The following is a 288,358-nucleotide window of genomic DNA, read 5'->3' as shown; positions in this document are numbered from 1 at the left end:
GGAGGCAGCAGGAGGTGGGACCACATATGAGCTGAGGGTCAGCCTTGGGTCCAAGCTTCATTGTCCCTTGTACCCATGTGCTTCACTTACAGAGCACAAGTTCAAAGGTCAATTATTACGAATTTCAAGACAGCAACCACAGAGCATTAAACCCCAAGTGTGGGACCCTTCTAAATGCAGGGCCCTGTGTGACTGCACTGGCTGTGCACCCATGAAGTTGGCCCTGGGCTAGATGGAGGGTCAGTAGCCATGGGGTCTGCAGAGTCAAGAAAAGAAGAGCAGGGGGGAAATGGGTTATCAGAATGAACACCAGGAGGAGGTGAAACCTGGCCTCACCATGAAGCCTGGGGAGACATGACCAGGCAGAGGGGAGGAGGGAGGCTGTCACAGCCCATCCCATGCTGGATACAGGAGAGGAAGACCCCGGCCTTTGTTCTGTGCCCATGGTTCTCAAAGTGTGGTCCCCAGCCAAGCAGTATCAGCATCACCTGGGAACTTGTTAGAAATGGACACGCTCAGGTCTCACCCCAGGTTCAGTGATGAACTCTCACAGTGATCCCAGAGAACAGGAAACCCACAACAGAAGCAGCGAGCCCCATCTCTGCTACTTGCCTAGCTGTGTGACCTTGGGTGACTCAGTTAACCTCTCTGTACCTCCATTCCCGTCTGTAAGATGATAAGGATCCCACCTCATAGGGTTGTCCTGATGACGGAATGACTTGAGACATGTAAGAGTACCTAGCACATAATAAGTGCTTGTTAAATAAAATAATGATGGGAGTTCGTATTGATCAAACATGTATTATATACCTGGCACTGGGCTCTGCTTACGGGGATGATTTTATTTGATTCTTACACAGGTTGTTGCTTTTCTTCTCATCCTATTTTGCAGTAAAGGAAGCTTGGGGAGTGAGTCCCCTAGACCAACAGAAACTGCATTCTGGGTCTACTGCTTACTGGCCACACGGTATTGAGCCTTACTTCGGCCCTCTCTGAAGAGGAAATGAAAGCATCTGCCTAATTTGGTTGCAATGAGGATGAAATAAAGCTCTGAAATGAACCTGGTACACAGTAGGCCCTTATCACATGCTGGCTCTTTCACAGTAACGTGTATTCTGTGACATTCTGTGGGTCCTGCTCACCCCCAGCTGCGATGTTCTTTGCCAGATGAGGTTTCTCTACCGTTTCTCCCTGGCTCTTAATTGCCACATCTCTCTTGAAGCCCCGCTAACAAGAGAAAAAACTCCCTCCCATCATTTCCAAACCTTGCCATTTGAAGCAGCTGGGGATGGCAGCTTGGGCTTTCCCTTTGTCTTGGCCATTTCTTCTGTTTTTCTCTTCGAAGAAGGTATATAAATATTCAGAGAACACTGGCATTTAGATGCCCTACAATTTAGGGATCTACTTAAAATTAAGCATGCTGAATAGAAGTCCTTTATGAGTTGTTCTAAACCCCTATAAAATACCATCGCCAACACCCCGGAGAGCGGGTTATTTGCAACTTCATAAACAGGGTGAGTTGTGGGTGTCTCAGATGCACTTGGCTCTACCTCGGTTCCTTCTCGTAAATGTGGATCGGATCCTTGAAACGCTGTGTGTATGAGCCTTGGCAGAAGGCACCAAGCCCAGCCTAGGACTGAGGATCCATTAAAGAATTATGTCCCGGTGCACGGGTAATCTCCGAAGGGAGGTGAAGAGAAAACTGAGAGAGGGTTTAGGAAAACCAGCACATAAATCTCAAGGTCTGAAATGTCCTTCCTCCTTTTACACCTGCATATCTGCTTGTCTGGACGATCTGGAGGCTTCCTCACACTCCCCCTGCAGGGGCCTCCTGTGGATGTGAGGGGCTGAGGCACCTTACCCCAGCGCCTATGACGGGGCCTTTGGACTATCTCCAATGAAGCCTTTCCCCCTCCTTTCTCAGGTAAAATAAACCTACAGTTCAAAGGAAGAACTACACACACACACACACACACACACACACACACACACGTTGTACCAATGTCCTTTTCTTGGTTTTTATATTATGCAACTATGACATAAAATGTAGCTATTGGGAGAAATTGAGTGAACGGGACACAGGACCTCTCTGGACTGCTTTTCTGTCAATCTGTGATTATTTTATTTAAGTTAAAAAAAATTCAAAGGGAGACACTAGGTTTTGAAGAGTGCATTCTAGGCTGCTTGGTGAATGGCCCGTGATGTGAAGGGGCTGTCACCACTTGCCCTAGGGAACAGTTTCCTGAAAGGGTTTGAGTGATTTAGGATTTTTTGTAAACTGATCCTTTTGATTTAAACCCCAGGAAGGAAATTTGATTCACTAGACATTTGCAAAAATACCTACTAAGTATCCTGCTCTATGCTAGACTGTTGAGTTTGGAATTTATTAATTATAATTATAGTAAACACCAATATTACGTTATACAGAGTGCTATGTTTTATACTGTACTGAGACCAATAAATCTTCACACAGGCTAGTCCCTTAGTCAGCACATAAAATTTTCATTGATTGGTTGGCTGATTCAATGCTGTTTTTCCTGTATAAGTCTTGACTAATTTCAATTCAATAAACGATTCCACAAATGCCTATTGAGCACCTATTATGTAAAGTCTGGGGCTCAACAAATGCCAATTAAACCAATTATGTGCTCAATGCAGTGGGATTCAAGTAGGTGATGCTAATCCTGGCCAAACTGTACTAACCTTAGCAATGGCAATCACAGGGCACTCTGCGTGCTGTTTGTTGCAACCACTCTGTGTGGTAGGTAGTATCGTCATCAACATCCTCCTCATCATCATTGTTCCCATTTCATAAACGAAGTAGAGAAGTGAAATAACTCACCCAAGTTCACACAGCTAGTGAGTAGTAGAGTTGGAATTCAAACCTATAGTATGATTGGAGAGTCTAAGATTTTGACCTTGCACTACACTGCCTCTTTCTAAGAGACAGAACCAAAAAGTGTACAAAGGGCTATGGGATCACCTAGGCAGGAGTGATTCACTGTAGGATAAAGGATGAAAGAGCTCCCAGAGGAGATGACATCAGAGCTGGGTTCTGAAGAGTAAAAGTTCGGTCAGCAGAGCTGGAGGTCAGAGAAAGTGAATCACCTGACTGAACAGTCACTCTGGTATCCTCCTCAGCTCTGTGCACCAAGCCCTGTTTCCCTTATCACTGCCTGGTGATGCCTGTATTTCAAAGCCCTAGGAACTCGAGTCCTGTGGGACCAGATATGTCCACCATCCATGCAACCTGGCCCTTGCTTTGTGAGCTCTCCAGGAGAACTCGCTCTCACCATCTGAAAGTGCAGGTTTGTCTTCTGTAGCTAGCTTAGTTGTCTGTCCTGGTTCTCTGGGTTGCAATGGCTTTGTGGTACCCAAATGTGGCAAGGATATCTTTAAGTGCTCAGATAAGAATTTTTTACTGTGGAAAAAAACCCCACATAACATGAAATCTACCTTCTTAATCAATTTTTAAGTGTACAATACAGTATTGGTCACTATAGGCACATTGTACAGCAGATCTTTAGAAATTTTTCATCTGCCATGACTGAAATTCATGTATGAATTTGAAGACAGGGACTTGAAACCCAAGCAGTGGTTTGGGCACTGTCCAAGGTCCTAAAATACTAACACCAGAGCAGTAGTGTCTCTGTGAGTCATCAGAAAATGCTAGAACAGACAAAGACCCTTAGCCACTATTTTATTCAACTATCTTATCAGTGCTGAAGATGAGATGGAAATCAAAGAGATAAAGGCAGAAAGTGAAAGATTTTCCTTAAATAAAATAAGCTAGAAAAAAACATACACGAGACCGCTTTGGAAATTGCAGAGTTCAAAAGGCAGGTCATTTTTCCTAAGAGGACACTGTGGCCCCAGTCGAAAGAGCACTGGATGGGAAGTTCACTGAACTCTAGTCCAAATCCAAGTTCTGCTCCTCAGATAGTAATACCTTCCATTCCAACCTCACAACGATCAAAAATAAAAATGAGATACTGCAGGAGAAAGCACTTTGGTATCACGGAAGCATTAACACATAAGATATTGTTATTACTAGTAGAGTAATAAATAGTGAAGCAAGCATTGCCATGTTAGACAGATTTACTCCCACCAAATAAAAATCTCTTAGGGTTCTGATTCTCTCACAAATGCTATAGAGTAAAGCTCTAAGTCCTCTTTTTATGGAATCAGCCAAGCCTGTTAATAAAAAGAAGGCAGCTCCCTTTGGAAGAACACTCATCCCTGATGTATCTCAGGTGATAAGGCAGGACATTTGACAATGACCTAATGACAGGACAGGAAATTCACCTTCTCTGGGACAGATAATGAGGGGTCAGAACAAGCAGAGAGGTTGTAGTTCTGAGCCTGTTAATCTGAACAACAGGGCCCAGAGGTGAAGCTGGGCAGGAGGTTATGCTACCCAACCCCAAGCTAAAAACACACTCACATCACATGCAAGAGAGTCAAAACATGTTTATTCATTCCACAAACACTGTGGACTCCCTGCATTCCGTGGTCTCTACCATCCTGTAACTCGCTGGAAAGGGTGGCAGAAGTAAGGTTATGAAGTATCTTGAGCTTTCAACTAAGGACTTTAAATATCATCCCTAAAATTTGCCTGAAAAAGTTAAATAGAAGAAAAGAAAGATCAGTCTTGGTTTTTAGAAAGATAGTGGGGCTCCCATGGAGACAGAAAGAGCAATTAAGGGCAGGTATCTCAGCAAAAGGGAATGAATTCTAAACTAATAGGGAAAAGAAATGGAGAGGAAGGTGCAGTTTCCAGAAGTAATTTGATGGGAGACTCCTGTCTGATAGGCTTAGGGAAGGAAGGGGAATTCTAGAATGTTATCTAGATTCCTGGATTGGCATCTTGAGCTGACACTGGTGCCATTATAAGACTATTGAATACAGAAGGAGAAGGAGCAAGCTTGGGGAGGTGGGATGGTGAGGATGATGAATTCTATTGGGCATATGGTAAGTTTGGAGGCCCTGGGGGCAGGAGCGGTCCTTGGTGGAGATAGGTTTGGGATGCAGGCAGAGTTCTTGGCTGGACTGAGAGTTGTCAGCAAGTGGATGGTAGTTAAAATCAAGGGGTGGGAGCTTGGCTGGGCAGCAGGTTGACAGTGAAGACGCCACAGATCCAAGGCCAGAAACTTGGGGAAGCCAGCCTACACTGAAGCAGAGAAGGTCTCATGGGAGACCAAGAAAGACCAACCAAAGAAGTGGGAGGAAACCCAGGACAGAGTGATGTCAGGTGATGTGCCAGAATCCCCAGAAGTAGGATTTCGGTCAAATTTGCCCAGAATGGGCAACACCAGCTCTTCAAGTTCTAAACTTCCAAAAGAAGTATATAGTGGAACGTTCCCTGAGTACCAGCCTTTTCTGAAAAGTCTGCTGAGGAACCAGAGAATCAAAAGACACAACTCCTGCCCTCAAAGTACCTCAATCTAGGGTATGAACCCTGAGAGCTGTGAGGAGTCAGAGAAGGTTCAGGGAACATGGCAGTGCTTAGGAAGGCTTTGTGGAGAGGGGACTTGACACTAGCAAGGTGGAAAAGTGTTGGAACGTAGACTGGGGAACCACAAAATAGAAACAAAGAACAGAATGGAAAGGAACAAGGTCCCTGTGGAGTGCACCTTGCCTGGAATTCACACTGTGTTTTTACCTATACTCTGCCTTGCAGCCAAATTAAACGACATGAATTCCTCTAAAACTCTAAGCTCTATCTGCTTGCAGGTCTTTGCATGTGCTGTGTCCGCTACCTGGGCTGCCTTACACTCCTTCTACAAATGCACATGCTGCCCCAGACTGATCAACAGACTGTGAACTCCCTGAGGGCAGAAACTGTATCTAATCTATATATCCCTAGCTCAAACTTAATGCTATTAAATTCACACTATCACATTTGTTAAACTAAATAACTGAATGCTAAAAGCAGCATGAAGTAGGCTGGAAGAGGCAGGGAAGATGCTTTGAGAAGCAATGTGGTTTTTAACTGATTCACCAGGTGCTTGAGTTTATTAATTTCCTTTACATTATTCCAGTGTGAGACCAACTGACAGATCAATAGATTTTATAGTGGCAGTGTGAGGCTTAAATTAGATTTGGGGTGAAACAAACATCATCTCCAGATTTAGAAGTTTTTTGGTTTTTTTGTTTTAGCCTATCAACATTTTAACCACAAAAAGCATTTTAATCCAAAGCAGGCTGGGTAATCACTCCTGAAATATTGCAACATACCAGTAACAGATCCCTGGGAGCCTGGGAGCTCAGCTTTATGGACAGATAAATGTTTCTCTCTTTGACTTTTTAATATTCAGAGAGTTCTTGGCTTGGGAGAATTGCGGTTGACCAGTTACCACTTCGTACTGTGCTGGGCTGAGCCCGTCCAGCTATCCAGCCCCATTCCAAGAGCGCTGATAAGGAATGACTTCCTGGAGGCACCAGGCTCAGCACCATTTCTCCAGTTTCATATTTGTTAAGCCGAATTTGCTCATTAAACATTTTATTGTATTAAAAAAAAATTTCTCCTAGCTGGAATCACTCCTCTATCCCCCTCTCATCCCACCTCACTGCAGTGAATGCAGGTTCTGCAGCCAGACTGCTTGGGTTCAAAACCTGTTTTCTACCCTTTCTAGCTGAAGGATCCTGGAAAAGTCACTTAACTTTCCTGAGACTCAGTTTCCTCACTTATAAAGTGGAGATTATAATTAACCTACCTCATAGGGCAATTGTTCTCAGCTGGGAGCAATTTTGCCTCCAGGGGACATTTGAGAGTGTCTGGAGACATTTTTGATTGTCATGATTGGTGGCGAGTGCTATTGGCATCTAGCAGATAGAGGCCAGATGCTCCTAAACATCCTACAGGACGTCCCACAGGACAGCTTCCATAACAGAGAATTATCCAGCCCAAACTGTCGACAGCACAGAGATTGAGAAACCCTGCTCACAGGGTTATTATGAAGCACTTGATACATGTGACCCTCTCCCCACCTCATCCTCAAAATCCCGCCAATTCCCTGGTCTCGAGCTCCTTTGTTCAAAATCCTCCCCTCATCTGTTCTTCACCCCATAACTGCCACAAAGATCCTGATGAAAACTCACATCTCTTCACAGCTGAGACCTTCATCTATCCCTAATTTATTTTCCTCGGTTCCCACCGCAGAGCAAATGGTGGGCTCCTCACTGCCAGGGCTTGGTATTTTCCTCTATGAGTCTTCAGCACAGCACCAATTGCAATGTCTGGCACATGGTGGGTGCCAAGTGAATGTTTGCTGGACCAGCTTGAAATCCACGCCTTCCTGAACTATCAGATCATCCATTCCAATACTCTCACAGGCACTAAGCCCCAAAAGATTGCTCAAAGGTAAAATCTCAGCCATCTCTCCCAAAGTCCCACCCTCCACTTGTAACTTAATTTCCCACCACCCTGCATGAACTTTTCTTTCAAACCACCTGTCATGTTCATTGTCTACAAAGCACATCTTAGCTAGTCTCGTTTCTGTACATTTGCTCAATCCTTGTCCCCTACCTTGGTTCCTCCTCCCTTCTTTTCACATAACCAAATTCTCTCCACCCTTCAAACCCAAACCCAAACCCACCTCCTCCCAAAAGCTTTCCTGAGGACCCCAATCCATCAGCCACTGCCTCTTTCTCTTTCTCTGCACATGGTCACTTTGGGCAGGATGCGTCTCTTTCTGAGACTCAATTTCCTCATCTGTGAAGCAGGAATTGATGGAGTCGTTTATGCAGCCCCAAATCCACCAACTTTCTCCAATCGAGTATTAAAACTATGGAGAAATAGGGCAAAGTTTGAGAAATAACTCTACAGTCTATATCCATAGACGTTCTTAATATTATTTGAGTATATCTCCTAGCTTTTTCTTGATTTAAATTGCCCAATCCTTCCTATTAATGTAAGAAGGAGAGATCATTTTCTTTAATTATTTGGGGGAGGGGAGATCAGGAAAAACCAAATAGTTATTAAAATCTCAGTCCCTTGTCTCCCTGTGCTCCTTAGCCCCAGGTTCTCAGAGTGGAAGGTTGACCATATGTTCCAATGAGCTTCACCCTCAGAAGTTTTAGCTTCCATTAATAAATGTAATTGAGAGCAATGAAACGTTTGGATCTCACTTTAATAAGTCAACACAACGTAAATGAAGACAGTGGTTGACAGGAGCCTTTTGTCCTCGAAAAGGAGACATCTCTTCCCACTGCAGCCTGCTGTTTGGGGCAGGGGCTCAGGATAGAGGATGAGACTGCTGGGCGTATGTATAGAGAGCCACCTGCAGATGAGGTTTGAGGGGTCCTGAGAAGCCCCCATCCCCCTTGCATCTCTGCCGTCCATCTGATACAGCTCCTGCAATCCCACTAGTAGGGGCTCAATTCATGCCTACCCACATCTGGCTCCTCCCTCAAGGTTCACTCCTAACCCTACCTTTTTGAAACTAATCCTATTCTTACTCTGGGAGAATTTAAAAAGGTTGAGTGGGGAGTAGAAAAAGTTCCAGGAACTTTTGCATTCTTTGGAGAACCTGATGAATTGGTCTGTTTTAGGTGGTAATAATTCAACAATTAATTTACAGTCACACATTCATTCAGAAAGCCTAGCCTCAAACTGTCACAGCTGAAATGTAATGGATGAAGCTGAAAAAGAGGTTCCTGCCCTTGGATCTTCTTATCTAATCTGGGAAGCAACCCCACAAGGGCAAAGCCATCAGAGAGAAGTGAAGGAACAGCCTTGGTGCCTGATGGCTGACAGCTGCCACAACAACCTATCCAACGTCTGAACAAGGGGAGTGGTTCTTTCACTCACACATTTGGCAAACACGGTGTGCCAAGATGTCCCCTAAATTCTCTGGGGTTAGTCCACCGGTTTTGTATTATGAAGGGCAGATGCATACACCCTTGACCCAACGATCCCACTTCTAGATATTTATCATACAGATACACTTACACATGTGCAAGGTGGTACATAGGCAGGCATATTTGTGCAACATTGTGGTAGCAAAAAATTGGAAACAACCTACATGTCCATCAAAAGAGGATGGTTTAATAGATTATAGTACAGCTGCGAAAAAAAAGGCATGATGGATACCTAAATCAAAAGCAATCCAGCATGTTTTGTTAAATTAAGGAAGCAAGATGCACGGCAAAGTGGGGGGAGGGGAGAATATTATTCAGAATATCTGTCTGTGTTTGTAAATGTGCAGTCCCCAGAAGAACACACAAGGAGCTGGTAATAGGGATCAGATCTGGGACAAAAACTAGGTGGAAGAGGAGGTAGAAGGATGGCTTACTCTTTTTTGTGTTTCCTATTTGTATCCTTCTGAATGTGTGCCAAATGCATATTTGCAAAGAATAAGTAACTTTACAAAAGGAAAGAGAAGCAAGGGTTTTGTATGAGGGTGTGAGTCTCAGCCCTTCTACCTACAAGCTGTATACCTGGGGTGGGCTGTCTAACCTTGCTGAGCTTTGGTTTCCTCAGTTTCTAGGCATGGATAATGTTATCTTCCACATCAGGTTATCATGAGGACTAGAGGAGACAGTGGTCCGTGCTAGAGGCTCAGTAAGTGGTACTCACAGCCACCAGCATCCCAGTCACCGACATCACAGCAAGTGAAGGGCACCGAGTGTCAAAAAGGCAAGTGTCAGCCTAAAGGCTGGCTAGTGCCTGCATCAGAAGATGGTCTTTCTCTCTCCTTGGTCACAGGCTGATCCCTAACACTGACCAAGACTGACCCTGACCTTGAACTCACTGTACTCCTAAATCCTGTCCAGGTAACTCCCTAGTTATGGCTCTAGTCATGAGTAGGGCAGGGTGTTGGCCTAAGTGTAGATTGCAGGAGAAACAGAAAAACAGTAGAGAGTCAGGCTAGAGGTGTGGCCGTAACAATCTTGGTTTAAAAGCTCTCCAGTAAAACTGCACTCACTGCTGGCAAGAGGGTGAATTGGTCCAACACTTTACAAAACCGTTAGGCAGTATTGACTGAAGATAAATATAAACCTACCCTATAATCAGCAATTCCATTTCTCAATATATACCCAACAGAAATGAGTGCATATGTCCACACAAAGACTTGCACATGAATGTATGTTCATAGCAGCTTTATTTATGTCAAAAAAATGATAACCACAAAAATGTCTATCATTAGAAGAATGGGTAAACAAATCATGGTATATTCATGCAACGGAATGCCACCCGGAATTAAGAAAGAAGAAACTACTTGTTCCCAACACAACATGGGCAAATCACACAGACATCAGTCATATTGGGTTTTTAAAAAATCCAGACACAAAAGTAATACACTGTATGTATTCAGCAACTGGCAAAATTTATCAATAGTGACAGATGTCAAAGTAGTCCTTATCGTGGGAGGGTAGGTACTGAGTGGGAAGGGGCACAAAGGAAACTTCTTGGGTGTTTGAAGTGTTCAATACCCTGATCTGGATGGTGTCACGTGGGCGTCTACATAGGTAACAAATCAAGCTGTGCCCTCAAGATTTGTGCATTCAATCCATTTTATGATGTGTATATTATAATACAATACATCTCAACTAAAAAAGAAAAAAATGTAATAATAAAATAAATAAACCTCTCTCATAAAGTTTTCCCAACTTGCCCCTGCGCTGACCCACCCTCGTTGGCCGGGAAGTCCATCCCGTTACCTAAGTTGTCATCCTTCCCACGCAGGGCTGAGCCTCCCCCTCCTGGCTCTGTTCAAATTGGTCCAGGAAAACATATCTACTGGGATGGCCGCCTTCCTAAGAGGCCACCTTGTCACTTGCTGTCTGGTCATGGCAGCCATGTCCCTCCACTGTGGGGACCACGGGTCCCACTCCTCACGATTCCACGCACGCGCGCTTGGGCGGGACTCGCTAGCGTGGAGCAAGGGAGCGGCTGCTCTCCTTCGGGCCGCCCAGCTCCCTCCCGGGAAGCCGGTGCCCAAAGTGGGATGGCGCCTCTGGTCAGCAGAGGAGCAGAAATCCAGCTGCAACTTCAAGGAGGGGTCCTTTGTTATGTGTTCGGTGTCAAAACAAGAGAGAAACAGATGGAAATCAGAAGTGCTGATGCTCTGGTCTAAGGCCTTTGGAGGCTGCTGGCTTCCTGTCTAAGCTCCCTCTGCTGGTTCTTTGGAAAATACATCTGCTTGGCTAGGATCTATGCTCAGGACTGAACTGGCCGCAGCCAGGGTACTCCATGCTAGAAAGCTCCTTTCACGTGTCATGCTCCTTTCCCATCTTTTCCCTGGAGTCCCCGGAGAGCCTATCACGGATCTCCCGACCAGCCTCACGGCAGGAAAGCCAGGCAGCCAAGGGAAGCGGGACTGTGGCCTTCAGCCAGGTGATCATTTTGGCATCCTCTGTGTCCCCCAACACACACACACACACACACACATGCACACACACACACACGCACACACGCACACACACACACACACGTGTTTCTGATGACTCTGGTTCCTCAGGGAGAGACTGGGAATTTCACTCACAGAATAGTTTTCCCCAAGAGTATGGAAAACCATCCAAATTCCACTGTCTTCCAAGCCCTAATTTACCCAGACTTGAAGGGTAGAGAAGAGGTGGTCTTGGAGGCCAAGATTATAAGCTGCTTAAAATAAATGCATCTATTTCTATCTCTGGGGCCCCTCCAGGGAATCTTGCCCCTCAGGAATTCTGAGGACCTAGGGCTTCAGAATTCCCTCCGGTGTCATTAAAACCACTTGAGGTGTAATTATAGCTCTTTTGACCACTGACCCCTGGGAGCGGGGGGTGCAGAGGCGAGAAACAGAATGCACTCGTTTTAGACTCTTCAGCTCTATTCCAGTAACAGCTATTTAAAGCCCTGTCAAGCTAACCAATTGCTGCAATCTTGTCAGAAGGATGTCTGTCTTTTTATTTTCATCTTTCCAATTCCAGGATTGGATTTAGGTAAAACTTCGCTTTAAAGTCCTAAACGGATGTTTGGAATGATGAAGAACATAGGAGCATCAATATACAGTGCAGAGCCTTCCTCTGCTCTGGTTTCTGTCTGGGTCAGCTTTTCCAGCACTTTCAGTATTAAAGAACCTATTTGTTCAGATCCGCAGAACCTGGTAGGACAAAGTGTAAACATCATAATAGCCTGGACTCTGAGGCAATAGATTTGGAAACATCTGGTTGATTGTTTACAGTGTTATCCGAGTAATAATCCCTATCATTTGCTAAAGCAGCTGGGCTTCCTATTGTATGCACTTGGGCCACATGATGGCTGAGAGTCACGTGAGTGCCACATTCCCAGGGGCTTCCCTGGGCCTTGCATGATTCCCTTCCAGACTCCACTCCAAGCCATTGCCATCGTCACCACTCAAGGAAGCATCTTGCTGTGCAAGGGCGTGAGCATGATGCTGTTAGGAGGATTAGCAAGAAATCTGCTCAAAAGTGAGTCTATCACAAATAATGATTTTTAGGGACAGACTGTTGAATCTTGGGCAGCCAGGAACCCACCAGCCAAGTTCCTCCAGGGTCCCTTCCCACACGTCATCCACCAGGTCTGCCCTTCAGCTTGAGGTTAGTACTGCTCAGCTCTGGCCCATTCAGCATGCTGGTGGTAGCTGGGAAAAGAGCATGGTAGGCTCAACATTTGGGGTAGAAGCTATGGCCCCAGGGCAGGTCAGGAACTGGCAAGAGGAGGCAGAGGAGGAAGTAACAGCTGTCCGGGAGGTGGGCACGCCAGGAAGGGGACTGAGCAGGAGAGTGGATATTGACACCAGGTTGTCAATAGTTGCTATGCCCAGGAGAAAGAAGGTTTCAGTGACCAAAGAAGTTTGGGAAATGTTTGATCAAAATTAAATGGGTTTCTTTTCAGTGAGACTTCTAAGAAGACCCTTTAATGTGCAAATGATGAGGGTTATACTTTGTGGTGCTTCTACAGCCTGTTAGATCTCAGATTCCCTTTCTTTTATTTCCAGAGCATCTCAAAGGGTAATTCTTTGGTCAACTGGGTCAAGTTGGAAGCTATGTTTCCCAGAACCTCCTCCTCTCTAGGGTCCCAAGTTCAAGTTGGCTAAAAGTAGAACTTGAATAAGATCTGAAAAGTAGAAATGAAGCAGTACCCATTTCCTTCTGAAGGTTTCTGAGGTCAGAGGAGGTGACAGACAGACACAGAGGAGCCTGATGGATTCCGACGTGCTGTTTTCTATCACTCTGAGCCTAGCTCTTCTTCCCAGTTTCTAGTCCTAACCACCAAGAGTGGTCACTGGTTTACCACTAGATTCTTGGTAACCACAGAGATGGCAGCTGTGCAACGGCTTCCCATAGACCTCTCCATGGGTTCCTCCTTCACATTTCCATGTCTGCAGCCCCGACCTGCCTGGATTCTTAGATTTTCCCTGAGAGATCCAACTTTCCATCCGCATCAGATCTATAGGAAGATGCGTAGTGATTATTTATGATCCTCTAGCTTCCCCTTCCAGAGTGTATTAGTTTGCTTGGGCTGCTGTAACCAAGTACCACAGGCTGGATGACTTCTCAGGAATTTATCACCTCACAGTTCTAGAAATTGGAAATCTGAGTTCAACATGTCAGCCAGTCTGGTTTCTTCTGAGGCCTCTCTCCTTGGCTTGTAGATGGTGACTTTTCTCTTTGTCCTCACATGGTCTTCCCCTGTGTATGTCTGTATCCTAATCTCCTCTTCTTATAAGGACACCAGTCATATTGGATCAGGGCCCACTCTAGTGGCCTCATTTAATTTTAATCATCTCTTTAAAGACCCTATCTCCAAACCCAGTCATATTTTGAGGTGGTAGGGGTAAGGCTTCAACATATGCATTTGGGGCAGAGGACATAAGTTCAGCCCATAACATAGACCATCTCTTCCCAGCTCCTCTCACAATTGTGGGAAGTCTATCTCTTGTCATAAACCCCTTATTCTATGGCACAGTGGCTCCACTTCCCTAAGTCCTAATACAGAAATTGGTAGTAGAAGTGGGATGATACTGTAAAAGAAAATGGAAACAAGAGGTATTGGCTTTGGAACTGGATGGCAGTAGCTAAAGAAGTAGTGGGATCAAGGGGTGCCCCAACCTGCAACCTGCCTCCAGCCTGTAGAAAGAAAGCAGAGACCTCTAGATGGGGGTGGGCTGGAGTCCCTCAGAGTCAGGGATTCAAGGATTACACCGGACCAAGACTTCCGGAGCCTCCCTGCCAGCCCAGCCGTGACTCACTGTGCCAGTGGCTGAACCCAGAATCTGAAGAGGCAGCCTGTGTCAGTGATGTCCAGCCTGGTCCTGCTGCCAAACAGAGCACCAGACGGGAGCCCCCAACCGCAAGGAAACAGTCCTCTTCTCCAGATGACCAGACACACATGCAAAGCAATTAGAGAATCACGGAAGAACAGCTATAATTAAGTGTCTATGTGTATGTTACAGACAAGCACGTCCCTCCTCTCCCCTACATTATGCTCCAGCCAAACCAAACCACTTACAGCTTCCTGAAATGTCAGGCTATTTCACGCCTCGGGGCCTTTGTTCTAACGCTCTCTCCCAGCCAGAAGCCCTGCCAGCGTAGCTGCCCAGCAAACATCTATTCATCTTTCAAGCATCACCTTTTCTATGAAGCTTTTTCTCTTGGTCCCACTGGGTGGCTGTCATTTATTAAGACTTGCCATGTACCAGTAAATATGCAAGGTAGCTCAGTTCATCTTCTGTGAACTACCTATGAAATAGGTATTCTTAGCACCCCCCCTTGACAGGTGATAAAACTAAGGTTCAGAGAAATTAAGTGATTTGCCAAGTTCACCCAGCTTACAGGAGATGCAACTGGGCTTCAAACTCAGACCATTGTGATCTAAGTCCGGCTCTACACATACTCATACATGCAGTATAGATTGCTCCTCTGAGGCCAGGTTTGACCCAGAGACTGAGGCCATCCTGGGATCCTTATTAGCATCCTGCTGTGTATTACAACAGTCTGGAGGTCAACAATCCCATCTGAGAGCAACCCTTTCTAAGCATGGCATCCATCAGTGTCCAGATCCCTCCTGAACCCCCTGGACGGGACACAAAAAGGCCTGTCAGCATCAGGAAGGGCACTCTCCACCAAGGGAAAGCTCCTGCCATGTATATATCAGAACTTTACAGATGATCTAGGTGGTACCACAGACAATGGGAGAAGGAAAGATTGTTTAGTCAGTGGTGTTTGGAAACTGGCTTGTCATGAGGAAAAAAAGAAAGCCACGTTGTCACTTTATGCCAAAGATTCTGGGTAGAAGAAACACATAAGCATCGAAAGTAGAACTATAAACTTCACAGAAGAAAATATAGATGGATATCTATTATCAAATACCCCAAAGCACAAACCATAAGGCTAAAAAAACAAAAATAGGTAGATATCAAAACTTGTAGTCATGGGGTTTAACAAGAGCACCATAGACAAAATTAACAGATCAATGACAGACTGGAAGAAGCTATTGGAATATCTAATGCCAATAATGTATTAGTATCTACTCTAGACTCTACCGGGAACTCCAAGTCATCAAGAAAAAAGACAAGAAATCCAATTATTTTTTAAGGGGCAAGGATAAGAATCAAGGATGTAAATAGATGAATTTAACAGAAAATGAATAACAAGTTGATGTTCTCACTCCCTAGTAATCAAAGATATGCAAATTAAATCACAAATGAAACAGTGTTTCACAGCCATCAGAGTAGCAGAAATTAGAAAAGTGGGTAATTCAAGTCCAGGCGAAGAAGTGAGGAGATAGGAACACTTGTGCCCTGCTTGCTGGGAGTTTTAAGTTGGTACAGCTGTTTTGGAAAGCAATTTAACAGAATTTAGTACAATTATGGGTATTTATGTCCTATGAACTGGCAATTCCACTCTTGTTTGTACAACCCAGAGATTTTTCCACAGATCTAATATGAGAACCAGTATGAGGATGTCTGTCAATAGTGTTATTATTCCTGAGAGCAAGAAGTTAAACTTGGGCCATCACTAGAGGGATAATTAAGTGAAATGTGCTGGAGAATAAAATACCAGGCAGCCGTGAGGAGCTGTGGCCTAGAAGCACATAAATCAACATGGATAGATCTTAAAAGCATAGATTTGAGTGGGAAAAGTCAGAACCAGAATGGTTTTAAGGCACAATACTCTTTAAATCAATTAAAGCTAAGCACGCATAAAACAACTTCAGATATTTTACAAGGTGACATGCATCTTTAAGATTTTTACATAATACGCGTTAGAGTAAGAGCTTGTGGGGAGTTAGGGGGAGATGGGTGTGGATATCAGAGATGGGGGAAATAAACGAATAGATAGTAAACAAACAAATAGCTCTGGAGAGGGGCCCTGCAAGGATAGATGGTGATGGTGAGGCGTGAGCCAAAGGGTATGAGGACCTGCCGAGGCCAGAGCAGAGGAAGAAAGAAAATGGGAGAGAAAGCACGGGAGCAAGAGAACTGTTTCCCCAGCGATGGCCCTGGAGTAAACTGCCTGGCTTTTCATCCACTACTTGATAGATTTGGCCTGGAGCTGGTTATTTCACCGGACTCGGCCTCTGTCTCTTCAGCTGTAAGATGGAAATGCTTTCAGTACGTATATCAAAGGATCTTTTGAACAAATGGTTAGGCAACATCCATGCCCAGCACCCATAAGTAGTGCGGGCTGTGTGGACAGTAGCCATGTTTGTTTCTATATCACTTCTGCCGTGTACTTTAAAAGCCTACAGTGACATGACAGTGAGGACGTGTACGGGGTCTTTTAATCAGCCATTGCACGGATGATTTCGTTGTACCGGCAGGCTATTCGTTCTCCCCTGGAGATTGTCACAACTACCTTCTCCCTAGAAACCTCAGTGAGCTCCCCTATGTCTTTTGTATCAGACAAGACCTGGGCAATGCTGCTGAGAGCTGGACGGGAGAACGGGAAGGGAATGGCTCTGGGGTCAGAGACCTACCTGGTTTCCTGTCCCGGATCTGCACTCACTACATTCCTTAAGCTCTCTGTCTTATTGTCTTCATCCACAAATACAGATAAAAAGAGCATCCCCACAAAGTTGTTGTGAGCGTGCAATGTGCTCATGAGCAGAAAGCTCCTAGCACATAGCAAGTGCTTTGTAAATAATTGGTACTATTACTTGTGCCGGGGGAGAGAGGAGACCTTCTGTATTAGGTGAGAACGCCCTAGCAAAGACCAAAAGAGGAGGGAATAGTGTGTGTAACGCCAACAAGGAGCCCTTAGTTCCACTCTAGTTACTAGCTATGGGCGTGTGGTGGGCTTCCAGTGCTGAAAGACCCCAGAACTTAAAGGAGGGGGTCTGTTAGCAAAGCAGATCGCTGGGAATCAGCACCCGCTTCATAGCAGAGCATGCTGGAAAGTAGGCACTGTCAGATCTCAAAAATGATTTTATTATTCTTATAAATGACTATTTTACTTCCCTTGGGAACTCAAGAGGAGCTTATAAGAGAGAAACTCAGCTTCCCAATGACGGGGCTGTTTTCAAACCAGAGTTGGCATTTGCATCAGTTTTGCTGAGGGGGAGAGATTCTTTTTTCCCACTCCAGTACGATGGAGTGGGATAAAAGAGTTTGGTTTCTTGCACGAGAGGAAACTATGTCTGAAACTTCAGCCTTGGAGAAAAGATGAAGGGTTGCTTCCTCCGCCAGTGTGCTGGGAATGATGGCTGGGATGAGAAACACGGTATGGGGCTGATGGGGTCCAGCAGGACACAGTCAGCTGGTGACTTTCACAACAGGGCAAGTTCCCATCCATTTTGGCTTTTAATTGATTTAGAGTTTGCTCTGATTCTGCTGATTTGTCCTGCCGGTGCCCCCTCCAACACCCCCCCCCCCCATTACAGATATGAGAAATCTTCCCAGGGCTCTTGTCCTGCATCTGATGGTCCCTGGCTTAGACACCTGCAGTGTCCCCCAGGGTCACTTTAGATTTCCAAAACTCTTCCCTGCCTGCAGCCTACTTGTCCAAGAGTAACTCTTCGGTTGAACGTTATTCCTACCTTGCTTTCAAGACCCTCCACGATCTTGCCTTTTTGACCAGGACCCCCTCCGCACCATGGAGGCGTGGACCCTCTGCAGACCTCCCCTTCATCCCCATAGACACACTTTTGCCCATCCTGAGATGCCCTCTCACTCCTTCCCCCCTCTCATCAGCGACTCCATTCAGCCCTAGTTCATTAAGCTCCTGCCCCGGGGCCAGGCCAGAGAAGACAAAGGCAGAGCTTCTGCTCTCACAGAGCTAGTGAGGGGAGAGACGAGTCACAGAGACTAGGAACTAACTCAGAGTGGTCGGCAAAATAGTAAGAGAGAGCACATGGCTCAGTGGGGACCCCAATGGGGGACTGGTCAGAGGAGGCCCAGGAGGCCCCCTTTCAAGTGCCAAACCTGACTCCATCTACCACCTCCAGGAAGCCTCCCCTGACCCTGCTAGCATCATCTGAGCATCAGAGAGGCAGTCAGTACAGGGGTTAAGAGCCCAGACTTTGAAGCCTGGCTGCCTGAGTTTTGAATCCCAGCACTATCACGTACTAGCTGTGTGACCTTGGGCTAGTTACTTAACCTCTCTGAGACTTTGTTTCCTTATCTGTAAAAGGGAGGTAATATAGTGTGATTAAATGATATAAATATGTAAAGCACTACTTAAAACAGTGTCTGGCTCAGTATTAATGCTGCAGAATGTTTGCTGTTATTGTCTGGGGTCTTCATACTACACTGCCTGCAGGGACTTCTCTCTCACACCAGAGCTGCCCTAGAAACACTGTTGCAAGGTGGCATTCAGCAAGAGATTGACTTTCCTCTACATAGATACGTATATATTACCAGAACACTCTGCCTTTATCTCCATAATGACAATTCTTCTGTTGATCATAATCTACCTCATTGGCTCACACAGTGTCCATGGGCTCCCAAAGAGTGTTAATAACATTACATTTTGATTGGCGTTTTTAAGAATAATAGCAATAAAAGAAACTTCTGTCTTGAATGTCCAAGAATAGATTCTGCATAAGTCTTGCAGCTTCAGGCCTGGGACAGAATTGGAAGAGGAAGTGATCATTTGTCATCTTTCTTTATAGGCTGCATTTCTGGCATCACTTCAACGCTAAATGGGACTTTTTAAAAATAGTCTGAACAAGCATTTTGACAGACTCCATTCTGGATACCACAGAATGTAGCCATGGAGAGTCAGCATGTGTGAAATCTGACCCGGCCTCGGCCAAATGGCCAGAGACTACAGTCCCCTTCCGGGGTGGGGAGGGGGGATGTGTCTGGTGGCAGCAGGGACCCTGACTTAAGAGGACCACTTGGGAATACGGTACTGGTTGGGCACTAAAGCCCTAGATGTCTCCCTCCTGAAGCTGACACTTATTCCCAGGAGCTCAAGGCAGATTCAGTCAGATGAGAGGTTCCTCCCGCAAAGGCCACCCCTCTGCTGGAAGCAGTGAAGGAGACCCTGGGTATGACCCATCGGGGACACAACCCAGGCCCATTCTTTCTGGAGCCTTGTCACTTCAGAATCAAGTCCAGGTCAAGCCTAAAATGTCAGTGGATACAGGCTGAGAGCCTTCGTACACAAGTGGTGGGTCTGGTGGGAGGAGGGGTTGTGCAAAGAGGGAAGCGCCCAGACCCTGTCACTGCAGCGCAGCTTCGCGGGGTGGAAGCATCGGGTTCTGCAGAGGCAGAGGCTCCTGGGCGCTGTCTTGGTCTCTGTGCGCTTTGGTTCCCCATCTGTAAAGTAGAGATCATAATAATTACCTCTCGGGGAGATGGTAAGGAATTGCAGGGCTTGAGGCGGAAAATATGGTAGTGATTGCTATTATTATGATATCAGCGGGAGATGAGGCCCTGTAGAGGCAGGGTAAGTGGGTGCACACAAAGCTGTTCTGGGGAGAATGACAGGGACCTGCTGCCAGCCAGGATCCCAAAGTAGTCACTGCCTGCTGCCGTGACATCCACCCAAAGTAGCTCCAAGGATAGCTGACTGAGGTCCACAACTTTATGCTTGCTATTGCCCCTTACTCCCCTCGAATCCCTCATCAGATGTTGCTGCAAATTCCAGACACTCTGCTCTACACCTCTCTTCCCCTGGCCACTGGGGCTTTCTCCTCCCCCTCCTCCTTTTCCTCCCCATCACCCTTCTCATCTCCCTCGCATCCCCTTCCCCCGACTCCTCTGTATGCTCTAATCACGCTGCCCTGTCTTTTTGTCTTTTCTTCTTTTGTCCAGAGAGAAAGGGAAAACTCAAGTTGGGATCGGGGAGACAGAAAGGAGCCACCCCTCAGCATCCTCGACTCAAACAAATGTGACCACCCACAGAACAAGTGCCCAAAGCTGTGACCTGGGGGCTCCCATGTGGAAGCGCACTGATGGAAGAAGACAGTGAGTCCTCAGAACCCAACCCAAATTAGTACACGTGGGAAACTGATAGCCCAGAGAGGGAATGAGACTTAAACCCTTGAAACCTTGTGGCAGAGCTAATATTCCAGACCCCAGTCAGGATCTTTCCTCTAGACTTAGTCACATGGTGTTCAGGCTCCAAGGCATCTCTGAGACCTAAACTGCAGCCCCTTCTTTCACAGGTGGGCAGCTGAGTCCCAGAACCCAAGCCGCAGGTCAGGTATTAGCTGAGCTGGAATGAAAAGGCAGGTCCCTCCATTCTTCACAGCCCACTTCTCCCTCCCCATCCACTCGCCTATCAGCTTTACAAGGACTGGAGGGGTATGAACAACTCCCACCCAAACACCCAAACATTCTCTCTCTCTCTCTCTCTCTCTCTCTCAGACTGTGGCCCCAGTCAGGCACCCACCCACCTATTCCCTAACCCCACACAGTCACCCAGCTAGCCTGAAGGAGGTCAGTGATATACCCAAGCACAGATCACAGACTGTGTCCTGTTCACCGTGACACACATCCTCTGAGCATGTACCATGTGCCCGGTTCTGGACCGGGCACCACAGTCTTCAGCAAAGCATTCCCTGAACTTATTTAATCACAGTCTGGTGGGGAAAGAGGCAGTTTCTGTGCCACATGATCCACACTTTTATTGAGTGAGGTTTAGGAACACAGTGGGAGGGCTTGGCTCAACCTGGATGTCCTGGGAGACTTCCTCGAAGAGGAAGCCCAGGCTGGCTCTTAATGATTCAATAGAAGTCATTCAGGCATCCCTGGCTCAGGACACAGACAGTCTATACCCCAGAAGGAGGGAAAATTGCTATGATTACAAGTTCAAGCTTATTTGATCGATAATGCTCAGAGTAAGTGAATGTCTGTACTCTTGATATTTTTTCTTCATTTGTTTGTAAATTTAATAAATCTTGGTCAAAGAAAAAGGACAAAACCCCTATCTACAAGAAATCCTCCAATTATCATCACTTTCTTTGACTTCTCTGAATTCCATTGCATCCGACTCCAAATTTCAACAGATGTGCTTTATGTTCGCAGATGGACTACAGCTTTCTCAGAAGCAGGGACCATTTAGGAGGAACAAGACAGAAACCTCCCGGAGGTCAGACGCTGCATCTTTTCTATCTGTGTCTGAATCCCCTGCTCTGAGAGCAGAGCGTGGCACAAAGAAAGGGAACAATTAATCCTGGAAGCTGCAGGACAGCTTCTAGGCTGAGCTGAGCAGGGCAAGCCTGGGCCCAGGGTCATGGATTCTTTAAGGGCAGGGCCAGGTGTTACTCATTTGGGGGTCCCTCCAATACTCATTTTAGGGTCCCACCCACACAGAGCCTTGCACAGTGCCCTGTATACAATTGACATTCAATGCATGGCTATTGAATGCAGCTGAAATACTTTGAAAAATCAAATACAACCATACCATTTTGACAGAATGATGACCTTCTTTTTAGATGATTTTGGGGGAGAAAATAAGAATGCTCTGGAGAGGCTCTGTCTCTCCAAAATAGGCAGCCATCTGAAGCCTCCTTCCTGCCCCTACCCTGAGTTCTGGGCTGAGCTCTGCCAACTGAGAGGGGGCATCTAAGGTGCCAATTGAGCTCTCCCCTGAAACGAGGGTTTCCGCTCATCAGGGGTACTGGCCCAACAGCTGTAACGGTTGTCTGGGCTTAGGGAGCTGTCCTTCTGTCAAGGTGCCTTGCAGGACTGAAACTTAGGCACAGGGGCAGGTGAGAGAAGGGGGACAGTTTTTTTTTTTTTTTAACATATTAGCACTAGGGCTCTTGGTCAAACAAGCACAAAGCTTTGTGAGAAAATTCACTTTAAAACTTTTCAAATGGAAGAGGGAGCACAAAGCAATTCAAGGAGGTGAGCAAGTATCAATGGGCACAAATTGGTTCGGTCTCCATAGCACCAGGTAGAGCCAAGTATAAATGGTTTAAGTCAAGTGACATCATTAGTTGGGTTTTAGCAACGTGTTCGTTCTTTTTCTTTTTTAATGCATATAAAATAATACAATGCCTGGAATCAAGCAATAAACGATGCTGTAAAGTTTACGATGACAAATAGCATCATCTCCTGACTTCAGAGGTCACTGCACCCTGAAGCGATTGAGGCTCGATCTCCAGAGTCCCTCGTTTTGACAAACCCCTCCTAAATCTTTGCCCCTAATTACGTATTTGTTATTCTTTGTCTGAGAGGTTCCCCAAATCGTGTAAGTTTCAGGCACCACAACACCTGGATCTGTCCCCTGTCTGACCTCCTCGACATCCTTTATACCTCAGTCTTGCTCCTAGGAGGAAACACATTCCAACTCATCTGCATGTTTTTCTCTGGTATGTGTCCTCATCTTGCTAAGTAAGACACTTATGGGGCCGGTCCTTGCTCTGTTTTAGGCATTGTCCATCATCTTCTCTTATAAAAGGTAAGGAGGGAGCCCTCTCCCCCTCTCACCATCCCTCCCTTTCCCCCGCCATCCCACAACCTTTCCTCCCCATCCGTCCAATTGCATCACATCACAATTTTCGGAAGGATTACTGCAGAGTGTATATTTCTAGAACCATATAAATATGGTTCACGACTGAGCCAAATAGTGTACTGTAACTACAGTTATTTTCTTCTACTTGTTTTCATGTTTCCTGGAGTTGAAATTGCCTTACATTTTCGCTTGCTCATTTTCTGGTCATCAGTTACTAATTCATGCTAAACTTGGACCCAGTTGTAAAACAACTCTCATGACAGTTAAATATATGAGATATGAGATAATCTCTACATTCCGCTTTTTGTTTCTCTGGTGACACCACTCCTGGGCCCCTCCATCCGCTTGCTCCAGTCTGAAGAGTCGTTGTCTGGAGCTGCCGCACAGCTGTCATCCTTTGTCATCAGCTGGCAAATCCCTTCACCTCTCCCTGTACTGGTTCCTCCATCTCCTAGATTCCGTGGTTTTTGTTTTGTTCTGTTTTTGTTGACTCCTTTTTTGTGGAGCACATCCTTCTAAAAACTGGGTGCACGAGAGGTTATTGTTTTATTCTTGACAGTTTGGCCATGCAGAGAATTCTAGACTAGAAAACATTTCCCCTAAGAATTTTGAAGAATTGCTCTTTATCTGCCAGCATCCTGGGTTGCTGTTAAGAAGTCTGATGCCGTTCTGATTCCCACTTATTTTTGTATGATTCTTTCTCTCGCTCTCTCTCTCTCTCTCTCTCTCCCTCCCTCACTCCCTTCCTCTCTCTCTCTGAACATTTTTAGGATCTTTGCTCCATCTCTGGTACTCTGGCCTTGGTGCGAGTCATTTTTCACCCACTGTGCTGGGCATGTGACAGGACTTTTGTCTCTGAAACTCAAGTCCTTCAGTCTGAGAAATGTATTTTTATGATGTCTTTGATAATTTCCTCCACCAGACTCTTCTGCTCTCCCTTTATAGAATGCCTATTAGTTAGATTTAGGTCTTGTAGATTGAATCCAAAATTTTCTTTTTCTTTCTTTTCTTTATTTTTCTTTCTTTCTTTCTTTCTTCCCTCCTTCCTTCCTTCCTTCCTTTCTTTCTTTCTTCCTTCCTTCCTTCCTTTCTTTCTTTCTTTCTTTCTTTCTTTCTTTCTTTCTTTCTTTCTTTCTTTCTTTCTTTCTTTCTTTCTTTCTTTCTTTCTTTCTTTCTTTCTTTCTTCCTTTCCTCCATCCTGGAATATTTTTCCTGACTTCTGCATGTGGATGATAAGACTCCCCATCCCCCATCGCCAGCTAAAGAAGAGGCGGTCTGGGGGTCTACCCGCTCCTTCCACAGACTCGTGTCTGCCTGTCTCGAGTCTCACCCTTGTGCTCGGAGCTACGCGGGCCTCCCCATCCCCGCACCTTCCGGCTCTGGGTGGGAATCATCAGGTCTTCAGAGGCGTCCCTGCTGCAGCCGCACGCATTGCAGTATCACCACCACCAGCACCCCATCTTCCCAGCCTCGTTGCTCTCTCTTCCCCACTGTCTTCTTTGCTCCTAATCTCTTCGTCTTGGCAGATTTATACCATTTTCTTTCCTTTTTTCTACCAGTGTATTAGTGTCTCAAGAGGGAGTAGGGATAAATGCATGTGTGCAAACTATCCTGTTTAACTCCAAGTCTCTACTTTTATTTCTTCTTCTGTTTCAAACATCACAATTTTATATTGTTTCATACCAAACAGAATTGTGATTTGTGTTTCACAATTTAAATTGCAAAATTTCTTAATTTTGACAGTTCTAACATATTTTCAAGAGCCTTAAAAACTTCTGGGAATTTCAAGAAATGCTATATCCACCCCAGTTCGAACTCTGTATGCTCTACTTAGGATCCAGTCATCAAGTAGGCAGTGGGAGTTGACTGAATTATTATTCCATTATTAAATTAGAGACTCAGGTCCCTGCAAGATCTAGGGGTGGTGGCAGTGAGCACAGAAGGACAGGTTCCAGACAGGAGGGGAAGGAAGACATCTTGGGGCAGCCTGGACAGGAGGTGGGAGAGAGAAAGGAGAGGGAAGGTCCAGAGGGACATAAGGATTCCATCCTTCTGTTGACACCCTAATTTCACTGTGCCGTTGGACCATTGGGTGGTCCAGCCACACCTATGGGACACAAGTGAGGCATCGAGTGGTGTTGAACTTGGCCTCTCCGCCTGGACAGTGAAGGGAGGAAGTGGGCCTTCACTTTTCAGAAAGATATTGAAGGAATGAAATGAGATGATAAATTTGAAAGCTCTTGGAAAATAAAAGGACTATATAAATGCACAGTGTCATTACTGGATCTAGTGTGGTTCAGACAAGTCTGGCCCTAATTCATTGTAACGTTATGAGGCAAGTACATTACAATAATCTACGGTGCAGATAGAAATGTCCTTTGCCCATAACAAATGTCTAGAGTGCCTGTGAAGAAATGCAGCATTCAACAAGGAAATTAAAGCCCAGGGCATCCAAGGTTGATGCAGGAAGAGATCTCCCTTCCTGAGATCTCAGGACATGCGTTAACATGGTGGCATCCCAAAATGGTGGGAGTCTGGGGCCTGAGACACCAGGTCTAGGCTAGCCCTGACTGACCCGTATCAGACTTTATCTAAGTGAGAAATGAACTCCTGTGCTAAGCCACTGAGATTTGGGGATTTATTTGTTACCACACTATAGCCTAGCCTGCCCTGACTAAGAAGCTTGAACTAAGAAGGGCTGCGGCTCCTACCTGGGTGTCCAGGGAGGTATACGGTGATGAGGTGATGAGAAGAGAGACGGCTACGCAGATACAAAGGCCCTTCCCTTGAGCCTGGAGGGAGAGCTGAGACCAGAAATGGGCCGCTGGGTCAGGCTTCACCAAGCATTCTGGGGAGAGTCAACAAGTGGCAGGACTGGAAATATTGATATTTCACCTCACCAGGTGTTCCTGTCTTATCTTCCATGTGGAGTCAGCCACAGGATGTCTTCCTCTGTCTCCTGTACCTCCCATGAGGACGCCCCACGGTGCATCTCTCAGCCTGCCGTCCGTCGGACCCAGTCTCATGGAGGCACATTCCCGCCTCACCTGTCTCAAGGGGACACATTAGCCACGGTCTCCCTGACTACACAGACCCCACCCCTCCTCAGAGGCATGGGTCTCCCCTTCACGTGGGACCTCCTTTTAGAACTTCCCTAGAGAACCGCACATCACCCAACCTCATCCAGCCTTTGGTCTCTGCCACTGGAGCAGGTGCAGGAAGGGTGGCCTCATCGTACCAACCTTCCCAATCTGTGTTGAAACACAAGCATACCTCAGTTACAACTAGAAGCACAGACTTTGAGAATGAGAAGTCCCTTGGACATCCTATATTTCAATAGCTCTTAATATTGGGGAGGGGGTCATGTGATCCTGTTGAGGATCTGATGCAATCAGAAGAACACACATAGTAGTAACAAAATGTTGAGTGTGGATTTTCCAAGTGGATTCAGGATTGTCTGTAAAGCCCCACACTGGGGGAAGAGAGTCACGTGTACACTACATGCTAAGGTGAGCCCAAAGCAATTAGAGCCAGATGCCCCCTCCCCAGGGCTTGGGGGAAATGGCAGAACAAGGCCTGCTACCTCTGGCCCCTGGCCACCCTGCCCTTTGCCAGTCTATCTATATTTTTTTTCGAATTGAGTTTTATTAATAACATCACAGGCCTGAGTCTGATGAGTGGGGAGAGTCTGCCGGGCAGGCCCACCCTGCAGATACAGGGACACCATTGATCTTAAGACCCCTTGGCCGCAGGGGCTCCTTGGTGTGCCCTAAGAAAAGGGGGATACACCCTTATGCAGGTTGCAGGGATCGGGGGCAGGGCAGACTCGGGCCAGCACCAGCTTGACTCTGGAGGCCAGTTGCCCAGGAGGAGTATCCCAAGGAGAATGGAGGTCAGCAGAGAAGAGGGTCACATGCCATTGCAGAAGGCAGGCACATGAGGCCCCAAGAGATGACTGAGGACCCTGCAAGAGAGCTCCTCGGGAGAGCTGGCTTCACGCACCCCTGAGTGGCTTGGTAGGCGTGGTCCTCACAGGCCCCTCTAGTGCTGATGCTGGATGGAGGGAAGGTTGGTGATGAATTTGGCAGAAAGCTTGACATGTGTTCCCTGTAGTTTAAGGTATATATTTAAACAGAGGTTACAGCCTGCTTCTCTGCTAGAAATTTCTGAAGGCGGGAGGCTGGCTGTAGCAACCCACACCAGCAGAGTAAGTCAGGATTATGGTGTCAATAGCCCACCACCACCATCTATGAACGGGAGACCTGTGGCTGGTGCAGGAGACGACCTCTCCTCCTCTTGAACCCCAAGAGGAGCGCTGAGGTTAGAGGAGCACACAGAAGCTTTAGGCTCTCCAGGTGGCCTAAGTGAGATCATGACCCATGCCTCAGCTGGAAAGTGGCATTAGAAAAACGGACTATGGCTAAAATAAAGGAAATACTGTTTTTCCCTTTCTGGAGAAGTCCTCAGCTATGGGGAAGCTGAGCACTGCCCCCGAAGCCCATGATCACCATTGATATGGGGACCCTCCACCTCAGCCTCCAGACAGAGCTGGCTCCGCACCAAACCTCAGTGAGGCCAGCAACACCTGCCTCCCTCCACTGGCCAGTTATCAGGGGTGAGGGAAGACTTCTGCTCCCTCTTTTTCTCCTCCTTGCCCTGGACCCTGGATCCAAGGATGGAGAAGAGCAGGTGTCTACATGGCAAACTCCACAACCCCCAACTCTAAGGTGCCAGGCAGGGGAGCAAACCATACCTCCCTCCTTTCTCCAAGTCCTAGAGCCCCAGTGTCTTTGTCTGTCTAGGCTGCTACAACAAAGTACCACTGACTGGGTAGCTTATACACAACAGGAGTTTATTTCTCACAGCTCTGGAGGCCAGAAGTCTGAAATCACAGGGCTGGTCGGGTGAGGGCTCTCTTCTGGGTTGCAGACTTGTTGTATCCTCACATGGTGGAAGGGGTGAGAGAGCTCTGTGGGGTCTCTTTTATAAGGAACTAATTCCATCCATGAAAGCTTCACCCTCATGACGTCAGCACCTGCCAAAGCCCAACCTCCTAATACCATCACTTTTGGGGGTTAGGATTTCAGCATATGAGCTGGGGGGTGGGGCACGAGCATTCAAACCATAGCACATAGTCTTCCCTGGGGGAGGAGAGGAGAGATTGAAACTTTAAACTGAACTCAACTTCTGGTAGTGGAAAATGACAGAAAAGTGACAGAATCTGCCCACAATGTTGCTAAAGAGAGAAAAGAGTCAACATACCCAGTTGAAGGCAATGATTAGAGAAAGATGAAGTCATCTCATGTTTCTATCCCAAGTTAGTTAAGACTGTTCAGTGAACCATCCATGCATCCAAAATTTGGCATCTGATTTCAATGTGTATATGAGCCACCAAAGATTTTTTTAAGTCATCCCACCCATTTTACAGATGAGTAAATCCAGAGAGGGGAGGTGGTTTGTTCAAAGACATATAGTTTGCAGCAGAACCTAGAGAAACTGGCAGCACTGACTCCTGACCATGTTAAAGGAAGTGCCTGTGTCTGGTTTTGTCCTTAATCATCCAGCTTGGGCTACAAGGGCAGCGCTCTGCATCCAAACCACTGAATAGCCTCTCGTGTCCCAGGATGGCCTGAGGTAGTGTGGAAGGCAGCCTAGATGGAAGAGAACTCTTAGATGGTGCTTCGCATCCATTTGAGAATTTGAGATCCAGAATGCAGGGTAGGAAGGCAAACTGCACAATGCACTATTTTGCTTGAAGCCCTATGCATTTCATTATACACACATCCATATTCACTCATAAGTTGAATAAAGGACAAAACAAACCCAAAATGCAAAGACTGTTGGATGGTATACCACTTCGGAATACCCACCCTTATTCATCCCCTCCAGAACTGCTGACTGTTGAGCTTTAACAGTTAACTGCCATGAGGTCTAATTAAAGGGAGAAATGGAAGAAAATGTGAATAATAAACACAAATCTCACACACACCTCTGAGGAAAGATATGTGTTCTCAATTTTACCTTAAGTAACACTGAACTGTTTCATTTTTCAAAAACTAGAAGTCAGTCTTCCTTTCCTGTTAGAAATTGTGCAAACATGGCACATCTTCAGCATGCCTTGCTAACCACAGATTCCATTATGTGTTGAATAATTGACTATTCAATAGAGCATTGATGCATTTTTGTCTGGAACTAATTCACCTTTGTCTGTGCCTTGTCACGAATGTTCGGTGAATCACAGATGGGATCGTAGAAGTGCTTCGGGTGCCGCTGCTCATCACAGAGCCACATCCTTGGGATTATTCCTGTCAGGCCCTGTGCTCACAAATGTTCTAGCGTGCTGAAGCCACCTGAAAATGTGATTCATGAAAGCCACCGAGTGCGGGACTGCACCTCTTCCCTTCTAATGAGGACTAACAAATTACAGTCTGCAGGCGGCTTAAACCAGGGAAGAAAGTGTCGTCTGCGAAATTAACAAAAATGAACGCCCTTACAGCCCATTAAGGCCAGGGAGCTACCCAGTTGGAAATCGGGCTGAGACGTGTTTGTTGTGGAAGCAAAGTATTAGCAAATGCATACGTCTGGACTTGTCTGTAGTGGAAAGAAAATCCCTGCTCTCTCCTAAAGAATTTCCGCCTTGCTTTTATGGGTTGGGATTTATGAATTTCAGCAGCATCACAGACAGCACAGTGTGTAATTTTGTGATGAAATGGGCACACCATCCTGCAGGGCTCTTTCCCGGGAAGGACCAGCTCTGTGTCTGGGCTCAGACACTGATCGGGGTTGGCAGGGCATGAATGCCACAGATTTAAAAGGAGGAGGGGAAGACCTTATCCCAAAACTGTTCTTATCCATTGCAATGATCTTGGTTATTTTTGTACCAGAAGCAGAGCACTGGCTGAAGTGCAAGTGCCCTCCAGCAAGAGAAGGCCCGGTTGCTTCTACTCAGCCGTGAAATAGTATTCTGGTACAGGAGAAATATTTCTTTTTAGTCTTTTGTGAAAGCTGGGTATATGACGTGATAGCTAGCATACTGTTTCATAAAATTATCCATTTATTTAAAAAACCCATCCACAGCATTTGATGTTAAGATTGCCATCTTGTTGTAGCTTGCTTTTATCAATGGAATTTCCATTGCTTGGGGATGTGAGATCTATTTTTTTTTAGTGGTTGTCCTAAAGTAATGGATGGTTAAATTCATATATTCCATTAAGGGACTCTACTCTTCTGTTAATCTCAGGGGAGGAAAAATATTGCCTGACTTTCCCTACCATCCTCATTGCTTCAACTTGTCCTATTTTGTTGACTTCAGTGCAGACCTGTGCATCAGCATGGCCCAGGGTTCTGACGACCACCTGGGCTCCCTGAGGCAACCAAAGCCTGTGATTTAAGCTGCAGTTATAGTCAAGTCTGAACCTGGGCCAAGATTGGAAAAGTTTGGCCTGCTGATCAATTCTTTTTTTCATTAATCAGCAGAGTTGTTAAAATACCCTCAAAACCATTGCCCAGACCTCGAAGCCTCCTGAATGAACAGGACCCAGCTACTGTTTTCCCTTTATTATCCTTTTCCAGAATAGTCTAGCTAGAGAATGAGCCCCTAATATTTTTAGCTATAGTAACAACTTAAACTTATAGAGCCCTTACTCAAATGCAGGCTCTGTTGTGTTTGTACCTTTTAACTTATTTAATTACAATAATCATATAAGGTAATTATCTCAAAATTACAAATATGGAAACTGAGGCACAGAGAGGTTAACAATTTGCTGACAGTCACACAGCCAGTAGTGGAACCAAGCTCAGAACACAGGCCATCTGGTGCCATAGTCTATGCACTAAATCACTGTGTTTACTGCCTCGCATGAAATAAAAATGCAACATGTGATTGTATCATTAATGACCAAAGTCTTTTGATCTTTCTTGCCATGAATTCCTTCATTCAGACTCTAGAATGTGCATAGCATTGTGATCAAACTTAAAGAAATAATAAAATATAACTATAGAGTCCTTTCCTCCCACAATCCAAATGGAATAGAAAGCTGAGTATTATATTATGGTGCAGAGAGGAGGCGTGGAGGAGCAGGATTGCCAGCTGTGTCTCTTGGTGGCTCTGTGAACTTGGCAGTTTAACTTAACCTCTCAGAGGCCGTTTGCCCACGTGTATAATGGAGCCAGCAAGCACTGCCTCATGGCACCCCACCACCTTGCAGGAAGGGTGTGCTCACACAGGTGACTTAGGTGGTTGAGGTGGGATGATGGAGGGCCAAGGTTTGGGGCAGGGACATACTCTGATATAGCTTTGGTCTGCAGTTCTGACTTCTAGATTACACAAAGTCCCAGTGTAAGTGTGGTCCGGAAAACATGCTGTAAAAAGTGGGAAAGAAGACAGTATGGTACTGGCACAAAAACACAAATATAGATCAATGGAACAGGATAGAAAGCCCAGAGATAAACCCTCCCACCTATGGTCACCTAATTTATGACAAAGGAGGCAAAAATATAAAATAGAGAAAAGACAACCTCTTCAATAAGTGGTGCTGGGAAAACAGGACAGCTACATGTAAAAAGATGAAATTAGAACACTCCCTAACACCATACACAAAATTAAACTCAAAATGGATTAAAGACCTAAATGTAAGACCAGAAACTATAAAACTCTTAGAGGAAAACGTAGGCAGAACACTCTATGACATAAATCACAGCAACATCTTTTTTGACCCACCTCTTAGAGTAATGGAAATTAAAACAAAAATAAATGAATGGGACCTAATTAAACTTAAAAGCTTTTGCACAGCAAAGGAGACCATAAACAAGATGAAAAGACAACTCTTAGAATGGGAGAAAATATTTGCAAATGAAGCAACTGACAAAGGATTAATCTCCAAAATATACAAGAAGCTCACGCAGCTCAATATCAAAAAAACAAACAACCCAATCCAAAAATGGGCAGAAGACCTAAATAGACATTTCTCCAAAAAAGACATACAGATGGCCAACAAACACATGAAAAGATGCCCAACATCACTAATTATTAGAGAAATGCAAATCAAAACTGCAATGAGGTATCACCTCATACCGGTCAGAATGGCCACCATCAAAAAATCTACAAGCGATAAATGCTGGAGAGGGCATGGAGAAAAGGGAACCTTCCTGCACTGTCAGTGGGAATGTAAAATGATACAGCCACTATGGAGAACAGTATGGAGGTTCCTTACAAAACTACAAATAGAACTACCATACGACCCAGCAGTCCCACTCCTGGGCATATACCCAGAGGAAAACCATGATTCAAAAAGAGTCATGTACCACAATGTTCACTGCAGCACTATTTACAGTAGCCAGGACATGGAAGCAACCTAAGTGTCCATCAACAGACGAGTGGATAAAGAAGATGTTGTACATATATACAATGGAATATTACTCACCCATAAAAAGGAATGAAATTGTGTCATTTGTAGAGACATGGATGGACCTAGAGATTGTCACACAGACTGAAGTACGTCAGAAAGAGAAAAGCAAATATCGTATAATAATGCATATATGTGGAATCTAGAAAGAAGGTATAGATGATCTTATTTGCAAAGCAGAAATAGAGACATAGAGGTAGAGAACAAATGTATGGATACCAAGGGGGAAAAGGGTGGGGAGGGAGGAATTAGGACACTGGGATTGACACATATACATTATTGATACTATGAATAAAACAGACAACTGATGGGAACATACTGTATAGCACAGGGAGCTCTACCTAATGCACTGTGGTAACCTAAATGGGAGGGAAGACCAAAAGGGAGGGGATATGTGTATGGCTGATTCATTTTGTTGTACACTGGAGGCTAACACAACATTGTAAAGCAACCATACTCCAATAAAAATTAACGAAAAAAAAAAAAAAGTGGGAAAGAGGCCCAGGCAGTCTTCCTGAAGAGGAAGTGGAACTGGTTGGAAGCGTGAAAGTAAAGATGGTTTTCAGACATTAGGAGCCATAGCTGTATGATGTGACCTCTGATGGCTCTAGGAAGCCCCATCCTACCACCTGTCTGTCCCCGGTCTCAGTGGTATAACAAGATGCTACCCAGAGCATGGAAAGGGGCCCTTCCCAGAAGATGGAACAACTCCTACACACTTGGCCAAGCCTATCATCTTCTCTGGGTGCAGATGGAAGTAGGGCATTGAAGGGCAAGGGGAAACCTCCTTCCCAGGATAACTTCCCTGGATCCCGTGACCTGGGGCTTCCTGCAGTACTGAGCGGGGCAGGCATGACTCGGGGGCGGAGGGAGAGTAAAGGAGGTGAAGCAGAGAGCTTGTGCATTCGTTCAACAAACATGTACTGGGCTTTGTGCCAGGTCCTGCAGGATGCTGTAGTGCACCCCCATTTGCCTCTTCAAAGATCTTCTGCTCTAGTAAGAGGATACAAAGAAAACCCACATACATTCACTCAGCCTGTAAGTGTCCATTCTACCTAAGGCAAGGGCCTCAACCACGTGGCACACACACCCCACTGGCTGATGACTGTCACTGCCTCCAGGCTGCACGAACACAGAGGGGCTACCCTGCAACCTCACACCCCAACAGAGAGGCTAGAACCTGGAGCCCACCAGCAGACTCTGGGTTCTAGGGTTCTGGCTACAGTATGAGTTTCAAGGGGCTTGGTAATAAGTGATTCTACCAGAGAGGAAAGGGTTACTGGCCAGACCCTGGCCTGCCTGGTTTCCTGCCACACATTCTCTCCAATCCCCACACCTGGGGAAAAGAATGAGGCACCATTTGCTGACTGTCCAAATGGGGCAGACACTGACTTGGAGATTTACCCCATGAGGTAGGTGTTAGAATTCCCATTTACATAGATGAGAAACAGCCCTGAGCATGAGAAACTGGCCCATAGCTATACCAGTTGCTAAATGGCAGAATTAGGATTTGAGACCATCAAACATACCATGGGCCTGTCTGATTCACTCTTCTCACTGCAGCCTGGTTTATAGGATGCTTCATGCCCAGTCTGCCTCTCCAGCCTCACCTCCATTCTTGCTCTCCCTGAATTATTTGTGTCCCTCAAGTGCCCCTGGGCCAGTGCCAGGCTCTTCTAAGTTCCACCTTTGCCTATCCAACACTCCTCAAAGCTCAGTTCAGATGCTGTTTCTTCTGGAAGAATACACCCTGGATACCCCCAATCCGCCTACCCCACCACCAAGGCTGAGCTCCCTCTGGAGTCCCATGGCACCTGTGGTTACCTCTTTCATGGCTGACCAATCAGTGTCATTGTCCTGGACTTCTGCGTCCTTGAGGCCAAAGCTGGGTCAGATTCATTCTCTAGCTCAGAGGCTAGACCATGACCTGGCTCAATTAGGAGTCAAGAATTATTTGTGGGAGGGAAGGAAGGAAGGAAGGAAGGAAGGAAGGAAGGAAGGAAGGAAGGAAGGAAGGAAGGAAGGAAGGAAGGAAGGAAGGGAGGGAGGAAGTAAGGAAGGAAGAAAGGGAGAGAGCGAGGGAGGAAGGAAGGGAGGGAGGGAGGAAGGTAGGAAGGAAGGAAAGAAGGAAGGAAGGAAGGAAGGAAGGAAGGAAGGAAGGAAGGAAGGAAGGAAGGAAGGAAGGAAGGGAGGGAGGAAGGAAGGAATCCTGGCCCCCACAGGTCTGTCATACCTCCCTTCCAGCCCTACCTGGTCTGACCTCCCAATACCACCTGACTCTCAGATCCAACAAAGTCACTGATTTCTCTGTCCCCAGATCAGGGGACATATTCCCAGCCTGGGGCAGTAAATTGACCCTTCAGTCAATTTTTAGTCTTCCCAAAGGGCACGATTTGTTGGTTGGTGATCCGCAGTGAATTTTTAATCACAGATCAGCCGCTCCCCCTCCCCCTCCCCCTCCCCCTGCCCCTGACAAGTCTCAGTGCTGCGTGTGCTGAGCACCGGGGACTCTGTTTGCCAAGGATCTGCAGTGAAACTAATCAGGAAGGAGGATTGTCGCTTAAGCCTCTGCACTGGCTGCTGAGCCTCCTGCAAACATTTTTATATGGCAACTGTTCCCTCAGTTCCAGGGATGGTTCAAAGCTGAGAGCACTGAGTTGTAGGCATAGTTTTCTCGTACTGGGTTATCAGGGCCATTATTACCAGGAAGGGCACGGAAGTTAGTGAAATAAAATTTATAACAGGGGCCAGTGTGGATCTAGGCTTCCCAAGTTATAAAGTCTTTCATGTGTGTGTGACCTCATTGAACCTTTACAACAACATAGGAGGAGAGATCATTAAAGCTATTATTTTACTGGATGCTTACAAGATGTGTAAGCCAGGCCCTGCACACACTTGCTTTACAAACACTGTCTCATTTATGTCCTCAGCATTATGAGCCAGGTTCTGTTAGGGTTCTTATTTTACAGATGGAACCCAGGAATGTTAAGTTTCTTTCCTAAAGTCATGCAGCTGGGGGATGGGAGGTCTGGAGCTTGAATTCAGGTCCGTCTGATAACAAAGGCCATGCTTGACCGCTTTCACAAGCAACATGCCCATTTTGCAGATGAAAAATTAGTACACAGTAGAACCAGGACAGGATCTGAGCAAAGCTTCAGAGAAATGAGCCTAGGCTCTGGAGTCAGCGAGAATGGGACGGATGTCTTGGCTCTGCCACTTACAAGATGTGTGGCCTCGGGCAAGTTGCTGAGTCTCCGTCTTCTCAAGTGTATAAACGGCACCTGTCTTGCAAGATTGCTTGCTGCAAAACTCCTCAAAAGGCTGCTTTGAGAAAATCAAAAGATTTTCACTTGGGCCATCTTCGAACCTTCCAGAGCAGTCAGTCTTCTAAAGGCGATGAGTCATCACTGGCTCGGGCTCTCTCTGTGTTAGATGTTCATTCACTCAATGGCCACAGGCTAAAAGGAATCATTACTATTGTTGGGCCCTGACTGTGATTCAGGCACTGTGCTAGGCACTTTCACATGCTCCCCACAGGCCTGCAAGGCGGGGAGTTTTAAGCATCTTACAGGTGATGAAATTGAGGCACAGAGATGCGAGGCGAGGGTCTCAAGGTCTGGTCTGGGGCAGAGGCCGGGTCGCCTGGCCCCAGCACCCTCGCTGGCCCATCCTGCCTCTGATTTGTCACAGCTGTCAGTCACCTCCGGGAAACCACCTTTCTTTGTTCGGGACACCTGCCCTTGGATGAGGAAATGAGACTAAGTCTTAGACAGCACAGCTCTGCTAGGTTAAGAACTTAATTATTCGGCCTTTATATTTTTTACCCTTCAAAATAAAACGCATTCATCATGTGGGGGAAGCGCTTCTTCCTCCTGTTTGCAAATAATATTATTTAGTCTTCTTGGTACCAAAGGGAATTCATTTAGAAGGAAAAAAAAAAAAAAGAGGGAAGAGAGAGAAAAAGAAAGGAAGAAATTACTGTGAATAGAAGACCTAGGGGACAGAATTACAGAAATACTGCAGGTTCTGCATTAGCTGGAAAATTGCAGCCATTTCATTGTGGGAGTAAAGCTATTTTCTTTTATTTTAAACTGGATCCTTCACCTTCCAAAGGGCTAATTATGGTGCTGCCTACGTTGTGCTCATAGGCTCCAATATCATCTTTTCAGTAACCACAATGGCAAATAACAAAACTGTGTGTGCGCTCTGGAAGCATCTTCGTGACAGCTCCCATAACAGGCGGGAGGGACACGGCAATCACTCATCTCGTGACTCAGGCCATGGTTTCCATAACTGAGCCCACCACGGACCCTGTCAGAGGCACCTCGTCTAGCTCAGCCAACAAGAATTCACAAAACAAAGCAGGTGGGCGGCAGGAGCCGGGAGGAGGTCCAGGGAGAGTGAGCAAAAGGGAGGGCAACACAATAGCTGTTAAAAAGTGAATGCCCTAAAATGATGTTTATGGAGAGTTTTTAATGATGTGGGAGACTGAAATATGATGCTTAGGAGAAAAAGCAGGATATACAATATGTGGACAGTACGATTTCAACTATGTGAAACATCTATATCTCAATATATAGCTATCTTTATGATATTTGACAATATTTGATATTTAATACATATCAATCACCAGATTCTTTTAATATCCAAATATAACTCAATCCCACAGAAAGGCAGCAATCCAAAGCCTCCTCCTTGAGATGTCAAGGATCTCCTGAGAAAGGGGGGTTTCATTTTTTTAGGGGTTGCCCTTCACCCCCTATTCCAAACCCTCCTCTGGCTCCGTTGTCAATCCCCTCGAGGGATCCCAGCGCTGTTCCACTGGACCCTGCTCCTCTCCCTAAGCCACTTCATCCCTCTCAGGACAAGGACCCATCGTCTGTGTTCCCCAAGACACCAGCAGCATCACGCTGTTTTGTGAAACGGACTTTTACTCTAAAAGTTTGAGGATGGGGCAGTGGCGGGTACAGGCTGAGGGGTGGAATGTTTTACAGCAGAGGGCGGGAAGATGCTGAGAGCTAAAAAAGGCTTTAGTCTCTGAAGTTCACTGGATGTGCTGGGCCCCGACCAAACAAAATCAGCTTGGCTTCTTGTCTGACAAAGCAGGCTGACGCTGGTGTCACTGGGTTTCACGTTCTGCCAGTGTGTGTGTGTTCCAGTTCCTCTCTGGTTTTCTGTGTGTCCCTCTCTGTGTCTTTCTGTGTCCCCTGTTCTCCATTCCATCCCTCATTGTCTTTCTCTCTCTCTGGGTGTCCCTCACTTTCTCCCTACGTGTATGTCTGTCTCAGATAACCTCATAGGTTTCCACTCTGTTCACATCCTTCCTTTCCAGAGTGCCCCAAATGGAACCCCTTCCTCTCTGCTTTCAACAGAGGACTAAAAGACTTCTGTCTGATTAGCATGCAGAGCATTCAGAAAACTTTTCTTTCAATGTTTCCCATCCAGACTAGCCAGGAAGAACAAGGGAGGGAAGTGAAAAAGCCCATTAAGGTGTATTCCCAAACAAATGTCTTCCTTGTCCTTCTGCCCAAACGCAGAAACAGCTTCAGCTTTAAAAATACCTTGCTTTCATCTTTTGAAGGAAATATGCCAAAACTTTAACACTGGCTGTCTTTGAGTGGCAAGAAATGCTTTAGTGTTATTTATTTCTTCCTATTTTTCTGAGTTTTCCAACTTGTCCAAGACAAGCCTGAACTACTTTATCATAATAAAATCTCCCATGTATTATGCACCTGCCAGATACCTGATTTAATCTTCACAACAGCCTTAATAGGTAAATGTTAATATGCCCATTTAGAGGTTCAGAAAGGTCAGGCAATTTGCTCAAGGTCACACAAGCAGAGGTGGAGATTCAACTAGATGTTAGGCCCTCAACCACTAAATCATGCTGCTTGGAGAGACCCATCCTCTGCTTCACCTGCAGGTGCAGAGGCTTTCCCACACCTGAAATCTCACTAGATCATCTGAGCTGCCTTGCTCGAGTCCTCACTGTAAATGCAAGTGGTTCTGTATGTTATGATTCAAAATATTAGCCTTCTCCGGGGGGAGGATTCTACTTTCCCACATCAGGCCTGCGACCTGTGGGAGGACTATACATCCTGAGCCTGTTGAACTTGAAAGTGGCATATGACCTGCTCAGGTTATTAAAACATGAATGGAAAGGCCATGTCACTTCTGCACCAAAGCAGTAAGAGCCAGAGTATGGTTCTCTGTGTCTTTCTCCCCTCTGCCCCAAGGCAACATCCCCAGGAACGTCCATGTGTAAACACAGAGCAGAGCTGTAGTTGACCCATGATGGACATGTAGCCTGAGCAAGAAATAGATGGTTGTTTTTATAAGCCATTGAGATGTGGGTGTTTGTTACCACAGCACAGCTTAGCCTAAAGCTGACTAACTCCGTATATGCAAAATTTCAAATGCATAGGGGGTCACTAATAGGTTTCATACTTCCTCCTCTTGGAAGCTATAAATAGGGGGAGTCTTGCCCAAAGCATTAGTGTAAAGTTCCACTTGTCCTTTTCAAAAATGATCTTGGGAAAATAATCTCCTCCCCTAGGGTGTATTTCTTCAGCACATTCTCCTGATGGGTCCAGACTGTCAGAATCAGTCCCAATTACAGGCTCTGGAACTGCCCAAGCAGACACAGGCCGATTAGTGCATGGCTCTAAGTCTTAGAGGACCACGTGGAAGGGAGCATTCTGCCCACTCTTCTCCCCTCGAGGAGAACTGAGTCCCCACTGACTGCGGCCACAACTGGAGGCTTGAGGCTCAGGTGCCATCTGGGCAAACAGGGAGCAATAAAGATGGACAGAGGGAAGGCTCGGGGTGGTGCAATCAATTATCACTTTTGGTCTGAGATACGAGAGCACACAGCCTTCACCGGCAATCTGTTCTCCCTGCCTTTAGCAAAGCTGCCTTGGAGGGAAGAATGGAGACTTAATCCAAAAGCTGAAGGTTCAGAGGAAAAAGAATTGCTGTTATTGCTGAGGAATAGGCAGGAGAGAGAGAAAACACTACTGCTGCCCCAGGATGAAGCAGTCAAGTGATTTTTCAAAGAATCCCTGGGGGGATGGAGGTGATCATCTCACCCCTAAGTGACTCAGTTGGTAGTTCTGTGGCTGAAGTATCTTTATTCAATTTGTTCTTCTCTCTGGCTGTTTCATCATTCCTGCATTCTTTCACCTGAACCGTCATTCCTTCCTTCCTCATGTCATAGTTCATGCACTCTTTCATTCATTCGTTCAGCCAGTGAGACCTCTGAACACGGCACTGCTCCAGACGTTAGCAGGCTGACCGGCGGACGGAGGAGGTGTGGGCAGGGTCCAGCAGGGGAGGGAAGGACGCAGAGCCAAGATTCACAGCTGAGCTTTTGTGCCTCAGGTACAAGAACTCAGGGGTGAGGATTTCAGTTTGAGCTATTATTTCAGAGTCTGAGATAGGAATAAAATCTCTCTCTCGCTGCAGACACAGCCCTAACCCCTGCCTCACTGTGCCACAGAGCCGTGAACTGTGTGGAGACCCAGACCAGTCCATGAGCTCCCGTAGACAAAGACTGGTTGGTGGAAGGTGTGACAGACACGGAGATCCACTGCCCAGATCCGCCTTCAGAAAAGACTGGCTTCCCTAGTGGGAGGGGCGTGGCTTCCTGACAGCCTTCCGCTGGTGGCCCCAGTTTTCAACCCAAGGTCGAGTTACTCTCAGGGCAAACCCTAGCCAATGACTAAGCAAAGGGGGTACAGGGGTCTGTACCCAACACAGGTCACCTCTAGTGGGTGATCTGAGCTCCAGAGCTCCACCAGCTGGCAAAGATTGTTGGGTCTGCATCGTGGTCTGCTGGCTGCCCCTGCCAATCCAACTCCTGCCTCTTCTCTTTCACAGGTGTCATTCTCCTGTAAAACTTTTGCACCTTTAACTCCATCTCAGTGTCTGCTTTGTGGAAAACCACACTGGCACAGAAGAGGAAACATGGAAGGGAGGAAAGAAAGCACAGGTTCCTCTCACACCAGGAGCTCTATGGTCTGAGACTGTGCAGCGTTTCTTGCCAGCTCCTTCTCAGAAGACAGATCAAAGTTGAGAGTTGACACTCCATAAGGAGCCCTGTCATCTCTTTCTAAAGCTGTTGCCATTTAGGAGACACTAGGTTAGTGGGGAAGGCCAGGACTTAGCCCTGTGGCCCTACAGACCAGCTGGGCAGACTGGCACTGGACAGACTACTCTGAATGTGAGTGTTAGTGTTGACTGTGAAAGGACCACAGAGCACTCCAGGCTCTCGGGGACCACTGGAGGTCAGGGCCTTGCTGAGGCAGTGAAGTGGAAAGAGCAACATGGTTTGACTGCCAGGACATGGATCATGGAGGGCTGCATGGAAGAGGAGGAATATTTGATCTGAGCCTTAAAGAGCAAGCTTCCTGAGGACACAGGTACAAACCAGGGCCCATGGCCTGTTCTGCACACATGTGTTTAGAAATCAGAGCAAGAACAGGGTATCACTCAGGCCTCTTTGGCTGCCAGCAACAGAAATTGACACTGGATAATGTAAAGGATTTGCAGGGAGGCCACAGGAGAGCTAAAGAACCAAGCAGGAGGCAGAAAGAAACCTGGCAGCTCTAGGGCCCCATATAGCAGGAGCTCTTCAGCAATTCCACCAGGGCACTGCTCTGAAAATGGAAGAATGCCACCATTTTTAGTTGCCTTAGTTTCTCTGCTCGCTATTTAATTTCTAGGGAGAGGCAGAGTGTCCTCCCTGTAGCTAAGGTATGATCTGATGCCTTGATCAGTAGGCCTGGCAAGGCAGGATGCACCGTCCAAGAGGTAAGAAGAGATCCAGGAGAACGTGAGCTCACAGAGCCAAGGGAGAAGTTTTTATAAAGGCGGTGGTGAACATTATCAAAGGCAGCATACAGGGCCAGTCAAATGAGGACAAAGATTTACCCACAGGAATTAGCACTCAGTAGAATGGTTTTAGTGTGGAGGCAGGGACAGAAGCTGGATGATCTGGGTTGAGGATTCAATGGGAGGAGAGAAGGTGTGAACAGACCACTCTTTTGAGAAGTTTGGATAAGAAGAGAAGGCAAGAGATTGTTTGTTAGAGAGGCCATTGGGTAAACGGTGGATTCTTTTTAGGACAGGAGAGACCTGAGGCTCTTATAAGCTAAGACAAAGGAGCACAGAGGAGGCAAAGGTGAAAAGACAGAAAAGCATGGCAGTAGTCAGAGCCCTGGGGGGCAGAAGGATGGCACGAGGGCATGGGCAGAAGGGCTGGCCTTTGAACTCTGTCTTTGCCATTGTCATCTGTTCCTCACTGCTCAGAGTATATTATACTTCACAGGTCTTGCTGTCTACTTGCTTAAGTGGATTATTTTAATCTCAATTCAGCCATCAGCTTCTTGAATGCAGGAATTGTATCTCTGTAAGTAGAACAGGAAAGGTGCTGCATAAGGAATGGAGAGGCCAGAGTTCTAGGACCAATTTTTGTTATCAGATTGGGCAAAGCTGTGTGTTTCTGATACCCAGCTATAGTGGCCTGGCCAAATAGGTTTTTAATTTTCTTACAAAAGAAGAAGTCTGCAGGTAGGCAGTTCAGAGCTGGTATAGCAGCCCCATGGTGTATTTTTACATATCAGACTCCTTCTATTCATCTACTCGGCCAGTGGCTAAATAGTGTTAGCAAGTGACTTTGGAGGTCATGCTTGTCACCTCATAGACTCAAGATGGCTGCTTGGCCTCCAGGCTCATATTCACATTCTAAGACAGAAGAAGGAAGGAGGACAGGGGCGAGGAGCTCCTGTGGTTGGAAAGCAAAACCTTCCTACTAATCCCACGCAAACTCCTGTTTGCTTCTCATGGCCGTTCCTAGCTGCGCTGAAGTCTCCCACTTTAAACTAAATCCATGTTTCATTGTATCCTGGCTTCCCTGCATCCCTGGCTTCCTCCTAACATCATCTTTGGGGGGTCCTTTGAGGGATTTGCCTCTCTCCACCATGAGAGGCTTAGTGGAGAAGTAAATTCAGGTGTCTTCCTCTCAGTGACCAAAGTGGAAGGGCTTTGCCAGCACGAGCTCAGAATGTCAGGCAAGTGTGTCCTAATCTTGGCCAGTGAGAGGTTCCCTCCCAGGACCTTGGCTCCTGCATGAGTGAAATAGAGAAAAAGTGGCTAAAATTTACTCATCTATCCCTTCAATGACATCCTCACTAGACCATTTCTGCTAAGAGATCATTCCTAGGGTTTTCACTTTCTAGGTTTTCAGAACTGCTTTCTTCCTGCCCCTTTCTAAGCCTGGATTTTCAACCTTTCTATAAATTCTGAAGGCCCGATCCTACCAATAAATTCCCTTCTACTCAGCAGAGACTGTTTCTGTTGCTTGTTTAACAACAACAACAAAAAATTCTGACTGATACTCCCACCCCATCTCTGACCAGCTACATGTGATCTTGAAAAAACCACCTAACCTCTTTGGGTCCTCTCTCCTCCTCAAAAAATAATGGGTTAGGGAGCGTCTAGAGGGAGAAGTAGCAGCCATGAATGACGGGTTCCTCACGAGAATGCCATGTTCACGGACGCCAAGGAGTCAAGCACCGTGTTGGAGCTGAAGCACATCGTCGAGGACATCCTCAGGTGGTCGCTGGACGAGCAGCGAGCGGCTGTACAAGGACGACAAGCTTCTGGACGACGCCTTGTTCAGAGACCTAGATTTTATATGGCCAGTGAGGCCTGAAAACCCTCTCCCTGGTCATCTGGAACAAGATGGAATCTGACAGATGCAGCTGCAGTGCATAATATCCTCAACAACACTGAACATCTGGTGGTCGATAACAAAGTTGCAAGGAGCAGAAAGATATGAAGTTTTCTTTTCATGATACGAGTTTTTGATCTGGATTCACATAGAGGAGTCAAGGAAGTGTTGAACAGTCTCAGAAGATACATAATCAGGCCTCATGGAGAACTAGAACTCAGTAAGAATTCAAGCTGCTCTAGTGGTCCAACAATAATCCTAGTAATGAATTATGCCCATCCCAGTTTTATACTTTCTGTAATTCTTTCTCTACTTCTGTTACTGCTATCAATTGGCATCAGGGTACCTTCTTCCATTTACTGATGGTTCCTCCTGTCTCATGGCTCCTGTTTATTGCAGACTCTCCATGTGTCTTTCCTTCTGTGCTACTATACCTTCTGTGTCTCTCTTATTTTTATTCAAGTTTCTCAGGAGAAGGGATCTAATCAGGACAGATAATTATGGTTCAGCATGGAGTACCTACAATGAATAGATGTTTAACTCTAGGACACATCACAGGCTGTGTAAGTCATTGTCAGGTCGAGTGCCTTTGGTTTAGGGGTCCTTCAACTATAACAAAGATGTTGGGGTGACATGGTCCAAAACATGGTGACATATATGCATTGGAATTGAGCATCTTTGGTTATGGAGAAGACACTTGAGCTCTTTTTTAGCTTTTGAAAAAACTTAGGTAATTAATAAAGAAATTGTCAACCAAATTGTTCACCAAAAATACAGCACATAATTGTTAAATTTAGAACTTCATTTGCATGAGATTGAGAATAGCTTCAAAAAAAAAAAAAAAAGCTAATTTGGCTGTCCTGCCACTCTACAGGAAGTCAGGTATAAGTACCCTAGAATTTTATAACTTAATAATTATAAGGGGATATAAGATGGTCTTACCCAAACCTCTTATTTTGCAGTTGAAGAATAGGCTAAGTGAATGGTCCAAGATCACACAGCTGATTAATGTCTAGCTGCTGCATTATGAGGGACAGAAGACATTTTTCCTCTAGATTCTGTGTTTTAGAACACTGTGAGCAACACTTCTGCATGCTTACAGGAGAATCCTATTAGTTTCGAGTGATTACTTTACCACTTAAAACCCTTAATCAAAGAAGGGCCACAGAATTCATTTGAGTTACTGACAAATTGCTGAAATAGCTATTTTTCTCCAGATTAAAAATGCTTAAATTCATATATTCCTCCATGTTGTTTATACACACTAAAGAAACTTTAAATCATAATGCCATTTTACATTTTTCAAAGGATGTGATCTTACTGTGAATCACAGCATCAATACAATTCATAATTACTCTTTCTTTTTGGTTTATTTCACGGGCCACATTGAATCTTTGCAAAGATACATGCAAGGCCTTAGGCCAGGAATCAGTAGCACTGGAGGATTTCACATACTCTGATTACCCTTTATTATAGACATTGTTATTTATTTGCTCCCAATTACCATTCTGTAATTTTACCTTCCATGGAAAATATATCACATTAAGCCAACCTTTTAAAGCACAAGAAATTAAATCAAGCTGGGAAAAAATAATAATAATAATAATAATGGGTTATTACTAAAGTGCTTTCCAACGTGAACGATGCATTATGACTTCGACCTCTTTCAGAAGGCCTGCTTTGTACCAAGTGGGCCCCGATGGACAGCAGGATTAGAGTTTTAGCAACAGGGGTAGAATATAAAAGCTCCATCAGGAAAGATAATTTACAGCACTGCGGTACTGCAACTGGAACATTCCTTAGACAATTAAGCCTAGGTAGGTGCTCACCAAAACCACTCCACTGCTAGTGGCACCAGTGTGCAATGTTCTCATTAGCAAACAGGCACCATTCGGTATCATCTTGCCATGATGTCAAGGACCCACTTACCAATTCTATGGTTTCAACTGTTCTTGATTCCAAGACTGCTTCATTGCACCACTGTAAAACCTGTTTTTCAGGGAGTCTTTGTTTGCACCTTAAAGTCCTTTCTGCAACAGACATGCATCTGCCTTACAAAACTTCAGAATATAGGACAGAGGACTCTGTAAAATCGTAGTCCGTACATTCAAGGAAAATTTACTTTGTTAGAACAGTGGCCCGAGTTTGGCCTTATGTTCTAGCAAAAGCTCATTGCTTAGCTGCATTTAATAATCCATGAACCATTTCTGTGTGAATTGTGTGGCTGCAAAATGGGTAAAAAAAAAAAAAAAGTGGGAAGCAGGAATAAAACATTTGCAGAAAATAAAAATTAGTGAAATCTTAAATATTTGATCAAGGCCTCTATTGCCAGGTAAGCAGTTACCACCTTGGGCCCTCAGATGCCAGCAGAAGCCACAGAACACCATTCTGAATTATTAAAATAACCAGGGGAAACTTTTTTCTTCTTAGTACTTTTAAATGAGCATGTAGCCTTTCAAGCTAACCTTTGCGTAAATATTTAACACAGGATTGGGTCAAATGTAAAAGAGCCAAAGTTCTCAGTCTAATACTCATCTGTAATTATGAATCAGATTATATAATGCATCTCAACCACTTCATTTTATTTTATTTTTTCTCTCTCTGCTCCCACAATTCTTCCCAACTTGAGAGGAATCCAATCTGTATGAGTTGAAAGTCTGCATTCTAAAATATTTTCAAACTGTATGTTTACTGATTTTGTTTCTATTTTTCATTGGTTCAATGCATTCATTCATTCGACAAATATTTCTTGACTACCTACGAAGTGCCAGGCACTGTTCTAAGCGTGGGGATAGGGTATTCCTTGACAGTCCAGTGGTTGGGACTCCGTGCTGTTTCCACTGCAGGGGGTACGGGTTCCATCCCTGGTCGGGTAACTAAGATCCTGCATACCACGTGGTACAGCCAAAAGGAAAAAAAAAATGTGGGGATATATCAAGGAACAAAATATATAAAGACTCAGCCCTTTGGGGACCTTGCACTTAAGTGAGGGAGACAAATAAGAAAGAGATAATGATTCCAATGACAGATAATAAGTGCTATGAAGAGGGTGGTATGGGAGTGCTGGTTGTTTATGTCTGAGGTAGGTGGCCTGTTAGAAAGCTAAGGAATTGGGCAAATTACCTTGGGAGTTGGGGGGCTATACCATTTCGGTCAGCGAGAACAGCAGTGCAGGGGCTCTGTGGTGCAAACAGGTCCAGTGTGTTCAAGAGACAGCAGCAAAGCCAAGGAGACTGGGGGTGAGGAGTGGGCGCTGTCAGGAGACAATGTCAGGGAGAGCTTGTCAGAGCAGATCTTGTGAGGGCCTTGGAGGCCATTGGGGAGAACTTGGTGTTTTATGCTAATTGTGGTGGAAGAGGCTGAGGACGTCTGAGCAGGGGAGTGCTGTGGACTGATTCATATTTCAAAAGGATCACTTTAACTCAGTAGTAACTATGGCCAGTGGAGCCAGGTTGACCAAATGGTGGCTTCTCGTGGAGGCTTGCTTCAATGGCCAAGTAAGAAAGACTTCACATTGGCATTATCTGTTCATTGCCTATGAGAAAACATCCACCTTTTGAAGTCCTTAAAGGGATTGGAAATGTTGCCCTCTCTGATCGTTTTAAAAGTCCACCAGTCTCCTTTTTTTACATTTTACTTTCACCAGTCAAAACTTGACCTTTCTGAGAGCTCAGAAGGCAAGGTTATAGTCTCATCCAACCACAGAGGCTGACCCAGCCTGCAGTCCCATCATGATCCGTCCAAAAACAAGTCTTCCAGAATGTCCTCAGGTCACACCTGTAGGCCTTAGACAGTATGCAGAAAGTGCTTCATCAGGACACCATTAGGTGACAGAAGGAAGCTGCAGAATAGTTATAGCTTGATCTCATTTGGTAACCACATTCATATGCCTAGAACTAATTTGTAAAATGTTCAAAATGAGCTAATCTGTCAGTTCCAGTTTTTTCCCTTTAGAGACCTCCCACCTTCAGCTCTTTCTTGGGTTGGATAAATATGAGCCACTTTCTTTACATGTTCTTTGCTTTCTAGAATTTTCCTGCAGGATCAAGCTCCAATTATCTGTAACAGTAGCTGCCTTAGTAATGCATCTTTTATTGGACTCCCAAATAAAACACTTGCACTTGAATCCTTGTCTCAGGTTCTGCTTGTAAGGGACCCAAACTGAGATGTAAAATCCTCCTCCTTCCTGAGGTGGCATTACCTGGCCACTTCCTTGACTCTAATGGCAGATAGGATTCAGGAGAAATAAAACTTACCCATATAAAAAAGGTAAAAAAAATATTATCCCTGTTATACCCATGATCCAGTAGCCCTGTGTCCCCTCAAGCAAAGGACATGACTCTCATGTAGATATTCCCTTATCTAGAGTATTAGGAGCTAGTTGTCTCCCGCAAATGGATTTCTCAACCACAGCCTTTTGCCCCTCCTTGATTTGGGGTAAGTGAAGTTATTATGGTTATTATGTGAGGTTCTTACCTCCCACCACTAGGAGGCACTACTTCATACCTGGAAAGCTAGGCTTCCTCCTAAACCAAGCCTTTATCTTCACTACCCCAGGGAAAGAAGCATCCCTTGCATGGAGAAGTCATTGCTCATCCCCCTCTTGCTCTCTGTGTCCAGCCTCTCCTTCCCTGGGTCAGGGCCCTGACTCAGAATGATTTAGCCCTTGATTTGAACCCAGCCTGTGGTACCAATGCTACACACAGATTTTAAGTCCCTAACCTTTCTCACAAGCCTCCCACCCTGCTGGGAGACAAACCGTGTTATCAATAAGAGACCATCCAAAGATCATTATCCTTGAATTTTTTAAAATCTCAGAGTCGGAATGGCCTTTCTAAGTATGATACAAAATCCAGAAGCAATAATAAGAAAAGAGCAATAAATTTGACCACTATTTAAAATTTCTGAGATATTAAAAAAAAATAGGGCTGTAAAAAAGGAAAAAAAAAAATCCTCATGCGTATACCTATGAAGCCACTTAATCCTCCCCAAAAAGTTGTTCCCTCCAATTTCACAGAAGGATCCTGAGGCTTTGGAGAGGTAAGGTGACTTTGCCCAAGGTCACCTTGTTGAGGCACATTTCACACTGTAAGGGAGTCACTTCTGATTCTTGGGAGCTGGACGAGGGAGGAAGGAGAGGAAGCAGGAGAGACGCGAGGCAGAGCAGAGGAAGGGGAAGGACTGAACTCTCAGGAGAGAAGGGGTGTCAGGGAGGGCGTGGACACCGCTTCTTCAGTCTGCGTAAGCAGAGGTGGACCAGCCCCTTCACCTGTGCACTTATTGGGTGCTAGCTGTGTGTCCCCTGTGCTGATTCGGGAGGGGACAAGTAAGGCCCCTCCTAAAAGTAGAGACAGTATGCCTGTCCAGCCAACATCATGAGAGCACTGTGAGAATCTGGTGATCCTGCAGGGGCCCAGAGCCAGCTTTACAAAACACTCCGTACTAAGAACCTGTCACAGATGCTAGGGAAAGCTGGGAACGAGGTGTGCAGCAGTCACAAAACCTTGACATCACCCTTGATATCTCTTTTTTTTTGCACACTTCAGTTTACTCCATTAGGAAATCCTATTGGCAGAAACTGATGCATCTTGACCTTCACCGCCCCTGTAAGGACTGGGAGTTATGGAGGGTTCTGGGTGGGCAGAGGAGGCCAGGCCACACTGGGGAAGCAAATTCAAGAAATAAATTACCTGCGAAGATCTCAGAGGATATGGACCTGAATGTCCAAGGTCCCAGCATTTTGTTGTGATTGCTTTTTCCCATTCTAAATAAATTTTCATTTGCAAGGCTTGATTCTGTAGGGCTTTCTAAAACAGCCCTCCTACTCCCCTCCCCCCACAATTGTGTACGCTTCAGGCCCCAGAAAGCCTTCATCCACTCCTGGTTTGAGGTGTCAGAGCTCACCAGGGCAGGACTTGAGAACAGAGGGGTAAACTTGTCAGGAGAGGGAAGGCAGGGGCGCAGGAAGAGAGTAAATCCTCATCGAACATGGCAGAAAGTCAACAGATAACTCAAGAAACCTCTGTGTAAGCTTATTTTTTAGCGACAAGGGGGTAAGCACTAGCAGAACTCAACGCAGTAAGTGCTATAAAGGACTGCGTGGTGGGGCGCAAGGGAGAGGGCTCTGTTGCTTCCATTATAAGAACATGCAGGTAATTTTATTTTGTAAAAAGTGCTCATGCATTACTTAGATATATTTTTAAATTCGATCTTTAAAAAAAGAAAGTAAAAAATAAAAATAAGTAATAAAACGGAACGCAAAACATAGAAAAATAAAATGCAAAGGTGCACACAAGCCAGGGAGTGGGAGCAGAGGCGGGGCGCTGGGGGCGTGGCTTGGCACGAAGGGGCGGGGCGCTGGGCGGGGTCTCTTAGGGCCCGCCCCCATGGAGGAAGTTGGGCGCCGCGGTTTCTCTCTGACTCCGCCCACCTCGGGAAGCCCTTGCAGCGCAGGGTCAAGCTCGCCTTAGGCCCTCTCCCCAGCGCGGGGGTGGGAAGGGCAGGTGACTGGCTGCCCAACCGTAAAGGGCGGTGCGTGCGGAGGCCTGGAGCGGTCTTCACCGGGCCTTGGGTGCGGGGCCGCGCGCGGGCGAAGAGCCCCAGTTCGGCGCCGCCGGGCCTCCAGTCCCCTGCAGTCCACAGAGGCTCACCGAGTGCCTCTGCGGAGCCCCGCGACGCGCAGGTAAGCGCAGCCAAGGCCGGGCCTGTTCAGCCCGCCTTTGCCCTGGCGGGCGCCCGCCGAAACCTGGCCCGCGCCGGGGCGACAGGTGGCGGCGGAGTGCGGAGCCCGGTAGCCCGTCTGGGTCGGATGAACCCCAGAACGCCTCCTGTGTACAGCCGGCGCCGCCCATTCTCGCCACAGCGTTATCGACCTAACCCCAGCACCCCTGTGGCTCAGACCCGAGCCCATCTTCAGCACTCGCGCACTCAACAAATGCAAATAAGGATCCACCAAATCCTGCATGCCATATGAGTGCCCGCCACTGGGCTCAGTGCTGGGGGGTACAGTGCGGGCCAACGAACGTAGTGCCCACCCCCCGTGGAGCTCGCGGTCTGGTAAGAGAGACCCACAGCAAATAGGTAATCTCCACACGTGAGTGTAAAAGTTAAAACTGAAAGATGTGTGAAGATAGGAAGTGCAGGGTGCTGGGAGAGCATTTAGCCGGTGGTCCCCATCTATAAAGGATGCTGGAGCTCACACTTCAGTATGAATGGCAGGGTCCCAAGGTGGAGAACGATGGAGCAAACACACTTGCTGGGAGAGAGTGTGGCTTGTTTGAGAAAAGGAAGGTCAGTGGGACCTGCCCACTGAAAGTGGGAAGCAAAGCAAGTTCCCTAACTTCCTCCTCTGTAAAATGGGACTGTTCCTCCCCATTGACGATTGAGACTTTGCATGTAAATGACTTAGTGGTGTTCCAAGCGTGCAGTAAGTGAAGTGAAGGTGAATATCCTGTGGGTGGAGCAGGGTGTTGATCTGGGCTGAACGCAGTGTGCTACCTCTGGGCACTCACTTCCCCTCTCCTGGAGTGCGTCTCCTTGTCTGAGTAGAATCTCTCAAACAGCTTGTTCTCTAAAATGAGGACTGCTTTAGTCATTCATTCTTAAAATATTTAACTGGTGCCCACTTTACATTGGCCTTGCCCTCCTGGAGCTCATGCAGGGCGGGCCAGGTGAAGTACACTGGTAGTCTCAGCCGTGGTGCTCTGGAGCCCAGAGGAGAGAGCCTGATCCAATCGCCTTGCCGGGGAAAGCCTCCTGCTTCCGTCAGGGCCAGGGATACATTTCCCAGAAAGGCGCACCTGTTAGTGCCAACACCAGGAACCCCCTGAGAACATAAGGCTCACACTCCTCTGCTGAGCATGTTACTTCCTTATTTTCGTTGGTGGCATCTCCCCCCAAAACGGGCCAGAAAACTCCCAAGAGGCAGCAACCCTACTGGTCCCTCGCTGAGGACCCCCAGGGATTTAGGAGAGGTTTGGAAGCTTCAGAAAACACCTGGCTGGTGACTGCTTGGTATATTTTATTGGCTTGGATGATGCCAATTCCTTCTTTGGCTCGGTTTATACTGTTGGTGGAGACTGCGGATTTGCTCTATGAAAACGGGCCGGGAGGCCCAGAGAGTGGAGAACACAGTTGAGAGAAGAGTCTGGCACCATTTGTGAGTAGGGGTAAAAAAAAAAAAAAAAGCAGAGGACAGGTGTTAACAGAAGGGTGCTGGGGGAAGAGGGGGAGAGGGCAGGCTTTGTGCAGCCACTCTGTTTCCCCTCGCAGACCGTGGCAGTGCCACCTGCGGAGAGCAAAAGGAGACCGCTGGGTTAGGCAGTCACAGACCTGGGTTCAGGTTCTTATTTGTTACTTCCCAGCTCTGTGCCTGACCCTGGGCAGGTCACTTATTATCTGACTGTGCAAGCTTAAGACAGCGCTTGGCATCTAGTTGGCCCTGAAGAAATGTAACCTCCCTCCCTCTTCCCCTAAGTGAACTAAAATGGGAGTAATAATAGTGCCCGCCTAAGAGGGTTATTATGGGGCTTTAATGAGTTAATGTACCTAAAATACATAGAGCAGTGCCTGACATGTAGAAGTTACTGCTGCTGCTGCTGCTATTGTTATTATTCCTTATTCTGGGTAAAAATTGGTGAAACAAGGCAGGCAGAAGATAGGAGGTGGGGGTGAGAGGTTGGTTCTGAGGAACTGTGCAGGGTGATTAGTGGGGGAGTTGTGTTATCTGTTGCAGTGGTTTTACCGGAAAGCATCAGCCCTGGCAGGAAAAAGCGGTGTTCTGGGTGATAAAGGGCCTCTTGGGCAGCCAGGCTGTCAGAAGGCCTGAAGACTCAGGCCAAAGAAAACACAGCAAAAGCATGGGGGGAAAACTAGGGCTGAAAAACATCCAACGTTGTCTTGTCTGAGACCGGTCCAGGAGCTGTGGAATCCAATTCTGTAAGCCCTGTACCCAGCAGAATACTGGGCCCATAATGAAGGTATGAATGAATGAATGAATGAACGAATGAACAAAGGAACCTAAACCCACAGATCAAATTTCTCAGTGTGCAAGTGTGCTGTTAAAAGAAGGGAGTATGAAGATAGGGAGAGATAACTAATGTTTTTAGGCCCTTGCTAAGGGCCGAGCATTTTCATGTATGTTGCAGCTTAGTGGTGAACACTGCAGCTTTGGAGTCAGATGAAATTGCCTGTGTGACCTCACATGCGTGACAGAAGCTCTCTGAAGTACAATTTTGCATCTGTAACATGGGACTCATTGCCCCTCATTTGTAGGGCCGTTATGAGCAGTCAGTAATGCTCATATATAAGTGTGTGGTGTGCCATCCTCAATGCACAGCACAGGGTTTGGGAAGTACTCAGTCAATAATAGCTGCTGTTATTATTATTATATTGATTAGTCCTCTCAGTGCTGTCCACTGTGATGAGGAAACGGAAGGCCACAGACACAGATGGGTGGCGTTGATTCTGAACTCTGTCCCGTCTGGAAGCAGAGGTTCTCTGCAGATGCTAACCAGACAGCTTTATGTGCATTTCATGCATTACTTAAAGCACTTGACTATGTGAAATCTTAAAAGGAAAAAAAACTGCAAAATTATAATTTATGTGTCTTTCAAGTTCAGGTATTTTATCATCTAGATAAATCTTGCATGCATCTATGTTAAACCACTTTGGGCTGTCGAAGCTTTTAAATAAAGTGGCTCATCCTGACCAGTGTCTGTCTTTGCTCGTTTATCACAGTTCCCTGGTAAAGACAGACAGATCCCATTTGGCAGGGCAGGCCTCAGGACGGCAGCTCCTGCCCCACCGTTTTAGCCGTGTGGTTCTGCATGGTGTGTTTAACAAACCACAGTGGACTCGTGATTCCCTCATCATTGTCTCTCTCATGTACACATAGACCCACAGCACCAATCTTGGAACTAGGAATAGAAAGGCGTTCTGTGGCTAGTGTGAATCTGGGGAAATCACAGGTTCTCAGTGATGGGTTTGGGGGGTGAAAACGCCTTGGATGAATGTGGCGGTGTCTTCTAGAAGTCAGGGCTGTCTGCCCTTTCCACCCAGGAGTGCCGTCTCTGGGTCTGGCCTCCCGCCCAGTAAAGGTCTGATCTGCGTCCCCATGCCTTCCTGCTGTCCCTGTCTCTGGCCGGATCTGCCCCGAAAGCTGGAACCCCTGCAGCACCTGCAGGGGCACAGCCTATTGCAGGGAAGCCTTTCCGAAACAACCCTGCATTCCCATGGTCCCACTGGGCACCTCTGCTGGGCATCACTTTTCCTGCTGCCCTGGCATTACCTCCTCTGTGGGCAGTGAGCGCTTCCACAGCTATTGGATTGAGCACCCCTGGTGCCCAGCACCATGTCTTGCTCATTTTCCTCCCTCCTTCTCTCCCTTTCTTCCTTCTATACATGCTCAGGCAGGGTCCTGGGGATGAGAATGCTGAGACAAAGTGACACAGTCTCCACACTCATGCAGCCCAAAGACATCATGGGACAGATTAGTGATAAAGACAGAATTAAGCACATGACCACACACACAACGTCAAGTTATAAACCAGATTAACTGCCATGAATGAGAAGCCTGGCATGCCAGGAGAACGCATAAAGGTGGGATAGATATAGAGATTTAGTCAGTATTGATATAGATAGAGGGGGCCCGGAAATGTTGGTTGGAGGCTTATACTGAATTATTTATAAACCTTTGAAGACTGTTGGATAATATTTTTCTATGAATTCTGGCAAACAATATTTTATGCAGCCAAAGTAATCTTATAAGAATGTGTACTTTAAAAATCACTGAGCTTTGGCTTCCAAATGGGAAAATAATGCTAATGCTCCGGTTTACTTAACCCTTTAGAGTTGCAGAGCCCCTCCTTGGATGTTGTCTCATTGGATGTGCTACTTCTCAGCATCTCTCATACTAGGTGGCGGCAACATACTGGTGTCCAGCTCACCTGGGGTAGATCGGGCGTGGTGGGCCTTGAGGCCCTCTCCCTTCAGAGTGACAGGGACCACCAAGAGCCTATCTTTTTCTCCTTCTTTGATATCTCTGGGCACATCAGGCTGAGGTTCTGGCATAGATTTTATGACATTGCGTCTAGAGACCTGTCATTTGAGGGGAAAGAAGGGCAAAGCTGACTGCTCTTGTCCGGGTGTGTGGAGGACACCTGTCTACATGCAGCTGAGGGACGGCGGGATAGCTGGCAGCGACCTACCCCTCCAAAGCCCCGCCATCCCAGCGTGGTCCCTCGTCAGGAACCAGCGTCCTCCAGAGGCACACCACGCCTACCTTCAAGCCCAGGCAGTTCCTCTGAGAACAAAGAGAAAATCATACTCGAAGTCCAGTTTTAAATAAGACATGATCCAAACAGCCCCAGGAAGCATTCTTTCTCCATGACTAAATATTATTAGAGAGTTATTTTGTTTGGCCAGCGCTGATGACAAAATACATCTTCGATCCCCACCTGTCTCAGAGGTAGACCTTATTACAAGAGATGAGCTGCCATCTTCCCCGAAGCAAAGGAAGGAAAGTCGCATCGCTGTGCAGAAATTGAACAGGCCTCCGCACCAGTCTTGGTGGGGTTGGGCTTGAGCGCTGTATTCTCAGGGTACAGGTCTAATAGGCTTGTAATCGTGTGGCTCTAAGCCATGGAGAAAAGAAGTGGCTCTGGAAATCTGCCTTCCATAAGGCTGACACACAGTGACGGTATTTATTGCCTCTAGGAAGTGCATGTTAAGGGGTAGGTATTTATGAAAAGTGTTCTGAGGAGTAAATGTGCCCATCAGTCAGCCTGGAACTCTTTAGAGCTCCTAAGATGGTTTTAAATTAGAGCCAGTCTTCCTTCCTGCCTTCCGCCTTCCATCAGCACCTCCCTCCCTTGCTTCCTGTTATAAAAATGAACTGTCAAGGCAGGACACAGCCCAGGTAGGAGTGTGGGAACTCTCCTGACTTGCAGAGTTCACGTATTCAAGGCAGATGTGTGAGGGTTCGCGCCTTGATTCCGGTCCTTCCCACCTAGTTACCGCATTGGCAAGACAGGAGTGTGGAGCAAGGCTGAGCAACGAGATCAGCCTAACTGCCCCCTAACCACAGCCACCAGCTGCTCTGCTCTCAGCCAGTCTGCCAGAAAGGGTGGACAGTTGGTGGGGCGGGGGGAAGAATGATGAAAACAAGTGATGCAAACTAAGCTGAATTGGGGCCCAGTAAGTGGCATATGGGAGAGAATGAATGTCAGTGTCAGGGAATCCCACCAGGCCAGGTAAAGAGCAGGCTTTAAAAGGCTAGAAGTTGCTCTGTGAGCAGTTGATCATTAGAACAGAAGGCCTGTTACACGAATTAGTGTGTAGGAGTCTAACTTGAAATTATTATTGACCTTCAAATGTTCATTTTAAAGATCAGAAATTGGTGTTTATTGCACGAACCCTATACTTAGTATCAAAGACTGCTTTGCTTTTTAATTCTCCCATCAGGCCTTCTTCTATGTAACTTTTTTTTTTAATTTCATTTAATTTTTTTAATACAGCAGGTTCTTATTAGTTAACAGTTTTATACATATTAGTGTATATATGTCAATCCCAATCTCCCAGTTCATCCCCCCCATCCCCCCCCCCGCTTTCCCCTCTTGGTGTCCATACGTTTATTCTCTATATCTGTGTCTCTATCTCTGCCTTGCAAACCGGTTCATCTGTACCATTTTTCTAGATACCACATATATGCGTTAATATACGATATTTGTTTTTACCTTTGTGACTTACTTCACTCTGTATGACAATCTCTAGGTCCATTCACGTCTCTACAAATGACCCAATTTCGTTCCTTTTTATGGCTGAGTAATATTCCATTGTATATATGTACCACATCTTCTTTATCCATTCGTCTGTCGATGGACACATAGGTTGCTTCCATGTCCTGGCTATTGTAAATAGTGCTGCAAAGAACATTGGGGTGCATGTGTCTTTTTGAGTTATGGTTTCCTCTGGGTATGTGCCCAGTAGTGGGATTGCTGAGTCATATGGTAGTTCTATTTTTAGTTTTTTAAGGAACCTCCATACTGTTCTCCATAGTGGCTGTATCAATTTACATTCCCACCAACAATCCAAGAGGGTTCCCTTTTCTCCACACCCTCTCCAGCATTTGTTGTTTGTAGATATTTTGATGATGGCCATTCTGACCGGTGTGAGGTCATGCCTCCTTGTAGTTTTGATTTGCATTTCTCTAATAATTAGTGATGTTGGGCATCTTTTCATGTGTTTGTTGGCCATCTGTATGTCTTCTTTGGAGAAATGTTTATTTAGGTCTTCTGCCCATTTTTGGATTGGGTTGTTTGTTTTTTTAATATTGAGCTGCATGAGCTGTTTATATATTTTGGAGATTAATCCTTTGTCTGTTGATTCGTTTACAAATATTTTCTCCCATTCTGAGGGTTGTCTCTTCATCTTGTTTATAGTTTCCTTTGCTGTGCAAAGGATTTTAAGTTTCATTAGGTCCCATTTGTTTATTTTTGTTTTAATTTCCATTACTCTAGGAGGTGGGTCAAAAAAGATCTTGCTGTGATTTATGTGAAAGAGTGTTCTTATCTACAGTTTAAAAAAAAAAAAAAAAAGAGTGTTCTTCCTATGTTTTCCTCTAAGAATTTTATAGTGTCTGGTCTTACATTTAGGTCTTTAATCCATTTTGAGTTTATTTTTGTGTATGGTGTTAGGGAGTGTTCTAATTTCATTCTTTTACATGTAGCTGTCCAGTTTTCCCAGCACCACTTCTATGTAACTTTTATGATGCTATTGGTCGACCTTGTCTTAACATTTTTTGTGTGTGAGAAAGAGGATGCCAGTTTCTGTTACCTGGTTTATATTTTATGACTAATCCAAGGACTGTAGATGATAGAAGTAGGGGGGCTTCCTGTTTCAGATGTCACTGAATTGCTGCCTTTTGGCTTCTGGAATTCTGTCTTAAGAAAATAATTTGAAAATTGGAAAATGCCACTGTATGAAGATGCATCATTATTTATAATGGTGAAAACTTAGAAGTGACTTGAATATCCAGTATAGGAGGGTAGTCAAGTTACAGAACACCAGGTTGGTGGAATATTTAAAAACAGGAAGATTAGTAATGAGAGAAGTCATTACCCGCTCAGTGAACAGAATACTGTTCCATGAAAGATGTATTCAGGAAAATGGTCTATGAGGGGTGCCTCAAGGGGACAAGAATTGCATTTGAACAGTGGAACAATGGCTGACTTTCTTCCATATTTTAAACTTTCTATATTGTTTTATTACTCCTATAAAGTCTTTTTTAAATTCTAAAACGAGCCAAGTTCAATAATGATCTTTATGCTGCTTGCAATTTTAAGGTCACTGCATTCGTGGCCTTATCCTGATTAAATCTCTTACTCAGCAGTTTCTAAGGCCAGGCTTGGCTCCCTGCCTCGGTGTCTCTGGTCGAGGGACATCCACTGGGGCCACTGGTTGAGTGGCCAGGAGATGTGCTCCCTCTGGCTGTGTAGACTTAGATTCTCAGGGTCTTATAAGTTGGAGGCGGCAACTGCCCACCCCTGCCCTGCAGCCTCACACCCCTCTGCCAGTCTCTGTCATCCCTGTTCCCCACCTAGTCCCCAGTGGTGGGGTAGGGATGGGGGGCTTGGGTTTGCAACCTTTGGGGGCTTCATTGGTAAAGTTTCAGCAAACTCTGCCCCCCGGCCCCAAACACACACTCACTCCCTAAGTCAGCAGTTGCCTGGGGCGGCCCTACATCACTCTGGCTTCTTGTCCTGCTTAGGCCTTGGTACGCCCGTACCTCAGGGCCTGGATTTTACATTCTTGACGCCAGCTCTCCCAGTGTCGGCCCTGTCCCCCTCCATCCTCTGCTGCCCAGTGCTGGCCGGGGGCCTAGTGCTTGGCCAATGGTACGTCCTAAAGCAGCAGTTCTCATACTCAGCTGTCCATACGTTGGGAAATCATGGCACGTGTCCTTATTTGAGACAAGGATTTGAGTCTGTGTGGTTTATTTGGAAGGAAATCCCAAATAAAGAAGGGAAATAAGGACGTAGGGAAATGAGCCAGTGAGGCGCACCATCGAGCCCGTCACCATCGTGGACCACTGGAGTTTAAACCTGCTGGGAGTTTCCGGCAGCCAGTGTGTAGAGCACCCATCCCAGAATTGGCCTCTCCTGGGGATGGGCGGCTGGATATATACACACCCTTGCGATCCGTCATTGGTTGAGCAAGGCTCCTTAGGGGAAGGGAATTCTCTGGGACTTCCGGCAGCTTCCAGTCACCAGGTAAAGCACCAGGGCAAAGGGCTGCAGGTGCTGACTCATAGAAGACGCTGGCTTGCTCTGAAACAATGAGTCCTGAGAGCTCAGGGCGTAGCACGGACAGCGTCTGCTGTGCTGTTCCTCCCTAAACACCATGAACGTGATCAGTGCACTAAACTGAAAATAACCAAATCTGTAATTCTGTGCTGAATCTGTTTATACTCAATTGAAGACTACCTTAAGAGTAGCCAACCCTCAAAGTTTATGAAAAATCATGGGAAGAAAACTTTAGATAAGAAGAATATTACCATTTTTTTCCCTGTGAGTTGCGCTAGACTACCAATATTTGATTTAAGTGACAGAACACTAGTATTCTGCAGCCATGTACTTTGAGACCCAACACTTTGAAAGACGGCCTGAGTATATAATAAGAGTTATCTTTATTTTGGCAATGTTTCCCCCTCTCTTGTAGCTCGATTCTTTTCTGTTATTTTTCAAGTGTAATACATTAAGATGACCCTAAAAGAAAAATTCATTGGGAGAAAACATAGAACCTCATTTGTATCAACCCATAATTATGTCTCCAGTGCCGTGTTTTAATATTAATGCTGGATTCACCATACTGACACTGATACCAGAGGATGGGAGAGAATGTCTGTAGTTATGGCTTTAGACACTGTGATAAATGTTTTGTAGTCATTGCCTTTCTATAGAAACACTCCATCTCCAATTAAAGATTTAGTAAGCACTTCATCAAAGTATCTGTTAACAATTGACATACAATATGGTTGTGCTGACATTTCAACTTAATTCACTCTATAGTTTGAGTCCCAATCCATTTTATATGCCTGTTTTTTTTTCTATGCATGGAGGAGGAATAATGGCAGAAATTTGGGGGCATATTGCAGATTCTAGAAACATTTCCATGTATTTATTATTATTGTCTGTTGGCATATTTGTCACTACAAATGAGAAAGCCTTACTCCAAGAGAAGATTTAAAATTGTTCATGTAGCAAGCTCAATAGGATTTAGTGGCTAAATCTCATATGCTTTGAGTTATGGGCATTTTAGTATTTGCATAGAAGGGGCATTCATTCAAGATCCCGGCATTTTAGAGAAATGAGGCCATTTCCCTTTAAGGTATGGTTTAATGTGTGTTCCATAAAGAGCGGGATGGTGGATGCTTGGTGCTAGTGCCCTATTCCTGTGTTCTGTGTGCACAGCAGACGTCACTCCCTGATACCCAAGCCTGCATCCTCCTCTACAAAGCGTTCCCTGCAGCCACTCCAGCTCATCAGTACTGGCTGACTAGATGAAGCCTGTGGACTCCCCATGCTGTTGCACACCTTTGTACTTGGCCTTGACATTACTGTGCATGGCCAGCAAAACAAAGGAATACTTCACAGTCTCTCTCTAAAAAAAAAAGATGAACTCAAGAGGTAGTTTTTCCTCACCTTGTGCTTTTCAGTCGCCTCTTTGTTGTGCAGACGGTATCTACTCAATTTGTTAATGTTTGTCTCCTTTGTTTCGTTCTATTATATGCATTTTGATTTTTCCCTTTCTGCCTTTTCCCCTCTAATGTTGCTCAGAAGATAAAGCAGGGAGCCCCAAATTATTTGCTGTTTGGTCTCATCAAGTTTGGTTGCAGTGATTTGTATTGATGAGAATGCATTGAGAGCTTCCTTTTTTCCCCACCACTTCAGGAAGACTACTCTCCTATAGAGAGGTCACCAGTGACCTCTGCATTGCCAAATCTTCCAGAGCTTTCTCTGTATCTTCGGTGTAACATTTGACACCTCTGACCATGCCCAGCTCTTGAACTCTTCTTTCTTGCATTTTCCTCCTTCTTCCCTGATGATGATTCTTTGACTTCTACCTGCTCCTTTTCCTCTGCTGGCATTTTCAGTGGGGCATCCCCGGGGGTCTTCTTCTCTTGTTTGTGCACTCCACCTGGATGACTTCATTCCCGGCCCTGGATTTTAATGACCACCTTTACCCAGACGCCTCCTGCATCCTCAGCTCCGTCACATCCCCTCTCTGGAGCCCAGACCTTGGTACCCAGCAGCCTGCTGAATGGTGCCCCTTGTGGTCCCCATGGGCATCCAGAGTCATATGTTTCATTTGTTTAGACTATTCCTACTTTCATAGGGCCAACTAAATACTTGCCCCCAGGGTGGTTTCTGCTACCCCCTTGGGCTTATAGGTAAACTGTTCTAAGTGTGTCAGAAAGCTTCCATGTTGGAAAATCAAGAGTAAGACAGAGGCACAAACCAAGAACTGCTCCTCAAAACTTAAGGGATTGAAAGAAAACAGTTATTTGGTTCTTGTCTCTACAGTTCTGGGGGTTGGCTGGACTCAGTGAAGCAGGTCCCACCCTGGGGATCTCATCTAGTGGCAGTTAGTTGGCCATCTCAGTGCCCCCCCTCACTCAGGGCCTAGTGGCTGGGACCTGGGCCGGGCGGGGCTGCTGGCCTCAGTTCCCCCCTGCAGGACAACTGGGTTCTGAGAGCAAGCATCCCAAGAGGACCAGGTGGAAGCTCCGTCACCTCTCTTGGCACACCCTCAGATGTCTCAGGGTGTCATTTCTGCCATATTTACCTGCCTGCCCAGCTACAGAGGGACAGAACGTAGACCTGCTTCTCAACAGAAGGCACGCCAGCATCACGTTGCAGCTGTGTTGGAAATGCACCTAAGCCACAGTCCCCAAACGTGTCTAACTATCCCTTTGAGAACTACCCTAAATGCCACAGAAGCTTTACCTTTTATTTAAAATTTTTTTGGAATAGGTAACATATTTACAGGATTGGAAAGTTAAAAAAAAAAATGTAAATGTATTCAATGAAAATGGTCTTTCTCATCCCATATCCCATACCCTTACCTCCCCATAGACAACCACTGTTACGTTTCTTTATAATTCTTTGAGAGTTTATAGGTCTTTTTTATATTTCACCCTTATACAAAACTCACCATTTTGCATTTTGCTTTTTTTTTTTTTTTTTTTTTGCTTAACAATATGTCTGGGAGAGATTTCCATATCAGTACATAAAGCATTCTCTCCTTCCCTCTCTCCCTTCCTCTCCGTCTCCCTCCCTCACAGATGCACAGTATTCCACTGAGCAGCTTTACCCCAGTTTACTTAACCAGTTCTCTGTGGGTGGGCCCCGGGCTGTTCACAGCCTTTCTCTGTGACAGATGCTACTGCAGTGCGTAACATACATATGCCATCCTTCATGTGAGACAATAAACTAGGAAATCTTCCTCAAGGGCTCCAGCCTGTTATGTGCATCCTCTTCCCATAATGCCTTGCAGCTCCTTCCATCGTGCACTTACCTGCCTCCTCTCACTGGACTGTGGGCTCCCACGGGTCATGGGCTGTCGCCGTTGTAGCTCATTTCCACACTGCCTGGCACAGGGAGCTCGGTGTCCACAGTGTGCAGAGGAGGCCTGTGGCGAGGAGGGGGAAGAAGGAAGAGTAGGGAAAGGTGACTGAGTACAGGTTTCTGGGTGGCCTGTGATCCACCTCCTCTAATGTCATTTGGAGCCTTGTCTCTTAGTGACAGGTACCACTTGAGGCCTAAGTGGGTCCTCCCTCAGTCACTGAAACTGGAACCTGGTCCCACCCTATCCTGCCTAGCTTCATGGCTGTACCCCAGGAGGCTTGGGCCCAAAGCCCAGTTTTTGTGCAGTCTCCCTGTTCAACCCAGGACCACTCTCTGACAGCTTGTCCTTTCCTGCTTGAGGAAGTATCCTTAAATCACATATTTTCACTCTTTCTCTGCTGGGAAATGTATTCCCTAAGGAATATAGATTGTTTGTGTTAAATTAGGGAGGCTAATCTCTAACCCCCACGGGAAAAATGGACAGTTATGCTAGTTGTTTTAAAGAAGGCTTTCTGGGGATGTTCAAGATTCTTTCTGTTACAAGGAATAGAAACCTCACTCAAACTAAGTCAAGCAAAACTAGGAATATGGCTATTAGAATAAAAACGTTTCAGGGTATCAGGCACAGCTGGATCCAGGTGCTCAGATCATGGCACCAGGAAGTACACCTTCTCTATCTTTCAGCAGTTCCACTGTGAACACCACTGTGTTGGCTTCACTCTCTAAGGTAGGGAGAATGGCAGCTCCAGGCTTATGTGGAGTTTACAGCTCCTGATTTCAGAAGAAGATACTCTTTTGTCCAGTGTTCATATTGAAAAGGGGCTCTGCTTTGTCCTATAGTTAAGGTTTTCTGGCCATCTTGATTGACAGACCTTCCAGAATCATAAGGACTGGTAGCAGAGCAGTTTCCAAAACAAAGGGACGCAGGACCAACACATGGAGTGGCCCACTGCAGATGGTGATTCAAAATTCAAATTTCAGACTGTGAGGAGTACCTGAATTGGAGGTGGTAGGCCTAGGAGTGAGTTAAAAAAAATTCACTGTGCTCATCTCTCTATTTTTGTATATGTTTGAAATTTTCTGTAGTAAATAGTGCTTTTTTAAAAAAGTTCATTATAAAAGAGAAAAGAGCAGTTTTTTTCTGCCTTGATTTGGGAACTCTCAACAAAAAAGCCTGCACATCCCTGTATGTTTACTGTCTGATTTTCTCACTCTCTCATATTCTTTTCATTGTGTAAAGAAACCTTAATCTTTACTCTCCTCTAAGCTGGGGATTGGGAGGAAAACACATAATAGTTGACTTAAGATTTGTGTGGTGTGCTGGGAGGGGCACGGGGGTAAGGCAGTCAGGTGTCCGTAAGTCCATATCTCCATGGTTCCCAGGACAAAAGCCTTGGAATATTCCAACCAGGGGAAAGAAGGAAGTCGATGCTGGCTCCCTCTAATGGTCAGTACTGGAGCCTCAGTTAGTGTGGACAAGACTAGGTGAGAGTTTCTTGGGGTCCTGGGCTTTCTCACATGTGTTATTAGGAGAAGGTCAAGGTCCTCAGACTGTCACAGACTGGCTGCTAGGAGATATTTTAGAGAGTGCTTAGATAGCCTTTTCATTTTGTAAGTGAGGAAACTGAGGCCAGAGGGGTTGAGTGACTTGCCCAAGATCACACAGCACAGTAGCAGAAGCAGAGCTAGATTGGAGTCCCCATAATCTGACATCTGAGTCTGGTACCACTTAATAGCTGTGTGACCTTGAGTAAGCCCCATTACCTCTCTGAGTTTCAGTCTCTCTCTGGTGGATGGAATAATGGCCCACATCCCAATCCCTGGAACCTGTGAATAGGTTTGGTTACATGGCGTGAGGGAATTAAGGTTGCAGATGAAATTAAGGTTGCTAATCAGCGCACTCTAAAATTATCTGGATCATCCAGATGGGCTCGATGTAATCACAAGAGTCCTTACAAATGAAAGAGGAAGGCTGGAGAGGCGGTCACAGTGATACAGTGTGAGAAAGACTGGGCCGGCCATCACTGGCTGGGAAGATGGAACGGGGCACGAGCCAAGGAATAGGGCGGCCTCTGGAAGCTGGAAAAGGCAAGAAATGGATTCTCCCTTAGAGCCTCCAGAAAGGAATGCAGCCCTTCGACACCTTGGTTTTAATCGAGTGAGACCTCTTTTGGACTTTTGACCTCCAGAAGTGTGAGAGAATAAAATGTATATTGTTTTAAGTCACTAAGTAAAGGGGGGTAATCATGTCTTTCTTGAAAGATTGGAGTGTGGAGTCGGGGAGATATTGTCCAAAAATTACACAGCAAACTCCTGGAATGTAGCAGATGCTTAATAAACAGTAGTGTTGATGGTGGGCAGCGGTGGTGGTGGACAGTGGTTGTCATGAACACAGAGTAAAGGAGGAGGAGCTGATGGCAGGTGGTTTTGAAGAACCAGGGTTGGTGCCTTGAGGTGAGGTTCGGGGCTAGCGGGAGGCCAGTAGGAGGCACCACATGGCCCAGGTGGGCGGCCAGAGGCCCTGTGCAGGGAACGCTTCCGCTCTGATGGTCCAATGGCCTTCCTCCCCCTACTCCTCAGCACTTCCATCTGGCAGCGCCGTCCCGCATGGAGGACACGGGAGCTGGGAAGGGCCCGCCCTAGGACCTCTTGCATCAGGCAAGCCCTGCCTTAGAGATCTGCAGGGTGCGGGCCTCTCTCTGCCTGGCCCTCGCTCAATCTCATGCCTTCGGCTGCCCTTATGGCCTTAAAGGGGATCACTGCCACCCCCAGTGGCAGCAGCAGAACTTCAGTGAGCTCGTTACTGCCCAAGCAGTGTGCTAGGCGCTCCACGACAGAGCCTGTGTCACTGTCTCCTTCGGTCTTCATGACTGCCCTCTGAGTCAGGCCTTGTCTCCCACATTACAGAGGAACACACGGAGGCTCCCAGAGCCCAGGCGACCTGCTCAAGGCAAGCGTGTCGCTGGCAGAGCTGGGCCTACGGGTGGGTTCGTCTGATCAGATCCAGCCTCCTGGACAAGACTGGTCACCGAGTGGGAGACAGCTGACTGGAGGGGCCTGGGAGCGCTCTGTTTGGATGTGGTGGCACTGTCGGGGCGAGGTCCCCCAAATCTCCAGAAGGGGACACCACTTGAAGGAAGGCCCCTCCACCCTCTCGCGCCTCTGGGAATGATGGAGCCCCCAGGTGGAACAGGGGTGAGCGCATTTGCCTCCTGGAGACCTTGCGGGGGCATTCACATCTGCTCTGTCTCTCCCGGGGTTGCCCAAACTGTATCGATATTTTCTTTCCTCAAAAGATATACGCTGACATTTGGACCTGTCTTATATGATATTGAGGGATTTTTGTTAATTGTTGTTAATTTTGTCAGGTGTGATCATGGTATTATGAATAAGTAAGAAAGTGGCCTTGCTTTAGAAAGTGTCCTTTATTTTCGAAGTATTCAGAGGTGAAATGTCATGGTGTTTATAACGTGCGTAGTTATACTTCCAGCGGAAAAAAGGTGAAGTAAACTTGGAAACACGTTCATGAGCATTTGGAGACGGCTGTGTTGCAGTCCATTACACTATTTCCTCTACTTTTCTGTATGATGTAATTTTTTATAATAAAAAGTTGTTTGGTTGTTTTTTTTTTTTTAAGTCATTTGCTGAGGCCTCAGGACGTACTTTGTCTTGGGCTGAATTAGACACAGCTCTGCACTCTGGAGACCCACAAATAAATGCTGGCAGTGGTGGGCGGAGCTTGGGAGCAGAGGCAGAGGGGTGTAGGGCGTGGGTGGGGCAGCCCTCGCAGGGGCGGGCTCCTAGGCGGAGTCACTTAGTGGGACCAGATTCTGGCTCTCCCAGTTGTGATTGCTCTCCTGGAGCTGTGTGTAGTCAGTGCAGAGTCAGGTAACTACGAGACAGCTGGCCTAGTCTTTTTTGATGCCTGATCACAGAGAGAGTTCCTGCAGTGTTCGACCGTCCTTCCCAAGGCTGCCTGATTTGTCCTTCGTGGTGGCATTCCGCCTTTGCTGTGTTAGGCTAAGAGAAAAGGACCGTGGTGTTTTGTCCAACATCTTCTCACGGTACGTACACTTAAGACAAATTCCACTTGTCGCTGCTGACCCCCCAGCACATTTTCCTTGGCAAATTCTGTAATCTTTTGAGTGGTACATGAAAGTTCATTTTTCAGCCTTAGCATTGGAAGAGATAATCAGATTCCGTGGGCTCCTGTTAGCCTCCTCTTTCTTTGCATTTTTCCTTATCAAAGTAGCCAGCCGGTGAAGAGAAGCAGCCCTCAGAGCGTTTGTTCTTATCTTCTCAGTATTTCCAAGGACTTTGACAAATCTGTAGAACTGTGTTGAGCGTCTTTTAATACAGACGTTACTGCCAGCCAAGAGGCCAAACTCGGCCAAGCACTGGTTTAGCTCTCTAAATACCGTGTTATTCTTCCACTAGCACTCTATTTCTTCCCTATAAGCCTTTGGACATAGGAACACATAATAGGTGACCTCTGAGTGGTAATTTCATATATTCTGGGTGAAATGAATTGTATCAGATCGATACATCCGTAGACTCATCACATTTTCTGGGCTGCGAGGGACTCTGAGATGAATCTGGTACAGCTCTGTTAGTAGAGGAAACATTCATTTTAACTGCATAGTCAATTCTCCATTAACAAGGGTAATGGAGTGGAAGGAGGTCAGTGATAATCAAAAATCATGGTGAAAATAAAATTGTAGTCAACAGTGGATTTTCTGAGGGCTGATTAACTGGTTTGTGAATTCATTGAGGTTAAGACACGGTGGACACCAGGTTGTCATCACCTTGGTAATTCTCACCACCTGGTCTCCACCTACCCTCTCTGTCCCAGGGAGGAGAAGGGCTTCCCAGGGGCTGGCTCAGGCAGAGCCAGCTGACCTTGGCCAGATTGGTACCATGAAGGCTGCTTTTAGGGTTTGTTGCCCATGCCCCTTGAGAAGCGGTTCTCAAACTTGAGCTGCACCAGGCCCACCTGGAGGGCTTGTGAAGCCCCAGATTGCTGGGCCCCATCCCCAATTTCTGATTCAGTAGTTCTGGAGTGGGGGCTAAGAATTTGCACGCCTAAGAAGTGGCCAGGTGATGTGATATGTGCCAGCCCAGAAGCCACACTTGCAGAACCGTGGCTTTCCAAACCATTCTCGTCATCCCAGCTGCACATTAGAATCACCTGGGGAGCTTTTTAAACCTACTGATGCCCTGATACACCTTGGCCAATTATATGAGAGGCTCTGGAGGTAGGACCCAGGCATGGGTGATTTTAAAGCTCCAGGTGATTTGAATGTTCCTCCAGGGTCGATGACCTCTGCTCTACGGAATGTTTCCCAGCACCACAGTCATCTGCATACAATTCTCATGATTTTTTTTCCCTATCTTTACTCCCTGTGTATTTGTTTAATATTTCTTTAAAGTTTTTATGTAAATAAACTTATTTTAAAAGCAAACTAGGGACTTCCCTGGCCGTCCAGTGGTGAAGACCCCGAGCTTCCAATGCAGGGGGCACGGGTTCGATCCCTGGTCGGGGAACTAAGATCCCACATGCTGAGAGATGCAGCCAAAAAAAAACCACAAAAAAGCAAACTATATATCCCTTTCATGTAGGAAAACTAGTTTCACAGGCCAGCTATAGGACATACTTGTAACAATAAACATATTAAAGTTCTGGCCTAGAATCATCTTGCATCCCATCACACTTTGAGAGTCTCTACTCTAGAACTGTGATTTTCATTCTTTTTTCACAAAGGTGACGGAATACACTATGTCTGCCCTTCATCCCCTCCCATGGGTCAGGCAGGTCTATGCTAACTCTGAGCACACCTGGTCTTCTCCCCACAAGAGAGACAGGTTAGAATGTAAGCGTGACTTCATTACAGAACAACCTTGATGAGGCAATAATCTTTACTTTTAAAAAAGGAATTCACCAATGGGAAAATTATCTAGATAAACTGTGGTACAGCCAGAGAATGGAATACTACGTGCCAATGAAAAGGAGGAACTACTGATGGACACACCCCCTGGGAAGCCAGACAGAGACTATACACTGTAACTTAGAACAGTGGTTGCTTGAGGAGGAGGGGGACTGGGAGATTGAGTGGGAAGGGGCGTGAGAGGACTTTCTGGGGCAATAGGATGTTCTGTGTCTTGATAGGGGTTGGAGTTACATGGGTGCCTGCATTTGTCAAAATTCGTTGAATGGTACCCTCAAGATTTGTGCATTTCACTCTATGTTCAGAAAATGGGGAAAAGAATGCTAAACCAATACAGAACTCCAGTCAGTGATATGCTTGCTGAAGTGTTCAGGGAGAAGGGTATTGCTGTCTGCAGCTTACTATGAAAGGCATCCAAAAAATAAGCTGAATTGACAAATGGATGGAGGGATAGATATATTACACAACAAACATAATAAAATATGAATAGTAGAGTCTAGGTGGGGGATAGCCAGGTGTTCATTTTTAAATTCTTTCAACTTGGCAGGATGTTTGAAAATCTTTCCTATTAAAGATTGAGGAAAATTTGACATATACATTCAAAACAACAAACAAGTGCTTTCCCCGCATGCCTGAGCTCTCCGGCATCTGCCACTCCAACAGCTCCCTCGGAAGATGAGCCGGAGGGTCAGAGGGGTGAGCCAGGCGTGGGAGGGCGGGGCCCTTGAAAGAGGCTGCTGCTCTGGGAGAGAAGCCTGTGGCTCCCTGTGCTGGGCCCCCTGCAAGAGGAGAAAGCCAAGAGCACTGCCTTCCTTCACCTACGCTGTGTCCTGGGTGTCCCCTGGGAGGGGCTGTGCAGAGGCGATGTCAGATGTGACCCGCAAAGACCACCTGGACCCTGTCACAGAAAGGCAGGTGTGAGTGGCTGAGGAAGAGAGGGGCTTCCCAGGCCCCTCCAGCCGGCAGAATTCCAGAACATGCCACCCCTGTGTCTCCCTGGGGGAGAGTGAGGGTGCTGAGGCATGAGCTTCCCATCGCGGGTATCAGGCAGGTGCAGTGGGCAAGAGCGGCCTTTTCAGGCCTGGTAGTAGAGGGCGGTCCGGGGTGCCCCCCGGCTGTGACGGGGACCTGAGGCACCTCTCTGGGCTGCAGGGTCCTCCCCGCCCTCCACGCACCCCCACTGCACACCCCCGTGATACACCACAGCAGACCGGTAACCCACCTCCACAGCACAACCCCGCAAGACACCTGCCAGCTTACAACAAAGCGCACAACATAAGAGCTGTGAGTTGAGTTCACTCAGTGTCCTACTGAGGACCGTAGCCCGGGGGACATTCTCTCAGTAGCTCTGAGGGTCTGTTCCAAAGAGGTAAGGGAGGAGGTCAGCATATGTGTGATCTTGGTGAAAGGTAGGTGTAATCAAGCACACATCTCAGGGGAAGGTTGCTGCCAGTCACGAGGATCGGGCACCTTAGTTAATGGTTTTAGTGCCTTTTTATGTATGGAAAGATGTGAGAATTGGGGTGGTATGGTCAGGCCACTCAAGATGGCTGTTCTCTTGCTCTCCGGACATCCCCTGCTCGACTAGAGCCTGCCTCACCTACACCCTACGCACACGACTGCCCTTCCTACGTACTGGTCCCCGCCCCAGCTAGTGACTGTTCTCATCAAGAGGGGTGGTGAGGCGTGTGCCCCTCTGCTGGTTTCCCTGGTAACCGATGAGCCGACCTGAAGTACTTTCCCCTATCACTGGCAACCTCCCCCTGCCCCCAGGAGCGAAGACGGCCTCCACGTCCTGCCCGCAGGTGCGGTGTCGCCCCAGGACTCTGCTCCAGACGTGTAAGCTCCCCCATCCTTTGAACCATTGACGTCTCTGTCGCCGACTCCGGGCTCTTCCTTGGTCTTGAGGCTGAGCAAGCCCAGGGCTTGTAGGCCTGCGGGGTGCAGCCCAGCAGGGGTTCATAAAAATTTCTCCTGCAGATATCTAACTCTCTGAAGGCCTGTTCTGCAAGCTTTTCCCAGAGCACAGAGCGCCTTATTCCTGATCTCCACCCTGACCTCCTCCCCGGGTGTGCTGAAGGTCAGCGACTACGGTGGCTAAGGACTTCATTCTCGTAGAACCAGGTGGCGAGCGACATTCTTTAGCTGGCACGTCCCAGCTGCAACCCTGCAGCACCCTCCATGTCACCCCCCGACAGCAAAGCCCCCAGGGGGCCCACCCCCATGATGCACCCCACGGCACACCCCTCGTGAGATGTCCCCCGCATCGTGATTTCTACCACACGCAGCACAGCACAGCCCCCATCACCTGCCCTTGACCTCCCCACATCCACCGCACGCCTCCCCATGAGACAGCCCCTAGACCCACCCTCCGTCAAACCCCTCCATGACACCCCTTGCGACACACGCCCAACACAGCCACAGCACACTTCTCACTGTGCGCGCCCGCGCGCGCGCACACGCACACACGCCCTGCTGAACTTTGAATAGAGGCCCCCTTGCCGTTGAGGGTAGAGCGTGTGCGTTAACCTGCTCTCACCTCTCCTTACTCGTGCAAGGATCTTGAGATACGCAGGATGGAGGACAATTTACTCTTGAGGGAAGGATTTGTGATTGACGTCTAAAAGATGGTTAATATGCTTATTACATCTAGTGTTTCCTGCAAAAATGAATGAGCCCATCTTGAATACCAAAGCGCCTGGGGCCTGGGTGGAGGGGGGAGTCTGGGGCCCCTCTTGGTTTCTGCGCCTTCAAGGCAGTGGGGAGTGAAATGACCCAGCCTTTGTGATCAGACGGGAGCTTGTCCTTGCTCCGCGTTTCCTGGTACCGCATCTTTAGATGAGCCCCGAGCTTCAGGGGACCATCAGAAACAAGATGATAATACGTACCTCTCTGCATCGTGTTTGCAAAGATTAAAGATAATGCAAAAGACAGGGTAATAACAGGCTTGGTATAGGTGCTGTCGAAATATGAGTTAGACCTAAAAAGTGCCTAGTGCACAGTACACTAAATAACTTTTAGCCGTTGTCAGTGTTCCTATTGATTATTGATTTAGTATGACTGTGGTTTATTATTGTCATCCACAAGGGTTGAAAATGTGAAGAGGGCAGCATTTAGAACTTCCCCAGCTTTGATGATATGAGCTTTTGCTTTGACCACATATGGCGTTTTGAACATTTAAGAAGCTGCTTGTCGTTTTTTCCATGTCTGACCCCCGCTCGAGAGTAGGGACTGGGTCCTCTGTACCCTGGTCCCCAGGACTGAGCACGGTCCCACATGGAAGATGTTAGGAATTTGGGTGGTTGGCGTGGTTTCTTGATGAGCAAGTCCTCCCAGTAATGAAACTGTGTAGCTCAGCAGAGCTGGGCTTTCGAAACAAAACTGCCAACAGCACCTTTTAAAGCCACAAAGCCACAGTCGTGTTTTCATTTACGTACTACTCTGTCAGTTAACGTTACGTGCCAATTAAATGGGACATTAAGCTGCCAATAGGCATGCGACTCTGCACGCTAGCATCTTCCCCACTTCACTTAGTGAGCTGGATTCCTTGCCTCCCATCCTTTCCCCAGGCTCTTCCTCACCCACATCCCAGCCCTCACCGGGACAGGAAGACCACCAGACATGGCTCTGGCTGGGTCTCCTTTGGGAGAGGGGTTCGCAACACCAGTGAGTGTGGCTGGTTCCCTGTGGCATTCCAATCAGAATTTGACCAAACGTTTCAGTTGCTTGGATGCATCTGAGTTGGTGACAATCCCATCTTTAAAAATCCCTCCTAGAAGCAGAAAAGGCAGGAGTTAGTGCCCAAAAGCGCAAGGGGCCTACCTGCTACCTAAAGCAGCTGGTTTTCAGGGAGCCATTTTAAGAGCTCTCATAGCAGCCGTTCTGCTGGCAGCCCAGCTCTTCCTGGTTTTAGGTAAACTGATTATGGTGAGCAGGTGCACCTGTGAGATGTCCGGAGAGCCTGGTCGTCTGACACGGCCCACGAGCTTGCATTTCATTTTTCAAACCCTTGCTTTTATATTTCTATTGGCAAAAGGTGCTTAATTATTCCCTGCCTTTGTGGCTCGGGCACTTTAGTAATTTAAAAGCGCTTCTTGTCCTTCTTCATCTAGAGAAGTAAAAATATCATAGAAAATGGGTAATTTACAGCTACAGTGCCAGGCTGATAATCAAAACCTTGTAAACGGAAACAGGAGCATATGCTTATCACTTCTCGAAATGAGAACGCAATTGAAAGTAGCTGCGGCCTCAGAGAGAGGGATTATGGAAGCGGAAGCAGGCTGACTTGTTCGTTGGAGATCTGTCTGCTCATGAGGCTTGTAAGTTGCTGTTGCCTCAGGAGTGGTGAATAAAGGAAGGTGTCTCTGGAGGCGGCTTTGCCGTTCAGGAGACCCTCAGCTGATCACTTTCGGATTGGTCATCCCCTGTGTAACCATGCAGAGGCTCACCAGCCACCACCATCATGATCAAGTTCAACCTTGCCAACATAGAGCACAGGCCCTGGAGAATGCTGTCGTCTCCCCGCTCCCATCACCACCCCATCCCCCTCCACCAACCTTAGCTACTCTGTTGACCCTCTTGCATCCCTGAACCTGACATGCCCCATGGCCTCCCACTTCCCCAGGTTTGCAAACACTCTTTTCCCAACTCATTGCCTCCTGCCTAATTCCTATTCATCCTTCAAAACCCCAAACACCTGTTACTTCCTCTTGGAACCCTTCTGTACCCCTTTTGCACGCTCTCAGCCTGGCTGGGCTGGGAGCCCTCTTCTGTGCCCTCAGGCTCCCTCTGTTTCCATTTATGCCAGTTCCAATATGTGTTGTGAACATCATGTAGCCTGTCTGCCCCGCCACCAGCACAGTCAGGAGAGCCCTGTAGGCAGGAATGTGGCTTACCCTTCTGTCTCCCTGGTTCCTGGCATACTTCCTGACACATAGTAGATGCTGATTGATGTTTGCTAAATGAAAGGATTATTAATGGCAGTCAAGGAGTTTGAAACAATTTTAAAGTTTGTCTTTAAAACATGGTGATCCCATTGATCAAATAAATCCATGATGCATTCTACAGCCAGCTGGGAGATTTGTATTTTTGGTGTCCACGTTCATTTTTGTGATGAACCAATGGGTGGATCATGAGATAGGTCTGCCCAGTTTTCAAGTCAAAAGCAGAATCGGCCTGAGAGACATCATGGTTTTGCTTCTGTCTTCAGTTCTACCTGCCTCTGTATCATAATCAGGAAGCAATGTGCTTACAGCTTGGCATCTTATTTTTGTGATTTTATTGGAAGTATGGAAGGGCACACAAATGCTCTCAGCGTGAAAAGGAGGTCAGTCTTATTAATGAAGAGTTTCTGAGCCCAGAATCAAGTTTATCTCTATTTATGCCCTTCCTCTGTAACCCAGAGTCCAGCTCTCTCTCTGCCTGCCGCTGAGTAGACACGTCCGCCAGTGGTTGGCTTTCTCATCACTGAGCTTATTCTCAGCTTGTTCCAGGCTCATGGGCAGTAGGGGTACAACGTTTACGTTTAAATCAGCCCCCTGGTTTGAAGTTCATTTTCTTTTTATCTGCAGGTGTACTTGCTGGAGGCTCGCTTTCCTGCTAATCAGTTACCTCTCATGCCCCAAGCCAGGGGGAAGAAGGGAGCAAGGTGTGATTCCTGCCCAAAGGGTCTCACCCGTAAGACACTCCCGTAGAGTGGGGATGTTCCGGAGCCATCCTCGGCCCGGGGCTGTGCCGTCTCAGGACTCTTTAGGTGCTGTGTGCCCTCCCAGCTGCTGGGACCCAGGGAAGAGAGAGGAGAGGAGTCCAGGCAGGGAGGTGGGAGGCACCACGTGCCCCAACCGCCTCCCTTAGCTTGTCCCCATCTTCCTGACCCATGGACCATGCATCTGCACTAGCCAGGATCTCTGGTCCCTCGTATCTGCATCCGGCTCTGAGATGCAGTCCCGCCCTGGGTCTGAGTTAGAACGTGTTGTCCACTATGTGACTCTGGCAGTGAGTGAGTCCAAGGGGAGGGGAGGGGCTGCCTGGATTTGCTAGAGGAGTTTCTGGAGTTGGGGTAGGGCTGGTCTGTGGGAGGCTCATTTCTCCATTGAGCCAGCGTTTCCTAAGCCCAGATTATGTTCCAGTCCTGCATCAGACACAGAGATCCTAAAGGCAGTGAGTGGAGCCAGGCTCTTCTGGTCTGGGGCGCGTAATCCAGTGGGGGAGGAAGGCCATGCCCACACACCGTCCCCCATCCCCCAGGCCTGGCCGAGCCCGCTGCCTGCCTTCTCCACCCCCAGGCCTGGCTGAGCCCACTGCCTGCCTTCTCCTGCCCCACCTTGTGCTTGCGGCACTTACCAGTCAGTTGCGTTTGTTTCCAAATGTGTTGGTGCCCATTGTACTTGTAATGAATCACATAACGTTATTAAATGTTACATAAACTGATGGATTATGAGTATAAAAGGAAAGAGTAGGCTTTTTTGGAGGAATGAATCGAATGCTTTGAAAAGACTCAAAATAGTGAGAGTGGCTCACTTCCCCCCACCCCCCGGGTGTTGGTGAAAGAACTGTACTATAAAAGATGGGTGGGGATGGGGTGGGGTGCAGATCCGAAGAATCAAGACAGATCCTTCCCCTCAGGCTCTTCTGGTGTGTCCTTAGGTGCACTCTCCCCCTAAAAGGAGCCGGCATGGGGAAGGGGGATGGATGGGGTTTGTGAAAGCTCCAAGCCCTGCTCCCGAAACAAAGCCTTGGCCCTGCGTCAGAACGCTCCCTTGTACAGGTTTACTTTAAAGCTAAAGTTCACCAAGACTTTTTGGGAATGATTCCCTGCTTTGGCCATTTGTTCCTGTTTCACCAGCCAGAAACGAGGGTAAGAGGGCTTCTGCGGCAGCTGGCGTGGGGCTGAGAGCTGACTGCTAGCAGCTGAGACTTACGGGGCCACATCATGGACCACCTCTCTGCCTTGTCAACAAGCTTGGGCTGCATCCTGAGGACGGAGGGGAGGGACGGGCTCAGCGTGTATTAAGGAAGGGCTGGACAGGGGAGTGCGGAGCGGGGGAGCCGTGTGGTGGCCCCATGGACGCATGGAAGGCTGGGGCCAGGCATTACGGGGTGATGGAGAAGAAAGGAGATCAGAGAGGGATCTAGGACGTGGAGCGTACAGGACTCGGTGATAGACGAATTGAGAGGAGGGTGGTGGGAGGAAAAGAGAGGGGCCCAGAATCCCTCCCACACAACTGCCTGGATGACGGTGCTGTTCGTTTATGGGACATCGGAGAAGGTGGTATAGATAAACTGAGGGGAGGGGGCAGTCCAGGTGGAGAGAAGAGCTCCAAGGAAAGGGAGGAAGCAAGAGGCTCCTGGCCAGGTGCCTGCATCGTTTATTCAGGGAGCATTTATTAAACACCATCTGTGTATCAGGTTGAAGGCCAGGAATGCTAGGAACAAGCATGTTGGTCTCAGACACAGAGGAGGAAGGACCAGGCTTTGAGAGGTGCTTGGCAGCTGTGTGGGCAGCGACGCCTGGGGTTTTTCACCCCACAGTGCCATCCCCAGGGCTAATGATGTGGGATGAGGAGCCACTCTTGTGGGGAAACAGTGAGTCACGACCAGTTGAGTTCTGGGAGGTGGTAAAGGGTAGGGGTGTTCCAGACAGAGGCCAGAAACTCACCTTAGAAAGTGGAGGCAAAGGAGCAGAGGGAGAGGCCAGCATTTTATAGTGTTCTACTATTTTTTAATTAAACCAGTTTTTTTTTTCTTTAAAAAAAAACCTTTTAATGGGGTTTTTAACAATACCACTTACCTTTTGTATCATTCAATGACACATTGAGAGGTGTGAGGTTTTCTGCATCAGAATTTTTTTTTTTAATTATAAATTTATTTATTTATTTATTTATTTATTTATTTATTTATTTATGGCTGTGTTGGGTCTTCGTTTCTGTGCGAGGGCTTTCTCTAGTTGCGACGAGCGGGGGCCACTCTTCATCGCGGTGTGCTGGCCTCTCACTGTCTCGGCCTCTCGTTGCGGAGCACAGGCTCCAGACACGCAGGCTCAGTAGCCGTGGCTCACGGGCCTAGTTGCTCCGCAGCGTGTGGGATCTTCCCAGACCAGGGCTCGAACCCGTGTCCCCTGCATTGGCAGGCAGACTCTCAACCACTGTGCCACCAGGGAAGCCCCCATCAGAATATTTTTAAAAACCATCTCTGAGTCTGGTTTTATTTGCAGAATGACCTTTTAGGAACCTTTTAATCCAAGCATAAGTATTTTTATAAACTGGAGTAGACACAGGAAATGACAGACTAACTCCAGTAAGGTGGACATTTATGAAGCAGGGATTCGTTAAACTGGAACGTCTTGCATTTTTTTCTCCCTGTATCTGTTCCTTTAACATTTTAGTTCCATTATTTCAATAAAATAGGGGTAGGATGCTTGTTGTGAAACCCAATTTGTACTTTGAATCTGAATGGTTTTAATCTTCTCTTGAGTGGATATACATCTCCTTGGTTAAGGGCCTCAAGCTCAGGTTTTCCTTCTCTTGCCTTTGCTTCTGGACTTCTAGAGTTACAACCAACGCTATTCACTCTTGGAGAAGCAGAGCCGCATTTGGTTCTACAGTGATTCCCGATTTCTCTCAGCGGAGAGAAGGGATGGTGCTTTACTGGTTCTCCATCCCCTCTCCTAGGGAAAGAGGCTGCGGGGCATCTGTTTGCTCTTGCTTGCAAAATTAAAGTGAACTGAATTTAGTTTTGAGAGTTTTGCAGTTCCTCTTAAACATTATGCTGTTGGGGAACCTGGGAATCCAGGCTGTGAAGTACCCCCAAGTGTGTGCTCACAGGTCCATGCTGTTGTCATCTGGTTCACAGGTCCTGGGAGACAGCTGGAGAGCCCGCGGTGTGGGGTCAGATCCCAGCTCACTCCTCCTCCCTATGTAACCTTGAACAAAGTAGTTCACTTCTCTGAGCCCCAGTTTCCTCATCTGCAAAGGGGGAATGTTAGCATCTAATTGAAATAATATGTGGAAGCAGTTAGCAGCAGTGCCCCATGAATAGTAATGATATGATCCAGCTCAGGTGCTAACTCTACAGCTTTCCTCAGCTCATCCACTCAGAGCCACTTAGCCTCGTTTCCGGGCCCCCTTGCATTCTGTGGGTACCCGCACTTAATTGGATTATAGCTGTTGACTCATGGGCCTCTTCCACCAGCCATGGGCTGCCTCTGGGCTGAGATGTGGCTGAATCTCCTCTGGGAGCCCGGAGCCCACACCTGGCCTGGGCGCTGGCTGGCTCAGGGCAGACCCCAGAGTGCAAGTCTTCCTCGGGCACCTGTCCTCCCAGCATCACCTCCAGCCTGGGCTCCCTCTCAGGCCTGAAGCTGGGTGGAAGATGAGGGCCAGACACAGATCAAGCAGTGGGCGCCAGATATTCCACCAGTGGATGGGAGGTTCCTGAACGCCTTGGGGAGGAGAGGGAGGCATTCAGAGAAATCCTTGCTTTGGAACAACAGAGGAGAAACGGCTGGAACAGGAGCCCTGAGTCATGGCTACAGAAGTTCTGACGGGTCACGGGAGGGGGATGGTTGGGGTGGGGGGAAAATTAAAGAAGGTCCTTGTTTCACACCCTTGCCCAGGACCCTAAGGCCAAGACTCCAGTGTTTGCTCTGTCCTCAGACCTGCCAGCCCCCTTCACAGGAGCTGTGAGTGGCCTGCACTGTGCCACTGGCCTGGACCGCCTTAACTCCAGCAGCTGCCTTTGGGACACACCCCTGGATTCTCAGGAGCCCGGCATCTCATCATCTGACGGAAACGCAGTTCAAAGCCGTTGGCGGTGGGTCAGCGGTATCGTCTTAGATAAAGTGCCACACATTATTAGCTTCCGCTCTCTTAATATCACGGATGTTAGGCAGACTGCCTTCTCTCAGAATCACCTCTGGCTTTTGACTCATTTGGCATGAATATATGTGGAATCATTGGTGGAGTTTTTAATCAAACTTTTTCCCCTTCAGATTACTTAGAAATGTACTTTCTCCAGCTAAGGCCCACTACAAAAACTGCTTTGCAAAAAAATGGGACTTCATACGAAACTTAGAGAGAAAAATCATACAGTGGGAGCCACTGTATAGTTTTGAACTCAGGAGTTTTCATGTTGCAAATGTTTCATGCTCTGCAGTTCTCTCTGTATTATCCTCTCTGTCAAAGTTCTTCGTATAGTCAGGCCCGAGTGAGTCTCCTACATTCTTACAGATTCTTACAGAAATCATAGTTAAGGTGTCACGACAACTCTGTACTTCTTACTTTCCAAAATGTTTTCCTTTTACGGTAGAAACGTCCACGTTGGATTAAACTAGGAGGTGATTATTTTTTTACAATTTTTTTTTTTTTTTAACAGAGGGGTCAGGTAAGATTTACTTTTCTTTTTATTTATTCATTTATTGATTGATTGATTTATGGCTCTGCTGGGTCTTCGTTTCTGTGCGAGGGCTTTCTCTAGTTGTGGCAAGCGGGGGCCACTCTTCATCGCGGTGCGCGGGCCTCTCACTATCGCGGCCTCTCTTGTTGCGGAGCACAGGCTCCAGACGCGCAGGCTCAGTAATTGTGGCTCATGGGCCCAGCTGCTCCGCAGCATGTGGGATCTTCCCAGACCAGGGCTCGAACCCGTGTCCCCTGCATTGGCTGGCAGATTCTCAACCACTGCACCACCAGGGAAGCCCTAGGAGGTGATTTTAAATAATCACTTCTGAGGTATCGGGTGAGGAAGATTTTATATTTTTATGCAAAAGACTATGTTGGTTTTTTCTGCTTATTTCTTGGATCCTATTGTTGAGAGCAAATCAGATATTCCTTTTTGTAAGTGAAGTGACAAAATCTTCCCTGAAGGGTTTTAGAAATAAGATAGCTCCTTCTCCCCTGGAATGATGTCTGCGACTTCTGCCTTCAGGAAAGGAAATGGAGTAGAGAATCCCTCCAGGTCCTTTCCAACCTCATATTTCTCTGAATTTATTACCTGCGCAAAAGGGGTCTTCTGCATCCCCTGCTTTTGTTCCAGACTGCCGGCCTCATTAGGCCTAGTGATGAGGATTTTATGTCATGATGCAGTCCTTGGATAAAACTTTAAAATCTCCATAACCAAAGAGCTTGGCTTAGAAGGCAGCATCGCAGTGTGATACAAGTCTCAGCCCAAGTTCTGATTCTAGCTCTGTTATTACCTTACTGTGTGACCTTAAATCGGCAACTTCACCCCTCTGGTCCTCAGTTTCCTCAACTATAAAACAGGGGGTTTGGACCAGATGCTAAGATTCTGCGAATGGAAGTACAAAACCAACAGGGTTCAATATTTTGATTAAGCATAAGCTTCTAGATACAGCCGTCCCTCTGCTTAAGTACAGATCCAGCTCCCAATCTTTGTTTTTGCAACAATTCCTTTAAAGGAGATGAAAGTCTTTTTTGAAATTTGTAATAAGGAATCATAAAAATGTCACAACTTTTTATGATTTGCAGCAAATCTTGGAGAAACATACTTGGAAAAATAAACACTTCATATTATATAGGGGAGAGAGGAATGGTTCCTTTCCTTCCACAAAAAGCAGTAATTTCACTGAGAGTCATCACTGCGGAAGTGTTTGCAGAGACCTGTTACCTTCAAAGCCCTGCGCTCACGTGGCACGTGTTTGAGATGGAAATGACCCACGCCCCTGCTTTTATCCGAAGGGGACTTGTGCTTCATGGTTTTTCATCATCCAGAAATCTCATCTTTGCTTTGACGTCCCGAGACTCACTCCCATCACATCTCTAGTGCCCCTGAATTGAAAGGTGGGAGGTCAGTGCATATTTCCCCCAGCTGTATTAACGCCTTTTTGGTGCACAGTTGATAAGCCTGATTGTACATTAATCCAAAAGAGCACTTCCAGTGGGCAAGTAGCTGGGGGACTCTTTCAATCCAAGAGCCCTGGTCCTGTGTGGTGGAGCGTGTTTGGGGTGCACTTTGGGGTGTACTCCAAGGAGGGAGACCGGGGGGTCCTTTTCCAAGGCGTAGGCTCCTGTCCTGCCGGGCAGCTTACCAACAGGAGGAGGGCTGTGCTCAGACAGTTCCGCTCACCAGCGAGGAAACCGCCCTTCCAGGGGGCAAAACGACCTTTCAAAACGTCCTCACGTAGGATTTCTCTGGAAGTGCTCCAAAGACAGAGTCCCCTGGGCTTTCATGCGAAATGAAGGAGCCGGTGAATAGTGGCTTTGCCCCACTCTGTGAAGAGACAGTAGACACACTTGCCTGGGACTTTGATCTCCTGACTGTGCCGGTTTTTCTTTTATAAATAAAAACATGGCGGCCCCACTAGGGAGCCTGGCGTAAAAGCCAGCATTTTTGCCTCCAGCCCTGTGACACTGGCAGGCCTGCAGGCGACCTCAAGAAGCCACAGCCAGTCTCTGCGGACCACCGGCCCTTCCTCAGGCCACACCGTGCCTGGCATGTACTAGACAAGGTTCTCACAGCGTGTCTTTACTGCATGTTCATTTTTTTTCCTCCTTAAAACTACAAAAAGGGCTTCCCTGGTGGCGCAGTGGTTGAGAATCTGCCTGCTAATGCAGGGGACATAGGTTCGAGCCCTGGTCTGGGAAGATCCCACATGCCGCGGAGCAACTGGGCCCGTGAGCCACAACTACTGAGCCTGCGCGTCTGGAGCCTGTGGCCCGCAACGGGAGGGGCAGCGATAGTGAGAGGCCCGCGCACCACGATGAAGAGTGGCCCACGCTCGCCGCAACTAGAGAAAGCCCTCGCACGGAAACGAAGACCCAACACAGCTAAAAATAAATAAATAAATAAATAAATAGAGTAGCTATTAATTTAAAAAAACAAAACAAAAAAAAAAACAAGATTATTGGGCTTCACCCTCAGAGTCTCTGACTCTGTAGATCTGGGGTGGGGACAATACTTTAAAAACAAAAAAAACTACAAAACGAGTACACACTTAAAGGAAAAAGCACATTCATGTAAAGTAAGAAGTCCAAGTCCGCCCCCCAACAACCCTCCCCTTTCCTTAGAGGTAATGACTTAACATTTGATGAACACCCATCCAGTGGGTCTATATACATATATAGGTGTATATATTATGGATTATTCCTATATATTACAACACAGATGGCTTCATTCAACCAAAATGAGATAATACTATAAGACTGTCTGTAACATGCTTCTTTTCCCTCAGCATTTACTAATTAGTAACCTCCCATGTCAGTATATGCATAGAAACATGTTGCTTTTTTATAGCTGCATGGTATAATATGGGGTTTAATCATTCGCCTGTTGGTAGACATTTGGGTCTCTAATATTTCACTCTTCTAAATAAACCTGCAGAGAATAGCCTCATAACATATGCTCGCAGACATCTGGCCATGTTTATTAATAACTACAATGAATTTATTTGAAGATATGCTCCCCTGCCACACACACACACACGCAACGCAGCCCTAACTGAGCTATGAGGTTAATTTATGGGAAGTTTTTTAAATCGTTGGTATTCCCTTCACACTTACCTATTCAGATATTTGCTTTAAGAACTAGACATGTTTTCTTCATGCACTCAGCCCCCTGCTTCAGGACGGGAATTGCCCAGAGCCGTTCCCAAGGACCCGGGAGTGTGGCTGCCTGCTTTTCTTACCCTTGTGCTTCATGGACCTGGCTGCCCTACATTCAACCCTCTCACTTTCCACTTGCTTGGAGGCAGGAAGTTGAATTCTGCCAAATACCATCAAAGGAACCATAGAGTATTTGGGATGGTTTTGTACAAACTGAAACCTTCCCCTGCAGCACCTCTAGGGGTGTGTTGGTTTCCTAGGGCTGCTGTAACAAAATATCACAAGCTTGGTGGTTTAGAACAACAGAAATGTATTCTCTCAGGGTTCTGGAGGCCACAAGCCTGAAATTAGTATCACTGAGCCAAAATCAAGGTGTCAGCAGGCCCACATGCCTTTTGGAGGTTCTGGGAGTATATGTGAGGGGGCGGGAGTCTGTTTCTTGCCTCTTCCAGTGTCTGGTAGCTGCTGGCATTCCTTGGCTTGTGGCTGTATCACTCCAGTCTTCAAGGCCAGCATCTCCAAATTTCTCTTTATTCCGTCTTCACATGGCCTTCCTTCTCTGTGTGTGTCAAATCTCCCTTTGTCTCCTCCTTACAAGGGTTCATGTGACTGCATTGAGGGCCTTCTGGGTAATCCAGCATAACCTCCTCATCTCAAGATCCTTAACTTAATCACATCTGCAACGACCCTTTTGCCAAATAAGGTCACATTGACAGGTTCCAAGGATTAAGACCTGATAGGTTTGGGGACATCATTCGGCCTGCTACTATGGGGTTTTCCAGCCTCTTTTCCAGCATACTTTAACTTACTGCTGGGGCACACTTGATATTTCCTTTGAACTTTGGAAGAATGTATTTTCATTCATAAGGAAGACAGAAAGAGATGTTATTTCTCTCTGTGCATTGAAAAATGGGCTAGAAAGTCCAGGTCAGACAGAAAATCTCTGGCTGACAAGTTCTTTAAACTGGAGACATGGCATGAACTGCATGTACAGCTGCTCTGAGTTAAATTACAAACTTGTCTGTCTTTCCTTTTTCATTTGGAAATACTTAGCCATATAATAGTTTGGATGCCCTTGCTGGAAGGAGTTGAGAAGCCGTCTGTTCTACCTTACCTCCTGCGGATCAAACCACATCCCAGCCATGAAATTCAACTTTTAAACCTGCCCAGAGGATGTACATACAAATGTTTTACTGTTGTGAAAACAGTGGGGGGCGTTGGCCAATAATAAGGGCATAAGGCCAGGAGCAGCACATACCTCCCAGGTGGTTGGTGGCATTAAAACAAAAGGATGAGGTTCGTGAGCACACATTTAACTGACAAGAGTGTCAGCTCCTTCAAACTCGCTGGTGTGAAAGGCCTATTATAGTGTTGGACCTGGCCCTGCCCTTGCCATGTGAATACTAATGTCTTGTACTTCCATTTCCCAATTTCACAGCAGACCTGCATAGTCATAAATTAAACTGCATCGCTCAGCATTATCGTGTGCATTCTAGGATTTAGTCCAAAATGGCCCAAACTACTGCCTAGTTCAGCAGAACTCCCTTTGGCCACTGCATGTTAATATATTATAGAGATATTAGGACAGTGATTTGGGAGTGCAGAACAGGCAGGCAGCAAACACAGTTCCCTGCACAGAGGTCCGCCAGCAGACAGGAGTGACCCAGGGGGATGACACGGGCTGATGTTGCCGCCGCCTTCCAGGTGGGGCCTGGACGGACCTGCCCTACCAGAAACACAAGCGGTGGTGTGTCAGCCAATCTTGCTTCTCATAAAGAATCTTGAATACCTAGAGTTTCAAAAATAAATCAATTGAAAGAAGTGAAATAAAGAAAGCCCTGAATAGGGCTGGTTTATGTCACTTTCTAAGCCAGTGAGGGGAATTAAAAAACATACTAAAATGCCCAGCACTGAACCAGGTTGTCAAGGGTAAAGGAAATATAGGGATGCTTGGCTTCCCAATATAATAAAACACTGATACATTTGTAATCAAAATAATGCAACTACTTCAGAAGGGCTTTTTAATAAAAAGTTACAGCTTCATCCCTACCTCCTTGCCTACCTCCCAAAGGTAGCCTCTTTAGTCTTTTTAAATTATTTGGGGGATTAAATGCACAACTCTAAATTGTACCCTGATAAGATAGCCACTGAGTCCCATTAAGAAGGATTGATTTAATTCACTTATACTCTGCACCCTACCCTTCCTTCTTCTCATTTTTGATGGTTCTGTTATTTTTTATTATCTTATTGGTTACCTTTTTACTTTAAATAATATACTTTTATTTCTTGAGACACAAATGATGAATTGCTTTCCCAATATCTATCTCCCCTTCCTTCTTACAAACAAACCCAGGTTTGTTGAAAGCAGCAATGTGCCATCTAAAAAAACTACACTTCTCAGTTTTCCTTGTGATAGGGACAGTCATGTCACTGTGTTCTGGCCACTGTGATATAAGCAGCTGTTGGATGGGGCTTCAGGAAAGCTCTTTATAAGGGGAATGACTCAGCAGGTTGGCCTCTTTTGCCCTTCCTCCCACTTCCTTCTTCTTACTTGGAACACAGATATTATGATGGCTAGAGCTGTAGCAGCCATCTTGTGACCATGAGACCAGATAAGGCATAGTCTAAGAATGACAGAGAAATCTAGAGGGATCCTGGGATACTGGTGATATCAGAGCTGCTGCACTATACCTGAACCACCTACCTTCCAGCTTCATTTTATGGGAGAGAAGTTTATGCCCTGTCTTGTTTAAAGCGCTACTTTCCCTATATCTATTATTCACAATCAAATCTCTGTTTCTTATTTCTAAACTGTAATCAGTATCTAGACTCTCTGTGAGGTAAGAGGAAAATACTGGAACTTCTCCTCTTGGTCCCATTTTTCTTTCCCTAACCATTTCCCTTCTGGTGGCTGTATTCTTACATTACCAAGGGTGTTAACATTATCTTTCTATTATGTATTCACAATTAAACCTTCTGTGCCTTACATTAAATTGACTCTAAAAGTTGAACACCATTAAACAGCATTTAAGTCATTTTGACTACACGAATGTTCACTCCACGGTCAAGTAGCCCTGGACAACTCAAAGGGAAATATCAGTCAAATGAATTTTCTTTACTCATATTCCATCAGGGCTTAAAATTGTGTCACATTGTAATTTACATTATATTATTAGGTAGCTTTTTGTTTTATTCGGATTTTTTTCTGGTTACAGTTGAGAGAGAAAGCTTTCACTGTAAGCTCAGTATACCCGGCCTCTCAGCATGCACCTTTTACTTAGAGGCCCACCTTTTCCTCTTCTACCCTGGGCCGTGCTCTGCAGCCTGCACAACTCTCATCCCAGCTTCACCAGCCTCCTAGGTTGGATCCCTTTCTTTCTACTTTATTAGTTTTTCTTCCTTGTTTTGCTGGAACGCACTCTCAATGAACTTCTTAAGAAAGAGTGCCTCAGAGGTAAACTTTGAGTCCATTCGTGTCTAAAAATGTATTTACTCTGTCTTTATACTGAAATGAGAGTCTAGCCGGATAGAGAATTCCAGATTCAAAGTCATCTTCTCTCAGAAGTATGCAGCCATTGCTCATTACCTTTGGCATCTAATGTTGTAAAGGAGAGGTCAGATGCCAGTCTTATTTTCATTCCTTTGTCTATGAACTTTCTTATTGTCTAGAAATCCTTAGCATCTTTTCTTTATCCTTAGTGCTGCAGTATTTCAGATCAAGTGTATTAGCAATTAGGTTGATTTTGGTTGCAAGTCCAGGACACCAACTCAAAGCTGATAAATGGTTAAAAATTTACTGGCTCACACAAACACATGAAAGGATGCTCAACATCACTAATCATTAGAGAAATGAAAATCAAAACTACAATGAGGTATCACCTTACACCGGTCAGAATGGCCATCATCAAAAAATCTACAAACAATAAATGCTGGAGAGGGTGTGGAGAAAAGGGAACCCTCTTGTACTGTTGGTGGGAATGTAAATTGATACAGCCACTATGGAGAACAGTATGGAGGTTCCTTACAAAACTAAAAATAGAACTACCATATGACCCAGCACTCCCACTACTGGGCATATACCCTGAGAAAACCATAATTCAAAAAGAGTCATGTACCACAATGTTCATTGCAGCACTGTTTACAAAAACCAGGACATGGAAGCAGCCTAAGTGTCCAGTGACAGATGAATGGATAAAGAGGATGTGGCACATATATACAATGGAATATTACTCAGCCATAAAAAGAAACGAAATTGAGTTATTTGAAGTGAGGTGGATGGACCTAGAGTCTATCATACAGAGTGAAGTAAGTCAGAAAGAGAAAAACAAATACCGTATGCTAACACATATATGGAATCTAAAAATAAAAAATAAAAAAGAAAATGATTCTGATGAACCTAGGGGCAGGACAGGAATAAAGACGCAGACGTAGAGAATGACTTGAGGACACGGGGAGGGGGAAGGGTAAGCTGGGACGAAGTGAGAGAGTAGCATTGACATATACACACTACCAAATGTAAAATAGATAGCTAGTGGGAAGCAGCCACATAGCACAGGGAGATCAGCTCGGTGCTTGGTGACCACCTAGAGGGGTGGGATAGGAGGGTGGGAGGGAGACGCAAGAGGGAGGAGATATGGGGATATATGTATGTGTATAGCTGATTCACTTTGTTATACAGCAGAAACTAACAAACACAACATTGTAAAGCAATTATACTCCAATAAAGATGTTAAAAAAAAATTTACTGGTCACATAATTGAGATGCCTAGTTAGGATTGACTTCAGGAGCAGTTCAATAAGGGCTCTGGCTCTATTTCTCTGTGATTCTCTTGGTTTAGGCATCTGGATAGGTCTCAAAACAATCCTGATAGAACAGAAAACAAGGAAGTAAGGCAGAGGTTAATGAGCAACCAGTGCATTCAGACCCTGGCATCAGAGAAGGCTCACCAAAGGAGACCTTTTATTTTTAAATTTTAATTGGGGTAAAATACACATAATATAAAATTTATCATCTTAACCATTTCTAAGTATACAGTTCAATAGTGTTAAGTACAGTCACACTGTTATACAGCCATATCCCAAACTGTAACATCTTGCAAAACTGAAACTACACAACTCCCCATTCCCTCCTCCATCCAGCCCCTGGCAAACACCATTCTATTCCCCATCGCTGTAAGTTTGACTGCTCTAAGTACCTCATGTAAATGGAATCATACAGTATTTGTCTTTTTCTGATGCTTGTTTCAGTTAGCAGTGTCCTCACGTTTCACACATACTGAAGCATGTTTTAGAATTTCGTTTTTTGAAGGCCAAATAATAGTCCATTGTATGTAAATACCACATATTGCTTATCTCTTTATCCATCAATGAACCCTTGGTTTGCTTCCACATTTTAGCTACTGTGAATATTGCTGCTCTGAATGTGGGTGTACAAATATCCCTCTGAGACTTTGCCTCCAATACTTTTGGGTATATACCCAGAAGTGGAATTGATGAATCATATAGAAATTATATTTTTAATTTTTTGAGAAACCTCCATACTGTTTTCCACAGTAGCTGCACCATTGTACATTCCTACCAATAGTGCACAAGGATTCCAGTTTCTCCACATCCTCATCAACACTTGTTGCTTTCTGTATTTTTGATAGCAGCCACGCAGATGGGTATGAGGTAGAATCTTATTGTGGTTTTGATTTGCATTCCCTAATGATTAGTGATGTTGAGCATCTTTTCATGAGCTTGTTGGCCATTTGTATATCTTTGGAGAAATGTATGTTCAAGTCCTTTTTTAATTGGGTTGTTTCTGTTGTTGTTAAGGAGACCTTTTATGTTGCCCTAATATATGCTGAGTGCTAGGGGAGCAAAGTTAAATAGGTACAAATGGGTAGAAAGGGCATTCTAGGCAGAGGGCAGGAGCAAAGGCACAGATGACGGTGCGGATGTGTTGAGGCTTCCTCGAGTCACCAGGCTGTGTTGGGCCAAAGGCACAGACAGGCAGGCAGCTGGCACTGACGCGGGAAAGACACAGCTGTCCCCGCCTGTGGAGAGGTGGAGCGAGGAGCATGTCCTCCCGGCGAGCCATCGAAGATGCGAAGACGGTCCCACCAGATACAGGGCTGCCCTCAGAGAGGTCCCTGCGGGGACATCGGGACAGTGAATGCAGTTGAGACGGGTCTGTTAAGAGGCTCAGGAGGCAGTTTCCCCCGAGATTAGGTTCTGAGGGCCCAATGTCAACCAAAAATCATGTTTGTTCAAAATAGTTCCTGGAAAATTCCCAGTACAGTGGCCACATTGGGGTCTAACATACCACCCCTCCCTGGGTCCCGCACAGCAGGATGCCCTCAAGCACAGGCGCAGTGCCTCCCTCCAGCTTGCAACCCAGACGGAGTGGCTGCTTTGACTTTAGGGACCATGTCATGCAGAAGGCCCCTGTCTTTTCACACTGGGGTCACACTTGGCCTGCAGAATTGCACACACTGTGAGGCACAGCCAGAACCAAGGCCTCCTGAGGTATATCTGTTTGGATGCTTCGAGCCACAAGTAGCCGAATACCTGACCAGCAGTAGCTGTAGCAGTAAAGGTATTTTAGCAGCTCAGTAATAAAACCTAGAGAGAGGCAGTACTAGGTTAAATCAGTGACTTGATGAGACCCCATCTCTGGGTGGTCCTTCACCTCTGCGGCTCTCTAGGGCTTCCCTTTGTGGCGACAGGGGGCCGTGGCAACCCCGGGGGCACATCTTACACCACAGTGTCCAGGGCGGGGAGGGGCAGAGAAAGGGCCTGCGCGTCACCGCTCTTTCAGCGGGTGGGAACGTCTTTCCCAGAGGCCTCCAGGCTCCTCCTGTTAAATATCATTGGCTGGGACTGAGTCACATGCCCACACCCAACCAATCACAACAAAGGGGACAGACTGCCATGGCGGACGCGGTGCCGTGGTTCCTGTCTGGATCTGTGCCGCTCGTCCCTCAACAAAACCGGGCTTGATAACAAGGAGAACAGGACAATCACTATGCCGCGGGAAGGACCAGCAGAACCTCTGCCACATCACACTCGCTCTGGAACATCTGCTCATGGAAGACAGTGAGCTTAAGTCAGTTCATTTTGGCTACGTTTTCTCTTACACCTAAGTTATTATTTTGTTGATCTAGCAAGGCCAGCACATGCAGGAGAATTCACACGAGCCAGAGGCTGGTGGATGAAGCTTCCCTGTCTTAATTTTGGAGCTGATACCTCCAGATGTCTATGTCTGGCTTTACCCCAGCCTCTGGGCATAAGGTGCTCTGTAATTCTTATGGCCTGACTGGATTCTAGCTCTACCCATTGACTTTGAGGCCCCGGGATCTGCCTGTTCCCCTGGAGCCAGGATCCTCCTTGCCTGGGCCTCTGGGCAGCCTCTCTGCTCCAACTCCCAGGAACCCCATGCTTGTGCATGTACACTCATAGATTACCATGTATCACAATGTCCTGTAAAAAATGCCAGTAGCCAATGGCTACCAGATAAATACATTTGGTTCTTCAGCAATCATAGGAGCAAATTAACGTCTTTGCTGGTTTTTTAATTCATGCATAGTAAAGAAAGTCACCAATTCCTGACTTTGTGGGAGGGAACCTGGTGCAGGTCATCTGGAGTGTTGTGTATGACCTACTGGTAGATATGTTGGGCCTCTTTGATTCTCCCAGCCCAGACCCAAATCGGCTGGAACACTGGCTTCATTAAATCGCTGATTTTGTGCATGTAGAGCTCGTGCCCTGAGATAAATAGTGGCCTCGTTTGGCCTGCTCTGGCAGGAACAGGTTGAATCTGTCATGGACAGTGGTGTCTTTACACAGGGTTGGCACACATGAATCCTGCTTCCTAACTTTGTAATGGAAGGCTTCCTCCTCTTCTCAAAGCCATGTAGGAGATGTAGTCCTAATGTGTCTCTTTCGTTCATCTTCATGGCGCCCCCATGGATGGATGTTGGGATATCCTCATTTTAAAGAGAATTGGAGGGCTTGTTCAAGGTCATAGAGCTTGGAACAAAAAGCCAAGCATTTTCCATTCCAGGTGCAAGCACAGGCAGCCTCAGTTCAAGGCCAGAAGTGCCCCGTGGGCTTCACTGTTTGAGTGTCCTTGTATGCATGAGAGAGGTTGGCCTGTGCATGAGCTTCAGTGGGGACGTGGGCAGGGCCTGAGCTGCCTGTCCTGCTAATGGCTTCTGAAGCAGTAACTGAGGGAAGAAACAAGATAAGGTTTGTCTGTTAAAGACTCATAGAGACTGCAGTCGTTCCTGTGAACTGCCCACCATTTAGGCCTCATCTCTGGCCAACACAAAAGTGATTATGCATAACATTAAATATATGTTGGATGAACTCGGTTAAAAATTTTAATTAATTACCCCCCCCCCCAAACCTGGCTCAGGTTTGATCTGACTTCATAGATCACTGCACAGATTTGCAGTTTTCTGCTCATGACCGTCTCATTCTGCTTATAACTCAATAAAGAAGGGAAGATGGGCTGCTTGGCTTATAATTTCTGGAGGAAATTATATTACATGAAATGGGAAAGGATTGCTCTGGACCTGGTTATGTTGTGCCCAGTGAAATTCTCAAGTGAACACCTATCTTTTAGCAGTAAGGCTTGCCCGCATCTCCCCTGCTGTGGTTCACTGGGCCTCCACTGGCCTGGCCTGCCTTCATGGAGGGCCCAGCCAGCTCCTCATCTTTATAGGTATTTCAGGGGCTCCCTGTCATCATCCTGATGCCTGGGGGAACTTGACAGCAGTGGCAACTTGTTTTCTTTTTTAGTGAATGAGTGAACAAGCAAGGTAAACAAAGTTGCCTTCTTTGTTAGAATTTTTACATTTGATTTTAAGGCTGGTCCTAAAATTCAATGCAAGGGGACTTGGGATAGAATAGAAAGCAGTTTGATGGAGCAGACACAGGGAGGGGTTGGAAGGTAAGTGATGAGGCTGGTGAAACAGGTCATGACCAGGTTATAAGGGCCTATGGATGCCATGCTAAGGAGTTTCAACATTATCCAGAATGTGGGTGGTCGGCAGGGGATTAAGCATGTTAAAAGATCCCTTGGGCAACTGAGCCGAAGATGGATCAGAGGTGAGACTGGAGACAGGAGACCAGGTTAAGAGTGCACTCAGGTCCAACTGAGAAATAATGAGCCCCAATCCAAGGCAGCGACTGTGGAATTTGAGAGAGGACTGGATCATAAAGATGTTACAGAGGTAGAACGGACAGGCTGTCAAGGCCAGGGAGGGGGAAGAGCCCACATGGCTGCCAGTTCTGTGGTTTGGGCACTAGAAGGGCCCTGGTGCCATCCCCTGCCATCATTATGAACAGTTCTGCATTTTGCTGACAAATAGGGAAGCCCCTAGGGCTGTAGAGGGTGTGGGACTGCTTTCCCAACACTAACTGTGGCTCATCGCCCCCTGCTGGACTGGAGCGGGACCCTGGGCATGCACCCTGGACAAGGCATGGACAGAGAAACAGAGAGGACAGAGGAGTCAAATGATGCCTTTGAGGGGCAATCAGAAATCAGGATCCTGGATGGGGCCCAGCCAAGGCAGCAGACACGATTCTTGGGGTGAGAGCAATATTCAAGTCTGGAAGGGAGCTGACACCCCAGAAAGAGGGACAGAAGTCTGCATGGGGTAAAATAAAGCAAACTGGAGACTAGGAAGAATTGGTTGTTGGAAGCACGGGAGAGGGGGGTGGTGGGAGGGTGGACAAAGCTGGGGCTCTGCTATTATGGTTTGAGGGATGCTTCCTCCTCAGTTGCTTCTTCCTGCCTCAGCCTAGACCATGCCCTGAAGTACCCGGTGCTCCCTGGCTCTCATTTTGATCTACTTTTCACTTGTCCCCCAATGAATAAGGTGAATATTACTTATTTGCCTTCCACTCTGCATTAGAACCCCCGGGATCCCTGCCTTTAGGGATTTACAGACTGCTAGGCTAGAAAAGTGCGGGGACTCAACCATATAGACAGAGTGTCACCTTGAAGAGGTCAGAGGAGGGAACACTGACTTCCAGGTGGGCCACCAGGAGGAGCTCTGTGGGAGGGTTGGTCTGGAAGACATTCTAGCTCTAGGAAGTGGCAATAAACAGAGATCCCAGAAGCAGGAAGACTCAGAAGACACGTCAGAGCATGGCAGGTGGTCCCAGCTTGGTGAGGAGATGGAGCACACGTAGGGAACAGAGAGGGCAGTCAGGAGACAATTAGGAGAGGTAGAATGGGGCCAGGATCTCCAAAGTTCTGACGCCAGATGAAGGAGGTGACCTAGCAGATAAATGCCAATGGAGAACAAATTACCGAAGACTTTATCACTGGCTTGGCATAAGGGCCCAGGTTTTATACAGTGCTTGGTGCATAGTAAACACTCAATAGTTTACCACATTCATCTGAGTGATTGAACCCAAACTTAAGAACTAGTTAATCTGCTCAGCATATTGAGAAAAGATTGGGTTGGGGCCAAATTGGTGGTGGGGAGGTGATTCCAGAGTTTCTCTCACCTTACCAAGTGTGGACGCCCACACTGGGGGCAGGGGTGGGACTGTCCAGTCCCCATCAACTGCCCCTCTCTGGGAACAGCATTGTACACTCGTGTGAGCCCCAGTGACCATGTCTGTGCCACAGGACCCCATCCAGGCTGGGACCGTGACACTGCCCTGTCCCCTGTCCACCCTGAGATCTCATGTTCAGCTCTTCCTTTATCCTGTGTGATGGCCTGGTGGCCTTCTGATCATTCCATGCTCCTTCACTGCTTTGCCTTTGGTGGGGAGGGGAACTAAGATAACCAGAGCTTCCTTCTCTTGTTTGCATTTTCCCTAATTGATGCAAGAAAGTAATGAAATCCTACAGGAGGGCAGGTCTTGGTGGTGATGGAAGGTGACCTTATGCAGAGAACATTGGACACACTCAGAGGCTAATTGTATTGAGGGGACATGAGGAAGGATGGAGAGGTGTCATAGCTAACTGGCAGGTTTTGATCATGGGTGACTGGAAACACAGATGAGAGGTACGGGCAGCCAGAAGCAGGTATGGGAGGGGATGAATTCTGTTTTGGACACACGGAAAAGTTAGAGGTTCTGGAGAACCTCTTATGGGCCAGGCACTATTCTGAGTACCCTACATGGTCAACAGCAATTATCTTCATGACAGTCTGAGGAGGTATGTGTAATTATCTCCATTGTCTGTATGGGTCACTGAGGCTCAGAGTGGTTAATTAACTGATAACTGCAGGGCTATTCACCAAATATTTCTGGCTCTCTAACTTTGGGACACAGAGTCAGATTGTATTTTCTAACTTGTTGAACTTCGGTGGGGTTGTTGGAAGTGACATGTGCCCATTTGAGGCCAAGCGACCTTCCAGAGCCTTCTTTTTCTCTGCTACAGTGATTGACTGTATTCCAGGTAGTGACTCCTCCATTGACTTGAGTCCTGGATTGAGGGACAAAGATGAGGCAGAGCAGAGCCCCCAGTAGGCATGGACTGGGCATGTATAGGAACATGAAATAATATCCACACTGAGATTTGGGGGTTGTTTGTTAATGCGCCTCACCTGGCCTCTGCTGACTGATACACTCAAGGTCATGCCGTTAGGAAGTGCTTGTTGGTTTTGAATCCACGTCTGTCTGGCTTGTTATCAAGCCAGTGCGTGGCGACCCATGGACCTTTAGGGGCCCATAAGCAAGATCAGGACTAGAACAATAGATTTGGGTGTCATCTCTACACATGGGTTAGGGAGTGGAGAGGAAGAGATAGGGTGTTAGTCTGTGGACTTTGGCATGAGGCTCATCTCTCTCCCTCATGTTCTTTCTATCCCGAGGGTTTGTGGTTGGCTCCACAAGCCTGCTAAGTAGGACATCACTGCTGTCTGCCGGGTCTGGTGGTTCAGAGACGTTGGCTTGAGCTTGTCAACAGCTGCACACTCATAACATTGCTAAAAACTTCATAAACTCTGAAGCCTGGAAATAGCCCAAGTGGTTTGAGGTTTTGCTCACTTGTAAATGTTTGAGTATTGTGTCCACAAATTGCAAATTGAGTAACTCAATTTTGAGGCACAGCTGTTATTTGGAAAAGACCCATCTAATGCAAACTCCTTGCAAAATGATTGTGCTTCATTTTTGTCAAGTATCAGAAAACCATTAAACTGCCAAGCCATATGGCAAATGCCCACTTGAAGCAGAGTGCGACAGCACACCATAATGAATCTGTCTTGGGGGGAAGAGGATAAGACAGAGTCTGGCTTTTGTGATCTGCAGAAAAGCAGATTCATTGCTGCACATTTCAGCCTTCTAGAGTCCTGAGTAAGGATTTTTCCTCCCATGAAAAATTCATATAAAAAATTAAGTGATGGTAGAATTATTTTTCCTTAGATGTATTTTCCCTTTCAAACAATATCTATTTGAGTTTCTGCATATAAAATAGGTTTAACTGGGGCAATAGGAACTTTTAAAAGTTTATACACTTTTCATTCCTTTATATCCAAATTCAATAAACATTCATTAGGTATCAGTATATCAGTTTGAATTAGGTTTAGCTGCATATAACAGAAAATAGAAAATAATAGTGGCTTAGCAGATTATTTCTCTCCCCAGTAAAAAAAAAAAAACCTGGAGGTCGGCAGTCCAGGTCCTCAGGGTCCTGGCTTTCTCTTGGCTTATTCTCTGCCAGACCTAGAGTTGATCCTCATCCTCAGGGTCCAACCTAGCTGCCATACCCCAGCCATCACATTCTAGACAGGAGGAGGGGAGAAGAGGAGAAAGGCATGCCTTTCCCTTTTAAAAAGAGTTCCTGGAAGTCCCACCCAACACTTCTATTCACAGATCACTGGCCAGGCCTTAGTCACATGGCCTCACCCTGCTGCAAAGGAGACTGGGAATGTAGCAGCATGCCCAGCCAGGAGAGTGGATGCTGGGAGCTCACCAGCAGACTCTGCCCTACCTGGTGTCCTCGATATCCGTTCTTCCTGAAAGATTGGGAGGAAGGGGCCAGATTTCATTTATCCCTGTAACTCCAAGGCACTAGCACAATAGCTGGCATGTTATCTGCTACTTTGCACTCCTCATAGCAGACCCCAGGCCACCTCTTCTCACCTTCTACCTCCTCTTATAACTTCTTTGTTTAAAGTTGGCAAGTTGGTTGCGATTTGGGGCATGTCTCTTCTTCATTTTCAGATGTTTTTCCTACCTGAATGACATTAAACTATTCATTCCTCTGTTTCTCAATATCAACTCTTAACTCAATTCCGGGGATAAGTGATGCTTTGAGTTGATTGTTATGGTTGGAGCTAGACAGAAACCACAGCAGTGGTATGTGGGAGTGGCCTTTTTTGGGAGCATTCTTCTCTGGCGACAACTCAAGCTGGTCTGACTGAGCTGCCTGTTAGTGGGGGATGCTGACGTGTTCCTAACGCCTGCCAGGTTTTGATCAGTGGGTGACTACAAAATGGTAGGCTCTTTTTCAAACAAGGTGAATAGGTATATGGAAGCAGATGTGGGGATAATGAATTCTGTTTTCAGTATAATGAAAGAGGAAGGAGCTAATATTTCTGGAGAACCCCCTATGGGCCAGGTACTGTGCTAAGTGGGCCAACTCCGATAACCCTCAAGACAGCCCTAGAAGGTGTGTGTAATTATCTCCATTTTCCATGTGACTGAGGCTCGGAGAAATCGATTAGACTCTTTACCAGAACGCAAGCACCAACCCTTCCCTTCCAGGCGTGTTGAAAGAATCAGCGCCAGTGTGTATAAGGTTTTCTGCCCGGTGCCTAGCCCGTCACTCAGTAAACCCAGTAGCTGTTACTCAGTTCCTCCCTCCTATGACAGTCGAAATCAGTCCCAACTCCTGAGTGTGGAATTGCAAGAGAGCTCGTTCCATTCCTTGGGATCCTCCAAATCTTTTGAAAGTTCTCAAAACTGAAGAGCCAAGCTGCCTGCTTTCCTGCGAGTCTCATGATTAGGACGAGTGCTTAATTGGCATGTTTGTTTCCTCCAAGGGGTGGCTGGCAGAGGATCCTCACACGACAGAGGAGGCTGGCTCTGCTTTTGTTCTTAGCAGCACTGTGTGCCCATAGCAACAGCAAGTGAATCCAGCAAAGTTGAAAAGAAAAAGTGCCCGGAGTTTGCGTGAAGGTTGATTGCCCTGGAGAAGTTGATACTCTTGCGCAGATGGAAATGATCTCCCCGGGCCCTGAAAAATGTGCTCGTCAACCCCACAAATCCAAACCATGCCTCTTGTTTTCTTTAAGACAAGGAGTCCGGTCAAGAGGTCTATGTAATGAAAGATGTTTGTAGAATCCATTTCCATTCTGCCCAAAGCCATCTGCTTTATGTCTATAATAAACAGGGATGTTTTCGGCCAGGTCTTTCCCAGGCCAGGTCCCATTAGAGGCACTCACCACAGGGAAAGGTAAACCGCCTCCCAGTTGATGAGCATTAGCACATTACGTCCGCAGTGATGGCACTTAACCTTCCCGGCTCGCCTTTCCTTTCTGTGTCTCTGCAACGGCCTGTGACAAATGTGCCGAGGGGCACACACTTAGTTACAATTTAGTACGCATGGGGCACTGGCCAGCATCACATTACCCGGTGACTGAGGAGAAATGTAGGCAGCAGGAAAGGCCATCCTCTGGGAAGCTGGGGACCGCCTGACCTTTGCCAGGCAGAGGGGTCCCCGGGGTAGCCATCCCGGGGCTTGCTTCCTGACACACCATCCTGGGGGCACTTGAGAGCTCTTAAAATCCTTCAGAGGTTCCTCATGGCCTATAGGATGAAATCTAGACTCTGCCTTGGGGGACTGCGTGATCCTTGCACCCTCTGCACCCCCATCTTGGGCCACCTGCACGTCAGCTTACACCACACACAGCCACATCTATGTGCTGTTAGTCCATCGCCCACCTTAAGTGGTGGTTTCTGAACCTTTGCAATGCTGGTCCCTGTGCCCGACACACCTTTCCATATCCTCCTTATCGGCTCAATCCCTGTGCCTTTCCTGCCGCAGGCTGAAGGTCACTTCGGAGCGCCTGCCCCAAATAGGTGAGTGTATGAGTTCCCTATGGCTGCTGTAACAAATCGCCACAAAGTACTGGCTTAAAACAACACAATTTTATTTTCTTATGATTCTGGAGGTCAGGAGTCTGAAATCAAGGTGTCAACAGGGCTGCCCTCCTCCTGGAGGCTCTAGGGGAGAATCTGTTTCCTTGCTGATTCCTCTCGCCCTGCTGGGTCCTGGCCCTCCCTCCATCTTCAAAGCCAGCAGCAGAGCCTCTTCCTGCCTTCTGATCACTGCTTTGTCCCTTATGTCTCCCTTTATGTGACCCTCCTGCTCCCTCTTATTAGTACCCTAATCATGTTAAAATTGGCCCACCTGGATAATCCAGGATAACCTCTGCATTTCTGATCCTTAATTTAATCGCATCTTCAAAGTCTCTTCACCTGGCAAAGCCACAGCTGATGACCTCCAGGGTGGAGGAATGACCTTGGTGTCAGTGTGCAGGAGGCTGGTATATCCCTATTGATGGGCTCCTGGCATCGAAGATGGCACAACAAGGCAGGAATATGTTGTTTGCTTTCAGTCTGAGTCGGGTGGAGTGGGGTCTTGGGGAGGGCCCTTAGGTGCCCCTGGGAAGCTGGAAAGGTCAGCTTATATCCCTGGAAGGCCCAATCCATTGACTGCTTGGGACAGAAACAAAGAGCGGAGGTCGCCGTCTGAAAAGGAGGATGCTTGGTCAGGGAGAGTCCCTCATTCTCTCGTTCGTGCCACACACATTCCTGAGTACCTGTGTGCCAGGCACCCTGCAGGAGTTGAGGGGCCTAGATGAAGACGGAACCTCCCTGGAGGAGTTCACCTTCTACTTGGGGAAGAGCTATGCGGAAACAAGGCAGTGACAGGTCTGTGGTCCATGAAAGAAGAAAGTGATAAAGTAACAGGTACAGTTAGCATGGTGGGGGTGGTGGGGAGGCGTCGGCCTCCAGGGAGAACACCTTGAAGGCAGGAGCGAGGAGGGCGTTCCTTTCAGGTGGTCGGAAGAGCATTTGCACAAGCAGGAGAAAGGAACTGCGTGTTGTATTTGAGGAGCTGGATGAAACGCTGTCGGGATGACTGTGAAGTGGGAGGCGGTAAACTGGAGAGGGGGCGGGGTCTGGAGGTGGAATCTGTTTGCCTCGCCTCCAGTTTAATGATAAGTTCCAAGAAGACCGTATGCCACCTTCTCAACTTGTTAAATCCCTCAGCTGCAATTGCTGCTCACTCGGAGGACCTCTATTAAATGCTATTGGTGAGAAGCCTTTCCCAGTAGCAAAAGTCCTCCACGCTTGCTTCATCTCGCTAGATACTACGACATGATAGGGCAGACGAGTCACTTTTATGGCATGCATCCACCTTTGAGACGCGCTCGAATCGGAGCCTGGTGTATTTTCTGCTGAACCCCCGGAGGGAGTCCATTTCAGCCCTATCATTGTACTTCTCTGGGTTTGGGCTTGGGAGGGTGTTTAGTTGAAGCACGTTGGCGTAAACAGACGACGCAGGCGCACTGACCTCGTTCCTGAGCCTGGGAATGTGCACCCACCGCGACCTCCAGCCTGAGGTGCGGCTCAGACAGAGTCAGTCGCTGTCAGAGCAGCGTGGCTCAGTGTGGCCACGCAAGGAAAGAAAAGACAGACAGACACTTCCTATATATCATTTGTTCTTCTTCCCATCGTCGCACTGCATCGCATTGATGCCACCATTCAAACTAATGTTCTAATTTACAGTTTCTGGGAACTTTGGAGAAAATGGATCAAAACCCCAGGTTACCTGAGATGCTGCAGTTACATGTTTTAAGGGCTCTAAAAAAAATGATATTTTGTCAGAACGAAGTAGAATTTTGAAAGACTTCCTAGCAGTTGTAAAAAACAGCCAGCGTCTTCAGATACACTCATTTCAAGGCTGCTCTTGTGAGTAGCTCAGCACGCTCTGCAAATACTATCTCATTAAAGATCCGCCCTCCCCAGGAAGAAGCCAAGGCCAGCAGCTGTCATGCAGGCTGCTTTCTTCTCACGCAGCAGGGGGTGTCCCTGCTAACTCAGGAAGTGGGAAGAAACCACAGCCCACCTATGTTGAGAGTTTTTTATCCTCACACCACCATAGCTCAGAACGCTGCCAGAACAACTTCTCTATGTACCCAAGGAGGTGCTTAAGCCTTCCCAGTGCCAGGAGGTAGGTCCACTCCCAGCTGGCCGGTGCCCTTTCAGTCTCCACCCAGCCCTCCTCTGGGCCCACCCTCTTGTCTCCTTACCCTGTAGCTTTCAGCACCTGGGTGAGGTTAAAGTAAAGCAGAAAACAGCCTGGGCTCCAGGGCAGGCTGGCTGATAGGGCTCTCCTGCCACTGAGGCACTGCCTCCTGGAATGTTCATGAAGAGCTTCACTGGAGTTAGGCCTTGGTTTGACTCCTAGTTCTACCTCTTACTGGCTGTGTGACCTAGGGCAAATGATAGTCCCCTCTGAGCCTGTTTCCTCATATGCAAGATGAGGATAATATTACTTACACTTATAGGGTTGTTGTGAGGATAAATGAACTATGTATGGAGAGTGTCTGTGCCTGACCCTCTCAAAAATGCTTAGGCCCCAGATAAAGACAATGAGTGAAATCAGAAAAGACCTGTAGATTAGATTATAGTCCTGTAGCAATGTTAATTTTCTGATTTTAGTCGTTGTTCTGCAGTTATATAAGAAAATGTCTTTGCTCTTAGAAAACACATACTGAAGTATTTAAAGAGGTATTATGTCTACAACTTATTCGCAAACATTTCAGAAAAAAATTATAGGTATTTACAGATACGTGTGTGTATATGGAGAGGGAGAATGAATGTAACAAGTGTGATAAAATGTTAACATTTGGGGACTCTGTGTAAAGGGTATATAGGAATTCTTTGTACAAATTTGGCAACTTTTTTTGTAAGTCTGAAATTTTTTTAAAATAAGTTTTTAAAAAGTTCCACTCTGTTCTGAGGCCTGTGACTTCTATTTGGACTATCAGAGATGACATTTTGAGCATCTTACATATGCCTTTTGACCCTAAGGTGATCCATCAGAGCACAGGGAGGATGTAGAGGTTATGGGCAAAACATGGTCTTTGGGTCAGGCTGCCTGGGTTCCGGTCCTGGCCTTGCAGCTTCTAAGGTCCCTGAGCTGTATAAGTAACTACTCAGGATTGAGTTGAAAGCATTTGGTAAGATAAGAGCTGTACCTTGGCATGGTGCTTGGCACAGTTCCTGGCCCATGGTGAACCTCCTGTAAATGTTGTTATTGTTATTCTTGCCTCCTCAGTCATCTTACAAGTGAGAAGTAATGGCCTGCCTGTGGCTTAGAGACACTGATCTTGACACTTGTCTTGGTGGCCAACTCCCTGACGTGAGTTTTTGTCCCAATGAAGGCAGGGTGGCTGCTGCAACGGGTGTGAATGTGCCTGACAAGATGAAGAGCCGAATCCCCGTGGTGCTCCTGGCCTGTGGCTCCTTCAACCCCATCACCAACATGCACCTGCGCTTGTTTGAGGTGGCCAGAGACCACCTTCACCAAACAGGTCAGTCACGGGGCCCAGGTCCAATGGAAGAACTGGTGTGTTGGGCCTCTTGGGGCTTTGCTGGCTGCTGTCATCATCCCCATTATTAAAACTGTCCAATTTATTCATTCACAGCATAACTGGTGACATACATTTCCTCCATCATACTCAGAGGGCTAACACCCCTTAGCCATGTGACATGTGTACAAGTCATATCGCTGGCCATAGAGCTGAAATGCTTCTCAGGATCCGCTACCCCCCTGTCCACTTCACGTTGACTGTTAATGCTAAAAAGACAACTGGGCACGTTATAGAACCTGTGTCTCAATCAGGGCATCCTTCCTGGGGCTCCAGGAAGCATTTACCCACACAGCCAGATGAATAGGTAGCATGTACCTTTGAGAACTCCTGCTACTCTTCAGTGGGTAAGCAAACATTCTATAATGGGGATTTTGACACGTTCTCCTTTGAAAGAATAGATCTTAGACAATTGCAAATTAACAGACTTGTATATAGGGCATTTCTAATACAGATGGCATGGCTTTGCCAGAAATATTTAATCAGCTGGAAATATTTAATCTGGAAATGTTCCATCTCCTTGACTTTCCATTTCATTATTAAGAGAGTAAAATGGCATTTGTAATCTGCATGATTATTTCTAAAGAATATAAGTCATTTATTTGTTGATGTCAGATACATATGAAAGTTTTATTCATTATGTATTTATGTATATCTTATGTATTCATATATGTATTTTGTATTTTTGCATTGCTCAAAAATGTTTGTCTTTTAAGGGCATTGTTTTTAAATCAAAATCAATTTCTATTTACTTTTAACATAGAAAAATATATTTGAATAACATGTAAATCATTTCTTCAAAGAAATTACTTACAAATATTAGTTTATTTTAAAGAAAAGTCTTTGTTTACAAAACATTTTTTAATTTTTCAAAAAGTGAAGTATTTATTTTTAGTAAATAAATAGCTCTGACATAGGAATAAAAAATCCAAACAGTTAACTTAAAACTGGTCAGTGAGCATTAGTAAGCCATATACCAAAGAAGAAATATAAATGGACAGTAAACTTGAGAAAAGCTGCTCAACATCACTAATAATCAATGAAAATGCAAATAAAAACATAAATACCACAAGGTAATAAGCACCATGAGGGCAGCTACTGTGACTGCTTGAACACCACAGAATTGCCGTCTGTCACGAGGCTTATAGCTGGTGCTCAATAAATATCCGTTGTGGTAGTAAATAGTTCTAGCCTATGAGATAGGCAAAGATAAAAGATTGTCAAAATTCAGTGCTGGCAGGATAGGGAGGGAAACAAACACTCATGTATTGGTAGTGATGGGAAATGATAAAACATTTTTGGAGGGCAACTTGGTTTTCCATAGGAAAAAAGAATTGAAGTCTATATACACATCCATAATGAGGAGAAAAAATCAATCAATGGAAGTCGAACCAGAACTGATGCAGATGTTAGAATTAGCAGACTAGGACATTAAAGATTACAATAGTTATGTGACATATGTTCAAAAATTAAGTAGAGACATGGAAAATATTAAAAGAACTCAAATATCTAGGGATGAAAACTACAGTATGTGAGATGAAAAATAAACTGGATAGGATTAACAACAGATTAGACACTGCAGAAGAAAAGGTTAGTGAACTTGAAGCTATAACAGTCTATCCAAACTGAAACAATCCAAAATGAAACATAAAGAGAAAAAAGAATTTTTAAAAATAAAGAAAAGAATATTGGTGAGATATGAGATAATTTACATCATCTTAATATACTTGTAACTGAACTCCTAGATGAAAAAAAACAAAGAACAGAAAAAATATTTGAAGAAGTAATCACTGAAGTGTTTTCAAATTTGATGAAAACAGATTTAATCAAGTAGCTCAACAAACCCCACGCACAAGAGACATGAAGAAAACAACGCCAAGGTATATGATAATAAAGTTTCTCAAAACCAATAATAAAGAGAGAATCTTAAAGGCAGCTACAGAAGAACAAATAAAGAAGATAGCAGATTTCTTGTTTCTGAATTCAGCAAAAGGGAATTCAGTGGTACAGATCTTTAAAGTACTGAAAGAAAAAAACCTGTCAATCTAGGATTCTATATCTGGCAAAAATATCTTTCAAAAACAAAGGCAAAGTAAAGACATTTGCAGTTCTACAAAAGCTGAATGATTTCACCACCAGCAAACCTGCACCACAAGAAATACCAAAGTCCTTTAGGCAGAAGGAAGATGATACCAAATGGAAAAATGTATCTACACAAAGGAATACAGAGCATTGATAACCACATGGGCAATTATGCATGTTTTTTTTTATTATTTAAATTTCTTTAAAAGATAATTGACCATTTAAACAAAAATAACAATATATTGTGGGGTTTATAACATATGTAGATGTAAAATATATGACAGCAGTATCAAAAAGACTGGGAGGGGAGAAATAGAATACTACTGTAAGGTTTTTATGCTATACATGAAGTGTTATAATATCACTTAAAGGTAGACTGTGATAAGTTAAAGATATATATTATAAAGCCTAATGCAACCACTAAAATAAAAAAGCAAACAGTTATAACTCATAAACTTTCAATGGAGATAAAATAGAATGAGAATATACTCAGTTAATCTAAGAAGGAAGAAAAAGGGGAACGGGGGACCAAAGAATAGATGGGACAAATAGAAAGCAAATAACAAAATGATAGACTTAAACCTAATCATATCAGTAATCACTTTAAATATAAATAGTCTAACAACTTCTGCTAAAAGGCAGGCATTGTCAGATTGGATAAAATAAGAAGGACCCAACTACAGTTATTTGATGCCTACAAGAAACATACCAAATATAAAGACACAATTAGGTTCAAAGTAAATGAATAGACAACTATCCCATGCAAACACTAGTTAAAAGAAAGCTGAAATAGCTCTAGTGTCAGAGAAAGGAGATTTCAGAGGTAAGAATATTAACAGGAATAAAGGAAGTCATTTCATAATTATAAAGATGTCAATTCTTTGAGAGGAAGTAATAATTCTAAACCTTTTTAAAATGTAATAATAGAATATCAAAATACATAAGAATAAAAATGTGTAGAACAGCAAGGAGAGATAGACAAATCCACAATTACAGTCTGATATTTTAAGTCTCTTCTCACTAATTGATAGAATAAATACACAGAAAAGTATTAAGGATATAGAAGACTTGAACAACACTATCAACCAATTCAACTTAGTTGACTTTCATAGAACACTTACCAAACATCAACAGAATACACTTTCCTTTCAAGGGCACAGAGAACATTTACCAAGATAGACTATATTCTGGGCCATAAAAGAAGCTTCAATAAATGTATAAGGCTTGAAATCCTACAAAATGTGTGACCACAATGGAATTACATGAGAAATCAATAATAGAAGGATTTCTGGAAGATTCCCCAAATATCAAAATGGAATAACACACTTCTAAAAAACCCATGTGTCACAAAGGAAATCAAGATGGAAATGAGAAAATATTTTGAACTGAATGAAAATTAAAGTCAAATATATCAAAAATTTGGGGATGTCACTAAAGCAATACTTAGGGGGAATTGTAGCACTAACTAAACACTGTATTAGAAAAAAAGAAAGGTTTTAAATCAACGACTTCAGCTCCTATCTTAAGAAATTAGGAATAGAGGAACAAATGAAACACAAAATAAGCATAAGAAAGGAAATAATGAAGAACAGAGCAGACATCAATTAAAGAGGAAACAGAAACACTTTACAGAAAATCAGTTGAACCAATAGTTGTTTCTTTGAGAAAATCAATAAAAGTTATAAACCTCTAGCCATACTAACAGGAAGATAAAGAGGAAAGACATAAATTACTATTACCAGGAATGAGAGAGGTGACATAACTATAGATTTTGAACACTTATATAGAAAATATAAGGGAATATTATAAACAACTTTATGCCTACAAATTTGATCATTTTAAAAATTGGAATAGACAAATCCCTCAAAAGACATGCTACCAAACCTCATTCAAAAATAGATTTTTTTTTAAATGAGAAGAAACAAGTAACCTAAATAGCTTTATACCAACAAAAGAGGTTTAATTTGTGGTTTAAAAAACATCCCACAAAGGTTTCTGGGAAGATGGCAGAGTAGGAAGCCACAGGAATCTGTCTCCCCACCTAAACAATAATTGCACCAGCAGAATCTGTCTGATGTAACCATTTTGGAATACTGAAGTCTGTTGAAGATGGACTACGTCCAGGGGAAGACATGGACAGATAAAGTGCAGTTAAGTTTAGTCAACTTCAGCTCTTAGCCCAGTAAGAGCTACCCCTCCCCCACCCCCAGCCACATGGCAGGCAGCTGTGCCCATGTTCCTGGAACAGCCTGCACACAGCTTGTGGGAGCCAGTGTGGGGAAAAGGGCCTCTGTCTTCCAAATATTGGGGATCTGTGCTCTGATCTCTGGTTACTGCCTCTGATCACTGATGTACAGACAAAGGTGGCCAGCCATTGTTGCATTTCCTCTCATTGTTGCAAGCCCCTCCCTCTCTGGCTGAAGTAACTTCCAGGGGATTTAAACAATCAGCATGCTTTCCCCTCCCCTCCTTTTTCTCTTTTTCCCCTTTTGGGAGCCAGACATTAAAGACTAGCACATTCAAAATTAACTGCATATATGGGAAAAATTAGAAAGTGACCATACATGCCTAGGGAAAGTCTGAAAAAAGACTGAGAAGACTTTAACTTTATACTTTAGGCTGATCCTCAGCACAAAGACAGCCTACAACCATCAAAAAACAATAAATAATAACAACAACCAAAAATATCAAACCCTGGGGAAGGAGAATAATCTGATTTCCAGAGTTACCACATCATTAGAGTCAAATGTTGTTTTCAACCAAAAAAATCAGAAGGCATATAAAGAAACAGGAATGTATGGCCCATTCAAAGGAAAAAAAAATAAATAAACAAAAATCACCCTTGAAAAAGACCTGATGGCAGATCTACTAGACAAAGACTTTAAAACAGCTGTCTTAAAGATACTCAAATAACTAAAGGAAGATGTGGAGAAAGTCAAGAAACCATCTATGAACGAAATGGAAATATCAGTAAAGGGATAGAAAACCTAAAAAGAAACCAAAAAGGAATTCTGGAGATGAAAGATATAAGAATGGAAATGAAAAGTTCACTAGAGAGATTCAAAGGTATATTCGAGCAGGCAGAAAAAAAGAATTAGCAAACATGAAGATAGGACAATGGAAATTATCCAGTCTGAGGAGCAGAAAGAAAAAAGATTAAAGAAAAGTGAACAGAGCCTAAGAAACCTATGGGACACCATAAGGTGGACATTGTGACAGTCCAAGAAGGAAAAGAGAAAGAAAGGGGCGGAGAGAATATTTGAAGAAATAATGGCTGAAACTTCCCAAATTTGATGAAAGATATAAATACAAACATCCAAGAAGCCCAACCAACTTCAAGTAAGATGAACTCAAAGAGATTCACACTAAGACACATTATAATCAAACTTTCAAAACCCGAAGACAAAGAGAATTCTTGAAAGCAGCAAGAGAAGCAAATCATCATGTACAAGGGATCCTCAATAAGATTTTCAGCAGATTTCTCATCAGAACCTTTGGAGGCCAGAAAGCAGTGGACTGATATATTCAAAGGGCTGGAAAAAAGCTGTCAACTAAGAATCCCATATCTGGGGAATTCCCCAGTGATCCAGCAGTTAGGACTCCACTCTTTCACTGCCAAGGATGCAGGTTCAATCCCTGGTCAGGGGACTAAGATCCCACAAGCTGTGCAGCATGGCCAAAAAAAAAAAAAGGAATCCCATATCTGGCAAAACTATCCTTCAAAAGTGAGAGGAAAATTAAGACATTCCTGGATAAAAAAAAGCTGAGGTAATTTGTTACCTCAGGGAGTTCTGCAGGTGAAATGAAGGGACCCAAGATGGTAACTCAAATTTGTATGGAGAAATAAAGATCTCAATAAAGGTAAATACATGGGAAATTGTAAAAGCTAGTAACAATGGTTTGTAACTGTACTTTTTATTTTCTACACAATTTAAGAGATTAATACACTTAAAGAAAAAAAACTTAGTCTAAAATAAGCTAGTATTATTGTAACTTTGGTTTGTAACTTCAAGTCTGGCTTCCTACATAATTTAAGAGATTAATTCATTTAAAAGAATTACTAGTTTGGGGCACACAATATATGAAGATGTAATTTTGTGACATCAACAACCAAAAGGCGTGGGGACAGAGTGTTAAAAGAGCAGAGATTTTGTATGTCATTGAAGTTAAGCAGGTATAAGTTCAAATTAGAGTGTTATAACTTTTGGATGTTAAATGTAATCCATGGTAACCAGAAATAAAATAGCTATAGAATACACAAGAGAAAATGAGAAAGGAATTTAAACATTTCACTACTAAAAAATCAACTAAAAGACAGTAATTCAGGAAATGAGGGACAAAAATCTATAAGGCATATGGAAAACAAATAGCACTATGACAGAAGTAAGTCCCTCCTCATCAGTAATTACCGTAACTGTAAATGTATTAAACTCTCCAATCAGAAGGTGAGGAACAAAATAAGGATGTCCATTCTTATCACTTCTATTCAACATTGTACTGGAGGTTCTAGCCAAAACAATAGGCAAGAAAAAGAAAAAGTCATCCAGATTGGAATAGGAAAAAAAAAGGTTTGTAGATGACATAATCATCTATGGAGAAAATACATAGAAATCTACAAAAAAGCTCCTAGAAGTCATAGGTGAGTTTAGTAATGTTGCTAGATATGAGATCAATACATAAAAATCATTGCATTTCTATATACAAGCAGCAAAGAATCATAAATTAAAATTTTAAAATAATACCATTTACAATAGCATAAAAAAAGAAATAGGGATAAATCTGGCAAAAGTGTGCAAGATCCATATGCTAAAAACTACAAAACATTGTTGAGATAAATTTAATACAACCTAGTTAAAATGGAGAGATATGCCTTGTTTTGTGGGTTGGAAGACTCAACAGTGTTAAGATTTCAGTTCTCTCCAAATTTACCTATAGGTTCAATTCAATCCCAATAAGCTTTTTGGTAAAAATTGATAAGTTAATTCTAAAATTCATATGGAAATGCAAATGACCCAGGATAGCCAAAGTAATTTTGAAAAAAAAGGAACGAAGTTGGAAGATTGACACGATCTGATTTCAAGACTAATTATAAAGTTACAGTACTTGTTACAGTGTGGTATTGGTGTGAAAATAGTTAAATAGATCAATGGAACAGAATAGTGAGCACGAAATTTGACCCCCCCCCCCCTTACATAGATAACTGAGTTTTGACAAAGTTGCAAAGGGCAATTCAGAAGAGAAAGGATACTCTTTTCAAAAAATGGTATGGAACAATTGAACATCCATATGTTCCCCCCTACCCCCGCCAAAAACATAACACTCAACCCAAAGCTTGCACCATATACAAAAACTAACTCAAAATAGATCATAAACTTTAATGTAAAACATAAAACTGAAATTTCTAGAAGAAAACAGGAGAAAATCTTTGTGACCTTGGGTTAGATAAAGATTTCTTAGATAAGACACTACCAAAAGCGTGATCCAAAATAGGAAAAAAAAAAAAAAAAGACAGATTGCATCAAAATTAAAAGCTTATCCTCTTCAAAACACACTAAGAGAATAAAAGACAAGCCATAGCCTGGGAGAAAGGATTTGCAAAGCATAAATCTGTTAAAGGACTTTTATCCAGAATATGTAAGGACATCTCAATACAGTAATTTTTTAAAAAACCAAATAACCCAATAAAAATTGGAGGAACTATTTGAACAGACTCTTCACCAAAGAAGTTATATAGATGGCAAATAAGCACACAGAAAGATGCTTAATTGCATACAGGAAATGCAGAATAAGACCACAATGAGATACCACTGCACCCCTATTAGAACAGCTAAAATTAAAAAGACCAGTCATACCAACTATGGGCAAAGATGTGGAGTAATTGGACTTCTCATACACTACTGGAAGGAATGTGAATAGTTCAATGGCTGTGGAAAACAGCTTGTCAGTCTCTTACAAGTCAAAAATGAAATGTCCTTATCTCTTAGAAAAAAAAAGTATATATCCATAGTCTAGCAATTCCACTTCACAAAATTTATTCTAAGACAAGTATGTGGGGGAAATAAAGAATATTTCTATTTGGGAGAAAGTAGGAATGTATTCCCTATATATCTTAAAGTAGTGTGTGGAATCATGTTCTTTTCAGGGTGGATAGCATCTGCTTTGCTTGGTATAAACATCTGATTGACTCTTAGCCACTAAGTGGCTTTTCCCACCAACCCTGACTCATCAGAAATGCCCCTGTTGTCTTCGCTCTGAGGTTTATCAAGGCAGGGACTGTACTCTGCTTTGTGCAATGTGCTGTTTCCCAGGCAGGTACATCTGTACAGTGTACTGGGGACTTTGGATACTTCATATACTTGCAGACTCTCACTTAGCACATGGTCAGGCTCTAGCATGGCCCAGCGAGGTGTCAGAGAATATTCCTCATCCTTAAAGCTCATGATAACCACAGAATGCATGAATAATTAGTCATATGGATACAGTATATTTTTATATTGCATATGATTTCTGTAACTTAAAGTATTAATAGGTAGAGGGGCCTCACATATGACCTTGAGCATCTTCTTGCCTTTATTCTCAGTCATTCTTGCATAGAAAGTACCTGGTCATTTTTGAAAGTCCAGAATGGATTCTGCTGCCTGTGTCTTTGCATGTTATACAGCGGGTTGACATCTTTCAACGTTCCACAGATACCTACTGCATCTTCTTCATGCCAGGCACTGTTGCTGGAAATAGAATTGATTAAATTGCATCTCCTGCCCAAGAGGGATGCACAATGTAGGTGACGAGAGACACGTGGTAGCAAGTGATTGTGGCACTAGATGCAAAGGAGAGACATCTCTCACCTGGCGGTTGGGGAAAGCTTTTTGGAAGAGATGACACCCAAGGCTTGAAGAACATGAAAAACTTAGCCAAGCATAGTTTAGAGGGCATTACGGGCAGAGAAAGCAGCACTGGTAAAACACAGAGGTGGAAGAGAATCACGTTCCAGCACATGGGAGAGAAATGAGGCTGGAGGTAGGGAGAACCAGGTCATGGAGAGGGGTGCGTGGGAAGAATTTCCCTTCTCTGCACAGCTGGGCTTCCTCTCCCCCTACTCACAGCCCCAGTGGCTGGCTGTAGCCTCCCATAGCCAGCAGAACTGTGCATCAAGCCATCACCCAACCCCTCATTTCTCCGAGGAAAAATATTTAAACAGAGCCTTTTCTCTCAATCAGAATCAGCTCACAATTAAGGCTGGATGAAAATCTGGCCTCACAGCTGACTTTCTTTTTTCATAAAGAAAATGAAATCTCCCTTCTGTTGGTGTATTTTCACTAAAACCACTCACAATTTTAATTCGATATTACACTCATATAAATTGAACTAAACAAGCTGAAGCAATTTGTGTAGTACTTTTGAAGAGAAATTAATAGTTCATTCCTAGTTTGCTGCAGTAGCTCTAATTACTTTGTTGTTTTGAGCCCTTTCCCCTTTGCCAAGCACCCCTTCTTCAAACTGCAACTGTCCTTCCTTCCTTTTTCTCCTGAATCAACAGCAAAACCTTAAAAACTGACAGAGACACTATAATACATCACAACTTTTTACTGTCTTTACTCCTGTGATAACACACCCCTTTATAGTAAAAAATAATTATACACTGGATGAAAACTTAGGTCTGAAGATTTTTGTTGTTAATACCCTGACAAAAAGTCATACATGCTCAAAGGATGAAATGTTGAGCCAGCTATTTTTTTATACTCCTTTACTTGAAAGAATGTTGGGGAATATGATAAGGGCTGGTAGGAATGTGTGATATCTGTGGATTTTCTGTATTTTATAGTGTTGTCCTCTAATCACAGGCGCTTTCTTGCCTTGCACTGTGTGCCGTGTGGGGAACTCTGAAAGAAGATTTTCAAAGCCTTGATGGATGAATTTGTGTAGTGGGTGTGGGTGGTTTTAAAAAGTTCACTTGGGAGTTTTATTCTAGGTTTGCTGATTTTTGATAGAAATGATTCAGCCCAGCATATGACTAATCAGTAGCATCAGACATACCTAAAGCTTTCTTTGGATTAAGAATTTGAGCCCGCATTTCTCTTAAGATGTTGGATGTATTCCCAGTTGTAAGTAGTTGTTTTCCCAACATGTAGTCGCAAACTTACTAACGAAGGTTGAGTTAAATTTAAATCCTGTTTTCTGTTACTTAGACAGTTTGTTATTTCTAGTCAGCATGATTTGGCCATTGGCCTATATTTCAACAACAATCCACTTGTATTTCTTTTTTAAAATCAGGTTTTCTGTCAGCTTCATTAATACTTATTCATTTAATGATTATTTAGCACCTGTTCATTTTACATATTTAACAAACACATACCATCCTTACTATTTGTCAGGTAGTGTTCTGAGTACATTACATTTAAACAAAGGTCATTGAATCTTCCTAACAACCCTACGAGGTGGATGCTGTCACTCTCCCTATTTTACACATGGGGAAGCTGAAGCTCAGAGAAGTTGAGTGACTTGCCCGACGTCACACACAGGGTAGAGCCAGCCTGCCCTGCAGTCTGTACTTATAGCCACCATGCCGTGTTGCCTCCATTCACTCAACAAACTTCTTGTTGAGCGAGCACCTGTCTGTGCTGGAAACTGTGCTAGAAGCAGAGGCAACAAAAGTGGGCCCTGTGCCCCTGGGAGAGTGCCTTGGTCAGTTTAGGCTGCTATAAGCAAAAATGCCATAGACAGGGTGGCTTGTAAGCAAGAGAAATTTATTTCTCACAGTCTGGAGGCTGGAAGTCTGAGATCAGGGTGCCAGCATGGTTAGTCTGTGGCAAGAGCCCTCTTCAGAGTTGCAGACTCTGACTTCTCATCATGTCCTCACATGGAGGAGAGCAGAGAGAGGAAGCAAGCTCTCTTGTGACTCTTATAAGGTCACAAATCCTATTCATGAGGGCCCCACCCTCATGACCCTGACTAATCCCAATTACCTCCCAAAGGCCCCATCTCCTAATACCATCACATCAGGGAGTAGGGTCTCAACATATGAATTTGGGGGAGACACAAGTATTCAGTCTGTAACAAGGAAGCAGACGTTAATCAGATCCCACAGAGGTAAAATTACTCGGGTGACACATGCCTCTGAGGGGAGTTCCTGATGCTATCAGGGTGAACAGTGAGGCAACTTGACAGAGGCAGGGAATCCAGGGAAAGTGCTTCTGAAAATGTAAGGACTGAGCTGGAGAAGAATAGTGAGGCACATTTTAGGTTGAAAGTGAGGTTGGCCTGGGTCAGGGGATGCAGGGAAAGAGCACTCTTGGACCAGGAAAGTGCGTGTACAAAGGCTCCTTGTGGGAAGAGGACAGAGCCACTGAGGGATGACCGGGAAGCAGGAACAGAGGGGAGTGTTACAGGAGGTGAGGAAAGGGTTGGGGGGCAGACCGTGAGGGCCTTGCCGGCCATTGTTAAGGAGTCTGTTTTTCATCCTAAGAGCTGTGGGAAGATCTGCCTTTCCCTCCCTCCTCCTTGTATCTGCCCCCGCCATCCTAGCACTAAAGAATGGGTGGAGGGAAGCCAGTTAAGAGGCAATTTAAGCAATACTTTTGATGAGAGGGTGACATGACAATGAAAAGAAGTTGGTGGATGGGGAAGGTCATTAGAGGGTGAAGCTGACCTGATAGTGGGTTGGGTCTGAGGGGGAGAGAGAGCGCCACCCACGGAGGAGAGAGTCTGGAGGTGGAGCAGACTTGGGGAGGGACAAGTTCAGCTTCAGACCTGTTGACTTTGAGAGACCCGCGCGAGAGAACATCACATGGGCTTTAATGATTACAGGAGACTGTGAAAGTGCAAGCCTGGAGCACAGCAGGTATTCAAGGTCAGGAGGTAGTGTTGTCCCTACCTTTATAGAAGGTAAGCCAGGGAAACCGAGGCTTGGAGAGGTTATCACTTACAAAGTTAGTACGTGGGGGAGCTGGGGCCTGAACCCAGGCATTGGGCCCCGAGGCCAGTGTTCTTCTCACTGCCCTGTGCTGCAGAGATGCACCAGCCGGCTCTTGTGAGGCCTCCTGAATGTGCAAGTCCCAAAGACAGATTTGACGAGAGCAGAGTCTGGGTGAACTCATAGAAAGTAGAGAAGTGGTCGGGGCTTGATTTTGGAGTCTGAAATACCAGGTAAGGAATGTGGACTTTAGGTGAAGGGAACTCACTGAAACCCTTTGACCAAGTGTCTCATCAGATGCCTATGAAGTAAGGTCTCTGCCATGGATGGGACCTGGGCACAGGGATCCTCAGATAGATGGCCTCCAGAAAATCACCTGCTAGAATACACTCAGCAGCCTGTACCTGGATAGCCAGACCCCATCTGGTGCCAGGGATGGCTGACTCAGAGTTCAAGCCCTCTTCCCCAGAGCAACCAGGACTCAGCCTTGGGGGCAAGTGCACAGCCCTGGACAACTCCTCCTGCCTGCAGCGTGGCCCAGTGTGCATTTACCACCCTGTTGCCAAGGTGATCTTATGAGACCTTGGCAAATGCCTGGATGAGGTTCTGCCTTCATGGTGGTTACTTGCCTGCCCATCTGGAAATGCTACCAAATAGGGAAATGACTTATTCTCAGCAAACTCTTGCTAACTCTGAACAGTCATCACTTTTTCCAAGTGCTCAGAAACTGTCAGTTTCAGACTATGTTTCCCGATTTTCGATCTGGTTGGAATTCAGCTTCCCAAACTATATTTACCAGAATTTATTCTTTGTGCTTTGTTTATAATTGATTCAGTAGATGCCCCCAGAAAAAAAGAGCATTGGTCTTCTAGGTGCATGCAGCAGAAGTAGGCACAGATCTGCTCTCAGCCAAATCTCTGTCCTGGCTTAGGCAGAATCCGGGAGGCCGTGCCTCTGCCTGGCAGCCTGCCTGCTCACAGGCCCCACCCGGCCCTGGCTGCCACCCAGCCACACTCGGCTCCGACTTGGTGTTGCTCCTGAGATTCTCATCTCTTTTCCTGCTTTCCCTTGGATGCCACAACCTACAGGAGAAAGAATCGCAGAATGGTGAACCATAGAAAGGACACGCTCCCTTCCCTATGACCGTGGGGTCACAGAAAGAACACTGACTTTGAAGGCAGCCTTAGCATCAAATCCATCTTCTAGTGCATGACCTTGAACAATTTACTTCACCCCTCCGACATGTGTTTCCTCAACTGCAACATGGGAAATATATCTCCTAACTTTAAAGGTTATTTATTATAAGGCCTAAACGAGATGATGTACATGAAGGGTCTAACCTACTCGACAAATCCAGTACATGTTTGGTCTCTCCACTTGCATCCTGAGCAGGCGCCCCGCAGTGCGGGCTCAGAGTAGCTCCTGGTCCTGTGGCCATCACCAGACAGGTTAACGTAATATTCTCACATCTACGCATGGAAGTGAGAAAACCGCAAAACTGTTTCTTCTGTTTTCTTTAGCACTTTCTTGATACTTTATGATGTTATTGACTAACAATCCTGCCCCACGCATTTGTGGCATCCCAGATTAAATTGCATCGTAAAGATAACAACCTGGTTGAAAGCCTTGTCCTTTTTTTCCCTTTGGACAAACTTGAGGAGGGGAAAGGTATTTTATGGCTCCTAGGAGTTCCTCTCAGCGACTTGCATTTTAAATTGGAGCATATTTATTACAATGTCATTTACACCAGCAGTTTTCTGTGTTAAATAAAAATGTCTGGTCAGTGTCCAGTGTGATGCACGTTACTTTTGCTACCCCTGTGACTTTAATTTTGATCCTTTATTACACAGTGAATATTGAGAGAATTAAATGCACCAGGATGTGGTGGTGCGGTACAATCTGAGGTAAGGGGGAAAATTAAGCTATAATAATTCTATTTAAGGCAGTGACAGCCCCAGTTCTGGGTCTTCTGGGCTTTCGGAGATATCATCAGAGCATGAGTAAATATTATATAAGCTCAGCATGTTACTTTAATCTTGGGCTCACACGGACATTTATTAATCAGAGTGATTTTAATATATATTCATGGGCATTACTCCAGCCTGGTCTGAAAAACTGTTCATTTTCACGTTTCTAATTTAAGAGATTTTTCTGGAGAAGATAGATTTAAGAATGTTGAATTACTCCAGCAATTGTTTGGAACCAAGACAATTTGTTCCTCATCTTGTGAGACTTTAAGGGTTTGAGGCTGCATAAGTGTTACATTCCAAATTCTTTCAAGAGGAGGTGCTGTTCTGATTTAATAACAAATCAGCATTTTCCTTATCCTTCTATGTCTACTTTGGGATGTAGCCTGAAGGAAACAGATCCTGGCAGGGTCTCTGACGGGGGCAGTTTCCACAGTATGTACTCTCGCACCAGACTCGGTTGTGCCAGGTTAGGGGGTGAACAGAACCTCACCTGTGAGTGTGCCTTGTATCAAGGCCCTCAGACACTTCCCGAGCACCCCGCACCCCCCGTATTCTGGTTTGCATCTGCCTCACTGCAGCTCATATGCACATGCTGTGAAAAATGGGAGCCATTGCTTATGTCCTCATAAACCATAAGATGCTTCCCACCTTTTCCCCTCATTTCTCACCCTCTTCTCCTTTCCCCCAACCAGATAGAAAGCTAAAAGAAATCAGTGCTTTTTGTTTAAGTTTTTGCTGTTTTATTCTTCAAAAAGAGTTGAGGGCTTCCCTGGTGACGCAGTGGTTGAGAATCTGCCTGCCAATGCAGGGGACACGGGTTCAAGCCCTGGTCTGGGAAAATCCCACATGCTGCGGAGCAACTAGGCCCGTGAGCCACAACTACTGAGCCTGCGCGTCTGGAGCCTGTGCTCCCAACAAGAGAGGCCGCGATAGTGAGAGGCCCACGCACCGCGATGAAGAGTGGCCCCCACTTGCCACAACTAGAGAAAGCCGTCGCACTGAAACGAAGACCCAACACAGCCAAAAATTAATTAATTAATTAATTAAAAAAATAAATAAATAAGAGTTGAAATTGCAAAGCACATATCCAACAAAAAACTGGAGTCCTGAATACATAAAGAATCTCACCCTCATACCCTGTTGGTGGGAATGTTGGTGCAGCCACTATGGAAAACAGTATGGAGGTTCCTCAAAAAATTAAAAGTAGAGCTACCATATGATCCAGCTATTCCACTTCTGGGTATTTACCCAAAGAATATGAAAACACTGATTCAAAAAGATACATGCACCCCTATGTTCATTGCAGCATTATTTACAATAGTCAAGATATGGATACAAAGTGCCAATCAACAGATGAATGGATAAAGAAGATATGGTATATATATACAATGGAATACTACTCAGTCGTTCAAAACAAAAAGGAAATCTTGCCATCTGCGACAACATGGATGGACTTAGAAGTTATTAAGCTAAGTGAAATAAGTCAGAGAGAGAATGACAAATACCATATGATTTCACTTATATGTGCAATCTAAAAAACCAAGCAAATGAACAAACAAAACAAAAACAAACATAGATACAGAGAGCCGATTAGTGGTTACCAGAGGGGAAGGGGTTTGGCAGGGGTGCTAAATGGGGGAAGGGGGTCAACTGTATGGTGATGGATGGTAACTAGACTTATCATGGTGATCATTTGTAGTGTATATAAATATCGACTTATGTTGTACACCTGAATCTAATATAATGTTATATACCAATTTTACCTCACTTAAAATAAATAATTCTCAAAATTTAATAAAAATACAAACAGTCCCATAAGGAAATGGGCAAAGACACATTTCACTGAAGAGGATATACAGATGGCAAATAAACACATGGAAAGGTATTTGACAACATTAGTCATTAGGGAAATGCAACTTTAAAAACATAATAGGGTATTACCATACACCTATTAAAATGGCTAAAATAAAAAATAATGATGACACTAAGTGCTTGAAAGGATGGAGAGAAAAAGGACCATTCGTAATTTCTGGTGGGAACATAAAGTGGCTCAACCTCTCTGGAAAACGGTTTGGCAGTTTCCTGTAAAACTAAAAGTGCAACTACCGTATAACCCAGCAATTGCACATATGGGCATTTATCCCAGACAAATGAAAACTTATGTTCACACAAAACCTGTACTCAAATGTTCATTACAGCTTCATTTATAATAATTAAAAACTGGAGACAATCGAGGTATCCTTCAGGGGGTGAACAATTAAACTGGGATACATCCATACCATAAAATAAGCTCAGTATAATAAGAAACAAACTATACACACAACAACTTTGATGACTCTCCAGGGAGTATTGCTGAGTGAAAAAAGCCAATCCTAAAAGGTTACGTATTAAATGATTCCATTTATATAACGGTCTTGAGATGACAAAACTATATAAATAAGAATAGACTCGTGATTGCCAGGGGTTAGGATGAGGGCTTGGGAGCAATGGGAGGGAAGTGGGTGTGGTTATAAAAGGACCACATGAGGGTTCCTGGTGGTGAGGGAACTATCATGTAGTTTGCTGTTGGTGGTGAATACATGAAACCTACAGATGAAATGAAATTTCATAGAACTAAACACACGCACTCAAATGAGCAAGTGAGTGCATGTGGAACTGGTGAAAGCTGAATAAGATCAGTGGATTCTATCAGTCTCAGTCCTGGGTGTGATATCAAGTATCATACTGGAAGATGTTACCATTGGGGGAAACTGGGTGAAGGGCACATGGGATTGTCCTGCATTATTTCTTACAACTGCTTTTAAATCTGCAGTTATCTCAAAAAGCTTAATTTAAAAAACAAGAAAGATTGAAACAACATATTTTATGAATGTAAGGATGAAAGGGTGAAGTGAGGAAATGACACTGTCTTTTCAGTGGACCTCTTCCATGCCAGAGGTTTTTAAATAGAATCATGTCATCCTCAAAACAGTGCTGTGAGTATTAATATTCTCATTTTACAGGTGTAAGTAAACTTGAGTCCTGGAGAGGTGACACATTTTGCATGAGATCTCCCCAGCAAGTAAAAGACAAAGCCCCAGTCTCTTAGAATGCAAAGCCAGTGCTCTTGTCATCTCTCCATGGGGGTCCCCATCTCCTGAGCAAACCATGTTGTCTCTACCTGCTGCTGCTAGCACCATACCAGCCAGTCAGGTTGAACTTTCAACTCCCTGAGGAGACAGCTGCAGAGTTAATATGCCAGGACCTGCAACCATCTTGGTCTTCCAAATGGGAAGCAAAGATCATTCAGAATCAGGCACCAGCATTTGCCTGCTTTTCTAAGCAGATCATAAAGAGAACTCATGCAAGAGCATTCAGAATATCCAAGCCAACATCAGATAAAACAGTCAATGAAGTAACACTCCCAACAGCACAAAGGGCATTAATTAAAACGCACTGAAAAGATGTGTCTGTATAAATACTTCTGAAGATGAGGTTGTCGAGAAAGGGTTCGACCTTGGGGAGATGATGAGTTACTGATAATTACAGGGAAAATAAATCTTAAGAGGACAAAATCATTTAAGAATGGATTTTATAAGCTAAGGAGATTGGTTCCTTCAAGTGGGTGAATGGGAACAGAGTGAAAAGAATGCAGGATGGGAATGGGGTAGAAACTAGGAAGAGGGAGGAGAGAGCCTTCTCTGAGCATACCACTGTTTTCAGTCTGTCTCTTAGAACCACAGAATCTCACACCCCAAAAAACTAACTGTATAATTAAGGTCAACGAGGCTGTGAGGGGAACCCAAGCTGTAATATAGACAGTAACAAATGAGCCTATCTCTATTATAAAAGAATACATAACCACACTGAACCCAATGGGAAAGGAAAGAACCAACTTCAGTAACTTGGAAAGCATCATTGTGACTGGATACTGCAAGGCTAAAGACAAAAAAAAAAGTGTGCATAAATACTGTTCTCTAGTTAGAAAATGTATTTTCCACGGGAGTGTAGGTAAGCAATTTTGAAACTACTCTATGTAAATAATAGTAGGATCAAGCAAATGAGTAAATTATTATGGGTGACAGAGCCAGGTATCTCAGTGTTAAAAAAAGGAGTTACAAATAAGGAAAGGAGGGGAAGGCTAGAATGAACTCTGTGGTGTTGGATTAGAATCGGAAGTTTCAGTGTGAACTCATGGTTTTTAATATATATCCAGATGGATAGTTACAGAAATAAATACAGCAAGGTGTGTGTACACATGTGTGAGTATATATGTATATATAATTTCTAGTTCTGTCTTCTAAGAGGTGCCTAGAAACCACAAAATTCCAGAAGCAATGGGCACAACTAGCCCTCTTGGTCTCTAATAAAAGAAACCCAAGCTTCTTAGAAAAATGATTAATTCCAGAGCAGGGGCAGGGAAAGTACAAGATGAGCATGAATGTCTTGTGGTTCCAGAAAGCAAGGGAATACTTAATAAATGATGGGAGCATGTCAAAAAGACATAGGAGGCAACTTAAAGGAGCTTCCATTGGGCAAATCTGGGATAATCTGAGGAACAAAATAAATAATGGATTCCACCCCACAGAGTAAAATAAATATTCATGAGTCCATATTGACATAAATAAGTGATTGAATAAGTGCAGGAAAGGCAACATTTCTTCCTTCCAGTAGAATTCTAATTAATACTGTGGAAAGAATGTTGGAAATAGAAAATCACCATTTGGCCAACATCATAGTAATGATTGTTGCGCACCAGAATCCTCAATGGATGCTAAAATTAGTGGGTGAAAGTATGATATTTGCATAGTCTCAAAGCACTTTCCCACAAGATCCTTGTTAATTACAAATACACAGGAGAAAATATTGACTTCACAATAGAGAAATCTGGCAGACACCACCTCAACCAAGTATTAAAGGTAATATCACCAGAATCAAAACAGATCAACATCATGTACCCCCTGATATGATGCACCGAGAAAGGCACAACGTCACCTCTGAGATATTCTTGCCTAAGGTACATAACCTCAATCTACTCATGAGAAGACATCAGACACAGCAAACTGAGGGATGTTCTACAAAATAACTGGCCACTCCTTTTCTAAAGGTTATGAGAGACTGAGGAGCTATCCCTGATTAGAGGAAACCAAGGAGATAGGACAGTCACATGCGATGTGACCGGGAATCCTGGGTCAGACCCTACATTAGAAAAAAAGCCATTGTGGACAAAACAGGGGAAGTATGAACGAGGTCTGTAGATTAGTGAATAGTGTTAATGTTAATTTCCTGGTTTAGATCACTGTATCATGCTTATATAAGATGTTAACATTAGCAGAAGTCTAGTGAAGAATATGTCTTTGTACTATCTTCGTTGAAGTCTAAAACTATTCTGAAATAAAAAGCTAAAGGATGTAAAACGACAAAGGAAGCCAATAATTATATTGAAACCATTGTCCAGATAACTAAGCAAATTCGCTATATAGTAAAAACAATTTTATTACTCGAAACCAAACTAATAGTAATAATATTACATTTGAATGGCTCCGTACATATTACAAAATGTTTTTACATACATTCTGTTATTTAATCCCCCCAAAGAAGCCCATGAGGTAGCATTGTTTTCCTCCCACTTTAGAGATGAAGAATCGTAATCTAAGAGTTACTTGGTATGGTTAAAACAAAGCACAGATCATGTCAAGAAGCAAAACTTCAGAGCCAGACAAATGGACCTGGGACCTTTCAAATCCCAGCGCTGCCATTTCCATCCTATTGCAACTTTGGCCAAGCCAGTTATGAAATCTTCGGGGATTCTGAGATTATTGTGAGAATCTACAGGAGTCACAGCATCCCTGACAATGGTCCTGGCCACACTGTAGACACTCAGAGTAGGACACAGCTTAACGATATTTGAAGGATTCCATCTCTTTTTAAAAAAAATCTATCTGTATGTCTGTGTATGTGTAGAATATACACATAAGTCTGCATATATTTGTGTATTTTTAAGAGTTAACAATAGGTACATTTGCGAAGTGACCATTTCTCATATCAAGATGTGTAAGGAATGAACTAGGGTGAGGAGGAAGAATGGCCATCCCCTGGCAGGCAGCCCCTGCACTGCTCTCTGAATCATCCCCCATCTGTCTCTAGTGCTGCTGCCATCTGTGGAAGTGCTTGGAAAACTTTGAAGCTATTTGAACCCAGGATATCTTTTCCTGAGCCTGCTGAAGACTTCAACACACACAAGCTATGGAATAAGAAGCAGGAGGCTGGCATTGCCTTGCCCAGTGCCCTGCACACCGCTGCCCCTCATCGCATGCTTATTACATGAATTTCTGAGAACTTTGCCTGGAGAGTAGTTGTCTCTCCACCTTCATATTTTGCACCGAATCGCTTTGCACTTGGTGGTATTTCGTGTCTCTTCTACCTCTTGGAATATAGTGGATTTACATCTCCTCTGAGACTAGGCTCAAAAATTAACACATGAGACAAATCGCATGTAATCAATAATACCCTTGAACATACCTGGAATCGCTCCATGCAGGATAACGTGTGTACAGCTCAGTGTAGAGTTTCAGTTAAGAGTGTCCCTGGAACCAGACTACCTAGGTTCACACCCCAGTGCTACAATGAATTTGCTTTGTGACCTGGGGCACTTAACCTCTCTTCTTTTTGTAAAAGAGAATCAGGATTAAAGAGATGGTATATGTAAAGCCTTTAGCACAGTTCCCAGTACTTTGTTAGCACTCAGTACATGCCACTCATTACAGATCTTCCTCCACTTATGATGGGGTTACGTCCCAATCAACCCATCGTAAGTTGCAAACACTGAAATTCGAAAATGCATTTACTACATCTGACTTCCCGAACATCATAGCTTAGCCTCACCTACCTTAAATGTGCTCAGAACATTTACATTCAGCTGGGCAAAATTCTTTAACACAAAGCCTATCTTATAATAAAGGGTTGACTGTCTCATGTAATTCATTGAATACTGTTCTGAAAGTGAAAAACAGAATGGTTGTATGAGTACAGAACGGTTGTAAGTATAGCAGTTGTTTACCCTGGTGATCGCGTGGCTGACCCAGCATCACAAGAGAGTATGTACCGCATATCACTAGCCTGGGAAAGGTCAAAGTTAAAACTTCAAAGTATGGTTTCTACTGAGTGCATATCACTTTTGCACCATCATAAAGTCTAGGACTGTCTGTATTATTATTATACATTTACATATGTACAATAAATGCAGTGCGTACATAAAATATAACTTTAAAATAATTTAATTACATAAACTAGAACATATAGTTGAGTAAGTTAAGTCCTTTTCTGCTGTGATCCCCCAGGACTAGCTCCTTAAACAGTAACAAGCTGCATTTTGAGCTGGGTTTAAAGCCCCTCATGGTTGCCACATGGCTAGCACCAGGGTCTGCTCCCCAACAACTAGCTGAGGTCCAGCTTCCACATTTCTGAAAGCAGATTGGGGCTGAATTTTCCCATCAGATAAACTGGCATGGCAGCCCTGTGTGGCATTTTTTACTCTTGTCAGAGAGGTAATTGAGGGACTCATGCCTTGGATCAGAGATTCTCTTTAGATTCTAGATCCCAGGATTCTACTGGGACACCATGTCTGGTTCCACTTGGTGGTTATTGGTACCTAGGGATAAATATGTGCAATTATATCTCATCTTCCAACCTTTGAATGCAACCTGGAATAATAACACTGTGTTTTTTATCTCCAGACTGGACATAAGAAAGATGGTGGCAACAGGGGAGCAGTGGTGGTGACTTGCTCTGACAGCAGTTCTAGTGACTACATTGGGGGGGATGGTTGCAGTAGTGGCAGTGGTAGTAGTGTGGGTCACGGGGTAATAATAGCAGTGGTGTTGGTTGCTCAGTGTGGCGGTAATGGTGGTGGTGGTGGTAGTGATGGCTAGGTCATGGTGATGGTGATGGTCATGGCAGTGGTCTTGTTGGTCATTGTATGATGATGGTGGCACTATCAGTGTAATGGGAGTGGTAGGGATTGTAGTATTAGTCAAAAACGCTGGTCATGATTTGAGGATGGTGGAAGCGAGAGTTGGTGATGATCAAGTAGACTCTATAATGATTCCCATTATTTTGATCAGTGCTTGAACTTGGATGTCAAGAGTGGGAGGTTTGTGTTTGAGGGAGCTCCCCACGTGATCTAATGTGCACCCCCAGTTGTGAAACATCTTCTTAGGCCTGGGTCTTAAGGGCAGTGCATCTAAGTGAAAGCACCCTGATCCCCCTGATAGAGTCTGCCAGTGGGTTAAACTGAGTATTTGACAACTTGTGGTCCTCTGAATGTTCATCCAGTGGAATGTTCCATGAAACTAAGTGAGCTTGGCAAACCCTGAGATTTCCATCCCTTTCTTGTAGAGTTACTGTGCATACCCACATGTTAGGGGCTCTCAGAGGATCTGTAATCTGCAGTAAAAACCTGTTTCACTTTGTGTGCCCCAGTATTTCCCAAGCCTACTGGATCACTGAACCCTTTTTCTTTGGGGGAGCTGGTAGGTACCTATTAACCATTACACAGAACAGCTACAGAAGCACTAATCTAAGCAACACTTGAAATGAAAAGTAAAAACTTTTAAGAAAAATGGTCCCCCAAAGGGACTAATTTTTTAGTGCTTGGTGAGAATGGTTAGCTTTAGGTTACTTTTGCAACTCTAGATTATGTCCTATATTGCAAGTGAACAAGATCATCTACAATTTACATAAATCAGAATTGACCGATGCATATATTAGACATGTAAATTAAGGGTATTATTAGAAACCAACCTCAAAAATGAAATTGCATTAAACTCTATAAAACATTTACAACCTAAGAAATTCATATCCTTTTTTTTAAACTAAACAATTTTTTGAGATTTAATGACTTTATCCTTTTATTCCATACTCATAAAATTGGCCATTTGGTCATAATAGCAAAGTGGTCCTTGTTTACCTCAGAGCTCGGTTACCTTAGAGCTAGGTTAATCAAAGAACCTTGGATGACTACAGTCAGTGCTGACCCACGGTTCTTCACTCACGTGTAAGAATCACCTAGGATGCTTGGGAAAAAGGAAAGTTCTTAAGCCTCACTGCCAGAGAGCACATCTAGGTGCAGCTTGGAATATGCATTTTTAATAATGACATCAATGCAGACCTCACTTTGAAAAGTACCAGAAAAGTACTGATGTTAAAACACCATCATCCCTCTCATTCCTCCCAAGGTTGATCTTGGGAAAAATTCCAGTTTCAGGCTCCTTGCCCCTGCAGCAGTTTCAGGAGCAGCCCCAGTGGTGGAGGTGGGCTAGTGGGCTGCTTGGGTCTCTTCCCCAATGCAAGGTCTGTTAACCTCGAGGGCAAAGTCCATAACCTCACCAGATGTGCTTAAAGAATAGGAAAATAGCCTCCTGATTCCTACAGTGATCTCTTCCCATTCACTGATCAATCGTTAGTCTTAACACGAATACTGAAAAAAGGCAGCTAAGCAATTTTAATTTTATCCATAAAATTAAGCCCTAGATTTCACCACAGTGTTTAACTCCATGACCTATTTTATTGAATCCCTTAGCAGATCTTGGACAGTTTCCTTGAGTATAAATTACCATGAAGGTAAATTGAAAATGTATCAAGAAATGGGCAAGGATATTAGTGCAGAATCAAGGAGTCATCAAGCTTCAGGTGTTCTGAAGATTTTTTTAAAAAGTCTCTTTCAGTACAGTTAAAGTGGAAAGAATTGATTTGATTAACAAGACTTTACCTTTCATAGGTCACCATCTGCCTTCAGCAATCGTACATGACTCAGTTTAGCTGTCCCCCCTCCAGAAAACCTGCTCTACCTGTTCAGAGCCTCTTCAGTGCTCCCTGTGTACCTCTGCCCCATGTTGACCACCTTGTGGTGACTGTTCGTCTCCCCAGGACTGAACCCCCATAAGGGCAGCGCTCCCACCATATTTATTTCAGAATTCACAGTGCTGGTACATTACCCGACTTAAAGTGCCTGCCAAGCCGGCCCCTCTTGCCTTAAGAAGAGAAATGGTGTTTGTAGTGAAAACAAAAGAGAAGGAGGGGGAAATTCAGATTCAACTGATATTTCTAGCATGTTGTCCATCCATGTGTCTGCCCTGAACTGGTGTCTGTCTCCTGCACGAGCTCATTTGATTCAGGTGGAGAGAATGGGGTACTGAGAGATTAAGTAATTTGCCCCAGGTCACAAAGCTCAGCAGCTGCAGAGCTGAGTCTCATGCTCAGGTGTGTCTCTGCCTGCTCGCCCTCAAGTTCCTGCCACTATAAAGCCTGTCTGGAGAGGACAGTTGAAGGGACTGATTGCCCAGGCTCAGTTATTCGTTAATGGGAAACGAGGCTGCTTTGCATAGATTCCAGGCACAGAGGCTGCCCTGGGGCGGTGTTCGGGCAGCTTTCCCTTGACCCCTTCAGCAGATTACACACCGAGCCAGAACTGCCCGATTGCAACCTGCCCCCCACTGCCTTCCTTCCTGTATTTTTCCTGCCGGATCTAAGGCCTTCAATGAGATGGTAACAAGTTTCTGTGGAGCCACGAGACCCTAGCATTTGGGATTCTGCTGAGTTCTTTTTAAAACCTATCTTCTGTGAAAGGACAGTCATTCCGTTCAGCAGGCAGAGATGCAGCGCCAGGAGTTAAATAATGAAAAATAGAGACGCACAAAAGAAAAAGAATTTCTGATACCCTGAAAGCACATAGGACCCCACGGAGCCAGCCACCCCCCTGGAGGCTTTGTCAGTGCTCAGACAGATGAAGGCACTGCCAGCGGCCCAGTGCCAAGTGCCTGAGACTTGGGGGGATGATTGCAGAGAGTGGGAAGGGTGAGAGAGGAAACCAAGAAGTCCTTTTTCTCCAAGACCAGAAGGAAGTTTAAACCCTATGAAATATTGCCACTTTATTGTTTATTCTGTGAAGTTTTTAAGAAATTACAAACACAAAGCAGGACATTTGGCAATGAAAGAAAGAAGCCTCACGCTGACCAGCTCAGGCATTGAAAGACTCAGACCAGAGGGGGCTTTGTCGTGTGCAGGAAGAGTTTGCCGGTTGAAAGAAAGACTCTTCGCACAGAAAGAAGTGAGGGAAGTGGAGGGCAGACAAGAAGAGGAGCATACACCAAGGGTACTGAAGAGGGAGGAAGGATGGTTACACTTCCAGGAATGGCCCGCTCAGTCCCAGCAGGCCCACTGTGCTTCCAGAGGGCTGCCACTCTACTTGGGATACTGGGAATGCTGGATCTGGTCTCCTCCCTGCTGCCACCCAGGCCCACAGTGGACATCAAAATAGATGGGTGCTCCTGGCCAGTAGTGCCCAGAGCAGAGCAATAAATAGGCAGTCTCAAGTTCATTTGGACCACGAGAGCTAAGAGCAATCCAGCTGAAGAAACAAACATACACATGAAGAAAAGAGCAAAACTTGTTAAGTAAGCTTGAGAGCTGGTAAAAAAAATAAAGAAAAGATGCCAAAATGTCCTCAAAGCCTTAGCCGCCTCAGCCAGACCATGTTCATTAGACTTAGTGTAACCGAACGCAGGTTTGGCCGCTCGCCGCTCAACAGCCAATAAATCGAGGGGTAAGCTTCAGTAGAAAAGTACTTTATTCAGAAAAGCCAGCAATCTGGGGCGATGGTGGACTTATGTCCAGAGACCAACTCCGATGATTCTGCTCAGCCGTGACAACTTTTAAAGGGAAAAGGGGGAAACAATCTCAGTTGATCATCAGGCAGGAGGTCAGATTCTTCATCGTCTTTCCATTGCGCACAGACCTGCTGACTTCCCGCATCTTCCTTGGGACACCGTCTTGCTCACGAGGTCCTTCTGCAATTGGATGTTCTCTTGCCCACGTGGTCTGCCTGCGCCAGAGAGGTCCACCCGCAAATTTACTAAGGGGAAGCTAGGGGTAGAGGGTCAATCATTCTTTAACTCCTTAATTCTTCCTCCTTCTAATGCAGGAAAGGAATCAACAGCTTAGGTAGGGTGTTGTGTATACTTAGGAAAGCAGAAATCAGGAGCTAAGTTAAATGTTGCCTAAGGATCTCATCTTTCTTATTAAGGTCTAAAGAAAACAGGGATGATCAAACAGAAAAGAGACAAAGGAGCTGCTTACATTAGCTTGGAGGCCCAGGTAATCACAGCTGCTTTTTTAAAGCAGGTAGATCCATTTAGTTGAGAATCTGGCCTGTTTTTGTTTTTGTTTTTGTTTTTTTTTCAACCTGCTTATCATCACTCTGGCTTCTTTTCCTTGTTTACTTGGTTCCTAACAGCACTGGCAACAGTCGCTCTTGCTATTTCTTAAAGGATTCCTGCCTTTCAAGGCCTCATTTCCAAGGGTGCTTTTCAGCAAAAACAAAAGAAAGAAGAAAATGGACAAAAGGGTCCATGAAGTGGGTAAGGCCTCCTAGCGTCACCTAACACTTCTCTCAGCTCTTTTGACAAGTGTAGTTTTGTTTTAAATATGTATGGTAATCCTTAATAAAATGCTGATAAATGTGCCAAAGCATGCTCCATGGAAATAATGAAGTCTTTACCGTTTGGAATGCTATTAAGTCTTTGCTTCATGGTTCGTGAGCCTGCCAAGCATTTTAAGCAGCAGTAACATTTTACTGAAGCCCCGTCTTGTTGGGGGAGATGGTCTCATTTGTCCAGGTCAGCTCTAGACGGGGCAGAATCTCTGTCATATGCCTGAGAGACCTGCTTTGGGGATGTACAAGACAGAGGTGGGGCTACCTAGTGGTTACCCTTCTGAGGGCTGGCTGCCTTACGTCTCCCCAAAGCTCACTATTCGTCATCAGTACAGTGCAACAGAAAAAGTACGGGCAGACCTGCGTTCAGATCACAGATCAGATCCTGGTAGTATAACCGTGGGAAAAATCACATAAGCTTTCTGAATCTCTATTCCTGTTCTAGTTATTATTACTATTAACAAACCACCACAGACTTGTAGGTGTAAATTGACATGTTTTGTTATACTCAGAGCACAGTGGGGATGGTTTGTCTCCACTCCATGATGTTTGAGGACTCAGCTGAGAAGACTCAAAAGATTGGGAGTGAGTGGACAGCAGGGGAGCAGAAATCACCTAGAGACCTCTTCACCCACACGTGTGGCAACCGGCAGGGCGTCCGCTGGGACACTGACGTTGACCCTAACCATACTCACGGCTGTGCTAGGGGGACTCTGCATAGGCTGGTTGGGGTTTTCACAGCCTGGTAGCTGGGTTCTAAGACCGAGCATCTCCAGATCACAAGGTGGAAGCACCTGGCATTTTTATGACCCAGCCTCAGAAGTCACACAATCTCACTTCTGCCCCAAACAAAGGTGCCCACCCAGGTCCAAGGGGGACCTCTGGATGGAGGAATGGCCAGATCTAGAAGAGCATGCGGGCTGGGAGATAATGACGTGACCATCTTTGTAAAATACAGTCTGCCACAGTTCCCTCCTCCGCCGACCGGCCAGGCCAGGGAGCAGAGCAAGTCACAAAGGCTGAGCACCATCCACACACCACAAACTGTTCCTATGTTATAAAATTCTTACTAGTGTAAAGCATTTAAATAATTCTGGGGGCTAGGAGGACACAAGGGGTAGTAGCTGCCTCGTGTATTCTCTCACAGGGATGGCACAAGCACAGGATGGCCACCAAGCAAGCAGGTTTTAAGTTTCTGTTCATGTCGCATCTGCTAATATCCCATTGGCCAAAGGAAGTCTCGCAGCCAAGCCCAAAATCAAGGGGCGGGGAAGTATGTTCCGCCTTAGTGAGGCAGTGGCAGAGGTGTGGGTGTGCGATATTATAATAGCAGAGTGAGGAATTAGGACCAATAATCCAATCTACCATCACCATTTTCTAGAACAAAGAAAATTGGATAAGGATATTGTGGCTTTACAGCTAGTGTTTGACAGTATAATCTTGGATGCAAAATACCCATATAAAGTAGTAGGTTATCAAATTACTACTAAAAGAATAATTCGGGGATTAACCAAGATGGCGGAGTAGAAGGACGTGCTCTCACTCCCTCTTGCGAGAGCACCAGAATCACAACTGGCTGCTGGACAATCATTGACAGGAAGACCCCGACTTCACCAAGGAGGATACCCCACGTCCAAGGACAGAGGAGAAGCCACAGCGAGACGGTAGGAGGGGCGCAATCAGAGTAAAATCAAATCCCATAACTGCTGGGTGGGTGGCTCACAGACTGGCGAACACTTATACCACAGAAGTCCACCCACTGGAGTGAAGGTTCTGAGCCCCACGTCAGGCTTCCCAACCTGGGGGTCCGGCTACGGGAGGAGGAATTCCTAGAGAATCAGACTTTGAAGCCTAGTGGGAATTGATTGCAGGACTTTGACAGGACTGGGGGAAACAGAGACCCCACTCTTGGAGGGCACACACAAAGTAATGTGTGCATCGGGACCCAGGGGAAGGAGCAGTGACCCTGGGGGAGACTGAACCAGACCCACCTGCTGGTGTTGGGGGGGTCTCCTGCAGAGGCGAGTGGTGGCTCTGTTTCACCGTGGGGATAAGGACACTAGCAGCAGAGGTTCTGGGAAGTTCTCCTTGGCGTGAGCCCTCCCAGAGTCTGCCATTAACCCCACCAAAGAGCACGGGTAGGCTCCAGTGTTGGGTTGCCTCAGGCAAAACAACCAACAGGGAGGGAACCCAGCCCCACCCATCAACAGTCAAGTGGATTAAGGTTTTACTGAGCTCTGACCGCCACAGCAACAGGGAGGGAACCCAGCCCCACCCATCAACAGCCAGGTGGATTAAGGTTTTACTGAGCTCTGACCGCCACAGCAACAGTCAGCTCTACCCACCACCAGAGCCTCCCATCAAGCCTCTTAGATAGCCTCAACCACCAGAGGGCAGACAGCAGAAGCAAGAAAAACTACAATCCTGCAGCCTGTGGACCAAAAACCACAGTTACAGAAAGATAGAGAAGATGAAAAGGCAGAGGGCTATGTACCAGATGAAGGAACAAGAAAAAACCCCAGAAAAACAACTAAATGAAGTGGAGATAGGCAACCTTCCAGAAAAAGAATTCAGAATAATGATAGTGAAGATGATCCAGGACCTCGGAATAAGAATGGAGGCAAAGATTGAGAAGATGCAAGAAATGATTAACAAAGACCTAGAAGAATTAAAGAACAAACAAACAGAGATGTCCAATACAATAACTGAAATGAAAACTACACTAGAAGGAATCAATAGCAGAATAACTGAGTCAGAAGAACGGATAAGTGACCTGGAAGACAGAATGGTGGAATTCACTGCTGCGGAACAGACTAAAGAAAAAAGAATGAAAAGAAATGAAGACAGCCTAAGAGACCTCTGGGACAACATTAAACGCAACAACATTCGCATTATAGGGGTCCCAGAAGGAGAAGAGAGAGAGAAAGGACCAGAGAAAATATTTGAAGAGATTATAGTCGAAAACTTCCCTAACATGGGAAAGGAAATAGCCACCCAAGTCCAGGAAGCGCAGAGAGTCCCATACAGGATAAACCCAAGGAGAAACACGCCGAGACACATAGTAATCAAAGTGGCAAAAATTAAAGACAAAGAAAAATTATTGAAAGCAGCAAGGGAAAAACGACAAATAACATACAAGGGAACTCCCATAAGGTTAACAGCTGATTTCTCAGCAGAAACTCTGCAAGCCAGAAGGGAGTGGCATGATATACTTAAAGTGATGAAAGGGAAGAACCTACAACCAAGATTACTCTACCCGGCAAGGATCTCATTTAGATTTGATGGAGAAATCAAAAGCTTTACAGACAAGCAAAAGCTAAGAGAATTCAGCACCACCAAACCAGCTCTACAACAAATGCTAAAGGAACTTCTCTAAGTGGGAAACACAAGAGAAGAAAAGGACCTACAAAAACAAACCCAAAACAATTAAGAAAATGGTCATAGGAACATACATATCGATAATTACCTTAAACGTGAATGGATTAAATGCCCCAACCAAAAGACATAGACTGGCTGAATGGATACAGAAACAAGACCCATATATATGCTGTCTACAAGAGACCCACTTTAGACCTAGGGACACATACAGACTGAAAGTGAGGGGATGGAAAAAGATATTCCATGCAAATGGAAATCAAAAGAAAGCTGGAGTAGCTATACTCATATCAGATAAAATAGACTTTAAAATAAAGAATGTTACAAGAGACAAGGAAGGACACTACATAATGATCCAGGGATCAATCCAAGAAGAAGATATAACAATTATAAATATATATGCACCCAACATAGGAGCACCTCAATACATAAGGCAACTGCTAACAGCTATAAAAGAGGAAATCGACAGTAACACAATAATAGTGGGGGACTTTAACACTTCACTTACACCAATGGACAGATCATCCAAAATGAAAATAAATAAGGAAACAGAAGCTTTAAATGACACAATAGACCAGATAGATTTAATTGATATATATAGGACATTCCATCCAAAAACAGCAGATTACACGTTCTTCTCAAGTGCGCACGGAACATTCTCCAGGATAGATCACATCTTGGGTCACAAATCAAGCCTTGGTAAATTTAAGAAAATTGAAATCATATCAAGCATCTTTTCTGACCACAACGCTATGAGATTAGAAATGAATTACAGGGAAAAAAACGTAAAAAAGACAAACACATGGAGGCTAAACAATACGTTACTAAATAACCAAGAGATCACTGAAGAAATCAAAGAGGAAATAAAAAAATACCTAGAGACAAATGACAATGAAAACACGACGACCCAAAACCTATGGGATGCAGCAAAAGCGGTTCTAAGAGGGAAGTTTATAGCTATACAAGCCTACCTAAAGAAACAAGAAAAATCTCAAGTAAACAATCTAACCTTACACCTAAAGAAACTAGAGAAAGAAGAACAAACAAAACCCAAAGTTAGCAGAAGGAAAGAAATCATAAAGATCAGAGCAGAAATAAATGAAATAGAAACAAAGAAAACAATAGCAAAGATCAATAAAACTAAAAGTTGGTTCTTTGAGAAGATAAACAAAATTGATAAGCCATTAGCCAGACTCATCAAGAAAAAGAGGGAGAGGACTCAAATCAATAAAATCAGAAATGAAAAAGGAGAAGTTACAACAGACACCGCAGAAATACAAAGCATCCTAAGAGACTACTACAAGCAACTTTATGCCAATAAAATGGACAACCTGGAAGAAATGGACAAATTCTTAGAAAGGTATAACCTTCCAAGACTGAATCAGGAAGAAATAGAAAATATGAATAGACCAATCACAAGTAATGAAATTGAAACTGTGATTAAAAATCTTCCAACAAACAAAAGTCCAGGACCAGATGGCTTCACAGGTGAATTCTATCAAACATTTAGAGAAGAGCTAACACCCATCCTTCTCAAACTCTTCCAAAAAATTGCAGAGGAAGGAACACTCCCAAACTCATTCTATGAGGCCACCATCACCCTGATACCAAAACCGGACAAAGACACTACAAAAAAAGAAAATTACAGACCAATATCACTGATGAATATAGATGCAAAAATCCTCAACAAAATACTAGCAAACAGAATCCAACAACACATTAAAAGGATCATACACCACGATCAAGTGGGATTTATCCCAGGGATGCAAGGATTCTTCAATATACGCAAATCAATCAATGTGATACACCATATTAACAAATTGAAGAATAAAAACCATATGATCATCTCAATAGATGCAGAAAAAGCTTTTGACAAAATTCAACACCCATTTATGATAAAAACTCTCCAGAAAGTGGGCATAGAGGGAACCTACCTCAACATAATAAAGGCCATATATGACAAACCCACAGCAAACATCATTCTCAATGGTGAAAAACTGAAAGCATTTCCTCTAAGATCAGGAACGAGACAAGGATGTCCACTCTCACCACTATTATTCAACATAGTTCTGGAAGTCCTAGCCACGGCAATCAGAGAAGAAAAAGAAATAAAAGGAATACAAATTGGAAAAGAAGAAGTAAAACTGTCACTGTTTGCAGATGACATGATACTATACATAGAGAATCCTAAAACTGCCACCAGAAAACTGCTAGAGCTAATTAATGACTATGGTAAAGTTGCAGGATACAAAATTAATGCACAGAAATCTCTTGCATTCCTATACACTAATGATGAAAAATCTGAAAGAGAAATTATGGAAACACTTCCATTTACCATTGCAACAAAAAGAATAAAATACCTAGGAATAAACCTACCTAGGGAGACAAAAGACCTGTATGCAGAAAACTATAAGACACTGATGAAAGAAATTAAAGATGATACCAACAGATGGAGAGATATACCATGTTCTTGGATTGGAAGAATCAACATTGTGAAAATGAGTATACTACCCAAAGCAATCTACAGATTCAATGCAATCCCTATCAAATTACCAATGGCATTTTTTACGGAGCTAGAACAAATCATCTTAAAATTTGTATGGAGACACAAAAGACCCCGAATAGCCAAAGCAGTCTTGAGGCAAAAAAATGGAGCTGGAGGAATCAGACTCCCTGACTTCAGACTCTACTACAAAGCTACAGTAATCAAGACAATATGGTACTGGCACAAAAACAGAAACATAGATCAATGGAACAAGATAGAAAGCCCAGAGGTTAACCCATGCACCTATGGTCAACTAATCTATGACAAAGGAGGCAAAGGTATACAATGGAGAAAAGACAGTCTCTTCAATAAGTGGTGCTGGGAAAACTGGACAGCTACATGTAAAAGAATGAAATTAGAATACTCCCTAACACCATACACAAAAATAAACTCAAAATGGATTAGAGACCTAAATATAAGACTGGACACTATAAAACTCTTAGAGGAAAACATAGGAAGAACACTCTTTGACGTAAATCACAGCAAGATCTTTTTTGATCCACCTCCTAGAGTAATGGAAATAAAAACAAAAATAAACAAGTGGGACCTAATGAAACTTCAAAGCTTTTGCACAGCAAAGGAAACCATAAACAAGACGAAAAGACAACCCTCAGAATGGGAGAAAATATTTGCAAATGAATCAACGGACAAAGGATTAATCTCCAAAATATATAAACAGCTCATTCAGCTCAATATCAAAGAAACAAACACCCCAATCCAAAAATGGGCAGAAGACCTAAATAGACATTTCTCCAAAGAAGACATACAGACGGCCACGAAGCACATGAAAAGATGCTCAACATCACTAATTATTAGAGAAATGCAAATCAAAACTACAATGAGGTATCACCTCACTCCTGTTAGAATGGGCATCATCAGAAAATCTACAAACAACAAATGCTGGAGAGGGTGTGGAGAAAAGGGAACCCTCTTGCACTGTTGGTGGGAATGTAAATTGATACAGCCACTATGGAGAACAATATGGAGGTTCCTTAAAAAACTAAAAATAGAATTACCATATGACCCAGCAATCCCACTACTGGGCATATACCCAGAGAAAACCGTAATTCAAAAAGACACATGCACCCGAATGTTCATTGCAGCACTATTTACAATAGCCAGGTCATGGAAGCAACCTAAGTGCCCATCAGCAGACGAATGGATAAAGAAGTTGTGGTACATATATACAATGGAATATTACTCAGCCATAAAAAGGAATGAAATTGAGTCATTTGTTGAGACGTGGATGGATCTAGAGACTGTCATACAGAGTGAAGTAAGTCAGAAAGAGAAAAACAAATATCGTATATTAATGCATGTATGTGGAACCTAGAAAAATGGTACAGATGAGCCAGTTTGCAGGGCAGAAGTTGAGACACGGATGTAGAGAATGGACATATGGACACCAAGGGGGGAAAACTGCGGAGAGGTGGGGATGGTGGTGTGCTGAATTGGGCGATTGGGATTGACATGTATACACTGATGTGTATAAAATTGATGCCTAATAAGAACCTGCAGTATAAAAAAACAAACAAACAAAACAACTAATACTAAACTTTCATTGGGTTATTTGTATGGAAATATGTTAATATAAATGTTTCAGACATTACATGAAATTTCTAAAAAAAAAAAAAAAAAAAAAAAAAAAAAAAGAAAGGCAACACATTGTGATACAAGGTTATTGGATAGATCAGCATAGATATTGAGGCCATCTAGGACGATAGTGGGATTTATGAGTGAGAGAAGGCTTCAAGCCAGGCGCAGTTATCAGTGTCTGACCATGAAGCCATTAGATACCAGCACTGAGGTGAAAGGTGGAATAATAGCATAATGGCATGAATCTAAAGAAGATGTTTTTATTTGAGTGGGGTGGAAAAATGTCTTTGGAGCAAAGAAGTAGAATTCTAACACTCTTTTCTTCTAGCCTGCAAAATATAGAATTCTGGACAATAAGCAATCTCCATATAAAGATATAATAGGGGAAACAGAATTCTTCAGAGGGTCTTGGTTTTGACCTTAATAAGAGACTGATGGTTTAGACTAGTCAGAGGTTTCTTTGTCATGGAAGTGAATTATATTTGGCTCAGGTGTAATTGCATCATATCAGAAAATTATTGGAAGGTGGAAAGAGTATCAATAATAATGAAAATATTTTAGGTCCTTCCTATGTTCCAGCCACTTCCAAGCATCTTATATGTAATGTAATCTCATTTTTAATCATCACAAGAACCTGCAGGAGATATATATATATGTATATTATTTCACCTATTTTACAGGTAAGAGAATAGAGGCATCAAAGGGTTAAGCAACTTGTCCAAGCTCATTAGGTAGAAAGAGGTAAAACCACTGTTTCAAACCAGAAAGTCTGATACCTGGGCATACTCTTAACCATTATGTTATAATGATGGAAAGATGCAGGTTAAGAGAGAGAAGATGATGACAAATCTAAAAAACTCATTTATGGAAGTGAAAAGAAGACTGAAAGTACTTGTATTTTGGCTACTAGCACAAGTTGCAATAGTGTCAGGCACAGGTTTATTTGGTCATAATGTTCCCCAACAAAATTAAGTACCAGTGTAAGAGGCACAACAGCTGCACCTCAAAACCTGCAGGCTACAGACTTTCCTCAAAGTTTCATAGAAACTGTTGGTGAGCAGGTGTTACATATCTCAGGGGGGCTGGGAGAATCCTAATTCTAGTCCAAGTATGTGGGTGGCAGGACTAGTTAAGGAACCTTCACCCTCTTTTAATTTTTTTTTTCTATAATCCCTCCTCCAAAGATGAGTTTAAATGCCCAAACACCTTTGAAAGAATTCTAGTCTAGTTGTATGTCTAACCTAATTAGTTACTTATTTTTTCCACTCTTACTTTCCTTAAATAGAAACCAGTGGCTTTTACATCTTATCATATGACCCCAGGTTAGTTAAATCACATGTTCTCTGTGAACATTAGTGCCCTCATTTGTAAAATACAAATAAATAATATAAATTTCAGAGTCATAAGGGAAAATATTAAACCATGCATATAAAAACTATTGGGAAACTGAAAATCACTAAATGAATAAAAGTTACTCCTATTAATAAATAATAATAGCTTTCATATTTGGAGCCCTTGTGATATATCCAGCATTTTATTATTATTTACACATATTATCTCATTAAATCCTCATAGCAATCTGTAGACATAAATATTACAATATCTCTACTTCACACATGGAGAAAATTACACTTAAATGCCTAATATTAAGTCACGTAGGTGGGATTCAGACCTATTCTGTCTGACTTCAAAGGAATGTTCTTAATACATACTATTCTCTTAGTACTAATGAAGAATACTTTGGGTAAACATCAGTGCTACACAACGGTAAGAAGAATTATTGCAGGTCTTTGGTATTGACAGATTTCAAATATAGCGCCCCTAGCTATGTGGCTTAAATATAAAGCATTTACTACGAAAGTGGAAAAATATTGTAAAACCTAGGGCAATCATTATTTCCAGCAGTATCTTTTAGGGATAGCCATCTTAGCCCCAAATGACTAAGCCTTCATGCAACAGACATATATGGAGTCACATATTGTGTGACTGTAGGTCTCAGGTGGCCCAAGAAAGCTTGATTTGTACTATTGCCATGACATAATGTATTATCTTTTATTCTCAGAAGCTTCCTGGTTTGGACAGTGAATTATATGAATACCCTACTTTAATGTTTCTCGCTAAACCTAGAGTGGTGAGATCCTACCATTACTCCTACCAGTGGCAGACTCTACTTGCACTCATATAAACAGTATACTCTCAAAGTCGGTAGAATATCTGTCCTCTGATAATGATGATGCATTCATAGAATGCTCCCTGTATTCTTCAACACTTCTAATATGTACCTAGGCTAATTTTAACTGGAAAAATAGTAACCGTAAATTAAAAGGAATATTAATTCACATCCCTATATTATTATATAGATATGATTTAAATATTATGTAATATCTTTATCATATCAAATGTCATTACAGTTAACTTTTTACTACATAGTTAATATGGGATAACCTATGGTAACCTATCCCAAATGATACGTTTTCTAAAATAAAATGTCTTTTTAAATTTTTCAGTCAGAAAATTACTCTTTGTGTGACTTTACACTGAATTTTGAACTTTCCCTTGGTACTGCTCTCTGTACGGTGAATATTGTAATTTCTCTTGCCTAAGGCAATACAATTCTGATCTTGTAACACTTGAAGTTTTATCATGTCAAATTAAAGATACTATTATCTTTTCTTCTTATTCTGTCCTTTTCATATATTTTAAAATGATATTGATACAAGGTTTTTTAAAGTGTAATGCAGAATAATTAAAAGCATAATAAACACAAAAAAAAAAAAAAAAAAAAAAAAAGAATAATTCAACATGACCAGGTAGCATGCATCACAGTATTCCAGGGCAGTATAACATAAAGAAATCTATTACTATATTGCATTACTAAGGCAATATATTTTTATGAAACTTAAATCATCGTCTCAATACACACTTAAAAGCCATTCAATAAAAATCAGCACTTACTCAGGGATTTTTTTTTAAAGCTCTTAGTAAAGTAGAACTAGTATACTTATCCATCATGATACATAATGGCATAACACTTCAGAAGCTTTCCCACAGAAGCAGGGAAATAGAAAAGAATGCTTACTCACCACTATTATTTTCTGATGGCATCAATCAAATATAGTTATAGAAAGGAGACTCAGTTTTCATTATTTTTTTTTTATTTTTTATTTTTAGAGATTGGAGTTTATTTATTTATTTATTTATTTATTTTTGGCTGTGTTGGGTCTCCGTTTCTGCGCGAGGGTTTTCTCTAGTTGCGGCAAGCCGGGGCCACTCTTCATCACGGTGCGCGGGCATTTCACTATCACGGCCTCTCCTGTTGCGGAGCACAGGCTCAGTAATTGTGGCTCACGGGCCCAGTTGCTCCGCGGCATGTGGGATCCCCCAGACCAGGGCTCGAACCCGTGTCCCCTGCACCGGCAGGCAGACTCTCAACCACTGCGCCACCAGGGAAGCCCTCAGTTTTCATTATTGCAGGTGGTGTTACTGTATCCCTAGAAAATCCAGGAGAGGCATTTGAAAAGCTGTTAGAACTAATAAGTTCAGTAACGTAGCCCAGACTCAAAATAAACAAACCAAAGTACAGAGTTTTCTATATAACAGTTGTAATACAATGTAATGAAAAAAATACATATATATATATATTAAAATATGAGGGAAAAAAGATCTATTCACAAGAGAAACAGCTAAGGACATCTGCCCCCAAGGCTAACCTGAACCAGAAACATGAAGGATACTGAGGGCAGGGGCTCTGTCCTCTGCTGAGAGACTTGACCAAATGAAATATGAGCAGCTGCTCACTGGAATGTGCATTCACTGATTGGCTTTTCAGTGAGAATGCCAATGGGTGTTTTTCTTTATTTAACATGAGAAAGATATCCCAAGTTTCTCCTAGAAGACTGACCATGTGCTCGGAAAGCTCTCTCAGACATTAAAATGTAATTTTTAAAAACTTTTTTTAAAATTTATTTATTTGGTTGCACTGGGGCTTAGTTGCGGCAGGCGGGTTCCTTAGTTGCGTCTTTCCAGCTCCTTAGTTGTGGCATGTGAATTGTTAGTTGTGGCATGCATGCGGGATCTAGTTCCCTGACCAGGGATTGAACCTGGGCCCCCTGCATTGGGAGCGTGGAGTCTTAACCACTGCACCACCAGGGAAGTCCCTAAAATGTAATTTTTTAAAAAAGAGATTAAATGAGTGTGATAGGGACTGAAGACAGCACAATGGAACATAAAGTCTATGTGAAAGAAAATATACAGTAAGGGAAAAACAAAAAAAATCAGTGATGGGGGTTACAGATTGTTTAATTAAAGGAAACAGGACAGTCACCTACGTATTTGAAGAAAAAAAATCAATATTGTCCTACCTTAGATAGCTCAGTCAGTAAAATAGTACAGATAAACCTTAGGAGTGAAGAATTCCCTTCAATTGCTGTTTCCTTTTACCTGCAGCTCCCTGCTTGAAATATTTCTAATATACAAAGAAAAATTACAGTAAGCTTAAATGTTGCCTTTATCCTTTAGCCGTGAACAAAGTAATTAAGCAAGGACCTACCCAAACTCTGACAGGGCCGCCCAGCCTTCCATACTGGACAGATAGACCTTTCTGGAGGCAGCTGACTGACTGATCAGAGAGAGGTCACGGTTCATATGAAAAAGGAACTGCATTTCCAAAGAAGGCCCTATCCTCCAGGTTTAGGCCACGTGGCTCTCCACTTAATGAAGGTAAAATTTTAAAGCCTCTGGTTCTCATGAGATTCAAGAGGAGAATGTGATAAAGCGAAAGAGCAGCCCACCTGAGGACAGGGAAGGGCTTTTGGAATGAAAACCGTCATCGCCACGTTAGTGCTCAGTGGAGACAGGCAGTAGGGAGGCTATTTCTTGCAACTAAATAGAGAATTAGGTCACCAGTGCAAGGAATGCTTCCAGAACGCAAGAAAAAAATAAGGATATGAAATCTGTGAGATGAGACAGAGAATTTATGCAAGAGACTAGAGCAGAGGAGCAGCGACACTCAAGAAACGACAGACGAAAGTACAGACGGACCCCGACTTACAATGGTTTGACTTACAGTTTTTCGACTTTATGATGGTGCAAAAGAGATGCATATATAGTAGAAACTGTACTTCGAATTTTGAACTTTGATGTTTTCCTGGGCTAGTGATGTGTGGTACGATCCTCTCGTGGTGCTGGGGCAGCGGCAGTAGCCGCAGCTCCCATCATCCACGCGATCATGAGGGTACACAATTGATATACTTACAACCATTCTGTACCCATCCAACCATTCTGCAGTACAGTATCCAATAAATTCCAGGAGATATCCAGCCCTTTATTATAAAACTGGCTTTGTGTTAGAGGATCTTGCCCAACTGTAGGCTAATGTAAGTGTTCTGAGCATGTTTAAGGTAGGCAAGACTAAGCTAGGATGTTCGGTAGATTAGGTGTATTAAGTGCATTTTTGACTAAATGATATTTTCAATTTATGATGGTTTATTTTCCACTTATGATGGGACTAATCCTGTCGTAAATCAAGGAAGAGCTGTAACCCTGAGATGAAAACTGACTTTATTGCACATGGATGTGGGGAGTTTTAGTTGGATGAATACCTGGACCTAATTCCTAGCAGCCAGACAGGAGCTGGGGGGGGTCCATGATTTGGAGGAGAATCCTCTCTATATGTTTGCCAACAGATCCAGCAGGCAAACGTTTAACATACTTGTTTAAAAGTATTCATACACATCAGTAGACAAATGAGCAACAAATATAAGCAGAAGGTTCACAAAAGGAGATACAGAAATATCTAATAAATAATAAAAATCACACAAGTCATTTTAAAAGCAAAATTTAAACCACAAGAAATTCCTACAAATTGACAGGTGTTTTTAAATTGAGTAGGCCCAGTACTGACCAGTACTGACCAGTGTGGGGAGAGATGAACTCTCTCATACTGTGCTGCAGTCTCTCTCCCTTTGCTCAAAATTTCTGAAAAGAAGTTTAGCAAGATGTGGCAAAATCACCCAAAACGTTGAAACCAGTAGTTTTCCTTTCTAATCATTTATCTTAAGAATTTATCCAAAACTTGAAACCAAGATCTACAAAGATGGTCACAATATATTGATTCCAGCATAAATTTTTTTAAAATCTCTATTACTCTAGAGCCATTACAAATGGTGTTTTCAGAGTCCTAATGGCCAAGAAAAATGCTTATGATATAATCTAAGTAAAGGAGATACAAAATTGAATTTATACTATATGAAGAAATAGAAGAAAAAGACAAAGAAAGCTAACCAAAATTTAACCAAAATATAAACAGTATTAACCTCTTTGTTAATTTTTGATTCTTTACACTTTCAGTATACTGAAGTATTTCTACAAAATACATTAATTTTCAATTTATTTTATAAATGTATAGACATATTTATAATAAAAGTTATTATAAGGCTTATAGTAGTGTTTGTTCCATTCTTTCCCACCACTGATTCCTGGTTCCCAGGGCAATCACTTTTGACTTTTTTTTTTTTTTTTTTTAGTTGTTTTGTTTGTTTTTTTATACTGCAGGTGCTTATTAGGTGCTGAATTGGGCGATTGGGATTGACATGTATACACTGATGTGTATAAAATTGATGCACTTTTGACTTTTTTAGCTGTTTTCTCTGGTATTTGACTCCCTGTTTCTAAATAATAAGCTTATACTGTTTCTTGAATTTTCAGATTCAGACATTATCTATTGGCTTCCAATTATGTGAAAGGAGAATTGAGCATTCACACCTCCACCCTCACACTCATACTTCATCTCCACCATACGCTCCCAAATTGATTAGCTCACAGCTTTGCGTTAAATTAATATTTATTGTTTACATTTATGTCTGCTAAATCATTTTAACTAAACCGTGTATTACACTAAGATTTTATTGCCTCTCATATAAACTTTGGTTTTTCCTAGAGTTAATAATTGCTGCATTTATTTGTTTCCTTAGGTTCCTTATACCTATCACTAATTTAGTCCCAAATTTTCCCCCCAAAAAATTCTCTAAAACTCTTCTTAGTACAAACAAACTCATGGTAATCTGTCTATTCTATTTTTTTCTGCTCATATCCTTCCTGGAGCCCTCAAGGTCCTATCTGGACAGCTAGCTCTCTATGCCTGCTACACCACTGTCAACTGGGATTTCCCAACGCTGTTTTCCTGGGGATTCCCTTTGCCTATCTCCTGATTTGGAACCCTAGTTTCTTAGATCCGATGCCTTCTGCTATTTTTGGTTTACTCTCTTGTCTTGGTGGAGTGCATCCTCTAGCATCTTTCTGAGAAATAATCTATGGGAGATCAACTTCCTGAGACCTTACATATATGAACACAAGTTTATGCCACACTCCAATGCACAGATCAATAAACTACAGCCCATGGGCCAAATCTGGCCTATAGCTTGTTTTCATGCTTTCTGTGAGCTAAGAATGATATTTTTACATTATAAAAGGTTGTTTAAAAAGAGGAATATGCCAGGACTTCCCTGGTGGTCCAGTGGTTAAGACCCTGTACTTCCAATGCAAGGAGCACGGGTTCAATCCCTGGTCGTGGAACTAAGATCCCACATGCCCTGTGGTGCAGCCAAAAAAAAAAAAGGAATATGCCACCAAGAGTATATGCAGCCCACAAAGCCTACACTATTTAATATCTGTTCCTTAATAGAAAAAGTTTTCCAACACCATCCTAATTAATTGGTTGTTTGGCCAAATATAGTATTCCATGCTGGAAATAATTTTCCTCTAATGTTTGAAGACTTGCTTCACTGTCTCCTGGATCCCAGAATTGCTGTTGAGAAGTCCAGTGCTGTCCCAGTCCTGTGTATTCAATCTCTTATTTTCTCTCTGGGAACTTTTAGAATCTTCTCTTTAAAACTGGTGTCTGAAATTTTACAGTGGTTTGCCAGTGTGTTCTTTTATTCAGAGTGCTGAGCACTCAGAGGGTCTTTGACTGTGAAAACTTAGGTCCTTCTAGTCTGGGAAGATATTTGTGTTACTTCTTCGATGTTTTCCTCCCTCTGTTCTCTCTTTCAGGTATGTCTATTAGTTAGATGCTTCACCTCCCAGATCAATCTTCTAAGTTTATCTTCTTTTTAGCATATGATTTCCTCAAATGTATCTTCCAGTTCTTCTCCTAACTTATTTTGTTGCTGCTGTCATCCACCAGAGTATAAGCTCCTTGAGGAAAAGAATTGGTCTGCCTCATCCCCACTGTATTTCCCCAGCACCCAGCACAGCACCTGGCATGTGATAGTCAGTTGGTGAATATTGTCAACTGAGTGAATATTCTTCTAATTTCTAAGAGCTTTGTCCTGTTTTCTGATTTTTTTTTTAATAAAAAAAAAGCCATTCTTGTTTCATGGATGGGATATCGTCTCTTGTCTTCTGAAAATATTATTTGGAGATTTTTGAAGCTTCCTTTTGCTTTCTGTCTTACCTTTGTGTCCCCCTAGTTCCTTTTCTCCGGACAGCTGTTTTGGTCTCTGTCTTTCATGGTCAGCGCCTTTCTAAAACTGGTGTCTTCCTGAGCTGTCCACTCCCATCTGCAGATCAGGCCGTAAGTGTCATCCAGAAACTCTGGGTGTGTGGGTGAAGTTGGTGGGCCTGATGACATATGTCCAGCCCCTAGGTCCAAGACCCCTGACTGTGTCTGTACGTGTCCAGAGAGATGGCTCCAATCTGGTATTCTGGAAGCCAGACTTGACCCTCCTGTCTTAGGGATAGTAATCCCTCATCCCCTCAGCTATGCCTGGGAGTCAAGGTTCTCTCTGGTCCAACCTTGGCAGAAAGCAGAAATCTGGCCTTCTGCCAGGATGGGAGAAGAAGGTCAGTGGTTGTATCCAAGGGCTCCTTAGACAAACCCTCAACTAGTCCTCCTGTGTTCGGGCCCTATCGCACCCACCCACACTGGGAGGTTGTTGGCTCCTCTGGGCTTCTGCCGTGCATGGCAGCTTGACCCTTACTGCCTTCCCTGCCTGCAGACTCTGCCGGCTCTGGTACCGTTGTTCATCAGCTCTCCAGCTTCCAAAATTGTGTTGACCTTTCCCACCTATTGTTGTCTCCTTTCCCACTCTCTTTGTCCTTGTGATTTCATACTTCTTTTATTCCTTTACTGCCATTTTGTTAGAATTTCCAGAGGGGTAGAGATAAACAAAAAAGGAATTCTATCAGCCGTGTTAAACACATAGCCACGTATTATTATGATAACTCCAAGGGGAGGATGGGATAGCTTCATATTAAGTGAAGTGCTGGCCATGTTATCCAGAATGAAAAGACAGGTTTGCATCCTTAAGGAGCTCTCAGCCTCACGGGAAAGACAAAGGCAAACAGATCATTACCATACAAGTGCTGTAATGGAGGTGTGTCTGGGCTGCATTGGGTCACCGGAGAAGTACCTCCATGTAGCAAGAGGGAGAGGGGGTCACATGAGACAACACTGGGATTGTAGCATTGTGGAGAACAAAAGAGGCTTAAACTCATCACCATTTAGAGGGCAAGAAGGAGTTTTAGCTCAAACTGTTATTTTTATTGACTCTCCTCTCCTGGGAGCTATAACAAAGCATTGATTTCTCAGTGTACAACCTCCCTTGTCAAAATGAGCTAAACCATCCCAGGTGACACCTGAGTATCCAAGATGCTCAGCAGAGCTGCCTGGAGGGGCCCCTGGCCCCCCACCCCTGTAAGACAGAGATTAAGGTGAAGGTTAAATGTATGTAAATTACCCAAGAGAGTTGGCACCCAACAGGAGTTAGTCCTCCTGACCCCCATTTCCTTTAAAGAGGAAAAGAGAAAGAACTAACGTCTTCCATGTCTCACATGAGACTCAGATGTGCAGAAGAATAACTTCCTTTGCTTTCTATAACACTTGACTTGCTCTTAAGCCACCATTTCCATGAACGGTGAAAAGAAAATTGCTACTTTAAGGTAACTGTCTTCTGATTTTAAGCTTATTCTCTTATAGGTCACTTTGCGATCAAGTTTCTCTTTTCCACCTATTTTCCCAAGAGGAAGTTAAGCATCCGAGGTGGCTTATCCTCCTGGCATCTGAAAAGGGGCATCTGGCCCTCAATGTCCTTCAGCCCAGGGGTCTGCCCTTGACCTCGGGCATTGGCCTCTATTCTCTCTGCCTCCACTATTGAGGCCTCCTCAGCTTCTTTGGCTCAGGCACAACTGCTGCTATCTGGGCCCATGCTGGACTCTCCCTGGCACTGCCAACACCATGGCCTCTGGCTTTGGGCTGCACACCCTGTACCCTGTACCCCCGCCCAGTAGCCCTACTGACTGTTAATTCTCAGCCTCCCTCACTACTCCTCTCGAGGAACCTTGAGAATTTTTACTGGTTTCTACCATGCCCTGCTGGAGCTGAGGGGGACTTGGAAGGCACGGGAGGGGGTGTTTTCTGAAGCTCTCTCTGCCTGTACTCGACACACTGCCATTTCCACTGTGTTGATGCTGTTCTGTGTTGGCACAGGGCAATGGGAGATGGTCTCCTCCTAGAATTCCAGGTGGGAATCAAAATACAAGTCCGTCTGCTCTGCAGTTTCCAAACCCAGCTAGACTTCTTCACTATGCCCTCTCGCACCCAACACACACCAGGTTTTGTCTCTGAAGGGTAGGAGGGTGTAGGGAGCAGGCCTCAACTCAGGTCTAAATGCTCCATCACGCAAACCTTTCGTACCAAGCTCTTCTCTGCTCTGCTGCTCATTTCTCCACCCACCCCACCCCCAGCCCAGAAAGGGTCTTCCCTTTCCATTTTCATATTCTCTCCTTCTTACCGCCCTGTGGATTTTAGTAAAACTGTGTCCTCTGACTCCCTGGGCTCTGGTTCTTGACTTTTTTAAGGGTAACTTTTGCAACTTAAATAAATCTTCCTCTCTCAACAACGCCTGGATCTTCCAAATGAAAGCTTTGACCTTCACAAGCACTCCTCTGAAATGAGTTTCAGGAGCCAGTTCTGGAAGTCAAAAGCTGAATGTCTTCTCCTTAGTCTCAGCTGGTTCTGCCACCCCCCTGGGCAGTGGGAGCCTCAGCCTGCATGATGGAGGACCCTAGCGCAGCCAGGCTTTCCAGAGATGGAAAAATGCATCAGAGAACTTCCACCATCCAGGGGACAGGCTGCACTCTTTGGATCAACTCTCCCACTAAAACAACAAGAAATGGTGGATAGAACATTTTTCAGACTTCACTTTTAAAATGGAAAAGACAGAGGGGATGTCTCAGACCAGCTAAGAGATAAACACCTGTAACCAGGGAGGTAAGTATGCCACCGGGACCCCTGGTGGGCACTTGACAGTACTGCTCACAAAGGTTTGACTCAGTGGCCATACAAGCCAAGAGGGAAAGAATTCAAAGTTGGAGCCCTCCCAAGCTGGGAGCCTTATGGGTGACTTCTCCCACATGAAGCTAGATTCCCAGGAGCTGCACCCTCAGGACCGGGATGAACTAGATCTTAACCGACTTTCCTCCCCCAATCCTAGAGGACTTCAGAAAAGCCTTGGTGCCTTGACACTAAGGCAAGCAGAAGAAAAAGGAAAGCATAAAATATTGCTAGGAAGAAATGGCCACACATCAGCCCTCTGCCTGGATTAGTCAAAGAAGCTCAAGTTGAGGACTTGACTTAAGGTCATCCATGACTTTTAATAACTCCAGCCAGGTATGTGGCGAAAGCAAACATGAAGCCTCTCTGGAGGAAGGCATATCTATATTAGGCCTTGGGGAGCCCCCCAAATAACTAGTTAGTGGCATTGACCAGCACACAGTCAAAAACAGCTAAGTGCGAAAGAAACAGAACAATATGAATAGAACTAGCAGAATCAACAGACAGCAAAAATAACCTGTAGAGACTTTGAAATTGGCATTGTTAGATACAGATTATTTATTTATTTATTTATTTTTCTGCTTTTTGAAGTATAGTTGGTTTGCAATATTGTGTTAGTTACAGGTGTATAGCAAAGTGATTCAGCAGTGTATATATATATATATATATATATATATATATATATATATATATATTCTTTTTTTCAATACTTTTCCATTATAGTTTATTACAAGATATTGAATATAGTTCCCTGTGCTATACAGTAAATCCTTGTTGCTTATCTATTTTATATATAGTAGTGTGCATCTGTTAATCCCGTACTCCCAATTTATCCCTCCCCCCTTCCCCTTTGGTAACCATAAGTTTGTTTTCTATGTCTGTGAGTCTGTTTCTGTTTTATAAATTAATTTGTACTATTTTTTAGATTCCATATATAAGTGATATCATATAATATTTGTCTTTCTCTGTCTGACTTACTTCACTAAGTATGATAATCTCTAGGTCCATCCATGTTGCTGCAAATGGCATTAGTTTGTTCTTTTTTATGGCTGAGTAATATTCCATTGTATATATGTAACCACATCTTCTTTATCCATTCATCTGTTGATGGACACTTAGGTTGCTTTCATGTCTTACCTATTGTAAATAGTACCACTATGAACATTGTTGTGCACAGATACAGATTTTTCAAGTTACGCTTATGTTTTTTAAAAAAAAAGGACTTATCAGATTTGATGAAAAATAAATCAGCACTTCTAGAAATGACAACTAAAATAAATAAAATTAAAAGTTCAATAAAGGTCAGCTAAGAACACATAATAATCCTACATGTCTGCACACCAAAAACCAGAGTCTCAAAATACATGAAGCAAAAACTGGTAAGAGCTGAAAAGCAAAATAGTCAGGTTCACAGTCACAGGTGAGACTTCAACACTCCACTTGCAGCAATTGGCAGAAATGCTAGACAGAAAATCAGCAAGGATATAGAAGAACTGAACAACACCATCAACCAACAGGATCTAATTCATGTGTGTATAACTCTCCACCAACAACAGCAGAATACACATTTTTTTCCAAACACCCATGGAACATTCACTAAAATGGGCCATATTCTGAGCCATAAAACTAACTTCAAGTTTTAAAGAACTGAAGTCATACTGATTATGGTCTCTGACCATAATGGAATCAAACTGACATCAATAAAAGGAAAACAACAGGAAAATATTAAAACACTTGGAAATTAAACAACATACTGCTAAATAATCCATGGGTCAAAGAGAAAGTCTCAAAAGAAATTTTTAAAATACATGGAACTGAATGAAAGTAAAAATACAACATATTAAAATATGGCAAATAACGTGGCAGCTAAAGCATAATAGAGAAGGAAGTTTATAACACTAAATGCTTACTTTAGGGAAAAAAAGGAAAGGTCTCAAATCAAGAAATAAAAGGCGAGAGATTGGTTCAAGATGGCAGAGTAGAAGAACAAGCTCTCACTCCCTATTTCGAGAACACTGGAATCACAACTAACTGCTGAACAGGCGTTGACAGGAAGACACTGGAACTCACCAAAAAAGATACCCCACATGCAAAGACAAAGGAGAAGCCACGGTGAGATGGTAGGAGGGGCACAATCACAATAAAATCAAATCCCATAACTGCTGGGTGGGTGACTCACAAACTGGAGAACACTTATACCACAGAAGTCTACCCACTGGAGTGAAGGTTCTGAGCCCCACGTCAGGCTTCCAAACCTGGGGGTCTGGCAATGGGAGGAGGAATTCCTAGAGAATCAGACTTTGAAGGCTAGCGGGATTAGATTGCAGGACTTTGACAAGACTGGGGGAAACAGAGACTCCACACTTGGAGGGCACACACAAAGTAGTTGTGCACTGGTGCCCAGGGGAAGGAGCAGTGACCCCATAGGAGACTGAACCAGACCTACCTGCTAGTGTTGGAGGGTCTCCTGCAGAGGCGGGGGTGGATGTGGCTCACCGTGAGGACAAGGACACTGGCAGCAGAAGTTCTGGGAAGTACTCCTTGGCATGAGCCCCCCCAGAGTCTGCCATTAGCCCCACCAAAGAGCCCAGCTAGGCTCCAGTGTTGGGTCGCCTCAGGCCAAACAATCAACAGGTAGGGAACCCAGCCCCACCCATCAGCAGTCAAGCCCATTAAAGTTTTACTGAGCTCTGCCCACCAGAGCAACAGCCAGCTCTACCCACCACCAGTCCCTCCCATCAGGAAACATCCACAAGCCTCATAGATAGCCTCATCCACGAGAGGGCAGACAGCAGAAGCAAGAACTACAATCCTGCAGCCTGTGGAACAAAAAACACGTTCACAGAAAGATAGACAAGATGAAAAGGCAGAGGGCTGTGTACCAGATGAAGGAACAAGATAAAACCCCAGAAAAACAACTAAATGAAATGGAGATAGGCAATGTGCCAGAAAAAGAATTCAAAATAATGATAGTGAAGATGATCCAGGACCTCAGAAAAAGAATGGAGGCAAAGCTCGAGAAGATGCAAGAAATATTTAACAAAGATCTAGAAGAATTAAAGAACAAACAAACAGAGATGAACAATACAATAACTGAAATGAAAACTACATTAGAAGGAATCAATTGCAGAATAACTGGGGCAGAAGAACGGATAAGTGACCTGGAAGACAGAATGGTGGAATTCACTGTTGTGGAACAGAATAAAGAAAAAAGAATGAAAAGAAGTGAAGACAGCCTAAGAGACCTCTGGGACAACATTAAATGCAACAACATTCACATTATAGGGGTCCAAGAAGGAGAAGAGAGAGAGAAAGGACCCAAGAAAATATTTGAAGAGATTATACTCAAAAACTTCCCTAACATGGGAAAGAAAATAGCCACCCAAGTCCAGGAAGCGCAGAGAGTCCCATACAGGATAAACCCAAGGAGAAACACACTGAGACACATAGTAATCAAATTGGCAAAAATTAAAGACAAAGAAAAATTATTGAAAGCAGCAAGGGAAAAATGACAAATAACATACAAGGGAACTCCCATAAGGTTAACAGCTGATTTCTCAGCAGAAACTCTACAAGCCAGAAGGGAGTGGCATGATATACTTAAAGTGATGAAAGGGAACAGCTTACAACCAAGATTACTCTACCCAGCAAGGATCTCATTCAGATTCAATGGAGAAATCAAAAGCTTTACAGACAAGCAAAAGCTAAGAGGACTCAGCACCACCAAACCAGCTCTACAACAAATGCTAAAGGAACTTCTTTAAGTAGGAAACACAAGAGAAGAAAAGGACCTACAAAAACAAACCCAAAACAATTAAGAAAACGGTAATAAGAACATACATATCAATAATTACCTTAAACGTGAATGGATTAAATGCTCCTACCAAAAGACACAGTCTTGCTGAATGGATACAAAAACAAGACCCATATATATGCAGTCTACAAGAGACCCACTTCAGACCTAAGGACACATACAGACTGAAAATGAGGGGATGGAAAAAGATATTCCATGCAAATGGAAATCAAAAGAAAGCTGGAGTAGCAATACTCATATCAGATAAAGTAGACTTTAAAATAAAGAATGTTACAAGAGACAAGGAAGGACACTACATAATGACCAAGGGATCAATCCAAGAAGATATAACAATTATAAATATATATGCACCCAACATAGAAGCACCTATGGAGCACATAAGGAGCACATAAGGCAACTGCTAACAGCTCTAAAAGAGGAGATCGACAGTAACACAATAATAGTGGGGGACTTTCACACCTCACTTACACCAATGGACAGATCATCCAAACAGAAAATTAATAAGGAAACACAAGCTTTAAATGACACAATAGACCAGATAGATTTAATTGATATTTATAGGGCATTCCATCCAAAAACAGCAGATTATACTTTCTTCTCAAACACACACAGAACATTCTCCAAGATAGGTCATATCTTGGGTCACAAATCAAGCCTCAGTAAATTTAAGAAAATTGAAATCATATCAAGCATCTTTTCTGACCACAACGCTATGAGATTAGAAATGAATTACTGGGAAAAAAACGTAAAAAACACAAACACATGGAGGCTAAACAATACGTTACTAAATAACCAAGAGATCACAGAAGAAATCAAAGAGGAGATCAAAAAATACCTAGAGACAAATGACAATGAAAACACGATGATCCAAAACCTATGGGATGCAGCAAAAGCGGTTGTAAGAGGGAAGTTTATAGCTATACAACCCTACCTCAAGAAACAAGAAAAATCTCAAATAAACAATCTAACCTTACACCTAAAGGAACTAGAGAAAGAAGAACAAACAAAACCCAAAGTTAGCAGAAGAAAAGAAATCATCAAGATCAGAGCAGAAATAAATGAAATAGAAACGAAGAAAACAATAACAAAGATCAATAAAACTAAAAGCTGGTTCTTTGAGAAGATAAACAAAATTGATAAACCATTAGCCAGACTCATCAAGAAAAAGAGGGCGAGGTCTCAAATCAATAAAATTAGAAATGAAAAAGGAGAAGTTACAACAGACACCACAGAAATACAAAGCATCCTATGTGACTACTACAAGCAACTCTATGCCAATAAAATGGACAACCTGGAAGAAATGGACAAATTCTTAGAAAGGTATAACCTTCCAAGACTGAACCAGGAAGAAATAGAAAATATGAACAGATGAATCACAAGTAATAAAATTGAAACTGTGTTTAAAAATCTTCCAACAAACAAAAGTCCAGGACCAGATGGCTTCACAGGTGAATTCTATCAAACATTTAGAGAAGAGCTAACACCCATCCTTCTCAAACTCTTCCAAAAAATTTCAGAGGAAGGAACACTCCCAAACTCATTCTATGAGGCCACCATCACCCTGATACCAAAACCAGACAAAGATACCACAAAAAAAGAAAATTACAGACCAATATCACTGATGAAAATAGATGCAAAAATCCTAACAAAATACTAGCAAACTGAATCCAACAACACATTAAAAGGATCATACACCATGATCAAGTGGGATTTATCCCAGGGATGCAAGGATTCTTCAGTGTATGCAAGTCAATCAATGTGATACACCATATTAACAAATTGAAGAATAAAAACCATATGATCATCTCAATAGATGCAGAAAAAGCTTTTGACATAATTCAACACACATTTATGATTAAAAAAAAAAAGTCTCCAGAAAGTGGGCATAGAGGGAAACTACTTCAACATAAAAAAGGACATATATGACAAACCTACAGCAAACATCATTCTCAATGGTGAAAAACTTAAAGCATTTCCTCTAAGATTAGGAAAAAGACAAGGATGTCCACTCTCACCACTATTATTCAACATAGTTTTGGAAGTCCTAGCCACGGCAGTCAGAGAAGAAAAAGAAATAAAAAGAATCCAAATTGGAAAAGAAGAAGTAAAACTGTCACTGTTTGCAGATGACATGATACTATACATAGAGAATCCTAAACATGCCACCAGAAAACTACTAGAACTAATCAATGAATTTGGTAAAGTTGCAGGATACAAAATTAATGCACAGAAATCTCTTGCATTCCTATACACTAATGATGAAAAATCTGAAAGAGAAATTAAGGAAACATTCCAATTTACCATTGCAACAAAAAGAATAAAATACCTAGGAATAAACCCACCTAGGGAGACAAAAGACCTGTATGCTGAAAACTATAAGACACTGATGAAAGAAATTAACGATGACACCAACAGATGGAGAGATATACCATTGTCTTGGATTGGAAGAATCAATATTGTGAAAATGACTGTACTACACAAAGAAATCTACAGATTCAGTGCAATCCCTATCAAATTACCAATGGCATTTTTTACAGAACTAGAACAAAAAATCTTAAAATTTGCATGGAGACACAAAAGACCCCGAATAGCCAAAGCAGTCTTGAGGAAAAAAAAACGGAGCTGGAGGAATCAGACTCCCTGACTTCAGACTATACTACAAAGCTACAGTAATCAAGACAATATGGTACTGACACAAAAACAGAGATACAGATCAATGGAACAGGATAGAAAGCCCAGAGATAAACCCACACACCTATGGTCAACTAATCTATGACAAAGGAGGCAAGGATATACAATGGAGAAAAGACAGTCTCTTCAATAAGTGGTGCTGGGAAAACTGGACAGCTACATGTAAAAGAATGAAATTAGAACACTCCCTAACACCATACACAAAAATAAACTCAGAATGGATTAGATACCTAAATGTAAGACTGGGAACTATAAACCTCTTAGAGGAAAATATAGGAAGAACACTCTTTCACATAAATCACAGCAAGATATTTTTTGATCCACCTCCTAGAGTAATGGAAATAAAAACAAACATAAACAAATGGGACCTAACGAAACTTAAAAGCTTTTGCACAGCAAAGGAAACCATAAACAAGACGAAAAGGCAACCCTCAGAATGGAAGAAAATATTTGCTAACAAATCATCAGACAAAGGATTAATCTCCAAAATATATAAACAGCTCATGCAGCTCAATATTAAAAAAACAAACAACCCAATCCAAAAATGGGCAGAAGACCTAAATAGACATTTCTCCAAAGACATACAGATGGCCAAGAAGCACATGAAAAGCTGCTCAACATCACTAATTATTAGAGAAATGCAAATCAAAACTACAATGCGGTATCACCTCACACCAGTCAGAATGGCCATCATCAAAATATCTACAAACAACAAATACTGGAGAGGGTGTGGAGAAAAGGGAACCCTCTTGCACTGTTGGTGGGAATGTAAATGGATACAGCCACTATGGAGAACAGTATGGAGGTTCCTTAAAAAACTAAAAATAGAATTACCATATGACTCAGCAATCCCGCTACTGGGCATATACCCAGAGAAAACCATAATTCAAAAAGACACATGCACCCCAATGTTCATTGCAGCACTATTTACAAAGCCAGGTCATGGAAGCAACCTAAATGCCCATCGACAGACGAATGGATAAAGAAGTTGTGGTACATATATACAAAGGAATATTACTCAACCATAAAAAGGAACGAAATTGGGTCATTTGTAGAGACGTGGATGCATCTAGAGACTGTCATACAGAGTGAGGTAAGTCAGAAAGAGAAAAACAAATATCATATATTAACACATATATGTGGAACCTAGAAAATGGTACAGATGAACTGGTTTGCAGAGCAGAAATTGAGACACAGAAGTAGAGAAAAAACCTATGGACACCAAGGGGGGGAAAGCGGCGGGGGTTTAGGGGTGGTGGTGTGATGAATTGGGAGGTTGGGATTGATATGTATACACTGATGTGTATAAAATGGATGACTAATAAGAACCTGCTGTATAAAAAAATAAATTAAAAATGAAATAAAAGGCATACATGTAGGAAAAGAAGAAATAAAACTTTCTCTATTTGCATGTGACATGGTTGTCTATGTACACAATGCCAAGGAATTTGTTTTTTTTAGATCTCTTAGAATAAATGAGATAAAAATCAACAAACAAAAATCAATCTTGCTTATGTATATTAATAACAAGCATGTGAACCAAAATTAAAAACATAATACCATTAACAATTGATCTAAATAAAATGAAATACTTAGGTACAAATCAACAAAATATTTATATAATTTTCAAAATTATAAAATACTGAGAAAGAAATCAAAGAAGACCTAGACAAATGGAGATATTTACATGTTTTTAGATTAAAAGACTTTAAGAGGGGGCTTCCCTGGTGGCGCTGTGGTTGAGAATCTGCCTGCCAATGCAGGGGACATGGGTTCGAGCCCTGGTCTGGGAAGATCCCACATGCCGCGGAGCAACTGGGCCCGTGAGCCACAATTACTGAGCCTGCGCGTCTGGAGCCTGTGCTCCGCAACAAGAGAGGCCGCGACAGTGAGAGGCCCGTGCACCGCGATGAAGAGTGGCCCCCGCTTGCCACAACCGGAGAAAGCCCTCGCACAGAAACGAAGACCCAACACAGCCATAAGTAAATAAATAAATAAAAATTAAAAATTAAAAGACTTTAAGAAAAACTTTCAATGAATAATTTGGAATCAGACTAGAGACAGAAAAATACAAACTTAGTGAACTGGAATATAGATCAAATGAAATTATGAAGAGTGGAGGAGAGAGAGAAAAAGGTTTGTTTTTAATTCCAGAAGAGAGGGTAGGAGACATGGTGGCTACATATACATAATCAGAGAGCTAGAAGAAGAGGGCAGAGTACAGGGGCAGAGGCATTTTCTGAAGAGATAATAACTAAGAATTTTCCATGTCTAATAAAAGACACCAATCCCCAGATTTAAGAAACCCAGTGATCCCAAAGAAGGATAAACAGAAATCCCTGTGTAGACAAAGAAAATATTGAAAGCAACCAGAGAAGTACAGATTATCTGCACAGGAATGGCGGATAGATTATAGATGGCTTCTCAATAGCATCAATTGAAAGTCAAAAAACTGTAGAACCATAACTTCAAAGTACTGAAGGAAAATGATTGCCAATCAGTTCGTTCATATACAGTGAAAATATATTTTGGGAGTGAGGGTAATATCTTGAAAATGTCTTTCAAGCATGAAGTCACTAACTTAAGGAAATTCTATGGGATATATTCTGTCAGAAGGAGAGTGATTCCCGGAGAGCAGGTCTGATATGCAAAGAGAAATGGAGTGCAAAGAAAATGGCAAATACATGGGTAAATTTAAGTGAGCATTGGTTGTATAAAACAGAATGATAAGGTCTAATAGGGTTAGGGAAAACAATAGGCTTAAAATATGTACAAGACTAGCATGGACAGAGCTCTCTAGTCCCCATGTTGTTGAGGAAAAGGGGAAAGGTCTTCATTTACTTTGGATGTGAGACTATATATAATTCCAATCCGAGAGAAAAAAAATGAAATAAAGCCTAAACACAGGCAGGACAAGAGGAAAAAATAACATAGACTTGTGTGGGAAGAAAGAAAATATTCTGTAAGTTGGTCGCTTTAAACTTAAATCTGTTAGCATTCACGTTAAATGTAAGTGAACTTAATGTTCCAATTAAGAGTCAATAACTGTCAAATTTGACCCCCAAAATTTTTTAATCCAGCTTTAGGCTATTTACAAAAGACTTTCCTAAAACAAAAGTATAGAAAGATTGAAAGTAAAAGGGTGAAAAATATATGACATGCATATACTAATCAAAATAAAACTGTTGAGACTATAGTACTATCAGACATATAGACTTTAAGTAAAAACTATTACTAGAGAGAAAGAGGCTTGATTCACAGATATGTAAGAATCATAAATATATAGGAACTTAAATAACATATTTTAATAACATATTAAAATATATGAAACAAAAGTTGAAAGAACTAAAAAGAAAAATAGAAAAATTCACAGTCATAGTGGGAGATTTTAACATGCCTCTCAATAAATAATACACAGGCAGACAAAAAAATCAGTAAGAACATAGATTTAAACAAAACGATTAGCAATATTAAGTAAATGGACAGAACATTGCACCCAACAATCATAGAATACACATTTTTTTTAAGTACACATGGAACATTTACCAAAACTGATCATATCCTAGGACATAAAGCAAGTATCAACATATTTCAAGAGATTGAAATCAATAGAGTATGTTCTCTGACTACAGTGAACTAAGCTAGAAATCAATAACAAAAAGATTACCAAAGATCTCAATATGTTGGGTAATTAGGAAAAACACTTCTAAATAGTTCATGGGTCAAAAAGTCATAATAATAAAAATTAGAAAGTATTTTGAACTGAATGATCATGAAAACACTACATATCAAAAAGTAAATGCAAGTAAAGTCATGCTTAAAGGATACAAGTAAAGTCGTGCTTAGAGGGAATTTTTATAGCCAGAACTGTGTGTATTAGAAAATAAGTTAAATGGCAAATTAGCTGAGTATCCATCACCAGGAGTTAGAAAAAGAACAGCAAAATAGCACCAAGAAAGTAGGAGGATAGAATTAATAAAAATAGAACAGAAATTGATGAAATGGAAAACAAACATTCAATAGAGAAGATCAATAAAGCCAAAAGTTGGTTTTTTGAAAAGACTAATAAAATTACAAACCTCTAGCAAGATTGAGCAAGGAAAAATAATGGAAACACAACCAACATTAGGAATGAAAAGAACATCACTACAGATGGTGTCAACACTAAACAGATAAGAGAATATTGGAAACAACCTTATGCCAGTACATTTCAAAATTTAGATATAATGAAAAGGATCCTAGAAAAAATGCAAGTTGCCAAAAATTATAATGAAGAAATAAAAATCTGAATCATTTTACAACCATTAAAGAAATTAAATCATTAGTCAAAAAATTTCACACAAACTAGACTCCAGCCTCATGAAGACTTCACTGATGGGTTCTAGAAAACACTTAATGGAAAAAAATGTTATTTCAATCCTACACAAGCTATTTCAGAGCATAGAAAAAGAGGGGACTCCCAACACTTTTTATGAGGCTAGCATGACCTTGATACCAAAACCTGATTAGGACATTAAGAGAAAATAAAATTATAGACTTCTCTTGCTTCCTAAAAATATATTAGCAGAGTGAATCCATCAACACATCAAAAAGGTAATATATCTTGACCAAACCGAGTTTATCTCAGGAATGCAATGTTAAAGATTAGAAGGTTAATCAATGCAATGCACTGTATTAACTGACTAAAGGAGAAATATCACACAGTCATTTCAAGAGTTTCAGAGAATTCATTTATGACAAAAGCTCAAACTATGACTAGCTGGGGATGTCTCTTTTTTATTTTATAAAGGTAACATTGATATATAACATTATGTAAGTTTCATGTGTACAATATTTCTACTTTTGTATACCCTACAAAATGCTCACCATCAAAGATTTAGTTTCTATCTGTCACCATACAGGATACATGTATGGTAAAGGAGACTGATCTCCTTTACCCATTTCACCCTCCCTCCACCCCTCCCCCTCTGGTAACCACTACTCTGTTCTTTATATCTACGGGTTTGTGTTTGTTTTTGTTTGGTTTGGTTTGTTCATTATTTGTTGTTGTTTTTTTTTTTTAGTTTATTAGTTTTTTATATTCCACATATGAGTGAAATTATACAGTATTTGTCTTTCTTCATCTGACTTATTTCACTTAGCATAATACCCTCAAGGTCCATCCATGTTCTAACAAATGGCAAGATTTCATCTCTTTTCTGGCTGAGTAGTATTCCATTGTGTATGTATGTGTGTGTATATATATATATATATATATATATATATATATATATATATACACACACACCACAACTCCTTTATCCATTCATCTGTTGATGGGCACTTAGGTTGCTTCCATGTCTTGGCTATTGTAAATAATGCTGCAGGGAACATAGGGGTATGTATATATTTTCAGATTAGTATTTGTGTATTCTTTGGAAAAATATACAGAAGTGGGATAGCTGGATTGTATGGTAGTTATATTCTTAATTTTTTGAGGAATCTCCGTACTGTCTTCTGCAGTGGCTGCACCAATTTACATTCCCACCAACAATGCAAGAAGGTTCCCTTTTCTCCACATCCTCACCAACACATATTTCTTGTCTTTTTTGATAATAGCCATTCTGACAGGTGTGAGGTGGTGTCTCATTGTGGTTTTGATTTGCATTGCCATGATGTTTAGTGATGTTGAGCATCTTTTCATGTGCCTGTTGGTCATCTGTACGTCTTCTTTGGAAAAATGTCCATTCAGCCCCATGCCCATTTTCAAATTGTTTTTTTTTATTGTTGAGTTATATGTGTTCTTTATATATTTTGGATAGTAAATGTCTCTTTTAAAATAACATATTTGTCAGGATAGATCAGGCTAAGTTGCAGTAACAAATCCCCCAAGTTGAGGAGCTTAACACATTAAATAAAGTTTATCTCTCATCAGATAAATCCTGTGTAGGTTCAGAAGATCTACAGGGCAGTTCCCTTCCAAGCTGTGTCTCAGGTATCCTGGTAGGCCCCATATGCTTTGCTATCTTAATTGCAGCTTTCAGATTCACTATGAAGAGCTAGAGCGTCATGCAAGAGTTTTTATGGCCAAGTCTACATGGGGCATACATCACTTCTACCCACGTCCCAATGACTATAACTCATTCAAATCACAAAAACACAACCTAATTTCAAGAGGAACAGAAATATTAGTTTCCTATATGCCCAGAAAGAGGAAAAATAAAAATGGTTCTTAATGAACACACGGCATGGTCTCTGCCACAACTGGAAAAGGATATCTACAGAAAACTTGCAGCGAACATCATATGTAATAATGAAACTTGAAAGTTTTTCCTCTGATAGTGGGAATAACACAAGGATGCCTGCTAACACCATCTCTATACAGCATTATTCTAGAGGTCTTAAACAATGCAACAAGAAAAATAAAATGTAAAAGGATTGGAAATGAAACAGCAAAATTGTCAGTATTTTCAGATGGTATTATTTTGGACATAGAAGATTCAAAAGACTCTGCAGATGAACTATTAGAATTAATGAGAGAGTTTAGCAAATTTACTAGATACACATTCAAGATACCTAAATCAATTATATTTCTACATATCAACAGCAGGAAAAAAAGTATTTTAAAAATGCCATTTATAGTGGCATCAAAAAGATCAAGAATCTAGGAATAAATCTTACAAAAGATATGTTAAGTGCGCTACAAGAAAAATTGTAAAATTTTATTTAGAAACATTTAAGAAAACGTAAACAAATGGAAAAGATATACCATGCTCGTGGATTGGAAGACTCATTATTGTAAAAATGTCAGTTCTCCCTAAATTGAATTATAGATTTGATTCAATTCCTATCAAATTTCAGCAGGTTTTTTGGGGGGCTGGGGAGCTGTTTCATCTTTGTGGAACTTGACAAGTGCTTTCTAAAATTTATGTGGAAAATGCAAAAAGTCAAGAATTGTGAAGACACTCTTGAAGAACAGGTGGGAGGATTTACTTAACCAGATATCAAGATGTGTACTAAAGCTCTGTTAAACAAGGCAGTGTGACATTGTACAAGGATGGCAAATACAGCCACATAACAGAACAGAGAGCGGAGAAACAGGCCCATGCGCAGATGGACACTAGGAGTTCCACACGGGTGACAATGCACAGCAGCGGGGCAGAAGAGGTCTTTTTGGTAAATGATGCTGGAATAATTGACTATACAAATGGAAAATAATTTAATAGGACGCACATCATGCACAGAGACACAAATGTGAAAAACAAAACTATAAAGCTTTTATGAGATAATATGGGAAAATATCCTCATAACACAAAATGCACTAGCCATAAAGGAAAAAAACTAACAACCCAACTACATAAAAATTAAGAACGTTTGTTTTCACAGGATTCCATAAAAAGAATAAGACAAGCCATCAAGTGAGAGAAGGTATTTATGACATATATAACCAACCAACAAAGGGCTAATGTTTGGAATAGATGAAGAACTTTACAAATCAATGATAAAAAGGTAGACAACCGAAAATATGGGCAAAAGATTTGAACAGGCACTTAAGGTCGAATGTTTAATAATATATATGAATAAATGCTCAGGCTCATCAGTAAGCAGGAAAAGGAACATTAAAATCACAATGAGATATAACTACACATCCATCAGATGGGAAAATCCTGACAATAACCCTGTATGGTTATTTGCTCGATGGTGTGAAGCAAGTGAACGCTCATACACCGCTGGCTGGAGAGTAAATATCTATAACCATTTTAGAAAATTGTTTGGCAGTATCTAGTAAAGCTGCAAATACATCTACCCAATGACTTAGCAGTTCCACTCTTAGGTACATATCCTAAGAAATATATGCTTGTGCACACAGGGAGACTTGTGCAAGCATTTTCATAGCAGCATTGTTGGTAACTGTCTAAAACCAGAATCAAACCAAATCCATCAACAGTAAGATAGATCAATTCTTTGGTATATAATCATGCAAAAGAATATTATGCAGCAATAAAACTGGTTGGACTACATGAATTTTATCAAAGTGAAAAAGGCTTAATGAAAGAGTACATTCAGTACGACTCCATATTTAAAAGTTTCAAAAGCAGGCAAAATCAACCTGTGTTTTTTAAGGATGCATAAATACATGGTAAAGCTATAAAGGAAAGCAAGAGAATTAATATTATAAAAGTAAGAATAGTGATGAGCTTCCATCAGAGTGTGGAGGCTGTGATAGGGAACTTCTGTATCTTAACCTAGGTAAGGATTAGAACAGGATATACTTTATAACTCTTTGTCAAACTCTATGCCCTTTTATATGCATATGATACTTTATAATACAATTTTTTTAAATGTATCATATACAAAGTCAAAATATTATCTCCCCTCATAAACATTATCTAATTTTGTCCTTACCACAAGGTCCTGCCAAGCAGGTATTATCCCATTTTACAGGTAGGAAAACTGAAGTTCAAATGGCTAAGTGTTTTATTTTTGCAAATAGCTTGGTAATTTGCCTAAGACATCCTAGTGAGTGATAGAACTAGAGCTTCACCCAAGTCCCACCCACAGTCTCTCTGAGGCCCATTCATGCTCTTTCCATGGTGGTTCTCTGTAGCTTCTACAATTCACTGCAGCTCTAAACCTATGATGCCCCATTCTTCAGTCACTGAGCCATGCAACATCTCTCATAAGACAGCTCACATCTTTTCCAAAGTAGGCCTTCCCATTCCCTTAACAGCACAGTCCTCCAAAGCCAGTGGTGGGCCTGTGCAGTGAGTCTGCATCCCATCACCCACCCACCTGGTCCAGGCTAAATGTCATCCCTTCCTCTTTGATCCACAAAATCCCCTATTTGAGCTAAGAAACCATGTGTAACTGTTGTCCCAAACATGGTTAGAGGACAGTAGTGCCCCTGTAAGTCCCACGCAGGGGGAGTCATCGTGTTCCTGCAACATATTCTGACCCTAACCATCCACATTGCTATCTGGGAGCCTTGCCTCAGCTCTGCCCTCACGGCATCCTCTCAGCTACTCCAGGGTGTAGAAGCCTCTGGAGGAGAGGCACATGGTTCCTGAGGTAGCACCTTTACCTGGCCCAAGGGAGCTGGCCCACCCGGCAGAGAATGCTAGGGTCTGATCCCACTCAGGAAGAGACCCCAAGATTTTTAGCACCTGCCTGAATTCCAGCTGCCAGGTGACAAGGTCCTGTACCAGCAACACCACTGCTCTCTGCTGCCTAGGCAGGTACCAGGTGATCGGGGGTATCATCTCTCCTGTCAATGACAACTACGGAAAGAAGGGCCTCGTGGCTGCCCGGCACCGGGTGGCCATGGCCCGGCTGGCCCTGCAGACGTCCGACTGGATCCAGGTGGACCCCTGGGAGAGCGAGCAGGTGCAGTGGACGGAGACAGTCAAGGTGCTGAGGTAACGGTGGGCATGTGCTCTTGGGATGAGCAGGGGCCACGGTCGCGTCTGCAGAGCCCACAGGGTGACAGGCAGGGATGGAGTGTTGAGTGGGGCTTCAGCCAGCCCCTCTCACCCAGGTCCTGCAACTGTTTCTCCTTAGAGGGACAGAGACCGACAGATTCACATTCTCAGCGAGGTCCTAAGTGAAAAAATCACAAACCACTGCCCTTCAGGGCACACTTTGTGGGAAAGCCCCATCTTGTTTCGGGGGTTGTAGCATCTAGGCTCCAGGGCCACTACTCGGTAACTGTGTGACATTAGGCACATGACATTTCTCCGGGACACATTTCTCACTTGCAAAACGGGGACAGCATAACCTAAAGAGCATTACGAAAATGTAAATCACTTTTCTGACCCAGAACCAAATAATCATACTCAGTAAGTGAGACCCTTTATTATTGTCATCACTGACTAGGTTGAAAACTGCATCTACATAATAGGCCATCTTTTCCAAGTGTACAGATCCTAGGTTCTATAAATCTAGACTTTAAGAAAAAACTATGAATCTAGAAATAATTACACAGGATTTTTTTTTCTTTTAGAATTGCTATTAGCATTCAGCATAAGTGATGCAGCCATTTAAAAGCCCTGTATTTTAGGACAATGGGTCTCTGACTTTCGTCTGGGAAGCTTTCCTGGGAGATTGCTAGAGAAGCAAGAGGTCCCACTTGTCCCGTCTGTCAGGGGGGATTGTGAGGTGGGCCTGCCTGTCACTAATGACAGCCAGCTCTGCCGGAAGGGATTGCAAACTGTGGGCTGTGTCTTGATCTATGTGGAAGCACTAGGGTTGTCAGAGAATAGGAGACACAAGGGACCAGGTTGAATGATTGACAGCCCTGCCCATAATTTGGATTGGTTTTTATTTTTTACTAATCTTCAAAGTCACTTGGGAGAAAAATGTTTGCCTTTTTAAGCAAAGGTTAACATTTAGTTTCCACATCCTGGTTCTTATTACTTACCCTTTACTGCGGAAAGAACCAGCTAGAAGCATTCCTCAGTTACAGTGCTACTTCAAAATCTGTTGTCAAATTGAAGGAGAGCAAATATGAAATAATTGTTAGATATATGCTTCTCTTTTTTTTAACTTAAGTAATAAATTTACACCCAGATCACCCTTTTAGAATAAACAGTGTAGTCAGCTCTCATTTATCTAGGCTAACAGAGGGGAGTAGAAACAAATCAGATAATCCAACAAATCATTTAGCTTTAATATGTAGTCAGAAACAAAGAGACGCTCTCCTTTTCCACCCTGTGAGGGGCAGTGTGGCCTCGGTCCCAGATCTTGGAGCCAAATTTACTAGCGAAGTGACTTGATGTAAATGAGTTAGCTTCTCTGAGCCTCAATTCCTCACCTAATAAGATGGGGATGACACCACCTACTTCACTGGGATACTGTATGAACTACATGAGATGATGTCGGAAAACACCTGGTTTATAGTAGGTGCTTAATAATGTTAGCTACCTTCCCTGCATCCCTAATGGGCCCATAATGTCCCCTCATAACAGATAAGCCATTCACAGGTAAGTAGGATTTGACCGCAGTACCACGTAATTAATATCCTGCTGCAAAATGCAGACCTAAGATTTTACAAGACACATTCTTTTTCTTTTTTTTACTGTACGCTTCAGACAAGTGCTTCTCAGCCCTGGCTGCACCTTGAATCACCTAGGGAGCTTTCAAAAGTATGGAAGCCTGAGTCTTACCCCCAGAGACTGAGATGTCATTGGTCTAGGACGGGGCCTTAGGATTTTTAAGAGCTCCCTGGTGATTCTAATGTGTGGTCAGGGTTGAGATCCACAGCCCCAGTCACCAAGTGTGTGAATCATGCTTATGATTAGTACTGGGACCAGTCCAAACCAGTGGTCTCAATCCTGGCTGTAGGAATCACCTGGGAAGCTATTTCTAAATGCTCAACCTCCCCTACCTGAGATTTTGATTTTTCTGGGGCAGGGTCTAGGCGTGGGTACTTTTAAAGGTCCCCAAATGATTTATTTTGTGCAGCCAAGGTTGAGAATCCACTGATATAGTCAACACTGTTTTATCAGAAAGCTGATTAAGATTTTTTTTCAGTATTTGGGGTGGGCTTCATTAGAAAATTTGTTTAATTACTAATGTTTTCCTAAAATTCCCAAAAGCATTTTTTTTAAGATTGAAAATCTGGTTAAAATTGTAAAGTTAGGTGATTCTAGAAGCATTGTAGAAATCCACCCCACCCTTTGCTCCATTTAGTATCCTCTTGGTGGACTCAGCAGTGAATCTACATCACAGTGACAGTGACATATGTCACTATGAAGTCAATTCACTGTAGGGCTTATTGAGTATTCTTTTTCTCCTTATTAGTTTTTTTATTTTTACTCTAATTTTTAAAAAAATCTGGGCCAGCTTTCATGCTTTTAGGGCACTTGATAACTGATTTCACTTGCCCTTTCCCCATGCTGGGGGAGGGCCTCGGTCACGATGCCATTTGATGTGGTCCAGCAGCAGCTCATGTGCCCCTTGGCAAGCATGGTCTTATGTCGTCCTCATTTTACAGATGAGTAAACTGAGGCTCAGAGAGGCTAAGTTAACCACAGTCGCACAACAAATAAGCAAGTGGTGGAGCCCTAATCTGTTGAACTCTGAAGCCATGCTTATGGCCATCCTCAAAACCAGTGATCTACGGGTGGGACCACGATGTGGCTGACTCCACTTCTGCCACAGTGACCTTCTGATCGGGTATTGTTGGAGACCAGGGGCTGCTGAGGACACAGAGAACATGCTGCCAGGGGCAGTCTTCAGGCCCAAGGCTGGGCACACCAGGGTACCCCTCAGGCAGGCAACAAGAGGAATCAATGACCTCCCGCCCAACAAAGGCGGAGTGGAGGTCTGTGAGGAAGTTGCATTTGGCGTTGAAGATAATCATTTGCACACCAGAGTTCAGAGCTCCAGCTAATATTCAAAGTAGGGTCAACTTGAACCAGGAGCGTCAAGGTAAGTAAAATAAAGTAATACCAGCTTTCGTTGATCACCTACTATGTGTGCCAGGTATATAATATCTAGTCAGCTCAGCAACTCTGAGAAGTAGGTGAGTTTGGCCTCATTTCACAGATGAGGAAACAGAGGTTCTGAAAGGGTCAGCAACATACTCAAAGTCCTACAGCGAGAAAGTGGAGGTGAGACCCGAACCTACTTCAGTCTGATGCGAGATTCCAGACTAACCCAGGAGTGAATCCTCAGAGGTGAAGCTTTCTAAAACCAAAGCAATCAGACAATAATGGAAACACAGACGAGTCCAGCGAGGCCCTGAGAAGACTCAGCTGAGCCTCTGAGACCATCAGGAGGGAACCTGGACCTGAATTAAATGTATTTCTTTATCCCCCTTCCATCCTTCGTGAATTCAGCTGACTTTATTAAACAGTTCCCGAGGTACGAAGAATATAAGGATGAATTAAATGAGCTCCTTGTTCACAATCTGGTGGGGAAGACAGACTGAGAGTAAGGATACTAATAACAGCTAACGTCGATGGGGCACTTTTCTGTGGATGGGCTGTGCTAAGGTCTCTAATTCATCCTCACAACAGCTCTCTGGGGCGGGTACTGTCCGCCATTCTACAGATAAGGAAAGTGGAGGCAGATTGCTTAAGGCACCCACCAAGATTCCACAGCTCCTAGTTGGAAGCAGTATTCCAACCCAGGCAATCCCATTCTAGAACTTAACCTCTACACTGCACCGCTCCTAATAATAATCAACATCAGCCACTTCCCCAGCCTGGCAGAAGCCCTTGCTCCTTCATGGTCTTGTGATACTCAGGGTAGACAAGGCCGGCATTAACTTTCCTGACCAATTAACAGAGGTCAGTGAGGCCCTGAGGGTGTTTGTGACTCACCCAGGCTCGTACAAGCAGGAGAGCCTAAACTTGAACCCAGCCACTCTGGCTACAAACACATGCTTCTCCCACCAGGCACTTCTCCTTCCCAAACACAGCTCTAGTTAATACGGTAAGTGGAAGATGGAAGATCAAATTGATACCAGACATAGTGATTACCTGTGCTCGATTAAAAAGAAGAAGGCACAGCTATCTCTTGATTTGCAGAAGATAGATGGCTTAAAGAGCCAAGCCTGCCATATGGGTGTAAGTCTAATCATATCTGAACTGCTAACACGTAATGAGATTTGCTCTGCGCTGCACACCGCTTGGTGGGCTTTGCGTGTATAACTCCTTTCATCTTCATAACCATCCGTGGGAAGCCGGCACTGTCATCATTCCTCGTTTTGCAGGTGCCGAGACTGGAAACCGCCCACCCGGGGTCCCACTGCTGGCCGGCGGGGGAGCTGGGATTCAACCCAGGCAGTCTGGCTCCAAGCCAGGCTCTGAGCATCACCCTACCAAATTCTAAAGTACTAGCTCACGATCCGAGAGGGCCTCTATCTTGAGAGGCAGCTGTGGGCCATGCACTGTGCCAGTGCTTGCTGCGTGTTAGCTCATTTACCTTCACAAAGGTCTAAAAAGTAGGTGTATTATCCCAGCTTTACAACTGAAAATTTGTATTTTGAACTCAGGTCTGATTCTAATAGCCCAGGTCCATAATCCCTATTCAGTTTTTTGTAAAAAGTGAGGTATTGAAAGAAAATACTAAAAGAGTAGAAATCTGCTCATTTCCTCCTTTCAGCCGGGGCTCACAGAAGGCAGTGAGCTGCCTTGGATGCGGGGGTCTGTGAGGACCCAGATGCATCACCTGGCACAGGGCCTGGCACATAGTAGGCCTTCAGCAAATATTTATGGAATGAGCTACCTAAAATGGACAAAAGCAGGTTGAGACTTAAAATTAGAGAACCCCCTGGGTGGTCTGGGGGGAGTGTAGGCCACATGGACGCCCCCTGAACCCATATGCTTACAACACAGGCACCATCACAGCGAACTGCTCAGATCTCTGCCCTGGAAGGAAGGCCCGGACCAAGGCAAGGTTGACTCTCCAGCCCCCTCAGGTGGGTGCTGACCCTCTCCTCTGTGGGAGGGTGAGATGTCAGGGCTTCGGGTGAGAACCAATGGGAGTCACAGCCCCCTGGGCACAGATAAGAGTTTTCCAAGCCTGCTAGGGGTGACACTTCCCACGTTGAAAGGTCAAACTAACCAATCTGCCACCATCCCTTGTAAATTGTTAAGCTAAATTGGTATTTTCTGCCCCAAAGGAGTTTACCTACACTTGTGACTTGTGCTTGTGATCTGGATTACAGTCAGGGCTTCATAGAGATAAACTTCAGGGTGCTGCTGGGCTGCTTTTGAAAGCCTTAGCCTTTTTGAAAACAAAATGTGCCATTATATCCCTTAAACTAATACTTTATAGCAGTGTTACTCAGTGTTTTACTTGGAAGAGGAAACCTATTTTTAAGGCATGTAAAGTCGATTTGGATTATCCTTTTAATTTGTAGCCCTGGGTTTCTACCCTGTTGTCAACTCCTGGTGTTTGATGGAATCTTGTCAGCTGTGATTTCAGAGTACCTCCCTGGCAGCCCTGGTACCAGGGGTCAAATGCATAGCCCCTCAGGCACATAAACAGGAGCACCAGTGATTGGGGTGGGGGGGGGCAGGATGTGCCATGAGCAGGAAATCGCTGGTCCCACTGGGCCAACACTCCAGCGGCTCTCCCAACTTTAGTTGGTGGGACACTATTTCCCTATTAGAAGGGCTCCAGAATGTCACGGTTAAACAAACTTAAAGTGGTGTCTTTACTGCAGGACTTTTCAGAGCCTTTACTATGTTCATGTGCGTTGTGACTCTGAAAGAAAGGGAAGAGGCTCGCAGCCATTCTTAGCACTTTTTAATCGTGGGACTCTTTTTAATGCATATTAGTATTTCTCAGAACCGGTGCTCCCCAGAACACAGACTGGGAAACACTCTTCTAAAAGGACTTGAAGGGTGGGTGGGGAGACATTAGGAGTTTGGGATTAACACATTTTTTTTTTTTTAATTTATTTTATTTTTGACTGCGTTGGGTCTTCATTGCTGCATGCAGGCTTTCTCTAGTTGTGGCGAGCGGGCGCCACTCTTTGTTGCAGTGCGTGGGCCTCTCACTGAGGACCTACTGTATAGCACAGGGGATTATATTCAATATCTTGTAATAACCTATAATGGAAAAAAATCTGAAAAAGAATATATATATGTTTATAATTAATTAATTAATCAATTAATTAAAAGGACTTGAAAATGCCCTAAAGGTTTCCTGCAGCAGTTCCTGAATGCTGGTCAAAGGAACCTGTGCGGCTTGTTAAAACCGCTAATTCCCAGGCCACGCCTCAGACCTGCTGAGGGGGAATGGGGCCTGGGACTCTGGATGTTTAATAGGCACGCTGGGCAACTGCTTTACCGCCAGTTTGGGGAGCTGTGCACTAGAGTAGGAATCCAAGAAAGAAGGAGCTACAGAGTCTCCTATACGATCAGCTTGTACAATGTTTATTACACTCCCCTGGTCTCCCTGTCTCCCCCCCTCCATTGCCAGCATGGGCTCCTCCTCATCTGTCCCGCAGTCCTGAGCACAGCACACAGTGTGCATTCTCAGCCCTCTGCCTTCTTTCTGAATCACCCCTGGCTCAGCAGTCACTCCTAATAGGGTTCTAGAGATGCCGGCTGAGAACAGAGACAGGTGCCCAGCCCCTGCCCTGAGCTGGAGACAGGCTGTGAATGGCAGTGCATCCAGACATGGATTAGGGGGGCCGGAGGAGGTGACGCCTGCACCGTGACTCATAGGATCAGTAGGTTCTCTGAGGCTGGGGATATTTTGGGGACAGAGGGGCAGCTGAGTGAGGCACACAGGCAGGAAGTGATGGGCACTCCGTGCCATTCAGGATGCTGGAGCCCACAGTGAAGGAAGGGAGTGGCTTCCAGTGAGGTAGGAGGAAGGCCACGCTTAGGCTCCCAGCTTCTCAGCTCTCTGCAGGTGCTTCCAGAATCCCTGTCTCTGCCTGGCGTGCTCCTCCTCCCCATTCCCTTCTTGGCTCCCTTGTTGAAAACCTGTCTGTCCTGTGAGGCCCAGGTTGGAGCCCACTTCCCTGTGGCGAAACCAGTCCTTCCCTCCCCCAAAGCTCACCCCGCATTCTTTTTGGATTTATCTTTCCAGGGGGCTACTAGTCTGCTCTGCTTGGCCCTATGATGTTGGGGGTTTGTTCCTTATCCCCTTTCTCTCTGTTCAAACCCTAAATCCTACTCATCTTGTTCTCTTCCAAAGTAACTGTTAAAAAAGGAAGTTTGCATTGAATGAAAAGTGAGCTTTTCAATTTACCAGAATATAGCAGGGGCCTTAAAAATGTGTGTGTCCTTTGCTTGATACATTCCCCTTCTAGGAATCTGGCTGAGGAGATCATTAGAAATTGGGATGAAGACATGCAGAAGGATGTTTATCGTGGCAATTTTTATTATGGCAGAAAATAAAAGCAACCTCAGTGTTTAAATGTACGGGAATGTATAAGTAAATTACACTGTGTATATATAGGATGTATATAGGTTGTTCTGTATATATAGGATGAAGAATCCACACAAAAGGTTTTCATGATATGGAGAAACACTTAGGAGGTGAATGGGAAAAAAATCGGGATACAATACTGTGTAATCTCAAGTATATAAAAATATGTAAATATACTTTCACATCTATTTGCATGTTTAAATGGAAAAGACTAAAGAAGTACACCAAAATATTGAGTTTTTTGTAGAAAGAATTATTGTTGCTGTTATTTTCTACTTTAAATACTTATGTATTTTCCATACGTCCCATAATTGACATAGATTTCATGTTTGTCATCAGAAAAAAAAAAACTAGAGCGATTAAAAAAAGGCAGGTGACTTTTTCTCAGCGTAAGTTTGGCCTTTGATGAGGTCGCTTGTATGTTACTAGTGACGTGTTTTTAAAGGACCATTTTGTGTGCCGTGTAGTTTGTCATGCGCTGCTCTCCCCTGGGGCTGAGCTCAGCATTTTCTGGCTGCCGGAGCCCGGCTTTGCCCATCACTCCTGTGATATGCAGTCCTCCTTGGACTCACCCAGAGGCGTGTGAATTGCCTTGTCCCGGGCTGCTTGGGTGTCACGCTTTGGGGTGGATGATGCCTCAGTCCTTTAACAGGCCGCCTCTGTCGCTTGTGAATGTGGTCCCTGCCTTGGCTGATGGGGCCCGAGCACAGCTCGGCCCCATTCCCCTTTCATACAACCAGAGCAGACGCTTCATCTGGTTCCACTTCACACTGACTGTTCCAAGGCAGCCTTGTATGGTGAATTTGGGTGCCACCCTTCAGTTGCCAATACCTGGCTTCATCTTGGGTGTCTTGTCTAGACCCAGAAGTCCTACGCTCCAGACACCACCCTTGGTGCCTGCACTAAGCAGGAAATTTCCATTGCATTCTCTCCATCACTCAACTTCCATAACTCCCAAAGGAGGCTTTATTATCCCTACTACAGCTGAGGAAACAGGCCCACCCGCTATAACTATCCCGGGGTCCTCGCAGATCTGAAATTAGAACCCAGGGCTGACTGGCCTCAGGGTTGGTACTCTTTGATGTCAAAGAGTTAGGGCAACTGGACATTCAAAGGGAAAGGTCCTGGTGGCACTTCTCCCACTTTCTGTGTTAATCTCTACTTCATCTGCTTTCCAAAGCCTGTGGCCATTCAAAAAGCACACTGCCCCAAAAACACCCACGGACATCTATTTATGTCACTATATCACTGTTAGGACAAATCAAATTGGCAGTATTTATTCAAAACCTCAGACTTACAGACTTTGGACTTAGACGGTCAGAGTCACTCGGTCTGCAGATTTTGTAAGAGTGCTGTGAATGGATTTGAAAGGGAGCTGTGAATGCCTCTGGGGGGCCTGATGACAGGACTGCCCAGAGTTGGGATCTGAGACGCGTATGGCCATCACACCAGCCCCACAGACATGCCTTTGACTTGGGGGACGGGGCAGGCGTGGGTACTTGTCTCTTCTGGGCAAGGGCTCAGAGTGAATCATATTCCATACTGTCATTGTTAATGAATTCAAACGATATCTAATATCGAAGTGGATATGTGGAAATCGTTCCCACAGAAATCCACAGGAGAAGAATCCCTGACCTGTGGGAACAGGGTGGTGTGCCTCAGACCCAGAAGACCCTGGAATTCAGTGCACATCATTTAACCTCCCCCATAGGAAGACCACATAACAGCAACCCAATTGCTTGAAAGGTCAAACAGTGGTCTCTTGCTACATTACTATGGTCAAATAAATAAGAAATTAGAGTAAAATCTCACAGGTGCAGAGTAGTTTGGATCCACATACATGTTGTAAGCAATGGGACCAGCTCAAATGAGTGAAAAAGGTCTAAGTTATTGGGCTTCCCTGATGGCGCAGTGGTTGAGAGTCTGCCTGCCAATGCAGGGGACACGGGTTCGAGCCCTGGTCTGGGAAGATCCCACATGCTGCGGAGCAACTAAGCCCGTGCGCCACAACTACTGAGCCTGCACGTCTGGAGCCTGTGCTCCTCAACAAGAAACGCCACGATAGTGAGAGGCCCGTGCACCGCGATGAAGAGTGGCCCCCGCTTGCCGCAACTAGAGAAAGCCCTCGCACAGAAACGAAGACCCAACACAGCCAAAAATAAATAAATAAATAAATAAATAAATAAACCCAAAGTTTTTTTAAAAAAAGCTTACACTTAAAAAAAAAAAAAGGTCTAACTTTTTGAATAATTTTTAAATGCAGTTTTATTGATTTTAAAAGGCCAGGTACTTAGGAGATATTCCATAAGTGCTGAATGGATGTGCTGATGAATGGATTGGTGGATAAGTAGGTAAAGATGGATGGGTGGATGGATGGATGGACAGACCGACGGATGGATAGTAGTTAACATATGTCACACTTACTCTGTTCCAAGCACTGTTCTAAGTGCTTTACAGTTATAAGCTCATTCAATTCTAAGATAATCCTATGAGATAAGTACTGTTAATATCCCCATTTTAAACTTGAGGTCACACAGCTGTCAAATGGCAGAGCCAGGATTTGAATCTAAGAAGTCTGGCACTAGAGTCCTAGTTCTTAACCGTGGAGAATTCATGAATACATGCCTTAAAAAATGCTTGAGTATCATTTCATTATACCAATATTATGCTGCTAGAGTGTTTGAAGTGTGTTTCTGTAATTACATCTGCTGCTTTAAAATGAGTAAACAAGTCCAGTGCCACCATTTCATGGATGGGGAAACTGAGGCCCAGAGAAGGATCTCAGCTCCAGGCCCACAGCAGCCTGTGCCCGACTGAGGCCGGAACTCTGACCTGTCCTTGATGTCTCTAGTTTCTCACTTTCCAGTGCACCGCTGGTCTAGTGCTCGTTTGTAAACTCATCTCTCTGGTCCACGTCCAGATCCCTTCGAAGGTTTCACAATAGAGGAGCCTAAACCGACCATTTACATCAGGTTTTCCCCAGCAGCTGGTATCCCTGAAGCCCCTCCCAGGTGAGATTTCAGGGTGACTGAGAGATGCCCGTGCCCTAGAAGCCCAGCCTTTGCCGTTCACTGAAGCTAGAACTGGCTTCCAGAAGGACTAGAGGTCCTGCTCGTTGCTTCTAGCATGGACTTGGTTTTTCCTTTTCCGATTAGCCCATTCAAAGGGGGCCTGAACAGGAATGGTGCCAGGAATATCCAGGCAGGGTGATGCATGTACAATTCCTGCCAGCAGGCGGAGGCAGAGCCCAGCGGTTTCAAATGCCCCAGCTGGAAGCTGGCTGTGTGCATTTAAATCCTGACTCCTCTGCTTAAATGAGTCATGCACCTCTCTGTGCCTCAGTTTCCCCCTCCGCAAAGTGGGCACAACAATAACACCTACCTTCTGAGGTTGTTCTGAGGCTCAAATGAGATTAAACACATAAAGCGCTTAGCAATAGTGCCCACAGTAAACAACCAATACATGTTAAGTATTCTTTGATCATCATAATCATCATTCTCTAGCAGCACAAATGCCAAAGGATTAGCCACATTGATCAGTTGTTCTAGAGCTTTGTTTTATTGAAAACAGATGAAAAGGTCACCAGCTGGGGTCTTAGAGACCTTTTAGTTACCCACAGATCCTTTATAATTAACCTTTAGGATGAGATTGTACTTATAAAAATACCAGGTGTTAGGGCTGAAATAGATTTTGAGAAAGGCAGTGACTTGTTAGTCCTAGGGCTTTAAGAACATCAACTTCTATCAGAAGACGGGGCTCTAGGTACAACACAGCCGCCTTTGGACTCTGCTACGGGGTCCAGCAACCACAGACAACCTTGTGGTATAACAATGAAAAAAAAATTTTTTTGTATTACTTGGCACTTTGCCAATGTTAAAAGCTTTATTGATTAAAGTATTACTTACAACTGTATGTCCCTGAAGTAGCTTCAGATTCATTTACATGCTTTTTCTTTTTAAGTCATGAACACGGAGACATTGAGTTCCCCATACATTCCAAGAAAAGCATTTTTTGAAAATTTCAAACAGAATATGATGTTATCTTTCCTGGCCATGACCCTTCTGTAACTTTCTTGGGATCCACCCTTGTTTTTCCAGCTGTGCCTGAGCTGAAGCTCCTCTGCGGGGCAGATGTCCTGAAGACCTTCCAGACCCCCAACCTCTGGAAAGACACGCACATCCAGGAAATAGTGGAGAAGTTCGGCTTGGTGTGCGTGGACCGGGCAGGGCACGACCCAAAGGGGTACATCTTGGGCTCGCCCATCCTGCAAAGGTACCAGGACAACATCCACCTGGCCAGGGAGCCAGTGCAGAACGAGATCAGTGCCACATACATCAGGTGGGCCCTGGGCCAAGGGCAGAGCGTGAAGTACCTGCTCCCCGATGCCGTCATCGCCTACATCAAGGAGCACGACCTCTACGCCAGCCCCGGAGAGGAATGAAGGTTAGCCGAGCTGGGGAGGGCCTGCTCCGCCTCCTCCACTGATCTCGTCCTGAGGACAGGGCGCTTACAGTCTTTGTTTTCCTAAGTTTTTCCATTTTTCATTTGGTTTGTTTCAACAATGATTTTGTTTGTGAGGCATCTTCTGTCCCAGGAAGAGATACCTTCTTCAGGGAGGAGCAAATGTTTACATCACAAGGATGGACATTTATCACAGAAGTTAAAGTGGTGTGGCAGGTCATTAGGTTTAGACAAAAGCTCTCAGAACCTCTGGATGAAGAGGCCTTCTTATTTTGTAGATGGTAGCTATGGCTGCACACTGAAGGCAGTTCTGCACATGGCAGGGGGCCCCTGAGGGTCAGATCAGAATTGCCCACAAAGCGTTTTTTAACTAGGACCAGGTGCAGCTTGCGGGTCTTGATTGGAGAGACTTGACAGGATGCTAATTACCAAACAGTGGGCTTTGTCAATGCCTTGTTTCCACAAAGTAATGCTCATGGAGGAGTCCAAAATTTGGAAGCAACACTTTGATGATTGACATTGAATCTTCCTTTACAAACTGTAGTCTGCCTGCCTACTGGCCATTGATAAAATTTAAACTAAAATCTTTCTAGGTAGTGATCCTCAAACAATATTTTTGATACAATACATATATATATATATATATTTTTTTAAACACAGCTATTCTATAAATGCCAGGGCTCCTAATTCCCAGGTTTCTAAAAAAGAACAGAGGTAAAACAGATGCCTTGACTGTTTTAGAAGATCTTTTTGAATGTTTTATGACTGCCTGCCTGTTTGAATATTGGCGAAGGGATAAATAATAAATTGACATCAAAAAGCACTAATGAAAAGTTTCTCTTTTTTCTTTCTTTCTTATATTATTAATGCCTGATGTACCAGCTGTTGCTTTTCTCCATGAAATTTGCTACTGTTCCAATCGAACTGGCATGAATTTAAAAGTTTCCATTCCCGGGTACCAGCTGTGGAGGAAGCAATTGCTTTCCAACACGAAGCAAATGGTTCTCTAAGCTCTGGGTTGATGGCTGTGTTCTGGTGAGCCCCGAAAGTTGCCCACAGGAGCTGGTGTGTGTGTTCAGGATTTTTCCTTCCACTCCTGATTAGGAAGAGGTTTTGACTAGCCAAACTCTGTTTGAGTTTACTCTTTCCATTTGCTGACCAAATGACTGAACTCATTTAGAATTTACTTCTCCAGGATTTTACCCTGGTTCAGCTTTGCTACAAATTTAATCGTGCAGAAACGCAAAGGGTCAGTGGGAAGAATCTAGTATCTCCCCAAATATATCCTAGTGTCTGCAGGTGTGTCAGGATGGACATGAGTGAAGTAGGAAATCAGGGTTTCCTGCATGGAGAGTAGTGGGGCCATCCCGTGGGAGTCTCCAGACTTCCACACCTGCAACCTCTAAAGCTGCTGGCCATCCCCCTACCCTGATGAGCTCTGCCCTCAAGAACTTCCTAAGGACCCTGATAATTCAGAGGAATAGGAATCAAACAGCCCTGCCCAAAAGCTGGCACAGCAAGCTGGGTGATGTTAACTAGCTCCCTTCCTCACTGTGAGCCTCGGTTTCCCAGTCTCTAAAATGGGGAGGTTTGATTAGACATCCTCTAAATTCTCTTCCAGCTGATTTTCTAAGACTCTGAGTGCCTCTGACTTCAGCCTCTCCACCCTTCTTTGGGTCCAGCACACTTTCTAGCCCAACTGGAAGCTCACCAAGGGCAGGAGTCTTTGTTTTCTTTGCTGCTGTATCCTAAGTGCCAAGAAATTTGCTACTCCAAGTGTGCTCCCAGGCCAGTGTTTTCATCCTGAGATGAAATACAGATTCTCAGGCTGAGAGCTGGTTAGAAATGCAGACTCTCAGGCTCCACCCCAGACCTACTGACTGAGTATTTGTATTTGAATAAGATTCACAAGCCATTCAATGCATCGGCCTAGAATAGCCCCTGTTATAATAAATATTCATTTTGTTTTGAATAAACTGAATGTATGGCTGAAATTGCATCACATTTACTCTGGTGAATAGCTTTCCAACATTGCCCCCACTGTTCTGTGTGGAGTATAGAAGGCAAAGGATGAAAAAAAAAGGAAAACAGCAAACAGCTATAGTGTCCAGGAAAAGTGATGGAGAGGGAGCCTGCAGGTTTGAGGCAGGGCTTCTCACCCTGGGCACTAGTGACATTCTGGGCCACAGAATTCTTTGCTGGGAGGGGCTGTCGTGTGCCTTGTAGGGTGCCTAGCAATATCCCTGGCCTCTGTTCATTAGCTGGTAATAACACCTGCCCATTGTAACCACAAAAAATGCCCCAAGGCATTGCCAAATGTCCCCTGGGCACAAAATAATCACCAGGCCCACTAGTTTAAGAGTATGGCTGGGCAGGGAGGATATGTATATGAGGAAGGGGTCTCTGTTTCCCAAGAGGGAAAATTAGGAAGCCGCAGCTTAATCTTACAAAGGACTAGTTTGGGGGTGGGGAGATCCCTACCACTCATGAAGTCATCTTTATTCTGGGGGACACAGTGCTGTAGACAGTGGGAATTAGATGCTACATCCTTGACTCAGAGGCACCCCAACTTCAGTCTCCATCTACTCCCAGTGCCCAGAGTGGTTTTCTCTTGCATGTTTCACAGGCTGAGGCTTCCAACCTACCCCGTACCCTCAGTCCTGATGGTCAGGGCCTGACAAGTGTAGACTCCCGATGAGGGGGAGCTAGTAGTACTATGATTATAATTATGATTCAAAATTCAGGATTCATTTACTCAAATCCTTTTACTGAGGGCCTCTCCTATGCCAGGCACTAGACTAAACAGTAGGAAAATGAACAATGGTGAGCAAAATGGACACAGTCTCTCCCCTCAAGAAGCTTACAGTCCAGGGTGGAGATGGCTAGGAATCGACTATTCACGCCACTAAACATGATTGCAAAGCGTGTTGAGGGCTCTGATGGGCAAACACACCACGTGATATGCCAGCCAGAGACAGCAGGTTCCCTGTGAAGTAAGGAAGCTTAAGCTCTAGCCCCTCGCTCACCAGGCCCTTCCCAACACTCTGGAGGGACCTTAATTATTTAGGTATCTAATTTCACATTCATAATTGTTATTCTTTTTCTGGAAAGGGGCCTTCAAGATTGTACAAAGTTTAGGCTCCGTAAGGCATCAGGGATTCACCCTGATGACAGAGTATAGACAGCAGGGAAGAAAGGATAGATTTGAGACCTGAAAGATGAATCCACAAGACTTGGGGATGGATGGAGGCAACTGGCTTTCAGGCAGAATGAACAGCGGGTACAAAGGCCTTGTGGCAGGAGAGGGCAAAATAGCATGACTAGCTAGATTCATCATCACCTCCCTAAGAAGGGGTTGATCATTACCATGTGCACCTGATGGCAGGCATCTTGGCACGCCACCATCTATCTCCCTGTCCAGCCTTTCCATGGGCTCAGGGCACCAGGCCCAGCTAGGCTGGAGGAGATGCCTTCATCTGTCTGATTCATGGCTGTATCTTGTGGCTCCCACCAAGCAAAACATTCATTTCTTAGCCTTTGCATACATTGTCCCCTAAAATAAAACAGCACCAAAAAAACCTACCATATGTGTGTATATATATATATATATATATATATTTATTTATTTATTTATTTATATTTATACGTATATATAAATTTTTATACTCTCGTCCCATTGATTCATGTAACCTCCCTTTTTTTAGTATCAGAAGAGAAAATATGTACCACTGCTGTGCTCCTGATTTATTGCATTGACACCGACCTTCGTACCTGATTTCACATTCTTCTCCATTCCCTCGGGCCTTCTTTGCATCTAGGTTGCCAGGGTGTTTTGTTTATTTTGCAAGAACAGATAAAACAGTGGCTTGGGCTCCTGGGTAAATAGAATTTCCAACCTTAAATAAAGGTTCTCCTGTGATAGCACACGCTGCACAGATGAGCGGAGCACTGGATCCCGGCCTGAGGAGAGGATTTTTCATTTACAGTACTGTCTGTATCACTTGGGACAGAATGATGTGAAATCCCATTTTAAACAGACAGTGCTCTGGATTTGCAAGGCACATATGGTAATTGAGTTAATACATGAATATGAATTTCTTCTCCCCGTCCTTACACTTCCTATGCTAACAGTGTTTCTGCCTTCACTTTTTACAAGGGTCTCCGTGCATAGACTGTGTTCCATTTCAGTCATGAAGTTATTTTCTTGGACCAAAGCTCAGCATGTTAGATACACGTGTGTGTGTAACTCTTAAACAATCCATCGTAATGCACCTAGGCACATACCTCAGAATATTTTAGAATTGTTAAAATAATCCCCTAAAGACTTGCTCATGGCACTATAAGGGACCCTAAAGTTCATCTGGTTGGTCCCACCTTTCCCAAATTATCAGAACACTAAAATCCCACAAAGGTATGGAAGTATCGCTATTAGAAACAATAGTATTGTGTTTTGCGGTCAAGTTTGGGGAGCCCTACCTAACTTTCTTCCTCCTGTTGGAAATACACAATGAGTGTTTGCATGCCTTACTTTCTGTACATCCCTCACGTGCAGCCTCTTTTCTCCATCCGCCCTGTCCCCTCCCAATCTAGACCCCCATCATCTCTTACCCGGACCACTGTGATGGCCTCCCTAATCCACTCCCCGCCCCTGAGATCTGTTCTCCACATCAGAGCCAGAGCAGTTATGTGTGTGTGCAAATCTGGGCATATCCCTCCCCTGCCCACACTCCTTCCAAGGGACACCAGGGGACTCCAATGGAAGCCACAGACTGAAGAACACATTTCCAAAATGTGTATCTAATAAATGACTCGTGTCCAGAATATGTTAAGGACTCTCTTAAAAATAAGCCTAAAAACCCAATTAAAAACAACCCAAAGATTTGACTGGACACATGGACACGTGCAGGAGAGGGTTAACCCAGCAGGCCTGATGCTCTGTAGAAGGCTGGCCCTTGGCTGGCATCTGAGAAACTGGCTTTTGGAATATTGCCTACGTGTCTAACTGATAAGGCTGTTTTGTCTGCCTGGGGCACTGAATCTGGGTATACCAGCTTGCCTAGGCTGTTTGTACAAGCAATGTGATTTGTAGTGAACATCTGCCTTCCTTCTAGGAGTTTGGAATGTCGGTAATCACGGCAGGTCGTGCAGGCAGAATGCTACATCACCAGCCCACGATAAAAACCCTGGATTCTGAGTCTCAGGCAGGCTCCCCTGGATAGAAACAATGCACAGTGTTGCGGCATTTCACTGCTGGAGGAAGAGGCGTGTTCTGTGCGTGTTCTCTCTCGGAGGGAGAACTTGGGAAGCCCTCACCTGGGCTCCTCCAGACTCCACCCCATGTGTCTTCTCCCCTGGCCAGCCCTGCCGTGTGTCCCCTCACTGCAGTGACTCATTGCCAAGACAGGTAACTGCCACTGAGTCCTACGAATCCTTCAAGCAAGTCACCAAACATGGAATCCTGGAAACAAGACACTTCGCCAAAGGTGACACAGGAATGGCAAATAAGCACAGAAGAGATGCTCAGCCCTGTTAGTCTTTAGAGAACCACAGTGAGCTACCATTCCCCACCCACTGGAATGGTTAGAATCAATCCAGCAACCCCACTCCTAGGTATCCGACCAAGAGAGAGGAAATCATTTATCTATGCAGACTTGCATGTGAATGTTTGTAGCAGCATTATTCACACTAGCTAAAAACTGGGGAAATTCAAAGGTCCATCAACTGGTAAATGGATAAAGAAGTGTGTTTTGTCCATACAATGGAATATGATTCAGCAATTAAAAGGAAGAGCTAGCGACGGATACCTGCAGCCAAGTGGGTAAACTCAAAGACATGCCGAGTGGAAGGAGTCAGGCATATAGGACGACGTATTATATGATTCCATCAGTATGAACTTTCTAGAAAAGGCAAAACTATAGAGGCAGAAAGCAGACCAGTGGTTGCCTGAGGGTAGGAGTGGGGATTGGCCGCAAGTGGGCACACGGGAAATTTTGGGGGCGTTAGGAATGTTCTAAAACTAGATTGTGGTGATGGTTGCTCATTTATATAAATTTACTAAAGCTCATCAAGCTACACACATAAAACAGATAGATTTTGTGGTATTTAAATTACACCTCAATAAAGGTGTCTTAAAATAAAAAATCCTCCTGAGATTCCTTTACATGCTTTCGGAGCGAAGACCTGGCTTCTCCTGGGGTTGGCCTGCTCCTACCCCCCACCCCTACCCTGTCCTTGCCCTACCCACCCAAGGCCCGCAGCCCTTTCACTCTCTGCTCCAGCCCAGGGCATTTTTCAGTGTCTCACACTCTCCCTTCCGGGGCCCATCAGCGCTTCTGCATATACGTTTCTCTCTGCCCACAGGCTGTCTCCTCCCCTTCTTTGGGCTAATTCCCATTTCTTCTTCAGTTCTCAGCCTCAAGTCGCTTCTTCCAGGAAGCCATCTCTGAGTCCTGATTAAGTTAGACTTGCCCACAGTACTCCCAGCTCCCTGCTCTCTTTTGTGAGAGAATTTCATCACTCGTGAAATGACTGATTCGATGGTGACACCAAGTTCCCTGAAAGCAAGAATTTGTCTCGATCATTGTTCTTTTTCCCCAGCACAACTCCTGGATCATAGTAGGGGCTCAATAAATATTTCATAAAATAATATCCAAATAAGAATCTTATGAGCTCTGAGAATCCCGTGATAAACACACCTGTTTGACTTGATATAAATCAGTGTTTTTGAAGCATGTTTGCACTTGGAATTCTTTTTATACACACACGCTTGAGGAGCACAGCTCTCAAAGGAGCAGTTTACAAAGTTCTTACCTAAAGTTTTTTTCCAGTTTTTTGCTGCAATAGACTCCATTATACATAAGCCCTTATAAGCTAGTGCGTTTGTGGGATAGATTCCAGGAGCGGTACTGCTGGGTCAAATGGTATGTGTACTTTTTATTCTAATCAGTGTTGCCAGATGGATTTTTTTTTTAAGTAAATTGAATTTTTTTAAAAAACAGAATCTCATAGAGCGGCTGAAAATTTCATTTCCTTATTCCTTTGCAGGAAGTCACCTTCATTACCTTTCATACAAGCCACTGCAATATCTGTCTCTTTATTCCAACAGACAATCTGTGTGGAAGAATTTCAGGGACTCACTCGCCTTAGAGAGACATAGCAGTTTGCGGGCAAACCTTGTTCCTAGTGTTTGCTGGGTGCCTCAGTCGAGGATTCTTTTTTCTTTCTGGTACACAGGAACTCCTCAAACTCACCCAAACAACAGAGGTGGGAGCACGGGTGCCATAAGGCAGTCAGCCTAAGGAGAGAACATGTATATGGGGTTCTGGAGAGAAAGAAGAAATTGGCGTTCCCTCCCCTGCTCCCTCCCCCTCTCCCCCTCGTCCTCCTCTCACTTTCTCTCTCTCTCCCTCCTGCTCTGCCCCATCCCCGGACTATCTCCGCTCCGCAGTCGCTGCAAAACATCCAGCAGCTGGCACACCTGTGCCCACGTGACCCTCCACCTTAACCCCCGTCTCAGTGTCACAATTCTAGATTCCCCAAGAGATTCACTGGCCCTGGATGGACTTGTCCACCTGGTCGATGTGGCAGTGACGTCTCTGCAAGGGGGGAGGGCGGGCAGGAAAGAAGTGACGGACGCGCCCCACACTCGGGTAAGCGCCCACAAAATCGCACAGTAACCCAGCCATCTGTGTACAGGCCTCTCGCTCTTGTTCCGTTGCAGGTGGTGCTATAGGAAAGGATGCTGGTGGAAGATGCATGTTCCTGGAGGGAGAAAGGGAAGGGAGAGTAGAACGACAGCCAGGTGTCCATCTCTCCTTCTCCACTCCTCCCTCCACCGTGGGCAGACGGACCGGGGCCCAGGGCGGGTTGGGCAGAAACTAGAGGGAGTCCCCCAGGGCCCACAGGCCTGTGCTTGAGTAGCCGTGGGTCTGGGAGAGCCTGGCCTCCCAGGGGAGGGCAGAGTACATGGGCTGCAGCTGGACTAGTGAGCCGGTCCCCTCAGCCGGATCCTGCAGAGGATGCAGCATCAAGCATGGAACATGAAGTGTCAAGCCAGGGGCGGGTCCCAGTCCTCCGCAGCAGCCCAGAGCCTTGTCCGGACCCTCGCAACCTCACTGGGCATCCTAACTTGGCCAAAACTCAACTGGCTTCTTGGCAGGACATCAAGTTCGTACATGGATGTTTGTGAGGTGAGTGTGGATTTCCCGGGTGTCTCAGATGTTATGTCATCCAGAGACCTGTCTTTCCCAACTTCTGCCCTGACCTCCCTCTCTCTCCTCTGGGAAGAGCCTCTCCTTGGTGATCCTAGAGCCCCTGCTTTTCCCCATCCTGGCCCCAGCCACCCTGGGTGCCCCTGTTTCCGTGGCTTTCTCCCTGACCTGACCACACCCAGAGAGTGTTACTGAGTCCAAGCGCGTACCGCTTGCCACATGACAGGCCAGGAAATTGAGAGATGAGTCTTTGGGGCAAGGAATAGCGACTTTATTCAGAAAGCCAGCAGACCGAGAAGATGGTGGGCTAGTGTCCCAAAGCACCGTCTTCCCTGAGTTAGCATTCAGGCTTCTTTTATACTAAAAGAGGAGGGGGTAAAGTCCTGGTGTGGGGATGTATTAATTTCTTCCTTCCTGCAGCCAGGTGGGCCTGGTCAGGAGGTTTTCTGTGAGCTAAACAAAGGTGTTTTAGCTTAACACTCATTACATGGCAGGCAGGGTTCCCAGAGATGGGCCATTATGTATAATTTAAGCTTACAGGCAACATCCCTTTAGTGACAAACTTGTAGCAAAAGCAATAGAATACAAAGGTTAAAGTAAAAGAAACATCCAATATGGTGTCAGATTTGTTCTTCCCTATTACAAGAGGAAGGGGCTCAATGTCTCACAGTGCCCGGACAAAGTGCCCCACGGGGTGAACATCCAGATGGTCTGGTGAAGGCCTAGCACCCATTCTCCTTCCTAACAGCACCCTGGGTTCCTTTTAAGGACTTCTCTTCCTCACTGGATTCAGTCCGGCAGGGCACACCAGATGCTCATTCCCCGGAATTTAAATCTAGAACACATTGACCACGAAAAATGGCTGGAGTCAGTCCGTCCTGGTGGCCATGTCCTAACAGTTCCCAATAGAGGGTCCCATTTGTTTTTCCTCTTTCCCTCCCCAAATTCGTTGTGCCTTTGGTAATCCTTCTAGTAAATTTCCTCATTTCTTAAATTCTCCAGAATTTGTTTCTGTTGCTTGTAACTACGGGGGGGAGTGGGGGAGAGGAAGAATAGGAAGGAAGGAAGAAGGAAGAGAGGGAGGAAAGCTAACTCAAACATGCGGTGAGTGAGTGACTGAGACCAGACTACAGTCCAGCTGGAAAGCCTGCCATCAGCAGGGCCGCTGTGGACGGGGTGATGGTGGCCACGACGAGCAGTATTGTCTTCCTGGAGCAGCCAGGCCAAGCCCATACGTTCACATCTATGTTAATGCTGGACCGGCCATGGAGATGGTTTCAGACAATTCTCTTAGCTCTCACAAATGCCGTCAGGCTCAGGGTGTCCTCCCATCATGGTACCGACTAACAGACACCTATCAAGCTCCTGCTAGTAGAGGCAGGAAAGCCCAGGCCCCCACCCTCTGGTTGCTCCCAGCCTCATGGGAGAACCCCACATCCAGTGTACACCCGGCATCCTCTAGTGCTGAGTCAGGGTGCAGGGAAGGGGCCAGGACGACCGAGCAGTAAAGATGCCAGGAGTCAGGTCTTCAAAATGCCGGGGGCATAAGCATCATCTGGAGAGCCTGGTAAAAGGACCCTCTTCTGGGCTTACCCAGACTGTGATTCAATGAGCTGGAGTGGACCCAGAGATCCAAGTTTTAACAAAACCCCAGGAGCCTGAGGCAAGCGGACTCTCTCTGGAAGACGCTATCTAAGTGTCGGGAGAAGGAAGAAGAAATTCAGAGGGGTGTGTCCTGTTCAGCAAGCAGCTTGGCTGATCCTCTGTAGAGCTTTTAGAAGATGGAGTGCATCTGCCCTTCACCCCCTCCCAAGGCAATTCCTCCTAAACTATCTTTACATTGTGCTGCTGTCACTCTGGTGTCAAAAACATTCAACATCCTCCCTCCCCTCATGGGAAAAGCCCAACTTCTCAGTCAGCATTTGAGCCTCCAAGTCTGGTCACTCTCTTTTGCTCCTGCCTGTTCTCTGAATGGTCATCCAGGAACCCTCTCCTCTGGACAGCTTGAGATCACGTCTGTAACCAACCATGGTTTCCCGCTTCCCACTGTTTGTGTGAGCCATTTCACTAAGCTGGGACACCCTTCCTGCTTCTCTAAGCCTCTCTCAACACCACTCATTCCTTGGGACCCTCTCAGGCTCCACCTTCCAGAAAGCCCTTCCTCCCCACTCTGGTCCCTGGGGACCTCCCCTCCTCCAAACCCATGTTGGGATCACTTTGTATCAGGTGACTGAGGCTGACAAAGGGTTTCCCGTCCCTCTGAGTCAGAGGAAGGTCAGCGGGTCAGTGAGGAGAACTCCATTGAAACTGCCTGACCTGGAAAGACTGGAACGGACTGGGGCACTCCTGTGCATGAATGAGTGGGTAGATGGGTGAATGGGTAGGTGTTGGATGCATTCTGTGTGCTAGAGGGTGGATAAATGGAGGTTGTTTGGATGGATGGTGGGTTTGTGATGGTGGGTAGAAGGCTTTCACATCCTACTCTCATCCCTAGAGCCCAGGGGCATGGTCACAAAGGAACAAGACAACTGTGCTTGCCATCGTGCAGCCCTTGCAATCTCCTGGCGGGCAAATGAGCCACCTCCCTGCCTACTGCACTCCACCAGATGTTCTGTCCCTTCTGGGCTGGCCGGCTTGCACAGAGGCTCATGCCCAAGGCCTGTTACCATGACTGCCTGTCTCTCCCTTCCGTCATGGTGACACTCCTGTACTTAAACTTTTCAGTGGCCGCCCTTTTCCCTCAGGACAGAGGCCAAGTACCTTGCTGCAGCATCTAAGGGTCCCCATGGCCTGGCTCCACTTGTCCCTCCAGCATTTTCTTCCACTTTGTCAGACCGTGCCATCCCTCCCGTCCCCCCAGGACTCCCCCTTAGCCATGCTGCAGCCACACGGGACCCCCCACTTTCCCTGAAGACACCAGGCTTTCCTACACCTCTCTGATGTTGCACGTGCTGTTCCCTCTTGGGAATACCCTCTCCCCCCTCAGTCAGGCAAACGCCTACTCGTCCTCCAAGACTAAAGCCCTGTGCTCAACCGCCATCTTGTCCTTGAAGCACCTTGCACAAGCCTCCACTTGGTACATTTCTCTCTTCCACTAGACTTAACTTCCTTGGGGTCGTGTCTCGCTCACGGCAGTGTCCTCAGCATCCAGCCCAGTTCCAGGCGCCTAGAAGGCGCCTGGTAAGTGTTTGCTGAAAGCATCCATCACTTGCAGCTTCGACACGTCCCCCCCGTTCTCTCGGTGTGCGTCCACTGTGTGCCCAGCTCCCGACCTGGTGCTGGGAGACACAGTCCCTGGCCACAGAGCGTTGACAGTCTCGTTCAGGAAGCGGAAGCAGGCGTGTGCACACACGATTCCCCGGAAATCAAGGCTCTGTCCGCTTGAGGCAGTGAGCTACAGGAACATGCTGGGAGAGCTCAGGCACTCAGAACTCGGGGAAGAGATCACAGTGAAACTGGAACCTGAGGACTTTGATGGATGAGGAGGAGAAGAAGGCTTTGGGGGCCAGGGACCTGCAGGAGTGAGGCTGGGCTGTGAGGACACAGAAGACGAAGCCACCAGCCCAACAGGGTGACTCGAGGGAAAGAAGAGTATAGGGCTGGGAAAAGATGCTGAGATCAGACAGTGAAGGGCCTCAGATGACAAGGACGAGAAGGAAACTAGAATTTATTGAGGATGTGTGGGCCAGGCGCCTCAAAACTACCCTATGAGATGATGGCTCAGAGACATTAAGCAACTTACCCAAGATCACACAGCTAGGAAATGGTAGGCCTGGGGTTCAAAACCAGTCTGATTCTAATGCCCAGCTCTTCATTCCACTGGACTGTAATCCAGAGGCAGAGGGCAGGATGGAGCAGGAAGGGAGGTCACAGATGAGAAGAGTCTTTACAAAGATTATGATAATGCTATTTGAACTGTGTTCTCTGTCCCTGTATCAATGAGCTCCTGGCTTATTTCTTCCTTTGTTGGAAACACCAACCCTCCACAAACCACCTAAGCAGTGTGTTTACCTCCACTGCTTCTAAGGAGACAGGACAGAGACCGAGGCCTTGAGGCTAGCCCTGGACCGAACAGGTGACCTTGGCCCGTCCTACCCCAGCGAGCCTCCCCTCCGAGGCCTCCCCTCGTCCCGGTCAGCACAGCCGGCTCTGTGTTCCATCTCAGGGAAGTCCTCAGAGGACAGGTCACGTGCTGCCCAGAAATCGATGTGTGTTTGACCAGCTGCTTCCCTTTCATCTCTTCATTGTATAATTCTGCCCCCCAGAACGCAAAAACATTGGTCTGGCAAGATTTGTTCTTTTTTCTTTCTTTTTTTTTTTTTTAAAGTCTTTATTGAATTTGTTACAATATTACTTGTGTCTTACATTTTGGTTTTTTGGCCATGAGGGATGTGGGATCTTAGCTCCCTGACCAGGGATCGAACCCTCACCCCCTGCATTGGAAGGCAAAGTCTTAACCACTGGACTGCCAGGGAAGTCCCCAAGATTTGTTCTTTTTAAATCTGGGTGGAGACTCACTAAGGGCCGTTAATCTTTAACTCTTTATAGATTTTTCCTCTTAGAATATATGCCCTGTGCTTACATTTCACGTGGGGATTCAAGTTCTGCTTCCATATTGATGATGACTTGGCAGACTTATGTTCTCTCTGGGGTTTTCTTCTGTGGGCTTATTCATCAGAGCCAGCACACCAAGATCCCCATACATCTTTGCCTCATTCAGGAGATAATCCGCAAGGTCAGGAGACCTTGGGCTTGGGGTCACACAAAGCCAGACACAAATCCAGCCCCCAGCCCTGCCACTCTACCCGTGCGACCTCGAGCAAGTCGCAAGTCTCTCTAAGGCTCACTGTCTTCTGAAAATGAAGACCCAAGGCAGTCATATCTCACCCGAGGTTGTATAATCAGCACAAAGCCCATACACAGTCATAACAATTACTTTTGAAAAGTGCTTGACTCTGCAAGGACTCCCATCTCCTCGGCCTCATCCCTCACCTTTTTCCAGTCTCCCCTTTTCTTCTAAGAGTAGCTGCCTGCTCTTTCTCTGTCCACTAAGTCAACTTTTGGGGGTCACCTCTAATCCTCCCTTCCACCCAGCACCTCTGACTAGCCCTATAAGAAGGCCTGGGGTAAAGTACACAAAACCACAATCCTCCATAAAAGGCAGGGAGATGGGTAAAGTTGTGAATATGTATGATGCATTTTTTTTTCAAATTCATTGCTGGCCAAAAATATATTTTAAGAGTATCATTATGTGTATATACATATACACACACACACACACGTATATATATATATATATACGTGTGTGTGTGTGTGTATATATATATACATATAACTGAATCACTTTGCTGTACAGCAGAAATTAACACAACATTGTAAATCAACCATACTTCAATAAAAAAAAAGAGTATCATCAAAGTGAAAACACAAAATTTATAAATCTTTTGTTAAATCTCAAATCTTCAAGGCCAAGCACACTAAGTACTTGAGAAAGTCTGCTCAAGAGAAGTGATTTAAAAAAAAAAAAAAAATTGGCCACCTCTACCCAGCCACTGTCCCAATGGACCTACTGAAACCACAGCAAACACCACATGGGTCAAGATCTGCCTACACCTATTTTCTATCTAATAGTTGGCAAGGGCTGCTCTTAGTTGCTTAGCTTCTCAGATAAGCTATGCCACCTCCCACTTTAGTCCTTTTGTGGGCATGTCCCGGGGAGGTAGGCTGACTGGCCACCAGTAGGCAGATAAATTATGTGGACCCTTTTCCCACCTTTTAGTGACCCTGGTATAACCCAATTGCTAATGACATCTCACTTAAAAATTGCTTTGCTTTGCTTTTGACCAAAAACCCTTCCCGCATCATTGTCATGACATGGCAAGGCATGGAATCGTGACATCTCCCATCTTTCCATCCACTGTATCATTTCATCCATTTCATTGGGTGAAATGGCCACTTAAAGACTGAAATTAGACTGGAACTCAAAGACTGACTTCTTCTGATTTCCTACCAGCTATGCCACTATATAAGATCTCTCAGCTAAACTAGTGCCCTGGGGAACCTTCCTGTCAGACATCTGTAACTCCACCCAAATCCTCCTGGTCCTGTCATCTGGGTTGGTGAGCCTCTATTCCATAAAATCTCCATCCCAGTCTAGGGCTGTCAGGTCAGGAGACATCCAGCACAGTTGCCTCCCTGGCACAGCTTTGGAACTCACTTGGTGGGGGCTTACACCAACCATCGATGAAAAAATGTTGCCTGCCATATCAGTAAGCAAAGGATGCTGCAGCCATCAAACCATCACATTACAGCAGCCCCTACGGTGAGCCCCGAGGGCACTCAGGATGGAAACAGAATGCTGGCCATCTAGCAGTCAGTTGCTGCAGCTGCCCCTGACAGTACAGCCTGAGGAGACTCAGGATGAGAAACACAGGATACTGGCCCCAGATAGCTGAGGTGCCTATCAATGGAATGATTTTAGCAAGCCCAGACCCTTGCATCTTCCCATACATAGAAAAGCACTAAATTCATGAACTTGAGATTTCTGGTTTTCTTTCATTAACAGTAATCTTTTGATGTTCCAACACCCTGGTCTTTGTTGGAAAAACCCCTGTATATCCCGGCTTCTCCCTCTCCTCTTTGGAGCGGTCCCTTAGAGCTATCTGAGAGGCTCTGTCCCAGGCTTAAGTCCTCAGTTTTGTCCGCCGAATAAAACGTAATTCTCAACTTGTACATTTTTTTCAGTCGACAGAGCTTATGGGTAATCCCCCTACCTACCTGACATCTATGCCTGCCCCACAGAAATCACAGGATTCCACAGGACCCAGGCTTCATTTTCCAGGAGGCAATTGCAAATATATGTCTGTGAGGCCACAGGATTGGAAAGTTGGGACCCAGGTATCTTTGCAGGATGTTAGGCTGGGGAGGTGGACTGGAGTAGATAAAGTAAAGTGTGCTCTGTTCTTCACAAAACTACCACTACCAAAAACGTCTCTTCATTGAGTGTCCTGGATCTGCCTTCTGGACAATGTCCTCACTGTGGGCAAGACCTTTGCTAGTCCCCATCTTCTGTATCACCCTTTCCAAGGTGCTCTAATCATCTGGCAGCAACCCAAGAGAGCTACCACACCACCCTGCCACTGGGATAGAAGGAAGGCATGTGAAAAGTGACCCCCCTCCCTAAAACTGGGCCCTGGCATGCCTCAGCGGGAAGCCTCGCAAGATGGTGGACATATATGGCGGCCCATGGGGTACCTCTCATCTTCCCAGACCCTGGGATGCTCTGCTTTCCTTGGCCCCCTGAGCCTGGTACGCCATTTCTGGTAGCATGCTATAGTCACATGAGGTAACACGCAGGAATAGGGACTGCAGATGGAGTTGGTAAACACAATTTAATAAAACAAACCCAGAAGTCACATCTGAGCTCAGCAGTTCCACCCCATTCTGACGTCGTTCACACGTACAGAGGAGATCAACTGGGGCTTTTACAATCCTGGCTAAATAGGAAAATGACTGCTCACTTCTTGGTATCAAAACCCTCCCCAGTGCAAATGCAAACTACCCTGATATACTCTTTTTCACGGAGCAAAAATCCAAGAGTTTGACAACATAATCTGTTAGTGAGGAAACAGAAACTGTCATGCATTGCTGCTGGGAAGGCGAAATGGTACTATCCTAAGGAGGGAAATTTGGCCGTATATAACGAAAGTACATCAAAGTCTTTGACCTTTGACACAGCAATCCCACCCCTAGGGATCTATCCCAAAGATACACTCGCAGAAATATAAAAAGGCTTAACCTGCTTATTGCCGCACTATTTATTATAGCAAAAGACTGGAAATAACCCCTGTGTCCATCAGTAGGGGATGGGGTCAGTAAACACATCCACACAATGGAGCCCTTTGCTGCCATAAAAGGGGAGAAGGAAGCTCTAGCTGTATTGCTGTGAGTGATCTCTAGGATGTTTGGTGACATTTTTTTTAAAGTATATAGTATGCTACCATTTATCTAAGAAAGGGAAGGTATGACTATATATTTATATTTATATTTTTAATGAAAGATAATAAAAGAGATATATCAACCAATGGTAATGTACGAAACTTGTTTGGATCCTGATTCAAACTAACAAACTGAAACAAAAAATTATAAGTAAGCTCTTTCTGGATATTTGATGATATTAAGGAATTAATATTATTGGTTTTTAGTTGTGATAATGGTGTTGTGTTATTTTTGTTAAATGAGTCTTTATCTTTTAGAGATACTTCTTGAAATGTTTCCAGATGAAAGGATGTATATCTGGTATTTGACTCAAAATAATTTTGGAAAATGAGGCATGGGTGGGGATATAGATGAAACCAGATTGGCCATGGGTTAATAATTGTTGAAGCTGGTGAAGTTGAATCCATGGGAGGTCAATGTACAATTAATTATCCCTCTGTTTATGGAGGTTTAAATGTTTCCATAAAAATAGTTAAGAAAAATAGTTAAGAAAGCAAAAAACAGTGAGAGGAAAGAAAGAGAGAGAGAGGAGGGAGGGAGGGCGAAAGGAAGGAAGGAAGGAAGGGAGGGAGGGAGGGAGGGAGGGAGGGAAAGAAAGGAAGAAAGAAAGAACGAAAGAGAAACACATCCCACGCAGGGTTTATCACAGTCTGTAGAAACAATTGTCATGTGTCAATGAAAGGTAGCTAACCCACTCTGCAGAACCACTTTCTGTACAGAAATAAACGCCCAGTCCACCTACTCAAAGTGGGTTTAAGATTCTGGGGCTTGAAGACCTGGTGTTTCATTTGCATATTTGCCTATTCATAAATGCATCAAAGACAAGCGTCCTGTGTAGACCTTGGTGCCCCTCAGCCCCTGTGGCCTCTTGACAAGCCCTCTCACCCCCGAACATGGTGGACACAGGGAGGCAGCTTTGTCGGGCCACCCTCATACTTTCAGACGTTAGCTTCACAGATGGCACGGCAACAGCTCAGGGACTGGAGGGGGCTTGTTCTCCACAACATAATTCCAGACACATATTTGAACACAGGAAAAGAGAAGATTTTACCAGTCTCTAAAGTAAAATGAGCTCTTGAGAAGAGAAATGTGGGTGAGGAAGGTTTTCTTTATCAGCATGAGGCAGGAGTATGAGGTCACCCGTCCCCTGCTAGGACACCTGAGTCTCAGGGAGTGAGAGACCCAGCAAAGGGGGCAGGCACTGAGGCATGCTCCTGCCCAGCTTCTCGTGAGGAGCGTCTCTGGGGGAGGGATGGAGCCTCAGGGTCTGTCCCAGGGCTCTCTGCTCCAACCCCACTGCCCTCGGGAAGCTCTGCTGCCCCACCGGCTAGGGACACAGAGGGCAAGCTGCCTGACCACTCAGTGATACGGGAATAGGACTGCCCGCCTCACACAGAGATTGTAAGGATCATGGGAAGTCAAGGTATCCTTTCATGGAGATGGTTCTCTGAGCTCTGATTTATCCCCCGGGAGCAGACTGGTCAGCTAAAGAATGCCACGGCACATTTCCTCCCCAGCTCCTCTGAGCAATCCTCTCCCCCAGGCGACCACCTTGGGGGCCCTTGGCTCTCTCCTGTCCTCCCTCCACCTAACCCAGGCTTGCTCACTGGCTTCACACATACAGCCTCAGGGTGGTTCCCCACTGGCCTGGCTCCCCTCCTTCGTGGTCCTGCTGGCTCTCTGGGACTGGTCATGGATCTCTGGATCTCCACTGCTCTTCTCTAAGGCTAGTGAATGACACAAGTCTGGTTAGGATGTCCTAGAGTGTTTACAAATCTCTCAGCCATTCACAAGTCGGCCCCTTCCTCAGCACCCCCTTGTTCACCTCTCTCCCTCCTCCCCTGGCCTGTGCGTCACCCCCTCCCCTACCTCTCTGATCCCGGCCATCCTCAACATCCAGCTGGAGCCTCACCCCCTCCAGGGAGCCCTCACTGACTGCCAGCCCCTCACGGGTCCCCTCTCTCTTCTTCACACTCTGTCCTCAGATGCTCTCCTTGCTTTACACATCCCAAGAGATATCACCCCAGATAGAAAGGAGCACCCAAAAATACTGATTAATGGAGTAAATCAAGCATGATGGAGTGGGCTGAGGAAGGATAAGGGTGATGATATTTAATGCTCCTGCAGCACTTCCACAGAGCACTTTCACTCAACTCACTGGATTGATCTGAAGGCCCCAGAAGCAGGGGGCACAGGCCAGCACCTCTTCTCTCCCTTGCCTTTTCCCTCACTCCTCTGGCTCAAACAGCCGTGTATCTGGAGCAGTACTCTGTGCCATGCCCTTTGTATCCCTTATCTCCTTTGCTTCTCACCACCTGAAGAGGTAGGTAGTCAGAGTGTCCCCATTTGGCAGATGTGGAAACTGAGGCACAGAAGGGATAAGCAACTTAACCAAGATCACTCAACTACACAGCGACACAGCCAGCTTCAAACCAAGTGTTCTGCCTCTAAAGCCTGCCCTCACAACCAGCCCCCAGCTGCAGGTAACAGCACAGCCAGCAGGGGCTACACTTGGGAAAGCCCTCCTGGGAGGAAACCCAGCAGGGCAGGAGTATACTTAGCCACTGGGGGACTAGACAACGACAGACAGGAACCAGGCAAAAGCAGGCTGAACTAAGTACCATGTGCCCGGCCAGCCAGCTCAGAAGACTGAAGCTGGGTGAACAGATGACCAAAGTTGCCAGGGGAGGGAGGAGTGGCCAGACCTTGGCTCTTTGGGATGAACAAAGGAGAACCGACTAGAGAGGTGGGGAAGGGGCGGGGGGCTCTGCCTAGTGCACAAGGGGACCCTCTGGGCATGGCAGAGAGCCAGCACTGACCGGCCCTTGCTGTGCACCTTCAGACTGGGCGGGGCGGGGATAGGCTGCCCCACTGTCCCACTGAGATGAGCCCCGGGCTGGCCAGGGAAGGCTGCAGAGCCAAGGCCTGTGTGAACGACCGATGGTGTGAGCGTGAGACGAGATGGGAAACAGGCCTGATGAGGGGTAAAGCCGTCCACAGCAGTGGCCCTCAACCAGGGGTGATTTTGCTCCCCCTGCCCCCAGGCCTGGGGCATTTGGCAATGTCTGGAGACATCTTTGTGGGAGGTGCCAACTGATATCTGGCACGTAGAAGCCAGGGATGTTGCTAAACCTCCTACAATACGTAGGGCACACCCCTCCCCACCTACAAAAAATTATGGGGTCCAAACTGGAGACAGTGCCAAGGTTAAGAAACCCTGGTGTAGAGCAGGGCAGGTGAGAGAGGCTGAAATCCAAGCCACTCCCTGGGACGAAGCTGCCCCTACTCTGATGAGGAGGCATCTTTTCCTAACTCAGCCGGATGTAGTGTGAGGGGAGGGTGGGCGGGGAGGCGGTGGGGTTGGAGCCATGGTAGAGCTAGAGTGGGAGGGGAATGTACCTGCTGTCACCTAGGCTGTGAGTTGTGCAAAAAGCAATTTAAACGAGTTGTTTAGTCTTTAATAGAGGTCAAAAAGTCAACCCACATGATTATGTCATCTCCTTGCTGGCAAAGACAGAGGTTTTAAAGCACCATGACATACCCACCAGGTGAGAAATGAGATGTGCTCAAAGATCTTTATTGCAGTACTGTTTCTAATAGTAAAAGATCGGAAAATAATATATACATAAATGTCCAGCAGTGGGGGACAAGCTGGATACACAATGGAATATCCTGCAAAAGAATGAGGTCTCCAGAACAGAGTAAGTGAAAAAAGCTAAGTGCACCACACTGCGGAGTGCTGTACTGCCACTAGGTGAAAGCGGAGGGGAAAGTCAACAGTGTATTGATAATTGCTTACATTTGCATAAAGCAGTGGATCTCAAACTTCACTCTGCAGAGGGCCTTTTTTTAACCATACGTACTTCAAGCAACGTCAGCCTTGTTTTTATTTGGGGGAGGGATGTGGGGAGTGCCCCACTTTTCTTTCCCGGAGTTGAACTGCCCAGCTTTCTGGATCCTGGAGCCCCACTGGCCACCCGCGCTGTAAGCCTGTTAAGTGGTCTCTTTCCCTAATTACTCCAGCAAACGCAGGAGAATGTTTCCCCACCCTCAAGGGGCCGCTGAATGCGAGAAGTTCAAGGCGTTTGAAGGAATCCCGCAGGAATCGAAAAGTTGGAATCAATAAAACAGCCCTCACCTCCACCGCCATCTCCTTTTCCTTCCTAGGGAAGGAAACTGAAGGTCTGACCTAGGCGGCGGCGGGCCGGGTACAACCTGGCCCTCCGACATCCCCGGCCCCGCCCCGCTGAGGGGGGAGGAGCGACGGCTACGGTGGATCCTCCCGCTGGCTTTGTGCGCGCTTGCAATCCAGCTGTCGCCGCCCCACGAGCCCCTGCCCCCCGAGGGCGCACATTTCCGGGCCGCCCACCACCCGGATCGCTCCGCGAGCCCAGATCTGCTCCCGCCCGCTCGGTCCCGGTCCGGCCCCAGTCGCCCCCTGAAATGCCGGTCGACTTTACCGGGTACTGGAAGATGCTGGCCAACGAGAATTTCGAGGAGTACCTGCGCGCGCTGGGTAAGCGCTGCCCGCCGCGCTCTGCCCCGGGCGCCCGGCCGGGCCGCTGGGGGTGGGATCCCGGCGCCCTCCCGAGCCGGCCGCCCACCCGCCTGCCTCCGCCGGCCCAGCCACCGCCCTGAGCACCCCGACCGGGGAAGGGGCGTCTTCAGGGGGCCAGCAAGTGCGAATTGGAGGACGGGGGTTATTAGGGTTCATGGTGGTCAGTGTCCGATGGTTGGCTCTCGAAGTGGATAATTTCATTAGGAAAGCTGGGCTTGGTTGGCTAGCTTTAGTTTTCAAAAGGTTAGCATAAGGGTAGAAAACTTTGTTGTAAAAAAAAAAAAAACAAACAAAGAAAGCAAAGAAAAGTAAGAAAGAAAAAGACACAGACCAGCTAGCTGCACGCAGAGGCCTTGCTAATCGAGCAGGGGACCCCGATGGTTTTCTTCCGGGGGGCGGGTGGGGGGCGGGAGAAGCGGCCTCCTAGGGCCCCGCTACCTTGGCAACATTTCTCTGAATTTTCCAGTCAACTCTCTGCTCCTTTCTGCCCCCGCACTCCCTGCAGATGTCAATGTGGCCTTGCGCAAAATCGCCAACTTGCTGAAGCCAGACAAAGAGATCGTGCAGAACGGCGACCACATGATCATCCGCACGCTGAGCACTTTTAGGAACTACATCATGGACTTCCAGGTTGGGGAGGAGTTTGAGGAGGATCTGACGGGCATAGACGACCGCAAGTGCATGGTGAGGTTTTGCGTACACCTGGGCATCTGCTGCCCAGGGGTCCTGACCGAAGTCAGGGCTAGTTCATCTGAGAGGGGAGCAAGGGCCTTTGTGTTCTTAGGGGCCCAAGATCTTCACACTCCCAGCCCCCAAGGTAGGCAGCTCTCGACTCATCAAGCATACCCTCCGAAATGAAAGCTGTGGTTTGTTGAGTCTCTACTGTGTCCCGGCATTGGTGCTTTATACACTTGCCTTCATCTAATCCTCATAACAACCTCTGAAGGAGGTCTCAGTACGCCCATTTTACAGATGAAGAAACAGTCTCAAAGAGACGAAGCAACATGCTCAGAGTAACACAGCTAGGGAGGGGCTGGGCAGGAATTCCAGGCAAATCTGTTGACTCTCTTCTCTGTCTGAACTGTAGGCTGGGGGAGGAAAGCAAGATGAAACACAGGCAACCCTTCTGAAGTGTAAACTTCCTACCAGACCTAGCATGAAGCCACTCTAGGAAGCAGGGGGCACCGTGACTCTGCCTTCTGACCTGCCCCTCTTCACCCCCAAAGTGGGGTTTGGCTCCTGGCCATCCCCTTCCCTACCCTATCCTCCATTGCCCCCTGAGCTTCCTTTGAAGCTTGCAGCCAACAACCTACTCAGTAGGTCAGTGCCACAGCAGCCCAGGCCAGAGGAGGAACAGTGGGGGAAGGGAGTGAGCCGCCTGCCCCCAAGGGTGGGAAGCTGGTGACCCGGAGACCCCAATTAGCGTCACCACAGCAGCCTCCGGAAGGTCAGTCCGGGGCCTCCATCAACATTCTTGGGGTCACTGGGAGGTCAGGGTGCTCCCGGTCTCCCTTTCCCGGTCTTGGGTCCAGAGCTAGCTCACTCCCACCCCCAGGGAGCTGCTTTGCTTACTGATGAGCTTCTCCCTGACTCCTCTTCCCCTCCCCCTCCTACCCTTTACTGAGGGTCTGCTCCGTGCCCTGCACTGTGCCAGCTATTTTACACCACAGCCCAGTGAGGGAGGGGTTAGTAACCCCATATTTTACAATGACTGAGGCTCGCAGAGGAGATTCCAGAGACTGGACTTTGAGGCCCACACTCCTGCTCGGGGCCAGGCTCCTCTGTGGCTTGCCTTTGCAGAAACCGGGTGTCTGGGGTTCGTCAGGACTGTGGTTGAAGGAGTGCCGGTGTCTGGGGATGAGGAACCCCAGGCCAGGATGACTCACCCCCCTACTTGTTGATTCATCTGAAGGGGATCTGAGTTAGTGTCTGAGTCTGCGCTTGGAATGGTGGCGGAAGAGGGGGTGGCCGCCAAGGAGGATCCTTGGAGAGGCCACTGCGGGGAGAAAACGCTACTGTTGTAGGGAAAGGTCAGGTCGTGCCTTTGAAAGGCCCAAGGCCTCTTAATCCTCAGAGAGGCTCACAGTGGGAAAGGAGACCTTCAGACAGGGCCTGCCTTGGCGAGGAGGGGGCCTGGGCCTGTCAGACCACTGCCCAAGGTCTGGTCCCTGGCTCGCTGCCTGGAAATGCACGTAAGAACAATCCTTGTCCTCGGCCCACTCTTGAGGTACTTACAGGGCACAACAAACATCTCTGTTTATTTTGGGTCACTGCCACCTCTGGAATGTGCTGGCTTGTACTTACTTGGCTAATTATCTTTGCTGTTTCATTCCCACCCTCATCCATTACTGTATGAAACATTTATTGATCACCTAGTAATACTAGTTAATATAGGCAGACCTCGGAGATATTGCAGGTTCAGCCCCAGACCCCCGCAATAAAACGAACATCACAATAAAGCAAGTCACACGAAGTTTTCTGTTTCCCAGTGCATATCAAACTTATGGTTACACTATACTGTGGTCTATTAAGTGTGCAGTAGTATTCTGTGTAAACAACAGTGTATATACCTTAGCTAAAAACTACTTTAGGGACTTCCCTGGCAGTCCAGTAGTTTATACCCCACACCTCTAAACCAGGGGGCACGGGTTTGAGCCCTGGTCGGGGAACTAAGATCCCACAGGTGGCGCAGCCAAAAAAAAAAAAAGAAAACTACTTTATAGCTAAAAAAATGCTCACCATCATCTGAGCCTTTGGCAAGTCGTAATCTTTTTGCAATAGTAATGTCAAAGATCACTGATCACAGATCACCGTAACAAATAACGAAAAAGTTTGAAATACTGCAAGAATTACCAAAATGTGACACAGAGACCCAAAGTTAGCAAATGCTGTTGGGAAGATGGCACCAGTAGACTTGCTTGATGAAAGTTGCCACAAACCTTTAATTTGTAGAAAACACAATATCTTTGAAGTGCAATAAAACGAGGTATGCCTGTACTCTTCAAGTGCTGAAGTACCGTTCCCGTTTTATTTTAACTCAGTGAATCTTCACAATGCTGGTTTCAGCCGCATTTTACAGATAAGAAAACCAAGGCAGGATTTCTTGTTGTGTGACCTTGGGAGGTTAAGGAAGTGGCAGAGGGAGGGTTTGAATGCGGTCTGACCCAGCGGAACATGTCACAATCTCTGATGTCCAGGAACTCACAGTCTTTGTGGTGGAGACAGACACACACACAGTGAGAACACAGTGTGATCAGTGGTGGCAAAGGGAAGCTCTAGAGGAGGGCATCTCAGAAGGAATTCTGGAGGTGGTGACTTCTCCACTTACTTGTAACAGAAAAGAGGTGGAAGGGACGGGTTTGGACACAAAGGAAGGGGCACATGGCCACCCTCTTTTTTCGACCATTAAGCATTAGGACAGTGGTAGGTGAACAGATCAGGGAGCCAGCAGCTGGGCAAACTCGATGACATTGTATGAGGACTCGTGGTCACCTTTGCTGTCCCAGGACTCAGGGCGGCCCCCTCCCAAGTATTATAGATGGCGCGCACTAACCGTGCTGTTGCCTGTTGGGAGGATGGACGGCCCTCTGCTCTGGCCTCCCCTTGGCCCTTGCACTGCAGAGAAGCCCTTCTCCCCTGCTGCCCAGCTGGAGGGGGGCCACAGGGAAGAGCACGGCTGGGGGAGAGCATAGGGTAATGGAATGATGGCAACTGTCCAGCCTCGTGCTTGTGAATGAAGGGGAGCTGCCTGCAATAGGCCACATGGCCAAGGCCTGGAGGGTCCTCGGGGGTCCCGGGCAAGGTGGTTGCCAAAGAGAGCGCACCACTACCCCCTGCTTCCCATGCTCTGCAGCCACCAGCCGGGAGCAGTGGCCGGAGGAAGCCAGTTCTCAGCATCAGGTTGGCCTCATTCTAACATGTACTTTCCAGCACATTACAAGGATCTCATTGCTCACCTGTTCTGTTCATTCCTTTCTTGGTCCTGTAAGCATTTCGTGGTGCTCTGTCTTTGCAGCCCTTGCGTTACTAAGATGAATCGTACAAGAGTCCTGCCCTCGTGGAGTTCAGTGTAGTGGGGGCAGCAGACCAAAGCAGTCAATCATACTGAGATGGTGTGCTGATGGGGAAGGACAGGCAGAGAAGGGCTCCCCGGGTCTGGGAGGTCAGGGCCTGTTCCCACAGGAAGTAGAGTCTGAGTAGTGGCTTGAAGGATAGGCAGGAAGTAGGCAAACAGAAAGGGGACGAGAGGAAGGCCAAGGCCAAGAGAACAGCACTTGGTAGGTGCTATTTCAAACCTGTCCCACACCAGCCCTGGGCTCAGCCTGGGGACACAGAGGCAGCAAGGCCTCCTGGAGCACCCAGGCCAGTGGAGGAGACGGACACAGCCTCAGGCCATTACAGCCCAGTGCAGTGATGGAAGCACAGCAGGCTAGGAGGGCAGGGATGGGGGGATGGGGGGCAGGCAGTGGTCAGGGAGGGCTCCCGGGAGGAGGTGATGGCTGAGGGGGCCTTGAAGGACAAGTAAGAATTAGGGTGGACGTGGAGAGCATTTCAGGCGAAGGGAACCACGTGCACAAAGGCCCAGAGGTCAGAAAAGGCCTGGCTGGGAGGGGTTTCATCCGGGACAGAGGTGCAGTCTGCAAAGACTTCATGTGGCCAGAGTGTAGGGTGTGGCTGGGGAAGAGGGCAGTGCTGAGGACCCAGTGGGGAGCCTGGATGTGGCCCCGACAGGTCCCAGGGAGCCTTCTGGGAGAGGCGTGGTCAGGCTGCCATCCTCCCCAAAGGGCCCAGAGGCTCAGAGAGCTCTGCTCCTGCCTCTTTCCATGGGAACCTTATCTGTCTTCTGGAACAGCAGCCAGAGGATGAAATCTGGCCTGCAGATGTGTTTTGTTTGGCTCACACGATGTTTGACAAATTTAAGAGCCAGTTGCCAATGACTGCCAAAGATTGTAAGATGTCGTAGAAAAATCCATATTTCTGGCTATTTGTACCCCAGTAAAATCAAGACTGCTGAAAATGCTGGGTGCCCTTTTATTCCTGCACCCTGTGGATCCCCAGGACACTGTCGCAGTTCCTTCTTTTAGATGGGACCTTCTCCACTCTTCCGCAGCCCTCACCCCACCCTGGTACCTAAAGTCAAGGATCAAACGGCGGTACGTCATTGTTAGCACCGTGTGTTCCTTAGAGCGGTGGTTCCCGAAGCTGAGACCGGCGGCGGCCACAGCAGCAGCGTGAGAACTTGTTAGAAGCACAGATTCTCCAGCCAGACCCCTGGTGGATCAGAAACTCTGGGAGCGGGGCCGGCAATCTGGGTTTCAATAAGCCCACCAGGTGGTTCTGGTGCAACTAAACCTTGAGAACCACCACTTTGGAGAAAAGAAACCTCTCTGTACCTGTGTCTCTGTAAAAAGTGGAAAACACTCAGGATGTTTCTTAGGCACTCAGGTGTAGAGGGCCACATGCTGGCTTCGTCCATCACTGGACCCCTGTGGACATGGCAGTCCATGCCCAGAACCACCTGAAATGGCTCTGCGGTCTCTCCCCAGGCTGACGGGTGGAGGGGCTCAGACCTGTGTAGCCGGGATCACTCAGCTCCCATTTGCAGTCTTTTCTATTCAGATCTTTACATGACCACAAGCAGCCAGGGCTGTGGTTTTGGTAGAAGTGTATCAAGACTGGACTCAGCTTTTCTCCACTGCCTCCTGCACGCCTTTATCCATTAAAATGAAATCTCAGGCCCAGTTTGAAACCAGTATGATTTATTGAATCTAGCAGATATGGAGGCTTTGGCAGGGTGGGGACCTTCCGAAAGGGAGATACTCCTTCGCTTCAAATACCGTTCCCCGCGCCAGGGCCAGGGAGCCCTTCGGCACAAGGAATGATCGGGTTCCTGGTTCCCAGCTCCCCCGGCACAAGCAGCTTTTGTGGGAGAAGAGGAACCTCGGCAGGAATCCCAGCCGGGACCCTGGCTCTGCATGGTGGTGGCAGAAGGGCCATTTGTCATCCCTGTGGACACCGGGTCAGGTTTCCCCTGGGGGAGGCAGCTTTGTTCACTCAGCAGCGGGCACCTCCTCCCAGGCTGAGGCCTTGCCTTCATCTCCAGCCTTGAACTCAGGATGACCCCTTCCGCAGAGCCTGCCTTCCACTTCCAGCCCTCTGTTGCTTTCTTTGTTTTCACTGCAAAAGGAAAAAAAAGAATTCAAATGGCACAGGAGAAAGTGGACTGAAAAGGAAAGGACCCCTTCCCTTACTTGGCCTCATTCCCACCCCCAAGAGGTTATCACTGTTACTGTTTCTGGTGGATCTGTGCAGAAATCTTCCTCGAATATAGAAGCCATCCAGCCATGTAGTTATTGAGGAGGTGATTTGTCAATGTTTCTATCTAAAGCCGAAAAAGGCAGAAAGAGGGAGAGACAGAGAGAGAGAAAGAAAGAAAGGGAGGAAGGAAGGAAGGAAGAACGAAAGAAAAAAAATCTACTTCTTAGCACATTGTATTCTCACTCGATGATATTTCTTAGGCATCTTTCCGTATCAGCACTTATATGTTTCCTTCCCTTCCCTCCCTGACTTAGTTTCCTCCATCCATCCATTCATCTAAGTATATATGGTAATACATGATATCTACCAAACTGCTGTTAACGCTTTGGTTTAAATTATTTTGCCAGCTTTCTTCTGATCCTATTCTTGATTCATTAAAGAGATTTTTTTTTTTTTTTTTTTTTTGGTTCTTATTTTAAAAAAACACGATGCCAAAGGCAGAATTCACTCCCTGGGCTGCAGAGCTGAGAACGCCATTGGATTTGGAAGCCTTCTGAGAGCCTCCCCTGCTCAGATCAGGCCCCCAGCATGTGGCAGGGTCTTTTCCAGGAAGGAAACACGGAGTCTCTTTCATGTCTTAGCTAAAGTTCTTCGACCTTTGAAATCGGTGTCAGCAGCATGCTTTTGAGGATTACAGAAAGAAGAATTAAAGCAACCCAAATAAAATTCACAAAGTAACTTTCAAGAATCACACTTGTTTGTTAGGTTTTGTTTTTTGTTAGGCAGGAACAAAGGAAAATAACATGTGCTAAATCCTTACTGAGTGCCATGCCTGTCCCAGATGATTTTAGCACTTTTTCTCTTTTGGTCCCCACAGCAAATGCTGTTCGGTGAGTAGCATTATGCCCATTTTACAGATGGGAATCTGAGGCTCCGAGTTGAGGAAACTTTTCAGCCCAAGGTCATCCAGCCAGCTGGTGGCAGAGGAAGGGTTCTACCTAGTTTATTTATAAAGCTATTACAAGGTCTCCTATGGAGCTCTGCTGAGGGCCAGCACCTCAGTTCCTTATTGTGAGGCTCATCGCAACCTGGAGGTGAGCACGGACGGTACTGACAAGGCTTGGGGATGTGGAGAAGGAGTGCTGGTAGTAGAGTCAGACATCTGGTTTTGAATCCTCCTCTATTACTTAGTTAACAAAGTGACCTTAAATGACTGGACCCGCTGCCTCTGTTTTCACATCTGTAAAATGGGCATCATGATTGCTGCTTCACCTGGCTTACAGCAAATTCTGAGGACCATGGTGATAGCACAGAAGACAGGGCCTGGTGAAGCCACAATACTATGTGCAATAAGCAGGCAAAGCCCTTCTGATACCCTAGACTGCAGGCAAAGCGAACTTGTGATGGCCAGATGTTTACTGGAGGATTACAGCTGTTTGTTTTTCTGACCGACATTGCTCCCCTTATTTGGTGGGAATGACCCCTACTTACCTGTGGGTTCTGGTGAAGCTGCAAATCCCAGTACATTGTGTCTCCTGGGATGAGCACCTTAAACCAGGGCCATGACAGTATCCCGTGGCCTGTCCCATGATTGTGCGTTTGACCTGCACTGGGCCAGTCGTACGTTTCCTGCCACCCTCCATGGCTGCATGCAGAAATCCAACAGAAGGAAAAAATAAGATGAGGCTGGTAGATAAGCAGAAATGAGAGAGAGAGAGAAACCTCAGCATCGGAGGGTTGCTGGAACTCCTGACACTTAATGCCATTCGGAGACTTTTCGTGTGTACTTGAACCAGCGAATACATGCCCTTTCTTTCCCCTGAAACTATTTGAACTGGTTTCCTGTTGCTTGCACCTAAAAACATCCTATGACATACAGAGCCCACAGATCATGGGTTAAAAACCACGTAAGTAGTTAAAGCACTAGTTCTCAGACTTGAACTTGCCCCACATCCAGAGTTTCTGATTCAGAAGGTCTAGAGTGGGGACCAAGAACTTTTCTAACAAGTTACTGACTGATGCCGATGCCGTGGGTTCAAAGGTCATGCTTGTGATAACTACTAAGAAAGAGAAATGAGGAAGTGGGCTGGCCCACGCCCGGGTTCCAGTGATGTTCTCGTCATGATTCAGTGTAATAAGCCTGTGCTGGGGTTAAGGGTGCCCAGTTATGGGGGATGAATGAGAGTGGAGAGGTGCAGTCCCTGTGGATGGAATCTGCCTGGGGACACCAAACTTGCAGCAGCCCATGATGGTTTGCAACTGAGGGTCCGAGTAAGTGATACCAGTAGTGTGTGCAGCTGGACAAGCGTGGGATACAGCAGAGCAACTGGGAGCCTTGGCTTTGAGATGAACCTGGATTTGACTCCTGGGTCCACTCTCCAACTGTGTTTCCTTGGGGAAGGTACTCTATCCCTCTGGACTTAAGTGTTCTCATTTGTAAAAAGGATCCAGAGGTAGTACCACTGATGGGATGTTGTGAAAATTAAATGTGGTGATGAATTATTTCAAATTTCAATTGCTATGTAACAAACCACTTCAAAACTTAGTGCTCCGAAACTCCAAAACAATAACAGTTGTTTATTTTCTTCATGAATCTGCAGTTAGGGCAGGGCTCAAAGGGGATGGCTTGTCCCTGCGTCATGCCATGTCTGTGAGGCGTTGGAGGGTCCACTTTCCAGATGGCTCACTCATACTCACTCTCTACTGGCTGCTTGAGCTTCCTCACAACATGGCAGCTGGGTTCCAAGAACGAGAAGGCCAAGAGAACAAGGCAGAGTGTATGACATTCTTATAATCTACTTAGCCTCTGAAGTCATATAGCAAGAATTTTGCCATACTCTGTTGGTTGAAGCAGTCACAAAGGCCCACCCGTCTTCCCAAGGAAGGGGACATGGACTCCACATCTCAGTGGGGGAGCACGTCGGGTGGAAGATACTTTAGAAAAGTTCAGTGTGCTATATGCAAGCTAAGCTGTGACCACAGTGCCTGGTGTCTGGTGAGTACACATTGGGAGTTGGAATATTATTCTCTGGCTGAAGTTTGCAGGTCTGTCAGGGCTGGGCTCTTGTTTCTGGCTGATCTCGAGTAGCAGCAGAGCCCACAAGGACTCCGTGGGGGTGGGAGAAGGTATGTGGTGCCTGGAGCTGGGTCTCTGCAGGCAGGGCGGGAACTCCACCTCCCTGGGCTGCCTGCCACCCAAGGCAGGCCCTGCATGGGAGGCTGGCGTGTGAGTTGAAGGGCAAAAGGATGGCCTCAGAGTGTTGGGAGTGGTGCAGGGCTTCACCTTCAGCCCTGCACCCACCTCCAAAAGTACTTGATATATGTTATGTATTCAACCCTCCAACATTCCTAGCACAGAGGGGCTACTCTCCCATTTAACAGACAGGGACCTGAGGTCCTGCCAGGGTCGCACTCCCAGTTAACTACAGCCCAGGGACTGAACTTCAGATCTCTCTGACTCCCAACTTTGTGTGGTTTACAGAACAGGCTGCCTTCTGCTGGTGTCCCTAAGTGCCCAGGAACCACAGGCCGTTAGAGTGACTGTGGGTTTTTAATTCCATAGACCACTAGGTAGCCATGAAAGTGATCGCTGTGAAGATAAATGGAAAGTGTTTATGGGCAATCAGTCCACAAGTTCCATAGATTCTGCTTCTTAATATCTCTCTCCCCTTTCCCCATCTTCTGAATATCTCTTGCCTGTAATAATAATAACAATTAATGTCTCTTATGCTTAGTATGTGCCAGGCCTTGGTGCTGCTGGCCGAGATCTGCAGCTTCCGGGCTGAGGGCGGTTGTTCCTGGCCCTCCTCTAAGCTCTTACTTGTCCACAGCCCGTCTCCCTCTGAGGCAAGACCTGGCAGTCCGGCTGTGTCATAACCGGTTCAGTCCATGAACCAGACTGTCATCTTTGGAATCCCATCTCTGCCACTTACAAACTGGGTGGCATTAAGCAAGTTACTTCACCTCCCTGTGCCTTCACTTGTCTGTGAAATGGGAGTTATTATCAAGTAAGGGATCTACTTCACAAGCTACTTCACAATGAGGATTAGATGCAAGAAAGCCTGAAGTCAACTGCTCCATCAATATGAGCTGTTATTAGTAATTCTCTCACCTTGTAAACTGTGTGCTCCAGAAGACAAATTCTGGAGGTGGCGATGTGTGAAGGGACACCTGGGCACCCAGAGAAGAGCTAGCAGGGTTACACGTGCAGAGGCTGGCCTGAAAGGGCACTTGCCTCTCCACCCTGATGGAGGACGGTGCGGGGCAGCGGGGTGGGCCGCAAGGCCAAGAGCAGAGGGGAAACCAGTGCTTACTGAGAGTCCAGAGCTGCAACAGGTCCTTGCAACCCCTCGTTTCATTTCATCCTGATGGCTCTGTTCTGTGGCGGGACTCATTAGCCCCATTTTGCAGATGAAGAAATGGAGGCTCAAAAGGTAAATTGCTGGGGTCACCCAGCTAGAAAGAGGTGGGGATGGATTGGAGCTCAGGCCCACCTCTATCCAAGGCTGTCATCAGGTCCCTCCTGAACGCCCAGCTCAGTCAGGCAAGCTGCTGTCTGCTGGCCAGACGAGCCCCACAGCCTGCCAGGTTCAATGACAATGGCATCCATGGCAGCAAGATGTTCATGTGGGAGCGGTAGGCAGGACATGGGTTCAGAGTCGGGGAGAAGGGGGTTGAAGCCATGACTCATGCTCTTCCTGGCACGATGACTAAGCACTCCAGACCTCAGAAACTCGGGGCCAGTGTCACTCCAATGGTTAACCTGTTTATATAAGACTAATCTATGGAAGAAGAAACATATACCTGGGATATTTTATCATTTAAAACAAGGTGTAAATTACAAGAGTACCCCTAGAATGTTTTCTGCCATTCATTCATTCTATTGATTCAACAAATGGTAATGTGCATTTTCTCTGCCATAGATTCTAAGGTAGGGGCTGGTATCCTTCAGTGAATAAAAGGATTCCAGAGCCCAAAGAACTCTTGGTCAAGAGATCCTGACCTGCTCACTCTTCCCTGGTTACTGAGCTACCATCTTTTATCTTCTGGGAACTGTTTGTTTCTGTTCGCCTTGAAAGATAAAAAATAGGGGCCAGAGGCTCTCGTGGAAGAGATGAGGCCTTGGGTGGGCTCTGCCCTTCTGAGCCCCTCTGAGCACCTTCTGGCAGGACGGCCCCTCCTTTATTCCACCCCCACTGCAGGTGGACCTGAGAATAGGCCGATTTCTTACACTTGCCCAAGTAGCAAAGCCAGCTCTGCCTGCCAGATAAGCAAATATTTGGATTTTCCATTGTACCAGGTTTGGCTGGTGGGAGCCACATAGATGTGAAGTGAGGAAGAAGAGATGCTGGGAACTTCTAGGGTCGGAGGTGCAGGATCACACTCCCTGGGGAGTATCATGCCATGAGAGTCCAGCCTGGCAAAGCCCATTTAGAAGCCTCACTCATGCAGCCCCTGAGCACCCTGAATCTGTGCAGGCTGTTCCCTCTGCCTGGGATTCCCTCGTTCCTCTTTTCCAGATTCTACTTCTTCACCTAACTCTCTTGATGTTTTTTGGTGTCGGTTCCAGCATTACCTCCTCCGGGAAGCCTTCCCTGATGGACCTCTGTCTCTACTTCAGAGGCGGATGAGGTGCCTTCCCACTTGCAAAATCACCATCACCTGCCTCTACCCAGCACTTGCCGTTTTGCTGGAATTCTCTGTCTGCTTGTCTTCAATAGTCTGTGAGCTCTTGAGAACAAAATTCTCACCTTCCCTGCCTCTATTTCTAGCACACGAGGCTGGTGTGCAGGTGTGGAACCCGCATTTGCTGAATGATGCTTCCTTATGCAGAACCATGATGCAAAGTCTTACTGTTCATTCAAGGGTCAGCTTAGATCAGGGAACCACAGAGCCCAGTAGCCAAGAGCATGGGCTGTAGAGTCAAACCTCATCTCTGTACTTCATGGCTGGGTGACCTTAAAGCCTCAGTCTCCACATCTGTAAAATGGGGAGAAGCATAACTGCTCCAGGAGGTTTAAAGAATCAACTTGATATGACCCACACTTTAATACCCTGCCCAGCACATAGTGAGTATTAAATAGATGATTTTAAGGTGATGATGGTGATGGTGATAATGACAGTATTGTTATTACTTACACCAGGAAGTACCCAGCACACAACACACAGGTGCTGTTGATGCCAGTTTACATGTCTGTCTTCCCTCCAGCCTGAGCTGCTCCATGGCAGAGCTTGGGTCCAGCCCAGCCTCAGGGCCACCCTCGGTGCTGGGCCCTTGCGATGACTGAGCCCAGTTCCACAGGATCCCTGTGACCTTCTCCAGCCTCACTTCCCCCTCCCCATCCAGAACCTTGACCTCATGGGGCCTTGAGCTCTCTGGCGGTTTGTTGTTTTAAAATTAATCCTGGTCACTTTCTGGAATGTTTAAGGAATTTTTAAAATTTCATGTCAAGATTAGTCTTAACATTTTATCATTTAGTTTGTCCTAAGAATCATGTTATCATTTGCTGTTCGCTTCTTCATGGTATTGGAATCACATTTGCCCATGCCCACGAAGGCCTGCTGTGGCTTTACTGGTCTGTAGCTGTTGCTTCTAACGGTGTTTATGTGCCTAATTACTCGTTCGTGTTTTAAGGCCTTATTAATCTAGTTTTAATATGCTTACAGAATGAATCGGCTTTTCCCCCGAATGTGCTGATTTTAGGTCATTGCCGTTCCCCTGGGAAAGGATCAGAGGCTCACCCAACCTGACCTCCCAGGCAGGGCAGCTCATGGGCTCAGCCAGAAAGAACCGAGTTCAAATGATGGCTCAACCCCTAACCCCGAGGAGGCTTGGGCTGGTTACTTAACAAGCCTAACTTTGATTGGCTCTAAATCTTGAGGTGGAAAGCCCCCAGCACCATACCTGGCACTCGGCAGGTTCTCAGTTACCTTCCCTGCCTTTCCCACCCACCCACTTATTTCACAGGCACGGGAGGCTGAGAACCTTCTGGTATTCCAGAAACCCTCGAAGCGGGAAGCACACTGTAACATCAAACTCCAGGAGGAATGGCCAGTTTGTAACTTTTAGCGATTCACATCGCGCTTAGAAAGTGTCTAGTCACCGTCTGGTTTCTCAATTTTCCCCTTAAATTTAAAGAGCACAGGCTTGGGAGTCGGACCTGGGTCAGTCCTGGCTCTGCCCTTTGCAAGCAGCACCGCCATGGACAAGACCTCCCCTCTGAGGACCTGGCTCTGGAACCACAGAGACAGTAAGGTCCAGTCCCAGCCCTCTGGGAAGTGGCTCTGTAAGCAGAGGGCCTCCCAGAGCTGGGCAGGCGAGTGGGGGGCACCACCAATCCATCTTCCCCCTGCTCATGACAGTGGATGTTTGGGGCACGTGGGAGCTTTAAGGAACGTCACAAGTTCTTGGCAGCCAAGCTGAATCCCACTATTTGTGGTTCATGCCAGGTCACTGCCAAGAGATGGGTCCATTTAGTGGGAGTGGTCTGTCACTCCCAGTATAGGTCACTCATACAGGGTGAGGGGCTTGAGGCTTCCTTGGAGCCAGCTTCCCCAGGCTGCCTGCGGGAGCTGAGTTTTCTATGTCACCCCAGTGCCAGCTCGGGTTTCCAAGTGGTCAGGGGAGCTGGATAATGGCTTTTGAAGTGACAGCCCCCTGTCAGAGTAATACAAAGCTGTCTTCACTCATCTTTTGGTGCACGTATCTCCGGGAAAGCTGCTGACAAGGCCAAAGTGTTGGAGGTTATTAGTTTTTAATAGAAAAGTGAGACCGGCTTTGCTTTAGAACCAGCTGCCCTGGGCACCAGCTCGTTTGCAGACTTCAGATGGTCTAGGCGGTGAGAATTACTGTTGGGAGGGGAGTTGAAGGTGGCCATACTTTCCCCTTGTTCTTGGGTTTGTCTGGGCTTTGTTTCCAAGGTGGACTTCCCAGAAGTGGGGTGCCGGGCAGCTCTGCCTATCCCCGTGGTTTGTACCATGCCCACCTCAGCCGCCACTGGCATCTGCCTTCCTGTATCACTTGAAAAGCACCAGGAACATCTTCTTGCCTGAAACTCCCCCACTAGACCCTGATTAAATGGATTAAGCAATGGTGAGTGTCCAAGCTGGGCGACTGAATTGAATGACCTCTTCAAGATCCTTTCAGATCTGCATTCACAGGGCAAGCTGAGCCTTGTCCCAGACTTTGCCTGGTGTGGCACAGGTGGCTGCTCATCACAGAGGGAGGTCACAGAAGGAGTCCTCGTTATCAGAAGCTATGTTTTGTGTCACAAGAAAACAAGTGACCATTGTTTGCTACGTCCCCCTCCCAACATTCTTTCTTTTCCTTCTTTCCTCTCATTTGTTTGTAGGTGATCGTCCCCCCGCCCCCCTTTTCTGTTCTTAGGACAAATCTGATCCTCTGGGAAATGGCTGGTTTATTCCCACAGGGTACAAAGCTTAAAAAGAAAAATCCATGCCCACCACATGTGAACGTGGAACAGCAAAGTGGGAGAACTAAATCGCATTTTCAGAGCCATCGCGGCTGTCAGTGGGGAGTCTCCAAATAGATCTTCTGCTTAAACAAAGACTAACTAAATTTTAGGGGAAGCGGACATCGCAGGGCTCCTGGGCACCCGGCTCAGCAGGCAGTCCCTGCAGGGTCTCCTCTTGGATCCAAGTCTCCTGGAAAAGAAGGAGCTTCTGAAACATGTAGCCATGGTGAATAGCTTGTCCATCACTTCTTCACAAATCTCCAACTTAAAAAAGAAAGGCTCTAGTTGTTGTTCAACTTCGACAGGCAAATCCCACCCTTATCTAAGCTCTGGACATCATGATTACCATTACCTCGGGCCCCATATGCCAGCCCTATACATTTTATGTATATTTTCTCTCATCCTCTGCATACACTGGTAAAGTAGGTCTTGCAGTTATCCAAAGCCACATAACAAACGACCCCAAAACGTAATACGTTAAAACAACCACCACTTGCTCTCATGATGCTGTAGGTTGATTCAGTGTCCACGGCTCCATGTGACTGCATTCAGCTAAAGGCTCGGTTGGGGCGACCAACAGACTGTCACAACCTCTGGCAGTGACTGCTTTCTCATCGTCTGGGGCTTATCATGTGGGCTTTCACTCTAGTAGAATAACCTGCACTTCCTGAAAGCACAGCAGCTCGGTTCCGAGAGGGGAGGGTCCCGAGAGGACGAGCCCCCAGCGTACCAGGGCTTTTGAAGGCGCCTCTTACCTCACGCTTGCTGCTGTCCTGTTGGCCAGAGCCAGTCTCGCAGCCAAGGCCAGAATCAATGTGGGAGGGTCTTTACAAGGGCGTGAATGTCACGTGACCCATTGGGAGCCCCGATGGAACAGTCTGCCATAGTAGGTACCATGAATCCCCCTTTTGTAGATGAGGGCCCTGAGGCTCAGAGAGGTTCATCCTGTTGCCCAAGGTCATTCCACACAGTTAGGGACAGAGGACCCAGGTCCGTTGACTCCAAGGAACATGTTCTATACTGACAATACTGGGTCAACCTGATACAGGGTGGGAGGGCGGCAGGTACCAGGAACCCAGGGTAAATTACAGCTGAGCTTCCCAGAGGACAGCCCGGCAGACTCCCTGGCCCACTGGGGAGTGTTCCACCCAGCAGATCAGAGCCATGGGGCTGTGTGAGGGCGCAGGCAGCATTGGGGGGCATTGAAAACATGCTCCAGGCCACTGTCTCAGTTATAGTCTGGCGCTATGACCCTGTCTACCCCCCAGCCTCGTACTCGCCCCTCCTTCAGCACTGGCCTGCTTGTCGTAATTCACTCTGTTTGGGATGCCTCCCCACTTTAAAAAACTAGCTGTGTTTCCTCTGAAAATGAGGGGCCCTCCTGGGCACTGCAGCCCCTGTGCTTCCCCTGATGGCAGCACCTACCACACTGAGCCGTAACTGCCGGGCACTTCTCTGTCTGCCCGTCTCTGCAGTGATGTCTTAGCCCCGGGGCCTTCAGGACCCATCTCTGGCTCCCAGCACCCCACACTCAGCAGTGGTTGGGCTGAACTGAAGTGTGTTCCTCCGGGGGGCTGCTCAGAGTCTTAGCATAATGCCCATGTTTTCTCTGCACCCCCCAAAAACTGAGCAGACATCGGCTGGGTGCGTAGCCTGGCCTGGGAAACAAGGGGGCACTGAGTCACGCAAGGCCCATGTTCCAGCCCAAATTGTTTTCCTCATTAGCTGGGTGACACTGAGAAAGTCGCTTAACCTCTCTGAGCTCAGCCTCCTCTGTATATCCAATACAGACGAAAATAGTCTCTTTTCCATCCAACTCACTCTGGGTCAAGAGTCAGTGGGAACTCAGGGCTGAGAAAGTGCCTGCTCTGGACACTGACATAGCATTTGTGCTTTAAGGATCCTTCTCTTTGAGGGTCTGATTTGTAGGGCTCTAAGAAAGGGTTCTCTACGCTCAAAGAGCCTTCCGCTCCCTGAATCCCTTGATCTATCATGAAGCCTGAAATTGCGCCATCCATCATTCTTTTGGTAAGGTATTTTTATTAATCTATATCCAAACGGTCCCTGTTAAAAGATGTCAAATGATCCAGAAAGTGTAACATGTTAGCACAGGAGCAAAGCCTGCTTTACTGGGGTTTTTTTATTTAATTTAATTTTTTTTTTATACAGCAGGTTCCTATTATCTATTTTATACATATTAGTGTATATATGTCAATCCCAATCTCCCTAGCCTGCCTTACTATTTTTTTTTTAGATTTTTTTTTTTTAATTTATTTTTGGCTGTGTTGGGTCTTCGTTGCTGTGCGCGGGCTTTCTCTAGCTGCGGCGAGCAGGGGCTACTCTTTGTTGCAGTGCGCAGGCTTCTTATTGTGATGGCTTCTCTTGTTGTGGAGCACGGGCTCTAGGCACACAGGCTTCAGAAGTTGTGGCACGTGGGCTCAGTAGTTGTGGCTCCCGGCGTCTAGAGCGCGGGCTCAGTAGTTGTGGTGCGTGGACTTAGCTGCTCCACGGCATGTGGGATCTTTCCGGACCAGGTCTTGAACCCATGTCCCCTGCATTGGCAGGCGGATTCTTAACCACTGCACCACCAGGGAAGCCCCTAACCTGCTTTACTATTTTTTTTTTTAATTTTTTTTTAAAATTTTTTATTTATTTATTTATTTTTTATTTATTTATGGCTGTGTTGGGTCTTCATTTCTGTGCGAGGGCTTTCTCTAGTTGTGGCAAGTGGGGACCACTCTTCATCGCGGTGCGCAGGCCTCTCACTATCGCGGCCTCTCTTGTTGCGGAGCACAGGCTCCAGACGCGCAGGCTCAGTAATTGTGGCTCACGGGCCTAGTTGCTCTGCGGCATGTGGGATCTTCCCAGACCAGGGCTCGAACCCGTGTCCCCTGCATTGGCAGGCAGATTCTCAACCACTGCGCCACCAGGGAAGCCCTGCTTTACTATTAATGAACATCTCTTTCGTGCTCATTCTCTGACATTGACATTGGAAGGGAAGCAGGTGTGAGCCTTTTGGAGATCAAGGTGGTGATCCTTATCAAAAGCCTTAAAAATATGCTCACTCTTTCATGCGACAATTTTTCCTCTGGAAATTTATTCTAAAGAAACGTTGTGCTCAAAACTGTATACAAGGAAGTCTTCTTTATAGTAGCACAGAATTATAAATAACCTAAAAGTCCAGGAATGGGTAATGGGCTAAATAAGTATGTATGTACAGTGAAATACTACCAGGATTGTCCTCATGGGCCTGTGACCAGTGCAGTCCCACAGGCTTCTGTGCCCAGAAGGGCCCCTCACTTGGTTTAATGCTCTGCTGTCACTGTCTTAAAATTCTTAATCATTTTTTAAAAAGGAGCCCTCATTTTCATTTTGTGCGGGGTGGGCACTACAAATTACATAGCCATTTCGTAAATATTATATAACAATTAAAATAATGCTTATGAAGAATATCTGTTGAAGTGGAAAATTGCTTCTATTAAGTGAAGAAACTAGGGTGCAAAACCATAAATGATGCAATCGAATTTTTTAAAAATAAAAATATGTGTGTGTGTGTGTGTATACACACACACACACACACATATATAAAGACTGGACAGAAATACACCAAAATCTAATTATCTCTGAAGAAGCAAGATTTTAGGTATTCTTGTTACTACTATATTCTTTTTTGAGCATTTCTCGAGTTTTCCAGGGCAGAGGGTATGAATATGCTCATAGACTCTAATATTTCCGGTGGAGAGAGAAGTGTATCTATTGTAACTGAGCACCAGTGGGTCTCTCTTGGCCTCTGATAGCGTCTGGAGCCCTCAGTGTGCAGGGTAGACTTCTGGATAAACACATGAAGAGAAGCTCAGTTGATGAGGAGGCCAAGTGTTCTTACGAGCTCCTTGAAGTTGAGGCACGTCTGATTTCAGTCCCCACTTCCCTTCACAGTCTGGCCATGGACAAGGCGCCCAGTGAATGGGCATCTTGTCTGTGGCTTGAGGTCGTTAGTGGCCTTTACCCTCGACCCACCTCGTCAAACATTCACTTCATTCTGTCCTGACTTGGAGGTGGGACCTTCTTTCTGGCTTGGGGCTGGACATGTGCCCCGAGTGATCTCCGGACCAGGGAGAGGAGCCGCCCGCCCCCCACCAGGTCCTCCTGTGCCCCTCTCCCTCTGGGCTCCAGGAGCAAAGGGCAGATTGATGCCTGGGCAGAGCTGGGGGCGCACTGGCTCCACCTGTTCCCCTTGTGCCCGCCTCTCATTGCAGACTTCATCCCAACAGTAGAGGGCGGTAGAGATCAACAAGCTCAGGCGTGAGACTGGGGGTTGGGGAGGAAGGGGGAGGTGGCCCTCCCATAGGGAGTGGCCCACTCACTCCACACTCATGTCCCAGATTCCTCCTTCTCTCCTAAATCTTTATCAGGCTCTAGCTGACTGTCCTCTCAGCTGAGCACGGCAGGAACACAAGAATCCTAGAACTTTACCTCCATAAAGCCAAGGCCTCTGAGTTCATGGCCTCTGACACCTCATGTGACAGATGGGGACACTGGGGCCCAGAGAAGTGATGGACTTGCTCAGAGCCACACAGTGAAGGGGCAAATGGGGTTCTAACCTCTACAGGGGGAGGCAGGGCCCACGTGGATGGGAGGTGGGTAGCTGCGGATATGGGAGATGCCCACTGCACACAGGTCCCAGTCTAGACCACGAGCTCCTGGACCATCTCCCCTCTAAATTCCAGCACTTCGAGCCCTGTATTTCTGGGTGGGTCCATGTGCACAGGCTGGGCCTCCTCCTGCTGTCTGTCTGCCCTTCAGCACGCCCAGTACTTGGCGGGGCACATGGGGCTCAGGGAAGATGTGAGCGCTCAAAGCTGGGGCCGGAGGCAGGGGTCGTGGCCAGACCGGACGGGCAGACCGGGGGCTTCCTCCTCTTTCCCCCACGGTCCCCTGGAATGTGGAACCTGCCTGAGGAGCTCCTGAGCACGCCCCGTGCTGTTCAGTCTCTGTGCCTTTGTCCGGTCGTGGTCCGCAGAGAAGCTCTCTCTCCCAGCGCCTGCTTGTCTCTGCTTCCGCTTTGCTCTCCTGTCCTTCAAAGCCCAGCCTGGTGCCTTCTCCTCCCGGCGCCTCCCTTCCCTGAGTCTCCTCTGGGCTCCCGCAGCCTCTGGTCTGTAACTCTGGTGACGCTGGGCACCTAGGGAGGCAGCGTAGTCCAGTGGGGAGGGGGACCTCTGAGCGTCACAGATCCGTGTTCTGATCTGGCTCTGCCATTGACACCTGGCTGGACTTGGCAAGTCCCTTAGCCTGATCTGTGGAGCAGAGATGCTAGCCCATGCTCCACGTGGACAGTCATGAGGATCCAGAGTCAGCGCGGAGCGTGCCTGGAAGAGCTGCCGTTTGTGCCCGCAGATGGTGATGTATAACTAAGGCCATTCTCCAGGCAGTGAAAAGATGTTTGAGGCGGTGGCGGGGGGGGGGGGGGGGCTCTTTTTTGGTGTCTCAAGACCTTGCAAAGGTTGAAACAGTGAATGAATGAATGAATGTCTGGGAATGAGCAGGATATTCTAAGAAGTCTGCCTCTCACCACCGAGATGCAGGCCAGCAGCCCTCACGCACCCCCAAACCCGGTGTGCACTCAACCCTCAGAAACCCCTCCTCCCTTCCCAGCCCCATTCTCAGCCTTTGCACCGACAGCTCCCGCCCCAGTGACTTTTTCTCCCCTAATTACCCATTTAAATGAAATTTATGAAGGTTTTTGTGAATTTTAAAACCGATTTGCCTGCTTTGATAAGAGCACGTGATGGACAAGGAGAATGAGGCTGCAGATTTTCTGTAATGAAATTGACTTGAGCGCACCCTGGATTCTCCAGGTTGGGGCTGCCCCTCCCCCAGCGCCCAGGGGCTGCTGGCTCCAGACTGACAACTGTGGTTTTTGGCTCCGCAGACCACAGTGAGCTGGGACGGGGACAAGCTCGAGTGTGTGCAGAAGGGCGAGAAGGAGGGACGTGGCTGGACCCAGTGGATTGAGGGTGACGAGCTGCACCTGGTAGGTTCCGGGGGTACGGGGGGTAGGTAAGCCAAGCTGGGCCCCAGAGGCCCTGGTCATGTTGGGGTCTGGATGGACTTTGGAAGTAGGCACCATGGGTGGACCTTGGTTCTGCTCTGAAGCTTCTCTTCCAAGGCCCTGGGGAAGATGCTTGAGTGACTTTAAAAACCGAGCAATGTGTTTTCAAGGTCTAGGCTGACCCACTTGTCCAATCAGAGGGAGGAGGTGAGGGGATGCATCTGCTAAGCGTGAGATGGGGAGCATTCTGTGTCTCTTTCCATTGTCTCAGCAGCCCGACGGGCCAGGTACTGTTATGGTTCTTATTTTGGAGATGAGGGCACAGAGGCTCACATCCAAGTAACACAGCTAGAAGACAGCAGAACTTACGTTTGCTCCCAAATGATATCTGTTTTCACGATGCCAAATTGTGGCTAGCCAGAACGAGGCGAGTTCTCTAAGCTTCTCAAGACATGATCTTGTTACCTGAAAACTGGGTTCACCTCTTGGTGGGTGTCGAGCCAAAAGATACAACCAAGCCAGAGGTCGGGAGAAGGAAGGGTTTATTACCCGGATCAAGTGAGGAGAACACCGGGGACCTTTCCCAAAGCTGTGTCTCCCTGAACAGCAAAATTGGGGAAGTTTTAAACCAAGGGCACATGTGTTTTCGTGAAGGGACTTGAGCAGAGGGGAATTCAGCATTGAAATGGGGCAAAGGTCAACAGAGTCCAAGCTTTAGTTGATTGAAGTCACGAGGGTCAGAAAAGGTCCACATCATAATCCCATCCTCCACCTGGGTGGAGGCCTTAGTTCCCGAGGAACTCAAAGATGGTTATGTGTATCCCTTGAGGAGGAACTAGGCCCCTGTTTTATCACTGAACTGTGATAAACTGTGATAAACAAGTCACTGAACTTGACTGCTTTTCCTTGGTTCCTGCATTTCTTCACTTCCCTTAAGATAAGTAATTACTGAGACCTGTTCACGGGCAAGCACTGTAGCCAGGCTTAGATCACAAAATGGCTTAGGCCAAAAATGGCTTCTTTTATGTCCGGGCACTCCCTACCCTATCTGCTTACAATCTCTACAATCTAGGTTGGAGGAGGAGAAGCCTTTCTCGGCTCAGGTGTGGGCCCCACTCACCCTGTCCTCCAGCCTGGGATCGCTCGTCAAAGCCACTTCTATTCTATCCATTGTCTGGAAAAAGCACATCCAAATCCAGAGTAGGGGACTTAGCCTCTGGGGGGTTAAAAATAACACCTGCCCTCTGAGCGGAGACCTCCTGTCATTCCTTCTGCCACCTTGGAACTCCCCAGCTACTTTCCTTCTGAGAAAGGGGCCTCGTCCAGGTGACCTGGGGTCTATTCTGACTCACCCGGTACTTTTGGGGAGGTGCCTTCCTTCCCTCAACCTCATCTGCAAAACGCCATCCTAGCACATAGGGCTCCTGCCAAAGGTCAGGGTCTGCAGGAGCTTTGGGACAGGTGAGCGCTGAGAAGAGGTACATCATATTCAGAGGCTGCTTAGGCTCGTGTAGAGCCTGGGCTGCAATGCCTGACCTTGAGCCTTTCTCCCTCCTGGGCCTCTGTTTCCTCAGCTGCAGAGCAATGAGGGTAGGTTATGTGATCTCCATTGGCCCTGTCAGCTCAATAGTTCTGTGGCTTTTTGCCAGAGGTTGCAAAGTGCGGGCCACAGGCCTCTTTTGTTTGGCCATCATGGGCTTCAAATTTCTTCAGCCAGTAATTTAAAAATTAGGAGATGTCACATAAATATTCAGATTTCTAGACTCCTACCAAAACAAACAAACAAACAAAAAGCTTCGCAGGTAGGGCGACACTGTGCTGTCATTCTTGCTGGCAACACTCAGCAGGGGTTGCCCTGGAGGCAGAGCATGGGCTTTCTTAGCTGCATTTAGCACTACCTGGGAGCTTTTAAAAATAGCAATTCCAGGACCTCACCCTCTGAGATACTGATACCAGTCTAGCCTAGAACCCAGGCATTTTTCAAACTCCCCCCGTAACTCTAATGTGCAGCTGAAGCTTGGAACCACCATGCTAGTTTACAACCCTGGTCTGCGGTGACCCCTTTGGCGGTTGAGCCTTGTGTCTGGCCCTGATTTCTTGCAGCCCTGCACACAGACTCTGACCTGGGCTCAGGCCTGACGTTCTTAAAGCCTTTGGCTTGTCGAGGGTAGTAGACGGAGGGAGGCATCTGAGAGTCCTGTCAGACAGCTCTGAGCCACATCTGTCTCCAGCCAACTCTGTCTATAGGGCATAGCCAAGACCGATGTCCACTGATCCAGTTCAACTGACTCGCCAAGGAATTGTCTAGTTCAGACCAACTCTTGGGGAAAAATAGCAGTCACAGAGTATTTTCCAAGTCCCTGCCCCTGGATGCGCTGAGCCCCAGGTGTGACCTTGCTTTGGTCAATAACAAGAATCTGTTTTTGTTTCAGGAGATGAGAGTGCAGGGTGTGGTCTGCAAGCAAGTATTCAAAAAGGTGAACTGAAGCCTGAACATACCTTAGTCTCGAGGAATGAGTGGCATGGATGGGGAGGGGCCGGGGTCCCCCCCTCTCTGCACAGCATGGGGCAGAGAGCCAGCCTGCATCTGTTAGCAGAGTCTGTCTCCTGGCTTTGTCTCTTTCCCTTTTCTTCAAACGAAGCCGTCCCAATAAAAGTGGTCTCTGCTCGAGATGTCTATTTTGGAAAAGCTTTGAAACCGCACTGTGCTCACATTTTCTCTGAAGGCTTCTGAAGCTGGCTGCTCTTGACGCCAGCCCTGAGCGGAAGGGAGAGATTCAGCCGCAGGCCTGCAGATTTAGTCCTGATGTTACACCTGTACGGTCTCTCTCCAGGGCACAGCCTTGGGTCCCGGGTCTGTGGCCTGACATTCAATCATCTGTGTTTTAAGTACCTACCATATCATATGTCCAGCCAGGGCCAAGGTGTAGTGAGTGCCAGAAGCAGGCCAGGATGCCCTCTACCTCGGAACTTAGAGCCTTGTTAAGGTCGGACCAACAGTGATTTCATGACTGCACTTACAAGTGTACAAGAGATGCTCCAAAAATTGTTTGTAAACGAAATGGACCTGGATAGAATTTTAAATTCAAAGCTGGAATGAGGTGAACATTAATGAAAGACAATTGCCAATTGGATTTAATTTCAGAGATGTCATGAATACACACCTCATCACCCCAAAACCATCCCCACCCCATCTATGGGCTTATGTAAAGCCTTCCTCTTCACTGTTACAGATGAGGCATAACTTGCCAATCCCCCTGGAAGAAGAAAAGCAGCCTCGTGTTCTCACTAAAGTGTAAATGACTGCTAGCTGTGCCTTTGCATAAAGAAATGGGGACACTGAGTGAGGAGGTGGGACACCATGGGTAGGAAGAACCACTGGGAAAGGAAAGACTCACGTTAAGGACCCTGAACACCAAACCTGCCCAGGCTGGGCCCTGCACTTTGGGAGGAGCACTGGGGTAGGAGTCACATGTGCTGGGATGGAATCCCAACACCACCACTCACAGGGCTACCACACCGCTCTGGACCTCACTTCTCTAGTCAGAAACTCACAGTAATAATCCCGCTCCCTTCCTGCACAGAGAGGTTCGTGAGGCTTGTCATGCATATAAAACTTACAGACTGCCCAGTGCTAAACCAGTGGCTCTCGGACTTAGCTAAACCTTAGAACTACCTGGGGAGCTTTTAAAATTTCGTGTACCCAGGCCACTACCCAGGACCAATTACATCAGAATGTCTCGAGGTGGGACCCAGGCATCAGTTTTTTTTTTTCCAAGCTCCCCAGATGATTCTAGTATGCCACTGGAGTTGAGAGTCACTGCCCTAGACCAGTGTTTCTAACCTGGGGGTAGTCCAGCCCCCGCCCAGGGGCATTTGGCAAAGTCTGGAGATATCCTTGATTTCACAACTTGGGCTGGGGAATGGCGCTCCTGGCATCTAGTTGGGTAGCAGCCAGGGATGCAGCTAAATAGCCTTCAATGCCCAGGACAGCTCCCACAACAAAAAATTATCCAGCCCAGTATGTCAAGGTTGAGAAACCCTGCCCTAGACAAACATAAGAAATGTTTAAAGTTTTTTGATTACCGAGGTCATTTCGCTAGCCTACACCAAGGAGATGAAAGTCCAGAATGGCCTAAGATCCTGGAGACCCCCTTCACGTTTGTGGCCTTGGTCTTTGTCCCTGAGGGTAGAGAACTCAAAGGCAAAGATTCTTGTAAAGACCGTTCGTTCGTTCATCGCACAAATGTTTAATGAAGGCCTATTGTGTGCCAGGCACTGATTGAACACCACACCTGTTGGGGATCCAGGCTTTCCTATCCCATCCCAGGTACTGAGACCCCATCCGACTTCCACTCCCAATACATAAATGCCTCAACCCAACGGTTAGGTTCTGACGGGGGTCTCAATGGTGTGGCCCTGCTGGTGTGAGTGTGCATGTGATGTAGGGGTCCTGACCCCACCCTTGGGAGCCTCTGGTACCCAGGGGAGACTCCTCACTCTGATTGAATAGCTTGAATACTAGGACCTATTTTAGTGGGCAGTGGGAGCCACAGAAGGTTTTTGAGCGGGAGAGTGGCGTGATCCACCTTTCAGCACAACTAATCTGGTGGCCGTTCTCTCCATAGTAAGAAAAGGTGAGGAGTCCAGTTGGAGTTTAGCACAGGGCAGTCACATTTAATTGAAATTCACTTCATATGAGATTAATCTTCCCAAAGAAGTACAGGTCAAGTGGGAGGGATGTTTCTTATTGTACATAAATCTATAACCAGGGAAGCAGGCTTTGGGCTTTTAACCGCTGCTTTCCGTTTTCTCAGCTCCATTTCCAGTGGCTTGGAAAGTGCTTGCTCCTAAATTGGCAGCTGTATGTATCATGGTGCTTGCTCAGCCCTCTTTGAGGCATTTTAGCACTTCTGACTTCCAGTGCAAAGCTATTGATGTTGGCTCCATTTTGGGAACACTACCGCAAGCTCCACCACTTAACTGACCCTTGAATGCCATTGTTACCGGTTATAAAAAAGATTTTCAATTCTAACAACAGTGACTGATCACATAACTGGGCACTAGGAATGGATTCACTTACTGAATTTCCAAAGCATGGCAAAAATTCTGTGATGCCCACAGGATGACAAATGATGGAGTTTGCCTATTTACCAGCTCACCTGGTGCCACGAGGCTGTGGAAATTGTGTCACTCCATCTCGCAAATCCCTGGACCTGCCAACTTGGAAATTTTTGCTGTTTTTGGTTTTCTCACATTTTTCAAATGGAAGGGTTACATTATTTCAAAATACACCTGAGGTGAGACCTTACTAAAGTATTTACATCACATAATTTCAGATATTCAAAACCTAAGGGAACTTCCCTAATCGTCCAGTGGTTAAGACTCCACCCTTCCACCGCAGGGGGCGCGGGTTCGATCCCTGGTCAGGGAACTATGATCCCCCATGCCACATGGTGTGGCCAAAAAATTTAAAAAATAAAAGAATTTCAAAAACCCAAAAAAACCAGGACTGCCATGTGCAGCAACTCAGGTGGGAGGGCTGAGGCTGGGCTTCGGGCCATGGAAGGCCCTCACTGGGAACTCGGGGTGAAGTGGCTGAGTGGCTAAGCTCTGGCCACGTGGCCCGGGTTCGAGTCCCATCTCTGCTACTTCCTAGCTCTGTGAGATTAAGGCAAGTCATGCAACCTCTCTGTGCCTCAGTTTGCTCATCTGTAAATTGGGACTAATAATTCCTCATAGACTTTTTGTGAGGATTAAATTAATCTATGTGAGCAACTTAGAGCAGATGTATATTTTATCTGCAAAGAGATTTGAACAGTGCCTGGTGCATAACAAGCCAATTTATGTATGGGTTTAAAAAAAAAAAATCAGAGATCTGAGAGGCACTTCAGGGTAGAAGCAACATAACTTCACTGCAGACACGACAACACAACAACACGGTGTGGGTGACGGAAGAGCAGGAGGAGCCAAGGTCAGGGCAGCCGGGAAGCAGTTAACAGAAATCAGGAGGGGTGGGTTTCTAGGGCAGGAAGCCCCCAGGCTGCCTCAGCAGCGGGGGTGGGTGGAGGAGGCTCGTGCAGAGCCTCTCTCCGACCTCCTGGGGGTGCAGACCCCAGTGCAGGTTGTCTGCCACCACACCCCCAAAGGATACTGACAGGGACCCCCGGGGCTTCTGATGCAGACACAGTGACCCTCCATCACAGGGCTGGCAGGGGGATGGACTTCTGACATGAAACCCCCAAGGCCCCTAAAATGTCATTCTCTGGGCAGCTTCCCAAACCTTCCCACAAGAAAATTTTAACACGTGAACCCCAAGGACCTCTCTGGACGCCCAAATATATAACCTCTGTCTCGGTTAATTAGGACACCACTACCATTCCTTTCAGGTGCAAATTAAACAGCTCTAAGGAAATATCCCTTATCCACGCTACCCCACCCCACCTGCAGAACTGAGTCTCCAGGGCCTTCACCCACTCAGCCCCAGCCCCACATCCCGCCCTGAGCTGGGGACCTGCAGACCTGCAGAGCTGAGTCAACAGAGGTGGCGGGGACCTGCTAATCACCCACGTCACAGGAATGGGTTTCCTCTCAGGCAGAGTTGGGACAAGGAAAGGGATGGCTGTCTCTTTGGAAAAAAGGACTTGTTTTGCTCTGGGAAGGATACTTACCAATCATGACATCTCCCATTTCCCCTCCAATAACCAAAACCCGACCCATCCTTCAGAGACAATTTTGGGGTCGTCTTGTCCCCTCTTCACAGCCCACAACCCCTGCTTCTTTGAGTTCTCATCCTCTCAAGGGTGATCCTGGCCATTTCCCCTTTTTGAGATGATCTCAATAAAGAAATACCAGATCAGAATGACAAAATTGTTGTTTATTTTAAATGGTTGCATGTAACCAATAGTTTAGCAGACAAAAATACAGTGTAATATAACTATGCTGTGCTAATTCCAAGATCATTACAGAATTTGTAAAATTAGCGAATTCATAGTGTCCCTGAGGCAGTCTGGTCCAATAATGGTTCACAAGTTTAAAGGTGGAGAATGAACTTCATTACTGTCTCTCTGTGACCTTCATGGGTAACTTCCTTTGGTGATAATGTCAAAAGTTGAAGAGCCCTTCATGAATGTGATCTCTGGGCCAATGGGTCCCTTTCCCCAACACCACGGGCTCCCACTGGAGGCCCTATTTGAACTCCTAGCACTTAACTCTCAGTCCTACCATTGTTTCAGACACCCTAGTGGACAACTGTCACATTTATGGCTGTCTGCCATCTTGTGAGCAATTCTCCCATGTTTAAGGAGCTTTCTTCATTAGGAATTCCATCTCTTCAAGGTATTAATAGAAGGGAGAACTAGCTTTACCAGCCTCCTTGCACCCAGGCTCCAGGTGTAAGGCCGAGGTGCCCTCAGTTATATGCCCCCAACAGAAAAGATTTGGAAAAAGAACTATGTGAGGTGGATAATGCTGATTGGATCCTTTGGGAATCCACAGGGATTGGCTTTGGGATGGCACCAGTGGCAGAGCTTATGGTTCCTGGTGTCCAGAGTCATGGTTGCTATCTACCCTGGCAGTGGATGCAAAAGAGAGAGGCCACCAGACCTACGTGCTTCCTACACACACCACCTCTGAAGTGGTCTCTCCAAAAATTTCACTTTGAGTCTGGTCAAGTGTCCAATCTAACTACATATTTACAAGCAACACAGAGGCAGAAGGACATGTTAAAGGCCATTTCAGGAATGCGATCAGCAAAACTCAGAATGTGAGAAGCTAGAGGACAAACAACTTGGTTTCTTCAACAAATGAATTGCAAGGGACAAAAAAAGATACAGACAGGGAACCTATAGACTAAAAGACACTCAGGAGACATATCAACTAATCATACTATTTAGCCTTTATTTGAATCCTAATTCACACAGATGAACTACAAAAACAAAAACTAAAACAAATCACAAAGGACAGGAGATAATTAGTGAAATTTGTACACTGACAACGTTTGATAATATTAGCAGACATACTGTTAAATTTTTAGGTGTGATAATGGCATTATGGTCATGTATTTTAAGAGTTCTTATCTTTTAGAGAGACACACTGAAATATTTATGGCATACTGTCTGGGATTTGTTTCAAGATAATTATGGAGGGGAAGAGCAGAGGAATAGAGATGAAGTAACACTGGCCATGACTTGATAAATGTCAGAGCTGGATGATGGGTGTATGGCATCCATTAAACTATCTTGTCTGCTTGTGTAGATGTTTGAAATATTCCACGATAAAAACGTTTTTAAAAACCAGTTAAAATAAATAAAATTTAAAATAAATAAATGATTCTGCATTAAATCAAACTCCATCTGGCTTAACTATGAACACCCTTACAGAACTGATGGGCTGGGTTAGCCAGGCACTTTCCGTTTTAGATCAAAGCATGGGAAGCAATTTCTTCTCTTCTGGGGGAGATGGAGGGTGGAGCTACTTGGATGTGGAGGCCGAGGATCTGGCCATCTGGTCTCCCTCAGCTCATAGATGCTCCGATTTCCAGGGCTGCATTGGGAACCGTGGTGCCCAGCTCCATGGCTACCATGCATCTCTACTCCATCCCAGCCAGCTAACTGTCACCCAACTGCAGCCAGCTTTCTCTGCCATAAACCATCCATATGGACCTCTGTAGCCAAGGGGACATTGGAAAGTGTGTGGAGGTGATGGATCTCTCAGAGCCAGATTCTGGTTTAGGTGCTCTGAGAGAGCTGGAGTGGGGTCAGTGAGGTGGTCCTCCAACAGTGGTCCAGGAGAGTGGCAGTGAGAGGCCAGAGCAAGGCAGTGGGATGGAGAGGAGGGGCGGCTGCAAGCAACAAATCTAACAGAGAATCCACTGACTTATCAAATGCTTAAATTTGGAGAGAGAGGAAAAGAGAAGAATCTAGAAAAAAACATTTCCCATAAAGTGCCAGGCAGTTTATTCACTTTATCTCCTTCAACCTTCACCATCAGTGTGGTAGACCACTGACAGTTTGCTTGTTCCAAGTCTGGTCCCCTTTCTTCTGGTAATAACACTTGGTCCATGTGGTTCAAACAGGACTTAACTCCCTTGCCCCCAGCCAGTTCCAGGGTTGGACACACAACACCAGCCTGGCCAGTCAGACCTAGGGTCACTGGCCCTGGCACATAATCTTGGGTTTTTAGTTTAAACCACTGGGAGAGAGATACCCTCTATCATTTGGGGTTGCTGAAAGGGTAGAATGTCAGCTTGCGACTGCTGAGAGCCATCACATGGAGAGAGCCTTATTGGACTGAAGCCTTCACGGAGGAAAGCAGAGGCAAGAGATGAAGAGATGTCTCATTATTTAAGCATCAGGATCCAGCTCTGCCTGACGCCAACCCTAACACTGGGCTGTTGACTTATGAGCCAATTAGCTCCTTTGCGTTTCCTTAACTAGTATGAGTCAGAGTTCCATTACCTGTGACTAAAACAGTCCTAATATATCAGTCTTGTGCGATAAATATTACCATCCCCAACCTCCTGATGAAAAAACGGAATCTCTGACAAGTCAGTGAAATTGCTTAAAATTATGCACTTTCATGTGTCAAATAGGATGTTTTCTTCCCCCAGCCCCTTTGTCTCTGTCCTCACCTTTTATTGAGAAGGTTCTTTGGCATACAGAACAGGAAGAGATTTTTGCGAGCAAATCCAGCACCCCATCACCACCACACACATACACACCCCACTCTGGCAGAGACCCTGGACCCTGGGGCTCTGGGAGAGAAGGTGGGGAGGAGCAGAATAGTAATTAGACCAAGTAGCTGAAGACAGAGTAGAAGAAGGGTGGAGACCTAGTGCAGAAGAGAGCTGTGGTGTTTTTGAAATATTTTGGCCAATTCTTTGACATGCCTTCTTTCGAAAGGTGAAGCCTCACTGCCCCCAGATCCCCCCAGCCCTTGAACGTGGACTGGTGGCAGAAGTGATGGTATGTGACTTCCAAGGCCACGTCGTGGAAGGATACAACTTCCTCCTTGCTCGCTCTACAATCATTCAGTCTGAGGGAAGCTAGTCACCACGTCACGAGGACACTTGCGCAGCCCTTGTCCACAGGGAGAGCAGTGGAGGCCTCTCACCAACAACACCTCTCACCTGTGAGGCACCTTCCAGAGTAGATCCTCGAATCCAGCTAAGCTGTTCTCAAACTCCTGGCCCCCACAGAAACTACAAGATAATAAATGTTTATGTTGTTTTTAGCCACTAAGTTTTTGGGGTAATTTGTTACACAGCAATGAATAACAGGAACTCTCTGATACACAGTCAGGGTGGCCTCTGTGTGGACTGACTATCTCAGTGGAAACCATAACCGACAGCTATGCCTTGTCCTCTGAACCCCATGAGTACAACATGTCTGCCAATGGCAAGACTTCCTTTCTTCTCTGTAGGGCTTTCTAGACAGAACCCAGAGGCAACGCTGGGGTTGGCACCTGCCAAAGACTGTGCCTTTCCATGGGACCATATTTCAGAGTCTGGATTTCAAGGAGCTGGAAGAGCAGGAAAGAAGAGTTAAGAAACCTCAGGTTGTTCCTTTGAATCTGACAGAGGCCAAGAATTAGAGGACAGAATAAGATGGTGCTTCTCTTATTTTTATTTATTTATTTATTTTTATTTTTGGCTGCGTTGGGTCTTCATTGCTGAGTGCAGGCTTTCTCTAGTTGTGGCGAGCGGGGGCTACTCTTCATCGTGGTGCATGGGCTCCTCATTGCGGTGGCTTCTCTTGTTGTGGAGCGTGGGCTCTAGGCGTGTGGGTTTCAGTGGTTGTGGCACGTGGGCTCAGTAGTTGTGGCTCGCGGGCTGTAGAGCACAGGCTCAGTAGTTGTGGCGCACGAACTTCGTTGCTCCGTGGCATGTGGGATCTTCCCAGACCAGGGCTTGAACCCATGTCCCCTGCATCGGTAGGTGGATTCTTAACCACTGCGCCACCAGGGAAGTCCTGGTGCTTCTCTTATTAACTTAATTATTTAAAACCCAGTGGAGATGTGATTAGGGTAGAGATCAAGATGAAAGCATATTGGATTAGGGGGGCCCTAAAATCTAACAAGTCTATCCTTATAGGGGACAGAAAGGGACACACACAGAAGAGGGCAATTTGAATATGGAGGCAGAAACTGGAGTGATGTGTCTACACACCAAAGCATGCCATGATTGCTAGTAACCACTAGAAGCTAGGAGAGAGGCACTCAGCTGATTCTTGCTCAGAAACTCCAAAAGGAACCAACCCTGTCAATAACTGGATTTTGGATTTCTGGCTTCCCAAAGTGAGAGACTAAATTTCTGTTATTTTAAGCCAAACAAAAACAAACCCAAAAAAATCCAAAATCAAAACCCCTGCCAATGATATTAAATAAATAGTGGGGCAATAACAGATACCAGTTTCAAAATGGCCTTAGTGGCTTGGGATGTCCCCTGGTGTCTTTCATTCCTCTGTAAATGTACACTGATCACCTGATCAGTGCCAGGGCCATGTCTGGACCATTCACACTGGAAACTTTACATCATGGCCGGGGGCCAAATGAACTCCTCAGACGGACCGTGCTATAGGAGCTCGCTGGCATATAGAGAGCAGGGTGGAGTACAGGATCTAGAAAGACGCCCCCTGCAGGGGGTGGACTGAGCAAGTTGGGTAGATGTTTGGAAAGGTGAGAGGGTGGAAATTTCTAGCAGGCACAGAGATGCAGCCCCAGGTGATGCACTCTGGGCTGGCCCATCATGTGGGCGGAAAACCAGAGGGACAAGGGGCATATTAACTCCTGCACTATAGCACCTGTCTCCTCATTCTGATGTTCAAGGCCTCCTTCAGAAGTCCCTCCCCTGAAGCTCCGGGACACACCCTCTCTGTTTGAGCCAGCCTTGTCTCCTGAAGTGATGTGACGGTTCCTGCCCCACACTAGTGTTCTTCCTGTTCCCCCTGAAAAATGCCTAGTTCTTCCCTTTCTAGAAAATTCTTATGAATTTGCTCAAAAAGTCTCTCCTCCTGTGGAGAAAAGGGAACCCTCCTACACTGTTGGTGGGAATGTAAACTGGTGCAACCACTATGGAAAACAGTATGGAGGTTCCTTAAAAAACTAAAAATAAAGTTACAGATGATTCAGCAATTCCACTCCTGAGCATATATCCAGAGAAAACTCTTATTCGAAAAGATATATGCACCCCAATGTTCATTGGAGCACTATTTACAATAGCCAAGACATGGAAGCAACCTAAATGTCCATCGACAGATGAATGGATAAAGAAGATGTGGTATATATACACAGTGGAATACTACTCAGCCATAAAAAAGAATGAAATATTGCCATTTGCAGCAACGTGGTTGGACCTACAGATTATCATACTAAGTGAAGTAAGTCAGACAGAGACAAATATCATATGATATCACTTATATGGGGAATCTAAAAAAATGATACAAATGAACTTATTTATAAATCAGAAACAAACTCACAGACATAGGAAACAAACTTTTCCTATGTTTCCTAAATGGTTACCAAAAGGGAAAGGTGGGGGGAAGGATTAAATTAAGAGTTTGGAATTAGCAGATACACACTACTTCCCTGGAGTCCAGTGGTTAAGACTCTGCGCTTCCACTGCAGGGGGCACGTGTTCGACCCCTGGTCAAGGAACTAAGATCCTGCATGCCATGGGGCTTGGCCAAAAAAAAAAAACCACAAAAAGCAAACTATATATAAAATAGATAAACAACAAGGACCTACTGTGTAGCACAGGGAACTATATTCAATATCTTGTAATTAACTATAATGGAAAAGAATCTGAAATGAATCAGACGTATATATATATATATATATATATATATATATATGTATATATATATGAATCACTTTGCTGTACACCTGAACCTAACACAACATTGTAAATATATTAACTATACTTCAATTAAAAAAAAAGTCCCTCCCTCTCCAAGAAGACTTCTTTGACTGACTCTTTCCTAAAAATTCCACTCAGTTTTGATTGGTTTGGTGCTGCTGTGACCTTGGCAGAGAAGGGCCAGTCAGGCTGCCCATCTTAGGAGCTCTCTCTTGTTGATCCCTGCATGACCTCCATCAGGCTTTCTCCAGCCAGGCAGGACCTGGTCTCCTGCCATTCTCCTCTCCCTCCTCACTTCGCCCTGTGTTCTCTGAGCAACTGGACTGTGCAAGTAAGTTAATGAATAGACCGAACTTCACACTCTGTGGTTATCAGCCCAACCTTGGCCACACTTTCATTTATGGCCCTTCTAAGGAGACCTCCAGACCATGTTAGAAAATCTTCCTGCCACGCAGCAGTAGGTGGGGACCTTTGGCCCACAAAAAAGGCCACGTCTGAGGGGGTGCTGCTCTTCAGATGAAGTGGGCATTGCATCACCTAATCTGAGGTATCAAGATAATGCCTGGGGATGTCTTAAGAAAGCCTCTGCTACTTCGTACTTTGGGACTCTTACCATTTTATAGCCCCTAATTGATAACCCTCAAGGTTGCTGTAATCACTACAGACTTTTTCCCCAACCCCTACTTATTCTTCAAGACTCAGATAAAGGCCCTGCCTAAGCAAGACACATTTCCCGTCAGCACTGGATGACCCCTCTCCAGACCGACATTGTGTTATTATTAAATTCCATTCTTATTTGTGGCTCATTAACTCACTTAAGAAAATTTTGGATCAAAGAGTAAATCAAAACTGAAATTGAAAAATAGTTAGAAATTAATCATAAAAAGACTACATGGGAGAAAATATTTGAAAATCACATATCTGGCAAAGGATACATATATGAAATATGTAAAGAACGCTATAAACTTAACAGTAAGAAAACAAAGAATCCAGTTAAAAAATGGATGAAAGACCAGATTAGATACTTCTTCAATGAAATATAAGGATAACAAGTAAAAACATTAAAAGATGTTCATTAATCGTTATCACTGGAAAAATGCAAATTAAATCACAATACATACCTTAATGCACTTGTTAGAATGGCTAATTAATTTATTTATATTTTTTAATTGAAGTATAGTTGGTTTGCAATGTTGTGTTAGTTACAGCACGGTGATTCAGTCATATATATATATTTGTGTGTGTGTGTATATGTATGTATGTGTATATATATATATATATATATATATATATATATATATATATATATATATATTGTTTTTCAGATTCTTTTCCCTTACAGGTTATTACAAAATACTGAGTATAGTACCCTGTGCTATATAGTAAGTCCTTGTTGGTTATCTATTATATATATATATATATATATATATTTTTTATATATAGTAGTGTGTATATGTTAATCCCAAACTCCTAATTTATCCCTCCACCCACCACCTTTCCCCTTTGGTAACCATAAATTTGTTTTCTGTGTCTGTGAGTCTGTTTCTGTTTTGTAAATAAGTTCTTTTGTATCTTTTTTTTTTTAAGATTCCACATATAAGCGATATATGATATTTGTCTTTCTCTGTCTGACTTACTTTACTTAGTATGATAATCTCTAGATCCATTCATGTTGCTGCAAATGGCATTATTTCGTTCTTTTTTATGGCTGAGTAATATTCCATTGTATATATGTACCACTTCTTCTTCATCCATTCATCTATCAATGGACATTTAGGTTGCTTCCATGTCTTGGTTATTGTAAATAGTGCTGCAATGAACATTGGGGTGCATGTATCTTTTCAAATTATAGTTTTCTCTGGATATATGCCCAGGAGTGGGATACCTGGATCATATGATAACTCTATTTTTATTTTTTTAAGGAACCTCCATACTGTTTTCCATAGTGGCTGTACCAATTTACATTCTCACCAATACTGCAGGAGGGTTCCTTTTTCTCCACACCCTCTCTGGCATTTATTATTTGTAGATTTTTCGTTGATGGCCATTCTGACTGGTGTGAGGTGATACCTCATTGTAGTTTTAATTTGCATTTCTCTAATAGTTAGCAATGTTGATAATTTTTTATATGCCTGTTGGTCATCTGTATGCCTTCCTTGGAGAAATGTCTATTTAGATATTCTGCCCATCGTTTGATTGAGTTGTTTGTTTTTTTTGATATTGAGTTGTATGAGCTGTCTGTATATTTTGAAAATTAATCCCTTGTCAGTCACATCATTTGCAAATATTTTCTGCCATAGAATGGCTACATTTAAAATCTGATAATACCAAGTATTAGCAAGGATGCAGAGATACTAGCTCATTCATACATTTTTTATGGGATTATAAAATGGTAGGGACACCCTGGAAAGGAGTCTGGCAGTTTCTTAAAAAATTAAATGTACACTTATCATACAACCCAGCAATCACACTCCCGGCTATTTTCCCCAGAAAAATGAAACCTTACATTCACACAAAAACCTGTGTTTGGATGTTCATAGCTGCTTTATGTGTAACAGCCAAAGTCTAAAAAAAATCCAGATGTCCTAATGAGTTTACACATTATTTCATATGTTTGTTAGAATTTTGAGTTTTCTCTTCTGTACCAGTACTAGTGCTAGTACGTGTCCTTTGACAATTTTTTAAAAATTAGGATTGCTGTCTTTTTTTCATTGATTTGCAGGAATTCCTTGAATATTCTAGATATTATTTACTTGTTGGTTTTAGATATTGCAACTGTCTTCTTCCATCCTGTTGTAAATTAAACTTGTCAATGGTATCTGTTGAATAAAAATCCCCATTTTATATGTAATAAATGTAATCATTGTTTTGCCTTATGGCTTGTGCTTCCGAAATTGTAAGAAGTCTTTCCTTACCCTTAGGTCCATAAACAGTCCCCTACATTTTCTTCCAAAAATGTTATAGTTTTACCATTCGCACTGAGGTTTTTAATTCGCTTAGAACACACGTTTGCATGGGGAATCAGGGAGATATATGGTTTTGTTTTTCTCTGTATAATGAATCAGTTTGCTCACTCTCTGTCCCTTTCCCATTGATTTGCGATGTCACTTCTAGTACACATTAACTTCCCATACACAGAGGTGTCTGTCTCTGAGCTCTCTATTCTGCTCCTTTGGCCTATCTGTCCCTACTTGTGTTAATACCATAGTGTATTTATTACTTGGACATTGTAGTATATCTTAATATTGTTAAGACAAATCCCCACCCTTCAATCTTTTAAACTAAGCTATTCATGGACCTTTATTCCTCCATATAAATTTCAGAGCAATTTTATCATGTTCCCCCACCAAAAATTTCTACCTAGAATTTTGTTTGGGAATATATTGAATTTATAGATGAATTTGTGGGGAATAGAAGCCTTCAGAATGTTAAATTATCTAATCCAAGAGTATAGCACATCTCCTCTTTTATTCAATCATCTTATGTGTCCTTTAATAGAGGTTTCAAGATTTCTCCAGAGAGATTGTGTATGTTTTCATTTTTGTTAATTCCTATACTCTTTGTAGATTTCCTGCCTTGTGAAAAATTTCTTCTTTTTTATTATATTTTCTAGTAAGTTATGGCTGGCATAAGGCAATGCTATTGATTTTTGTAGTTTGCTCTTATACCTGGCAGTTTCTGAAGTCTCTTATCAGTTCTAACAAATTGTGTGTTGATTCTGATTTTTCCTAGGTAAATGATTATATCACCTCAAATAATGACAGTTTTAAGTCTTCCAATCCCTACACTGCTTATATAAAGCAGTCAAGAGCAGAGAGAAAAAGAAGAAAAGCTTCCAAATTCATTTTACAAACTAGTGCAGTATTTATACCCAAAGCAGACAAGATAGTCTAAACAAAGAAAACTACATATTAACCTAATTCATAAATATCTATGTAAACATCCTAAATAAAAATAATAAAAAAGTACATTAAAAGAACAATTCACCCAGAAAAATGGTGTTAATTCCTAGAAAGTAAGGTAGGTTTGATGTAATTCATCACATTAATATGTCAAAGGAGAAAATTATATGACCATCTCCTTAGATGATGAACATCCATTTCTGACTAACTTAAAAATAAAAGCTGGGCTTCCCTGGTGGCGCAGTGGTTGAGAATCTGCCTGCTAATGCAGGGGACACGGGTTCGAGCCCTGGTCTGGGAAGATCCCACATGCCGCGGAGCAACTAGGCCCGTGAGCCACAACTACTGAGCCTGCGCGTCTGGAGCCTGTGCTCCGCAACGAGAGAGGCCGCAATCGTGAGAGGCCCGCGCACCGCGATGAAGAGTGGCCCCCGCTTGCCACAACTAGAGAAAGCCCTCGCACAGAAACGAAGACCCAACACAGCCAAAACTAAATAAATAAATAAATTTATAAAAAAATAAAATAAAATAAAATAAAAGCTTAGTGAAACAGACATAGATGACTGACTTCTTAACAAGATATATTAGACTAAAAACTAATCAGTCGTATTGGCAAGACATTAAAAGCATTTCTACTGAAGTCAAGAATAAGCTATAGATACCACTAATATTTTTGTGTAAGGATTAGACATTGCTGCTGGACAATCGAAAGGAGTAAAAGTATAAAAACTGGAAATAAGGAAGCAAAACTATCATTATTTGTAGATGATATTATATTCATGAAAATACAAGAATACAAGCAAATCAACTAAAAAACTATTACAGATAATAAGAAAACTCAAAAAGGTAACTGACCACAAAATATGCTCAAGTCAGTCAATAGCTATTCTATATACAAACAAGAAGCAATTAGAAAATAGAGTGGGAGAAAATATTCCATTTATAGTGTTAACAACTGACAAAATCTTTAGAAATAACTAATAAAAAATATGAAAGATATGGTCACAAAAAGCTTTAAACTCAAGTCTTCATATAAAATAAGATTTGGATTAATGGAAAGCCCTACCCTGTTCTTGTATAGGAGAACTCAACCTTATAAAAATGTCCTTTCTTCCTAAATTAATACATACATTGAATATGAAAATTTTCTCATTTTCATAACAAAATGGAATTTTACATTAGTGAGGAAATGATTTGAAATGGTGCTAGATAATCAATCACACATTTGGGGAAATAATTAAGCTGAACCAAAGTTTATAAGCTAAAAATGAAAGTGTAAAGGTTCTAGAAGTAAACGAGAGGTTTTTGTTTGTATTTTTAAAATTAATCTTAGGGTAGGGAAGGCTAGTCTAAAACACAAACTTCAGAACCAATGAAGTAAGTTTGATATCTTTAAGTATTTATAAATTAAAATGTTTGCACAGAACTTTCAGTTTAAAAATGTGGATTGAACACATGAATTTATCACTGCTCTTTCCCCAAATTTCACTAAAATGACAGTGTTGAAGAAAAAAATTTTTAAAGAAGATGAAATCATGACCCTCATACAAACATATACACTTGACAAAGATTTTATTTAATTTATTAAGTAATGAGGGAACCGGAAAGATGTTACAATTCTTACAAAGGAAGCTTTGGCTTACAGATTTATATTCCCCACCTAACAGAATCTGTTCACATTGCCCTGTTCAGGAGTCCTTTGCATAGCTGTAGACTGGAAGCATTTTCGTTATTATTAGTCCTACAAGTTAATTTCTATCCCTGCAGAGTTGGAAAACAGCCTAGTCAAAGACAACCAAGGATAACTTGAATGGGTAGGCTAGACAGGACACTCATTAATATTTTTTGCCCATTTCAAAATCTTTTGCAATTTTCCTGATAGTCTCCCCCACTTGTAATCATAATAATCTCAAGTAAGATTATTATTTTTTTAATTAATTAATTTATTTATTTATTTTAATGCTATTCTTGTCTGCTTACATTCTTTCTATTTATGTATGTATGTATGTATGTATGGCTTTGTTGGGTCTTCGTTTCTGTGCGAGGGCTTTCTCTAGTTGTGGCAAGCGGGGGCCACTCTTCATCGCGGTGCAGGGGCCACTCTTCATCGCGGCGCGCGGGCCTCCCACCATCGCGGCCTCTCGCTGCTGAGCACAGGCTCCAGACGCGCAGGCTCAGCAATTGTGGCTCACGGGCCGAGCCGCTCCGCGGCACGTGGGATCCTCCCAGATCAGGGCTCGAACCCGCGTCCCCTGCACTGGCAGGCAGACTCTCAACCACTGCGCCACCAGGGAAGCCCAAGATTATTCTTGATGACAAAATAACACCCTTCTCATAAGGTTTGGCTTGATTATTTACATAGGTGCAGGAGGAGTGTTCATACAGTTCTCTAAATTTGCTTTGTGATACCAAGGGCAAAACAAGTTTGAACAATTACAAAATTAACTGCCATCTGAAAGTCTTCATAAGGCATCTCACTGGACTTTTAAAAAAGTCTATTGGGACTTCCCTGGTGGCGCAGTGGTTAAGAATCCACCTGCCAATGCAGGGGACACGGGTTCGATCCCTGGTCTGGGAAGATCCCACATGCTGCGGAGCAACTAAGCCCACAAGCCACAACTACTGAGCCTGTGTGCTTCAACTACTGAAGCCCGAGTGCCTAGAGCCCGTGCTCCACAACAAGAGAAGCCACCTCAATGAAAAGCCTGCACACCACAACGAAGAGTAGCCCCTGATCGCCACAACTAGAGAGAAAAAGCCCGCACACAACAACGAAGACCCAACACAGCCAATAAATAAATAAATAAGTAAAATAAAAACGTCTATTATTTGTCATCCCAAGGCTAAGAAATAAGCTCAAGAAACTCTCTCTACCAGATTTTACTTGCAAAGTTCGATGAATTGTTCTTTTCTCAAGGTTCCCAAAATAACTTAGGTCTCTTGGTCCACCAGGAAGTGACCTCCCTTACTACCCGTGAGACTGGGCCCTGTAAACGAGGCACTCAGGCCAGTTTTCCTGGGAGGTCATAATACGCAATGTCTCTTTAAGTACTACCAGACTTTGTTCCTTAAGCGTGACTTGTCAAGCCTGATTAAAAGAGCATCTTACTCAAATATGATACTGCAGGAAGTCCTTGGATGTTTAATCAATTCGTTTAATTATGTTCTGGTAGAAAGACAGATTCTTATTAAACTTATGCAAATAATTATATTGCCATGAAAAGGAGACTCAGAGTTTCTGAAGTCTAGGGAGTTGGTACAATTAGATATCACTTTTAAATGTTTCACTTTAGCTTAAAAAAGCAGAGCCCACCAAATTGCTATGGGTTACAGGGAGCACGAGAAGAAACAGAAAGGGCTTCCTTATAGATCTAGAAAATAGTACATTAAAACAACATTAGCAATATTCCAAATAAATAACCACGATAAAATTTTGCTCATTGATTCATTCAGTTCTATATAATTAATTCTTGTTCCACTGGATCTTGGGTTAGTAGTCTCATGAAGCCATCTGTTTCTCAACTAAAAAGAGTTCTGGAAATCCTAAATCAGTTCACTGATATGGTCTGAAAGTTGCCTAAGTGATCCCAGCTCAGATACTTCTATCCAAGACTTGATTCTTTGAAAGGTCAATATTTTGAAGTACCTCTTTCCACAAGGCTCTGAGATTTTCCTTCTTTGTTGAAGACACAAACTCTGGCTTGCTGCTGATAAGAGAGACTTCAGCAGGCATTAGATTAAAACACAAACTATTTATAAATGACAAAGCTGTGGTTATTTTATTACTGAAAAATTTCAAGTGTGGAAGGACTGATGAGAGTTTATAATAAATATAATACAAGAATAATACAACAGACAAGGATATATGGGTGTTTGGTAGGTAGCATGCAAAACAAAGATAATAAACCCATTCTCCAAGAAAAAATTTTAAACAAATGTCTCTTAGCTCAATGATGAAGTCTACTTTCTAAGAAGCCAGTGAATGCTGCATCTGATTTATAAAGTTGGATTTTATAGAGGAAAAGAATCTTGAGATATAACATGATAATCCTTTGATATGATATGTATATAATATACCTAGACTATTAAGTAAAGAGAATCAATAAATCTGAAGTAGGGCCTAGACATCTGTATTGCTGTAGAACTTCATGATTAGGTCTGATATGCATTGAGAACCACTGGCCTAAAAATGACTTGGTTCAAAGTCTTTTAAGAAAGAAAAAAGAGTGGCAATCAACATTTTAAATAATAATTGAAATATATTGTTGCTCAATATCATCAGGTAAAACACTACCAAGGCTCAGATAAATAGGGGGAAATTCAACAGAACAATTTTATAAGACTTTCAATGTGTTTTCCTTGAAATTAAAACATATACAGAAAGTGAGGCATTGAAAAATCTCCAGGGGTTTCCCATAAAGCATAAAGTTTCTGAAATATTTGTATTAGTAACATCTTACCTATACAAATTTAACCTATGGAAGGGTGAGCATCTCTTCTGATTTGACAACTCTTCCCATGCAACTCACCAAACCTGATTACTTCTAGCATCCCTTTTTATAAGGTAAAAAGACAAATTTTCCTGATTTTTTTCCAGGAACCCTATGGGAAATCTCAAAGACTATTTTAGGTGTATAAGATGTGTGGCAAGTTTTATTTTCTTCTATTTTGCAGACCTGATTTTTGGAAGGCAAAAATCAAAAGAGTTGTCAGAGGAGATTTGTACACTTGATTAAGACAAGATCATGAGTACCTGTGAAACAATACTTGGTTGCTTATTGAATCAAAGGGAGAATAAAACATTTAAAAATAAACAAGAACCTTAATATTTTCATAAGCAAGGAATCTTTTTCCTTCTCTTTTTCCTCCTATTTTTCCTCCTCCTCCTCTTCTTTTTTATAATTAAGAGTGTAAAGTCAACATACAGCATGTAAAATTATTCGGGTAAATCACAGAATCTTTGCTTTCTAGGCAGATTACACAGAGAGTAAATGAGGTAACCATCCACTTTGGTTTCCCCAAGACTCTCCTGGTTTTAGCACTGAAAATTCCACATCCCCGGAAACCCCATAGTCCCAGGCCAATCAGAAAGGTGGATCACCCTAGAAAGAATAACCATTCACACTGTAGCTGAAGACATTAATCAGAAAACCAAGGGAGCAAGTCCATCAAGATTGAGAACTTTGCAAAAATTTTAACACATTTTGTAGCTTGTGAGATTTAGTATTATGAACCAGGACAAGTAAAATTCACTTGTTTGATTCAGGACAAATCCAAGTTTTATCCTTTATTATGCTCTTTTATACTCTGGTGACACTTTTATTCTAACACAGATCTCAAGGGGTCCACACGTTCAACTCTACTTTCATAATAGTATTTAGCTGCTATTTCTTTTAGCACGCTATGCATTCATCATTGCTATCTTCAAATAGATAAATGAATATTTTAAGTATTTCTCGGTTTTGATTTTTAATAGAGTAAACACAAATAGTTGTAACCACATAAATAAAAGCTCTTTGTGTCCCTCGATACGCGCGAAGTAGTTTGAAGAACAAAAATCCCAAGAACCACTGCTTATGGAAAAGCAAAAGCATATTCTCAGTTGTATGTCTCTGTGATTATTGCAGTTGTCACCACTCATATTAACTATAACTTTTCACTAAAGTAATTAACTTCTATTTCACAGAGAAAACTAGAGAGCAGATCATTGAGAACTTTCTGTCACACTGAAGCATTTTAGCAGATTAGCGAAGTTTATAATACAATTTTTTACAGTCACACGCATTCCTGTGTGGCAAAAATGAGCACATTCATTAACATGACTTGTGGTTATTACTTATAGCACATACAAATAAGAAAAAGTATGCTTAATAATCAATGTGTCAGTGTTCCAGGCTACTTAGAAAGTACCTAGATATCCATTGATTACATGATTAATTTAATTTAATATCAGCTTAAAATTTTAAGTTGCCGAGAGATCTTGCAAATGATCTTCAAGCTGACGTACTACAAAACACAATTACTGTTGAAATTAAGTTTGTCAGAATCATGATTCGATTGAGTCAGACATAAATTTACATTTTTCATCATCTTAAACATTATGGAGGAGTAAAGCGAGCTAATTCAATCAGCAAACCTGTTATAACATTTGGGGAAAATATACCCAATTAGAAAAAACTGTTTGCCTGTATTACAGTTGACCCTTGAACAATGGGAGGGTTAGGAGCACCGACCCTCCACACAACTGAAAATCCCCAGAGAAATTTACAGTCAGCTCTTCCAGTCCACAGTTCAGCATCTGTGGAGTCAACCAATTGTGGACCGTGTAACGAAAAAAACTATTTAGTGAAAAACTCTGTGTATAAGTGGACCCACACAATTCAAACCTGTGTTGTTCAAGGATCAGCTGTGTACTTAACAGTGATAAATTAGAGGAAGACAAAGTTGTTTTTATTAAACCCACATCAGTAAACTGGTCTTGTTTGCCAAACATTTACTTTAATTATGTGAATTTGGATTCTTAAAATGTTTCTGAGTGAGCTGCACAAAGAACAATTTTTGGCACATTTTTATAGCACATTTAAAGTATTAGAAGTTTACTTGTCTTATTTTTCAGGATTTTATGTTGGCACTTATTTATTCCATAAACCAATCAGGACATAGCTCCTTTAATTTAAAAAATTTTGTAATTTAATTCATTTACACCCTCCAGAAACAGGAAAATATACACACACACATTGAAAAGTAAAGGCCTTTCCAGACTTCCCTGGTGGCGCAGTGGTTAAGAATCCGCCTGCCAGTGCAGGGGACATGGGTTCGACCCCTGGTCCAGGAAGATCCCACATGCCGCGGAGCAACTAAGCCCGTGTGCCACAACTACTGAGCCCACGTGCCACAACTACAGAAGCCCGCGCGCCTAGAGCCTGTGCTCCGCAACGAGAGAAGCCACTGCAATGAGAAGCCCGCGCACCGCAGCGAAATGTAGCCCCCCTTCGCCACAACTAGAGAAAAGCTTGCAGGCAGCAGCAAAGACCCAACGCAGCCAAATAAATAAATAATAAATATTTTTTAAAAAGAAGAAAGGTCAGGCCTTTCCAAATTACAGACAGAGAGCTTAAAGCTTTAATTTTAGGATTTTAGTCAAAAAAAATTTTTATTTACCATTTCATATATCCAAAAGAACTGTTCTCTTTCCTAGTGGGCATGAATTTTTTAACTAATTTGTAGTCAAACACATAAGCAAACATAAATAAATAGCCAGATTCTCTGTTACCGCTCACCCAGCAGAGAATAGATACCTATCATTCATCTACAGAAATCACCAAACGGTCAGATCGTTAAGCCAAATTCCCAGTCATTGCTGTCACCAATGAGGTATAATTTATGGGCTCTTAGTAAACCAAAACCAAAACAGAAAATTAATTGAGAGTTGGAAAAAACCCAGAGAATATAGAGTTGGCGAAGTTAAAGTTCTACTGACACTTGGGACTCACCTCTAGGAGCCAAGAAAAAAATGTGCTCTGGCTTCAACTGTTCATGAAGGATTCTCTGGACACAGAGACTACCTGACTCTGTCAAGGTGAATCTATTGTGCATCTCAGCAGGAACTCCAAAATTGTTAAAAGATGATTTTTTTAAAAAGATGAAATCATAACTCTCATACAAACATAAAATGAACACTTAGCAAAGATTTTAAATTAACTCATTAATTAATGAGGCAACCACTAGGATGTTGCAACTGGTTCAAATGAGGATTTGACTTACAGAGATTTATATTCTCTACTGGACTATATATATATATATATTTATATTTATATTTATATTTATATTTTATATATATATAAAAGAGTCAGAGCAAATAGAGGACATAAATGTATATGTGGGAAGGGAAGGAGGAGCTGGTATGAGTGCTACATCTTCAACATCATTGACAGAAGTCAATAGAAAATGTTTAAAATTGATATAATTTTTAAAATGATATAATTTTCTTCAGAAATGCAGAAGCAAGGGCCAGCAAAACAGCTAAAGTGGTAAAAGAGTTGCTTCTGGGAAGTAGGAAGTTAGTGAGTAGGGATGGGATAAAAGACTTCTACATTAAAAAAAATTTTTTTTATTGAGGTATAGTTGATGTACAATATTATATAACTTTCAGGTGTACAACACAGTGATTCACAATTTTTAAAGTTATACTTCATTTATAGTTATTATAATATATTGACTATATTCCCTGTGCTGTATACCATATCATTGTAGCTTATTTTATACACAGTAGTTTATATCTCAATTCCCTACTGCTATCTTGCCCCTCCCCCTTTCCTCTCCCCACTGGTAACCACTAGTTTGTTCTCTACATCTTCAAGTCTGTTTCTTTTTTGTTATGTTCACTAGTCTGCTTTATTTTTTAGATTCCACATATAAGTGATATCATACATAATTTTCTTTCTTTGACTTATTTCACTAAGCGTAATACACTGTAAGTCCATCCATGTTGCTGCAAATAGCAAAATTTCATTCTTTTTGATGGCTGAGTAATATTCCATTGTATATATATACCACATCTTCTTTATCCATTCATTTGTTGGTAGACACTTAAGTTGCTTCCATATCTTGGCAATTGAAAATAATGTGGCTATGAACATTGGGGTGCATGTATCTTTCTGAATTAGTGATTTTGGTTTTTTTGGACATATACCCAGGAGTGGAATTACTGAGTCATATGAAAAACTTCTCCATTTATTATAAGCCTTGTAGTACTTTGATTTTTGTAATATCTGCATGCACTGTTTTGAGAAAAGTAGAAAATACAAAAAAACAGTGTAATAAAGGTAGAAGCAACTGAGAGAAATAATTGTAACAGTTATAGAATAAGATTAATTTCATTAATATACAAAAAACTCTTTAAATCAATAAAAAAGACTAACAATCAAATTTAAAATGAACAAAGGACATGAAAAGGCAGCTCATAGAAAAAGAAAAAACGTTCACAAATATTTGAAAGTACGTTCAACTGTACTTATAATAAAGAATCTATTTTAAAACAACAAAATACATTTTTCAAAACCTATCTGAATGACAAAGTTTTTTAAAACTATTTGCTCATACACTGGGTTGCCAAGAATGTGATGAAATAAGAACTCTCATACACTGGGACAACCTAGTTGAAAACCACTTTGACATTTTCTGTAATTTGCACAAAAACATATGTACACGATAGATCAGAACAGCACAGTTTGTAATTGCAAGTAATAGTAACAACACAATGACCTTCAACTCAGGACAGGCTAAATTAATTATGGTGCTTGTAATCAATAGAATACTATACGACAGTCAGAAAGAATGAGAAAACTCTCTGTATTGATATGGAAAGTTTGCCAAGATAAGTAAAAAGAAAAATGCATATCCAAGTTTGTTGTATTTTCCTTTTTGGATAAACAGGCAAGAGGGAGAAAATATCTTGATATTTGGCTTTCTGTGCATAAAGAAACCCTGAAAAGATACATAAACAATGAATACAAATGGTTTCGTATTTGGCAGTAGCAGCAGTGGGACCTGAACACAGGTGACCCAGAATTTTCATTTTATTGATATATTTTTTCATACTACTTGAATTTCTAACCATGTGAATACGTTACCTGTTGAAAAATGCAATAAAATATGAACAGATAAATAAATAAGAATGAAGTAGATCACATGTGCTGATTTGAAAAGATTTCCAAGATATATTAAATGGAAACGTCAGACACTCCTTAGGTCTGGTGGAAGGAAAGGTCAGTGGGAAGAAGTTTCCATCAGGTGTGACTGCAAAGGGCAGTCCAGGGATTCTTGGAGAGGCAGGAATAGCCCCCCTGGGAAAAGGTGGTCTGGGGTGACCCCTGCCAGCTCTCTACCTCCTCCTGAGTAAGGGGATGGGGAGGGTGGAGGAAAAGAGAACTGCAAATGGGTCCCTTCCTGGATCAGAGCAATCTGATCCCAAAATGAGGGTTTATGACTCCTGCTCTCCTGTCCTGCCTTCTGGGAGCAAAAGTGGAGAAGAAGCACAATTTATATAAAACTAAAGTAAGGCCCACTGCTGCCTGGTGGCTGAAGGAAGTCCCAGGTCCCCTTCCTCCTGGGTCTCCAGGTGAAGACAAATCCAGTGGCTTCTTCGGGAAACATTCAATCTGATTCACGTCCATGGCTGAGGTGGGCAGTCTGCCCAGCCAAGGGCAGCATGACCAGATGCTCCTCACCAGCCCAGCGTTGATCCAAACACACTTACATGCTCCCAGTGGCTGTCTTGAGGACACTGTGGGCACGAGGATGGCCATGGCCATGGCCATAGCCATTACTAATACCTGTTCCTGAGGCCTGGCTCTCCCAAGTCCAGGGGGCAGAGCCTCCAGAAAGCAGGGCACTGAGGGGACTATCAAAATCTGGTGGTTTTTCTGGCCCAACATCTTTAGCCACCCTCTTTTCTCTTTACACCTGACCTCTTGGGAATTTTATATTTGCTTGTTTGTTTTCTATCTCCCCCCATGTTTTAGTGTATGTAATGTACTGTATCAATGGTTCTCCCACTTTGGCAGGTATCAGAATCACCTGGGGGAGGAATAAGGCACACAGAGGCTCAGGATCCTTAAAGTAGCATAGGGCCTGACCTCCGTGTTTTTACCAAGTTCACCAGGTGATTCCAATAGGACCAAAGTTGGAGAACCACTGCACTAAATTTTTTCAGACATTCAACTTAACCCCCAACCCTGCTTTAAGAGGTAACTACTATGTTCCTCAATTAGAAAATAAGACCTAATAGGCCAGATAGAAAAGTGTCTGGTTTCAAATCCACTGTCTTCTTACTAGCTGTGTGACCATTGGGAAGGCACCTAACCTCTCTGGACCTCCTCTTCATCGTCCTTACAATAACATCCCCCTCTCTTAAAGAGTTGCTAAGAGAGTTAAAGGAAACAAGCCGGCACAAGTGCTCAGCACTCACAACAAAAAGTCACACTTTTCTTCTAATCATGGCTCAAACCACTTACTGGAAACAAAACACTATGTAATAAAAGTTTTTGAATGGGTACATCCTCATTGTTTTTAACACATCAAATGGCATTTGATAAATGATGGGAGAGTATATGGACCAAAATATTATTGATTAACTCACCAATGCTTTCATTTAATTTGAAGTCTTGAAAAGAAAGATTGCTAGTAGCTCATAGAACCACTGGTAGTCAAAGTCTTTCTGACCTTCCTCCCACAGAATATGCAGAAAATTGGGGCTCTCTGCTGTGGAAAGACCCTCCCCTACTCACACTCAAGACAAGCAGTGTTCACAAACATTTGTTTATTTCTCATCTGCCATGTGCCAGGCACTGGGGATATGGTGGTAAACAAAAGAGAAAATGACCCCTAGTCTCAGGGAGAGAGACAGTAAATAAACAGATTTTGCCTAACCTGGGAAATGTGAGACTTTCCTTAGGTCTGGTGGAAGAAAAGGTCAGTGGGAACAAGTTTCTACCAGGTGTAACTGCCAAGGGCAGTCCAAGAGTCCTCGGAGGAAAGGCAGGAACAGCCCCCTTGGGAAGAGGTGGTCTGGGGTGACCCCTGCCAGCTCCTTACCTCCTCCGGACTGTGGGGAGGGTGGAGGAGAAGAGAATCGCAAATGGGCCCCTTCCTGGGCCAGAGCAATTTGATCCCTGTGGCCAAGAGAGGGATGAGGGTTTGTGATCTCCTGCTCTCCAGGCCTGACTTCTGGGAGCAAAAGTGGAGAAGCAGCACAATTTACATAAAACTAAAGCAAGGCCCAGTGCTGCATGGTGGCTGGAGAAAGTCCCAGGTCCCCTTCCTCCTGGGTCTCCAGGTGAAGACAAATTTGATGGAATGTCTAGTTCCCATAACAAGCACATTCAGTTGGACCAGACATGCAAGTCGAAAGGACATTGCTCAATGGGAAGGGAAGGAGTGGGCCATGCAGGGAAGCTCAATGAGCACCCAGCTGATGCCATTTGTCTTCTAAGGAAACGCCTTCTCACCTCAAGAGAAGGAGAGAGGGCGGAGCTAAGCAGGCCTGGGCTGGAGTGGTTCCTGGCTTCCAGGAGCCAGCCAGGAGCCCAGCTGCCCGCAGTCAGATGCACCACAGGACTTCCGGTAAACGCCTCGGAATCTTGGCTGTGTTTGCTCTTAGCTGACCGATCTATCTCAGACCCAAGCTTCTTGAGAGGTCCACATCTTCACTTTTTAGTGTGGTCTCCAGAAAGCTTCTTGCAACCTAGAAAGATTTAGTTTATGACTGATGAGTTTTCCCAGTCTTAAGAGTCACCTGAGGGATTCCACAAAGGGTCAGGTACATAAATTCAGAAGTGGAGACACCAGGCACCTGAGAAAATGGAACATCCAGGTATGTGATTTGTTAGTACAAGTGGAGAGTTAAGGGATCCTAGGACAGAACTTTTGAAACTTGGGCTCTTGCTGCCAATTCTAAAATGAGTGGTCCTCCTTGAATAGAAGGTGTAGGGGACAATACTGTCTGAGTTGCTGAGTGACAATTGTCTTCTTTCATCCACTGTCCCTCACTATTTCCCCTTAGAACCCTCCCCTGCCCACCTCATCCTCTACACACACGATCTGAGATGGAAGAGTGTGCCAAAGCTGTGTTCTGTTGAGGACATATGTCAAGCATTGCTAGGAGCTTGAGCTACGACACCTACCACTGCCACTACCTTGGAATAAATGTGTGCTATGTGTCAGGGACTCTGCCAACAGCTTTATGTTTGTGATCTCCTTTAATCCCTACCAAGACCCCAAGACTCAAAAACTGAATCTGAAACTCAAACAAGATAGGTGTCCAAGGATCCCACTGCTAGGAAGTAGTGAAACTGGATTCAAAACTCTGTGTGTCCAGCTCCAAAACTTTTTTAAGATTTTATTTTTTCCATTGGTTTCCTTTTTTATTTCCATTACTCTCTAGCAGTAGTTCTCAAATCGTGGTCGTGGACCAACAGCATTATCACACCAGGGAACTTATTAGAAATGTAAATTCTTCAGTCCCACCCCAGACCCTTTAAATCAAATTCTAGGTGTAGTATCCAACAATCTCTGTTTTCATAAGCCCTCCAAATGAATATAATGCTTGCTAGAGTTTGAGAACCACTGCTCTAGAGGTTTCTCACAAGTTTTTAAGATATTTAAACTTATATTTCTTTTTTTTTGACATCTTTATTGGAGTATAATTGCTTTACAATGGTGTGTTAGTTTCTGCTGTATAACAAAGTGAATCAGCTATACATATACATACATCCCTATATCTCCTCCCTCTTGCGTCTACCTTCTACCCTCCCTAACCCCCCCCCCCAGGTGGTCACAAAGCACAGAGCTGATCTCCCTGGGCTATGTGGCTGCTTCCCACTAGCTATCTACTTTACATTTGGTAGTATATATAAGTCCATGCCACGCTCTCACTTTATCCCAGCTTACCCTTCCCTCCCCGTGTCCTCAAGTCCATTCTCTACGTCTGCGTCTTTATTCCTGTCCTGCCACTAGGTTCTTCAGAACCTTTTTTTTTTTTTTTAGATTCCGTATATATGTGTCAGCACACGGTATTTGTTTTTCTCTTTCTGACTTACTTCACTTTGTATGACAGACTCTAGGTCCATCCACTACCAATAAATCAATTTCGTTTCTTTTTATGGCTGAGTATATATGTATATATTCCATTGTATATATGTGCCACATCTTCTTTATCCATTCATCTGTCGATGGACACTTAGGTTGCTTCCATGTCCTGGTTATTGTAAATAGTGCCGCAATGAACATTGTGGTACATGACTCTTTTTGAATTATGATTTTCTCAGGGTATATGCCCAGTAGTGGGATTGCTGGCTCATATGGTAGTTCTATTTTTATTCTTTTAAGGAACCTCCATACTGTTCTCCATAGTAGCTGTATCAATTTACATTCCCACCAATAGTGCAAGAGGGTTCCCTTTTCTCCACACCCTCTCCAGCACTTACTGTTTGCAGATTTTTTGATGACGGTCATTCTGACTGGTGTGAGGTGATACCTCATTGTAGTTTTGATGTGCGTTTCTCTAATGATTTGTGATGTTGAGCATCCTTTCATGTGTTTGTTGGAAATCTGTATATCTTCTTTGGAGAAATGTCTATGTAGGTCTTCTGCCCATGTTTGGATTGAGTTGTTTGTTTTTTTGATATTGAGCTGCATGAGCTTCTTGTAAATTCTGGAGATTAATCCTTTGTCAGTTGCTTCATTTGCAAATATTTTCTCCCATTCTGAGAGTTGTCTTTTCGTCTTGTTTATGGTTTCCTTTGCTGTGCAAAAGCTTTTAAGTTTCATTAGGTCCCATTTGTTTATTTTTGTTTTTATTTCCATTTCTCTAGGAGGTGTGTCAAAAAGGATCTTGCTGTGATTTATGTCATAGACTTTTCTGCCTCTGTTTTCTTCTAAGAGTTTTATAGTATCTGGCCTTACATTTAGGTCTTTAATACATTTTGAGTTTATTTTTGTATACGGTGTTAGAAAGTGTTCTAATTTCATTCTTTTGTATAGCTGTCCAGCTTTCCCAGCACCACTCATTGAAGAGGCTGTCTTTTCTCCATTGTATACCCTTGCCTCCTTTATCAAAGATACGGTGACCATATGTGCGTGGGTTTATCGCTGGGCTTTCTATCCTGTTCCATTGATCTATATTTCTGTTTTCATGCCAGTACCGTACTATCTTGATTACTGTACCTTTGTATATAGTCTGAAGTCAGGGAACCTGATTCCTCCAGCTCCGTTTTTCTTTCTCAAGATTGCTTTGACTATTCAGGGTCTTTTGTGTTTCCATACAAATTGTGAAATTTTTTGTTCTAGTTCTGTGAAAAATGCCATTGGTAGTTTGATAGAGATTGCACTGAATCTGTAGATTGCTTTGGGTAGTAAAGTCATTTTCACAATGTTGATTCTTCCAATCCAAGAACATGGTATATCTCTCCATCTGTTTGTATCATCTTTAATTTCTTTCATCAGTGTCTTACAGTTTTCTGCATACAGGTCTTTTGTCTCCCTAGGTAGGTTTATTCCTAGGTATTTTATTCTTTTTGTTGCAATGGTAAATGGGAGTGTTTCCTTAATTTCTCTTTCAGATTTTTCATCATTAGTGTATAGGAATGCAGGAGATTTCTGTGCATTAATTTTGTATCCTGCTACTTTACCAAATTCATTGATTAGCTCTAGTAGTTTTCTGGAAGCATCTTTAGGATTCTCTATGTATAGTATCATGTCATCTGCAAACAGTGACAGTTTTACTTCTTCTTTTCCAATTTGGATTCCTTTTATTTCTTTTTCTTCTCTGATTGCTGTGGCTAAAACTCCCAAAACTATGTTGAGTAATAGTGGTGAGAGTGGACAACCTTGTCTTATTCCTGATCTTAGAGAAAATGGTTTCCATTTTTCACCACTGAGGACAATGTTGGCTCTGGGTTTGCCATATATGGCCTTTATTATGTTGAGGTAGGTTCCCACTATGCCTACTTTCTGGAGGGTTTTTATCATAAACGGGTGTTGAATCTTGTTGAAAGCTTTTTCTGCATCTATTGAGATGATCATTTCGTTTTTCTCCTTCAGTTTGTTAATATGGTGTATCACATTGATTGATTTGCATATATTGAAGAATCCTTGCATTCCTGGGATAAATCCCAGTTGATCATGGTGTATGATCCTTTTAATGTGCTGTTGGATTCTCTTTGCTAGTATTTTGTTGAGGATCTTTGCATCTATATTCATCAGTGATATTGGCCTGTAGTTTTCTTTCTTTGTGACATCTTTGTCTGGTTTTGGTATCAGGGTGATGGTGGCCTCGTAGAATGAGTTTGGGAGTGTTCCTCTGCTATATTTTGGAAGAGTTTGAGAAGGATAGGTGTTAGCTCTTCTCTAAATGTTTGATAGAATTCGCCTGTGAAGCCATCTGGTCCTGGGCTTTTGTTTGTTGGAAGATTTTTAATCACAGTGTCAACTTCAGTGCTTGTGATTGGTCTGTTTATATTTTCTATTTCTTCCTGGTTCAGTCTCGGAAGGTTGTGCTTTTCTAAGAATTTGTCCATTTCTTCCATGTTGTCCAATTTATTGGCATATAGTTGCTTGTAGTAATCTCTCATGATCCTTTGTATTTCTGCAGCATCAGTTGTTACTTCTCCTTTTTCATTTCTAAATCTACTGACTTGAGTCTTCTCCCTTTTTTTCTTGATGAGTCTGGCTAATGGTTTATCAATTTTGGTCATCTTCTCAAAGAACCAGCTTTTAGTTTTATTGATCTTTGCTGTCGTTTTCTTCATTTCTTTTTCATTTATTTCTGAACTGATCTTTATGATTTCTTTTCTTCTGTTAACTTTGTTTTCTTCTTTCTCTAATTGATTTAGGTGTAAGTTTAGGTTATTTATTTGAGGTGTTTCTTGTTTCTTGAGGCAGGATTGTATTGCTATAAACTTCCTGCTTAGAACTGCTTTTGCTGCATTCCATAGGTTTCGGGTGGCCATGTTTTCATCGTCATTTGTTTCTAGGTGTTTTTTGATTTCCTCTTTGACTTCCTCAGTGATCTCTTGGTTATTTAGTAGTGTATTGTTTGGCCTCCATGTGTTTGTATTGTTTACAGATTTTTTCCTGTAACTGATATCTAGTCTCATAGTGTCGTGGTCAGAAAAGATACTTGATATGATTTCAATTTTCTTAAATTTACCAAGGCTTGATTTTTGACTCAAGATATGATCTATCCTGGAGAATGTTCTATGAGCACTTGAGAAGAAAGTGTATTCTGTTGTTTTTGGATGCAATGTCCTATAAATATCAATTAAGTCCATCTTGTTTAATGTATCATTTAAAGCTTGTATTTCCTTATTTATTTTCATTTTGGATGATCTGTCCATTGGTGAAAGTGGGGTGTTAAAGTCCACTACCATGATTGTGTTACTGTCGATTTACCCTATTATGGCTGTTAGCATTTGCCTTATGTATTGAGGTGCTCCTATGTTGGGGGCATAAATATTTACAATTGTTATATCTTCTTCTTGGATTGATCCCTTGATCATTTTGGAGTGTCCTTCTTTGTCTCTTGTAATAGTCTTTGTTATAAAGTCTATTTTGTCTGATATGAGAATTGCCACTCCAGATTCCTTTTGATTTCCATTTGCATGGAATATCTTTTTCCATCCCCTCACTTTCAGTCTGTATGTGTCCCTAGGTCTGAAGCGGGTCTCTTGTAGACAGCATATATATGGGTCTTGTTTTTGTATCCATTCAGCCAGTCTATGTCTTTTGGCTGGAGCATTTAATCCATTTACGTTTAAGGTAGTTATGGATATGTATGTTCCTATTACCATTTTCTTAATTGTTTTGGTTTTGTTATTGTAGGTCTTTTCCTTATCTTGTGTTTCCTGCCTAGAGAAGTTCCATTAGCATTTGTTGTAAAGCTGGTTTGGTGGTGCTGAATTCTCTTAGGTTTTGCTTGTCTGTAAAGGTTTTAATTTCTCCATCGAATGTGAATGAGTTCCTTGCTGGGTAGAGTAATCTTGGTTGTAAGTTTTTCCCTTTCATCACTTTAAATATGTCCTGCCACTCCTTTCTGGCTTGCAGAGTTTCCGCTGAAAGATCAGCTATTAACCTTATGGGAATTCCCTTGTATGTTATTTGTTGTTTCTCCCCTGCTGATTTTAATTTTTTTTCTTTGTATTGAATTTTTGATAGTTTAATTAATATGTGTCTTGGTGTGTTTCTCCTTGGATTTATCCTGTGTGGGACTCTCTGCGCTTCCTGGACTTGATTGACTATTTCCTTTCCCATGTTAGGAAAGTTTTCAACTCTAATCTCCTTAAATATTTTCTCAGTCCCTTTCTTTTTCTCTTCTTCTTCTGGGACCCCTATAATTCGAATGTTGGTACATTTAATGTTGTCCCAGAGGTCTCTGAGACTGTTCTCAATTCTTTGCATTCTTTGTTCTTTATTCTGCTCTGTGGTAGTTATTTCCATTATTTTATCTTCCAGGTCACTTATCTGGTCTTCTGCCTCTGTTATTCTGCTATTGATTCCTTCTAGAGAATTTTTAATTTCATTTATTTTGTTGTTCATCATTTAAACCTATATTTCTTATAAACATCTAGTCAATCAACAATTATAGCCTCCTTAGCACATGTTTACTTCATGTCAGTCAGCTAACTTCTCATGTGGGCATAATAAGGGATTTTAGTTTGGGTTGAAACTAAATATTTTCACATAAACAATCATGAATGAATATATGAATAAGAACAATTTTATTCATTTTCATTAAGTAAAATTTACATACAATTTAAAGGAAGAGATATCAATTGTAGAGTTTGAGTTTTGGCAATTTTCTTACAACCACCATCTCAACTGTAGAACATTTCCATCTTACCTCCCCAAGAAATATTCCTTGTGCCCTTTCCTATTTCACCTTCTCTTCCAATACCCATCAAGCCACTGGCCTATTTTATTATCACTACAGATGAGATTTGGTTTTCTCTAGACTTTCATATAAATGGAAACATGCAGTATGTGATTTTCTGTGTCAAGTTTCTGTCCCTCAGCATAATGTCTGAGATTCATCCATGTTGTTATATATATCAGGAGATTGTTCCTTTTACTGTTGAGCAGTATTCCACTGTGTGAATATACCACAATTTGTTTTTTTATTAACTTGTCAATGGATGTTTGGGTTATTTCCAGTTTGGAGCTATAATATGTGAAACTATTTTAGTTTTTAAAACCCTCATATTTTAATGAAGTTGGCTGGATTAATAATTCTTATTCAAAAGTATTTCCCCTTATGCCTCTGAGATATAGTTCCATCACTGTCTTCCATCAGAGTTGTTGAGACATCTGATATCATTTTGATTATTGTATTGTTTCTCTATAGGTAATCTATATGGTTGTTTTTGTTTTCTCTGTAAGATTTTAGAATTTTATTTTTATTTTGATGTTCTAAATTTCCACCAGTGTGTTCTGTGGTATATACATCCTGGGTAATTTCCTTAACTTTATCTTCCAATTTACTAATTCTCTCCTCAGCTGTGTTCAATCAGCTGTTTAACTCCTCTAATACCTTTTTACTTTTAATGACTATATTTTTAAATTTCTACTACTCTCTGGTTATTTTTAATCTATCTTTTTAAAAAATCATTTTATCCTTTTTTATGTTTTTAAGTAGTTTTAAATTTCTTTAATTTTAACATACTTATTTTATAGTTTATATCTGACAATTTTTATTATGTGAAGCTCTTGGAAGTCTAATTGGACTGTATGTTTCTGCTGGTGCTCGCTTTTTGGTGGATTATTTTCATGTGTGTTTTGCAATTTTGGATTATGAGCTCACATTTGGCATGACTTTATACAGAGAATTCTGGTTGGTCTGGGTTGAAGGTGTGTCCCTCCAGACAGCTTTTACATTTACTTCTTTCCAGCAGCCTATAAGTATTGCAAGCTCAAGACTGAATTTATTTTAATATATTGACTACCAGGCAGCATAAATTCAAACCCCAAACCAGAGTCAGAACAGGGAAGAACCTTTTTTTTTTAACTCACGTAGAACCCAGGCCAAATAAACTTTCTTGTCGTCTCTAGGTAGATTTTGGCTATTCCATACTCTCACTGAGGGACTAGTCCATCAAATATTTTGGCTTTATGCAAGCATCTCCGTTTCAACTTCCTGCCTTACACAGGGTAAATGACCCCCACCCCCACCCCCATGCCCATTAAAACCCAAGTCCCTGGCTTTTTGCAACTGGCAAACCCATTCTTGTCCCCAGTCTCCTCCCGTACATGGCCAGCTTATTGTTACTTCCTTGCAAGGGAGGCCTACAGGGGACTCAGGTAGGAATTGGAATCTGAGCCTGGAGGGGAATACCTAGCTCCCAGGAGGCTGAGTGCTCAGCCTACAGCAGATTCTGGCTGGACTTCAAAGGATGAAGCCCAAGGCTCCCTATCTGTCCACTTCTGATGCCTTCACTCATTTTCCATTTGTAGTGACGTTGTCCTTTACTCCCCTCTTCCTTTCATCCTACATTGGCCTTTCGACAACAGCTGGGCCAATTTTTACTGTGTGTCTTTCTGACTCCAGTATATTTACTGAAAAATAAATGTGTCGTTTTATACCTCTCAAACCACACACAGCAGAACCATTTGCTTAGATTTCATAGCACAAGGATATATACATTAGAACTTCAAAGTGTCAAGATTAAAACTGGGGACTCATGGTTTATCCATCTCAGCCCACACCCCATTCTTCAGAGTGTAGGATCCCCTGCTCAAGCCCCAATTCTCAGAACCATGTGTCAGAGCAGTAAGCCAACCCATTTTCTGACCCACTGGGATAGCCAGTTTGAAGAACAGTCCTGAACCAGGAGTCCTTGTCCAAATGCCAGCCATGCGATTCACCTTAGTCAGGTGATCTGCAGCTTTTTCCTGGGGTCTAAAGCAGAGTCCCACTACCCTGCTGCCCTCCATCTGGCCTCCCTCTGGGTCCTGCTTGCTTTTAGAAGATTCATGCTCTGAGAAAATGCTTTTCTTGAGTAACCCCACTGTGTAGATGCTCCCAGGGTACCTTGCTGGGAAGCAAGTGAGAATCAGGTTCTCAAGTCAAACCCCAACCCAAGCTGCCCTTTCCAAGCTGAACTTAGCACACTGTCTTAACAAAGCTCTTTTCCTTAGAAAGAACTTTGGAGCCAGACAGGCCTGAGTTTGAATCCCAGTTCGGCCACTGACCAGTAGTTATTAGGCATGTGATTTAACCTCCTTGAGCCTTTCTCATCTGTAAAATGGAGATGGTTAAACATAGCTCAGAGCTCTTGTAAGAAAACAAGATGAAGGGTGTCTCCTGCCCAGCACAAAGTAGAGTAGAGGCCCACAGGCATGGGTTCCCATCTTCTTGACTTTACCAGCCAGGCCAGAAGTTCTGGCTACACAGTTGAGGGACTCCAGGTTTGAAGCCTGGGAGCTGATGGCCTGTTGTGCATGTAGGGTGGGTACTGGGTGTTTGCTGGACAGAGTATTCTGCATGGGGCCAGGAGCTCTGTGGGAGCCCAGCCAGACAAAAATGAGCTGTTCCAGGCCTTGTGTATGTTGGAGGTCACAAGGACACCCATGCCTGGACACGTCAGGTTTTGAGCATGGGTTGCTCATGGTCCTGCTGAACTTTGCAAAGGAAAGGAAAGTTCCTTTGGGCTGTGCTTGTGACCTTTGAGCGTGTTATCTTCAAAGCCATAAACCTGGTCCACTGGATTATAAAAGTAGCTCATTCTAACACGTTCGCCCTGAAACCTGCTCCTTGCCATCCAGCACACACCCACGGTAACCAAAGGCCACCACCATGACAAGGGACCATAGTGGAACCTGGGAGATGGAGAGTAACGACAACTTTGAAGGCTACATGAAAGCCCTGGGTAAGGGGGGTGCCAGAGGTGGGAAAGGGGGAGTAGGTGGGAAATGGGGAGGAGGTGGGAAAGGGAGAGGGAGGGCAACTTTGGAAGGACTGTGGTCTGGCCCTCCTGGCAGTGCCACTGTGGAGTTCCCCAGACCTGTGTGCAAGCCTTGTTCCTCACTCCTTACCAGCTGTGTAATATCAGGCAAGTCATACTCATTCTCTGACGCTCAGATTCCTCATCGGCAAGTTGGGAACAATAATAAATGAGGTTATGTCTAGAATGTCCTTGGCGTACAGAAAAGATTCACTGAATGGAAGAGGCACATACACACACACACACACACACACACACACACACACACACACACACATGCATATGAGGAAAGCCAGACTTGAGAGGAAAATGCAGTAGCTCCCCTGCCTTGTGATTCCCATCTCTTAGATAACCAGTTGGATCTGATATTATGCACAAATGACCCCTGCATTGCTCTTTTATTAATCTTGTAGTGGAGAAGCAGAAAAAGAGTAGATAACAAATCTCTCAGCCTAGAGAAAATCACGCTAGGAAAGGCTTTCATCATATACATCAAACAACTCACTGCTCACCTGACTTCTGAACTAGACTCCAAGCCAGGGGCTCCATCACCATGTGTCCTGAGTTGACTCTCCTGTGGGATCTCTTGTGGGGCTGGCAGAAAACACACAAAACCAGAGCAAGTGGGCCCACAGAGGGGAGCTCACTTTTGGGGGCAGATATTATAGGCCAGGCCCCAGCAAGGAGCACTGGCTGTCTGTCCTTATTTCTGCAATAACCTCCTGATCACCTTTTCTAGCTTTAGATCTCTCCGCATAGGGAGTTCCCAGCTGGAACTTCCCTACGTGAAGCATGAGAAAAAATGGCTGCGGGTGCGGTCTGAGGCCCAATAATTTGGATGTGATGATGGGAAGTCTCATCAAGAATGGGAATTGTGGGTTTTTCTGTGCAATTCACTTCTAGCTTGATGACACTTCCACCATGTCAACAAACAAGGAGAGCCCATGTGACATGTTTTGCAATTTACAGAGATTGGAAATTTCTTCATGTACTTTAGACATGTTTACAACACTGGATAGCTTTTTTTCCCCTCCTGGCTACAGAATGTTACCAATATACTTGGGAGAGGAGGGAGGAGACAAAAATCCCCCATCAGAGCCTTAACCCTGTCGCCCCTGCTTTTAGTACCCTGAGTGAGACTAGAAATGGAATCCTGTTTCCATACGTGAGTAAATGGGCTGGAGCTGAGCTCAGAACTAGAATTCTGAACAAGATCATACAGAGGAGGAAACCAAACCAATGGGCCAGCTGAGGCTTTCTCTCTGACCTTGACCAATTTTTTAACCTTTCCGAACCAGTCTCCTCATCCACCAGATAGAGAAATAACACCAGCCTTGCCTGTTTCTCCAGATGATGTTGGTTGTTGTTTTGAATGATTGAAAGTACTTTAACGAGAGTTATTTGGTGGTTTCAAGCTTTCAGCAGTAAGCTGAACAAGCCCAACTCAGGGAATATAATAAGAAAGCAATTTTGTGTCCTTTGTTGCTTATTCTTAAATTATATAAAGTCCTATGGTGACTTTAGGTACAAAATCGAGTCTCAGTTTAGTTTTCGGCTGTACAGGGTGGGCCCCTGGAGCCCCTCTTTCTAGTCTTAAGGTGAGAGGCAGGCACTCCTATCACCATCCCCTATTCCCTCTGGGGGATGCCGGGATGCAGGGCACCCTGTCAGCTCTGTACAAAAAATCCTCTTCCTAAAAGCAGCCTTCCTCTGGACTCTTTCACACCCACTTACACCCTCCTTGTGGGGGAGGGGTGCGTGGGTCGTGAATGTGATGTTTGGATGTCTCTGCCAGGAGGTTTTGGAGGGAGTGGCCTTTCCAGTTCTCCTTGGTATCGGACACCTCTTATCTCTTAGAGCTACAGTCATGACTTCCAATTCAACATCTTAACTACATTAATTTCACTCTAATGAGCAAACGGGTTGACCTCTTTGTACGAGTCTCTGCAGTGGAGAGGGGTGGGCTCCCACTTTCCTGATGGAGATTAACACCATAGGGGGTGGTACTAGCTAAACCCAGAATGTGCATGTGCTTGGTGCCTCGGTTTACCCAGCTGCTGATGGCCTACAGTATCCCAGGAGCTTGCCCCAGCTTGCATCCATGAGGCTCTGTGCAGAAACAACTCAGCCAAAGTCACCTTCCCACCGTGGAGATGGGACACCTGACCCCTCTCACCTGCCCATGGGGACACAAGTGGGGCAGACAGGCACTGGCAGTGACTGGAGACAGGTCTCAAGGGCTCAGCCAGAAGCAGCCGGGTGGGGCTGCCTCCCACAACTGAATCTGCTGAAAGCAACCCAGCAGGGACTTCCCTGGTGGTCCAGTGGTTAAGACTCCACGCTTTCAATACAGGGTACGTGGGTTCAATCCCTGATCAGGGAACTATGCCATGCGGTGTGGCCAAAAAAAAAAACCAAAACGCAACCCAGCAGATCTGTACAATTTCCTCCACATCCACCTCACAAGACAGGGGTTGCTTTCCCAACACTGACAAGTCAGTGAAGTTTGCCTTCTTGCCCTTTTGAGCGCGAGGCCCTTCGCATTTGGGAAGAACATATGTGGAGATCCTCCCAAATCCCCAGATATGGAAATATCACTAAGTATAACTCCATTCCCTGCCAAAGAGCTGTCTCTTTCTTAGATGTTAATCCCTAGCACCAGGGAGTCGGCTTTCTCTGTGGGCCTGGCGCCTGGTTCCCTAGGAAGGAGATACTCCTGTCGAGAGGTGGGTCTGGGGACAAACTGTCTTTGTTCCTGGTTGGTGACTCACTCCACCCCCAGCCTCCCCACATGACCTGGCCACCAGCCTCAGCAATGACACGCCAGGGCAACCTTTGGGTTTGCCCCAAATTTTCAAAGCCATTCGCTGTTCAGAGAATGGGTGACAAGGGTCAATGGTACCTCCTCTCCTGCCTTCTTAGACCTCATGTTTCCTGAGGCCCTAGACTCTTTCTTGACAGTGAGGAGAGCAGCTGGTGAACTCCTCTACCCTGAGGAATCTGTCATGCCCTGAGGTCCACCTTCAGCTTGGATCGGGGGTTCGGGGAGTGGAGGAGTGGTCTTCAGTCTAAAGGGCAGACGTCTCAAAGTGAGGTCCCCGTGCTGTGAAAGAACGCTGGGGGAGAGTCCATTCACTCTGCCCTGGAGTGAGACCAGCACAGCACGTACATGGGGAAGCTTCTTTACCAAAACTTTAGACGTCGCCCGTGGAAGCCAGGGACGGTGCCATCTGCAGCAGGTCCAGGCCCAGCCTCTGTTCTCAAGGAGCTCAAACTGGTGCAGACAGTCAAGCTATAGCCGTGTACAAATTGCATTCCTGTTCTCTATTATAGTGTGATAAATCACCCCCAAAATGTGGTGGCTTGATTTTATTATACAGTGATTTTATCATTGTCTCTCATAGTTATGGGAGCTGACCAGGTTCACGTAGGGGGTTCTTGCTAGGAGGCTCTCATTCCATCGCAGTAGGACAGTGGCTGGGGCCAGAGCCATCTCAAAGGCTTCTGGCTCCTGTGTCTGGCAGTTGGTGCTGGCCAGCCGCTGAGACCTCAGAAGGGGCGGTGGATATCTACACGTGGTGACCCATGTGGCCTGTGTTTCCTCATAGCACTCTGGCTGTGTCTAAAGAGACAGGAGGCAGTGGCTGAATGACCTTTTATAACCCAGACTCAGAAGTCACACAGCATCACTTCCGCTGTATTCTATTGGTTGAAGCAGTCATGAGCCCACCCACATTCAAGGGGAAGGTACATAGACCCCGCCTCTCAAAATGTCAAAATCATATTGTAAGACCAGCCTGTAGGATGAGAGGTGGTGTTGTTGCAGCCATTAAAGAAAGTATAGTCTGCCACAGATGGGACAGTGGGTGATTCTGTCCCTTGGGCCTGAAAGGGCTATAGTGACAATAGAACAATGGTGACCGGAAGTGTGTGCGCTGTATGGTGATGGATGGTAACTAGACTTGAGGTGGTGATCACCCTGCAGTCTATACAGATGTTGAATTATGATGCTGTACACCTGAAATGTACATAATTTTTTAAAACAGTGTGTGTGGCGGTGAGGGTGGAGGGAGCTACAATAGATGGATCATTGAAGGCTTCCTGAGTACTTCTGGGTGGGGTTTTGAAGGAAGGAGAGGAGTGCTCCACACAAGGATAGAGTCGGGTCTGGACCTATGAGCATGTGCCAAGGTCAGGCTGATGAGGATGTGGGTGGCCAAAGGAAGCAGGAGGCTTATTACCAGGTGGTGAAGTGCAAGGGCAGGCACAGGGGTAAGAAGAGTCAGAAAGGTACCAGGGCTGGATCTTGAAGAGGTGTGACACCATGTGTGATCATCACCCAAGGACATCAGGTAAGGAGAGGTCCTGGGAAGAACTGTGTACAGAGGAGAGAAGGGCCATGAGCACCCTGACAGCCAGGGCGTGAAAAGATCAGCAGAGACAGTCAGAGAACTGAAGGAGAAAGTGGTTGCAGTCGTCCTGGGAAGATGTGAGAGCAGTGCCAAGGAGAGTGTTCAAGGGGTTGTCCATAGCAGGAAACTGACTAGATTTGGTAACTAAGTGGGGAAGAAGCGGGGGGTGAGCCTAAGAAATAAAATCCCACCATGTAACTTTAATCAGGAAGATAGGGATGTATAATGGAAGGCATCTGTTCTAAAAATACTCAGGGACTTCCCTGGTGGTCCAGTGGTTAAGAATCCGCCTGCCAATGTAGGGGACACGGGTTTGATCCCTGTTCCAGGAAAATCCCACATGCCGAGGGGCAACTAGGCCCGTGAGCCACAACTACTGAGCCCGTGCGCCACAACTACTGAAGCCCGCACTCTGTAACAAGAGAAGCCACCGCAATGAGAAGCCCACGCACCACAAACAAGAGTAGCCCCTGCTTGCCGCAACTAGAGAAAGCCCGCGCGCAGCAACGAAGACCCAACACAGCCAAAAATAAATAAATAAATAAATAAATAAATAAATAAATAAATAAATAAATAAATAAATAAATAAATAAAAATAAAAGTAGTCAGTTAACGTTAAACTTAGACATATTTTAGGAAATCTTTGTTCAATAAATTGTAACCATTAGGAAAAATCCAGTTCTTCTCTTAATTCACAAAAGAAGGTGAGGGTCATCTTCTATGAAGAGCATCTTTTCATTGAAATCAACATGTACAGATTTAAAAGAGCAGTGGCTACTGCAAGAAGTCCTAGTGGGTCTCTGGAAAATTCTACCAGGAAAGCAGTAGCCTTAGAGGCTGAAGTCAAGCAGCTGCCACCTGAGTGGTCTTTGCCAGGAAATCTTTCCTGATTACCCACAATGTTCAAAAGCCTGTCCTGACTGTAGGGATCCAAAGTGTAACATCAGAGGTGAGCACATGCACAAACCATTCTCATGCCATGATAAGCATCGTGCTAGCATGAGCTTTCTATACATTATGTCATTTAATTAATTCAGTTTCAACAAATGCCTTGAGCACCTATGACATGCCAGGAAGAGCTCTAGGCATTGGTGAAGCGGTGGTAAATGAGGAAACAAGTTCCCTGCCCTTGTGGAGTGGGCACGCTAGTGGGAGAGAGAGAGGGTAATAGTTTAAGACTATTTGGGTAGTGGTAAGTGCTTTAAAGAAAATAAAAAGGAATTCTTGGGTGGAGAGTGATGGGTGGTCAGGGAAGTTTGTCTGAGGAGGTGACATTGGAGCTGAGGCTTGAATGCTGAGAAGTGTTGTTCTGGGCACAGGGCACAGCAACGGCTGGTGTGCTGGGTGTGTGGTGAGCCCAGGGGTAGGTCAGGCCTTATGATGGGCAGACTTAATCCATCTTATTCATATTCTTTAAGGTTCGCTATGACTACAGCGTGAAGAATGAATCACAGGAGGGCAAGACTAGAAACACAAAGGCCCATTAAGGAAGCTTCTGTGTTGTTCAGGCAAGAAATGATGATGGTTGGTTTGGGGCGGTGCCCAGGGCTGGAGAAGAGAGGACAGATTCAGTGTATATTTTGGTGGTAAAGCTGACAGGGCTTGCAGATAAAAATGAAGTGAGAGGAAATGGAAGAAATGAAGACGGCCCCCAGGCTTAGGCCTGAATAGCTGGGAAGGCTGTGACCCTATCAGCTGACATGGGGAAGACATGGTGGGGAGTGAGTTTGGACAGGGGTGCCGGGTAGGGGGGAATGCATTAAGAATTCTGATTTACATCTTTTGATTACAGATGCCCATTACACATCCAAGTGGAGTATTAAAATTGGCATGTTGATATAAGATCTAGAGCTTAGGGTAGAGTCCGGGATAAAGCCAAAGGAATGCTTGCTATTTTAAGGAGTGAGGAATCTGAAGGTCAGGGAAGTGGAGGAACTTTCCTGGGATCACTTGTGGCTGGAAATTGGTGTTGCTCAGAGAGGAGCCTGGTCTGCCTGCTTCTAACCCCCAAGCACTTGCCATAGCTCGGTTCCAGGTGCAGGTGCTCAGTGTGGGGTTAGGGGAGGGGGAGCTTCGTGCTGAGCAAAGTTCATCAGGATGGGGACCTCCAAAGCAGGCAGGCAGGACCCTCAGATACATTGCAAGAGAGTCACTCGGAGTCCCTGGGTAGGAATGAATGAATGAATACATGAATGAATGAATGAACGTCTGATGACCCAACGAGGAGTTAATTTCACAGCATTTGGATTCCTGTCAGTGTTCACAAGTCAATAAAGTTAGACACTGGCCAAAGACTTTACTTGTGTGGCATCTGGTTGGACTTTCAAACAGGGACAGTGCTGTAGGTGGGAAAAGCCCAGGTGAAGATAAGTTTGGTCCCTTCCTATGCGTCTCCCCTGGCGTGTAGTGGCAGCTTCTCCTCCCCGACCCCCATCCCAACGGTGCAGACTAGACTATGGGGGGGGGAGGTGAAAAGTACAAGGGGAGCAGGGAGGCACCCCAGGGTCTCCAGCCTGCCTCTGCTGGCTAGGGAAGGGTCTGAATGCCTTTGGAGGTGTCCCTGAGGGTAAGAGAGAAGGAGGCAGGAAGGGGCAAGGACAGTTCCTCTTTCCATGGATTATCTGGAGGAGGAAGTGGCATGGAAAGAGGGAGAAGATTGCTCTTCCACTCTGCTTCTCACAATGCCTGAGTGCTGAGGATTTGTGAATTAAGGAGTTCAGGTTCGAAGCCCATGGAAGCTGCACTGAGAATGGGTTTCAGATTTCATATGATGAAAATGTGTGCATCTCTGCTCTTTAATTTACAAATCGCGTCTGCCCTTTTAGCCTACAACTTTAGCTTTTTCCACAAGCATATTACAAAGCATTTTAATGTTGAGTAGCATACTCATATTTCAACTTTATGGCCTGCATTGTTCAAAATGCAGTTATGAAAAGTATGCTTTAATAAAGTCACTTCAGTGGTTTTTTTTTTTTTTCTTCTGCGGCAGCTATAAGCCATATATATTATTCAGAAATAGCTTGCCTTTGGACGTTTTCCTCTGAGATAGAAATTCATTTCACCTGGCTATAAATCAGGCTCGGAGATACCTTTAATCCAGAAAAGCAGATGAAACATATTTGATAACCCTGGTGTTCAAATACCATACCAGGAAAATAATTTTCCCTGCAAAGTACAAAGAGTAAGTGTTTTTGTAATCTGTGTGTGTATGCCTGTGTATTCTACAGCTGCAGTTAAACATTTCCTTTTGATTAGAAATATCACAAATCCACCAACAGAATGTTTGCCTCCCTTCCCCAGGATGGAACAGAGGTGACATGATTAACTAGCCTGCGCACACGGTGAAGGGTAGCCAAGAGGCCAAGCCATTTTTCAACCCAGAGAAGAAGCAATGTTTGATTCAATTTGCATAGAGCCCCTAATAAGATTCTCCGGCTCTGGTTGGAAAGACTGACTGGGGGTGGTGTTTCCAGGACAAACCTGTTCTCTTGGCAGTAAACATTTTTAGCTGTGATCTACCTCTCTGGGCAACCAGGGACAAGCAATAATTTCCATTTGAGGAGCCTTAAACAGAATGTGTTTTAGTTGTGAGTGATAAACAGAATGTGTTTGTAGGCAAAGTGTCAGGAGCTCTGTCCTAGCTGGGCAACTCTGAACCAGCCACTTAAATTCTCTGGGCTTTGATTTCCACATCTGTGGAGTGAAAATAGACTTGCTCTCTGAAGACCACTTAAATTTAGACTTCTAAATTTCTCTGTAATTCCCAATTCTTCCTTAGTACAGTTGACCCTTGAACAACAGGGGGGGCGGAGGCAGCAGCGGTGTGTTAGGGGCCCTGCTCTCCGTGCAGTCAAAACTCTGCGTGTAACTTATGGTTGGCCCTCCGTATATATGTAGTTCCTCCATATCCATGGTTCTGCATCCGTGGATTTAACCAACCACAGATGGTGTAGTTCTGTAATTACTATTGAAAAAAATCCACGTGTAAGTGGACCCGTGCAGTTCAAACCGGTGTCTTTCAAGGGTCAACTGCAGTTTTGCCTGGTGCCCTCCCCTCCGTTTCATCTGGTTAGCAACATGACCTGTGGTTTTCTTTCCTCATCTCCTAACTGTGGCTCCAGCATGGTTTAGCACAGCCGAAACTCCTCCTCAATCAGCACAGAGGGCTAGAGCAGGAACTAAAGTCGTTTCTACCCTTTGACCAACCTATGGAATGAGGAAACCAGTCCATGCAAACAAAGGTTTGGCCAGGCTGGATTAAACGCCCATGTGACAGGCCAGGGCTGTGAGGGAGGGAGGGCGTGGATCAGCCACCATTCTGACTGTTTCTTCAGAGTCCAGGACACTTGGGCGGCACGGAGTGGCAGATGGCTGTGGAGATGCATAAACATGAGCTGAATATTTCACTCTGGACTGAATGCCGATCTGACCACTGTTCGACCAGAGTGGAAAAGGCCAAGGAGTGGAGGCCAATGTGCATCAAATACCCACCAGCTCCTCGGCACTGTGTGAAGCATTTTTGCCATCATTTTAACTGAATCCTTCCATAAATAACCCTATGAGATAAGCTTTCTTTCCCCCATTTTACTGTGAGAAACTGAGGCTCAGAAAGGGAAAGTGACTTCTCTGAGGTCACATAGCTGGGAGATCAGAGACAGGATTTATGCCTGGATCTGACCCTCACTCTTTTATGCCAGAAGTTCTAAACTTTGGCATGCACAGAATCGCTTGGAAGGCTTGTAAAAACAAGAGGGGCCCAATCCCCTGTAGGTCTAGGGTGGATCCCAGAATTTACATTTCTAAGAGGGTCCCACGTGCTGTGGTTGCTGCCAGCCCAGGGGCCTCACTTTGAGAACCACCGTCCTAGACCACGGTGCCCACGTTAACCAGACCATAAGTATCTCTTGAGCTCCTACTGTGTGCCCAGCCCTGGGCCTGGTTCTATGGGGACACGGGAGCAAAGAGACAAATCATCCTTGTCCTCACAGAGCTGAGACTTTGGAGAAAAAAATAATGAACCCCATGAAAAAGAGGAAAATGCCAGGTAGTACCTCCTGCGGGTTAAACCCTGGGCCTGGAAAGCAGGTGAGGAAGGAGGCAAGGAGGAAGAGAACATGCTAAAGCAGGCAAGGCTGGGGCTGGGAGGAGAGGGGCAGGGATTCAGGGACCAGATGTGCAGGGAGTATCTGGAAAAATGCAAAGGGCTCCGAGGAAACCAGCTTATGAGATCAGGGAGTTGATTATGATGGTGCCAGCAGCTACCATTTATGGGGCCATTACCACAAGCCACCAGCCACTGGGCAGATCTCTTCACAAACACCATCATATTTAATCCTCAAAATAGCCGGATGCAATTAGTAATAACTCTACTTAGAGCTACTGCTCTCTGCTGCTTCCAGATCTGGACCCTAGTGTCCAGCGACGGAGCTGAAGTTAGATGTCACCTGGCTCATTAGGCTGTGTTTCTGGGGCAGAAGGAGAGAAACATGAATTGGAGTGTAACATGTTAGCCCCTGCCTAGCACAAGCACGTGTTTATACCGACTAGAATGCAGAAAACATTCTTTTGCGGCTTTTAGCAGTTTTAAGGAAGGATTCATTTTGAAGTCAGATATAGTTGACCTCTTGGTCCTGTCTAGTCTTCTCCTTTCCAAACAGGCCAGCAGTTGCCTTAAAGGGAGAAAAATTAAACAAGGGATATTACCATAATTGCAGGGACCAGGTGACAGAGATAAATGCCTCAGAAAGGGTTTTGTCAACCCTTCCTGTATTATGTTCTGGGGAACCCTGGCCAGCTGGAGATCCCACCACGGAGGGTTCTACAGCCACCTAAGATTGGGAAAGGCTGCATCTTCTGTCCTGCTCTTGGAGTTACACAGCATTTTCCCCAGATTAAAGTCTCTGTGAAATTCTTCAGTATAGAAAGCATCCAGCCTGTCTTGGTTTTAATTGCTCATTTCTCAAACTTAGCTGATCATGAGCTCCCCTTTAAACAATTTTTTTGACCACCAGTCTTTTATGGGCTGAGTCCATGGCAAATACAGTGGGGAACCCTGGGCTCTATGAATGTTGGCCTAGATGCCTAGGAGGGTTCACAGCATCAGAGAGAGCATTTATCTACCCCCATGCCCTGGGGCCTGCAGGCTGTGTGGCTTGGACATGCCCAGGTACAATTTCATATGACGCAAAGCTGAAGCTATCAGAAAATGTCCAGCGTTGGAACGTGGTTGCTCCAGCTCCGAATTCTTGTAGAGCCCTAAGCCTAGAAAACAACTGCTGTCTGGTGGGGGCAGTGTACCTGAGCCCTGGGGAACATAAGCTGCCCCAAACAGGGAGGGCTCATCCAGCTGGATCCAGAAGCCCCTGTGGCTCCAGGGGAAACGTAGAGTCAGAAGTTACTGGTATCTTGGGCAGCCACTGGAAGTGCACAAACTGGCGTGGTCTGACGTGATGGGACGGGCCAGCCCAGAGCTTGTGGAGCACGGTGCTGGTCCTGGAGCCAGGCCATCCTGGGTTCAATTACCACCTCTATTGCTTCCTCACTATATAATCGAGGGCAAGTGACACAGCCTCTCTGAGCCAGGTTCTTCACTGGTAAAATGGAGAATAATATAGTACTTATCTCGTGAGTTTCTTGGGAGAATGAAGTGAGTGAAGCTTCCCAAGGGAGGTTCCACTATGGGACAGCATTCCTGGTTGGTTCCAAGGCATGTCTTAACTATCACCCCAAATACTACCAAAGGTCCACACAGCATGGCCCCCAGAGCCACCTTACCTAAAACTTAGCTCCTAAGTTCCCCCCATAAAATTCTTTACTTCTCTGCTTCTACCTTGGTTACCTAAACTCAGAACCTCTGTTTTCACCTCCCAACTTGATCTTCCACACATCCATCCGATAATCTAACCCTTGTGATTGCTTTCCAACTGTGTAATCTTAGACAAGTCACTTAACCTCTCTGGGCCTCCACGTCATCGCCTATGCCATGAGGGATTTTGGGGAGCAAAAGGACCTCAGTCCTTGTCTTCTTTGAGGAAAGAATTCAACAAAGAGACCAAGATTGTAAAGCAGGCACAGAGTTTATTAGAAGCACAGTGTGTGTGGGAGAGCACACAAAGAAGCAGTTTATTTAGGGCAGCAGCAAAAGTTACACACTCGAAGGAGAAGAGTGGGGCATCCTTGGGAGTGAGGGGCACGCAGTAGGGGCAGCTTAGGTTGTTAATATGGGGTTAATCTTCTGCGGCTTAGATGAGGGTGACTCCCTTTTCCTCCCCTATGATCGTGTCATCGGCAGTTCCTTATTTGGACTTCCACCAGGCACCATTTTGAATCCTTCCCCTGAGCACCTAAGCGAAACCCACAGGGGTGGGGATGGGGTCAAAACGGCAGTGCTAATGATATTATAATGATATTACAATACGGCCAGGGTTACTAGAGGGCGACTTCAGACCCCCTCTGTGCATGTGTCGGGCTGAGAAGTGCTGTTGACGGCAAGAAGGAGGAGTCCGCCAGTGGGCTCCTTTGTCTTTCATCCGGTCATCAGCAACCTGTGTATTTTTATTGCGCGGGCTCCACGGTTTTCATGGGCAGAGTTTCTTGCTCATATGCTACAAAGTTTCTGTTTTGGATGCCATTCCTCCATGTGTGGTGGCCTCATTAATTGCAAAACAAGGAGGTGCTTTGCCTTCTCCCTAACACCTATGCACGAGGAGGCTGTGCTCGGGCCCGGCCTTGACTTTTCCTACCTCATGAGGGGTAGGTGCTTAAACAGTAGCTTTCAAATTTCTTAAACCATTGAAGTCTTTCTCCAAACAGCCCCCTGAGAGGAAATCCAAGGTTTAAAACCACCCAGAGATTCAGGGTCTGAGATGAGGCCCAGAAATCTGTAGTTTTTACATCTTCCCAGGTGATCCTGATGGGCAGCCATTGGTGAATTCTTAGACCGGGCAAGTTCTCAACCAATAGTAGTGAACAGTAGTTGAGCAAAGCACTGGCGTTCATACACCAGCTCAGGCCAACTTGAACCTATTTCTCTTTTCAACTTAGGATACAGGTATATAGTCCTTTTACCTTCTGGGTTGCCTGTTATTACTTGAAATTATTCCCTTAGGATAAGAGCTGACTTTATACAATTTAGAATCCAAAAGACCAGCCAAGGTCCTTCCTGGATTCTGCTGTGGTCCAAGCATCCAGCTTGGACCTCTTCTTCTTGGTCCTTTAGGAGAAGGAATGGGATAATGACCAAAGAGGGATTCAGGAAGAAATGTGTCAGAAGTGAAATGGGGAAAGAGGGTGAGGGAAGTGATGCTTGGCTACCAGGGCAGGACAGCGGAAGGGGTGGGGATGCGACCATCGGAGACGTTCATTCTCTGAACTGAAAGCAGCTCTATGAACTGTTGGTAACTGCTGGTCTCACTCATGGGCACACTAGTATTTATCCCCCACCAGGTAGCACACAGTGTGAAGTTTAATCACCTACTACTATAGAGATGAGGCTGGAATTCTCAGAGAAAGAGCACTCAGTGAATCTGAACCGTTCTTACTCTTGAAGTCATTATTACCTTGGGTTATGAGCGAATCAATCGCAGTGTTTTTCGAAATCTTCCAGGTAAACTTTCTTAAAAAAATAATTAAAGATTTATATTGGCATCTGAAGACATCTGGAGAATTCACAGGCGTAAAGGAGGTCAAAGATTTGGCTAGAGATAGAAAGCTTAATGATGTTTGTAACAAGTGTAGAAATTTAGCAGTTCCAGTATTATCCTGTTTCTATATCATTTCTATAAGACAGTGACGTTTTGGCTTGGGTGACATTTTATGCACGATCAGAGGTTAGCAGGAGGTGGGCTCAGCACTTAGCTTCTTACCGTAGAATGTAAAGCTTAGGAAATGAAACACTCTCTTGAAGGGCATGCTCCCTTTTACTTACAAATGGTCTCTAAGAAATGAATAAGACTTTCTTTAAAATATCAAGGCAAAAAAAAGATGTAAATGGAGTAGATGCAGCAAAACCTTGACAATTGTTGAATCTGCGTGATGGGTGTGCCGGGTTCCTTGTACTCTCCCCTCTACTTTGGTTTGTTTGAAATCTTTCATAATAAAAATATAAACAATTATTCATCTTTTCCTTAAAAACAACAAAAGGAATCTCTGAGCAAGTGTTTATTAAGTGTCTGAAATATGCCTAAGCTGTGCTGGGGCCATGACTGAGGCAGAACATCCCCCAGATCTGCTGTAAAAATGGAAGTTTGTAGGTATTCTTCCCTTCAGTGGGCATGAACAAAAGATCCATCTTTACCCAGGATTTGACTCGTTATTTTTAAACAGTCTTTTTCCTTTTAAACCATGAAGTCTTCTGTTCAGCAAACTCTTAGGAGGAAACCAATATGTCAAATAGATAGAAGGGAGCTGCTGTGAGGGCAGGGGCATGTGCGTGTGTATATGTAGGCGTGTGCGTGTGTATACGTGTACCTGTGCATGGGTGTGCACACACGCACACTGGGGAGTTGCAGCTCAGGGGTGCTACCTCCCCTCCCATCAGGGCTCCCGAGGAGATGCCCAGGGACCCTGGGTTTCCCGACAGTTGACTGAGATGCCCAAACTGGCCATGTGCAAGACAGCTCTCGTTTCCCACTTGAGCGAAGAATGTGGCCGGCCTGAGATCTGCGTCTCTGGTCCTGAGTGTTTGGCCTTGTTAAAGAAATGAACAAGTCTGGCTGAGCACATCATAACCTCCACAACTCCCTTTGCCAACAGATATTGATTTTGCCACCCGCAAGATCGCCATCCATCTGGCTCAGACGAAGATCATTGAGCAGGACGGTGATAAGTTCAAGACGAAAACCAACAGCACGTTCCGAAACTATAACTTGGATTTCACAGTCGGGGTGGAGTTTGACGAGTACACGAAGGGCCTGGACAACCGGAATATTAAGGTACTGACCAGAGTGGAGTTTTCATCCACACGGTCTTGGTGCAGGCGCTAGCTGTTTAGCTGCACAATGAAAAAATGACAGAAACAACCTGGGAGGCATCAGGAGAGGGGGACCAGAATGGACTTAATGATGCTGGCAATAAGCAAGTATTGAAAGTTTAGTGGGAAGAAGCAGGCTGGCTTCTGCATGAAGCTTATAAGCCAAGGAGGGATTAAAGGATGCAGACCTCTCCAGGATCCAGGGTAGGAGGCCAACTCATACGCTGACATGGGCCTGGCAGGCAAAGCGAAGAGGGCCAGGGGGACTCATAGGGAAGGATGTTGACAGTGCCAGCGGGATAGCATAGCTTCATCCTGGGGGCAGCTTCCAGCAGCAGCCAAGCATTGCCATGGAGGACTGACGCCTCATGTTGCTAGAATTTTTTTTCTTTTCAGGAGCTGTTGAGCGTTCATATGTTCTTATATGAAATATCTCAATTTTAAATGATCCCAACCGATTTAATTTTTTTTTTTTAGAAGAATGCAATGCAAATCACACCAAAAAATCAGTAGACTAGATGAAGTCAGGCTTTCTCCAATCCTAGAAACCCAGATAAATCTCTGGCAAGTTTATGGCTTCAGTCTCAGCCTCACCTTAACTCTCAGGACATAATCGAGGAAATCCTCCATGCATCAGAAGGCACACTTCTAGCCTCTTGAAGCTTTTGGATGTAGGGAGGCCCCTAAAATGAGCAGAGAACTCTGAGTGCAGAGTTATCTCCAAGCCTGAGAACTGGAGTCTGCAGAATAGGCAGGCCCGCATCCAAGGGGCTTTTTGTGAATAAGGCAGAGGTTGGTAGCAGCGGGGAGAAGTAGGGCAGAGGTGGGAAAGGAGGGGCCATCGGTAGGTCCCCTCTCCTCCCGCATCACCTGGTGGTATCACAGCCCAGTGACTGATTGTTGCACTGTCCACATTCACGCTCAGTGTGAACATCTTTGGTTTTCCAAATCCAATTACACCTGGGCAGTCCCAACAACAGAAATGGGGGAAAATCCAATCTCAGCCATATTTAAGGATTCCCGCACCCAAATCTTAGCATCATACAAGAACCCCGGGGACTGCACGGTCCAGTGCAAGCCCACGTGTTTTATACAGGAGTGGGCAGCTTGAGCCCTCATGGCACCCACTCCCTCTGTGCCAACGCAGCCACCAGGACCTCTGCCCTCTCTCCCAAGCTGAGGAGGGCCGGGCTGAGATTCCTGTGCCCAGGTATCCATGCTCTCAAGCACTGCAGAGGGCCACCCTCTCAGAGCACCACAAGGAAGCAGGGCCCTTCCCCTTTCCCCATGAGCCCCACTCCCCCCAGAGCCCCACTCTTCTCTGGTGCTTCCAGGAGTTCCTTCCAAGTCGAAGTCTCAACTCTTCCCCCAAAGCTCTGGCTGCTCTCCCGGGGTGGGGAGGAAAAGCTGTCATCATTCTTTGGGGATGATTCCAAAGCCAAAAGAGCAGGACACATTTTATTTCTCAATTAAGTTGTCCTGCCACATTGATCATCACAGCCAATGAGTCAGGGTTGAATGACGTTTGGGCTCCTTGAAAAGAAAAGTGGGAAGTGGAAAGCCCTTTGGAAATGCTTCCATCAAACCAGTCTTGGCAGGAGACGTTAAGCTCCCGAGCCCCGGAACAGCCCCTTGTAGGATCCCGCCCCGAGGAGTTGCTGGATCGGCAAGTTTTTTGAACTGTGTGGCTGCGAGGCCAATTCATCAGACACCAGAAATGATAGGAAAATTTGTCTCAGAATTTTTGCATCCCTCTGCTGTTCTAACCTAATCAGTTCCAAATGATTCACTTTCCCCTTGCTTCTCAGTTTTGGGCGTGGGCTATTGAAAAGCAGGCCTGTCCTCTCTGACTCATTTTTTTATCACCTTTGATGTTGGAGAACTCACTCTTACTGAAATAAATCATGTCCTTTTGGCCCTTCGTGACCCTTAAAGGGTTCCATTTGTTAACACCTAGCCTTCTGCCTCTCCCTTCCACGCTCCGTCCTCTCTGAGTTCCATCCTCTCTCCAGGATCGTCTCTTAGCCCTGCAGAGAGAGATAATCCCCTTTCTCACTTCTGGTCTCTGCTTTGCCTGCAGCAAAAAGCCAGGGCTAATAAACACACACACACACACACACACACACACACACACACGAGATTGAGAAGTACCCAGACAGAATTTGCCCAGCCTCCAGCAAAGGGCTGTTCCCATGAGAATCACAACACAGAGCAGGTGCCCTTGGCACTACCTTCTTCCTGTAACTTGACAGCAACCCTTTAGCTGGAGAGGCGCGGCAGGGAGTGGGTGAGCCTATCTCTCTGATTAATTTCTGTTGCCCACCCTTGGTGGCACACCCAAGTGCATAGAAATCTTGCGTCTGTGTGCATGTGTGCACTTGCATGTGCGTGTAGTACTCCTCTACACTTTGTCCTCTCATTCTCCAGGACTCCACTTCTTAACTCCTTGGTCACCCTCATGAGCCCCTCTGAAAGAGGGGAGACAGATATTCATTCAATCAACATGCATTAGGTGTCCTTGATGCGTAAGACAATATGGGCTGGGGGATTGGAAGACACAGACCTTGCCCAAATAGAAGATGTGAGTCCTTTCTCGTCTACGTGGGAGGGATCTCTGGAATATTCCAGACAACATCCCGCTTCCAGAAGGGGAAAGAGAGCAACCTATGAATTAAGTTTCTCTAAGACATTCGAAACTGTGAGGCTTAAGATGGTCCTAAAGGAGGAGGAGACATGTTTTCTTTAGAAAACATGTAGAATTTTATTTTTAAATTAATTTACGGACTATTAATACATATGCATGCTTTAAAAAAAAAATGAAACACTAAAAAGTGAAATTTCCTTCCTATCCTGGAGCCCAGCTCCTTAGTTCTCTCCCTGAGGGACAATTACTATTAAGGGTTTTCTTTGCCTCCTTGGCGAGAACGTGTACAAACATATGCGTGCATCCCCACTGCTCCTTTCTTTTATGCACATGGCCCTCCTCCTTGCTTTTTTAACTTAAACTATACACTATGGAGACTGCTCTTCTCCATAAGTGCAGAACTGCCTTCTCCCTTCAAAGGCTACAGAGCGGGGAGGAACCACACCTGTATTTAACCAGCCTCCCACTGATGCAATTTATGAGGCTTGCAGGCCTTTGCTGTAACAAACAATGCTGCGATGGGCTGAAGAGTAAAATAAGGAGGAATAAAATTGTACATAAAATATATAATATGGTCAAGGTCAAATATTGCTTTAGAAACAGGTAGACTTAACAATCTGTAGAAAACAGATATCTACCAAAAAACAGACCTGAAGTGAATTTAAAAAAACCAAAGAGCACAGGTTCGTTTATCACCAACTGGGTTTGCAAGATAGGGAGGAAAATAAACGCCTGGTCCTTAGCATAATATTGTTCATAGAGGCGTAATATGGTTTGCACATACTTGGAAGAAAACCAACTCACATCAGGATCATCCCCGAGGAAGGGCAGCACCAACACACCACCACTGCCCGGATGGGAATGATACCATCAACCTCACGTGCAAGCCTAATGTGGGCACAGAGGTGGGTGGCCTTGAAGGACCACTTAGGGATAATACACATCGTCCCTTGGCAGGTACTAAGACAGGTAAAGTGGGGGGAACAGGAGGAGGAGGAGCTGGGGCAGGGTGTGAAATTTGTAAATATGTAAATTTAATAGGAGGGGTTAGAGCCTCTTGTGGTTCAGCCTCTTGTGGCTTCTCCAACCTGCTGTTCAACTCAGCCTGGTTGTCCAGCACAAGCTCTGCATCTCTGCTGCCTTCCCTGTGCTAATTGATCAGCACTGCTGTCTGGAGGAAACCCAGGACCAGGAGAAGGTCCACCTCCCGGTTCTGGATGACAAGGCTGGCTTTGGAGCCATATGTGCAGCCCCCTGCTAACTAGGTAGCTTCCCTGCCTTTATTATTGCCCTGCAGTGGGCAGTCTTCACAATGTGTTTCCTGTGGGGAAAATTCTCAGAAGCAAAATCTCTAGGTCAAAAAGTATGCACAATGTTATATATATATATTTTTTTAATTTATTTTTTATTTATTTGTGGCTGTGTTGGCTCTTCGTTTCTGTGCAAGGGCTTTCTCTAGTTGTGGCAAGTGGGGGCCACTCTTCATCGCGGTGCGCGGGCCTCTCACTATCGCGGCCTCTCTTGTTGCGGAGCACAGGCTCCAGACGCGCAGGCTCAGTAATTGAGGCTCACGGGCCCAGTTGCTCCGTGGCATGTGGGATCTTCCCAGACCAGGGCTCAAACCCGTGTCCCCTGCATTGGCAGGCAGACTCTCAGCCACTGCGCCACCAGGGAAGCCCCCACAGTGTTATATTTTGAAAGGTAATGTAAAATTGCCCTGCTAAAAGATTCATACCGATTTATATAAGCACCAGCCCTGTATGAGGGCCCATGCTTCTCTGTACCCCCTCCAACCCAGTGCGTTATTAAGACTCTTTGATCTTTGACCACAGGATGAATTGTATCTGAAAAACACAGACTTAATTTGCATTTCTCTTGTTATAAGTGAGGTTGAATATATTTCCTTATGTTTAAAAGCCATCTGCTAGGGTGTTTTGTTTTGTTTTGTTTTTCCTTGTAAGCTGTTGGTTTGGTGTCCTGTGTTGAATTTCCTATTAGGTTAATGATCTTTTCCTTATTGATTTACAGGTGTTCTTTGTATGTAAGGAAATCAGGTCTTTGTCTGATATGTGTTACCATTATTTTCCCCAGTTTGTTATTCATCTATTGACTTTTGAGGTATCTTTCCCTTCCAGAAATTGTACATTGTGACATAGTTAAATTCATCATCTTTTCCCCCACCGATTTGGAATGCTGTCTTTACCATATGGTAAAATGGAAGAGTAGAAGTCTTTCAAAGAGAACAGAACCGGCCAAGATAAGTCAGTCTGGCTGGAATGAAGGGTGTATGTGGAAATGAGGCTCGTGGGATGCTGGCGTGGTTGTGGTTGAGAGCTCTGCTCTGGGGACGGAGCAGGAGCCCAGGAGTGGCTGCAGAAACTGCAGCTGCAGGTTTACATGTGCTCAGTCCCCATCAAGACCATACATTTGATTTGCCTGGAAACCTCTCATTACAGACTCTGATCGTCTGGGAAGGTGATGCCCTCGTGTGCGTGCAGAAGGGGGAAAAGGAGAACCGAGGCTGGAAGCAGTGGGTCGAGGGGGACAAGCTGCACCTGGTAAGTCCCCAGCTCCCCTCCACTCTGCTTATGCCAACTGCCGGTTCACCCAGCCAGGCGCTTTGACAAGAAAAGTGGCCCTGCCCTCCTCCCCTAAGCTCCAGCCAAATGCGTGTGGCCAGATGTGTGAGCCATTTCCATCTGGCTCAGGGGACTCCAGGAGGAAATCTATATGGCTGTTTCTGTGAACGGCTGCAATTAAAAGGAACGTTCAAGATGCTGAGTTAGGAAGCCGAGACCCAAGGAGAAATGCAGGGAACCTGTCAAAGACCAGCTGGGGAGAAATGCGAGGCACAGAATTAAGGTGCCCTGGAGGAGGGTGAGACCAGACCTCCTCAGTGATGAGAGCCTAGGAAGGAGAGGGGTTGCGGTGGGCGTGGGATGCAGTGGGAGTGGGTTGCACTGGGAGCATCTGGGCCTGGGAACTGCCTGTAGACCCCGGGCACTGGCCTCACATCCTAAGGTGTGTCCACCTGATCCCAAAATATTTTAGTTTAATTTGACACCAGAACACAGCAGTTGGAATAAATTATTTCTGATTTCCTTGTATAAATTATATCCGTCTAGATAGCTTAATTTTTCACTCTTCAGTCTTTAAGACAAGTGATTTGTCCAACATTCAAATAGTGAAAAATCTTTCACTCCTTCATGCCTTCAGTCACTCGTTTGTTAAATGAATGGCTCATTCAATGGATGGCTCTTTATTCATTCACCTGTGGAGTCAAGCAGGTACCTGGCTCTGCTGTCACTATTCATGTCACAGGGTGCCCTTCAGAGCCAGCCTTGCCTCACCTGACATCTTTATTTCAGAGACAATGTCAACTGGTGATAAATGGGAGGCAGTCACTGTTTTCCATCGACCGTTTTCCCTACCTGCTCTGGTTTGGAAGGTGGATTTTTTTTAATTGTAGTACAAACCCCAACTGTCCCTGTGGCTAAGCCAGTGGATTCATCATCAACTGCAATGATTTTTGTGGTTGTTCCCACACTCGTGTTTTTCATCTCCTCCCTCAAAGGGTCACGAGGCGCAGATAAGGCCTGGGGGACTCCCTCTGTCCAGACGAAAGGCAGCATCTTGTCTGCCCAGGCAGGCCTGGGGGAGCCCTTCTGCAGCCCATGCCCCATCATTGCCTGTGCTGCCACCACCCAGCGTGCTAATCACCAGAGGCCAGAAAATCCACAGGGTGCGGGGATAGCTCACCAGGCCCTTGCCTTCCAAATGCTCCCCACAAGATCCTTCCCTTCTTTGTGGCTTTGCTGCCTTTTATAAATTAAGCGATGTTGCTTTAATCACGAGAGTAGGAGGAATCCTGCCCAAGAGGATAATTCCTTTGCATTTTTCATTTTTATAATTGTTCAAGCTCAATTCAAGTGTCAAAATCAAATCACTGCTACCTGCAGGGCACGCCAGCTGATTGGGTCTCTGAGATGCTCTTTGCCCAGAATGACTAAGTGTCCTCTTTATTCCAGCTCCACCCCCCACCCCAACTCACAGACACCCAGAGGGCTGTGGGTGGGCGGAAGGAAGGCCTGGCTTGTTAGTCACTCACCTGCTTTCTGATGTTGCAGGAGCTGACGTGCGGCGACCAGGTGTGCCATCAAGTGTTCAAGAAGAAGTGATGGCTGTGAGAAGAGCCTACCAAGCATGCGCTCCACGCTCCCCGTGAAGAGCTCTCTGCTGGCTTTGGGGAGCAGCCGCAGGACCCTCCTACTCCTGATAGAGCCCATGGGGAGGCATCTGGATGGGTTTTAAACAGAACGAGTATGTAACAGTGACAGACATAGCCATCCTTCCTTGAAAGCTGGCATTAAACGAGAAAACAAAAATCACTCCCATACTTTGAAACCCTTTAATCTATTCCCCTTTATTTCTAGAACTGTTAGTTTTATCCGCAAGCAGAAGAGGTGACTGCCTGCGTAGTGGTTTTCTGTGCAGCTTTTGTTGTTTATTTTTTAGTTTAGTTTAGCTTCGCTTCTTTGTCATTAGTTTGGGTGTGGGGTGGTTTTACCTGGAAACATTCTCTGGCCAGCCCAGCATATCCCCTACTAATTCTTGGACATTGCCTATTTGAGATTCTTTCCTATGGATACCACATTTATTTCTCTAAGATCCTATTTTAGGAAGCTTATGCTTTCCAGTTTGTACTTTCCCTTAAGCAGCCTGAGTGGCTCTACCTCTAAAGGTCTCTGCAGGTCTGCAGTATCATCTGCTCTTGGTCCAGGCCAGTCCTTTGCCCTTCAGCCCTGGGCAGACTTTCACCCCTGCAGAGGGGTCACCAGCTCTGCCAGGTAGCCTGAGTTCAAGCCCTGTGCTCCACTTCTTAGCTGGGTGACCATAGGTACATCATTTGGCCTCTCTACCCTTGTTTATCTCTTCTATAAAATGGAGAAGACAAAAATAGCATCTCCTCCACTGGGATGGGTCGCTCTGAGGATTAAGTGAGTTAACACATACAGAGTGCTTGGAACAGGACCTGGTACATGGTAAGGGCTCAGTCCCTGCTAGCTCTGGTCATTATGTGGATCTACCCCCTCCACCACCTTAGGGGTCCAGATGAGTGGATGCTCAGTAACAGTAGGTCAACACCTCCGAGGCTTCCTGCTGCTTCCAGAACATGAGGTTCGTTACTCCGAGGCAGCACTGTATCTTCCTGCTGGATACGCAAATGGAATAGTGCACCTGGAACAGGAGAGTAGTTAATAGGGATGGATTTATGGTGGATCGTTCATGGGATCCTGAGAAGGCACTGCAGGTCAGAGCCATCTCCGTATCCTTCTGTAGCAGAGCCTCGAATCCCACCATTAGACAAGCACTGCCTTTGAAAGGTGGGTTCATGCCAGGAGGGGTAGCAGGCGGTATTAGCACCCTCTGGTATGATTTGAATGATCACTGATCCTGAACATCCTAACAGGAGAGACAGGCTGTCAGCTGCCCACGTGACCCAGGGCCAGCCTTGGCTCAAGCGCTTGTGACAGGCGGCCGTGATGTGGGCGTCCTGGCAGGCCGTGTTCCCCAGCAACCATGTCATGTCCCGGAAAGTGCCTGGTGGGGCCTCGTGCTGGCTGAGGACCTAGGGGAGGTGGTGGTGGTCCTCTCTCGGGTGCCGGGGAGGGGAAGCCTCCTGAGGAGGTGCAGGCCTGTCTCCTGGGGCAGACCAGGGACCAAGTGGAGGGACTGGTGAAGTGGGCCCCTTGTCCCCAGCTTCCCCATCTAGGAGCCCCATGTCCCGAGATGACCCCACCCCAAGTCTTGCCCTTGCTCACCACAGCCTCAAATGACCCTCTCCTTTGTCGCTCAAGAAAACTCTGTTGAACGAGATCATTGAGGACTAGCTAAAAAGTGTTTTGCACATGTAAGGGGTTATATTTATTAGTAATATTTGATCCTAGTTTTTGCAAAGTATGTTCTAGAGAATGTTAGCCACTCTAGATTCTGCGAAACGGTTCATGGTCAAATGAACTTCGGAAATGCTGAGAACTATATCGCCTTCTTAGAAATGTACAGTGAGAATGAGTGTCTTTAAAGTCCTGAAAACTCCTGTAGCAAAGAAGCCCGGCCTTAAACCCCAGGACCCCCTCCACCCTGCAGCGTTTCCTGTCCACAGGGTGTTTTGGAAACACTGTACATCTGCGATTCAATGAGAGAAAACAAACAATATCATTTAAAACTCCCCTTTCCCAACTGGGATTTTCTCAGTATATTTTTTTTCCACAAATGAAGAGTAACTGAATTCCTTTACATATGGTATGAAAGACCAGTTGTGGCAGTATTCATTCTACTGATCCTTCTTTTTCAACTAAGATGCATCTGAACTCATCAGAAGTAGTCAGAATGGAGGCACCCATTTTAAAGCAAGGGCAGGTCTTTGGGGCCAGGGCTGGCCTCCCAGTCCTGCACTCACTGCGGATAAGGTAGGGCAAGTCCCCTGCCTCCTATTTCTGTCCCCTCAGCCTATTTCAAAACCAAATCATGACACGAATGCCTCACCCTGATACTGACAAGGCTGTCTGGGGACAGAGTGGAAGGGGTCACCTTGGTGGGAAAGGCTCCCAGACCTTCAGGACCCCAGCCTCCAAGGGGTGTCAGGAGAGAGACTGGGGTTAACATAAATCAGGGGGCCTGATCTTGAAAGTTAAAGAGAACCTGTCACATGAAAATCCCAGTGCACAAATGGGCAGTGCCGCTGAGTGGTTTAAGCATGGACTTCTCTGTCGGCCCTTGGATCAAGTCCTGCCCCACCTCTCTTCAGCTGTGTGACAATCTGGCAGTTACTTCCCCCCTCTGAGCCTCTGTTTGTCCATCTGCAAAATGAGGAATAAGGACCGTGATTCATAAGGGGTAGTCAGGATTGAATAAGATCTTAGCACAGTAACTGAACCAACTGTCAGTCACCCTTATTACCCTCAGCGCTCTGTATCCGCAGGTTCTGAATTTAGATCCCCGCTTGGTTGAATCTGTGGGTTCAGAACCTGCAAATGCAGAGGGTCAACTGTATTATGCCATTTTATATAAGGGATTTAAGCATCCACGGACTTTGGTATCCGTGAGTAGCCTGGGACCAATCCCCTCGGATACTGAGGGACGACCACATGTGTGTGTATATTACATATACACATACACACATATATATACACATTCTCCACCCCAATCCCACATATCTATACATACATACATACATAATGAGATAGTGATTCCCTTCATTAAAACTCTTTGCTTTCTAAAAGCTTCAACACTGAGATCCTTACTCCAATCCTCAGATGGGAAGATCACTAGGAGGACTTACTAAGAATACAGATTCCTGCTCCCCACACCCCTTTCAAGATTCTGGCTCTGAGGTCACGGGCAGGGTCCAGGCATGTGTGTTGTTACAAGCTCCCTAGGTGGGCGCCCTCAGGTGCTTGGCAAGCACACTGACAAACCCTACCTTGTTCAGGTAAAGCATGATTCACTTTAAACGTTTACTCACCCATGTGTCACCCACGAACACTCTCAAGCAAAAGCCGGGTCTATCTCTGCAGGTGGCCAAAGGTCACGTGACCCACCCACACATTTTTTTCCTGCCACGTGGCACCGGGGCCGCTGCCTGTGTGGCTGAGCCCTGTAACAGCAGTGACGTCACACTTTCTGGAGCTGCTTCGTGACGGCGGACGCATTTGGGCCCTGGAGGATGGCGGTGGGTGATGGAGACAGGGCACAGCGGAGAAGGAAGTGACGTGAACAAAGTCAGGGGGCAGAAAAGGCAAAGAGGGCTGGGGTGGGGGAGTGGAGCACCTGCTGTGAGGGTAGGTGAGGAGGCCAGGTGGGGAAGGTCGTTAGTCAGCCGAGGGAGGCTGTGAAGGCCTTGCTGGGCCTCAGTGGAAGCATCATGGCGGCCAGTGCAGGCTTCTGAGCAGCAAGTGATGCGATCCGATTCATGGACCAGGAGTAATGCTCGGCCACTGTCGGCAGGACGGATGGAGGCGGGCAGAGGGACTCAGGATTACCTGCTCAGAGGCTGTTACAGTGTCATTCCCAGGAGAGGCGGCGAGGGACCCACCTCAGGGCCAGGGAGTGGTTGCAGGGAGTGGGGGAGGAAGGTGAGAGGTGCTGGGAGGGGCCCCTGCACTAGGTGATGGCTGCACAAAGCCCCCAGAGGAGGTGAGGCAACAGGATGGTGTGAGTTTGGGGAAGAGGGAGAAGGAGGAGCCTCAATGCGGCTTAGCAGTCGAGGGGAGAGGGGGCCAGAGAGAAGGTCATGGGTTTGGGTTAGGCCTGCTGCACATGAGGTGACAGAGCAGTGATGGCAAAGCCCACATGCCTCTCCCATTGCCCACTGCCACCCTCCGATGGCCAAGTGTCACCCCCTTCATCTTACCTTCCTGCTGGGGCGGGAGGCTGGGCTGGGGCTGGGGCTGAAGGAGTGGCCAGCTGCCACAGACACTCTTGAGGCCAGGAAGTGATGATGACACCAAGGGGAGGGGAGGGAGGAGGAGAGGGGAGGAGGGGAAGGAAGGGGAGGGGAGGGGGGAGGAGAGGGGAGGAGGGGAAGGAAGGGGAGGGGAGGGGAGAGGAGAGAGCAAGAAAGAGAAGGAGAGGAGGAGAAAATGCAGAATAAGAGGAAAGTATAAGAGAGGGAAGAGGATGAGAGAGGAGGGGAAGGGAGGGAAGAGGGGAGGAGAGAGGAGGAGGGATGCCTTGACTAACCAAGTACGCAGACCACAGCCAGAGTGGCAGTGACTGAGACACACCACAGGGGCTTTCTCTAGTTTTGTTCCCCCCACAGACACTCCCGAAGCACAGGAAGCTTTCTTTAAATACAACTAGGCAAGTCAACACAGAGCAGTTGTACTTACAGGCGCTCACTAGGCTTGGCCTGGGTCCTTAATCGGTGTTCAAAGAGAGGATACTGGGCCTTTTGTTAGGCACCTCATCAGTACTGCGGCACTTTCTAGGACTAGGATAGAGGAGCCCATTTCACAGAGGAGGAGACTGAGGCTCTGACTGAGTCCAGCGCTCTCCCAGGACTCCACAGCTGGTAAGGCACAGAGGATTTGAACCCAGGTGGGTCTGTCTCCAGAGTTGGAGACCCACCACCGAGGAGGCAGCCGCTGGCAGGGACAAGGTGACCCTCTCCATTCCTGGACGTCCAGTTCCACCCCTGCAGGCTCCGGGCCCCCGGCATGTTCAGGAGACCACGAATGCCATTGTTTCCCAATCATTTGAAATCAGGTTTTATTTTTCTTAAATCAACATTCACTTTGTCTCCTTCAAGACTAATTCTGCGGCTGACAGGACGTCATTGGAAATGACTTGTTTGCATTCTCCCGGCTGGGGGCTTGGGTCCTGCCGCTGTGCAGAGCCTGACAGAACTGATGGACAGAGCAGGCTTCCTGGAACTGATTTTTCCACTTGCACTGGCATTTTTCACTCGTGATTTGTGATTGATTAGAAGGTCAGGAGTTGGGGATATTTAATTTTGGCTCACTGATTATACTGGTTATGTAGATGGATCCAATTAGAAGCTGGGGCTTAAGAAAATGAAATAGAATTTTCAGAACTTTGAAGATTTGGTGATAGATTTTCTGGGACTGGCCCTTACTTTAGTTGTTCCTCATGCTTCTGATTGCTAAGGTTATGGAAAATGAAGGAGCGCCAAGGGGAAGGCCTGGAAGATGTGGTCAAATTCCACCTTTTTAGAATATTATAATAGAAAACGCACTTGGCCAATAAGAGATTAGCGAACTCCTGCCATGGTCAGAGGCTGGAGACACGGATGTGTCAGTCTGCTCCTGTCAGGGAAATAGCCATGCTAGGCATTTCTCATGGAGGGAATTCAGTTCAGGGGATTGCTTACACAGAAGATGGGAAAGCTTGGAAGCCTACTAGGAGATGTGAAACAGCTGGGAGCTTGGCAACAGCAGGAAGCTGAGGGACAGATGGATCAGGAAGAAAATGGTTATCAGAAGCCAGAAGCCAGAAGCCAGCTGCCAGGCGGGGCTGGACCATAGCAGGAGGGGCTATCAGAGGAGACCAAAAAACATCACTAAAACAGAAGAGGGAGGAAAAGACAGAGAAACACCCTGGCTTCTCCTTTCTTTCCACTTTTCAATCTCCAATCAGTGCTCCCACGAGTAGAAACTAGCCCAAAGCCTGTTGCCAGGAAGCCTAGGAAACGTAGGCAGCAGCACAGGGAAAGGAGGGAAAGGCACCTGAGAGCAAATGGACACCGAGGGGCGCTCAGGGGAGTGGCCCCCAGGCCCTGCCCTCCAAGAGCTCCCAGTCTGACTCAGGCCAGGGAAGAGGGGAGGGGTCATCATTAACTGACCCTTCCTTGTGCCATGCAGTGTGCCAGGTTCTTTCCACATGTACTGTAGCTCTCTTAATCCTCAACACAACCTTGCACGGCAGTACCATCCCCACTTTACACAAGAGGAAACTGAGGCTTGGCAGGGTTGGGAGGGTGACAGTAAAGACACGGGAGGGCGGGGGTTTGGATGCAGCCTCACAGAGCCCAGGCTCCTGTTGGCATTCCCAGTACCTGTGGCTGCCTTTCTCCTGACATCCATCAGCCTTTGGGCTAACGTGACCTTTTCCAAATGCAGACAGACATTAATCCCAATCTTAAAGGACAATGAAGTTAATCAAAGGGAGCACTTACTGAATTGAAACAAAACAGACTATTTTATTCGCCTTACTTTTAACTCCTATTAAGTACTTAAAAGCTCAATGGAAATGTTTTCTTTTATTAAAGTTCACTGTTTTAAGCTTTAAAAGAGACGGAAACCTCTCTAAAACTTCCCTAGAGCCCAGATCTTTGGCTCGCCACAATCCCACAGGCTAGCCCACAGCTGTAGCTGGTGTGCTTACATGTGTCTGGGCAAGCGTGAGATGTGAGTGACTCTGAACACCCGCTTTGTGGCACTTTTCACACTTGTAATTGTTCAGTGATATGTAATTCTTGTTCATTGTCATTCCCATCCTCCTGGATCAAAAACTCCCGCAAGGGCAGAGGCAGTTCTGGTTTACATCCCGCTCTCTACAGCCTCTGGTGCCTGCTGCTGCCTCTGCCCTTTGCCTGTCTGCATCGCAGACATGGTCAGCCAGGAAGTATTTATCAGACACCTCGGTGCCAGGGCCTGTGACAGATGTGGACATTTTTCTTCATCAACCTATTCATTCCAAGAGCATTATCGATCATCTACTCTGAACCAGGCCCAGTGGCCGGGCACTGACGGGAGAGAGGGAAGCAAAGTAGCCATGTTCCCTCCTACCAAATGTTCTTTCTAAGCCTCATAGGCTTGCAAGGCAGGCGTCATTATCCTCTTTTTATAAATGAGGCTCAAACAGGATGAGAAGGCTTCCAAAAACACGCTCCTGATTTGGAAGTGACCGGACCAGGCATCTCACCTCTCCTCCCTGCCCGACACTGCCCCTCCTCCTTGCTGGGCAGGGCAGGAGGCAGAGAGAGAACCTGCAAATTAACTAGAGAAATTGGAAGATGCCGTTGCTTTATGTGTTTCCCATAATAAGAGAAGAAAATAAAAGACCCTTGTAATCCACCAGCCACGGATAAACAAGATCTTGTCTGTAAGGCCTTAGCCCAGCGCCTGGCAGGTAACAGTCACACAACAAATCTAAGACAATAGTCTGTAATTACTTTTTTTTAAGAACAAAATGGGACCATTTTTTAAAACCCAAAAAGGAACAATTTTTCCCTCCAGGGGACATTCAGCCTTGTCTGGAGACAGTTGTCATAACTAGGGGTGGGGTGCTACTGACATCTAATGGGTAGAGACCAGGGATGCTGATAATCGTCCTACAATGTACAGGACGGCCCTACAACGAAGAATGTTGTGGCCCAAATGCCAGTGGTGCAGAGGATGGGAAGCTGGTCTCCTGGAGAACTTTCTTGCATCATTAATTTTTATAACATTATTTTCAACAGACACAGAGAGATCGATTACATGGCCGATGATCTAGAATTAGTTGGAAGACTCCTTTTTTCTTGTAACCTAAGTATAGGATTAATCTGCTTTATCCCAGCTTCACAGATGAGCTTCGGCGCGTTGCCACTCTTTGACTCATCCCACGCCCCCTCCATCTTGTTGGCTCTCTCAAGGACCATGGAGGAGTTAGACAAGACCTACTTCTTTGCAGAAAGAGTCAGGACTCCAAGACTTAGTTCCTATTTTTAAGTGCTCTCCTTCTCTGAGATCCTTCTCTCCCTGTCACAGGCCTGGAGGCCCCTCCTAGCCCCATTATGATCTTGAGGGAATGTTAATGCACTTCCAATAACGGGAAATCTGAAAGCCAGCGCCGTGTGACATGAGCCCAGCCAGATTAGAACAACTTCAAATCCCTTTAGACTTAAGGAACAGCGGCCTTGTCGGAATTGTAGGGATAATTAGAAAATATGGCCCCGCTTTCTCTAATCCGGGTGAGGTTCTGGGATTGCAGAGGTGTCAGCTGGGAGGCAGCTACATTTCTCTAACAGGTGAGGCTATAGCAGACCTTCCAAGACACCCTACACGCATAACCAAAGGGACTCTAGCCCCTTTGCTCCACATTGGCCAAAGGTCGGGTCCCTAGTTTGTGGTATGTCAATTGCACCTCAATAGAGCTCTTTTTTTTAAAGTCAAAGCTCTATGGTGGGAACCTGGTTATAACTCTGGCTGTAGAGATAAGGATTTCAATAAAATTCACAGAACAGGAGCCAGGAGGAGCCTTGGTGGTCATCTGACACCCCTCCCCCTGCTAGAAGCCAGAGAAGGGACTTGCTAAATTGGCCTACTGATGTGGAAGCTGGGACTCGAATTCATGTTTTCCCAGCTTCCGCTCTAGATGGCTTCCCAATTACAATGGCACCTACGGAGAATAACCCCCTCACTGAATGCTATGCTGCCCGCTCCCATGCTCTTCTTTCCAAATAGGGAGAAATCACAAGGCACAGCACCGGGGTCACGAAAAGGGCCACCTGACATTCATGAAACATCTTTAAGTTTGCATGGAATTTTCATCCTTGTTATTGTGTGTAATCTTCTTAAAAACCAGGAAGAAAAGGCAGGTAGTGTTAAAATTTCCTTGGCAGATGAGGAAACTGAGGCACAATGGGGTTCAGTGACTTTCCCCAGGTCACTCAGATGCTAACAGCAGGGCAGGCCCTCAGCTGCAGTTCTCCTAACCCGTGTTCCAGGACATCACCCACTCCTCTGGTGACTACATTTGTTCCAGCCCCAGGAAATCCAAAAGGCAGTAGAAACCTCAGGGTGCCCAGAAATCCCCAGCGGGAGCCACCCAAGTTTGGGAGACTCCCTTTGGAAAAGGAGAGAAAGAACCTGAAAGAGCAAGGCACTCACTGACATGGAGGGTGGGCGTCTGAATGGCCAGAGGAGCCCAGAGCCTCTTGCTGGCACCTGGGAAGGGAAGGCCCCTTGTCCAGGGCAGGGGGATGGAATGGATATTCCTTGACTCTGGTTCTCCCATCAGAATAAGAAGAAAAAAAAAGAGAAAAAGGCCACACACCCCCCCATCTCCCTGCACCCCTCCAGGAGCAAAAGTTAGGCCCCTCCGGCCCACAAGTGGACTCTGTCCCTTGGCTACTTTGAAAACCAGCTTGTCCAAAGTCCTGTTTCCAATCTCTTATTTTGCACCAGACGTCAACAGGGAAACTTCTTGGAAGGAACCACATCTTCCAATGGATGAGTCAGTGTGTTTGCCTTAATGGCATCGACATTCCAGGGGCAGGACCTGTACTGATTCACTCAAATCTGCCCGGATGGGCTTCACTGCCATGTAGCCTCAGGGGGAGCTGCCCCAGCCTCTCTGTATAGGAATGTCCTTCTTCTCTCCCTCCTCCCTGTCCCCTGCCTGTCACACCCACACTGGGAGGACTTCATCATTAACTGATAGTGGGGAGTCGCTAGACAAATGTACACAGAGGTAGGAAGGGAAAATGTGAAAAAGCATTGCCTGTGGGTAGGAAGCAGGGGAAGAGCTGGGTGCCGGGCAGCACCTGGTTGGCGGCTAAGGGCTGGGGGTTGGTACAAGTCTAGCACCAAAGTTCTAGGGTGTGCATGTGGCGGGATTGTCTCTGAGTGCATTGCTATGTACCAGTCAACTACAGAACCAAAACTCAATGGCCTCTGGGCCTCCATAGGGCTCTAGACCACGAAGAAGCTCCGAGTGGGCAGGGAGGGGAAAGAAAGACCCACTGCTGCTCCTCCACCCGTGCAACATTGTGTCCTTTCTTAACCTCTCTGAGCCCCTTCTGGCAAGTAGGTAGACTAATCCTTGCCCACCTCTCAAAGTTGCCACGGGTCTTCTTATGGTCAGGCTACTCAAGATGGCTGTTCTCTTGCTCTCTGGGCATCCCTGGCTCAACCAGTGCCTGCTTCACCTACACCCTATGCACATAACTGACCTTCCTACATACTTGCCCCAGCTAGCGACAGCTTCTCAAAGGGGTGGTGAGGGGCATGCGCCTCTACTGGTTTCCCTGCTAACTAATGAACCCACCTGATGTCACTCCCCTATAACTGGCAACCTCCCCGTGCCCCTGGGAGCGAAGACTGCCACCACGTCCTGCCCACTATCTGTCTCACATGATGGAGTGTCACTCCAGGAGCTTACTTCAGCTGTGTAAGCTCCCCCATCCATTAAAACACAGATGTCTCTGTTGCTAACTCTGGGCTCTTTTTTGGTCTTGAAGCTGGGTAAGCACAGGCCTTGTAGGCCTCCTGGGTGCATCCCAATAAACTTCAAGAAGCTAGAGAATAGCACAGTCCTAAAATCCTGGAGTGCTTCCCACGTGCCAGGGTGAGGCATGTATCTGTTAGGACGTGTTGGGGGGTTGCTTGCCTACCCAAGCCACAGTTCTCCCCTGCCCCGCTTCCAGTCCAGTCTCACGTTTGTTCTGGGACCCACCCAGCTCCAGCAGGAAACCATGTTATTGGTTCTGGGGTGCCCTAAGTTGCCTGGTCGGGCTGCAAGGATTTACATTTCATGGTTAAGGGAGGGGGCTCTTGTACTCATCTCCGACCCTCACAAGAAGGCAGGTACTTGCCATTTTCCCTGCAGCCATGTGGAGACTCTGAAGAAAACCATCTTAGGAGGATGTCCACAGCAAGGATGGCAGAGCCCAGACACAAGGACGGCCAGCATTCTTAATGACATCGTTGAGCCACCTGTAGTCCCTCACCTGTGTAGTCGAAATCCAACCTCTGTACCTTGACACGAAATTGAATCTCAGAGACAGAGTTTTGGGTGAAGTAGAAAAAAATAGCTTTATTGCTTTGCCAGGCAAAAGGGGCCACAGTGGGCTAATGTCCTCAAAACTGCATCCCGACCTGGAGGGCATAATGAGGAGTTTTATAGTAAGGGTTCAAAGAGGGCGTGATCAGCTCATGGACATTCTTCTGATTGGTTGGTGGGGAGGTAGGTGGGAGTCAGCATCATCAGCCTTCTGGTTCCAGTAGGTCTGGAGTCTACGTGCTCGTGAGCAGCATACAGTTAACTTCTCCCACGTTAAGGGGGTTTCAGAATCTGCAAAACAGCTCAAAGATATTGTTGTGTGTATCCCTTGAGGGGGAGCCAGGACCCTGCCCGAAGGCTACGCTATTGCATCTTGACTGTTCCTCCCTTGTCTCTGCATCCCCTCCCTTCCCTGATTAGCAACTGTTTGAACCTGCCCGTTGGAAATCAGGGAAGGTCATGGAGGTTGAATGAAGCCTATTTCCTGCAAACAAGAAAACAGGAGGACACAGAAAGTCTTTTGTGCCCAAGAGCCCCACTGGGTCCTGCTCGGTTTCACGTGGAGCCTGCCTTACCCCTGGACTTCTAGAATTGTGAGAAAACAAATAGCCCTATTTTTCAAGCCCGTTTCTGTGACTGGCTACCCAAGCATCTTAACTGCCTGAGGTGAGGGTGTCTTTCTCACACCAGCCACTGAAGCTGTCCCAGGTGCTGCTGGAAACTGCCACACTTCTCCTCACACCCTAGGAAGCAAAGCAGCCACACGGTGGTGGGACAGAGCGAGGTCACTATCTCCCCCCGCCCCCAGGATCAACGGTCACTCTCGGGTCCCCCTGTCGTGCAGGTCCTCCCCTCCTCCCAGCCTGCCTTACGTCCTGGAATGCCTGTCCCAAATCTCTGTTTCCATTCTGTTTCTGAGTCTTCTCCAGACCTGGATGGAACCCTGGACGCTGACGCATGTGGGTCCCCAGGCCTTTCCCTTGTGGACGGGCTCCTCATTTGGACCTGCACGCCTTGCCTCTGCTCAGGGGCCCACCCAGACCCCACAGGACTCAGGGGGACCCTCTGTCTGGTGAGAAGCCCCTGCCCCTCTCCTGTCATCAGCGGCAGACACCGAAGGGCTTCAAGTAGCATGAAAGGTATGTTTAATAACTCCATGTTTAGAAAGACCCTGCTGGAGGCCCTGTGGAGGGTGGATCATGAAGTGGGCCCAGTGGGCCTGTGTCTGGGCCTCAGACCCCAGGGCCTGTGCAAGGCTGACAGGTTGATCGATCTTCTCTAGAGTCCCAGCTTTGACACTGAGTCATTCTTTTGAGAGGAATAATAAATATACAGTAATAAAAGTTACCATTTTTGAGTGCTTACCGTATCCCAGGCACAGTGCTAGACCCCTCCCAACCATTTACTTATTGAGTCCTCACAGTAACTCAATAACCATTTTTGATCCCCATTTTATAGATGAGGCTCTGTGCTGTTCAGAACGTTTATGTAACCTGTCCAAGCGCGCCCAGCCGCAAAGCAGCAGAGCCCACAGTAAACCCAGATCCAAAAGCCCCGCTGGCTCTTAAGCAAGTGCTGGTTCCCGTCCTGTAACACACATCATGAACAACACACTTCACAGGGCAGGAGAGTAGAAGGGCTGGCCAGCAGGGCTTTCTCAGGAGCACCGTGTCGGATAAGCTTGCATTTGTTCATTGTTTATTGGGGCAGAGCCCTCCCGGGCTCTGGACCTGAGCAGCCACCCAGGGCAGAAGAGACCCGTCTAGGAGCAGGTCTCAGGGCCCTTCAGGATCCTGATTCCCCTCGGCTCTGAGCTCAGGGATGTGAAAATGATACATGTGGGAACAGTGGGCCCATTGTATTCAGGTTGTGCTCTCTTTATGGGTGGGCAGTGGGTGGGCATGATGCCGGCGGTGGGGGGCTGGGGAAAGGATGCCAAAAAACCCCGAGGTTCTTGTGTGTCCTAGAGATGGGCCCTGGGTGGGTGAGCAGGTCAGTCCACAAGACCAGATACTTGCAAACGAAGAGGAGGAAGAAAAGTTTTCATGTTCTGTCCCCTTTTGGATTTCTGGATGCCAGTGGGAAATGCTGGTAAGAATCCAGCAGGACCTCGATCGGTAATGCTGTTAAATCTCTAGAACCTGAGATTTTGTTTATATTCACTTGTCTTTCATTTTTGCTTATTCACCACCATGCTTTGAAAAAAGAGACCTTTAGCTGATTGCAAAACGTCCCTGATCAGCCAGACTCTGACCCTGCCCTGCCTCCGCCTGCAGTATTTCCTCCAATGCAGAGGCCAGGCAGGCCACCCTCAAGCCTGAGAAATCACTGAAAAGGGAGTCTAGCTGAGCTCCCAGCTCCAAGTCACAGCACTTTCCCTCCCTGGTTTCAACCTTGTTAGTTAAGGAAGCAGACTGGGCCTGGCTGTAAGGGAGACTATTGAGCCTGCCTCTCAAAAGCAAGGGCACCACTGTGAGAACCAGTTGGCACGGCGACTGAGCCAGGAAGATGCTTTCAAAACGGGCAATTTAATTTAAACAATCATTGCATTTTTAACTAAATGTCACATTCCCATAATTGCGAGGACAGCTAATTGGGCAACTAATTGTTTGGAATCTTTTATTTCTGTTCTCTTAGTCCACTTAATGTGTGTGAATGCACACACACATGCACACACACACACAGTCCCTCACAATATGGGCCAAGTTACTAATCCCATGGTTACCAATGACGGAAATTCTGAAGAGCTTGGTCTCAATGATTGACCATTTGGTGGTGGTTGATTCATGGTTGATTCATCAGCGTCCTCATTTCCTAATCGTGTTCAACCCAAGATGCCACCTCATCCCCCTCCTCCCACACCGAGGACGTTGATCCCCCTCGCATCCGGAGAAGGTTGATGAGGGTCAAGATATTGTCAAGCCCCGTGCAGATGCACATCCACTGGACAGAGATGAAATTTACCTAGTGGAGGGCCTCTGACTTGGGAAAGTAATCACCTGGACCTTCATGCATTTTTAAATTCTGAAGCCCCTGGCCTAAGCACACACCTAGGTTGACTTGTATATCCATCTTTTCTAAACACTGACATTGGTGAAAAAAGCAGATGTTGTCCTCTGAGGGAGAAATTGCTTGGACTATGTGCAGGTGTGTTATTTGCTGGGATGAATCCTGGATTCCATGGCTATAGGCTTGGTGCCTGAAATGGAACTCAGCTCTCTGAGTTCACTGCTTTGATATACTAATTGCCATGAAATAGTCTTTGTTTTAAACGTTGTTTCCAAAACTCTGATCCTGTGAACAGCTCCATTTTGCTGGGTTCCTGTGTTAGCTGACTTCAGACAGAACGTGTTCACCGTACCCTGGGACAGACTGTCCCTCCAAA

General features: G+C 45.1%; 3 protein-coding genes across 3 annotated transcripts; all 3 read left to right on the top strand.

Annotated features, from left to right (window-relative positions):
* Positions 1-49,603: 49,603 nt before the first annotated feature.
* NMNAT3 (nicotinamide nucleotide adenylyltransferase 3) lies at positions 49,604-173,503 on the top strand. Its single transcript, XM_068547335.1, has 5 exons — positions 49,604-49,681; positions 99,534-99,683; positions 160,736-160,919; positions 165,846-165,928; positions 172,497-173,503. The coding sequence occupies exons 2-5, from the start codon at positions 99,575-99,577 to the stop codon at positions 172,838-172,840; spliced, it is 720 nt and encodes a 239-aa protein (XP_068403436.1). The 5' UTR covers positions 49,604-49,681; positions 99,534-99,574; the 3' UTR covers positions 172,841-173,503.
* Positions 173,504-193,403: 19,900 nt separating this feature from the next.
* Positions 193,404-217,078, top strand: RBP1 (retinol binding protein 1). The gene is made up of 4 exons (XM_068547334.1): positions 193,404-193,584; positions 194,132-194,310; positions 214,288-214,389; positions 216,840-217,078. The coding sequence occupies exons 1-4, from the start codon at positions 193,512-193,514 to the stop codon at positions 216,891-216,893; spliced, it is 408 nt and encodes a 135-aa protein (XP_068403435.1). The 5' UTR covers positions 193,404-193,511; the 3' UTR covers positions 216,894-217,078.
* A 35,333-nt stretch (positions 217,079-252,411) lies between these two features.
* On the top strand, positions 252,412-274,068 carry RBP2 (retinol binding protein 2). The gene is made up of 4 exons (XM_068547333.1): positions 252,412-252,584; positions 266,825-267,003; positions 272,142-272,243; positions 273,813-274,068. The coding sequence occupies exons 1-4, from the start codon at positions 252,512-252,514 to the stop codon at positions 273,861-273,863; spliced, it is 405 nt and encodes a 134-aa protein (XP_068403434.1). The 5' UTR covers positions 252,412-252,511; the 3' UTR covers positions 273,864-274,068.
* Positions 274,069-288,358: the final 14,290 nt, after the last annotated feature.

This window comes from Eschrichtius robustus, chromosome 6 (genome assembly GCF_028021215.1).
Source record: "Eschrichtius robustus isolate mEscRob2 chromosome 6, mEscRob2.pri, whole genome shotgun sequence".
In the NCBI taxonomy this organism is placed as follows: domain Eukaryota; kingdom Metazoa; phylum Chordata; class Mammalia; order Artiodactyla; family Eschrichtiidae; genus Eschrichtius; species Eschrichtius robustus.
Note: the sequence above shows the minus strand (reverse complement) of the source record. Positions and strands in the feature narration are given on the sequence as shown.

Bases quoted from the DNA above. Each gene is read 5' to 3' on its own strand.
- NMNAT3 (XM_068547335.1), top strand. From the start codon at position 99,575: ATGAAGAGCCGAATCCCCGTGGTGCTCCTGGCCTGTGGCTCCTTCAAC. The intron at 160,920-165,845 runs GTAACGGTGGGC...CTTACAACACAG, and splicing joins GAGACAGTCAAGGTGCTGAG to GCACCATCACAGCGAACTGC. The intron at 165,929-172,496 runs GTGGGTGCTGAC...TTGTTTTTCCAG, and splicing joins TGACTCTCCAGCCCCCTCAG to CTGTGCCTGAGCTGAAGCTC.
- RBP1 (XM_068547334.1), top strand. From the start codon at position 193,512: ATGCCGGTCGACTTTACCGGGTACTGGAAGATGCTGGCCAACGAGAAT. The intron at 193,585-194,131 runs GTAAGCGCTGCC...CACTCCCTGCAG, and splicing joins GGAGTACCTGCGCGCGCTGG to ATGTCAATGTGGCCTTGCGC. The intron at 194,311-214,287 runs GTGAGGTTTTGC...TTGGCTCCGCAG, and splicing joins TAGACGACCGCAAGTGCATG to ACCACAGTGAGCTGGGACGG.
- RBP2 (XM_068547333.1), top strand. From the start codon at position 252,512: ATGACAAGGGACCATAGTGGAACCTGGGAGATGGAGAGTAACGACAAC. The intron at 267,004-272,141 runs GTACTGACCAGA...CTCTCATTACAG, and splicing joins TGGACAACCGGAATATTAAG to ACTCTGATCGTCTGGGAAGG. The intron at 272,244-273,812 runs GTAAGTCCCCAG...CTGATGTTGCAG, and splicing joins AGGGGGACAAGCTGCACCTG to GAGCTGACGTGCGGCGACCA.